Here is a 288,358-nt window from a genome sequence, read left to right on the forward strand (position 1 = left end):
TTGCCAAACCATCTGTTCGTCCACAAAGTACAATGATAACCCATTGAAATCTGTCAAGAACGGCAACCATGTCCTCAGATCCGCCCACACTCCCATGGAGATCCGAACCCTGTGGTGTGGAAGCACTGCCCCCGACATGGCCATGCCGAGCCGTCTGCAGAACATCCGTCCCGCCCTGACCACCCTGCACACGAAGTTCAAGAAACCCAGCAGTTGCTGGACCGCCCTCAACGCAATCCTCTTCTCTCCAATCCCACATTCTAGGCACACCTGAATTTCGGCTACCTTCGCGGCCGGGAGTCGAGCTGTCCACTGGGTGGAATCCAGCTCAATGCCCAAGAATGTCAAAACACAACACGGTCCATTAGTCTTCTCAGGTGCCAACAGGACTCCAAATTGCCGCGCCAACTCCTGGAACCATGTCAGAGCCCAGCCACAGTCCCCCGACCGTGCCTTCCTGAGAAACAAGAAATCATCCAGATAGTGCGTGACGTCACGATGCCCACTAAGCTGCGTAAACGCCCACTGCAAGAAAGTGCTAAACATTTCAAACAATGCGCATGAAATCGCACACCCCATGGGAAGGACTTTGTCCACGAAGATGGCCCCTCCAAACTGCATTCCTAAAAGTACAAAATCCGCAGGGTGTATAAGCAGCAGGCGGAAAGCCGACTTCACATCGCATTTTGCATGTTCCGCCCCCGGCCCACACACCCGCACAAGGCGGATCGCATCATCCGCCGACGCATAAAGCACCCGCGAATCTTCCTCCGTGATGAAATCATTCACAGACTGTCCCTCTGGGCAAGAAATGTGATGTATCATGCGAAACTCACCCTCTTCCTTCTTTGGCACCACCCCCAACGGTGAAATAATCAAGTCCTCCATTGGCCAATCATAGAAAGGTCCTGCGATCCTCCCTTCCTCCACCTCCTTTCGGAGTTTGGCTGCCACTATCTCCGGCAATTCTTTAGCTGATTTCAGATTGTCGGCCCACCTCTTCATTCCGGGACCTTGATACCCGACCCGAAAACCCTCTGTAAAACCCCACTGAATCTTCAAGGCTGCTTCCTTGTCCGGGTAGAAGGAGAGCCATGGGGCCATCGCCTCCACCCTAACCGGTGTAGGGGCCCTTCTGTCCAGCCTGACCCCTACCTTTGGAATTCCTCCACTGTTCAGAAGGGGTGGCCAGTGTAAAGCATTGCGTAAGGGCATGTTTCTCCCCACACTTAGAACATTCGTGCTTGAACTTGCACGGATACCTAGAACAGTAGCCCCTGTTGTGGCTCCAACAGACCCCGGTATTGTAGCTTCCTGGCTTGGCGGCCTGTCCCGTGCTACCGGTACTGGCTGCATTCCCTCCCGCCCCGCTTTGGGCGGGACGCAACTGAAAAGACCGGTACGTGACCGGCAAACCGCTAGCCGTGTGAGTCGATGCCGAGGAATGCGTGGACGCCATCCACTGCATCCACAATTCCTGATCCACTTCCCCCCAGTGTTTGTCCGGATTCGCACTAACCCGAGCCCTAAACTCCTCGTCGTAGCTCAGCCATGCGAACCCCCCGAACTGCATTTGGGCCTTCCTGATGATGTCAATATACTTCAGCAACGCTATGGCCCTGTCCATATGCTTTTCGCAGTATATGCTCGCATAAAGGAGAAATGCCGACGTCCAGTTTTCCATATTCACCGGTACCCTAGGCCGTCTCGTCAACTCCCATTCCTCCTCCTTAGAGCCCTCCTTAGCCTGCTTTTCCAGGTGTAATAATTTAAAAACGTCTACATATTTGTACTTCCATATCCTGCTCTTAATCTTATCCGACAGATGCGACACCAATGGCAATGCTAAACCCATGTAGGGCAGCTTCTTCGGGTGTTTGTCCACCGACTTGTCCCCTTTGTCCTCATTCCCGTCCACCTTATCTGTCTGCACTCCCGCTGTAGACACCGACTTATCTCCTACCGGCTTGTCCACCAGCGTGGGCCTACCCTTCGGAACCCCCGAAACCTCCCTCACAGAACCCTCCCCCACCCCGATTGACCTACACGCCTTCTTCCTTCCCCCTTTCGGGCCACCGTCCCATACCATCCACCAAGAGCTCTCACCTGCTAGTGATGGGTGGTGTTCACTGGGCCAGCCTCTGGAGGTGGATGCCTGGCGTGTGTCCGCCTTCTCCTTCGCAGCTGGTTGCCGGTGCACCTGCAATACACCAAGGTCTCCGTTGCCCTTCCCCTTGCCCGATCCATCATAGTCATCCCTCACCTCCCTGTCCTCAAGCTCCTCACTCTCCTCCTCATAATCCAACTCAACCTCAAGCTCCAAACCCACAGGCGCCCACAACACCTCTCTCACCGTTCTCTTCACACATTTGCCACTCACTTCACCGGCCACCCGAGACCCCCTTCACACACGATACCGCTGCCCGCTCCCGCGCTGGAGGAATGGCCGCCATGGACCGCCCTACTGCTTCCTGACGGCGACATGGGGCCATCTTGCGCCCCGCCATGCTCCCCCGAACTCCGCCGACTTAGACCCCCCCTACCACCTCAGGTCGCTCCAACCTGAGTGGGCCCCGGCACCATCAGGCTTAAAGCCGTCCCGGCCGTCCCTAACTGCACCTGCGACCCCCTGCCTATTTCCTTCCCCCGGGACCTATCTCTCCCTGACCTACCCAACTCCTCCAGCTCCGCCCACCGCTCCTCTTCGGACGTGGGAGTAGGGGGCCCCTCAATCTCCTCTTCCCACACCGCCCCCACTCTCTGCACGCTCTGCTCCAAACGCCTGGCCTCAGCAATTTGCTGCTCGCGGATCCGGTCATCCCACGCCAATGCCTCCCAGCTCAGGAGGGGAGGGGGGGGGGGGGGCAGTAGCCCAGAAACCCCCCTCCAGGCGGCAAAAACCCAGTCTGTGGGGGCAACATCTGAGCCGAAACCCCCCGCCAGGCCCCTTGGCAGCCCCCGTCCCCTGCTGCCCTGAACCATGCACCGCCAATAACGGTGTTGAGGCCCTGGACCCCCTAGAGATCAATGGGCGTGTCCTCCGCAAACTCCTGACACCCAACTACTCCCCCTGCACCATCCTCCACCCCTCCTGCCTCCGCGTGAGCCTCAACACTCCCCCCTCCCCCCTCCATCGCTCCTGTGTCGTGGCCAGACTCCCCGGCCGCTGCTATCGCAATGGGGGCCCTGCCCGCTCCCGCACCGCCTCTTCGGGCGGTCCGGCATTGTCCCTTGGTGTATGTAGCAGCTCCCCAGCGGGAAACCCTGACACAGCGCTCCCCCCGCCCCCTGGGCCTTAAATGCCAACGGGGGAAACTGCAGCCACGGAGGTAGGCTCCTCCGCTGGCCCCTGCGTGCCGGCAACGATCGCCACGAGCCCCACCCCACCTGCGCACCGATGACACTGTCGGCGGTGGTGGCGGCGGCTCCTGTTGACAAGCAATTACCGCCACCCCCGCCGAGGCCGCCCGCTGGGCTCGCTCGAAACCCACCCACGCCTCCCCCAGCATACCGGGCCTGAGGAGATCCTCCCACCCGGCACACCCCAGAGCACAAAAAGGCAGGACTAATTAAGCATGCTGACTAACCAATAGCATACATTTATGAAGGGCGTGAACAGGAACGGAAGGAAAAGATGAGAGGAGCTTTAAGCCACAATCTAGATTATAGCATGCCTCGCAGAGCAGCGCATGTGCAGCCCAGGCTCGACCTCAAAATTGTCTTGTTGCAGGTTAATGACACCATCTACTTTAGAACAAAATAAGAATGTAGATGTAACTCGTTAGCTTTCGAGCCCACACTGCACCCTTGTCTAGACATACAAGTTCTTTTTATACTCACTTTCAATCGAGTCATATCTTTGCTCCTAATGGTATTCTGGCTACTGGAGGTCTGCAGAACCAGATTGCAAGGTACGCTATGCACTACTTTATTTTTATATGTTCTGCTACTGTTTTTGAATGTGTTGGAGGCTCATAACGATGGACACTGAAGGGGAGGAGGTGACATTTCTGCAGCCATTTCATTAGATGGGCAATGGCATATAGGAATCTCTTCCATGGTGTCAGTGTGCATTCTGGGAATCTGGCAAACAGGGCGATGCGACTATCTACGTATGAGAGATGCATTACCTGAACATTGGTTCCGAAGTGTGTTTTGAGCTAGAAAGTTTTGTCTTTCTGTAGAAATGAAAACTGATGCCACATTGTTGGAGCTTTCCTCATGATGTGAACTTTTAAGGAGTGATTCAGGAAGACTATAAAGTCAAGAGTTTTTGCATTTGTGCAGCATTCTGCTGAAGTTTGTGGAACTTGGTTGGTGCAGAATACTTGGTGATGAGGACGCATTTCATTTTGCTTCGGACCACCTTCAGGTAGCTGTTTGACATACATGTCTGAAGGCTGGAAAACAGGCTTTGAGTTTCATTGGTCTGTTATTGAGTCATTGACATTTTTCTTCTGCCCACTACAGCATATTGCATGGGCAATGGGTCAGCCTACTTCATCCATTGGCAAACTTTACTGTGAGTGACAGCATTCTGCACTTTCACAAGGAGCACATCCACACACAAAGCAGTTCCCCTCAGTGCCATAAGCTACTAAGACTATGAATACTTTCATTTGCAGGTACATGTACAATTAACTGTTTTGTTGAGTAATGTAGTTTCCTAAGTTACATTCTGTGAATGGTGCACAAGTTGTTCCTGAACCTAACTGGATTTGTAGAGGAATCTTCCAGCTCCTGCATTTTCAGCACATTACCAAATTATCAGTATCAGCCAGTGCACCTCAGTCAATATTCCAGTGACAACAGAGGCAGCAATTCCAATGTCTTGTATAATCAAAAGCCACTCCTGCGTGGTTTGTGTCTACTGCTATAATACCATTGCCTGGAAATAAAAAGCAGTACTTTTGCTACACGGTACATGTGGACAAGGCTATATAATGGCATTGAATCTCTCATGTCAACTGCATGTCAAAATAAAATAACATATGTCAAACAAAAGGTTTCAGGCATCATATTACACGGCTATCGTTTGCCTCTCTATAAAATTTACCAGCCAAATTACCTTAACTTATGGCATGTTAAGGTTTCTCCAGGACAAATGGCTTTTATTTGGTTTTTACTCCAGTTCAATAAATGTAGATGATTTGAAATGAGATACTTTGCCTAATTTCATATTGCAATTTAATCCTCTTTTCTTCAATTAAAACTATGTGAAAATTGAGACTATTACTTCACAGTACCAATAACTGCTTCTGAAATGAATGGAAGCATGGCAATACAAAGAAACGTGTGAAAGTATTAGACCTAAAACTTGGGAAAGAGTTTGTTAAACAGCCACACAGCAAAATTGTTTTTTAAACAATTAAAATAATCCGAACTGAAATGAGAATGGAATCACTTTTATACTTAGGCATGTTGTATATCATGTGAAGACCTGTATTCTAATCAAGGTTTGTACATTATTTCCTTTAGCAAGAATGATTTCAAGATAATTCATAAATAAATTACATACATGTATAGAAATACATCTGGGGCTTTGGGTCAGCCCTCTTCATCCATTGGTTTGTTCAACTGGCATTCATCTATTGTTTCCATCCACGAAAACATACAGCTTGGGACAATGATTAAGCCCACTTTAGCAATTGGTTCTCTTGCACTTCCACTGACACAATTCTCACGATCACAAAGAAGCGCTCTTCTGTGCTACTGTTAGTATGCCAATATTTAATTTTGCCAATGCTTTTTTCCTTTCTATTCTTTACCCTTGTTTTACATTTTCGTGGTTTTAAGCTAAGTTTTTGGGTTACAGTAATTCAAAGCAAATCGTACTTTTTCTTTGTGCCAATAGGAATCGTATACTCCTGTTAAGGCATTGCAACTAAAGATGGTGGCTATACCGGCTATGATCATACCGGCTTACTGGGAAGAACCCGTAGTCTTCCATTAAAATTATTTCCAATGATAATTTCTTTTTTAATTTACATTTTTTATTGGCAGTATACATTTGGGCAGTTATTTTTAAAAATGTTGTGGCATATGCCTGCAGCAAACAAAATGTAACCATCACACCAACGTGTCAAAGCCAGACCCAATGGTCAATGCTTATTCTTCAATGCAATTCAGATTTCAAGTTAATACCAACTCCGTGAATGCCTGCCTTCAGCTTGAATCATGGCACAGACTCCAGTTCAAGACGAGTCAAAAATAGCACAATATTTTAAGTCAAGTTGTATAGCAATAGCGTAGATTGTTCCATTAAGGTTGCAGTTAAATAATATCCAAGCGTTTTCTTACCGCTCACTGTTCCCCCTGCAATGAAAAAATGTGTAAAAGAAGACCTTGTGGTTCTCACAAGATCCACTGGAGGCGAGTGAATGAATGCAACTCTTATTCAGGCGACATAGGACTGATGTGGGAAAATAAAGAGCAGCTTTTCTTGGATGTGCAGTCGGTGAACATTTTGAAAACAGAGCTGGCTAAGCTCGCAACATGGGCCAGAAACAGGATTTGTCTCTCACATCCCAGGTCAAGGGAATTAGAATCGTAAAGCGATTAACTGTTAATTTAATGAGCTAGCAGTAAGAAAAGGCTGATCTGCCATATATCCTATCCTTACTTTGATTTTTTTGCCAACCTATCACAATGTCGTATTTACTGCCGGACTGGTACCAGCAACCGGCCCTGGGAGCAGGGGGACGGTGCTAGTGAGAAGCACCGCTCCCGCTCTTGTTACAGGAGGCAGATATTGCAGCACTGCTGCAAAACTGGCACCCAGTAACAAAATAGGCTCCCACAGGGCACAAAACCGGCCTCACTCCTCCAGCCCACTGGGAAAACGCCTGGTGCCTGCTACAGCCAGTCCGGCCCTGGCCGTATTACAGCACAACTGTCCCAACCTCAGTCGATTTCTGTAGGGTGTTTTTTAAATTAAGGTACTCATTTTTAGGCAATAGTTGCAAACAATAAACTGCTTCAAAACATTCCTTTGGACCAGTGGTTCTTAATCTGTGGTCTGTGAACCCCTGGGGGTTCATGACACCTACCCAGGGGGTCCACAACTGTCACCGTCATCATTCTTACACAGCTTTAAAGAACAAAATGGTAAACTAAGCGCTAGAACAAAATAGTAAACTAAGCGCTGTGGAGGACTCATGCAGGTTGTTAAAAAGTGGTGTCTTCTGCACCTGCCGCAAAGGAAGGCACTGATGGGCGCTTCGTAATTTCATTGGGACAGAGATGCATACTAGGCTTGCAATGCCCGTAAGGCATTGCACCTCGCCTCTTTAGGCCTGGTGTTGGTGAACATAATTTGATCTTGCTAGAATTCTATATATAACATACTTTCATGAAGGTACTATCAGCCAGCCTTCTTCAGTGGTCTGTTTTTGTGTCTTTTATATTTTTCTTCTGCCCCCTACAGCATTCGGGATTGGCATTTGATCAGCCCACTTCATCCACTGGCCAACTTTACTTTCAGTAATAGCATTCTGCTCTTTCACAAGGAGCACAGCCACACACACAGTAGTTCACTTGAGTGCCTGGGACAACTATGGCAATGTGTGCTTATTGAGACCCATTTTTATTATTTTGTTTTAGCCAATGCTTTTGTTTAGCTTGACTAAAGCCCGATACCTTCCCCACAATAAATTATTGCATAAAATTTGACAAAACAAGCATTGACAAAAAACAAACGGCTTGCAGCCTTATTTTGATTCCTCGGTGCAGTTCAAGTACTAGAAATAGAATTGATATGGACTATTGGTGGGCTCAACTGAAGTATCGGTATGCACCAACAAACAAAGAGCATGCATTTGGAGCAAAAAAGACAAAGTGATAGATTAGAATCTAGCATATTTTTCCCGTTAAAATGAACATTTGGATGTTTGTTTTTATAATTTTTGTTTGAGAATTAAATATTTCCTCATTTGTGTATTTGTTTCATGTATACTTGTTTCTGTACTTCTGCATCATTTTGTGGTTCCGATCGTAGAAATTACTTGTGTCCAGGTGACAGGCTTCCAATAGTGAATCATTGGGAGTCCACAAAAGTCAAAAGAGTTAAGAACCACCATTATAGACAACAGAAGTGTCAGCATAGAAGGCACTTGTTCTCATTCTATATATCTGTATAAAAGATTTCAAACCAACTTTCACTTCTTTCTGATGCTGAATATATAACCTAAATCAATGCACAGTTTAACAATGATTTCATTAGGCTTATCGAAACAGAAAATACTAGATAAATAAAAATGATTTTTATCTCCTCATTCACACCGTGAGCATCCACACTGGAAATTCAAGTTCAACAGTGGTTTTCAAACTGAATATCATTTTATATTGTAGGCCATGATTATGAAATGATGAGAGGTGTCAAAATAAGCCCACTTACATTACACCTCTCCATGCCAAACGTATTGCTAGAATTAACAAAAATAAAAAGGTAAAACATTCTACAAATATATTTTTTTTATTAAAACTCTTAATTTTACATATTTGCAATCTACATTTCCACTGGTGATAGCCTACTAGATCTTTTTTTGTATAATGTCCATTCACAGCAGTCAGAACAAATGCTAAAATGATATTATTCACTAAGGGCCTTATTTAGATTTTGGTGGGTGGGAAATCCAGTCTGCCATATTACAAGTATCATAGTCTATAAAGCACTTGTAATATGGCATGTGGGACATCCCCCACACTTATGACGAAGTGTACCATCTATCAAGCTCTAAGGCATTATTGGTCGTTCACGAATATCAACCAGTTACTCTGCTATAAAATCAAACAAAATGTCAGACAGTTATTAAAACCACATACACTTTGCAGATTGGTTTGGTGTTTTTCTTCTCATGCCCCTTTCACAGACACACTATTCGTCTCAAAAACATGGCTTGGTTAAGCATTAGTCATGATGACCTTCTTGTGCATCTTCAATGAGACATCTTTCCACCCATTATTTGTTGAATACCCAGATAGGAAACATTTGGTGAGGAAAAATTAGACTTTCTATCCTTACAACTTCTTTGATTATCTTAGTGGGCAAAGTACGGCCACAATGTAACTTATCTCGTATATACTTAGAGATGAACAGACTTACTGCTAATAAGGCATTACAAAAGGTCTCCATTGTAGGCACCAGAAAAACATCCTTGAACGATGTTTCCGCTCCCAACAAAATATAGCTTCTTCCTCTAAACAGCCCACATGTATTTTTTCATCCAAATGAAATTGCAGATGCCTGACAAGCAGATGTTGTTTGATCTCCACACTTCTTGTCCGTGTCAGGGTTTATCTGAGCAAAAGAGTAATGAGCTGTGCCACAATATGCACATTCAGACTGTTGCCAAGAAGGCGGTAGCGTTGCCTTACTGTTACCTTGTCTGGAAAATCTGAAACAGAGAAACACAAAATTGAAGATATTTATTGAACTTGTTAGGGATTTGGTAAGAAAGTTAAAGTTCCAAAACCTATTTCCTAGGACAAGCTAAATTGAAGTTTTACCAATGTGCTACTCTGCATAAAGTATGAGCCGGATATGCAAACTTGAAGTATAGCAATACAATTTGCAGTGGTGTGGTAAGGTCTTGTAAAAATGGAACTGAAGCCTGTGAGAAACTGGATTGTTGGTTGATGGGAGTGTGAGCCCTTCTCAAGCAACAACCACAATCCTTGTCAGGGTGAACCACAAAAAGTCACTAAATTAACCTGTGCTTATCCCTCAGGAGCTTGGCACAAAATCAGTCAAGTTTAACTTAGAGACAATGTGTAAAATATGTATCCAGTATTTAAACAGCCACAAAGTGAAAACATTGACAGAAGAAAAATCCTACACCAATTTAGGAAAATAGAGTAGAATTTAATAAATTACTTGACACCAAAATGACAAAAATCCAATCAGTAGAAACGGAGTTATACATTTTTAATGTTTAAAGTTAAAAATAGTGCCTAAAAGATCAAAGCACTCCTCTTGGACATTTGTTTGCGCGAGACTGGAGCAAAGTTATGGCAGACTGCGATGGAGCGCAGTTCGTATACAAGAAATGGATTTGGCAGGGTGTCTGCTTACCTTCGGACTTTGAAGAACTTTGGGGAAAAAAACATCTCAGAAGGTAAGGTTCAGGGGGGCAAGGCAGCGTTTGGTGTCTGAGGAGAAGGCATCATCATTGAGGAGCCACTGGACAAAGATGTGGTGAAGATTTCTAGGTTTGGACATAGTCTTTTTTATGGAAGTCGAAAATCTCTATCAGGAAGACATTGCAGGCTGTAGCTGACGGGGGCTCCTGAGGCCAGATACCCCTTATGCGAGGAGTCGCTGAACAGGATTTGCTGATGCGGAGAAGAATGTAGCAAACACAAAAGAACATAGCAAACACAACAAGATGATGGACGGAGTGCTGAAACTTTTCAACCACTCACCATCAATCCCAGATCTGGGTTTAATCCATCGTTCTTTTGCTCACTATGCCACCCCAGTTTGGACTTCGCAAACTGCAAATCAGTCTTGACCCTGTTCCTCATAGGAACAGTCCAGCCTGAAATGTTAGGCCAGGTCCTCTCTGGACCGGAAACAAGCATTTTGCGATCGGTTTCAGGGTTTCACCCATCAGGCAGGCTAGCTTGAATCCAGTGGTGTAGCGAGCAAGGGACCCACATTTGGGCATACCCTTGCCCACTTTGGGCAAGCATAGCAAACACAACAAGATGATGGACGGAGTGCTAAGACTTTTCAACCACTCACCCCCAGTCACAGATCTGTGTTTAACCTATCGTTCTTTTGCTCATTATGCCACCCCAGTTTGGACCCAGCCATATGCAAATCAGTCTTGACCCTGTTCCTCGTAGGAACAGTCCAGCCCGAACTGCTAGGCAAGGTCCTCCCTGGACTGGAATCAAGCATTCTTGGACCGGTTTCGGAGTTTCACCTCTCATCAGTCAGGCTAGCTCGAATCCAGTGGCACAGCGAGCAAGGGACCCACGTCTGAGCATACCCTTGGCCACTTAGGGCAAACATAGCAAGTACAACAAAATGATGGACGGAGTGCTATAACTTTTCAATCATTCACCCTCAGTCACAGATCTGGATTTTATCCATCGTTCTTTTGCTCACTATGCCACCCCAGTTTGGACCCAGCCATTAGTCTTGATCCTGTTCCTCATGGGAATAGTCCAGCCCAAACTGCCAGGCCAGATGTTCAGAATTCTGTTCAACAATTGTTCTCCTTGCATTTGCCACCCTTGGTGGGACGGGTGGGCCCAGACGTGGGTCCCGTGTTCTCCATGCCACTGGAGTCAAGTTAGCCTGGCTAATGAGGGGTGATATCCCGAAACTGGTCTTAGAATGCTTGTTTCCATTCCAGGAAAGACCTGGCCCGGTAATTCGGGCTGGACTGTTCCCATGGGGAACAGGGTCACGACTGATTTGCATATGGCTGAGTCTAAACTGGAACAGCAAAAAACGATAGATTTAGGCCCAGATATCTGTACTGGGGTGAATTCATGACATTGTTCAGCATTCTATCAATCAATTGTTCTTTTTGAGTTTGTCCCCCCGAGTGGGACGGGTATGCCCAGATGTGGGTCCCATGCTCTCCATGCCACTGGAGTCAAGCTAGCCTGGCTGATGAGGGGTGATACCCCGAAACCGGTCCTAGGATGCTTGTTTCTAGTACAGGGAGGACCCTGCCTGGCAGGTCGGGCTGGACTGTTCCCATGGAGAACAGGGTCAAGACTGATTTGCATATGGCTGGGTCTAAACTGGAATGGTATGGGGAGCAAAAAAACAATGGATTTAGGCCCAGATCTCTGTACTGGGGTGAATGCATGACATTGTTCTGCATTCTGTCCATCAATTGTTCCTTTTGCATTTGCCACCCCGAGTGGGATGGGTATGCCCAGACATGGGTCCAGTGCATGCCACTGGAGTCAAGCTAGCGTGGCTGATGAGGGGTGATACACCTAAACCGGTCCTAGGATGCTTTGTTCCAGTCCAGGGAGGACCTGGCCTGGCAGTTCAGGCTGGACTGTTCTCATAGGGAACATGGTCAAGACTGATATGCATACGGCTGGGTCTAAACTGGAATGGCATGGGGAGCAAAACAATTATAGATTTAGGTGTAGATCTCTGTACTGGGGTGAATGCATGACATTGTTCAGCATTCTGCCCTACAAATTGTTCTTTTTGCGTAGAAGAATACAGCAGAAGCTACAGTGAAGTCAGGCTGACAGCGATGCACCTTGAGCGGATCTGTGAGGAGGTAGGTCCTAGCTACTCTCTGTTCTCAGAGCAAATTTGACTGAAAACGTTTTGCCCCAAGTTTTGAATTTAGACTATATTTTGCCCAAGTTTTGAATTTAGACTTTCTGGGCACCTTTAGCGCCAAGGGTCCAGAACTGGAGGGGCACCAATTGGAAGATCAGGACTCACTAAGGCTGGATCCAGGAGTACCTGAAGTTCAGATCAGGAAGCCGGCCAACTAGCCCTTGGAGTTACTCTGGAAGTCTTGGGTGCAAGCAGAAAAGCAGGTCTCAAACACTAGGGCAGTCCTCTGAGGGCACAAGGCAAGCCTGATCCAGCAGGGCAGTCCTGTTGGTGCTGCAGGGCAGTTCTCTGAAGTGCACAGCAGGCCATAGGCAGCAGAACATTCAGTCCTTTGAGAATCCTCAGCAGATCCAGAAGTGAACTGAAAAGTGGGTCTGAGGGTCCTAATTTTATACCTGGTGTCAGCTTTGAAGTGGAAGAAGCTTCTGGAGTTTTCTCTATGGAGAATCCCTTCTTTCTTGGGTGATGCGAACATCTATGCTGGTCTTTTAGATAGTTTGATTGGTGACATCTCCCAGGAGCTGGCACCTGAAATCCTGCAGATTTTGTGCTGAGTACAGCCGACTTGCCCCTGGTATACAGATGCTCTCAAAGAGGGCAAGAGACAGTGTAAGTTCCTCAAAACACAGTAGAGGAAATCTTACAATCCAAACTCTAAAGATCAGTTTAGGTTTGCCCTAAAAGAATATTATAGGGAGGTTAAATTAGCTGAAAAAGCCTACCTGGACGGCAGAATTGAAAGGGCAGGTAATAAATCGAGAAAGATTTTCAAAACTGTGAAAAACTATATGTCCCCTGCAGCTATCGCCAGATGCCAAGTACCCTCAGCTTAGTGGTGTGAACAGCTGCCATTCTATTTTCATGATAAGATCCTGAATATTCAGGCCAGCCTCGATTACAATACTAAGCCCAAGGGGGCTGTGCAGGACAGTATATCCACTGGCCTTGAGCAGAGCTCTCCAGCGTCTCTCTCCAGATTTGATTCAATTTCCCTGGATGACTCCCTTACTGTGGCCTCAAGTCCGGCTTGTTAGTGGACTGCTGCCCCACTAATGTGCTGGTGTTTGGGCCCATGTCATCAATCCCCTAGCCAACAAACTCTTGAATTAGTCTTTGACAGCAGCAATTGTGCCTGGGACCTGGAAGCAGGCTAAAATCTTACACCTGCTGAAAAAGCCCCAGGCTGACGTAGGAGAGCATTCTAATTACAGACCTATTTCTTTGCTTCCAGACTTCTTTAAAGTACTGGAAAAACATGTCAACTTGCAACTCTCTCAGTATCTGGAAAGCAATAACCTTTTTCATTCAAGCCAGTTAGGCTTTCGTCCCTGTTTCAGCACGGAGAAGGTGATAGTGGAAGTAGCAGATTACATCAGGAGTACATTAGATGCCGTTGGGAAGGCACTGCTGATAGTGTTAGCTCTCTCAGCTACCTCTGATATGGTACTCCATGCCCTCTCCTAGCCCGTCTCCAATCTATCGGAATCGGCGCTAAAGCTTTAGACTGGCTCGCCTCATTTCTTGAAGATTGAGGTGAAGAGGTCTGGATTCCGCTAATGAATAAGGTATTTTTGCTCAGTTAGAGTCAGAAAAAACATGGCATGGCATATATGCGGTCTCGAGGGACAACAGGCGAATGCACCCGAGAGGATTTCCCTTCAACGTTCGAGTCCGAACCTCTCAGCCCCTCGGCGACCATGAAGCACAACATTGGTTTCTAAATAATACTACATGATTATCATATCGTATGTATTAACCCCGCTTGCTTAACAATTGCAGCGCAATTTATTTTTTCCTCATTTTAGGTCACTTAAGGAGTGGTACACACAGGGCTGGACCCTGTGTTTGTCCTGAGGAAGAGCACTGGGGAAGCTCGAAACTAGTTGACGTCCACTAGGGCCCCCTGACCCATAGCAGACAGGGACCCTAGGGACCGACCCCGTTTTTAACATAACTAGGGGCCCGAATAAAGTTATTTTACCCACTAGGTACATATTTTTAACTCACCCACTCCACTTATACCACTGCACTACACATAGTTACACACAAAACAGTGCTCCTACGTAGTGTTACAAGTCGTAGCATGCCCCAACCCTCAGCGGGTTGGGATGGCCCCTATGATGAAGCATGTCACCGTGGGGAAACCCTGGTGAGTAAGGGGACTCAAGAAAGGACATTTTTCCTTTCGTGCCATGTTTTTTCTGACTAACTGAGCAAAAAAAACTTTTTCATTAGCTAGGTTCTTTATCCGAGATCTCGGATATTTTTGGTTCACGATTGATACAGGAGGGTGGACCTAGCTTTTTCCCTCTTTCTCCCCCCATTTTCAGATTTTTGAGGTCTGGATCTCTCCTTTCTCGTTTGGGTTGCGCAAACAGCGAGTGGGAGTACCTCAAGGTTCTGTTTTAAGCCTCACTTTATTTAATATCTATCTTACGCCTCTTGCCTTACTCGCTGAGGCCCTGGGAGCAAAAATAATCTCATATGCTAATGACATCCAGCTACTGTTCTACTTGGTGCAGGACGTAGATCTCCTTGGCAAAAAAATCAGAACTTGTTTGACAGCCGTCTTCCAATAACTGTCATACCATCAGCTTGAATCCAATTCAGGAAAAACTGAGCTTCTGTTTTTCAAAATAAAAGCCCCAGAAACTTGGCAGTCATTCTGGCCAGCAGGTACTCCACCCCCAGAGAGCCATGCAAATTCTGTGAAGAATTTAGCCATCGAATTAGATGACCGCCTCTCATTTGTACCTCAGGTAAATGCTGTAGTAGGGACTTGCTTTGGACTCTACTGCATTTAAAGAACGAATCCGCACTTTTTATCTTTTACAACCAGGAAACAGGTGATACTAGCCATTATAACATCAATGTTTGTCTGCCGCAATGCCTTGTATCTGAGCCTTTCGGATTATTTTATCAACAAAGTGCAGATGGTCCAGAATGGAACTGATCACACTCTCTTAGGAATGCCTTTGAGATTCTCTGTGCCCGCTCATTTGGGGGCTCTGCACTGGCTTCCCATAAAAACAATACTTCTATTTAAGACCCTTGATCTGGTTCACATGGCCCTTAACCAGACTGGCGCCGGATATCTTAGGGCAAAGTTTAGTTTCTATGTTCCCTCCAGATGCTTTTGCTCTGCCAATGCTTCTTTGGCTAAAAGTTCCTAGGATCTGATGATCTAAGGCAGGCAGGAGGCAGATCCTTCTCCTTTCTTTGGCCATCCATCTGGAATAAAATGCCTCCTGAACTTCGAACCATCTCTGAAACCTCTGTGTTCAGAAAGAAACTAAAGATATGGCTTTTTAATCTAGCTTAATCTGCTTTGGCTCCCGGTGCAGTGACTGTAGAAGTGCAGAGCGCCAGAACACTCTTCGGAGTAACAGTGCGCTATACAGATGCCCTTTCATTCATTCATTCATTCATTCATTCACAGAGGTGTTTGGAATTTCCTGCCTCCCTGCCATGGTCCCAGGATGTCTGGGGGCGCATAAGTCTAGTATGGCGTTTGTTGTGTGAGGGCTGAAGTAGCTGCTTTGAAGTGCAAATGGGGCTGTGCACAGAGCCTCCCCTCATCCTGTCACGATGGCCCATCCTGCCAACATCCAGTCCCCCTATTGTGTGGCTGTCTGGGAAGAATACACAAAGACCAACCTCACCAAGTCATGTAACCCAGGAAACAGGCAGCAGGCACCACATGGTTAGGGCAAGAAAATGCCAACTTTCAAAAAGTTGCATTTTGAGAATTGTGGCTTAAAATCCAACCTTACCATTAAAAATGATTTTAAATTACAATAGCTTAGACACCAACGATGTAATTTCTACCAGCTCCTAAATGTTTTCACTTATTAAATGTATTAAGGTAACCAAATGTTATCCTATGGGAGAGGCAGGACTTGCAGTAGTGAAAAATGAATTTGTGAGTTTTTCACAGCCAGGACATGTAAAACTTAAAAGTACACAGGCTGTAATGGCAGGTCTGAGACATGTTCTAAGGGGCTCCTTAAGTGGGTGGCATAATAAGGAAAGGCGCAAGATCCATGGATAACATCAAACAGATTGCCCAGAAAAGAGCGTATTCTGAAGGGGCTAATAATTTTTTTATTTACAAATGAATAGAGACAGTTTCCCCAGAGAGATGCCCCCTGGGAAGGGGGCAACATATTATGGCAAGCGTGGCCACTACACCCCAAATATGGTGGTCTTCCTACAAAGAAATGGAGTGGGACCCCATTTGCCTTGCTAGCAATAAGGCCTAGGTAACAGGGCCCAAGCAATAGCTGGCAAGAGTTTTTTTGCTGTTTTTTTTTTAACACAAAGGGGCAGAAAGCCTGCTTTCAGCCTCTGGTCTAGATGTGATGGCCTAGTGGAGTGGGAAGAGCAGACAGGCTGCTTTTCAGGACTGTAGGTATCATTGGTGCAATTGCCCAGTGGTATGAGGAGCCAACTAACCCCCCCCCCCTTACTAACCTTCCTTGGTTACATTAGGGCCCATTACACACTTACTGTGCAACTGTTGAATTGGACGTCAAAGCAACGGCCTAAAGGAGTGGAAAACTGAGGCAGAAGACACCTTAGTTTGGGTTTCAGTTCGATGCAGATAGGGGGATGGGGCAAAATGGGGACCCATGTTTTTAACAAGGGTAGAGGAGACTGCCTGCTTCTGAAGGCAGTAGCTGTCATTAGTGAAGCAGGTGCAGCAACCCTGGGGCCCAGATGTCTGTCGGGTCCACTGCATCACAATTATGGCTATCCTACTTAGCAAAATGGGCATGGGTACATTTTTTTCTGAAAGGGACAGAATGGAGAGAAAGGCCAGGCATGCTGAGGAATGGGTAAAATAGGGAGTAGCGATACCCTGATACTGAGTGCCGCAGCTATCATTTGTGCAGCAGGTGCAGTTGCACTGGAGCTCAGGAGTGTCGAGGGCTCACAAAACCCCACTTATGGGGAGCAGCGATTTTTGGTCTATTTACGTGTTTGTTTAATGAATTTGCTCTTTTAAAAAATCTCACATTTAGTGCGGATTATAAACTGGAGAAAAAGTACCCCTGAATCTAATAATCCTCGCCCTCTGCATTCATCCCTAACCCCCTGCTCCCGAATCCTTGCCATAGAATTTTGGGGAGGGGTGCAACTTCAAAACATTTTGCTTACAGGGACTAGGAGCAAAAAATGTATGAAGATGTTTGCCTTAAGGTATGAAAGATAGCAAATGGGATATGAGGTACAAACAGTATTTCTCCAGGAACTGTGGGAACTACTAGAACATCCTTCAGGGAATATCTGTTGAAAATCGATCGTGATATTATATGTATATTTACAAAGGAAAAGACTTATTGGAAATTAAACCACCAAGAGAATTAAAGACTAGGAGAATCCAGGCATTGTGAAAAAACAATACTTAACATGAATACATGTTATGGCTCACTACAATCAACCTACAATAAACAGTTTAACAAAACGTCCATGTGGTGTCATTCTGTGACATTGACTCACCCAATTACAAGGCACAATTCACAAATATTTTGTGAGCTTAAATTGAATTTAGGTGTGCAGAAAAGTAATCTGTGGGCATACAATCCATTTAGAGATCAGGGTTTAGTGTGGATTCTGTATGCAGGGGGAGCATGGTTTGGCACAGAATCTAGTGGTACAGCACATTTTTTTGATTTATGATCCTTTAGCCTAAGGGGGAAGCATGGGGTTAGGAAGGGTATAGGATGGCCATGCAAAATGCATAGAAAACCCACAAATCTTGTGAATACTGATAACATTTGGCTATTCCAACCCCTGAAACACACTTAAACGTACCAATAAAAAAGGCAGGAACACATTTGTCACTTTTTAGGAAATGTTCGGGAACGGTAACATATTTTATGGAACTGTCCTGCCTGAAATCCGAAGCCCTCAACCAGATCTTCCAGCAGGGCATGGATGGATTGCTGATAGCAGTCTCCCACTGTCTCTAAAACCACCTCCATCCAGGCTGACAGCTGGTCAGAGGTAAACATCGTCCATCGGTTTCCATGCGGTAGGCCTATCGGGGCAGCGCTGGGGCGTACAGAAGCACCTCCCCTTTTTTGGCCACGCAGCATTTCCAGCACTGCAGGGCGGTCGATTGTAGCAGGGATTGATGGGTAATTATCACTGCTGGGTCTAGCATTCTAGCTAATAATAGTGTTGTGCGGTCGCTGGTTTTCGTCAAGTCTGTCCCTTCTGGGCCTGTGCCCTCTAGCCATTGTGCACGCGCCATTGTAGTTGGGCAGCTAGAAAGTAGAGTTCGAAGGTTGGTATCCCCAGCCCTCCATCCATCATAGTGCGTTGCAGCATTGCCAGGGACACCCTCCGACGCCCCCTTTTCCATATAAGATCTTGCAGCAGGGCATCTATTTGCTTGAACCACCCAGCGGGCACCAGAATCGCGAGTTAAATAAAGAAATACAAAAGGCGTGGCAGCATGACCATCTTTGCCAGGGACACTCGCACCATTGTTTGGAAGGCGCAAGGAGCACCAGCAGGGTACACATGATCGAAGGGCTCAAAGCGCTCTTCCCAGGTAACCCTCTCTTGAGTCCTCCAAGGAGTGGAAGTTATGTATCCCTAGGTATTTGAAGGAGGAGGCCCAACTGAGGTACAGTGGAAGATCTAGGGGGCGTGGAAGGTTCGGGGAAATGGGGGACAGGTAGATCTTGCTTTTATTAACCTTTAGGCCAGACACACGTTCAAATCTGCTGAAGAGCCAAGCGCCACTTCAGAACCTTGTACGCTTCATTAAGATAGATCAGGAGATCATCTGCATAAAGTAAAATGATATGATCCAATTGTCAGGTCTACCCCTTCGCCTCCCTGTCAGAACAATGCTGCCAAGGGAAATAAAAGGGGTGACAGTGGGCACCCCTGTCAGGTGCCACGGAAGATCGGATATTGCGCGGATACCATTTTGCCTGTTCTAACTCTGGCCGTGGGGTGTTCATATAGTACTTTGACCCATTTTATCTTCCAATCCCATGTGTTGCATAATTTCTCATAGGAAATCCCACCATACAGTGTTAAAGGCCTTCTCAAGGTCTATTGATAGGAGGGCTGCCCCAGGAAAAAGTTTCACCCAGTGATGGTAAAGCACCAAATACAGTCTGCGTAGGTTAAAGGATGTGTTACGGGCAGGAATAAAGCCATTCTGATCTGGGTGGATTAGTGTCGACATGTGTGGTAATAGGCGGAGCGCTAATATTTTGCTAAGGATTTTGAAATCCATATTAAGCGTGGAGAGGGGTCGGAATTCTGTAACGTTGGCTCCCTGAGTGGCTGGGATCACTATGGCGACTCTCGTAGATGCAGGGAGCTGTCCAAGTCTTAATGTTTCTGCATATAAGGTCCCTAGGTGGGGGCCAGTTTCTGCACGTATACTGAATAAAATTCAGCGGGGAGACCATCTGGGCCCGGGGTCTTGCCTGTGACCATACTCCTAATGGCTGCCTCGATTTCCTGGATTTCTATTGGTCCGCCTAAAGTTTCTCTTTCCTGCCGGTCCAGTCTTTTAAGAGGGAGCAATGACAGAAAAGTTTGTTGCTCCTCCCGGGGTACTTTTGGGGGCCCTTTATATAAGAAGTCATAATAGTCTATAAACAGGGCTTTAATGGCCTCTGGGTCGTGAACAGAGTAATTTGCGCTCGTGCGAACATGTGTGATTGGGGAGCCATGTGTCTATGGTCTAATTAGCCAGGCCAGTAAGCGTCCAGGTCTGCCTTCTTCCTCCTGCACTCTAGTGAGGTACCCCCTTGTAGTCGTGGCACCTCAATCTTTCAAGGGCCTCATGGTACAATACTCATGTGTCCTTCAACAGTTCCTGGTTAGCAGTGTTTGAGCATTTCATATTGTCTAGTTCATGTAATTTGTCTTCTAGGGCTCTCAGTTCTTGGTGTAGTTCCTGCTGAGCACCAATCGACTGTCCCATACAGAACCCCCTTGTCACTACCTTAAACGCCCCCCACTCGACCAGTGTCGTGGATGCTGTATGTGCATTAGTGGAAAAGTAGGTGTCAATGGTCATGCTCAGGGATTCCCGGGAGCTGGGATCTTCCAGCATCAATGGGTTAAGTCGCCACAATGGGATCAGTGGGAGCTTCCCCAGGGCTGGAAGGACAATAATAATGGACTATGATCTGAGATGGTGCGTCCCAGATATTCCATACATGTAATGGACTGTCCTAGGCTGGAGGAACACAGGAAGGCGTCTATCCTAGTATTTAACTGGTGCGGGGAAGAGTAATATGAATAATCTCGGTCATATTGATTTAGTGTCCTCCAAACGTCTTCCAACCCCCAGTGTCCCATCCAGGCCCTCAGAGCCACCGCTGTGCAGTGAGCCTGGGCTCCCGGCAGTAGGGGGAGTGACGATCCAATGTGATGTTAGCTACGCAGTTAAAATGACCTCCTAAGATCATGTCTGCCCTTGTCATTCCCGCTATACGGGCTGAGAGGTCCTGAAGGAAGAGTCCCTGCTCCTGGTTAAGGGCGTATATGGTGCGCAGGGTGAACTTGCGTCCGAGCAACCTTCCTCTCACAAATATATTTCTACCCTCCCTGTCTACAAAGGTATGTAGGGGTTCAAAGGGTACTCCTGCACGTATCCAAACTAACACTCTCCTTGCACATGCAGAGTATGTGGTCACATAGATCTGCCCCCTCCAACGTCTATGCAATTTCTCCACTTCAGTCTGTATAAGATGTGTCTCTTGCAGTAGGGCAATATGTACCCCCCTCCTCCGTAGGTATCTATGTATATTACGTTGTTTGGATACCGACCCCATCCCCTTGATATTCCATATCCTGAATTTCAGCGTGCAAGGTGTGGATGCCATTTGCAGGAGATCAGTCCCCTCTTCTACCCGCCACCCCCACAGCCCTCCCTCAGACCCCTCAAATCAGGCTAGCACCTCTCCAATAGCAAAACAGAACAATACAAATGAAAACAAACACCCAACAAGGCCAAACTCCCTTTCCCCAGAGCAGTCTGGCAACGGGCAGTGGCCCAAACCGTGAACTGTGCATCAGACGTCACAGGAGAAATCAAACAGGCTTGGGCGTGGCCTTCTAGGTAGAGACAGGGTGCTATACACAGGTTATGGTGTTCAAGCCGGCCCGCAGCGGCCCATACATCAGCAATGTCCAGTTCGGCAACACACATTGCCAACAGAGTGACCCACACTGCTTCTCGGTGCGATCTTATCTGCACAAGCACTTTACTTATAGGTCGTCAGTAGTCCGAGGGATAATTGTCGGCAATGGGATACTATCTGCCCGAGAGGAATCTGAGTCAGAGTCTCTTGTTACCTTCACTGAAGGCGAACCTCTGACTAATGGAGAGTCTTTAAGCTTCATGATCTCGGCCACAGTCTCAAGTGCCGGATAGGTTCAGTTTCTTCGATGGTCTCAATTTGGATGGCCTCCTGGCCCTCTTCCCAAAGCATTGGTTTCGGTCCGAGACAGCAGTTTCTGCCTTCAACAGTGGATTCCCAGACTTGTAGATTTCGATCCACTCCCAGGCTGCCCCAGGATCTTCACAGAAGTATGTCTTTCCATCTAGCTGTACGCGGAGCTTAGCAGGGAATATCAAAGAGTATTGCAAGCCCTCTTCCCGCAACGCTCTCTTAACTACAGCGAATGAGGCCGTACGCCGTTGCACCTCTGGCGCGTAGTCAGGGAAGATGGATACCTTACTGTTATCAACCACGAATGGGCCATCTGTTCTTGCTTTCTGCAGGAGGGTATCCCTGTCTCTGAAGTGCAAGAGCCTCGCCACCACCGGACGTGGCGGTCCGCCGGGCAGATGTGGACAGCCAGGGACTGGATGGGCTCTTTCGAGAGTGTAGAAGGTGGATAGGCCCTCTGGGGCTACCACTGTGCTGAGCCAGGTTTCAAGAAAGGTTTGCATGTTTTTGCTCTCTGTTCCTTCAGGTGGTTCGGTCACTTGGATGTTATTCCTCCTGTTTCGTCCTTCTGCATCCTCTGTCCTGCATTCCAAGGTGCAAACTCGTTCAGACAGTTCCTTGACTTGGTGCGTGGGGCGAAATTCAGCAATGGAAGCTTCCGCCACTCCCACTCTCTCTGCTAATTTACGATGTTCCCTGCCCCACTGACACCGTACTTATATCGTGGTAAAGGATAGATTTGGTGTCTGCAATAGCTGGCAGTAACTTGGCTAATTGCTGTTGCACTGGATCTGTTGGGGCCTCCTGCTGTTGTTCAGCGGTGTCATCTTCTTCTTCCACCGGCACTCCGGTCGTCTTTGCCATAGCCTCCCCATCATTGTGACATGCAGGGGACCAGGGACGCCTGTGGAGCGTCAAAAGTGACAATCTGTGAGCAGTGATCCTTCAGGCCCACCCCGCCATCAGTTGCTCCCAAGCCTCCTTTATGTAGTGTGGTTAAGCGGCCACTGGCGGGTGGAACTCCACTCACCTTCCCTCACAGCTGGACAGCACAAGACAAGACCACTGTCAGATGGCTCTAATAGACAGGACCCTGATACAGCCCGGAGTCCCTAGGACGTCATATGCAAGGCAGCCAGGTGTAGGGATTGTTTATGGTCTTCTTGCTACAAGTCCATGTGTAAGACACCAGAGTGGTTGTGGGTCCAAGCCCACGCCAATGAGATATCGTCCATCGTGTTCTCCCCGGGTTTGTGGCGTAATACCTCACGTGCCAGTACAAGATATCCGGGTGGTTTTGTAGAGCCTGAAGACTCTGGTTTCCAATGGCAGAGAGCCTCAGGGCCAGGAGGGCTCCACCGGGTCCAGTATGGCAGCGGACCAGACTCCGCCCTGTCCACCAGTCTCTGCCAGCCGTAGGCCCCTGGGCTCCCTCACAGTTTTACTCTCGTTCTTCTTCCATAGGGTTTTAGCACCTCCGCTGGCTTACAAATACCACGTCGGTCTTGCAGCTTCTTGTTGTGTTCTATCAGGGAGCCCACAGAGTCGCAATCAGAGGGGGAGCCGTCTCCGGTTCTTGTCGAAGTAAAGTCTGGGATGTCGGGCATGGACCCGCCTCAGGCCGGTGTGGATTTGCGGCCCGAGGCCACAATTTTGCGGGTCTCGGTCTCCTGCAGTTCACAGCTGCGGTGCTGGAAAGAGAGCCAATTGCGGAGTGGCGGCTGGCTTCTTCAGGGTGTAGGGCTCTACGAGTCTATTAGGATGTCAGATCTCCATCTTCGGTCGCCCTGTAAGATTAAAAATTTCAGGAGTGTTATCAGGCCGGCGCAGAGTGACAGGCTCATGCGTCTGCCATCTTTGGCTTCCAAGCCACACCTCCAAATTAACACGAGATTCCAGACTCGTATGTCTAAACCTGCTACAATATACCATACTGACACTAAACGTAGTAGCAATACTCCAGGTGAAAGACTGCAAACTAGACACATTATTTAATATTAAACCTTCAGAACTTCACTTGCAAGTAGACCAGGGGGTGCCACCATCTTGGTAATGCTGGACCTGTCAGAGGTATTTGACACCACATCACCCTCCTGCCTGGTCCAGAGACTATCAGGTGGGGTTGAAGCCACGGCTCTGGACCTTCTCTGTTCCTTCCTGACGGATAGAGTCCAAATAGTCAGTTGCGGAAAATTTAGAGCTGGAGCTTTCAAGCTCCCCTGTGGTGTTCCAGAGCGGTCTTCCCTCATCCCCACTCTATTTAATTTGTATGGTTCCCCCCTAGCGGAGTTGGTGCGCTCATTCGGTTTCCAGGTCCTATCCTATGCGGGCAACACTCAAATTATTGTTTCCATATAGAACAATCTGCCGCTGGTAGCAGATAAGTTTAAATGATGTATGAATGGCATCATTATCTGGATGAAGGACAACTGCTAAAAATTAAATGCTGGAAAAAACGGAGATTCTGTTTTTTAGGGTGCAAAATTCGGTGTGGTCCGAACTTGGGAGGCCAGAGACATATGGCCCTTCACCATCTCTGGTTGAATCTGCTAAAACCTTGGGGGTCATTTAGAATAGTGTTCCAGTAGTGCACCGCTAAAAGACTGCTAAGATCATCCTCTCTTAGAAAAGTGACTTTTCCCAGATTCCGCAACAAAAAGGGGTGGCCGTTCCTTCTTGGTAGCAGCGGCAAGATTATGGAACACTTTGCCTGTACATATTGCGGCTCTGGACTCCTATTCGGTGTTACGCAAGCAACTTAAAAACCTGGCTCTTTTCTAATCCATGAGTGTAGTTCCTTGGTTTCCTTACTTGCACTAGTGCTTTGACACCTTTGGGTTTAGTGCCCTTAACAAATATAATTCCATTGTAATACAGAACTAGGCACACTACTCCATATAATGTCGTACAACATCCTTTCTCTGCTGGTTCTTTTATCTCTCCTTTTATGCACCATGATTAATTTGGCACCCCAGAGGCCTTTTGAGATCTTTTATCAACATTGCTGTCAGCCAATATCCAAATGTAAACATGCTTAAGATTAAGTGAAACTTGTACTGCTCACCTGAGCTATACTTGTTCTTTGTGTTAGAGAATCTTGGTAAAATCTTTTCACTGTAGAAAGCATTGTCAATGCTTGGTAAAAGAGTATTTGACAGGTATGCCAAGATAAAGTAGTAGAGATGTCATTTATTTTTAAACTTATAATGATGCAGAGTTGCTCTTCGTCCATACACCCACAACACTGAATATATTTAATATTTAGTGTATTACAGGCTGTGTGCCGCACAGGGGTGCTATACCTTCTGACCAGTATGTTCAGTAACATGCTTGTCTCATGAGGTGTACTAGCAGTCTTATTGGTTCGATTTCAAAATGTCATATGCACCACCAATCTCCGTAACCAATACCCGTTTAATGATCCCTGAGCCGCGTTACCTGACAGATCTAGTTTGGCCTCTCACCCAACGTACAGCGCTTGAACCCATACAGTGATGCTCCTTTTGTTTATCAGTTGTTACTCCGGGTGTGCATCTAAAGCAGTTGAACAGAGAAGGCAAAAAGAAGTTTAGGGTAATTCATTTTGTTAGGCATGGGGAGATTAACTGATTTGCCCAGAATCGCAGGATGCCGCTGCTCGAACCCGGTTCCCCAGCTTTGAGGACGATGCTGTAGCCGTTAAACCACATCCTCTCCGTGTCTAGTACTCCTCCTCATTGGTATACCGGTCAGCATTGTGTAAGGAGTGAGGAACGCTGACCCATGAGTGACTTACGATACTTAGAGTCTTAATTAAAGTTTGGCAGATCGGATACTTTATAAAAAAGTAAAGGATATCATGTTCGCCATATTATAGGTGACGCAGGCTATAAAGCACTTGTAATACAGCTGATGGGTTAACTGCCACGTTTGTGACGCAGTATCCCGTCCTCCAAACAAGGCATATAGAACCTTCATTCATTCTTTCATAATAAATGTATCACCCCTGTCTTGTCGGTTAAGAAGCAATTCAAGACAAAGGGCCAGATGTACGACCTGTTTTTGCATACGCAAATGGGTTTGCGACCCGTATGCGCATGCAAAAACCTCATGGGCCATGTACAAAGCCTATTTAGCGAGTCGCAATTTATTTGCGACTTGCTAAATAGGTTTCGCGACTTGCTAATAGGAAGGGGAGTTTCCTTCCTAATAGCGACCTCAAAGGTATGTACCAATGTTTTGCGACCGCAATTGCGACTCGCAAATTACCACTCTCTTCAAGAGGGTGGTAATGCAGTCACAATTTGGAAGGGGTCCCCAGGGAACCCCTTCCACTTTGTAACTGGCTCTAAAAATATTTTTTAAAGGCAGGCAGTGATCCCAGGGACCGCTACCTGCCCTTAAAAAATTAAACGAGAACGTTTCATTTTTTTCTTTTTTAAATGCATCCTATTTTCCTTTAAGGAAAACGGGCTGCATTAAAAAAAAATGCGTTACCTAAAAGCAGTCCCAGACATGGTGGTCTGCTGAGCCCAGGCCCCGTCATTCCTATTAATATTAATGAGCCTCGCAATTTGCGACCCCATTGGGAATCGCAAACAGTGTTAAACACACTGTTGTACATGGCAAATTGCACCTCGCAAATTGCGACTTGCTAATCAGTCACAATTTGTGAGGCTCAATTTTGCTGGTCGTACATCTAGCCCCAAAAGTCTAGCTATCCAAAAATCCACCTATTCAAAAATGAATAGAAATGCTGTGTAGGCATACAGTCAATGGACAGGTGGGGAAGAGAGACATCCACACTAAATAGATAACCACACACCATACAAGTGAAGATAACTAAATACTGTACCGGGTATGCCAGGTGAAAAGAATATAGTGCAGTACGAATGAAAAAACTGCAAGAAATAAAGCAAAAGTTAAAGAGAAAAGCTTTATGTTTTCACAGTACAATAACTGAACTGTGACACTGAAACCAGTGCTTAACTAAAGATGCAGTATGGAGGACATGCCACAGTTTTGGGAGATATGGGAGCGGTGCACATTTTCCTATAGAAGGTTTTTTTTTGCTCAAGCCTTGTCCTGTTTACTTTCCTGTTACTGTATACAAGATCAAGGCATTCCTCAAAAATAAGTCAACGCAAAGGAACAAGGTGAGCCAATAGTAATGTACATGAATAAGGTAATTTGTCAAGCTGTAATTTTTTTTAACACAAAAAGTCATTTCATAATTATTGATAATAGTTAAAGTTTTCAATATACAAAGCTAGAATCGCCTAGTCAAGCATCTTCTTTACAGTGCTATACAGACAAACTGCCAAAAAAAACACTATATATGAAAATAATGTATTTTTGCATTATTATTATTAGTCCTCAGAGACATACCAAAGTTTTGTGGAAATCCATTAAGATTGGCGATTTCAAGTGGAGTAAAGTATCTCAATTTTAGGGATGATAAATTTGTGAGCTTCTCCTCCTCTGGTAACGTCTCCAGTGCCTTAAAAGCGGAGTCAACCTGCAGAGAAATATTTACCAGGATATTCAACTTTATGAATGATTTATTAGAAATTCATTCCCAAGACGTTAATACATCATCAGCAAATAATGCATGGAATAAAACTACTTAGGAAAGAAAATTTTGTTTTCAAGACGATTAATTATAAGGTTTAGATTACGAAGACTGCTACATTCTTGCCACCTAAAAGAAATTCTATGCAACAACAAATAAATAGAAAGAAGTGGCCAACTTGTAATTGTTTTAAAAAAAAAAATTCAGCTAAGAAATGTGCATTTCTGAGATCTGAGCACTAACTGTTAATAAGTAAGCAAATAAAACAGACATTCATTAGAAGGTACTCACCACAGTAGCCTTCCAATTGGTAGCCCCAAGACCCTCTCACCCCAGAGTCATGAGATTTCCTAAACCGCAAGCAAGATGGTCCTACCATACCCCCCGTTAAACTCCACCTCCCTATTGCATGCTCCCAGACTTCCATCCCTTTTTCTCTGCCCCCATCACAGGTACACAAAGAGGGGGTGGTGAGTGGTGAAGTCATCCAGAAACGAGACTTTAAGGACTTCAAAAGCCACTACAGTGTGGAAATTGTAATTATTGCCACCCAAGGTCTTCCTTCCTCCAGGCTCACAGAAAGGATGCAAGTGTAAATTTAAAAGTGAGTGAGGAGGCAACCTTAGTGTAAGAACTGACCCCAGCAGGTTTTGAGAGAGTCTTACCTACTCAACATCAGATCATGAAAGGAGATAGAGACAGGACTTTAGGGACTAATGTTCTCCTAGGTCAGTGTCTTTAAACTTCTTATTGAATCTGTGCCAAGGGTGCTTAGTCCAGCCTTGTGCAGTGGTCAACCTTGTACATCGCGCGGCATGACACACAGTCATCTTGCGAACTAGTTATGGCAGACCTAACTTCCAAAGAAGTACTGGGTCTAGCCCAACTAGTTCTTTTTGTTAACATTTGTGTTTCCCTTTTTCAACGGCGTTGAGATACTTGTCTAGTTATGCTACTACATATGACCCATCCTGATTTTCTTCTCTCCCTGGAATGGTTTTCGTACTGAAAATGTAATAACTAATGTTTAAAAATTGAGTATTGACCATGGAGCTCTTTGGTCCATGCTCACTCAATAAAAGTATTTACAGTGGGCAGCTGGGTCCTATTAACAGCACTGAAGTTTCAGGTAAAATTATCACCTTGGTGCATGGTACACGAATATGGTTATGGTTACTGAGCACCAGTAAAGTTCAGTCCTTTTGGTCACACGATGTTCTGAAGATAGAGGTTCAACCTGGAAACAATACCCCCGAACAGCCATACAGAGGCACCCCAATATACCTTTTTTGTTGCTATATCTCTTTCTATCCACCTCTTCAACTATCTTACGTATCTCTTGGTCTTGAAGAGTTACTTCAGCGTTTGTGACGCAAACTAATGTGATAACCAACATGATACAATATGAGAAAACCAAAGACCCTCTTTAGGGTGTTGATGTTTGGGTTCTTACCTTCCACTGTGTTCTACTCCCCAGGATTACTTTGCACTTGTAATGTCAAGAAGGGTGCATCTCCACAGTGTTATTCTCTGGTCTGATAAACTTCGATTATAAGTCTTTCTCTTTTTTAAGATCTGACTAGGACCTCACAAGAAAACGCTGAACCATGTGTTCAGAGGAGTTTGTAAGGGGATGGAATTTCAAGTCAGTCAATCATAACTGCATAGGATGTTTAGCGGATGTGTTAATTACAGCACATCAGCAATTTTCTCCAGAGATGTTTTGCCTAGAAAAAAGCCTGTTAAAATCTTTTGGAGCACAATTTCCTGAAAAAAGGCCAAACATCCAAAACATGGTGCACTAAATATTACACCCACGTTATGTCTCATTTCTAGGGCCAATACTTGGAGTAGGAGGCATGTACCGCAGCTAATAAACACCCTAACTAGGGGTAGAGTTATTTAACAGGTGCACTAAACACACCACCCTATTCCTCCAAATCAAATGCATTAAAGTTTTGTTCGTGGCGAATGAAAAACTGAACTGCATTGATCTACTAACATAAAAAACTGTTTTCATTCCTGTGTTGACCTACAAATCAGCAGCATCTTGACATTTACAAAGACTTAGCCTGATTCATTGTGGGATCTACATAGATAGACGAGTACGAGTCTGTCATACCACCTTTATGGGTACTGATGTATGTGTGAGGACCACAGTGGCGCTCTTATTATGTTTTGTGCAGCGCATTGGTGTAAATTAACCTAATAAAAAGTAAGATATAGGACAATTTGATATTGGGGTTGGGGTCTGCACACTAGACACCAAGGATGAAGAAAAACACAAAAAAGAAGAGATGGGGATGTCCCATTCTGGCATTGGGCCTTGCACCCATGGTATTTCTGTCCCCTGGTGGGTAGACTGGGGAGTGAGCCCCACTCTAGAACGACATTAAAGCCCACTAGACACTTGGGGAAATAATGTCAAATGAATAGAGGCATGGGGGCAATCTACCCTGGCATTAGGTTGTGCCCCATCTCCGATACGGCTCAAACAGTGTTTGTTAACTTCCTGGGTAGCAGAATGGGGGTGTTTTCGCCAATCTGCCCTACCGAGGACACATAATGCAAAAACAACAATTGATGGACAGAATGCAGAACAATGTCATACATTCAGCCCAGTACAGAGATCTGGGCCTAAATCCATTGTTTTTTTGCTCACCATGCCGTTCCAGCTTGAACCCAGCCATATGCAAATCAGTCTTGACCCTGTGCCTCATGGGAACAGTCCAGCCTGAACTGCCAAGCTAGGTCCTCCCTGGACTGGAAACAAGCATCCTAGGACCGGTTTCAGGGTTTCACCCCTCTTCAGCCAGGATAGCTTGATTCCAGTGGCATGGGGAGCAAGGGACCCACGTCTGGGCATACCCTTCCCACTCGGGGTGACAAATGCAAAAACAACAATTGATGGACAGAATGCAGAACTATGTCATACATTCACCCCAGTACAGAGATCTGGGCCTAAATCCATCGTTTTTTTGCTCACCATGCCGTTCCAGTTTGAACCCAGCCATATGCAAATCAGTCTTGACCCTGTGCCTCATGGGAACAGTCCAGCCTGAACTGCCAAGCCAGGTCCTCCCTGGACTGGAAACAAGCATCCTAGGACCGGTTTCAGGGTTTCACCCCTCTTCAGCCAGGATAGCTTGATTCCAGTGGCATGGAGAGCAAGGGACCCACGTCTGGGCATACCCTTCCCACTCGGGGTGACAAATGCAAAAACAACAATTGATGGACAGAATGCAGAACAATGTCATACATTCACCCCAGTACAGAGATCTGGGCCTAAATCCATCGATCTTTTGCTCACCATGCCGTTCCAGTTTGAACCCAGCCATATGCAAATCAGTCTTGACCCTGTGCCTCATGGGAACAGTTCAGCCTGAACTGCCAAGCCAGGTCCTCCCTGGACTGGAAACAAGCATCCTAGGACCGGTTTCGGGGTTTCACCCCTCTTCAGCCAGGATAGCTTGATTCCAGTGGCATGGAGAGCAAGGGACCCACGTCTGGGCATACCCTTCCCACTCGGGGTGACAAATGCAATAACAACAATTGATGGACAGAATGCAGAACAATGTCATACATTCACCCCAGTACAGAGATCTGGGCCTAAATCCATCGTTTTTTTGGTCACCATGCTGTTCCAGTTTGAACCCAGCCATATGCAAATCAGTCTTGACCCTGTGCCTCATGGGAACAGTCCAGCCTGAACTGCCAAGCCAGGTCCTCCCTGGACTGGAAACAAGAATCCTAGGACCGGTTTCGGGGTTTCACCCCTCTTCAGCCAGGATAGCTTGATTCCAGTGGCATGGAGAGCAAGGGACCCACGTCTGGGCATACCCTTCCCCCTCGGGGTGACAAATGCAAAAACAACAATTGATGGACAGAATGCAGAACAATGTCATACATTCACCCCAGTACAGAGATCTGGGCCTAAATCCATCGTTTTAGTGCTCACTTTGCCACTGGATTCAAGCAAGCCTGGCTGAAGACGGCTGAAATGCCAGAAACCGGTCCTAGGAAGCTTGTTTCCGGTCCAGGGAAGGCATGGCTTGGCAGTTCGGGCTGGACTGTTCCCATGAGGCACAGGGTCAGACTGATTTGCATATAGCCATGTCTGAACTGGGGTGGCAGAGTGGGCTAAAGAACGGTGATGGATCAAACCCAGATCTGTTGACTGGGTGTGAGTGTTTGATTGGTTCTGATGCTCCGTCCATCACCACTTCCTTTTGTACCGCTTTGTTCGCCATAAGTTGGCAGGGTATGCTCAGACGTGAGTCCCTTGCTGACTTTGCCACTGGATTCAAGCAAGCCTGGCTGAAGACGGCTGAAATGCCAGAAACCGGTCCTAGGAAGCTTGTTTCCGGTCCAGGGAAGGCATGGCTTGGCAGTTCGGGCTGGACTGTTCCCATGAGGCACAGGGTCAGACTGATTTGCATATGGCCATGTCTGAACTGGGGTGGCAGAGTGGGCTAAAGAACGGTGATGGATCAAACCCAGATCTGTTGACTGGGTGTGAGTGTTTGATTGGTTCTGATGCTCCGTCCATCACCACTTCCTTTTGTACCGCTTTGTTCGCCATAAGTTGGCAGGGTATGCTCAGACGTGAGTCCCTTGCTCACTTTGCCACTGGATTCAAGCAAGCCTGGCTGAAGACGGCTGAAATGCCAGAAACCGGTCCTAGGAAGCTTGTTTCCGGTCCAGGGAAGGCATGGCTTGGCAGTTCGGGCTGGACTGTTCCCATGAGGCACAGGGTCAGACTGATTTGCATATGGCCATGTCTGAACTGGGGTGGCAGAGTGGGCTAAAGAACGGTGATGGATCAAACCCAGATCTGTTGACTGGGTGTGAGTGTTTGATTGGTTCTGATGCTCCGTCCATCACCACTTCCTTTTGTACCGCTTTGTTCGCCATAAGTTGGCAGGGTATGCTCAGACGTGAGTCCCTTGCTCACTTTGCCACTGGGTTCAAGCAAGCCTGGCTGAAGACGGCTGAAATGCCAGAAACCGGTCCTAGGAAGCTTGTTTCCGGTCCAGGAAAGGCATGGCTTGGCAGTTCGGGCTGGACTGTTCCCATGAGGCACAGGGTCAGACTGATTTGCATATGGCCATGTCTGAACTGTGGTGGCAGAGTGGGCTAAAGAACGGTGATGGATCAAACCCAGATCTGTTGACTGGGTGTGAGTGTTTGATTGGTTCTGATGCTCCGTCCATCACCACTTCCTTTTGTACCACACTGCATAATGGGCCACGCAGTGTTTGGTTTATACCTACTGGACATGAGGGAGAAATGGTGTAACAAATTAAACAAGCATTGGCACAAATAAGTCTCGCCTTTGGGACCTTATTTGTTTAGCCAGAACTTTTGGCAATGTTGTAGAGCATTGTGGCTGCATTATGTTGAAAAGTTATAATAAAAAGTGTTAAGCATTTTTGTTACCTTTATACAAACGAAGGCGACATTATATACAACCGAAAAACCTGATGAAAAAAAGATTTTAACATAAAAAATGTCTTCTACTTTTTTTGTACTTTCACTGCTGGCAACTTCTTCCTGCCTGTTCTCATGCTTGTTTGTTATCATTTTTTTTGTTATGGGGGAGCGGGACATAAATAATGGGGGTGGAGGTTGGAAAACAGTAATTTAATTAGAACACGAGCAGCGGACGGACACTAGGGGAGAATCAACAGATGCCAGATTCCAAGTGCAGACAGACGTGATGCTTAGGTGGTGCGCTGATGCAAATTGGTGGTGGCTTATTATGTTTGGTGCTAAGGTGGTGACACTATATGGTGTGGATTGGAGATATGTTGTGGATTGTGGAGTTGAAATATTTTTTGGGGTGTGTAATTATGCGGTGTGTATTGGAAATGTGTGGAGTTGAATTGTGTGGCCTAGAACTGTGGTGTTGAGTGAAATTATGCTTAGTGAAATTGTGTAATGTTGTGGAGTGCATTTAAGTGGATTGGTGCTATGTGGTATAGAGTTCATTTATGTGGAGGGTATTTATGTTGCATTCAGTGCAGTGCGATTATGTGGCACTGAGTAGTATTATGTAGAGTGTATTTACGTTGCGTAGAGTGTAATTATGTGGCGTGTAATGTGGCACTGAGTGGTATTATGGGGAGTGTATGTTGCATTCAGTAGAGTAATTATGTGGTGAGTAATTATGTGACACTGAGTGGTATTATATGAAGTGTATGTTGCATTGAGTGCAGTATAATGATGTAGCCTATAATTATGTGGCACTGAGTGGTATTGTGTGGAGTGTATGTTGCATTCAATAGAGTGTAATTATGTGGCGTGTAATTATGTGGCACTGAGTGGTATTATTTGGAGTGCATGTTGCACTGAGTGCAGTGTAATTATGTATCATATAATTATGTGGCACTGAGTGGTATTATGTGAAGCGTATTTATGTTGCATTGAGTAGAGTGTAATTATGTGGCATATAATTATGTGGCACTGAGTAGTACTATTTGGAGTGCATGTTGCATTGAGTGCAGTGTAATTATGTAGCATATAATTATGTGGCACTGAGTGGTATTATGTGGAGTGTATTTATGTTGCATTGAGTAGAGTGTAATTATGTGGCGTGTAATTATGTGGTACTGAGTGGTATTATGGGAAGTGTATGTTGTATTCAGTTGAGTACTTATGTGGTGAGTAATTATGTGGCACTGAGTGATATTATATGGAGTGTATGTTGCATTGAGTGCAGTGTAATGATGTAGCATATAATTATGTGGCACTGAGTGGTATTGTGTGGAGTGTATGTTGCATTCAGTAGAGTGTAATTATGTGGCGTGTAATTATGTGGCACTGAGTGGTAATATTTGGAGTGTATTTATGTTGCATTGAGTTGAGTGTAATTATGTGGCGTGTAATTATGTGGCACTGAGTGGTATTATTTAGAGTGTATGTTGCATTGAGTGCAATGTAATTATGTAGCATATAATTATGTGGCAGTGAGTGGTATTATGTGGAGTGTATTTATGTTGCATTGAGTAGAGTGTAATTATGTGGCATGTAATTATGTGGCACTGAGTGGTATTATGGGGAGTGTATGTTGTATTTAGTAGAGTAATTATGTGGTGAGTAATTATGTGGCACTGAGAGGTATCATATGGAGTGTATGTTGCATTGAGTGCAGTGCAATGATGTAGCATATAATTATGTGGCACTGAGTGGTTTTGTGTGGAGTGTATGTTGCATTCAATAGAGTGTAATTATGTGGCGTGTAATTATGTGGCACTGAGTGGCATTATTTGGAGTGTATGTTGCATTGAGTGCAGTGTAATTATGTAGCATATAATTATGTGGCACCGAGTGGTATTATGTGGAGTGTATTTATGTTGCATTGAGTAGTGTGATTATGTGGCATGTAATTATGCGGTACTGAGTGAGGAGGAGACCCTTCCACGTTTAAATTTAAAACCGCCTTTGCACATGGAGAGAAAGTCGCTGAGGCGGCATCTACTGATAAAGCTTTTGTCTGTCTGTCTGTGTCTGCTTTCTCTTTCACTGTAGGCTCCGAGGAGCCGCAGTGCTGCTTTATTAAATACAACTTCTATTTGAAATGGGGTGCATGTTTAACCTGAGACTTGTACCAGCCTTCCTATATGCAGGTCGAAATGCACGTTTCACCTAATAAAGACAGTTAACCTAAATATAAACCGGAAACCTTTGTAAAGTGCAGCGTTCCGTGCCGCGCCGCTCCCAGAAGCACACAGCACAGCTGCCAGCACTCGAGTTTGTCTTAAAAGGCATGTTTTATCTCTATTTTCAAGTACTTTAACAAGGCCAGTCCTCATAATTAACCAACAAACACAACTTATCCGTCAAATGGGAGGTGAAGCATGTACACTTGAGCCGCTTCTATCTGAAAAGATAAAAACTTCGACAGTTTTAAATCAGCCTCATTTAAATAAAAAATAAACACATCCCAGAGTTCGCCCCTCTTCTGCACAGCTAACAGATAATTAGCAAAGCTTTCTTCGTTCCACAAGCAGTCAGTCGAAAACAGAAAATGAGGGGCTCCTTAAAAGTTTAAATAAGAAATAAACACATCCCAGAGTTCGCCCGTTGGTCTTTTGCCAGCTAACAGATAATTAGCAAAACCTTCTTCCTTCCAAAATCAGTCCTCATTCAATGTTTAAATAAATATAAACACATTCCAAAGTTACAAAGTGCAGCTAAAAGCAAGCCTTTCTTTGTTACAAAAGCAGTTGAAAACAGAAAAAAAAGCGAGCACCATCTGTTTGCAATTACCGCCAATGCGAAAATTGGAGACAGATAAGGTTGAACCTCGTCCGAGGACCCTAGGCCATCCAACAAACAAGGCGGGACAATCACCCACCTTGCACCAATTGCGTGCTGTGTTTTAAAAAAAGACACAGTCACAAGCCAATTGCAAGTTAGGGAAAAAAAGCACATGCATGAGCGTGTGTTTAGAATTCAAAAGCCCTACTTAAAGTCTCGCAGTGCAGCGCATGCTTTGGCTCAGGCGGGACCTAAAAAACGAAATGATGCAGAACATTGGGCCGTGCTTCCACCCCATAATGGCTCCAGTAGCCTTTCTGACCCCCTGAGCACAGATTGGGAGAGCTTACCCACAATCTTCCCCTGGGGGAGGGGGTCAGAAAGCCCACTAGACACCAAACACCAGAAATATTATTTTCAACAAAAAAACAAGGGGTGGACCCAGACATCGGGATGTACCCTCACCAAATAACAGGTCCAACAGTCTTTCTTCTCACCCAGGTAGCAGAAGGCCAACGGAGATAATGGATATTTCTAAAAAACATAAATGGGGTGGGGTTGGGCTGTCATGACAGCAGGCAGCACCCCCACCCCTAAAGGCCCAGCAGCTGGCTTTTCTGCCCCAATGGGGACTAGAGTATCCCTGTCCCATGGTAAGTGAGCGAAAATATGTGTTCTTTTGGGAGTAGCTTTGACATATGGCCTGGCAAAGAGGGGGTAAATCCCGATCTCTTGCTATGGTGGATGGCTGCACTATCTGAGCTCTGGGTCAGCCGGTTAGCAGTAAACCCTACAAGCCCTGGGCATTTCTGACACATAGAGTGCCAGGTAAATCCAAGACAGTGTTGGTTGTGTGGCTCCTATATAGTTTCTTACCCAGAATGCCCTGCAAACATCAAACTTTCACTATTTTCGTCACATTTCCCAGATTCTGTGAAGATTCACAAACTTCCTACTCAGTCAGTGTTTCGACACTATTCCCGATAAAAATGATGCTCCTCTTGTGTGGCTGGGTCGACCTACCTAAGACAAGAATGGACCAAACCACGAGCCATTCGAAAACCACATTGACTTCATATGGTCGCAGGTTTCATCTGTTGATGTCGCGGGCAATAGGCCCAGCCATACACGCTTAAGCATGAAGTGCCCCAAACATAAATAAAGGTTCAGCGTGTGGGACGGGGTCAAGTCTCAGCAAGTCAAGGGCTTAAAAAACGCCAATGGGAATAATCTGAGTGTACACTGTGCCTCAACAGAAGCATAACCATTAAACTATCAGCAACAATAAATGCCAGAGGACTCCACCCATAAATGTTATAAATGTATCGATATGAATTGAAAATATATAAGTGGCCAAAGTGTACGTTCTGAGAAGTTCATGATCGGGAGCAACAGGGGATAAGATAACCCAGGATGCTGGCTAATTATACAATCAGCTACTGCACATGATCTGAGAAGTCTGTCCCAGGGTGGAAGGTAGAAACGCAATTTGGGCATTATGCCACCAGCCATAATATACGCATTGAGCTGTCCACCTAGGAGTAGTACACGAGTACCAAAATTCCAAATTCACTAAATAACATTGAAGTACCTGGAACACAGATTTAAACGTATAGAACTGATTTTTCCTTTTCTTGGTTTTACCCAGCAGAAGCCACCTGTACCAACCATCTTCACAGAAAGAGATCTTCTCCTTCCCAGTTGCATCTCTACAGATCCCCTCTTATCCCTGGCCTTCAAAGAGCTTAATCTTATGGCTAGCTCTACTTTCGTTTCCTTTCTAATCCCCTTTGGGGATCCAGAACACATCCCATTCCAGTCCGACCTCTATCTGTCATCATACCACCCCCTCCGAATACCTCAACATTCTTTCCTTCCAGACCCCTTCTGTGCCCTTCATTTTCCCTCCGGAACGCAGCAGATTTCTACTTATAGCCTGATTTCCATAGGCACGCATCCAAGAAACCAAGCTATCTTTTCTTCACACAAGATCCCTTTCCTTCAAAGTCCCCCCTCCTCCAGGGAGGAAGAGGAAGTACCTATTGCAGGATGGATATGAATTTGTGTATAGATAGAAACTGCATAACTATGCTCTAGATTCATGTAAATCAAAATAACAAAAAGTTGTCATTTTACAATTACTAAATGAAGCTTTTAACCAATAGATCATCAACAGCATTTCCTTCCTCTAAATTATTTGTGATGTGGAAAAAAGTCTGGCTTCTAGCCTGTGCATTCCAAAGAATTTCAGATTCTCTCCAACTGGTATTATTTCTAGCATAGGTTTTCCAGCACCAGTTATATCAAAGACAAGGTGCCTACAAATAGTGGGAACAAAAATAATAGCGTGATTGAAAACAGACTACAAATATCAGACAGGAGACTTCAGTGTGTGATGTCCATGAACTGATCTGACAGCTTGAGTTTAAGGAGCAGGGTTTGGAACCAGTGAGTCCAATTCAGAAAAATCTAGATTAAAAAGCAAGAAATCTGCTCCATTACGATTACTCCTAAATTTGGGAGCACAGTTCTGTCTTTTTTGGGCCTTCACAAACAATCCTGTTATACTTCAGCAAATCTGTGAGAAACATAGATTTTCTGGTGTACTCCAAGGCATTTTTGTTTACAGAATTTCCACCAGGTGGAAAGTTCTTCCTATGTACATGAAACGTTAACATGAATTAGCAAATACTTATCCCCTGGAGAAAACACTTCTTTTAATACATCCACTATATATGTGAGCTCCTACGCCCCCTTCCCAGCTTTGAAAGATAGATCTCCCGGCCTTTCACAAAAATCCAACTTTTACGTGCTTTTCCAGGGAAATACTGAAGTCAGAGCATTAGGCCAGATGGGAGGAAAGGGTCTTTGAGTAAGCCTGGGCGAAGTTGTGGACCTGCGGAACTCCACGAAGTGACAAAAAAACTCTGCCAAACTACGTGGAATTCTGCGAGCGGTGAAGAGCTTTACATCATGCTGTTCGCGCTGATTATTCACGCTGGGTACTGTAAAATCAGCACAAACTGCATCACACGCAGCGAAAGAGGGTACAGCTTCTTTCTGACGCATGAGTAGAAGTACTGCTCAAGTGGCAGCTTCCAAATGGTGACCGGAAAGCTTCTCAACGCGCGTGTTAGCGACCATTCTCGACCGACCGTGTTGAGAAATCTCGCTGGGATGCAGTCTAGCATTGGATTTTCTTCTCTCGTGCTCGCCAACTCACGGTTGGAGAGCGCAAGCAGGAAAAAAACTCTGCTACGCGGAACTGAGTTTTTCAGAACTCCGCGTTCTACGCATAGTGCGGAGTGTGGAAAAACTCTGCAAAGGGAGAAGAGTTCATCCCCCAGACCTAGTTTTGAGATCCAATATCCGAGTAAACTGTGCAGTGTGTGTGGAAGGAGGGTGAATCTGTCAGGTGGAGATGGAAGAAATACTGAAATGAGGTTCAGAAGCATTTTATTAATAGGTCTGATTGGAGCTACTAAATAGGATTAGTTTGGGGGGCAAGGGGAAGAAATGGACAAACGTGCCTACCATAGGCGGGAAGGAGCTTTCCAAATCATAGGCTAGAACTCAATGAAGCTAGCCAGTATCAATCTACAAATGTAAAGATTCCAAATACAAACTAAATTGTTCAGAAATTAGGACATAACTGAGAACAGATTTTCCAGACAGATCAGTTTGCTTCCTTAAATAAAACCATTAATTTAACTATAAATACATTCAATCAGCTCAGACCTCAACATCCTTCGCTGTTTGCAGGACCGATCCTGTTCCTTCCACATAATGTCCATACCTGAAATACATATTAAAAGTAAATTAGATTTTTATGATCAATATGAATGTTAATGATAATATGAGCCAAGCCACTAAATCTTATTTGCATTCCAATACCTACAAATGAGGTAATGGCTCATACACAATATAAAGCTTATTTAATTTGTTTATTCGACGCCTTACTGTACAACGGCTTAATCCTTATTTAGATTTACCCACATTGTTCACTTTTCTTGGTCTTAACAAAAACAAGTTTTATTCAGTTTATAATTTCACTTCAAGACCTACAAAGTCCTAGGTTACGACACATCTATGTACCATCACATTTTCTATGGTGATTTACTGCTCTAATTTCAAGCATGAATACTAAAAGATATGTCTTTTCTTAAGGAATTGAACAAACATGCCTGCTGATTGTGGAGGTGTGTCTATCTTCTTCCTGTTGTTGAAACTTGCTGTTATACACTGCTGCCCCTTAAGGTGGTTGTATGGCAATAAGAATAAAGCAGCTGCGAGAGGGAACTTATTTCAATATAGTAAAGTTTGCCTGAGTAGATTGCTATCAGCCAAGAGACAATGGGACTTTCAGAGAAACAAATCTAAAAACAAGCATTGGCATAGCCAATAGGTCTCGCTTTTGGGACCTTATAAGTATTTAGTTATGCAGCACAATATCCTTGGTGCAACTACATCAACTGTTGCATGGCTAAACACTTATAAGGTCCCAAAAGCATTACTGAAAGTTTGAGCTATTGGCGCTGCAAATAATAATGCTTGTTAGATTTTCTTTTGTTAAAAAATATCCCAGCAAGAGCATAAGTAAGGCTGCAGTACATTATGTGGCTAATAGAGGTCCCTTTACCCCTCCACAGGAACACCTAGCAACAGCCTGTAGTGCTGCACCCTTTTCTTTCTTTGTGGATTTTATTTTATTACTTAGCTACTGCAGGGATATTTAAAAAAAAAAAACTAACAAACATTATCTGCAACATAACTTTCAGTAACGTGAAACCGATTGCATTGCAAATGCTTGTCTTAAATATGATGCTAGGGGTCCTGTTTATTACATAAAGGCATTCATTGTAGTAACAATAATATCTTTAGGAAACAATTTTTTTAAAGTAGTGAACAACAGATGGGTGAATGTTAAAATGGGGAGAGGCACAGTTAAAATTGGTGTCACACAGCCTTCTCTGCCCTGCAGGGATCCAGAAGCTACAGAAACCAGCAGCTGGCGATAAACCGATACTCCAGAGCAGCCCAGACTAAGAGATGGTTGTGCCCTGAGGCCACTGTAGAGTGGTTAGCAGCACTTTAGAACAACCCAGCATAAAACTATTAGGACTCAAAGGGAGTTTGAGATGAGGGGTTGAACTGGTGCCCTCTGTAAAGCAGTACTTGTCTCCTGAAAAAAACAGGAGTAAGGTATAGAAAACACAGTACGATAGTAAGAGCTGCAGTCAGAGCAATAGACAAAATATGTCAACAGTCAGGGAAAAAAGTATTCAGTACCAAGAATGACTTACTTTAAAATGAGTACATGATGTGTGCAGGCATTAAATTCTGTATATTATTTTTATAAATAGATGACGCTACCTGGGACGGTTTCATTGCACAGCTGGGTCTACCCACAAATCACTGAATTGTGCAGTTTACTTTGTTCTTCCACTCAGAGTCCCGGTGAGGCTCAGTTCAACGCTTGAGAGCATACTCGCCATGATTGTCCACAGCACCTCAGAAATAAGTGGAGCAGCGGAGCAAAGTAACGGGTTCCTTCAGAAACGTGGAGACCCCTGTCTGCAGTCCGGAGATAGAGAGTAAATAAAAAAGAAAGGCTTCTGGCCGACATGACTATCAAGGGCGGCGTGCTGCACTGCATAAAAAATATAATTAAAAAAAAGGATTTGGGTGAGCAACGCTTTAAAAAAGTTGGGTGGCCGCCATTATTCAAGCTCAAACTCAGCATGCCAGTCTGCTTCAAATTGTTTGGCGTGCTGCGCATAAGAAAAACAAGCATTGGCCACGAAAGTCATCGCGATGACGATCGCTGTGAAAGCGAAAGTGATCGCGATGACGCGCTAAAGGCCTTCCTGAGTGCTGCTGGCAGGCCTAGCGCATGGCGGCTGCGCGCGTGCATGCTCACGTGCACGCAAGCGCTAGGCCAGTCAGCAGCACTTAAAAAACACACATACAAAATGTCTCTCCGAGCCAGCACATGCGCTGGGCTCAGCGAGACCTAAAAACGTCAATATATACCATATTTTGAAAAGTTTGGCTCTGGTGCTGTTGTTCTTTTCTTCTCTTTTAACTCCACAAATTATTTTGTGACAATTGATATCTCCCTTTTTGTTTCTCGAGTAAATTTGTTTTCCTGATTTAAATTGTTGTCCCGTCAGGAACAATTTATTATTTGTGCTCATACGTCAAGTGAGGCCAAGAAAAAGGGGGTTTCCAAAAGTGTGATTTCCCATGCAATTTTCTTATGAAACTTTGCTCACCGACACAGAAAAATGGTTGAAGAGAAATACACCAGATTTGCCTCAAAGTTAGAACTTTACTCAAAAAAAGTGCTTTTTTTGATTTGATGTTAATCCATTTTTGAGAAATTAGCATTTAAAGAGGTGCTTGAGTTGGCCATGAAGGGGGTCAACGTTCAAAAAAATGCAGGTACATCTAGACAGTTGATCCCACGGGAGTCTCACAGTACTAAAATATTAAAACAATAGGGTTTTGTGATTAACAGGGAGCTTTTTCTCCCATCTGCCATTTCAATACCATGGCGCTGGTGTCTGTACCGTGGTACTGAGTGATCTAATTGGCTGCTGCAACACTGAACTAAAAGTTGTGGCCTCCATTAAAGGAATCAACCCCTTGGTCCCCCATTCCTGCAAAAAAAATTGAAAAAGCCTAGGTTCGATATGGGCACTCTCAGACAACCAGGGTTTATGTCAAGAAGTGACAAACCCCACCTTAGGTTACATACAGGAACAACTACCAGCACACTAGGGGATTATCCATTGCCCACTAAGGTTAGTCGGACCTTGCAGCTCGTATGTATGCTGTGTGGTCTACCACTTCATATTGCCAAGCTGTGCTGTTTGTTGCTCATGCTCTATTACTAAGTCATATATGCACCGGTTATTTGGGAACAGGAAACAGTTCCATTCTGCTACTGCAAACACAATCTTAAAAAAAATCCTAAGAGTCCAGGAAAATTTGAAAAGTGGTTCACAATGTAAGATACGCTCATGATATTGCCAGTTGTCCTAATGGGTATGATGATCACTAATCTAGAAAACCTGATGCCCAAATGCAAAAAAAGTAATGGGTGGAAATTACTGAATTAATCTAAGCCACTAGTAATGACATAGGGCACATCCAGTCCCATTGAACAGCCATCTGCACCTCAATGATGAGGCCACTGGGTCTTAAGAGATACACGTTTGTTTTTCACTTGGACAATCAGCGTAAATGAAGTAACTTCTTATAGTTTCTATCACATCCTATCTAGGTAGTCTAGTGACCACTATCTTTATGAAACCTAAAGACAGAAACTCACTATTACATTATGAATCCTTTCACCCGAAAACATTGAGGGACAACTTATATGTTAGACAGTTCTTCTGTTGTAGGAAACTGCACCAACACTACTGAAGTTGTAACACAATCAGCGATTTTGAGAACAACATTATTAGAGAAGTTATCCTCATAAAACCATCTAAGCAGAATGAAAACATGTTCTCTATGCACCTAGGAAAGTGATTTTGAAGGGTAACAATAAGAATGGCAATGAGCAGAATGTGGCAGTAGTAACTATGTTTGATTCAATGGCCAATTGATTCCGCAAGATCATGAAAAAACATTTGTGAGCAGACTTTTCCATCACAAAAGTTTGCCTTCAAAGAGCAAGAAACATTAAAGATCAATTTCCCACAGTACCTACGGTATGTTTTGAATCTGACATAAGGATGATCAATTAGATCCCAGATGTCGGTAACTTTCCCAATGTGTAATATGTGTCCACTAACTGTGAATAAGAAAGTTTCACTCAGTGATGGGAGGATCTGGATACAAAAATTACATGCTAATTTCAAACCTTCACTAGTTGTCGCATGATGTGCCCATGCAAATTAAACTACATCGGAATACCAGAGTGAAAGGGAACATCAGGATGTAAGAAAATTCTACCACCTTTAAATAAATTAATGCACCTATCGGAAAGCAGAAACCTTGTACTCTGGATCCATCAGGAGAAATGCACTTTTGCCACCACTACTGAACACACAGAGTGAGATGTGAGAAAAAATACTAGAACCGGGTAAAGGGGATTGAGATAGGAGAGAAAACTGAGACCCTGGATATTGCCACACTGCCACGTCACTTTGCTAGGCACTGATTCCTCCAGGCTGCAATCCATATCTAAAGGCAAATAAGAGAGTACTAATAACCTGTCACAAATGTACAGCACCTAACTCTCACAGTGACAGTGCACACACACGCACAAACTCACACACACACACCATGTATCAATACTAAATAACTAAATACCACTTATACCTTAATGCTCCTAAAATATACTTATCCTATTCATATACATATCATATTCAATAATGATTTATGAGAAAATCCTTTCAGTTACTTCACAAAATAATTTAATCTCCATACGGAATGCAAATAGTTCCAGAGTCTTTGCCTACTAAAATCAAAGTTAAAATTCCAGTTCTATGTTTGCTTTCATCTTGAAGAACAAGTTACTTACTTACCTTTGGTAACGATGTATCTGTAAGAGACATACATTAGTTATAGATTCCTTACCTTAGAATTACCCCCAGGTGTCAGACTGGACCCGGAGAAGTTTTCTGTAGCAGTACCCCTGCAGGCGTTGGTCGACTTTGTGTCCGTCGGCGGCGGTGTGGTACTTAGATGCCACCCCTGCGTGCTGACATCAGTTCTGACATGACTTTCCACGCCAGGAACGCTGAGCCATGCGAGACACTGACCACTGGTGCACAAAACTAGGGCCCTGGAAGGGAGTCAGTTCGCATAACGGGAAGGATGGGTGGAGCGGCAAGGAATCTATAACTAATGTTTGTCTCTTAGATATACATCGTTACCGAAGGTAAGTAACTTGTTCAACTACAATAGACCATTAGTTATAGATTCCTTGGCTTAAAATAGATACCACAGCAATGCCAACCCCAGAGGTGGGTCTGCAAACTAAGTTCACATCAGAAAGTCCTGGAGAACAGAACAGCCGAAAAAGCTGTCTCTCCGGACTTGGCTATCCAGGCATGAATGTTTTGTGAACGTGTGCAGGGATACCCACGTGGCTGCCTGGCAGATGTCAACCAACGTAATTCCACGTCCCAAAGCAGTAGTTGCCCTGGTAGAGTGGGCGCGCAGTCCCACTGGAGGTTCCTTCTTCGCCCAAGAATAGCAGATTTGATGCATAGGACAACCCATCGAAAGATGGTACGTTAGTGCACAGCCCGACCTCTCTTGGTGTCCACATAGCACACGAAGAGTTGCTCATCCGCCTGGAAATCTATAGTGTGGTCAAGGTAGAAGGACAGCGCACGTTTTGGGTCCAGACGTTGGAGTCTCTCCTCCTCTTTGGAAGGGTACGGAGGCAGCAAGAAGGTGGGCAATGTGATGGTCTTTCCTATGTGGAAAAAAGTAACCACTTTGGGCAGAAAAGAGGGCCTTGTGCGAAGGACCACTTTGTCCGGTTGAACAGCAAGAAAGGGAGGCTTGGAGGACAGAGCCTGAAGCTCACTGACCCGCGAGCAGAGGTGATGGCAAGCAGGAAAGCGGTCTTCAAAGTAAGAAGACGAAGAGGACAATTATGTAGTGGCTCGAACGGAGCACACATTAGATAAGTAAGGACAAGATTGAAGTCCCATTGGGGCTTTACAAAAGGAGAAGGAGGAAAGAGATGAGTAATGACCTTTAGAAATCTATATACAATCAGGGACTTGAAAAGAGAAGGCTGATCAGGCGAAGGCGAAGAAAGGCCGAGATGGCCGAAAGGTAGCCTTTAAGAGTGCCCAGAGCAGAGCCCTGCTGGGCCAAAGACAGAATAAAGATGAGAACCTCTGAAAGAGGGGCAGAAAGCAGATCCACAACCTTTGCTGCTCACCATGCCACAAATTTGTTCCATCTACAGGCATATACCATTTTAGTGGGGGGATGCCTGGCTGCCAATATGGCATTACAGACTTCTGGGGGAAGGTCGAAAGCTGTCAACCGTCGCCAAACAATCTCCAAGCAAGGAGGTCGGGCTGGACAGGTTTGAGTAGAGGACCGTCCCCTGCTGCTGCGACAGAAGGTCCTCTCGAAGAGGCCGTCTGATAAGAGGATCGATGGCCATGCTTAAGTGATTGGGGTACCAGACTCTCCGTGCCCAGTCCAGAGCCACAAGAATGACTTGGGCCCGGTCGCGCTTGTTCTTCTTTAGCAATCTGGGTAGAATTGGTACAGGTGGAAAAGCGTACAGGAGGCTGCAATTCCACTCGCGAGGAAAAGCGTCGCCGAGTGAGTGCCGACTTCGAGACTCCAATGCGCAGAACTGCTGACATTGCGCGTTCTCTTCGGTGGCAAGTTCGAAAAACAGATCTAACAAAGGCTTTCCCCACTGCCGAAAGAGACCTCGAAACACCTCCGAGTGGAGATGCCATTCGTGATCCATTGTGCACAAGCGGCTGAACCACCAGGGATATGCCCTGATGTTCTATCCATGTCCAATGGTGAAGGGCCTCTTGACACAGGGTCCACAACACCACCCCTCCCTGTGTGGTGCAGTGCCATACGGCGGTGGTGTTGTTTGTGAACACCAGCACTACTCTTTCTTGGACAAAAGGAAGGAATGCCTTCAGTGCAAGACGGATTGCCCGGAGCTCCAAAAGGTTGATGTGGAGACCGGACTACGCCAGAGATGAGAGACCCTTGATCTCTGGCTCTTCCAGGTGGCCGCCCCATCCCAGAAGTGAAGCATCCATCACTACTGTAAATTATGGCTGGGGGAAGGGAGAGGAATCTGCCGCTGACCCAATCCTGGTCCGTGAGCCTTCATTGCAATTAACGTGCAGTCCCCTCTGAGATCTGGATGACATCAAAAAGATTCCCCTGATGCTGCGCCCACTGGAACTTCAGGTCCCACTGCAGAGCCTGCATATGCCATCTGGCATGATCCACCAGCAGGATGCAGGAGGCCATGAGGCCTAGCAGCCTCAGGGTCATTCTCACCGAAATCCAGGATAGAGGATGAAACATTGGTATCATAGCCCGAATATCCTGGACTCGCTGCTCTGAAGGATAAGCCCAAAACTGCACTGTATCCAGAACTGCTCCGATGAAAAGGAGCTGCGCTGAGAGGGAATCAAGTGTGACTTTTGCACGTTGATAGTAAACCCCAGCGAGAGGTCCGCCATAGTCTGGACGTGGGAGACAACATCCTGGGGTGAGCCCGCCTTTAACAGCAAGTTATCGAGTTAGGGGAAGACTGGAATCCCTGATCTGCACAGATGAGCTGCGACCACCGCCATCCCTTTCGTGATAACCTGAAGGTTGGTAAGTCGAAGGGGAGCACTGTAAACTTAAAATGCTTGTGGCCTCCCGTGAACCGTAGGTAATGCCTGTGGGCTGGCAGGATGGGGGATGTGCAAATGGGCGTTCCTGCAAGTCCAGTGCTACCATCCAGTTTCCGTGCTCGAGGGCAGGACGGACCTGAGCCAACATGAGCATTTGGAACTTTTCCGTCCTTCCAGAGGAAGCGGTTGAGGGCTCTGAGATCTAAGATAAGACGCAGGCCTTTGTCATGCTTGAATACCAGGAAGTAGTGGGAGTAACAACCACAACCTACTTCCGGCACAGGGACCCTTTCATAGCTCCCTTGGCCAAGAGAGTTGCAACTTCCTATCAGAGAATGGCCAAGTGATCCTCTGGCATGCGATGGAGTGTTGGTGGCATGGAGGAAGAGGTAGTCTCGAAGAGGAGGGAGTAGCCCCTTCGGACTATCTGCAAAAGCCACCTGTCCGTTGTGATGTTTTGCCAGCGGGGGAGGTGATGGCGAATCCTGCCACCCACTGGCCTCTGGTGGCCCTGAAATGTCATACTAGGACGTTTGGAGGCTGCTGCAGAGGGGGTATAGGTAGACTGACCCGCACGCTTGTCCCTAGACCCTTGTCGCTGGGTCCCACGCCCGCGGCCACACAGAGGCTGGGTAGCATGCGTGGCCCTTTGGCTATATTGGGTGGAACGTTGCGGGGTACCCCTTCCGTAGTCACGAAAGTGGTGAAAGGCAGAATGCGTGGGGCGAGAAGCTGCTGCGAGACCCAAGGATCTGGCCGTAGCCTTAGAATCCTTGAAGTGCTCGAGCGCTGAGTCTGCCTCCTCACCTAACAGGTGATGGCCATCAAAGGCATGTCCAGAAGGATGGATTGGATATCCCCAGAGAAACTAGACATCCTCAACCAGGCATAGCACCTCAAGGCTACCGAAGTGGAAACCGTTCTGCTCAGAGAGCCGGCGGTATTCAGCCCACATCTGATGATGAACTTAGCTGCGTCTTGACCCTCTGCCACTGCGCAGGTGAGAACGGCCCAGGCCTCCTCCAGGCACTGTGGCAGCACCTGCGCAACTGTATCCCACACTGTATGGGTATAACGACCCAAGAGGCATGTGGTGTTCATCGACCGCAGTGCTAAGCTGGCGGAAGAAAACATATTCTTCCCAAGGTGGTCCAGCTTCTTGGATTCCCTGTCTGGGGGAGCAGTAGGGAATGCGCACTTAGAAAACGAGGCTTGGACCACCATTTGGATAGGGTGTTGGGAGAGGAAAAGTGGGTCGCCTGGGGCCGGGAGGTGGTGTCGGGCAATCATCCTATCCACAGCAGCCCCTGTGCTGGACCAAGTGTCCACTAGGACGTCTGTGAGGGCTTCATTTAAAGGCAACAGGGGCTCCGAAGAGCCCGCTGCTGGTTTAAGTACCTCTGTCAGGAGGTTAGTCCTGACTGCCACCATGGGAAGCTCCAGGTCCAAGGCCTCAGCCGCCCTAGGCAACACCACTGTGTACGAAGCTCCCTCTTCCATAGCTACGAAAAGAAGGGAGAGCATGCCAAGGTCTGGGGAGGTATCCAAAACACTGGCATCACCCAGTTCCTCTCGCCAGTCCGGTTCCTCGAGCTGGTCAGCTAAAGGGTCCACAGACCCCTCCCAGTCCTCCTCACCCTCCTCTGCCTGCCACTCAGGACGGCAGGGAATGCCAGAGATGAACAGTGGTACAAAAGTACCCTTCGGCGCCGGTAACAACTGCGAGCGATGTCGGTCCGGCGCCATGTCCAAGTTGGGGGTGAGGCTGGGGTAGACACCGGCTGGGGGCACAACCGGCGTCGGGCATGGTCACTAGAATCCAGGCCTGGATCCTCGGGGGCCCGCCAAAGTCGAAGGCATTGAAGGCTTGGGGGCCCCCAGCCGAGTCTGCGGGGCCCGAAGGCACGCTGGTGGAGTCGTGCTGCCCAAAGATGCTATGGAGCGCTACGTAAAAAGCTTGAAGCTGGGCAGAGGACGCTAAGGCCTCAGGAAAGGGAGGGAAGCGAGGAGCCATCCCAGAAGCAGGCTCCGAAGACAGAGCTGGAAAGTGACAACGCTTCGGGTCCCGCGTCGCGTCAGACGGGGAGAAGGCGAAGTGCGGCGATGCTTCTTTGCCTTCTTCTTGTGCTTCGACTTACTCGATGAGGGCCAAGACTTCGAGGACGAGTGGTGGTGGCTCACCGACCGGTCCGGAGACCTTCCACCTGACCAGGACCTCGAACGATGGTGAGCAGACTGGCGGGCCTCCAAGAGCTTTCGGGACCGCTCCCGCAAAGACTTCGGATTCATCCCGGCAGTCGGAGCACAATTTCGGGTCGTGGTCGTGCTTCAGGCACCAGAGGCACACGAGGTGCGGATCCATGACGGACATTAATTTGTGACAAGAGTCACAAGGCTTGAAGCCGGTCAGACGATGGGACATACCTCGTGCAACCAGGAGGCGGAAGACTCAAAAAAAGAAATCGGCAAAAAATGACTAAGGGGCAAGCTCTCTCCGGATCTGCGCTGTTGGCGCGGAAAAAGAAAGAAATGACGTCAGCGCACAGGGGCGGTGTCTAAGTAGACACTGCAACGTCATCTCGGCGGCCACGATGCCAGACACGGAGTCGACCGACACTACCTACAAAAGCGCAGGGGTACTGCTACAGAAAAATTCTCCAGATCCAGTCTGACACCTGGGGGTAATTTTAAGGTAAGGAATCTATAACTAATGGTTTCTTTCAGATTTGATATTCCAGAATACTCCTCTCAAACAGGAATGTCTTTTAGCCAGTCTCGGGGAAGAATATAGTTCACCCAAACACAAATCACAAATCCACAAAGCAAGGGTCCTAGCTCAGAAGCTGTTATTTCCAAACCTTGTGAGAGTTCAGAGGTTTCTGGGAACTGTAGTTTTTTTGTCAGGCAGTGTTGCATACAGCAATCTCCATGCATGCAAAGCCTTCTGCCAGGCTAAGGCAACACCTGATGTACACTGTCAGCCTCTTCATGAAACAGCTGCAGTAAGCGCGAGAAGCTTTGGATTATTGCACTCCCAAGCCCACCTCACAACTAGCGGTAAGCCCTGCTTCGTGACAGCATTAATTGAATTGGTCACTCAGGACAGAGATTATAAACATGGCCTCTAGAATTTATTTCCGCTGTGCTAGAACTGATCAATGGCAAACCTAAAGCTAGATAGAAAATCCTGTTGAGAAAAACGGCCAATGGATCCTTACTAAAAAAAAAAACAAGTATTGAGCGTTTAAATGATTATCTGAAATTCAGTATTTTACAGGGTTAATAAAACTATTAGGAGCAAATTCTTCATTTAAACTAATCAATGATTTGACTGTACTAAAATGGCAGATGCTATTTTTAGGATGCCTTTGTCCCTTTCCTATTAGTTTCATAACAATGTGTACAGACATTTTGTTATGATCTTGCTGTCATTGAGGCCACGCGCCTCTGTAGAATGTCCGCTGTTCCAACGTTTTAATGCAGTTGACTGTGTGCTCATGTCCTATCAGTTTGGCAGCTGCTGGCTGAAGGTGCGCTGACACTATGTGCTGTGTGAAATAAACCTATCAACTCAACAGACTGTCTTCGTGCCATGTTGTGAGCGCTGAGGGGTGTGAAACAGTGTTAAGTGACCCACAACGCATTGATCTCGGTCAATTTGGCAGCAGAGCATTGAATGTGGAGTGTGCCATTCGCTTTTCATACGGAAGTAATGGGGGTACTTTGTAAGGAATAGCGTTTCACCTCACGCTACATGACTGCCTGGTAGTCGGAACTTGTTTTCTACAGTTCATGCATGTACTTTGTGGGTCTTGAACTGAAGTCCTCTCAGCACTGGACCGTCTGCTGATCCCGCTGACGGAGTTGTGAAGCAAAGACGCTCATCTGAGAGAAATGCGTGTGTTCTTACGGTGAAGCTTGTTGAAACACGCCCATGGAGGAGGAGTTTTGATTTTTTAAAGAGATAGGCTTTTTCTGTTCGTTTGTTCTTTTTGAACGGCTTTCTCTTCAGCTTTGTCATCGCATTTTAAGCCGATCTTTTGGTGTCAGTCATATTTAATTCAACTTCTGTTTTCATCTTCATTGTCTTCCTGCTCATTCAACATGGATGTCACAGCATTAGATGTTACAGCAGTTTCTTCTCCACATTTTCTCACTCAGCCAGGTAGTCCTAGCATAGAATGGGATGAGTGGATTGACATGTTTAATAATTACTTAGAGGCATTGGATGCCCAAGATTTCAGCTCAAGTAGAAAAAAAGCGATTTTCTCATCAATTTGGGTAAAGAAGGTCAACATATTTTCAAGTACCTTCCTGTTGTCACTAATGAACGTGGTCAACCCATTGAAGATGTCTTTCAAGAAGCACGTAAAAGGTTGGAGATCAGGTTTGCAAAGGAGACTAACGATGTCATGAGGAGATACAAATTTTATACCCAAGCACAGAGAGTTGGGGAATCCATTGATGACTTTGTTACGAGACTTTGTGAACTTTCCCTTAAATGCAGATTTGGTGCCATGGCTGAGGAAATGATACGGGATCAACTCATTGTGCAATGTAGAAGCAGAAAGACACAAGAATGCTTATGGGCTGCTAAAGACCCCACTCTTATAGATGCAATCGACGTTGCAAAAATAGCTGAAGAAACAGAGTTCTGTATGAAGGAGATGGATCACAGAGATTCTAAACTGAACATTACTAATGAAAGTGAAACATCCATTGTGGAGTGTGGTGAAGGGGATGTGGCTGCCTCCACCAGATTTAAAGGTGAGAGGATTTTTTCTGGCAGCAGGTTGTATCGCAGTAAGTTTGGTAATAAGACATGTGGCAAGTGCGGCAGCACTTATCACGCGATGGGTTCTAAAAATTGCTGGGTCATTGGTAAGGAATATAGAAGGTGTGGCCGTAAAGGCCATTTCGCCTGAATGTGTAGAGAAGCCAACAAGGGGATGGTAGCAATGTTTTCGAGGAGACACATGTTAGTGAATGTTCGTTCAGACCAGACAGAATTCTTTGTGTTGAACCTTCCCTAAGTGATGTAGTAGACAGTGAAGATCTCCTCCTCACCAACTCTTCCTCCTTAGATGATAAGAGGAGACGTAGACCTAAAGCAGAGTTTGTCATTGCCAAAAAAAAAATAGATCTAATGGTTGATTCGGGGTCGTTATATACCATCGTACCCAAGAGAATATACTAACAAGAATGGCCCCACATGAACTTATTGCCCAAAGATATAAATCCTGGTGCGTATCAAGGTGAGCAGATAGACATATTGGGCTATATTTTTACAGATATCTATTTCAAAAACAGGTCTGTCAATGGAAAAGTTTATGTGGCTGAATCTGGCCCCCCATATTGACCTCCATATTAAGATTGACCCTCACGGTGTTGAACAGGTAATGGTGGTGGATGACCTCTCAGTTGAAGATATTTTGGAGGTAAAAGAGTGTTCAGAGACCAACTTGGTAATTTAGAAGGTTATGTTTACAAAATAAAACTTAAACATAGAGCCATCCCTGTCCAACATAAGCTTAGGAAGGTTCCCATCATGGTGAGGGGAGAGGTCAAGAAGATGTTGGATGAAATGTTATCCAGTGGTGTCATTGAGCCCGTTGAGTGTTCTGCTTGGGTTTCTCCTGTCGTTATTACGGAGAAGGCAGATGGCAATTTGTGTTTGTGTTGATTTGAGGAGTTTAAATCAGAATACCATCCCTGACACCTTTCCCCTACTCAATATCAACGAGTTAATGGTATTGTTACAAGGAGCAAAATTTTTCTCTAAACTGGACCTTCATCACGCTTATCATCAAATACGTTTACATGACTCCTCTAAACATTTGACAGCCTTCATCACCACGGAAGGTATCTTTCAATTCACTAGAATGCCTTTCGGTTTGTCCTCGGCTGCTAGTGTTTTTCAGAGGATGGTCTCAGAAGTGTTTAAAGGTCTAAAAAATATAATCTACTTTCAAGATGATATCCTTGTTTTTCGTGATAACGTGAGCAGCCACAACTTAGCGTTAAAAGCTGCTCTTGCCAGGCTTTTGGAATCTGGTTTAACGTTACGTAAAGAAAAGAATTCTTTCCTTGCCACAGAGGTGGAGTACTTAGGACACTCCATTTCTTCTGATGGTGTCAAACCCAAGAGAGATTTGCTTGCATCCATAAAATTGGCTCCCATTCCTAGTAACAGAGATCAGCTGCATTCATTCCTTAGATTAATTGAGTACTACTCCAAGTTTGTGAGGAACTTTGCGAGTAAAACTGAACCTCTAAAGGTACTTATGAGGAAGGGTGTCAATTTCATTTGGGGGAACAGATTAACAAAATTGTTTTGATAACACCAAGCTTGAAATCTGTAATGCAGGTATTCTGGTTCCTTTCGATGTTAACGCAAAAACCATTGTCACTGTTGATGCCAGAGACACTGGTATTGCTGCTGTCTTGTCTCAGAATGACGGTACCTCAGAGAAAATTGTAGCGTTCACCTCACGGACCTTGACTAATTTTGTACGTCATTACTCTGTAATAGAGAAAGAAACCCTAGCTGTCACCTGGGGTGTCTAATATTTTAGAACGTATGTTTGGGGGCGCAGGTTTCTCCTTCGCACCGACCATAAACCATTGCTTAACATTCTGTCACCAGGTGGAACAGGGAAAGGGTCAGCCAGATTAGCTCGCCTAGTCTCCAAGTTGCAAGAATACCATTTCCATATTGAGTTAATTTCTGGTTGGCGCAACGTTCAAGCTGACTGTTTCTCTCGTCTGCCCTTAGACTGGGAGGAAGTGGACAAAGTTGGCGTGTCAAAGAGTGAAAGGGAAGGAGCTATCTCCAGTGTGGATGATGTGGTCCAGTGGAGTTGTGGTGTAGTCAGCAAAGAAGAGTGGGCGGAGGCCATGTTACAAAATGAGGTCCTAAAGGGAGTCTTCAACCTCATTCTTAAAGGTAGGCGTAGGGAGAGCACATTACCCAGTAGTGTTAGACCCTTTAATGCTGTCAATGACAAACTATCCACCGTCGCTGATCAGATTGTCATGCGTGGCGATAAGATAGTTTCCCCGTTTGGCATTAGCAAAAGATTATTTAACTTAGCTCATGAAGGACACTTAGGGCAGACCATTACAAAAAAAACGTTTGCGGAGTGAATTCTGGTGGCCGGGTATTGATAGTGAGGTGGTTGATTGGGTTGAAAGATGCAGTGAATGCAGAGAGTGTGAGAAGAGGCTTAAGGTCGGGCCTCAGTCTGTACCGAGTTCCATCCATGATCCTGGTGTAGTTTGGCATAGCATTTGCCTTGACTTCATTGGACCCATGCCAGGTGTTCACCCCAGCAAGAGATTTGGTATGGTTGTCATGGATGTTCACTCTAGATGGCTTATTGTGTATCTGCTCCCTGATATTACCACTAGAGTCACCATAAAAGTGCTGCGCACTATCTTTAAAGAAGAAGGCTTTCCCACTGTCCTTATTACGGACAATGGCACACAGTTAACCTACACTGAAATGTGTGAATTTCTACGTGAGTGTGGTATTAAACATTCCCTCACCACATTGTACAATCCTCAATCCAATGGAATTGTGGAGAGAGCCAACCATATGATTAAAGGAGCTATTGGCCTTGCTCTCACCAATAATCTTGACATTGATGAGACCTTGAATGAATTAGTGTGGGCCTACCGCACCACAGAAAATTCCACTACTGGTGTGGTTCCCTTCATTGCCATGCGAGGAAGAAAACCTTCTTCCAAACTGGTACCTTCGTGGGTCAGGGGGTTGTTGGAAGAGAAGTATGTGTGTGGCAGTGATAAGGTTGTCCCTATGTATGCACCTACTCTTGTACGTTCTCAAAAAAACTTCTGTCAACCTACTTGTTGGAGATTGGGTCAAAATCAGATCTGGTCGTTGGATCAAAGGCCTGTGTAAATTCCGTGGTCCTTTCAAAGTTCAGGAGGTGCACCCTTGGTATGTTGTGTTGACCAATGGGGAGAAATTGAATTTACGCAGAGTAGCCAAGTATCGCTCACGTGACAAATCACCCAAAGCCATTGTCAACAGAAATTCCTGTTCGGGTTACATGTTAGCACATGATCACCAGTTGCTCAACAGTTCCAGTGCCTGTGCAGAGATGAGAGTGTTAGGCCCCAGTGGTGACAACTTGGGTAATAGTCAAAGTTCGAATGTTGAGAGTCCAGATTCTCATTGTTCACAAGCTACACAACAGTGTCAGAGACCCTTACGTGCCAGGAGACTTCCTCAACACTTGCAGGATTTCATGGTGGGGTGATTTGCCCTCCTTGTTATTTCATTGCCCTACAGTCTTTTCACTGCTCTATGTCTTTTACTATTTTATGCCTTTCTCCTTGCTCTTGTTTTACTTCCTCTTTCTCCCTCGCCACTCTTGCCTCTTCCCTTTGCCCCTGTTTCCTCCTTGTTCTTCTTCTCTTACTCCTTCCTTGATTTGCTCTACCTGCGAGTAGCGGAAAAGGGGGTATGTTATGATCTCGCTGTCATTGAGGCTGCACACCTCTGTAGAACGTCCGCTGTTCCAACGTTCTAATGCAGTTGACCGTGTGCTCGTGTCCTGTCAGTTTGGCAGCTGCTGGCTGAAGGAAGAGGCGCGCTGACGCTATGTGCTGTGTGAAATAAACCTATCAACTCAACAGACTGTCTTTGTGTCATGTTGTGATTACAACACACTTCTCAGGGCTCCTTTTCATTTTGTTATAATTTTACATTATTACGTAAATTCATATATTCTCAGTGACAGCAGCATCCATTATTGTTCACAGAACGCACCCTCAGACAGGACGCACTAGGCCTTCTCTTCTTTTACAACCAGGCTCTGACCCTTGTTTTTAAAAATACAATACACTGATATTTCTTAGTTTTTTTTACTGAGAATGTGTACCCTTAGGAGAGCCCTTGTTTATGGAGCTCAACATTAATCTGCTCAAAGTCTTGTTAGTATAATAAGGTATGGGTCAATATGAGTTTTATTAGATAAGCATATTTTGTGAATGTGCCCTCCGAGCTGAATATTTTTTAGGATATTGGGGGTTATTTGTAATGCAATACCATATTAACACCACCACAGGTAATTGTTTTTCATCAGCCCATTAGATAAGAGGGGGAAACGGCTATTACAATGCGGGCTGAACCACGTGTGCCGTTTCAATGCTTGCATGAACCACGCATATGCCTTAACCAAGCATATGCGTGGTTAGGGCAGTCAGCGGTCTAGATGTGCAGAACAGGAACAGGAAGGATCAGGAGAGGAAGCTCCAGTACGCGGCATAGTAAGTGGGGCTGGGGGGTAGTTTTTAGGGCTGGGGGCCAGTTTTAGGGCTCAAGGCGAGGAGGTGTCAGTGTAGTTTTTAAGACTGGGGGCCATGTTTTAGGACTCAAGGCAGGAGAGGGAATGGGCGGGTTTCAGGGGTGGGAGTCAGTTTAAGGGCTTAGGGCAGGGGGGATATGGTTGGAAGAGTTTTTCTTAGGGGGCAGGGTTTTAGGGCACAGGGTGGACCAGGCTAATTTTAAGGACTGGGGTCAGGTTTTAGGGCTTAGGGCGGGGGGAAGAGGCAGTTTTCTAGGCTGGGAGGCAGTTTTCAGGGCTCAAGGCAGGGAGGCTGGGGTAGTTTTTTGGGCAGGGGTGAGTTTTAGGGCTCTGGGTGGGGGGTTGGGGTAGTTTTAAGGGATGAGGCGGGATGGATGCAGGGCTGGGGTATTGGGTGTTAGGGCGCAGGGCTGGGGGATGGGGTGTGCACTCATGCCTGTACAAAGAAATTTGCTGTAAAGGCATGCTTGGTAAAGACGCAGTCATGGTTCAGACCACGTTGTTTAGGCATGCGTGGTGTAGGCATGCATGGTTGTATCATACAACCGATAAGAGGTTTACATAGCACCACCCTAAGAAAAAGCATTTTCTATTGTGAACCCATCATGGAAAGGTTTTGTAGTACACAAAGACTTTCAGACTTACTGGTGAGTCCGCCTATGAGGGTCTCATCTTGTAAATAACATTAAATGTTTCAAATTCTAGGGATATTATACTGGTCATATCGTATTCTTTTTATAGGAGCATTTTTGTGGTTATCTCAACATTTGAGGTATGTACACTTTTATGTATTCTCGAACACTGGGTGGACAAATCCAAAATGAATAGCAATTGTGGTCATCTCTTTTTCCTTTTTTCTTAATCTTTTACAGGTTCAGATGATGGGCAGCTATGACACCTCCACTACCCAGGGACGGGGAGTGTGTTGAGATTAAAATAGAGTTAAGCTATTCTGATGAATTTGTTATGAATCACGTCGACTTTACACAAAATATATACGTGTATAAAGATTATTTTTCAGATACTGTTGTGCTCAATCAACCTTCACCACTTTACATCTGCTTTTCTCCCTTTAGACTCCTATTTCAGGTTGGACGGTTAGGGATTTGAGAGTCAGGCGGTACTAGAGGTGAAGCAGCACACCAGCAAAACTTTAGTCTCCTATGCAGGAAATTGATGGGGAATAAAGAGAACTCCTTTTCACTCTACTCCCTGCCCATTGCTATAATTTTGTTTGGAGGAAACACCAATCCCCCCCTTTTGGTGTACCCTTGAAATGTCTCCTTTTATATACTTTTCACCATTCGCAGTGAGTTTTATTGATTCTGTTTATCTTTAGTAGTTTGTATGGCTGTGAGGTGGATAGCTTGACACAAGAAAAAACATGGCAGAATTTTTGGACTAAATAGGACATTAGCATATAAATTTAATAATTTAGAGTTTTCATTTTTAATAATATGTTGTTGTTGATGGTGTACACGGTGATGTTATCCTCACACCATTATGTTGAAGCAGGATCAAGGTTGATTTGCAAAAGGCTTGTCTCTGTAGAGTGTGGCAAAGGGACTAAAATAATGGACTGGAATACAGCTCCAAGTAGTTGCCAGTGGGTAAGATGGATTCAAAAATTCCACTCAAATGTGGAAAAGAGCATTCCTAGATAATGGCTTCATAAAAAGGAGAAAACTAGAAGAGGAAAAGAAAAACAAACACCTAAAATGACAGCCAAATATCAGGCTTCCAAGGTCTGCATCTGGGTAAAGAGCGGAGGACTAGTGGAAGATGCTACGGAGTAGTTAAGTCTGAACATCATGCTAAACAGAAGTTCAAAGAAGTTGCTACTGATAATCCACTACACAGCACTCCACCTCACCCCACTGCCTACTGCCAAATAGGGTGCAGCATTGAAACTGACGTGTGGAACTAAAGCACACATCATACATTACTTCCCACTTCCGAAGCAAACACAAGGAGATCATGGATGGAGCGCTTAAACTTTTCAAACACTCACTCCCAGTCACAGATCTGGGTTGAATCCATCATCAATCTTTAGCTCACTTTGCCACCTCAGTTCAGACCCAGCTATATGCAAATAAGTCTTGACCCTGTGCCTCATGGGAACAGTTCAGCCCGAACTGCAAAGCCAGGTCTCCCTGAACCGGAAACAAGCATCCTGGGACCGGTTTCTGGGTAACACCCTTCATCAGCCAGTTTAGCTTGAATCCAGTGGCAAAGTAAACCAGGGACCCACGTCTGGGCATACCCTGCCAACTAGTGCGAACAGAGCAAACACAAGCAGATGATTGCCGGAGTGCTTAAACTTTTCAGACACTCCCCCCAGTCACAGATCCAGGTTGAATCCATTATCATTCTTAAGCTCACTTCGCCACCTCACTTCTGACCCAGCTATATGCAAATCAGTCTTGACCCAGTGCCTCATGGGAACAGTCCAGCTCGAACTGCCAAGCCAGGTCTTCCCTAAAGTGGAATCAATCATCCTGGGACCGGTTTCTGAGTAACACCCTTCATTAGCCAGGTTTCAGCACCAAGTCCATCATCTCCTTGTGTTTGCTTTGTTCGCCCTAAATTGGCAGGGTATGTCCAGACGTGGGTCCCTTGCTCACTTTGCCACTGGATTCAAGCTAGCCTGGCTGATGAGGGGTGTTACCCCGAAACCGGTCTCAGGATGCTTTTTCCGGTCCAGGGAAGACATGGCTTGGCAGTTCGGGCTGGTCTGTTCCCATGAGGCACAGGGTCAAGACTGATTTGCATATAGCGGTGTCTGAACTGAAGTGGCAAAGTGACTGAAAAAATGATGATGGATTCAACCCAGATCTGTGACTGGGGGTGAGTGTTTGAAAAGTTTCAGCACTCCGTCCATCATCTCCTTGTGTTTGCTTACTTCCCACTTTCTCCATAGCACTTGCTTACTTCCCACTTACCGCATTAAACAGAAACGGAAGGATCGAGGCAGCGCTGGTTACCTGCATAAATTAAACGAAAGGGCTTGAACATAAGAAGGACCCACTTTATCATAGGGGGCTTTAAAAGAAATTCCATCATAGCCAGTCTGTCTTTGTGCTCGAAGGGAAACCAGTGACGTGGTGAATTTAATAAATTAGCACAAGGTAGCGACCAGTCCAGCGCAACTTGCAATTTATTTTATATCCCTGCATTTCAAAAGGGTACAAAAGGGTTTCACACCAGGTCGAATCAGTACTTGGCTCCTTCAAAATAGAATATTGGACCTATATAACAGTGGCCAAAGGAGTCTCTGATTTTAGAGAACGACATAGTATAGATAATTATAAATCAGCGAGAGAACAATATCATTGTACTCTTGAAAAAGAAGGTTCATATTACCTTCGAAACGCGTCGACGCCTGTTGGCCATTAACTCTTCACTCTGCACCTGCCTTAAATGTTTATGAATTTCGGCACATTAGGGTGATTCTGTGGAAGTTGTTTGTTATGAGTCATGGCATCTAATGACAAAGTGTATATGTCTATTTTTTTAACTCTCGCATTGTGTTTTTAAAAGTGTTAATATAATTGTTTTTTGTTGTTCTTTGTGAGCAACAGACTATTGTTTTTATGGTGGGTAGGAGAAAAAGGAATTTTGCGTAATTTCTGTACTAATGTTTACACTCTACTTTTAATAAATGTATTACCTCAATGCATAAAATGTAGTATCTTAATATATGTTATAAACTGTGCACTGCAATATGGGTTGTTAGTTTCAACAGTGATTTCTCGGGTTGAATGTTTTCTTTGATCATAAGAAGTGTGTATGTGTGGTGGGATGTTATAAAGTAAGAGCATTTTCACTCCTAAAGGACATTTGTTTTTTAGTACTTCCCACTTCCTCCATAGCACTTTAATTGGGAAAATATAAGAGCGATGAGGTCCTTACTTTAAACCTAACAAAGCAGTTCAGGAAAAACTAGTAGTTTGTGCTACTATTAATGATGCTAAAAGCATACTGTTTTACAAAGGTATTTCCTCAGGTGATATTCTTCCTTTTTTGAAAAGTCATATACTTATCAAAAGAGATTAAATACAATGGAAAGGTAGGCCTTTCCCCTACATGATCCAGATCAGGTAATAATGAAGCCAAGAAATGACATTTGCGGAAATGAGGGCAGGCACTGGCAATGTCAACCACTGTGGCTATTACATATTGAAAGCGTGTTCACAGTGTTAGCAATACACAGAAGAGTTACAAATGGTTGGCCTATTTTACTCGGAATCTTGAACTGCTGCAGCACATGGCGTACCTCCTGTGGGTGAGTGTGTTAGCATAAACTCATGGCACCTTACCTGTAAGTACCTCCTGTGGGTGAGTGAGTTAGCATAAACTCCTGGCACCTTACCTGTAAGTACCTCCTGTGGGTGAATGTGCTAGCATAAACTCCAGGCACCTTACCTGTAAGTACCTCCTGTGGGTGAGTGAGTTAGAATAAACTCCTGGCACCTTACCTGTAAGTACCTCCTGTGGGTGAGTGAGTTAGCATAAACTCCTGGCACCTTACCTGTAAGTACCTCCTGTGGGTGAATGTGTTAGCATAAACTCCAGGCACCTTACCTGTAAGTACCTCCTGTGGGTGAGTGAGTTAGAATAAACTCCTGGCACCTTACCTGTAAGTACTTCTGTGGGTGAGTGTGTTAGCATAAACTCCTGGCACCTTACCTGTAAGTACCTCCTGTGGGTGAATGTGTTAGCATAAACTCCTGGCACCTTACCTGTAAGTACCTCCTGTGGGTGAGTGTGTTAGCATAAACTCCTGGCACCTTACCTGTAAGTACCTCCTGTGGGTGAGTGAGTTAGCATAAGCTCCTGGCACCTTACCTGTAAGTACCTCCTGTGGGTGAGTGTGTTAGCATAAACTCCTGGCACCTTACCTGTAAGTACCTACTGTGGGTGAGTGTGTTCGCATAAACTTCTGGCACCTTACCTGTAAGTACCTCCTGTGGGTGAATGTGTTAGCATAAACTCCTGGCACCTTACCTGTAAGTACCTTCTGTGGGTGAGTGTGTTAGCATAAACTCCAGGCACCTTACCTGTAAGTACCTCCTGTGGGTGAGTGAGTTAGAATAAACTCCTGGCACCTTACCTGTAAGTACCTTCTGTGGGTGAGTGTGTTAGCATAAACTCCTGGCACCTTACCTGTAAGTACCTCCTGTGGGTGAGTGAGTTAGCATAAGCTCCTGGCACCTTACCTGTAAGTACCTCCTGTGGGTGAGTGTGTTAGCATAAACTCCTGGCACCTTACCTGTAAGTACCTACTGTGGGTGAGTGTGTTAGCATAAACTCCTGGCACCTTACCTGTAAGTACCTACTGTGGGTGAGTGTGTTAGCATAAACTCCTGGCACCTTACCTGTAAGTAGCTCCTGTGGGTGAATGTGTTAGCATTAACTCCTGGCACCTTACCTGTAAGTAGCTCCTGTGGGTGAGTGTGTTCGCATAAACTTCTGGCACCTTACCTGTAAGTTTCTTTGTGTTAGCGATGCTTGCACTGTTACTGCCCAGGGTGTAAACTCTGTTATGTATTAAGAAAACATGGTGACCGCCATATATACTACTCAAAGGCCAATTCGACAATGACTGTCGAGGTAGAGAAGGCAGGCTGCTAGGTGAACACTAGGGGAAATGCAGGAGAAATTACACTGCAAGGAAAAGGAGATGCAGAAGGAGCAAGGTGAAACTCCAGTGTGAAAATGTGCAGACTGCAAGGGGTGCAGTTAGAGCTCAAGGGGGTGCATGACACAAGGAGGAGTAGGGACCACAAGGATATCAGAATTCAAGCTTCACAAAAGCAGGCACACCCCCCCACACACGCGGGGACACACACACACACACATACACACACACAAACGTATCATTGGGCATAGGATGCAGGCATAATGGGGTGTGAAGTTTCAATTCTTCCTAGTAAATATAAAGAAAAATGTGCCTACAGTATTAATCGTACTTTCTGTATATTCATTGACACTTATTTATTTCAGTTAAATACACAGTCAATGTGCAACTCAACTCCGTTGTAATCTGGTGTAAACTATTGATACAACCTCTTCCTCGGTAAGGGATTTGGTGATGGTGTCTGAACTGGAGGTCTGCACCTCAGCACTGTCGCTATTTGACCACAGAAACGAAAGTAGCCAATCAAATTAGGTTGTAAAGGAATTTGTTTCATTCTAACATTTTTCAATTTGGTGAGGAAATAGTAAATACATTTTAAATGTTTTATAGTGACTTATCTAAGAAGTATGATCATGAAAAACGTAAAATTGTATGGTCTTTTTGCATCTACCTATGGAAAAGCTGAGGCGTATGTGTTGTTTGTTCGCTTAAAGTTTCAATTAAGTAAATCAGAAACAGATGGAGATCAGGAAGTTTAATAATGTTAGGTCCATTTTATCAACAAAGTAATCACATTCTCCAAAGTGACAACAATTTCAGTGTAATACACCATTTACGTGCCCAATCCACAAAACATCGAGGAATTCCTCTTTCTTTAATAAAAACCAAAGTGGATATACTGTGGACTGGTTTGCCAAAGCCACATCCGCATTCCTCTTGAATGCACTTTTGGGCATAAAAAAAAGAAAAGAGAATATTTCTATCCATTCTCCAACATGTGGTTTCTGTTAACACAAGAAGCAAAGTTAATGTATGTTTTTGACGTGTGTTTGAAGCATGAACATGTAAATTACAGAGTTACATTCAGGTAGTGTGTATGTAGACTTCAGATACATAAACTAAAAACCACCCAAAAACTGAACTCCTCATAATCTTTTTGGGATTAAAAAACAGCAAGATTAACATTACTTCTCATCAGTGAACCTAGGCAGACTGCTTAATTGCTTGCCTTCCACAATGACACGTCACTCAGCGTGAAGATGCACACTGCTTGGAAGTCAACCCTGCTTGGCATCAATTGCCAACCGCTGCTTCACAGAGTAAAGGTCTCTCTTTGTGGAGCGGACTACATGACTGGTGTACAAGCCCTGGTCCTCTCACACGTAGTTGCAAACACCTGCTATCAGGAGTGCCATAATCCCACTCCTCCCTTTTTAAAAGTCCCCCATCAGCAGGGCACCTGATCATGTGTGTCCACAAGTTCAACAAGATCAACAAGATTAACAAGATCACAGATGTCCTACCCTGGCAGCCTGTATTCACTTCTATATGTGCTGCATTTTTAACAAATCACTCAACCTGTGGAACACTGCTTATCTGGCCACCAAGATCAGAATATTTCAGCTCCACAAGTCTTGTAACAGCAACATTTTAACCTTTGAAAGTAAGAGATGCCAGAAGGTAAAAAACAGATATGACGGCTTCTCCTGCTATTCCCGAACATATTGGACAAATTACGGTCTTTTTTTTACACGCACCTCTTGCCTGTACGAACAAGAAGGTGCTTAACAAGAGGAAGAGGATTACTTGGGAGAAGTAATTCTACACAGTTTCGAAGAGGGAAGTGTTGGTCAGTAGGAAGATATTAGAGGACCACTACTTTGCTTTACGGCTAGTACTGATGTCTACAAATCCCATGTATGCATGCACAGAACAAAGAGGCAGTAACCATTTCGGGAAAGAGTGGGTGTTGTACGTTCTTGCCAAATGGGTATAGGAAAGGAATAACATCTGTGAAGTAGTGATAGAGCACAGATAGGCCAAATAAAGATACTGTATGTAACAATGATATGTGTATCCCCGTGAGTAGATGATAAGGAACCATTAGAAATGAGTTACACAATGGGGGAGGTTGGAAATGCGACTAATTCAACTGTTTCACCGCATACTAAATGCTAAGTGGCCCGATGGGGGCTGGTGAAAATGAAACTCCTCCGAACAAAATTGCAATCAATTGACTAATGGGATCTCTCTCGTGTGTTTCTTGAGATGTCATTTTGAATGCCAATGTTAAAACAATAAGCACGTTCGTCAATTCCTAAAACAGTGTATCAAGGATCAATATTCCTTACCCTTTGGTGAAGCATGTAGATCTCCTGCAAGAGGGTTTGACAATGTCCAGAATCAGAGCGTAGCGCAGTAAAGACTTTGATGTCAATAGGTACTGACTCAGATCTTGTAAATGATCCTCAAGATAATCCTCCAGCATACGAACGGAGACATCATTGTCCTGGCTTTGCTTCCTGTCCAGTTCTTTTACTGTTTCTAGCTTAAACAGAATCGAATCCTGCTCACAGGTATTGCTGCTAGAGCTTGCCGAAATGCTTGGCTTCATCGACTTCTCTTTCACAGACACGTCACTGCCACAATCAAAGCTTTCACCGCCGTCACTACAGCTCTGAGATATTCCAGACTTTGAATCTGGAAAAGCGGTCAATATCTAGCGACAAGGAGAGAAAAGATTGTGATGAGATGCAGCATATTAACAATTCCATTTCTGTGGGCATAGAATTATTGTAATTTGACAGGAAATATTGGATGTAGTTCATACCATAAGTGAACATGTTAGGAACATTCTGTTGTAGTTTACAAGATTAGACTACGCAAGCAATTTCTACAATTATTTGGCCGCAGTAACATGCGAAAATCCTCATTTAGTAAGGTTACCTGACCTGTTGCACAACAGAAGGCATTCTTACTCGTAATAGTAGTGTAGTACACTACAACAAACCACATTTGCATTATCCTTACATAAATTAAATCTTATTAGCCACTGTTGTGAAACAGTTCGGTTCTAAATAAGTTTGGTCTTGCCTTATGAAAGTATTCTAACAATGAAATGCAACAAACATTTGCAAAGCCCGCAGATCTGCACGTAATGTGCTAATGCAAATGGAAAAGGAAGAAGGCCAATCCTTGTCTACTTCGAGATGGTGTGCACATCACCTCGAAAACTTTGAATAGCCAGACAGCACTAGGTGAGATCTAGCATCACTTTATGTGCAAATGGGCAATTCTTAGATCTACATGTGAATACTGGTTGATGCATGGTATTAAAGCGAATGAGTTTATTGATGTTTATTCTTGGGGAAACAGCAAGTGAAGAAAAAAATAATATCACTACCACTACCACTACTCGGAGAATTGAAAGTAAAGATAACATTCGCAACTCGATTTGGAAGACGTGCAAGAATTTCAGCTCCTATTTACCATATTTTATAGGGAGGTGACAAAAATTACTGTAATTGTAAGGCTCAGGATGTTATGTGTGAGTTGATAATCTGACCACCCCTAATCTTTGCACTAGGGGTGGTAGGCTGGTTAACCATAGTTTTGGATCAAAACAGTTGGACCTGGTCCTCTCTGCAGGGTCAATCCCTATATTTTTGCCTTCACCCTTCCTGTTTTCTGAACTCGTTTTTGTTGGCTTTTAGGTCTCTGTAACGTTTTGTGTTTACCCCTGAATAGGATTGTGGTTGATGCTTGAGTCGGGTGTTTCACCCTCAACCAACAACCCAATTTATCACACTAACCATAACATACTTTTAACTGAAATAGTTTAAGTAAGTGTTTATATACTCCGGTGATTTCTGTGGGTTTTTATGATGAAACACTGTTCCCTGCACAGAGTACTCACTGGGCCCACCCAGCCTGATGTACCCAATAAGCACAGGGTGTGTCTTTGGCCGCATCATGTGCCCATTGCCCATGCCAGATTTGCCGCTGGACACTGTACGCTTGCAAAGATTAATTGAGGGAACAAAGGTTTCTTTATGAATAGTCAACTATGGCATTTTCCAAATAAATGTAATCCCTTATGAGTCGTGCGTACATGTGATCTAAAATACTTCAACATAGTTGTATGATAAGTTTGACCAATTAGAGGCATTTCAACGTCCAGCCACGTTGAAACGTTGCAGAAATGTTGGTACCAATATTAGATGAGATATTTAATGTGCTAAACTTTTTACTCCACAGGGCCTAAAGTATTCTCAGCAGAGATTTCAAAACCAACTGAAATTGATATGTGACTGTTTAGGGATGCCAGAACAAGCATTTTACCTTGGTTTGGGAAAGTTACATGGAATGACTGGGGGTGTTCCCCATGAGCTACTCCCATGCTAACACTTCCGGGTCCTAGACATGGGCAGGAAGTGTGTCATGTGTGCCTTGTGAATTGAGCTCTGTGCAACACAGTAAAGATCCTCGTCCACCGTCCCAGCGATTGTCTGTTCTTGCTGTAATTTTGCAAGAAAGCACAATGTTCGAAAACGCTGCAGTAAGGATTGTAGCTTGAGTGTTGAAACCAAGGGCAAAGTATATAGTTCAATCTCTGGTTGCTATGCCAAAAACTCCAGGTCAAGAGGAAATGTGTATTTTTCTAACACTTACTTGATGTGTGGTTGGGAAATAAAACGTCTCGGGTTTTAGTTTTGCAATCAGAAAATACCGCAACCTTGAATTTGGAATGCCGAGCTGAAAAGGAAATACAATTCTTGCATTAGCAAAAAGCGTATATCTAGTTTAAATGATTTATAAATCTAGCAGTACAGCTTTAAAAGGTATGTGTATCGCAATATTTTAAAGGAAATTAATGGAATCATTCCACACCGATATTGTTCACATTTACTACTGCTGTGTATGTCAAAGTTTACACATACGATCGTTTTTTCGAAGTCATCCGCACATTATGTGAACTGAGTGGAATGGATGTAATCTACATAAAGTTAAAATAAATACATGATATTTAATTACGTAAAACTCTTCTACCATACCATGAAAATGTAAAGGAAAAAACCGCACAAGTCGCGAAATGAAGATGAATGCTAAAGTTTTGGGGTCTCAAACTGTTCCACCATTATAAGGAGATGCTAGCATCAAGCGTCAAATTCCAAGTTAGACTGGTACCGTCCTAAACTCTTACATCATTTTTTATAGCAGGAGAATAAGGTCACTATAATGGTGTCACGGTTACTCTAAGTCGGAAAGCTGTTTACCATTCTCAACCTGTACATATCTCTATCACCGTATTTCAACTTCGTGTGTCAGTATTTTATACATGTGCATATGTCATAAGTGGCACACCTCTATCTATTCACATACTTGCGTCTGTGACAGTGCCGTCTAATTTAACAAGGTGCCCAGTAGGTGTGTGATTCAAGATCAATGGCTTCCACATCCTGAAGATCATGAGAAAGATCTTCACATAGCAACACTAGTAAAACTCACTCATGGGGTAGTCACCAGTAAGTTGGACAATTGGAACACCCTCTATGCCGGAATCACCAAACAACTCAGTAGAACCCTACAAACTATCCAGAACTCTTCAACCTCCAACATTACACCCCACCTCAAGAAACTAGACTGGCTCCCGATAAACAATATGCTCAATTCAAACTCTCACACACACTACACCACTCAGGCCCACCTACCTGAACAGTTGCATCTCCTTCCACCAACCACCCAGCTACCTCCGCTCCGCAGGACTCCTATTCACATACATCCCAAACATATACAGAACCAGATCAGAAGAACGGGCATTCTCTCACATTGCTCCTAAAGTGTGGAATGACCTCCCACTCCACATTATTCATCCTACTATTTCGTCCTGTATATTTCCCATTCTGAACCTCCATGTAGATTTCACAGCAACTGAGAATGAGAAAGAGAACGTGAAAGGTGGCATGGGGCAGCATACCCCTGGACAAAGAGATTTTGGAAAATTACATCTTAAATTTTGCATTGCACAGGGAGAAAAGGCCAAGGATGCTGAGGTGGAAAATTGTATGGGGCAGCTCATATAGCTGACCACCATAAGCCTGGGACAAGCATACAACTGGAGAATGCTATTGATGCTGCCTACCAGTAGTGGCTCCTGGAGGGAGTGCTGCGGGGCGGTGGGGAGCAAATGGCGATGCAGCAATGTAATTAGTTTTATTTATTTATATATTTATGTACTTACCTCCGTTTGGCCGTGTGCCGTAGTTTACTACCCCCCACCCTGCCCCTCTCCCGCCCGACCCACTGCCCGCAGCACTCCTTCCAGGAGCCGTTACTGCTGCCTACCATTGCAAAAGAAGGTGCCTGGCCAGGCTAGCTGCTCTAATGAGTGATTCCCACAATGTGGGAAAGAAGCAGGAATATGCCCACTCACAAATAGCTACAACCAGACACCAGAGAGAGTAGCTTTACTCTTCTTTTCTCAGGCAAAAGGGCAGAACGCAGAACAATGTCATACATTCGCCCCAGTACAGAGATCTGGGCCTAAATCCATCGTTTTTTTGCTCACCATGCCGTTCCAGTTTGAACCCAGCCATATGCAAATCAGTCTTGACCTTGTGCCTCATCGGTACAGTCCAGCCCGAATTGCCAAGCTAGGTCCTCCCTGGACTGAAAACAAGCATCCTAGGACCGGTTTCGGGGTTTCACCCCTCTTCAGCAAGGATAGATTGATTCCAGTGGCATGGAGAGCAAGGGAGTCACGTTTGGGCATACCCTTCCCACTCGGGGTGACAAATGCAAAAACAACAGTTGATGGACAGAATGCAGAACAATGTCATACATTCACCCCAGTACAGAGATCTGGGCCTAAATCCATTGTTTTTTTGCTCACCATGCCGTTCCAGTTTGAACTCAGCCATATGCAAATCAGTCTTGACCCTGTGCCTCATAGGTACAGTCCAGCCTGAACTGCCAAGCTAGGTCCTCCCTGGACTGAAAACAAGCATCCTAGGACCGGTTTCAGGGTCTCACCCCCCTTCATCAAGGATAGCTCGATTCCAGTGGCATGGAGAGCAAGGGACCCAAGTCTGGGCATACCCTTTCCACTCGGGGTGACAAATGCAAAAACAACAGTTGATGGATAGAATGCAGAACAATGTCATACATTCACCCCAGTACAGAGATCTGGGCCTAAATCCATCGTTTTTTTGCTCACCATGCCGTTCCAGTTTGAACCCAGCCATATGCAAATCAGTCTTGACCCTGTGCCTCATGGGTACAGTCCAGCCCGAACTGCCAAGCTAGGTCCTCCCTGGACTGAAAACAAGCATCCTAGGACCGGTTTCAGGGTTTCACCCCTCTTCAGCCAGGATAGCTTGATTCCAGTGGCATGGAGAGCAAGGGGCCCACGTCTTTGTAGACCATTACAACCCTGGATCTCAGCATTGTTAGGAAGTCCCTCAGTGGCAAGATGACTGTATGTTCATATACTGGGACACATTATGGAGAATTCACCAAAAAGGCAGAAAAGGCTCCCTAAAAGAGGTTAAAAATATCCTTCTACCATTCAACAATCAGATCTAAAGATGAATTGGATGGTGTTAGAAATAGGGGTCTCTAGTTGGCAGAGGTAGGTACCTTTGTCCAAATAGAGACCCTTGCTTCTAGTCAGGGTAAGGGGGATACACACTCTAGATAACCCCAGCTCACCCCCTTGGTAGCTTGGCACGAGCAGACTGGCTTATACCAAAGGCAATGTGTAAAGTATTTGTACCAACACTCACAGTAACACAGTGAAAACACCACAAAAGCACACCACACCAGTCTAGTAAAATAAATATCTTTATCTAAACTAAACAAGACCAAAACAACAAAAATCCAACATACACAGTTAAAAATATGACTTTGAAAAGGTTTCAAGAACTTGTACCATAGAAAACTATGGATGCGTGACTTTTCACCAAAATACCTGTAGATGCGTCAAAGTTCTCAAGCCAAACAGCCGCAGTGTCGGAAAAAAAGAGATGCAACACTCCTGAGAACTTGGGAAAGCGATGTGACAGTCCCGCTGCACACAGAGGAGGGGTTGCGTTGAATACGGTCTGTACGTGGAGTGATATGTCGATTCTTCATGACAGTTCCGGTCCGCAGGTGATGCATTGGACGAACTTGCCGCACAGGTACGATGAGTTGAAATCTGGGATGCGTCAGCGATCGATGCGGCGGCGGCGGCGAGTGACACTGCGTCGGTCCTCTTCAGCCGCTATCCCCCGATGCGTTGATTATTGCAGCAGCAACAGGTGCAGCAGCAGTTTCCGCAGCGGCGCGACGATGTGTGGAAATTCTTCACGCGTCGTGGAGATGCGTCAGGAAAACAGCCGCAAGAAGAGCAATGCGAAGATTTCTGTAGTTCTTTGAGTTTCTTCTTCCTTCCAGCTCCCAATCAGCAGCAACAATGTCCAGAGTCCCAAAACTGCCACAGGCACCCCTTACAGGTCAGAACTCACAGCAGCAGAGTTCAGGGGAACCAGTTCTGCCTTCACTGGTGAAGCATGACCACAGGAGGTGGAGACAGCATTGTGCAAGGGAAACGGGCTCCATTCAGGTGCAAGGCAAATCTCCTCCCACCACTCTATATGCAGCCAGGGTCTATTCAACTCAGGGATGAGTCATCCAGGAAGGGCCAGGCACACCTCAGCCCCCCCTAGAGGCTGTCTACAGGGAATGCATATTCTCTGTCACACTGAAACCAGACAGTCAATCCACAAACAGGTAGAGGCACACAGGATGGTTGAACAAGAAAATAGCCACTTTCTAAAGGTGGTATTTTCAAACACACAATTTAAAAACCATCTTTACTAAAAGATGTGTTATTAAATCCTGAGTTCTGGGATGCCAAACTCATTTTTCTATCTTATCCCTATGGGAGGATATGCTTGTAAAATGTTACAAAGTATTCCCCATTCTGTCCTATGAGGCAAGATAGCCTTTCAGTAGTGAAAAACGAAATTGGCAGTATTTCACTATCAGGACATGTTACACACACACCAGTACATGTCCTACCTTTCACATACACTGCACCCTGCCCAGGGGGGTACCTTGGGCCAACCATAGGGGTGCCCTATGAGTAAGAAAAGGGAAGGTTAGGGCCTGGCAAGTGGGTGCACTTGCCAAGTCGACATGGCAGTCAACAAACAGCGCGTAGGCACCGTGGTGGCAGGCCTGCAACATCTTTTCAGGGCTACTCATGTGGGTGGCACAACAGCATTTGATTTAACAGCCCTGGCACACCCAGTGCACTTTACTAGGGACCTACTGGTATAACAAATATGCCAATCAGGGAGAACCAATCCCAATACCAATTTATACAGGGAGATCTTGCATTTTGACATTGATCAGCAGTGGCAAAGTGCCCACAGCATCTAAGCCAGCAAAAACAAAATCCAGCACAGCATTAAAAACACAGGAGGTAGAGGCAAAAAGTCAGGGAAAACCACGCCAAGGATGCCAGGTCGTATAGATGGATTGGAGTTGGTTAAAATGGTCATCTCTAAGATAGTCCAAGTGGTCTACCAGACAGAGCTGCATAGAGCACTTGAGAAACCTGGCTTCGGCTACCATCCCCATGAAGGACCCTTACAGAACCTTATATCTTCTGGAATCACCAGGCTGTAATGGTTTTGTTGGCTACCACCTTTTATGGAAGAGGCACAGTCTTCAGGATGTTATCATCAATCACCCAACGTACTACATCTTTTTGTAGAGTACCTGCAAGGATTCTGGCTATTACACTTAGAATCCATGTTTGTGTGGGACCTCTAGTGTTGGGTACAAGGAAGATTTTGCACTCTCCATGGGCACCACTTAAATTAGACAGTCTTCGATGACAGGTTAACAGTGAACCTTCTCCTGTCATCGGAAAGTCCCCATCAGGGTGTCCTTTATTTGTAGTGCTGGTTTAGCAACATGAACTGGAGGTACATGAAAGCAGGGGCCCTGAAGATGATTCCAGAACATCTTTGCATTGGTGCCCTCAGCTGCCACTACCTGGGTCAGGGTAAACATTTTTTAAATAAGTCAAGAAGGTGGTTGAAATCGTAACAAAAAAAAAAAAAGACTGAGTCAAACTCTGTATTTTCTTACAAAAATGTAATGGGAGTGGCACGCCTGCCTCTTGTCTGGGCATAGGGAGTGAAGACCAACTCAGGTAGGGGTTTATCAACCTCCTTCTGAAGTTCTTTAGATGCTACATGGGGCTGAAGCAGCCTACATGAAGGTGGCCATGGCCACATAGAACATTGTCATACTTCACTAGAGTCTCTGAGAGGACCTTTACGTCTTCAGTAACACTTGGCCAGGGACAGTAGTAAAGGGAAAGAGGAAGCAGCATTGGATGATGCAGAGCTGCAACTAGCTTGAGGCGGGGGGCTCTGTGTTGGGTTCTGTCTGCTGTAATACATATGCTCCTCACTTATGAATTTTAAGAGGCAATGCACTCAAGAAACCACTACATAAAAATATACATCACTAGTAAAGGCAAGTAGTCTCAACCAACCCCCAGGGGGTAGGGAAACAGACTGCAGAGATGCTAAAAAAAGTTGCACCGAGATCAGGAAAACAATCATTAGGATGTTCTACTGATGGAATTTGAATCTGTGAATGTGGTAGTCCCCCCTTACAAACAGACTTTCCAAATACACTACCTGATTCAAATTGAACTGGTGCTACTGCTGCTGACAACCCCCATCCCCAGCAGCAACTTTGGAGTAATGATTATCATTCCCTCTTGTAAATGAGTCAGAAGAAACCAACACGTACGGGTTTCAATAAATTAGGAGTAGAAGGGTGAAATATAGCATAGGGCATGAGTGGAACATGGGGTAGGAAGGAAGACGAACTAGGGAGGCTCTCCCAATGTGGGAAGGAGAAACAAGGCAGGAACTGAAACAAGGTCAAACAAACCAAATTACATAATCAATCAAGAGCAAAAGCAGGATTGGGCACCAGGAACAGTAAAGCAGGTTGTCTCTCATTCTGGGGAAGTTGCTAATAAAACATGCTTCCTATAGCAAGGCATTTCTGGAGGTATTTCCCTGTTGACTAAGTCCTTACAGGTGTCCTGGTTTGGGGAGTGTGTGAGATGGAGCCGAGTCACACTGCTTTCACAATGTGTGTCACCTGCTTTCAGCTAACTACAAATTCCCAGCATAGCCAGAAGCTGCCATGCTGTCTGGACTGCCAACCCCCTATAACACATACACAATGTCCATAGTGTACATTGTGATCCTTCCCAATCATGTTATTTCAAGGCCACTGCTTCCCATGTGACTCGGTTGTGTGAGTGAGTGTATACGCTTGCACAAAGGCAAATCCTGCAACTGGACACATAGGACTGTGAGGGGTGTGACAACTTCTGGTCCTACTGCTCTTACTTGGAAGTAGTAGAAAATCCTGACCTGTCTACAATGTCCACAAATCTCAAGGAAGGACCTGCTAGGAGAGAATTTACTGGGAACTGTGTTACTTAGGAGACGCCAATATGAGGCAGACTGCTCATAGACTGCCATCACTGTGCCTTCTGCTATTCTAGGATGTGGACCGACAGAGAAGGAAGTGGGGTCATGTACTCCTTGTAACAATGTGACTCCATTCTCATGCTGACTGGTGTAGTTGGAAGTCCAGAGGGTCTAGCTCAGTAAAAGCTGGAACTTAGCAGTGCCCATGCTTCTGGTTTGTGCCCTTTGTGCTTCAGCAGGGAAACTGGGTGCACTTGAACATTATAGGAGGCCTGCCTCCTGCACTTTTTCATGTACCTAGGTACACCACTCTCTGATTGGTTAGTGCTCCCCTGCTTAACAGCCTCTGACAAAGTGCAGGGGCCAGGTTTCATCATGGAGGTAAAGGAGCCAGAAGAGTCACCTGACCTATCAATCTCTGTCTGTGAAGGAGACCACCCACAACAGGAGCTAAGGTAACGGCCCCCTCGACCTCATGCAAGCCTACGGAGACAAGAGAAATGGGTGGAGACAACCCTTTCTTTTGTGATTTGCAACACTAATAACACATGGTGAATCAGGACGGAGTCCCAGAGGTTAACCAAGTTGGTAAGAGGGCATGAGGGTAGTGATGTCCAGTGCCTCCATGATCATGGCCACCTTATACTGTGGGGATAGGCACGTCTGTCAGCCTGATTGGAACAAAACCGGTCTGAGGTTGCTTTTATTAAGGTTCAGTAGGGACCTGGCCTGGCGCTTTGGGATGAAGGGTTCTATGAAGCAGGACCAAGAATAATTAGCACATGGCTGGCGCCTCTCTAGAGCGGCATGGTGGGCAAAAAAGTCAATGGACTGGAATGTAGCCCAGAGCAATTACCATTTAATTAGATTCAGCCTTTATTTTTCATTTGAGGTAATGTTGGGGAAGCACACTTGAAATCAGATTCTTGCCAGAGGTATTTGCTATGAGTGTTTTCTCACTGCAAATATTCATATTGGTAGACAGACCCCATGAAAAGAAGTCGCGGTGGGCAGAAGTTGATGCTATAACCGCTTGGCATTCAATGCGTACTAATGCAGCAGGTTTCACTCTGCTTTCACTGACATTAGCTCCCGAGAGCCGAGTGGGAGAGAGACAAGGGCATGCAGACTTTGCCATAGCTGACTTAGTTCAAGTAACATTTACCCTTGGTCAGCTTACGGTTTACATCCAGGGAAAGGTTGCAAATCCATATACACACCAAAGTCCATGCAGTGAATGAGTGTTTGTATGCACACTACATGCAAGGCCGTATGTGTTCCCGATCTGCAGTGTGCCTATTCCTGCATGAGTCCAGAATATGGTCCAGACTAAAACAGGGAAAGAAAGTTGTGGAGGAGCACAGAGCTTGGTGTATTACTCTGTGACTGAGAGGTGAGTTTGGCTTTGCCCTGGCCATACCTCTTGATCTATGCACACAAGGTAGTCCTGCATGCATGTCACTGACCTTGCACAGATGCAGACTGTTGTGCTCTTGTACATGTATGCTTCATGTATAACCATGCACAAAATGTTCTCCCCACTAAGCGCATGAGCAGATTTGTAAAAACTGCGCAAATATGGCTCTTGAATCCTAAACTTTGCTAAAGTTGCTATGCTCTGGTTTGAAGGTGAATGGGCAGCCCAAAGTTAATGAAACAAGTGGCTTTCCCTCAGTGTTGGACAGTGCATGTTGATAAAACTTTGATTCACCATTAATTATCATTTAAAGAAGTAGAGAACACATACTACAGAAATACATATTTTTTAGGCTTTTATGCAGACGTAAGTTCTGAAAATGAAAACTGTTGTGGATCCCTGGTTCGCATGCATATTAAATAGAAGAGGGAATGAACTACAGGTATACACATAAATATATAAATGCAGAAATACAGGGAAAAGAAAATCAGATACAAAATGTAACTATTTGTTACATAGGGAGATACACAGTTAATATTTGACTAACTGGAAAAGGTGCCAGGCCGTTTCCTTATATAGAAAACTGAACAATTAATGCTACGGCTATAAATTGTTTAAAGGTTTTTAATGATTTGTAATCAAAATATTATCCAAGCTAATTGTTGCTTACAAAAAGATCGCCTCACTTGCAATAATAATAGAATACCTACACCCAATGAGATGATATTTTTGTGAACAATATGCAGTACACGATATTTCTGTCAGACAATAGGTTTCCTAACAATATTGTCACATACAACAGTTGGAAAGCTTCCTAGAGAAAATCACAAAACACTCCATCTTATTGTATATAACGCACACATGTGCAGAAGCGTTTTCACTGTGATCAATCCAGCTGAGGGCGGCCATTTTCTGGGAGCAAATTCCCGTTCAATCTTTAGAGTTAATCAAGTGGAAGACAATAAGACATCTTGATTAATAGACTTGTTGTCCTTCTCCACATCCCACTATGGTTCTAAAGGAGTAATGACTCCAAGACGGCAACCTCAAATTCATCAGAAACTAGTAGGGTTAAAACATTGGGGTGAATGGAGCTCAACGCTTCACTCGGGGAAGAGCAAGGAAGCGTGCTGTTGCTGAAGTTCATTAGTGGTTATTACTATTTCTCAGTTCCAGCATTCTTCATTATAACACAAAGTTTATATAGAGCAGAAGTGAGCCATCTTCAATTAGTGAAGAAAATCCTGCCAAATTCATTTGCCATTGTTTACAGCCAGCTTAGCATCCAACGAGTGAATGCTGTTGAACTGCCCAGAATACTTGAGCACTGCAATTTTGCACGTCTCACGTTTGAAAGTAGAATTATGAACAGGGCATTACTTGATGCCAAGTTAGAGATGGCTATACTGGGCCAATTCACAAAGGCATTTCTGAGTATGTGAAATAATACTCCTGTTGTACAGCTTCACGTACTCTTAAATGCCATTGGTCATTTCGGGTACAATCCACAAAGGTATGAGTATGTGAAGTAGTATTGTTAGATTTGGGGGTCTCTAGTTAGCAGAGGTAGGCACCTTTGACCAAATAGGGACCCTTGCTTCTGGTAAGGGGGATACACACTTTAAATAACCCCTGCTCACCCCCTTGGTAGCTTGGCACGAGCAGACAGGCTTATCCCAAAGGCAATGTGTATAGTATTTGTACCAACACTCACAGTAACACAGTGAAAACACCAGAAATGGACACCACACCAGTTTAGAAAAATAAAATATGTTTATCTAAACTAAACAAGACCAAAACGCCAAAAATCCACCATACAGAAACTCAGTAGAATGTTTTTAAAAAGGTTGTTGTAAAAATAAACTTGTAGATGATCAAATGCGACACACATTCTCAAAGTACCTGGAATGCATCACCCAATACAACCAAAAGGGGCGCAGAGAAGGCGATGCGTTGGTTCTTCCTGCACTTCGGTTCCGATGCGACAAGATGGTGCCTTGATGCGTTGCGATGATCCGGTGCAATGCAACAAAATGGCATCTTTGTTGCGATGCGACAACGTGGAGGCGATGCGTGCACGCCCGACGGCAGTGCGGAGAACTCGGTGATTTTCTGAGCCGCGAAAGGCCCTGTGACACGCTTCTCTGGTGATGCGACGGCACCTTCTGTGCAGCGGCACGCTTCCCCAGTGATGCGACGGTGAACAGCGGCGGCACGCTTCCTCGATGATGCGACAGCGGTTGCTGCGGCGGCGTCACGCTTCTCTCTCTAGCTCCCAACAGCGAAATGGCCTCACGCACAGTTACAGGCCCTCCTGGCAGACTGGAACTTCCAGCAAGGAAGTTCAGGGAGTTTGAGTTGAAGTCCTTTAGTGCCTGGGACTTCAGAAACAGGAGGCCAGCTCTTCTCAGGCTCTTGGAGACTTTTCTTCAGAGGGACACAGCACACAGCAAAGTCCTTCTTCAAGCAGGGGACACACCACACAGCAAAGTCCTTTAGACCTCTCCTTAGTAGAAACAGCAAACTGCAGGTCAACCCCAGACACACAGCAAGGGCAGTACTTCTCCTCAGTCTCTTCAGCTGATCTTTTTTGGCAGGGATTCCTCTTGATCAAAAAGTAGTCTCACTTTCAGGGGTTTCAGCTCTACTATTTATACCCCAAAAGTCGTTGTTCTCCATGTGTGAGGGGTCCTGGACCCAGTTCAAACCAGTTCTGGGGGCACTCTGCCAGTGCACAACTTCTTCCTTTGTCAGTGCAGGCCAGGGCCATCAGACGAACCACAGGAGGTGGAGCCAGCATTGTGGAAGGCAGACACAGCTCTATTCGGGCCCAGGTGCTACTCCTCCCACCACTCCAAATGCAGATAGGTCTATTCAGCCTAGTGCTGACTCACCCAGACCCTTGGAGCCACCCCAGCCCTGGTCAATCTCAAACCAGAGAGTCAATCTACAAACAGGCAGAGGCACACAGAAAGGTTGAACAAGAAAATAGCCACTTTCTAAAAGTGCTATTTTCAACCACTGAATTTAAAAACCATCCACCCTACAAGAAGTGTTATTAAATTCTGAGTTCAAGGATACCAAACTCCAATTTTCTATCTCACTCCTATGGGAAGAATGCAACATACAACATTCCCCATTCTGTCCTATGGGCAAGATAGCCTTTCAATAGTGAAGAACAAAATTGGCAGTATTTCACTATCAGGACATGTTAGACACATTAGTATATGTCCTACCTTTTACATACACTGCACTCTGACCAGGGGGCTACCTTGGGTCTACCATATGGGTGTCCATTGTGTAAGAAAAGGGAAGGGTCAGGCCTGGCAAGTGTGTACACTGGCCAGGACAACATGGCAGTTAACAAACTGTGAACATGTACTGTGGTGGCAGGCCTGAGACACCATCTTAGGGCTACTCCTGTGGGTGGCACAATCAGTGCTGCAGCCCACTAGTAGCATTTGAATAACCAGCCCTGGCACACTCAGTGCACTTTACTAGGGACCTACTGGTAAAACAAATATGCCAATCATGGATAATCAATCACAATAACAATTTACACAGACAGCATATGCACTTTAGCACTGATCAGCAGTGGTAAAGTGCCCAGAGTCCTACAGTCAACAACCACAAGTCAGGAAAAACAAAGGAGGAAGAAACAAAAAGGTTGGGGAAAACCCTGCAAAAAGGGCCATTTCCAACGGGTATGCTTTTGTGAATTGACAGGAGATGTAGCCTAAAGGTCAGAGATGCTGATTTTGGAACTGGACAACTAGGTTTGAGTCCTGGCATCAGCTCGACATGCTGTGATTCTGGGCAAATCACTTACTGTCTCTGTGCGTACAAATAAATCTGACCTTGTGCAATGTAATCAGGTGCTCATGTAAAGAAGCTCACTTGTGCTGTTGGGTCCAGTTTCCGCTATATAAAACATAAACAAAAAAAGCTTCAATGACTCAATAAAAATTGACAAAAGTTAAAGAAATTCAGGTAGGTGGGCTCAGGTTTGCTTGGCAAAGGAAATAGCAATATACTCTGAAACTCACAATGGTGTTCTGGAAATACTTTGAGGCAGTTGTAAATGAGCCTATTTGTGCTGTGCACACAGTATCATTCACAAAGTATGGGTTGATCAAATATTTAGATACCACAACAGAGTGCAATTGCTATTGGTATAGCGCTGAATAGGTCTATAACAAAGTTGTTCCGAGTTGGATATCGGAGATTTTACCTTTGAGATGCCAATTTTATTGGAAAAGGAGGCATCACCCACTTTTTGTGGCATACTTCATCATTGGTGATCTCACCCCACCCTGGTAAGATAATACTACATAGGGTGGACTCAACCTCAAAGGAGAGGGAGTTCTTAGATAAAACTTACTGGATAAAAAGGGATCCATATTACTTAAAAATACCTGAAGGTAAAATCTGTTGTTACCTTCACTCAGGGGTACCTCCGGTATATCTAAAAACACTAGGAGGATGGAGTATAGCCATACCGGCCCCACAATTCTTTGTAAGCCAACATGTTTCTACCCTGCCAATTGCCAATACTGTTCAGGGGCATTCTTTAGGGCAAAAGGGGATCCCTATTACTACACACCATTCTAATGTAATGAGTGGAAAGTGCAAAAGTAAATCCTATCTTTAAACGAGGAGTATGTTTCCTAAGAATTATTAAACATACAAAACACAAAACATAATATTTTCAAGAAGTCAACTGGAACACAGATAAATGGTGCAAGCATATTAATAGGATACAAAAGGTGTTAAACAAATGTGACACTGCACTGCAAACAGAAAGCACATGCAGGTTAGGTGGACAGATGCACAAATCTGATTGTAGATATCTTACTCTGACTTAAGGGATACCAGACATCAAGGCCAGGAAGGAGATGGTGTCCTCTGTAGTCATGCACTAAAGATATATGGAATAGGTCTGGCATTTATATTAAAACTTTGTGGGAATATAGGTGTAAGAGTCCCAGTAAACTCCTTGGGCTATCAGTACTTAAATATAGTCCTAAAAAAACACGTGTGCTGCGCCAAGGGCCAACATACCCTGAGATATTATGTCTTGATAAATTAATCAATAGAAAAAAAACAATTATCATACTAATCATACAGCTAGTACTGAATGATGTTTGTTGTATCTGCAGAACTGTGAGAAACTTGATAATACTAGAAATCCTCATCAGGTTGTGCCTAAAAATATCAATTTAGTCATTATGGGTTTTTAAAATTTGTATATGTATTGCACCCTACTAGCAATTCATTGATGATAGTGGGATGCCCCCATAATCTAACTTACTACATTGCAAGGTGTACCAAGTAGTGCTCCCTTGTGCTTCAGTTTCCCTGCTACTCATGTGCCGATGCGGTAGCCGGCATCCCTGTTACCTTGTATCGCACCCCACTGGAAATTCATTGGTGGCAGTGGGAACAAGTTTTCATATTACCCCATATAGCCTTATTGCCTAGTTAAGCCAATGATATAGTACATTGCTTCCCTAGGTTACCATACAGGAGGGACATATTACATCCTAGAATTCCAAACCAGTCACTTACGTTGTCAAGGGGCATGCAATACTATGTGCCTAGAAGTGCTAAAGGTACCACTAAGCACAGACCATCCATTGGTGGGGGAGAAGGGGGAAAAAGGCAGGGGGTTGTAGGCCGCCTCAAGTTAAGCAACAGTTACAACCCTGAAGGATCTACAGGGCTCGGGGAATAATCATATGTGGCGGAGCTAGTTAGATAAGATGCCAATTGTAGTCAAAGGCGCTGTTTCATTAGGGGAGGTGACCCAACGGCACATGAATTTTGTAAGGGACCTCACACCGACCATCAAGAGGTACCTGCCTGAAATACATGGGACAAGAGTAGGAGGACTGCAAATTATTTGATTATTGTTGAGGGGTATTCAAGCTGAACCAAAATATCTCATCATTCAATCCTGGTGTCAGTGTGTTGTCTTTATACCCTGCACTGCTCGAATATCAGTAGGAGTTTCGTCATGTCTGCAGAAAGGGGTGAGATTTTCAATGACATACCACCTCAGGTCCTTGTCAGTATGCCCTTTCGCACTGAAGTGTTTAGTGAGTTTTGTTGCGTCACATTTTCATCATATCATACTGTGATGCTCTGTTATTCTGATGCGTACGCTCCTCGTTGTCATCCCTACATATATGAGATTGGAGGGGCATATGATGTCATAAACCACATTCTTTGAGTTACAGTTTCTGAGCTGTTTCAATTTCCAAGTGGTATTTAGGCCACTGTCTTTCTCTGCTATTCTCTTTGTAAAAGCGTAAACACTGCCACTGGAAGAGTGTCCTATAGGAGAGGGTAGGTTCCATAAGGTGGATTCCCTATTCTTCTTTTTGGGTTGTTCTGGGTGTGTGTGCCCCCAAAAATGCCTGAGGTTCCCGTCTCTCCTAGTCAAGGATATAGGTTTAGTGAGATTTTGGCCACCTGATGTCAGAATACTCCAGTTTTTGTTTACAATTTCCTGCATCCTATTGGAACATGGGCTAAAGATGGTAACACAAATAGACCAGCCCTGTTCAGTTCTTTCAAATGTAGACAGGAATTGATCACAGTTGTTGTTTATGGCCCTCTTATTTGCCTTTGCAATCAAGTAGGGCGGATAGTTTTTTTCAGAACGTTTTCTGGACAGGTTATAGGCATGGTTCTTATAATCTTGGACCTTGAAGCAATCGCGTCTAAGATGTAAAAATTGACAAACAGGCAGATTTTTGCTAAGGGACTGCGGCTTGAAACACTCAAACCAAAGGAGATTATTTCTGTCAGCAGGTTTATAGAACACTTCTGATTTCATTCCACCATTTTCAGCAATAATCATTAGGTAAACTTTGTTAAATTTTGTCGAGATGCCTCCCGCAGATTGATTGCCAGGCTGCTGGTCCTCGCGCGCCGTAGGTTCTCCATGCATTGAGGTCGCAGGCGAGCACCTGGCTGAAGGACGCTTCACGTTGCCAGACCCTCCTGTCCGAATTCTGGGACCTAATGCCTGCCAGATCCCGCCCTATTGACATATGGCGTCCGCTCGTGTCCTACCTTTTGAGTGACAATTCCCAAAGCCCAGCGACCTCTCCCACGCTCCCCGCCGGCGCTCCGCCCGTGGCGGCCGCCGGTGAAGGTCAATGAGTTGCTTCCCCTATTCTCCTATTCCCTCCTGTTCCTGAAGCCCCCATCTTCCCTCATGGTGTCTATCTCTGTGGCCTACCTTTACTATGTTGGTGCGTCCCTGCTTCTTTTACTCTGTATTGCTTTTTGGTGCTACGTGTACGAGATAACCTTTGCTATATCCTATTGTATAACTGTGCATGCTGATTTGACACGGTGCAACCTTGTAACTTTGCAGTGCAACGTTTTCAATAAAGATTTTTGAAAATTAAAAAAAAATAATAATAATCATTAGGTCAACGAAATCTAGCTGCACTTTGTTAATTATGATAGAGAATCTTAAGAAAGGGTCAAGTGAGTTCAGCCATTGTGAAAAATTCAAAGCTTCTACTTCACTGCCCTGCCAGATTAGTAAATTGTCATCAATATATAGTTTCCTCAGGCTTATTCAAAGGGGTTAGAGGAGCGGAGAATGTATACTGTCTCAAAGGCATGTATGCATAGACATGCTATGGTGGGGGCATAGGTACCCCCATGGATGTCCCATGTACCTGCAGGAAGAATTCCTTTTTAAACTCAAATAAGTTGTGTATGAGGGCGATGTGTGCACAGTTTAAAACATACTCTTGAGGTGTTTCGTATTCCCAATTCAGACCTGCAGGATGCTGGTGTATAGGGACTTAACATCCAAGCTGATCATAAGCTCTTTTCCACAGTCAAATGAAAACACTTTCAGAGTGTTTATGACATCCTTAGTGTCCTTCAGAAAGAAAAGCATTCATTTCACCAGTGGTCTAAGGAGACATCAGAGAACTGAGACAAAGGCTCAAGAACAGAGCCCATACCCGACAGAATGGGCCTTCCAGGGGGAGGAAATGTATTCTTATATACTTTGGGGAGTGCATAAAAAAGTAAGGGTCAAAGGGTTCTTTTTGAATGAGGAAACCTGGCTCATGTTGCGTGATCTAACTGTTATCTAACCATTTCTTGACCAAGAAAGCAGTTTTCTCCTGTATTTCAGAATTGGGATCATTTGGAAGAAGCTTGTTATTGCGTGTGTCATTCAAGAGTCTCTGACATTCATTGTTGCAATCATTCTTGATAGAATAACGATGGGCTTGCACTTGTCTGCAAGTTTTGGTACTACAGTATCATCCGTGGCAAGCTCAATTAAGACTCTACTTTCTTCCTTACTGATGTTATTAAAGGTGGTATGCTGTTCCTTACACAGAGGATCGATTTCACGATTCACCACCTTTTCAAAGGCAAGCACCTCTGGTAGCATTTCATAGGAGGGCTGATTAATTGTAGATTCTGGTCACAGTACGGTATTCTTATCTATTAATTCGCCTATAGGTTCTTTCCTGAAGAAAAGATTTAGTCTAACCTTCCGTAGGAAATCCACTATCTCCAATTTCAATTGGAAGATGTTCTTTATGGGAGTAGGTACAAAGCCAAGGCCTTCATGGAGTACACTGTTTTCAGTTTTAGTGAGAACTTTATCACTGAAGTTGATAGTGATGTCACAATTGGGTCCTACCTTTTTCTGGTTCCTGGGCTCGCATCCATCATTGTGGAGGTCCCCTACAGCTACTCTGTACTTTGGTTTGTTACTTTCTGGATTTTCCTTTTTCCTCTTACTCTCCCCTTTCTTCTCTCTAAAAAAGATCTGTTTTGGTAGAACCATGGAAGTTCTGCGGAGGGAGAAAAACAGATGGTCCATAGTTGGGTGGTCACATCCATGGTGCAGGTGCAAACGTTACGTGGGTGGGGAAAACCACCCCGTCTGGTCCCTCTCCTGCCTCTTGATTGTCTAAATGTTGAGTACTCATTCTCAGAATCAGAGGACAAACTACTCCTCGATTAGGTGCCCCAGGTGGTAAGGGTTTTTAATACATAATCCTCTCTGGAGTATGGGTAAACTGTGTTATGCAAGAAAATTTTTAGGTCTTTCTGAAATGTAGTAATTTTAGATTGTATAAAAAAAATAAAATTCAAAATGGTCTTATTAACCTCATCCAGTTTCTTTTGGAAAATTGAAGTACTTATGCCTGATTTTAATGCTGGCTTTGATCTTAGTGATTATCGCGTTAGATAGTCTTTTCACATTTTTTATTATTAAGACCAAGCAGTCTCTGGACCAACCAGTCTCTGGTATTAAAGGCCAATCATTTTTTAATTTTTTGCCCTCTAAGAATATCCTTGGTTTATTTGTAACTAGTAATCCGCATGGTGCATGTATTTAGTCACAACGGCCCCATGGAGCAACATCTTGACTTGTGATCTTAATTTCAATAAGTGTCAAATATTCTTCAGAATGGAACTTTTTCTTCATATGCAACGCAAAGTGGATTCTTTATAGCAAAGCTCTCATACAAATTTCTAAACAATTTTTATTTAAAATGTTGCTGAAAAAACAAATTAAAGAACTGAGAATTCATGGCTCAGCTGGACTATTTTCTAAATTTATGGTATTTGATACTGAGCAAATCTAGTTCCAAGAAGCAGCCAAGCATTTCACAGACCACCTCAAGCGCGATGTGCTGTATAGCATAGAATCAAGTGGAGATCTGATTATAAAAACATGAATTTGAGGTTTGGGGGTTGAAATTATACCTGTGAGTTTAAAATGTAGCATACAGGACAGTCCACTTAATTATGCAACACATCGCACCACCTTCGCCAAGAACGTCTAGATCATACTCGACATGACTGCCCAAGTCACTGCCATCAGCACTTCTTGATTCCATACACTGAACATGCTGAGGAAGAGTTTCAAATAGCTCCCAATCAGCACCAGGAAAGCTGTCACGCATGCCTGGTCACAAGCAAGCTGGACTACGGAACACCCTCTATGCCAAGATCAACAAATAACTCACCAGAAGGCTGCAGATCATTCAAAACTTGACGGCTAAAATCATTCTCAACCTCCTGCACTGTACTTACATCCCACCACAACAGAAGGAGCTCTGCTGGTTCCTCATTTATAAACGAGCACAATTCATACTCTTCACCTACACTTTCAAGGCACTATATAACACTGGCCCAGCATACCTGAACAATCGCATCTGCTTTCACAAACCTTTGCTCGTAAAGATTGCTACTTGCACAAATCCCTCACATACAGAAAAACAGATCTGGCAGTCGAGCCATTTCTTCTAAAGAGTGGAACATCCTGCTGCTACACATAAGAGCCTCCTCTGCATTTCTTGAATTCCGGAAGAAGCTAAAGACCTGGCTTTTCGAGTAGTCCCACTAAGCGCTCGGTGTGCCTAAACTCACAACTAATGAGTGCCAGGAAACCCTCCCGAGCGATAGTGTGCTCTACAACTGTGCATTAAATAACATAACAAATTTAGATTACATCTATGCTTATAACATTCTGCACAGCGAGAAGTGATTTGCCCAAATGTGATGAGGTCGGAATTCGAACCTAGGTCTACAATTTCACCACATTACGTTCCATTGATTTTCTCTCTATTCGGGTCTTGATTTTTTTGTGTGATTGCCATTTTTGTTTATGGTTTATTAGTAAGGAATAGTGAGATGTACATAGAGGTGCCAGTAATCACAGTTCACGAGTGCGAAATGTGGACTTAATATGATCACCGATCTAACTGTTTCTTGATCACAAATTCGCATTCAGCATGTATTACGTAAAAGTTACATAACTTACGCAAGTTGGAGTTAACAGGAATTCTTGATATTGATATCCACATTTCTCCAAAGTCTGTATCAAGGCATCCCTGCAACACAAACATAATTTTGCACATTTAAAGAGTGCTATATTATAGAACTCCATGAACAGGACTGTGTGTACGGGTTTTAGAAAAATATTGTAGGTAAAGTGTTGTGAATTGTTCAGGCACAGTGGCAGTCTTCTGCACCCAATGGAAAAACAGGTTCAATGGTCAGAAGACATGCGACACAAAGTGAAAGACACCACCACCTAGATCCCCTCTAGAATGCTGAGGGTCTTCACAACCTTCTTAGGTGATTAGCAGGAGGACGGCAGTCAAGTGGTAGGAAAGATTCACAAACAAAAAGCAATTGATAAGAATTTTTAAATTCGCTTTAACCACTGTGGTAGCTTTCCATTCTATTGTTTTGTTGCCGGTCTGTGTCATTAGAGATGGTGATTAGCAATACATATAGCAGTTTCTGGCCTGTCTTCCAAAAGGAGTAGTCAAGCCCAAACTGCTGGGCAACATCCCCTTTTAACTGGAAAACAAGCAATCTCAGATGTGCATCAGTCTTGGTGGGCTTTAACTGCCAGGGTCAGCTGGAGTCATTATCTACAGAGAGCTAAGGGGCTTGAGACTGGGCATATCCAATACAAGTGTGGGGCAGGGAAATCTGTATGAAAAATTGTGTTCCTCTTCGGGGTGGGGTAAGCATTTAGTGGGCATGGGTAAAATAGAAAGTGGTTACAAAGAACATATTTATTCTCACATTAGGAAAATAACTGGCTGACTGTCTGAAAGAATTTAAAAGACCCATTCAGTGTAGGGACAATTTCTTTGTCCAAACCTGTATCACCAGCAATCACCAACAACACATCACCTGTGACACAAATCTCCGATTTTCCCCTTTAAAGAACATGTCACAAGAGATGTGTGAGCCAAGCTGCTATGCCACAGAATGCTTAAGGAAATGTAGTGGCAAATGGTGCTTCTAAGCACAGCCAGCCAGTAACATAAATGTATGCATGGCAGGATTAATACACAGCCTAAAAATGGGGGATTGGGAAATATAGTGAGGGATTGGGATTTCGAAGCATATGGGTTCAGAGGGTAAAATGACCCACCATTTCACCTGGGTGCTAGTGTTATTATCCAAAACCTTTTCAAAATCATGGTCTCCCAGATGAGAGAGCTAAAACTGTGGGGGGTGCTGCAGAACAAAGGCTGGATTAAGCACTTCTGATGGGTCTCGATTCATGGAAGGTGATAAACTTTGGCAGGCGTACTTCATTTTCATCCTTGACAGTTGAAGAGTCAAGTACTCCAAGAACTGGGAATTTACTCAACAAAACATCAAACCAGTGGTCTGAAAAAAAAATCTAAATACTGCCCACAACTGTCACCCGGAAACAAAATCGACTTATTCAGAGGCAATAATGAAAGAGCTAGATGGGCTAGAAAAACCACAAAATAACAACAAAAGAGAAAATCTATCAGCTAAAGAAAACATGGCAATTAAAACTTTAATGGAGAACAATGAGTTAATTATAAAGCCGGCTGATAAAGGCGGAAATGTAGTTATTCAAAATGAAGCTGACTATGTCAAAGAGGCCCACCGACAATTGGATGACCCTACCAAGTACAAAAAACTTGTGCACATTCTTATTAACAAAATGACTCTGGAATTATGAAATAATATAAATGAATGGCATGCTCACAATCTGATCAATGACGATGAGCGACAATACCTCTTCAAAGAACATCCAACCATACCGACCATCTACTTCCTTCCACAAATTCATAAGACTCTGTTTGACCCTCCAGGCAGGCTAATAGTGTCATCATGTGACTCCCTATATGAAAATATCTCGACATACGTAGATCACTATCTGGCACTTATTAATACAAGACCAGGATATTGGGAAAATCATTGGCACATGACCCCAAGTTACATACAGAAAGGCTGTTTCATTTAAGGATAAAATAGTCCAAAGTCATTTTCAAGAAAAACCAAAAAAGAACTGGTTGGCACAACAAAAACTGGGGTTTAAGAAATTTAACAATTGCAAACCCTGCAAATCGGAGTGAATAACAGATTCGGAAGGAAGATCCATCAAAATAAATCAGAAGATCACGTGCACAACACAGTTCGTGGTCTATGTCATACAATGTGCATGCGGACTGGGATACATCGGCAGCACGATTTGAATGCTAAATTTTTTTATTCTGGAACACATCCGAACAGTGAAAAACAAAGATTCCAATTATGCAACAGCTAAACATCTAGCAACATGCCAAGACAATGACTGAAGACAAATGGAATTCTTTGGCCTTGACACCATCCCACACAACGAGTGAGCAGGCGACAGGAAGAGAAAACTTAGACAACTGGAATCAAAATACATCATCAGACTACGTACAAAAACTCCTAAGGGTCTGAATAACGATGAGGAACTGTATATTCATCTGTAAATAAATCGACCAGAAATATCTATAACAACTCCAGATTGCCAAACAACATTGAACATTCAACATGAGTTCTATCAACAAAGAACAGTGCGAAAAGAAGATTCAAAACGATAAATACCATTTTCTCAACAATTTGAAAAGACACTATGTTACTATACCATATAAAGCAATTGAATGGGGACAGATCTTGTGTACAAAAAGGACCCTCAGCACATTAAGTACAATACGCAATATCAAAGGCATAAATTACTTAAGAAGTCAAAAAGAAAAAGAGGGGATGTACAATGAATACTATATCTGTACAGAGACAACATAACCATCAATTGTGACAAACACATACTTATGTGACAATACAATAAAGAGTGTAAAAGGAATGTCCCCGCCGTAAAACACTGTTGAGAAAAGTCGCACTAAAAACATTCAAAAAATGTACCATCAATTAATCAAAGTCGCACTGATGTACATATTTAAATGAAATGCAAATCAATGTTGTATTACTACACTATAACTGCAATACAATGTGTTAATCTGTCTTTGGGTTAAAAAGAAAAAAAACTACAACTGCCAGAATTCCATGGGAGAGGTAGTGCAGGAAGTGGTATAAAACAGATTGTGAAAGTAATGTCCCCCAACCCACAACGGTGAGAAAGGTTTTGTTGGCCAAAAACGCGTCGGTGTGACAGACTGGCTCTGTTGAAATAAATATCTTTAAAAAGAATGATTTCTGAGTGCAACATAATTTTGTTGCAAAAAATAAAATAAAAAAGAATTAAAAAAAATATATATAATATATATATATATATATATATATATATATATATATATATATATATATATATATATATATATAATATATATATAGATGTATTTATGGGTTTCCTATAGCTCTGTGAACAGTATAATTTGGTTCTCCCTTGTTACAGCTTCCAATCACTTGAATCTTTTATCCTTCCACCAGTGGCAGAGGAGTTGGTTATCCAGTCCTCATCCACTCGTGGTACCTCTCTTCTGGTATTGCTGCTAGTGTCTGAAGGTAGCTCTCCATCGCTTCTATGTCCTCACATAACGCATGCAGATCCTGCAATTCTTGAGTCACACTGCAGTCCAACTTTAGGATACAAAATAATACCAGCAGCTCTGCTTGAAGATTCACTGAAGTGTAGTCCAATAAAAAAAAACTTTATTTCCCTGGCCCGCAATTCGGGGGGTTGAGAATTAACAAGATTACAAGATTTTGAAGAATAACAAAGAATAACGCCAATTCCTGCATTATTTTCTTTGTGTTTCACACAAAGAAAAATAAGATTTATGATCCCAGTGGGCCCTGTTTTTACCATTGGAAGGTTAATCAGATTGTATGGTGCACTAGTAAGGAGGGCCTAGTGCCTTGTACAAGAGAGATCTATGTAGTAGACCACATGTGACTTCATTATTCTTGGACCATATGTTTACATGTGCTCCACACAGCTAGGTAGTGGGGTTTAAACTGTGCCTCCAGAATATTTTCTACTTGTGCTCTGGGAAACTGGAGTATGAGGTACCCACACTGGTCATCCTTTTTATTTTTTATCCTCATTCTATTTCTATTCTCCTCTTCCCAATTTCATCTTCGCCTCCCATTCCTATTTTCCTTAACTTCATTCTCCTCTGTTTTTCTCCTCCCTTCGTGTGCTTTCACCATTTTCTCTGCCCTGAGGAGAAATAACCATTGTTTCGCACCATCTTTAAGCCATCATTAATCATCAATTGTGCACTCCATGTGGTTGATTGGCAGGTTACCTTGTGTGAGAGAAGCTAAGTCTATTGAACGGTCACACAATGACTGCTGGTTGCTGTTTCTCAAGCTTCTGTTGCCAAGCAAGTCACTTTGGGGAACGTGCTGGCCCTGCTCCCGTCACTGTATTTAATTGATTCTTGTTTTCCACACATATAACTGTTTTTTTCATTGTAGGCTGGATTTTCGAAGGGGAAGTATTTTTTAAGCTTGACTAGCTTGAGCGCTATTAAACACAGGGGCCGGTGTGGACGCATATTTCTCAATAAATAATTCTGTACATTAAGTAATACTAGAGGGTCGCAAATGCAATGTCTTTATTGTGTCTAATATGAAATATTTCTGTTTAGCATTGAGATCAGTGAGGACCAGGCCTGCTCATCATCTGCAGAGCACATTGTTAGTGACTGACGAAATAATTATATGACATTTAGTTTGTTCATTGGTCTTTGTCGCACTGTAGCATTTATAAAATGTAATTTTTGGGCCACTGATGTTCTTGGTCAGGACACTTGTATACAAACTGAAGGCCATTTCCTTGGTCAAATGGAAATGTTCTTGATATTCTGAATGTTCTACAGTTTTAAGTGTAAATCATAGTACATAATTTTAATTCAAGGTAGGTCAAATGTTTATACTACAATGTGATTTGTGGTTGTGTTGTGTATCTTTCTTTTTGTGTGATTGCACAGTTTCTCTGTATAGAAGAGTATAAAGGCTCATCACTTTGGGGACAAGTTATGTCTTGCTCTGGCTCCCTTAGGGAGCAGACACAAAGCGTGTCTATTTAGAACTCTGTGCTTAGAATAATTTCTGGCTAATGCTCCATGATTTTCAATTGACCTGTGCTAGACCGTATTCTGTGATGGCTATTGACTAGATTAGACCTTAGTTTCCGCTGGCATTGATATATTCCATATTTTTGCATTATGAGCATTTTATTTAATATCGATTAACCATATATTTTGCCATTTGTATTAATTCCTACATTTTAATAAAAAATTATGGTTTGTATCTTAAAAACTTGTCATGAGCTTGACTTATCCAGGGTGGATTTTCTTGTGTGGAATCTCCAATGTGAATTTCTCTGGGTTTCAATGAAATTTGTGTTTAGGGCTTTCGTCTTTAAAGACTCACACACAGCCCCAATCCATCCATATGCTCTTTATTTGCAAAAAGTGCCACCACCAGAGAAGCAATTTCTCGCACCTCTGAAAAAGGAGAGATTGTGACACCCTGCCTTCTATAGAAATCTGAAAGGCAACAATGCAGCCAGAATTGTATATATTTATCAGTAGTATTTATCGCATACCTACCCACTAGGGAAGTGGAGTGCTTTACATACAAGGAAGAGAAGAATAAATATAACTTACTTTGGTGTGATGGATGGAATAGTGGAAATGACAAAAATGTTACTTACATACATTTTGAAGATGTGGGTTTCAATTTCCTTATGGAGTAAGAGGTTCTGGTTCAGCTTAACTTCAGGGACAGAGTTCAAGGTCTAGTGTTAGGCAGGAACAATTATGCTTAGATGTTTTTCAGAAACCGGAATTTTCCAAATGGTTCCCTTTAGTTCCTAGTGTTACCGTTGCCTACAGTGACCTGAACTTTGTCATTCAGATATGACGGTTGGCCGGCATATAATGCTTTATGTGTAAAGCTAGCAATCTTGTAGTCAATTCTCACTTCAAGGGGGAGGCAATGGAGTTGCCTTGGAATGTGTGTGATGTGCTGCTTGTATCGCTTATATTCCTGTCCCCATCCCCATGGAGATAATTACTAAGTCAACAGAGTAAGGCTATGTTGCCTTCTGATTCTTAATCCCCATCCTACTTCGATACAGGAGAAGGGGGAGGATTAGGTCTTCAAAATTAGTTGGTAGCACAGAGCTACTTTTACAGCTATATATCATTCTTGCCACTGTTTACCAACTTCTGTGTGAATATATCCTAGTATATGAGGTTGCAGACACATATTTGTGGAGGAAAGTGGTAACATGTATATTCTGCAAGGAACACCAAGCTCATTACAAAGGGGGTCCAAACGTAATTAATTTACTGAGGGGGCAGAAGCATGTAGGGAAAAAAGACATTTGTGTGAATCTGGAAGCAGGGCGGAGGGTGGAGAGGGACAGTTGGTTCCAAAAGAGAAAATTATCCTAGCCTCCTGGATTGAGGACTTGATGTAATTTCTAAACATCAGTTTGCACTGTGGGGACTAAACAATTACAGTAATGTAAGGACAAGCAGGACTTGAGCATATCAAATAGTGAACCGATCAAATGTTCAAAGCTGAGAAAATGAACTAATATCAACCTGTGCTTACACCCCAACTTATGTGCAACTGCAAATGTGGAATGCGGCTGTGGTGTGACAAAGGTTACTCAGGGCTCAACCAAGTAAATGATATCTGTACGAACATGTTCTGTTCCTTGCGTAAATGCAGTTTTCCAAAATGGATTTCTACTCTGGTTAGGAGGACAATATATTTTAAGATATCGAAGGTGAAATTTAGGTGATCATTTAGGGGTGAGTAGTAAAAACACATTGACTAAAAAGTTATGGATACCCCATTGGCTCAACCTTCAGTTTCCATTCCTCATTTAGAGCAGTAACTCTGTGTTTTAGATGAAGGATCCACCACTGGATCTGCTGTAAGTAGCACTCTCACTGCAGCGCAATTAGAGAGAAAGATATCACAAAAGCCATCCTGTTTAGGATAGACCCTGCTCTTGGCAACTTTTTTCTGACTGGAACAGGAAATAAATGTCCCCCACCTGCTGGGAAAAATCTTCCAGCACATAGAAGATACTTCTTTTCTATTTCCTAAAGCAACCTTCCACTTTGGAAAAACAAAAGGTACCGTTAAGCCTACCACGCCGTCAATAAACCGCAGACCAGACAGCATGTTTTTTTTCCACAGAAGGACCTCCTGATGTAGCAACGCGGACAGTTTTGGCTTAAGGCACCCACAAACAGTGGGGACAACTTTAAAAAGGGAATATGGCTGCTGTGGCTAAACTGGTGGTGGTGTCTTTTCTGCTGTCCAAAGAGATGGGCAGCAGGTACACTAAACCCTACACCTTCATTTTTTTTACGGTCCATACTGCTTACGCATGCCTTAGTGACGCCAGAATGGACGTTTACTGTTTCTAGCTTTAGGAATTCCTCAACCATGTGGTCACAGAGCCATGAAACCCAGTAAGAATATTAGTTGTGCTATAAAAGCCTAGCCCGCCAATCCTGAGTAATTCTCTATTGCAATTTAGAAACCTCGTGTATTTTGGTATGTTTTCAAAAGATGCACATACACACGTTTGCACTTGTGCAATCGTGTGCATCTATTTGCAAATCTTGCTGCGTTCTTGTAAGCTCTACAAAACCTGACTGTGTACACAGCAATTCCTTAAAGCTCTACATCAATAGATAACCATTTTCTTTTTCTTATAGCAGAAATCTCCTCTGAGTGATTTTTAGTTATATTTTCATAACTTTATCATCATCGATCTAATTATGTCACAAATGTTTAATTTTGTGTTTACATGCTCCCAGCACTTTTACTTTAAAGCTATATAAAAGTATAGAGTATTATCAAAATAAAATGCACAGTACCTGGCAGAAGAAGCTTCAAAACCTTTGACATTTTCCAAAAGGATGTACTTTGGCCGTTTCAGAAGTCTGAAGAAAAATATGCATTGACAAATAGTCAACAATGTCTGTCAATTATGAATTTCTGTTTGTTTTGTAGTCTTTAACCTTACAGTTACATCCACTTTACAATTACAACTAAAAATCAAAACATATTCACTAACAGGCAATTCATATCTAAAGTCAACAAATAAAAAACACAAACGACACAATGTCCAATTAAAAATATATACCACAAACATAGCCTATTTACGTGCAGAAAGGCTGATAGACAAAACTATGGCTAATCTAAAATTAATGTACATTTTGCATTTTTGAGATTCACAAGCATTCAGCAGAATATCAGGCTTGATGTATGAAATATAAAATAATAGGTTGGCTAACAAAATTCTAAATCATAGTGCTTCATGATATGATCAACTTCATCAACATTTATGAGGTAGGTCGCAGATTGTGACTCACTGCGATTTGATGCCATCACAGGGATGTGGCCTGCGGGAGTCAGCATCACACAATGCCTGTGATCGCATTTTAAATAAAGTTTTTTTTTATTCAATCCTTTTTCCTTAGATGAAAATGGGCTGCAATTAAAAAGAAGATTTTTTATTTTATTTCAGATTTGGCAATGGTCTCATGGACCAAGGACTACTCCCCCCAAAACTTTTTTTATAAACATTCATAAAAGGGAAGGTGTTCAAAATGGACCCCTTCCAATCTCTGCATGGGTTGCCACCTCCCCTGAAGTGTTAGTAAAATGTCAATGTTTTAGACTGGATTCTGCTCATAAAACATTGATACACATGATTCCAATTTGTTATTTGCTAGGGACACCTACAACATGGCCCTTCTGACACCAAATCAGTATCCATTCATAATCATATTTCAGAGGCCAGAAAAACTTCTCCAACTTCTAAAATGGGTTTGGCACAGAGGTGAAAGGATTTGAACGGTTTAAAATGCCGAATTGCAGCATTTGCAACCATTAAAATGCTTAGAGCATCTAGAACAAGTCTTACACTAGAAAGTGCAAGTAAATAATAGATTTTCTGGATATATGATGGCTTCCTACATTGCTACTCTTTTAGTTCTACTCATTTAGTCCAAAAATGTGTATTTTAGCACAGCGTGGTTCATACTTTCTTTTAACTGTTATAGCTTACTGTGTTGTCGCAATGCACACCCTATGCATATTCTCAGGAAAGTTAGGATTGCTGCTCAGACCAGACCACCGAAAGTGAGAGACAGATACCCCTAGAAAAATGGCTTTTCTTTGCTAGCCTTCCTTATCAGGAAGTCAGCGCATTTCAGAGGGAGTGCATTTGGTAATATAAAAGGAACACGGGTTACATTTGTATTCAGATAATCTCTACGTCTTGATACTAAACTATTTTAGAGGGGTAGAAGGCAATGGTTAAAGGCCCACTGATACAGCTGAAGACCCTTTTTGTCTGCTTAAGGTTAAAGAAAAAATCTCATGGTAGCACATACAAGGTCCTGCTAACACTGTAAGAAGAACCTTTTTTTCTAAATAATTTTTAGGTCAAGCCTTGGCAGCCCATGTGCTGCTCTGAGAGGCATGCTTTATTGGAGTATGGACTTGAGGCTCCACCCATTCCCCACCCATATTTTTCACTCGCTTGTGTCATCGTCCTTTGGAAAACTGTGGCTTTTCATTGGTCAATAGGCTTAGTAGCCTCTCCTTAGTACTACCTTGTCTCATATTGTAACCTACCACGAAGACAACCCCTTTTACTTGTGTTGTTTCATGGTAAGCTTTAATTACAGCCTCTGAGCAGTATTTAGTTTAATGGCTTTCACCTGCCTGCTGTTGCAGGCAGGAAACGCTCTTTCGCAACACTTTATATAATTGTTTTTACTTGGCGCGGCATGCCATGCTGAAAGTGGCGGCTGTGCCTCTGCTTCATTTGCTGCGCCATAAGCGGGTGCATGTATTTTGTTTTTTTGACTATTTACTAAACTTTTTTTTTTAAAACTGCCCCATGCCACACTTAAACTTTAATGGCGGCCACGCCCCTTTCCTTAAACAAGCCGAGTCTAAGGAAAGGGGAGGGGTCGCCATTGAAGTAAAAGTGACGCATGGGGTGCTTTTACATAAAAAAAAAAGCATTTAATTGTTAACTTCACAAACAAATGTTTTTCTTTGTAAAAGCGACCCATATCACGCTTTCACTTTAATGGCGACCACACCCCTTTCTTTAGACAAGCCTCGTCTAAAGAAAGGGGCGCCGCCAATATTAAAGTTAAAGCGCTGCATGGGCATTTTTACAAACAAGCATTTGCAATGCAATAGGTGTTGCATTTACTTTTTTAAACTGTTGCAGTTGAATGATTTCTCACTTGACTCAGGGTGTATGGTTTTTCTTGGTAATGAAATCTAGTTGATGGAACTGAATTAACAGTATAGAAAGCAGTAATATAGATTAGGTAGTAAACTGATTGCAAAGGAACAAAACACCAACTAATGAAAATTTAGTAGGATGCAGGGATACTTAGAGGCAGCTGGTGTGAGTGGCGTACTTAGGCACAAAGGCCCTGAGCCGCCAGGGGGGATCTGGACAGATTTCGCTGCCCAATGGTATGCTGGAAAATAAGATTACTCTTAAGCAATCAAGTCAGATAGGTAGGGGAATGCAGGGTAGAGTGGATTTAAGCAGACAAGTAGTGTTCGGGTGTCTGTTAGGACAAAGGGATTCCCTCGTTTTTGGGGGACACGAGGGGCAGCCACAGTTCATCCCATTTCCTGGCTAAACGGCGTCTGCGGAGAATACAGGCCTCTTCTCTGTGAAGTGCCATGCCTTCAGCTTCTTCCCAGTGTAACAAGGCACGACCCAATTTAACTTAGGAGGGGGATGGGATGTGCCCCATTTGCTGGTGATGGCGATCTCCACCTGCAAGTATGGGGAAGCATTCCCTTGTCAGCCAGTGCCTGATGGCTGTTGTTCGAAAAACATGAAGGAGAGGAAACTCATGTCCCAGGTCCACTACTCACACTTCCCACCTCTAATGAGCTTGGCTGGGTCTACTCTGATTCGAGGTTCTACCCGAGGCAACACCTGGCCATGCCGGTGGCCCATCGGTAGGGTGTCTGGCTTTTAGGACCACTCACGCTACCCTTAGCTTAAAAACTATGATGAACGCTTTGATAGCAGATACATAAGACTTGGGAGTAATCTGAGATAAAGAGGACCTAACAAGGAGCAGTTTATTCTGACAGAATTGGAGACTGCTGCTGGTTTCTATGCCTATTGCCACTTTCTTAGATGCAATCAGGTGTGCCTGTCACAAACCAGCGGTCATTTTGAACACAATGACAAGGTCTCCTACAAACATAACATTCTGCTGAAATTTAGCCAAATTATATTGTATTTTATTCGCATTTATATAGCACCCCCTACTCTGAGGGCCTGCTTGGATGAAGGAGTATGTGTCTGTGCTGTGATCTATGTGGTTGTGTTTTGATGTAAAGCTTGAGGACCAGAAAAGTACTTATTGTGCTTGCACCACTAGACCCTTCCATGTAATGAAGCAAAAGGAGTAAAATATAGGAGGCTTAGGCGTATAAAGTGCTAGTGTATGGACGGAGAGGACGTGTGAGAATGCAACATGCCATTGTTTTCGGTAGTAGAAGGAAATGTTTCAGCCCCTTGTCCCGACCCAGAACCTGGGTAACATTGATAACCTCGCTGGGATTCACTAAAAATGGTGCCTTTAATAGTCCACTTAATTAATGTCTAAGCACACATGCTAAATGTAGGGTTTGAGCTCCTGGCATTGACGGGTCATCCTAACTAGATGGCTTCCTATTGTGTCTCTCAGGGTCTTGCAATGGTCCTCTAGCACGTCCTTTACTTCTGGTGGTACCCGTTTTTCAGGATTCAAGTATTTACATAGATAGTCATGTCCCAGTATGTGACGCCCTTCTCGCACAAGACTGCGTTCATTGATATAAATATTACCTAAGGTATTTGTCTCCACTGGGATCATGACCATGCCATGTAGTTACATTCAACTAGCTACTTTTTTCCACCTTTATACCAGACAGTACTTAGGGGCTCATTATGATGGCGGGCGGAGTGATAACGGGGATGGGACCGCCCGCCAGACGTGCGGCGGTCCCACCAGCCCAATTAGGATGCGCCCACCATACTGGCGGGCGCATCCTGGCCTTTTACCATTGTGGACGGTGCTGCTGGCTGCAGCACCATCCGCAATGGTAAAAGGGCATGCACAGCATTTCCCTGCACCATGTGGCAAGCACCACGCGGTGTCTGCCACTTGGTGCAGGGAACTGCAGGGGGTACCATGGGTACCCCCGTGCACACCCCCACCCCATCACCCCCTGAGGGAGACTGCAACGGACCCCCAAAGCCCCAAAGCCAATCCTCGCCAGCCTTTCCATGGCGGCATCGCCGCCATGGAAAGGCCTATCATTCACCCTCATCCTAATATGACGGGCGGTGCCTGCTAGGCACTGCCAACATATAAGTGGCCTAGCTCTGCCCAGCAGGCAATCGTAACGATTGCCACTGGTGGAAAAGCGGCAGACGGACTTTCTGTCTGCCGAGATACCCACCGCCATCATAGCATGCCGGTGGATAATTCTCATTTCGATGGCGTAACGATCGCCACCGACGGCCAATGAGCCCCTAAATCTTGATTAGACCTATTTTCTTCAGCTTTAATACATTTTAACTTTGATGTTTATTCACTGAGATCCATAGTGTTATAATACACTGAAGCAATGTATAAATTACGGACTGCTTGTTGAACAGACTTTATATGCACTTCAGACATTCAGATATGTGGTGATTATTTTAAATTTTTTCAGGACTTCAGTGAGCATTGAGCTCTCTGCACTTTCTTAATATTCCATATGTTGCCTTAGATGAAATATAAATACACATGACTTGATGCCTGGCTCCCCTTCTCTATGTATGACTATATATAACACCATATGTTCCAATTAAATTGGCACCATATTTACTGAAACCCAGAAAACCACATTTAAGACTATCTTTGCTTTGGTATCATGCACACAAGTCAAAGGCTGTTCATATAGTGTTTCTAGAATTGTGTACTTGTGCTTAGGTATGCTGTTGTGCAGTGGGAAGTGACAGACAGTTGCACATGTGGTTGCGCCTACTCGCTGAAGGTGATTTGTTGCAGTTTTTGAAGGCGATAATCACACATTCTCTATTGATCATTGCCTCTTAGTGATTGCAAGTGGCACAGTCTGTTCATCTTTTAATCATCTTGAGGAAAGCCAAGTCTTCAAGGCCTTCGTGTATCCAGGCAATCTTCATTTCTCTTACCTTGGCTAATAGTTACTTATTAAATGGAGGGATGGTCAGATTGGGTGCTAATCTTGAGTAGAGAATTTCCTTCTGTGATTATATATTTGAGCTTTACTTGGATGAAGGACTGGTCCTGCCTTAATTAGTCTTCTGGGTGATGCAGAAGGTTTTTATTAAGGCCGAATAACTGGCCATTGATGCCAGTATAGTGCTTGGGGAGCAGGTGGGATGAGGTCACATGAAAGAAGATGTAGTAAAAAAATGAAACACTTGGGGATAGCCAGTTTCTGCAGTCAAGGAAGAACAGGGTGAGCAACAACTCGGCCTGAAACTTCTGCAGGAAACCTAAAAGCTAGAAAAGTTGCTGTAGAGTTGCCTTGGGGAAATATATGTTTCTTGTGACTTGGCCAACCAGTGAAATACTGAAATACAAAAAGTGCCCATTTCCGAAGCCAGTGATATGCTACGCTCCCAGAGTAGATAGTCATAGTCTGACAGTGTTTCCATTCTCAACAAGGTAGGATCTCTGTTTTGGACGAGTTACATTTATGTTGATCCCTCAGCATCCACAGGTCAACTGCCCTCAGGACAGGCAGAGGTCCATTCCCGAGATACCTAGCTCCTTCAGAATTTCCAGTTTTAAAATGAGCAGAATGCTGATGGCATAGGTGTAGCATGTTAGTGTGCATATCTACCAAGAAACACTTTCATCTATAATTTGAAGTAAATGTGTCACTAAAAACATTAAGTCTTCAACTATAGAGGGCTTTCTTTTTTTAAAAAAAAACAGCACATTGGAAGAAACCAGCATGCAAGAAGTTTACAGAATCGTTATGAGAGTTGATTAAAGCACCTACCAACAGAAGTCAAACGTTATAGTGCAGAGACTGCAGAATACCACATAAAAGCCATTAGTAGATCCTGAATACAAATGTGATTCCAACTTTCAGATGGAATGCTCCAGGTAGCATGAGGTTCAATCTTAAGTAGAACAGAAGAGTAAAGGATCTCTTTATTGGGGATATCAATAACCAAATGCATGTTTTTACCCTGATGAATGAGAAGAAAAACCAAGGGTTTGTGGATTCAAATTAAATGCAGATATAAGTTCATATTTTGAAATGGTTTAGTGCAAGCTGGTCAATTGAACACAGTTTTGTCTCTTCCATCTGTGAATACAATTTAACCTGGGACTTCCAGAGTATAAAAATAAGAGAAAAGATAACTGATGAAGCGCAAATGGGATAGAGGGGATCCATCAGGCTCTTAACACGTGAGTGGAAAAAAGAGTAGAGGTGAAACCATTGATCTGTATCTGTTCTCTGAATCCAGTAAGAAAAGATCTAAAATGCATCAATGCTCTATTGGATACTCACGTCCCTGAATGGAGGTGTGGACAAAATCATTAATACCAACACTCTGAAAAATTATTAAAAGTAGAATCGATGGAGGAGAGAGGAAACCTCTGTCTTCTGATGCCAAAAAAGCACATTATGTTGCTAAAAAGCAATTTGCACCCTGTATCATAGACAAATGCAAGAGTGGCATAAATCAAAGGTGCCACTGGATCTTAAAAATGCCTGCAATTGTGTCTTCATGCAGACAGACAGCTTTGATATGATTGGTAGAAGACTGAGAAAGATGATTAAATATAAAGGAAATTTGTCTTATTTTTAAGAGGAAGAACAAATGACTCCCAAGATGGCAGAAGTAACTATTTTGGTCAAACACATCCTTTAATAGCAGTGGTGTGGGCGGACTGGAAATAGAGAGGAGACATACTGATGAAATAAAGACAAAATGGCATGATCTTTAAGTGAAGGATTGCATCGGTTTTTGTGCTTGCCAATAATGAGTAAAACCGCTGCCTTTTGCAGATTCAGCTTTAAGAAAATTGATTAGCATCAAAGTGTAATATTTTTTCAAGAACGAGTAAACGATGATTACGCCTTTGATTTACGTTGGTTCTGTTCTACAGCTCATATCATAATGCTTAAGATAGCTCTGTCAAATCAATGGTTTTAATGCAAGCATTCTGTGATGCCTGGCATCTCAGATAAAGATGCCCAAGCTGGGAGCAGGATCCTTTGCTGGAGTAGCAGTGGAAATTAGGTGTCAATCCTCAATGGAAATTTGGGGGAGCTGCATGTCTCTGAATTTTTCATGGCTAAAATTGAAAAGGAATTATACAAATGGGATATGGAAGAGGCACTCAGAGCAGCACTTTTCAAAATACAGCCTCTTCTAACTGAAAACTAGAAGCCCAACGGATATTTAAAAGGAGCTTAATTACATCAGACCTTTTTTATATATATATATCTACTAGTGTCTATCTACTAGTGTAATGTCCAGGCCTACGCTGCTGAGGTACATTTTTCTTGTATGTTGAAAATTAGAAGCCCTAGATTCAAACCAGCATTCTCACCCTTAAAATCTCATATAGATAATCATGGTAGCAAAACAAAACTCTCACATGTAACACTGAAAGCCCCATTACAATGTACCCAGGTTTGTGGCCATTACCTTCACCCAATGCTGCTGGCGTTATTGATAAAGGACATAATGTAACTCCAGTTGGAAGAGGGCAATTGCACAGCACAAGGCGGGCCCTGTGGTCTTCTGAGAGATGAGGAAATTCTTGAAGTTATTAGTACTTTTAGGTATAATTCCCATTGTAATTCCTCGTTTTTGTCCAGATGTTTCACATGCCGATTTTATCTGGTTTTAGCAGCAGAAATCTCAGTGAAATAAAAGAGATCCATAGTGTTCCCACAAATCTTGGAATTTCGACGAGGCCGGTAAGTCCTGATAATGGCCCCAATAAGATTACCAGGTCACTCTTAATGATGACCTGAGGCTTTTGCGGGATTCAGAGAACAAAGACATAGCAAGTGTATGGGGTCTGGATCCGCAAGTCTGATCATATAGGCAATATCGAGAAAAAAGAAAAACTAAAAACTGACTGAAAATGATCTGTTGTTTCATGGAAAAAGCATGAAGTCAGTCACTGTTCTGAAAACAATTTGTTTTATATTTCAAAAACTGGAAATGTACTTCATTGAGTTTCAGTTAGAAATAGTTAGCATTCACTCAGTGAATTGAACATCAGCAAATCAGAAAAGGTCTCTACAGTATTATCAATGAATATGTGCCTGTCCCTATGAAACAGTTTAAAAAACAGAAGAGCATCGGAGTGCTGCTTGCACTCAAGTGTGATGGCCGCCCAGCTTGTCGGCTCCACTCTCTATCCCTGTACATTGGGTGCCCAACATGAGCCACAGGACGTTAAGAGCAGAATGCCAAGTGTGTTGCCCAGCACTCCAGCAAGCAAAACCCAGCATGTACCGGCTTTCAGCACTTTTTTTACCCACCCGGCCTCCGGGACGAATTCAAGATGGAGGCCGCCATCGGTTCATACTTGTCCCAGTCAGAGCATTGGGACCACATGGACATATCGGCAAACAACACGGAGACACAGGGGTCTGCGGTCCACTAAATGCACTGCCGCCTCATCTGGGGGTATGCAACCGACATAGCACCAGACTGTCTTCAGATCACAATGCTCTGATTTTTGAGTCTACCTTTATCAGCTAAGTACATGTTTGCCTCTTTTGCAAACAACATGGAGACACAGGGACCCGTGGTCCACTAAACTGACCCATTCGGACTGCCGCCCTGCCTGGGGATATGCAAACGCCATAGCGCCAGACTGTCCTCAGATCACAATGCTCCGATAATTGAGTCTGCCTCTTTCAGCTAAGTACATGTTTGCCTCTCTCATATAACTTCCCTTGGTTCCAGGGGCTGGGAGGCTTCACTCTACCCACTCCCACTTGACAAGTCTTCCAGGGAGTGTAACTGTGGCAACTACCATGCTTTTTTCAATCTCATGCACCATGTTTGGCAACCATTGCAGACTCACATAGGGATGGAGTGGCTGTTTGGACCGACACAATCGCTATCGAGACCACAGTAGTTCGGGGGCCCAGAGGCGAGACGAGAACACACAGATTTCAGGTGGGGCATGCTACCACCTCATGGCGCAACCACAGTGCATTTGCGCTTCATCAGCAACCAGTGGCCACCACAAGCTTGCCCTGACTACTTACTTGCTTCTTGACTCTTGGTGTACGGATTCTCCTCCCAACCCAGCTGCCTCCAGTTCATATCCTAATCACAAGTCTCCTATGTGGGGTTGGACCTGATATGACCACGGCAGAACACATTGAGCCCTGCAATTTCATTGAGGACAATAACCACAGTTTCTTTAAGCTGACTGGTGGTTGGCGCATTTGCTTTGTCCCTGAAATTGATATGCATTGATATAAACTCAACGGATCCCCCCAAAAAATAATAAACGATCACTATAACACTCAGTGGTTTTGAGATGGCAGAACATAGACACAAAGAGGCTAAGGGCCTCAAGTAGACCAAAGATGGTAAAGTCAAACTAAAACATGCCAAAGCAGAACCTCCTCTACCAGATTTGCCAATCAAACCCAGAGTAGATATGTCCTCAAGCATCAATGCCATATTACGTTTGGGTGCACTACACGATCTTGAGCAAGAAACCAAAACCATTACTGATGCTATGAACCGTGAACTACAGGCCATCCGCCACAGCTTCAAGGGCCTTGCCAATAGATTTACAGAAGCTGAATCACGATTCAGTGCTTTGGAAGACTCCAACACGTCGGAGCAAAAACAATCAGAAATTACAATTCAGATGATGATAACAATAGTGAGGGAATTATCGGAACTGGAGGATCACAATTATTGGGACAACCTATGCATCTTTGGCCTACTGAAAAATGTGGAGTGCAGCGCTTACTCATGTGCAGAATTTCTAGAATCATGGAGTCCACGCTCCCTTGGCCTCACCTTTGAGAAAGACTTCGAAATAGAAAGAGCACACAGGATTCCTTCAAGGTACCCGTCCCAGCACCTCGTTCATCACATTGATACGACCAAGGACAATGATCTTCCGTCCACTGCGCTATCATCATATGGAAAGATCCTGGCTCACATAAGGAAAACCAGTATGTCCACTAGAATGAGCCAAAATATCCATTGCGCAGGACTTCTTCAAAGAAAATATTGCTATCATGAAAGGATTTCTGGCCCTCCGCCAACTGCTGCGAGACCTCTCCATTTCTTTCGCCTTTGCGGGCCCAGGCAAATTCTGTATCCTATTCAAAAGCAAACTGATGTTCTTCACAACACCAGCGGATCTACAAACCTTCATAGATTGTGTGACTGAAACAGCCATGGTCACCTGAGGTTGCGACAATTGGAGCCTCCTTGACCTCTTCCAGTAACTTCACACCTCATTATACTAAACTTGTTATGCTTTACGATGTTTACACTGATCTTCTCCTTTAGGTTCCTCTATGGTGAAATCTTAAATGCACACAGTTTGCGTATTGCACCAAGTTCACTTCACTTTTGAATATTTTTATTTGGCATATTTAGCCATAAAACGTAGTACATAACAAATTAAAATATGATTTATCCCAACAGTTTCACCATAAGACAATATAATACACACTAAAAACCTACTAAAATATACAATGGGGGACCCACATATATAAAACTCTTAGTTCTTCGCCAAAGCAGCAATGAATTGCTAATACATTAGCTATACATTTATACAGAATCTCGAATAATCCACAGATCATGGGTAAGATCGAATTTCTACCATGTGTTCATTTTAACCTATATCATTTCCTTCAATGATTCCTGTATTGCAATTAAAAATCTGTCTATTGCACTTGCCACATTTAAAAATCACATATTTATCAATAAGCTAAGTGCTTGGTCCGTACTGAAACTTTTATAAACAATAAAAATAGGTTTTACATTTTTTTGGCGTTCTTCTAAAAACCACAAACAATCCAACAAGATATGTTGACTACTACATTTTACTTGTAGGCTACAGGAGCACAGACCTTCGTCATTCAACATAAGTGATTTTATCTTCCAATCGATGTTACATGGATTCAGGCAGACTCTAAATTTCAATATTGCATTTCTGAGCTTTAGGTTAGGGGAAGATATGATCATTGGCCCATCCGTTTATCAGAAACCGGGTAGACTATTTGCTCTTCAAGTAATATAAATCTTCTTCTCGGGACTTCACATTAACAATGACCCGTAACTCCCGCATACGGATCTGCTGCCCTGATTTCCATTGGTCTCACTCTAGGGTAAGTTTAGCACATAATTTGTCTAGTTTATTCCTTGCTTGGACCGCCCAGTTAAGATCACTGGTCTCTATTTCTTTCTTACAACGGTATGCTATTTTGGGGGGGCCTTCTCCATTCATTCTTTTTCATAAGTTAAATGTCGCTTGCATTCCCCGCTAGTTCCACGCTGTAAGGTGACATTCAACTCGCACAGCCTGTAACATAGTTGTCGATGGGAGAGCGAGAAGCTGCTTCACACATTTCCCCTTCTCTAAGTTCCACTCTGATTTACCCCCCATGAATAAAACCTCGACATCATACTGAAATTTTGGTCGGGCCAATGCATTAAAAGCCGATAGTGTCGGTTGCAACGATGGGCCTCCATACTTCTGTTTAAATTGTTTAAGATCCCAGACTGTAGAAAGGGACCTCGCTTTTAATGCCTGTATGTGGTCTTTCCAATTTAACTTGCTATCAAACCACATACCCAAATATTTATATTTATCTACTTCTTCAATTCTAACATCCCCCAGTTTCCAGTAAAAGGAGCTTTTTCTTTTTCAAAATATAATTATTTTGGTCTTTTCTAAATTAACCGTAAGGCTTTTCTTTTTACAGTATTCATAAAAGGTATCCAGTTTTTTTTTGTAAGCCTAACTCTGTCATGTCTGTTATCACTAAATCATCCGCGTATAGCAGACATGGTATATGGGTTCCCCCCATTGTAGGGCTTAGACCTCCTGCTTTGCTCAATGTAATTGGCAGGTCAGATAAAAACAGAGAAAATAACAAAGGGGCTAAAACACAGCCCTGCCTCAGGCCATTCATTATCTGAATCTTCTTAGATAATGTTCCAAGATCATCCAAGATTACTCTAGCCCAATTCTTTGAATGCATTTCCTGGATTAGTAAAAAAAAAAACTGCTTTGTTGATTCCGAGCTTTACCAACATACTCCACAGTGTACTACGATCTACCAAATCAAATGCGGCTCGGAAATCGACAAAACAGCAAAACAAGCTGCCGCGCACTTCTATTGCCTTTTTTGCCAATGCCCATAAACTAAGGCAGTGATCAACAGTCTAGTGCCCTTCTATAAACCCCCCTTGTTCTATTGGTATCAGATTATGCTGTTCTGCCCAGGACTTCACTACCCCTAGCAATATTTTGGCGAAGACCTTCTCCCCCACATCCAGTAAGCTTAGGATACGATAATTCTGGGGCAATTCTTTTTGCACTTGCCCTATACGTTAGTAATTATGTTGTGATTAGGTGGATTACCCTACCTGGGTAGCGTTCAATGTTAATTTTGCATGCATGCCTTATGCTACAAGCATTCAGAGTTGGGCGGGGCCAATCTATACAACAATGGGATAGAGCTCAGACCTGTGCTACTTGGGCTTGGCCTGTTCATGGCCTACCTCTCTCCCATTTGAAGATGGGTGGAGAAAAGCGGCTCTTCTGCATTTCTATGGAGGGGTGCTGGGTGGGTTGGGGTTGTCGGACTATTTTGATTTTTTTTCTCTTCTGTTTCTATTGTCCCCTCTTCCCCTTCTCTTTTTCCCTTGTTTAGCCTTCATCTCTACCTTCCCTACTGTATACAGTTCTCTTTCGCAGGATCGTTATGCGATTCCTACCTACTTATATTGGCTCCCACATTATTGGCAGTCATCCTACTTTTCCCAGAGAAACTGAATTGTCACGGGTGCACTTGCTCATCCTTCAAACGTGAAAAGATCGCAGACCATTGTAGCAAATTGAAGGGGGACATAATTCTTTTAGAGGAGAGACTTATTGAATCCAACAGAAATGCCAAATTCTACTGTTACTGGGTTGCCGAATCATTATTTTCCCCAGCAGTAAACAAAAGAAGAATCAGATTAATCTCTATGAAATCTGAAGTCAATGTTTTATTTCACATCCATGATCATTATGGCGGTTAGCTTATCACTAGGGTTAAAAGGAAGGACAAGGAATTTGCTATCATGAATGTCTATGCCCCGAATGATAACTCAGTGGATTTTTGCAAGGAATTAGATAATAACTTTTGGAGCTCCCTGAAAAATGGGTATCATCTGAACAGGGATTTTAATTTACCGATGGACGGGACCTTCAATAGACTGTCAAAACACAAATTCTTGGGTAGCAGGTCCCATAACCCAAAGAAACTTTGCTGTAAGAACAGCTATCTGTTCCATGTCTGGAGGTTATTTAACCCATCAAGCAGTGATTATAGATTTTACTCCTCTTCACACAACTTTCTATCCAGGATTGACTATATGACCCAAAATCCCAAGATTAAGCCAATAATAATCTCCGACCACGACTACATGTTGACCTTGACAACTCCACTACCCCTCCCAAACAATGGCACCTTAATGATGCCCTCCTGGAGGATGACAACACTAGGGACAGAATCACTACTGCGATTATTCAATTTTTAAGGGAAAATGCACTGGAGGACACCTCTGCAAGTATCAGATGGAATGTCATAAATCCATCCCTTAGAGAGACATTAATAAATCTTGTCTCGACCAAAAATAAGGACATGAATACACATCTGACGGATATAGATTTGGAAATAAGAACATCAGTAAGTCCATTAGACACAATGTTGGCTTGGAGGTGGTTCCAAAATTACGCAACTTGCAATTTGATTATAACCAAACTTGAAATATTTCAAAAATAGGGCCATTACTTCTGTTATTAAGAATAACGCCGGGGAAGCTCTTACTCCACCCCCCCCCCAAAGACATTCTGGAAGTATTTCACACTTTTTACGCTAGCCTGTATACACCCAGCAAAATGGTGAGCCCTGATGCCCGGAGCTCATGTGCCCTCCCCTCAGGTTTCCCAAGAGGACCAAACTTTTATTAATGGTCTGATTGAAAGAGAGGAGATTGTCTCCGCCATTCAATGCATCAGGGCAGGAAATGCCCCTGGCCCCAATGGCTACTCGTCCAAATTTTATCAAATCAGTTTTTCAGGATCATGATTTCTCAGGATGCTATACAGGCTCTGCATCTGAGGCTACAATAGTAGTCATTCCCAAGGAGGGGAAGGATCCCTTGGATGTTAAGAACTTCAGGCCAATTTCTCTAATCAATATTGATTGTAACCTATATGCTTAAGTCCTTGCACGGAGATTAAAGAGGGTTATACTAAAACGTATTGCTGCCTCCACAACTAGACTCCTGAAAGCCAGGCTTGCTGCAGACAACACCAGAGTACTCTGTTGTGCTCAAAATAAGGCACGCTATGCAAAATCCCCAGCAGGCGACTTAGCTCTTGAAACAGAAAAAACCTTTAACAAGGTGTCTTGGACTTTCCTGCGGGCCGCCTTGCAATAATATCAGCTAAGAGAAGCTTTTTACTTGTATGGTATTGGCACTGTACTCGAGTCCAGTGGCAAAGGTTAGAGTCAACAGCCATCTCTCTAAATCATTCCTGTTAGCCCAAGGTACTCGACAAGGCTACCCGCTATCTCCACTTTTGTTTCTGTTGGTGATTGAGCCACTTCTATCCTCTCTTAAGCACAATAGCAACATTGAGGGTGTTTACTTCCACTCAGGAAGACAGTTATTTGCTGCAAATGCAATGAAGTGCAAATAATAATGGAAGAAGCAGACATGGCCATTCCTCACATCATGTATGAGATGGAGAGATTTTCTCAGGTTTCATGTTATTCGCTCAAAAGAACCAAGACCGAGGTCTTCCCACTAAACTTCCACTGCACGTCTCCAATATTGGGTAACTGGGGCTTGAAATGGCAACCTGAGGCAAAGATCTGAATATCCCCTCATGATCAACAAAAACAAAACATGTCCAAAATTAAAGATCTACTAAACACATGGTCCTCCAAGCACATTACTTGGTGGGGTCGGACAGATACGATTAAAATGATGGTAGCAACATTGGCCAATTTCCTTACGAGTATGTCCCTATTACCCTCTCGGATTTCCTTTGGAAGTGTAAGTGGGCTAGAATCTCCGGAAACATGTTGAAGCAGAATAAGACCACGGATGGACTTAACCTGCCTGGTTTCCCAAGATATCAACAGGCTTTCTTAACATCCCACCGTTAATGGTGGTTCAGGGACGCAGATGTTCCCTCTCCACCATGGCTTCAGATTGAATCTTGGTTAGTTCATCCCCACCCCTTGGCTCTACTCTCTCCAGTCGGGGTCTTGCAAAACTACCAATGGATCATTCTCAACCCACACTACTAGAGAGGATTTCCACACTATTACGTAAAAACTATTGAGTAAATGTCTATTTGAGTCAACTCTGGCCTCCTTATGGCACAATCACAGGATCAAACTAGATGGGAGGTAGGTGTTCTGGGAGTTGTGGGCAAACAAGGGCATAAATATCATTGGGGATCTAGGTGCGGTCCTCAATCTAACCCTCTTTGCTGCCCTAAGTGCCCAATAAAATCTCCCCCTTATAGAATCTTATAGTTTCTTGAGACTTATGAGCGCCATCAGTAAACTACCAAGACCTCACTCCCCTGACCTTCCAGGGCTACTGGTTAACTTTCAGAAATTAGGCCACTCAGTGTCACGCCTCTATAAATTACACAAACTTGCTAGAAAGCACTTACTTAAAAATCTAAAAAAGAAATGGCTGTAACATATCCCAACGGCACATGCCTCCCACTGTACAGATGCAACATGGAGTACAATTTGGCCCTCTCCTTTTATGGCAAAAATTACCACGGCACTAGCCCAATCTAGATTTTGGACGATACATAAGACATAATGGGCTCCATCCAAACTACACAAATTGGGGCACAGCTCAACGTACAGCTGTCAGCAATGCCATCAAGATGTATGTTCTTTTGAGCACTTGTAAGATGACTCAATCTTCAGCATACGATTGAAGATATGTTTAAGATACAGTTTACCGAATTCTTGATGGTGACATTGGGAACTGCAGCCCACCTACACACCATTGACATTCCTGAACATGACCTACTCTTATTATAACTGATGTTGATGCTGGGTGTCAATACGATACAATTAGAGTGGAAGTCAACTTTTGAAGTTCCTTTCAACAAATGGTGGAATACGCTATGTTCCACTAGAAGCGCAGATATCATAGTGTACAGAAAGCTACACAATACACCAAGCGCAAGACAACATTGGGATTCTTTTGACAAGTACCCACAAAAAACTAAACCACCATGAATAGCATGCAACCATACATTACTCTCACTCCGATAGTGATTATCCCAGATCTGCCACTACTGATCCGACCACACTTCCCATCATTACTGGATATTCCTTCCTCCCCCTCCTGCTATCCTATCCCTTCCTATGCTGTGTTTCTGAGTGCATTTCGATGGGGATAATATGTTAGGTACCCTTCAGGCGAGTTCACATTATAAATCTTAGGATGTTATTACTGTTGTTCTGAGGTACCACACACTGGTACTTTCTCGCCTTTGATTTGTATCCACTTCAGTTTGTATGAGTATTTTACCCAGTAAGTTTACAGCTGTATAGGACTGTCCTGACAGTTTGTTGCTAACCCATGCTGATCTGGACAGTACGATCTTTAATATGCTCACAATTTCAATAAAAGTGGTTAAAAACAAAAACAGAAAAGCATTACAGGGCTGAAAAAGATGGATCATTTGACAACTTGACAGTGACTATTGTTAAATTCATATTTGGACCACTAAAAGCTATAGAAAATTTGGAACTGAAAACTGTAAAAGTTGAAGGATCACATTTTTTTCTTGAATAATTCACATACAATGACAGGGCAAAAACGCTTTCAAACAATTGCCAAAAATATCTAGGAGGACATACTGTACCTGGGAAGGATGTCAAGGATATAAAGAAAGCTTTTGGCCCTTGGATCCAACACATCACCTTGTAAACCAATTCTATATAAAAAGTAAAGAGACATGTTCTTTTGAATCTTCTTAAAATTAGCAACAATATTGCAGTGAACACTTTTTGTAAAATACTTTGCAAACTCTAAGTTAGTGCCTGATGGCAGGTTATCACACTAACACAAATTGCAAATTATCAAGTCAGCAATGTTGTGGCATAAATAATGATTTTGGGCTAGTCAAATGAATGAAAATTGAACAGTTCTCCGGAGAAAAAGATTGCTTACCATCAATCTCAGATAGCGGCAAACTGGTGTATTGAAAATCTTGAATGGTTGGACTGTGTCTCTATAAAATGCTTAAAAATAAAAGCTTGAGGGGCATGGCCAGCAACATGGCTGAGTAGCCGCGTCGTCCAGCAGCTCTGTCAGCCCGAGCTAATCCTGTAAATAATCCTGCCTTTGTGAAGCCATCAAACGACCCAGAGGGGAGCTCTATGTCCCTCGACCCACAAAGGCTACACTAGAAGGGTCGAGAAGGAAGTTTCACCACAAGAAAGCCTCCAAAAGCTGCTGAAAACCAGCATAGCAGCCCAAGATGGCAGCAAGTCACGGGCGCTGATTCCGGCTGATGAGACGGAGAAGATTAAAGCACCGCTGCGAAGTGACCGTCTGCTCCCCGGAATTTATACTTTGGCGGGGGAGCAGCGGAGCCGAACGTACCCTCTGGGACTGAAACAAGTGTGGTTCTCCCGGTTGTGACCATCCCGGAAACCTGCTGAGATAGGCAAAGTGCCGCCTGCGCAGAAGGTGGCTGACTGAGGGAGACGGGAAGACGAGAGAAACCCTAACAAACCCAGAGTGAGGCGGAAAGACGGTGTGGGAGCCCCCTAGCGGCAGAGGGAATTCAACAAGCCAGGGTAGGAAAAGCATTTATTAAAGGGACCGGAAGAAGAGAAACGCGGCTGCCCAGGTGGTCAGTGGACTTCAGAAATTGTGAGCGAGGACTCCAAGCAGCCAGTACCCAGGTCTACAGAGGCTGGCGAGGTGCGGGGGCCCGTGAACTGAGAGCGTGCTCGACTGCGGCGGTCCCGGGAACCACTGTGAATCATCGCAAATGAGGCCAGCAGAGAGAGGCACTGATTGAGTGCCCGTAAATGAGATGTGCCACGGGCCGCCGAGGAGAGGCAAAGAAGTGGCGGGAGGCCATTGGCTGTAGCTGCGTCTCCGATGGTGGTGGCCGCTGAACCCTGCGAGGGGGAGGAAGGGGAAAGCTAACAACGGGGAAATTCAAGTGAGGAGGACGACCGGACATAAATGATCCCCCAAGGATTGGTGACGTTTATCAGGCATCCATCTCGCCCAACCCCCCCTCCTTAAACATCACCCCAAAAAAGAAGAGACTGAGATCCCCCTTCAGGGAAGCTGAGAGGCGACTCCGGAGCCACATGGGAGCACCCGGGGAGCGCCCCAGATAGACAGCCACAGGCAAGGCCATAGACCTACCTGAGGGTCACTGCTGCAACAGGTACCAGGCCACGGTCGAGGGTGAGCAGAACCCTCTACACAAAACAAAAACACCTTAGGCAGTGAGGGAAGGACGTAAGCTAGAGAAGAAAAGGCAACTGAATAGTGCGAAGAGGCTGCAGCATCCCCACTCAGATGTGAAGCAAGCAAGAGCCAAATGCCGATCCCCGCAAAAGAGATTCACTAATAAAGCATATAGAGTCTGGGAAGAGACCTGGTCAGCAGCTAAAGCGATGGCGAAAGATAAAGACCCCAAACTGACAAAACAGGGGAAGATGGACCGTTATGCAAAAGTGATACCCACAATTACTGGAGCAGAGGGAGAAGACACACCTGTGCCAGACAATACAGCCGTACTACAAGTGATACAGGCCTTCAGAGAGGCTCTGGAGGGAAAGATGGCCGAGGTGCGATCAGAGGTGTCACTGCTGCACCAGGACTTGCGCAAGATCTCAGAGAGAGTGACTCTAGCAGAAAATCGTATTGCAGAAGTGGAGGATGTGTCTCACACTATGCGGAAGGAAGTCACAGGGTTGTCGGCCGCAATGAAAGAGGTGACATGGAGGGTGGATGATGTAGAAAACAGGGCCGGCCAGAATAACCTCGCCTTCATTGGATTTCCGGACGGGGTGGAAGGGCCAGACCCAGGACAGTTCCTACTGACATGGCTTAAAGATACCCTCCAGAATGCGCAGTTCTCACCCCGTTTTATAATAGAGCGAACTCACAAAGTGCCACGCCACTCTATGCCACTCCACTCTACGCTGCACTACTCCCCTCTTCGCCACTCTACTCCACAATGCCCGTCTCTACACCACTGCACTTTACTCTATGTCACCGCAATCTATGCCAATGCACTGTAAATCACTTTACTCAAAACCAATGCATTCTACACCACTGCACTCAATGCCAATCTACTCTGCACCCCCACTGTACTTTACACCACTTCACTCTAGGACACTCTACTCCACTATACAAAATGCCACTCTACGACACTCCACTCAATACTTCACTCTCCTCCATTAAACTCTACCCACCGACAATCTGCTCCACTCTATGCCACGCTAAGACACTACTCCACTATACGGCTGTTAGACCTGGCATCCTTGGCGTGGTTTCCCCTGACGTTTTGCCTCTACCTCCTACATTTTGGACACTGTGATGGATTTTGTTCTGCTGGTTTAGATGCTTTGGGCACTTTGCCACTGCTGATCAGTGCCAAAGTGCAAGTGCTCCCTGGTTAAATTATTACTGTGATTGGTTATCCATGATTGGCATATTTGTTTTACCAGTAGGTCCCTAGTAAAGTGCACTGAGTGTGCCAGGGCTGGTGATTAAAATGCTACTAGTGGGTCTGCAGCACTGATTGTGCCACCCACAGGAGTAGTCCTAAAATGGTGTCTCAGGCCTGCCATTGCAGTGCCTGCGAAGTCTGTGAACTGCCATGTTGTCCTGGCCAGTGTACTCACTTGCCAGGCCTGACCCTTCCCTTTTCTTACACATTGGACACCCTTAAGGCAGGCCCAAGGTACCCCTCTGGGCAGGGTGCAGTGTATGTGAAAGGTAGGACATGTACTAGTGTGGGTAACATGTCCTGATAGTGAAATACTGCTAATTTCGTTTTTCACTTTTGAAAGGCTATCTTGCCCATAGTCTAACATGGGGAATGCTGTGTAACATGTTTACCTGCATATCTTCCCATAATGGCAAGATAGACATATGGAATCTGGTATCCCTGAACTCAGAATTTAATAACACATCTTTTAGTGAAGATGGTTTTTAAATTCTAAGTTTGGAAATAGCCCTTTTAGAAAGTGGCTATTTTCTTGTTCAGCCTTTCTGTGAGCCTCTGCCTGTTTGTGGATTCACTGTCTGGTTTGTGAGTGACAGGGGCTGGGGGTGGCTCCAGGAGACTGGGTGAGTCAGCAGTAGGCTGAATAGACCCATTTGCATGTAGAGTGATGGGGAGGAGTAGCACCTGGGTCTGAATAGGGCTGTGCCTGTCTGGCACAATGCTGGCTCCACCTCCTGCGGTGCGTCTGATGGCCCTGGCCCACACTCACTAAGGAAGAAGATGTGCCCTGGCAGAGTGCACCCAGAACTGGTTTGGACTGGGTCCAGGACTCCTCACACAGAAAGAACAAATACTTTTGGTGTATAAAAGTAGAACTGAGACCCCTGTAAAATCAGATTAGGAAAAGGAAAAACTTTGTGATCAAGAAGGAATCCCTGCCAAAGAAGAACAGCCAGGAAGACTGAGGAAAAGTGCTGCCATTGCTGAGTGTCTGGGAGCTGACCTGCAGCTGCTGTGATTGCTGAGGAAGTGGACCAAGGGACAGTCTGCTGTGTGCTGTGTTCCCCTTGCTTGAAGAGGAGCTGTGCACTTTGCCCCCTCTGAAGTCCATCTATCTCCAAGGGCCTGGAAAGAGCTGGCCTCCTGTTCAAACTCAGGAACATTAAAGATTGCTCAATGACTCTGACAAAACTCGCCCTACATTGTACTCCGCTGTCCCTGCTGTCTCTGGGCTGACCTGAGTGACCCCAGGACACCGCTGAGGCTCTTCGTGCAGCCTGCCTGACGTGCATGGTAATTATTTTGCCCAGCGTGAGATACGGAGGGCCGGTACTTTATCTCCACCTGCCACCGTTTTGCCTGCATTGCCGATCTCTTTGATTTGCGAGCATTTTGGGATCACCGCCGTGGTCTCGCCTGCATTGCCGATCTCTTCCATTTGCGGGCATTTCTTGATCACCGCCGCCGGCCCGGGGGACGCGAGTGCTCTGGATTGGCATTCACCGCCGCTGGCCCGGAGGCAGGGAAACGTCACCACTGAGACGTGCTGGGATTGGTTCAAGTGCAGAGGGTTTCCCAGCAACCGAGGGGCTCGTCCAGGCAGAGCCGCGTCACGTCGTTGGAAGAGCGAGGCGTCCCCTAGCAACTGGGGCTGCCTCACGCTCGTGCACAGTGGGCCGAGCTTCGTCAGAAACCGGAGGAACGCCGGTGAAGGAGAGAGCTGCCCCGCCGGAGATCAGCGCAAGGTGACCAGCCCTCTCCCGCTCTGCAAACCAGGGTAATCGGCCACATTAGTGGAACCAGCTGGCTCCGGGGGAAATTGTGCAGAAGTATGGGCTGCTGGTGATCGGTGCACACACACGCTATAGCGGGGGCATGACTGCTTATAAGAGCACCAGTTTGGGGAAAAGTGAACCGTGTTACAGAAACAAAAGAACTTTACTATAGTGAACTGTTTTCTCACCACGAGAGCATTGCTACAGTGAACTTTGTCATTTTTCAAGAGAACATTTTTAAGACAAGATTATTAGTTTATGTGATTAGTATGTCGTTTTTGATCTGCCTAATCTATATAAAGATAACTTTATTTTTATAAACAACTTTTGTAGTGTCCATTTGTGGTGTTTTGCTATATTACTGTGAGTGTTGGTACAAATACTTTACACTTTGCCTTGGGGATAAACCTGTCTGCTCGTGCCAAGCTACCAAGGGGGTGAGCAGGGGTTAACAACAGTGTGTATCCCCCTTACCCTGACTAGAAGCAAGGGTCCCTATTTGGACAAAGGTACTTAACTCTGCCAACTAGAGACCCCCAGATCTAACAACGGCACTCTACACAATTCCCTATGTAGCAGTCCATGCTACTTTACTCTACTGTTTTGTATGACTCACTTCTACACTGTACTCCACTTTGACACTTTTTGCCACTCCACTCTGCGACACTCCACCCCACTCTATGCCATTCCACTCTACTACACATCTCCACTCTATGCCATTCCACTCTACAATAATCTACTCCGCTATACGTAACACCCTCTAAGTCACTCCACTCTGCTCTATGCAACTCCATGTAATACACTCTACGTCACTCCACTCAGCTCTAAGCCCATCTACTCTATGATGCTCTATGCCACTCCACTCTACAACACGCTACTCCACTTTGACACTCTATGCCATTCAATTCTACAACACTCTACTCCACTCTACGCCCATCCACTCTATGCCACTGCACGCCACTCAACTCTACTCTACATCAGTCTACAGTGTACACCACTCCATGACACTCTATGCCACTCCACAACTCTCTCTGCCACTCCAGGACACTCCACTCTATGGTACCCCATGCCAGTCTCCTTTATGCCACTAACTTTTAGCCATGCTAAACAGCAGGCACGCTGATGTACAACAAGGCTAAAACATATTGGCAAAGACAATAGCTCTTGCATTGGCAAAACCTATTGGCTTTGCCAATGCTCATTAGCATAACCTTCACAACCAAAACTAAGTGTAAATGTGTGTCTCTTACATATGAACCCCCTAAGGCGACCTATGGAGTGGAGAGCTTCTTTCCAACTAAGTGTAAATGTGTGTCTCTTACATATGAACCCCCTAAGGCGACCTATGGAGTGGGGAGCTTCTTTCCAACTATCGCTCCATCGGCCACGCCTTCTCCCACAACTCAAGGCCAGAAAGACCTCAAAGGACTATCTATGGTATGGAACAGTTCTACTTCCATCCACAGAGGATGGAACTCAGTTTCTTGCCAGATTAGCTCTCTCAGAGCATAGTAAAACTACAAGAAGTGCCAGATCAAAGGTAGGCATTACAACAACAAAAATATTGGGTAGAATAAGGCAGTAAACATTGATTGCCACATGATGTAAGGTGGCATTACACAATCTGTCCGGGGAGGCAACACTGGATATGTAAGCTCAGCTTTCCAGTGGAATGACAATAGTTGCTGGTAGTAACATTCAAAATAGTAAGCTATAAAGAGCCCTGCAGCAAGGGTCTTTCTCTTCCTGTGCACTGAGAAAGAGGATAGGGGGAGCTGCTCCCGTCAACCTGAAACCAAACCTCATGAAGCCATACTCGAAGTATGTCTCAGGTGTCCCCGAATATGGAAAGTTATCCTCTTCAGCCAGACGCCCAGAAGAAGTCCCATTTTCATAATCCAGCATGTGCTACTGTGCACTCTCCTCTGCAAATCCGGCCTGCATTGCGTGCAGTTTATCATAGACTAACCGCTTGCTGATTTCCTTCTGCTTTCACAAGGAAGGCCCAAGAAGGCTCTCATCAGCCTTTACACCTATAGGGTACACTATATCTATCCCCATACGAATAATTCTCAGCCCCAGCGATTGCAAAAATGTTACGTTTGATCAGAGCTCTATCTGGAGTAGTGCAACCAATAGTAGGTATATTACCTTTGTACCTGGAGTTCCTCAGGCGACCAAAATGCCAATGAAAAGTGTTTTTCCAACCTATGATCATCAGATTTCATATTTCTTCGTCTTGGATTGTTGCCTTGTATCACTGGTCAGATGCACAGGCTGCAATAACTGGAGTGGTTAGCTATCTAACTCTACCATGTCAGGGACCTCAAAGGCTGAAAGGTTTTGTTCAGATACCCAAAAGTATCTTCATCTGTACCGAGGGTACCACCTGCAAGCCATAGGTCCCACAGATTTAGTAAGGAGAGCACTTCATGGTAGGACTGAGCTCCATGTGACTGAGCTCCGCGTGTCCATGTCGCTGTGACAGTGTGCAAAGAGGTCGCATAAATATTGTCTGGCAAAAATAGTGTGTGCTAAATTCCATTGCATTTCTTTTACCCCATCGGGGTTAGTAATGGAAAACCTACACCCATTTGTGGGATATTTTTGTGGATGATATTTAGGCCAAAATATTTTTGCAAGACTATATTTAGGCAATATTGTTCTGTCATAAAACCAAATCAGTATTTGTTTATCATCCTTGGCTCATAGTTTTTCTTTGATGCAACATGTGATCTGAGATAGTTATTGCTTATGGCCTTAGGTCATTACCATTCCGGGTTTTCTCCCACAGGTGGCATCCACAGCTCATACTCCCCGCTTCTCCCCTACCGAGGTTGTGATCCTCAGCATGTGGCACGCTCACCCCACATACATCCAACATTAGGGTGTGAAAGACAGATACAATTCCTCCTCGTTAATCAAAGTTATTTCCGTGAGTATGTGTGACTTGGGATGGAAATTCAAAAGCGAGACACATTTGCTCACAGAAAATATTTGATGGCTCAAGCCCAAAGGCAGGACTAAGAGAAAGAGAACATCTTATTGGGATGCAGCTGAAAGGAATAATCAAAAATGTTTTCCCTGTGGAGAGACAAAGCCAGACAAACAAAATGTGATGAACTCTTGAAAATCTCTGACTAATGTACATTTCCTGAAGACTGGGGCTAGGTGAAACCCCAAAAAGTCTAAGTCTTATTAATACATAAAAGGAAACCAGAGGGAGGAGTAGGTTGCTGATTCGTTCAAGCTGGTTTTAGTGAATTACATCGAATGTAATATGTAAAGCAACACGAGCAGAAAAGAATGAACATGCTACTTTTTGAATAAAAATTAAAACTAGAGCTATTGGTTAACCAAGTTTTAGGCATTACAATTTTTTAATGACTCTGTAGGAAGAACCCAAAGAGGAAATGCACCATCTAGCACCAGTGATTTCGTTTCTCAAGATACTTAAATGGATCATGCATTAAAACGGTGCTCTCAAACCATTTAAACATACCTTGTAAATGGCTGGCAGGGAGGACTCATTAAGATCATATCAATTGACAGCCTGTTGAAATCTTCCAGTGTTATACCCTGCGCCCAAACAAAGAACAAACAAATGTGCTTTTAATCGCATCTTGTATTTTATCACAAGTACACGTGTGATAGGGCAGGAACTCAAATGAGATGTGGGAGGACAGAAACTGCCTGAGGGCTATTGGCTTAAAAAGCGAGTTTGAAATCTCTGCATCTCACCTGATCTTGTTTTTCTATTTCTCAAACAGACATGCATTTGGGGTCATACAGTTCAACTGAAAAATAACACTAGATTTGCCTACAAAGTTTGTCTAGGTTTCCCTTACTTTCGCACTACAGGGATAGATAGAGTTAAGCAAAATTGTCAACAGGGATTCAGAAGGAAGTACACGGCAGGTTTAAATAATTGCTCTGTTTAATTTTCTGTAAATAAATTAGAAGCTTAGAACAGTCTCATGGTAAGGGAGCAAATCACTCTAATGCAAGCATGGAAATGACCCAATCCGGCTGGTTCAGTAGTAAAGAGCCTTGATTGTGGTGCAGGGGCCCCCTACACCTCTGGGCTCTGGTGCTGGCTTCAAGAGAAGGACCAGGAGTTTCTGGGGTCGCTTGTTGTTTACCAATCCCACCGCCCCACTCTTACCCAGTCTCACACACCTGCACCGCCACCTCCCGCTCACCTGATTGCCTAAGAACAGTACGGAGCCCCACCAGTACCACCGACATGCATATTCGGTGGCTCCCACACTTTAAGTGACTACAACCTCCGCAGTGGAGGAGACAAAATAGGGTAGAGGTAAGGGTCTAATATCTAGGCAAATCAAGCTTCGTTCATTTGTGAAATGTGTTATTTGGATTAGCCTATACTCTTTATTAGAAATCGTTAATGAACATAGAGCAGAATAATTTTCTTACAGTCTGACCAAATGCACAGCCAAACAGATGCCGTGTCTCGTGATTGACAAGATCAGAGTGTCTCTTTCCTTTGAGCCAATCACAGGCTCTCTGCTCAGTGTCTGAGGTCTACTCTCTATCCCCTCTGCTCTTGTGTACTCAGATGAACCCACTGCTAGTGTTCATCATGAACCTTGTCCTTGAGGCTCAGTTAGCCTCCGATGGCGTTTAACTCTTGGCTGGCATCAGCATTCCTAGGGTGGCATAATGCCAGAATGTCTGAAGCAATTCAGGGCTCTATAAATGATAAGAGGCCTGTCTTTAACAGTAAAAGAATGAGACCGCCATTCTTGTCACTCCACAGGCTGCTGACTTTCTTCACAGAGGCCTCATTCTTGCTCCTTCACTTGCCCCCACACGACTCGACTTACAACCTCTTACATTCCTCCATTATAAACTAATTCCAACGAAGCAAATACATCAGCTTGCCAAACCTTGCAAACGTCTGATCCTAGCCTGACTCAAAGCCACTTTCATCCAAAATGCATAGTCTTCTTTTTAAGAACCTCCTTTCTCTCAGTGTGTATGTTCCACAAACTGCACCTTAGAGGGTAACAATCACACTCCAAGCCATCCTCCCCAAGGGCAATTGTACCATGTGGCCATCAAGGAAAGTCAAGACCACATTTATTTCTGCCAGCCATTGAATGGCCACCTTCTCAAGCTAGTCTTCTGATCTCTTGTGCCAAAACTACCTTGGGACGGGCACCTCGTGGACTCGGCATGCTCATACTTCCACTTTGATTCCCATACCCTTCACAGCCCCCTATCGCTCCTTCTCATTTTTACTTAGCATTTAGACACAGGAGGATGGCATCACAAATGTTATAAAAACAGATACCCACTTCTAGCATCACAGGCACAATATACATTGAAAATAAATTTGCAAAAGCTTCTGGGCCCAACTTAATGTGCCATGTTCATGCAAAGCCGTCTTACTAAAATAATCCTTTAATATGCCTTTTGTTATTGAATCAGGTTTGTATTTTAACCAAAGATTGTAGTCATCTCAGGTTTGATGCCATCTAAGAAAAGTTGGGTCCGGCATTGCAGCATCCGGTTCCGTCGTGATCTCATAGGGTTTGTCTACTGTGGATCGAAAACAGAATCGTCTGACAAATGGTAAGGACTGCATGCTTTTATAATTCATATATGAATTCTGAAATTCCCAGTCGAGAATGGCAGGTTGAGGAAAAAAAGGTTCTTGCCCTTACACCTCTAACTTTAATAGGTGACCACATTCTACTTTGCTTGGGGCTAGTTCTTTCTCAGTTCGCAGGGTCTGCTCCCCTTCTTGTTTGCTTTCTACTACACATTCTAATCCCCTTCTAGCTTTTAGATTCTTTACCATAGTGTGACAGAATATTTGCGGACTTTCATGTTGTATAGCAAAAAATTAAAAGATGTATGTATTGCATACGATATAAGAATAAGATTAGGGTCTTTTCTTCAGACAATATGATATTGATTTTCAAAACAGCTACTGTTATGAGAGAATAGGACACGGATGGCAATAGATCGAAAAGAAATGTCTTTTGTTATATTTCTTGAACTCTTCAGGTGCTCTAGAATGTGACCTGATGAAAGAATTGAATGATCAAGCGGACGCAGTTATTTATTCTTAAATAGACCTTATACACACCATTCGTGGATTAAAAAGTTCCCCTGCATGGCTGTGGAGAGAGAGTGCCCCTTCCTCGAGTTCTCCATAGTTAGTTTCTGTGAGTTTTAGATTTTTGAATCAGCCCACACAACAATCATGCCCAAGTGCCAAGGGAGTCCTATGACACAGAATGAGAACCCGGGTTGGACACTTTGGTATGAAGGGGCATATCATACCCAACCACCCTTTTCCTGTGTGTGAACGCAGCTAGCTTTCCTGAATGTAGAATGCGGATAGCGGATGCAGAAACAGCTTCCACAGGCAGGGCAGGTCCTTTTACCGGTGACCTGCCAGGAAGAGTTGCCGTCTGCGTTCGCCATTATTCTAAATTGATCTGCCAGTCCCCAGTTAACAGTCCTTTACTCTATCAATGTGGGACTTGGATGGGACGTTTGTATAGCTGACACATGTACAGTAGAATGTGCGTGAAACACGGGTGTTGCGTGTGACCTGCAACTCAGGAATGTAATTAGATTTCATGAACCACACAGAGTGGTACAGAAGCCAGAGGTTAGAGAAACCTACGCTCCCTGAATTCATGAGGTCCTTTGTAGGGGGTCAGACTCAAGAATGTGGAGGATAGGAGAAATAGACGTGTTTTTGAGTGAAGGGAATATCCTCTGTGCTCTCCTACATCATTGTTCTATAGAAGTGTTATCCACAACAGATTGAGTGGTAGTTAGGTGGGGGTTTTTGTGCCTGGGATTTAGATCTCCACCTTCAGAAGACTCCCAATTCCACCCCACCTACATTATGACACTGTGATACAAAGACTATGAGAATTTGGGAGGAACAAACAAAAGTTTAGAACTGACTAAACTTGTCCCAGAGTTGTACTTGTGGAATCCATCAACTCGGTCTGCAAACTTGATATGAGAATAGGGTAAAAACTACCAGCCGGGGTTGCAAAATTACTTAACCAGATTCCAGGGTCTAACAATAGTGGTACTCTTGTGCTTCAGGAGTGGGTTTGTTGATTGCAAAATACTCTACGCCACATTTGGGAACAGCAACTTAGATATTCTGCAACCTGTCAGGAAGTACTGCTGTAGTCCTGCTTTGAGGGAATAAGCTGGCTGGCTGCTAAGGAAGAAGCTACCTAGAATAGGAAGACTACGAGGGCCAGAACAAGTGCTGCAACCCAGGGAAAGATGTGCAGCCACGAGGTCCTGCGGCTACTGCACCAAGCCTGTTCTGTCTGGTACTCCCGGGGATCGGAACTGCATCCTGTTGTCTCCCATACTGAGAAGAGGCGCCTGTGACTCCATGTAGGCAAAAGAATGGAGATTGAACTTTAGTAGTCACACCAACAGAAACCCAAGCACAAATGGTGGTTTGTCACTGACCCCTGCTGGATCACTGATGTGACCCATGACGGCTCTTCACTCTGTTTGAGTCATAGGTTTGTGTTTGGAACCGATGAAGAACCATCCTTGAGGACATACTTGCGCCCTTGCAGCACTAGTGTAGTATGAACTGCTTCCCCCTGTCCGCATCCCCAAGCCTCATTAGAGGGAGTGCATGTCTGCTCCCCGTATGCTAGGCCAGAGGCAACTGCAGAGACAGTGGGCCGTGGAGAAAGCGCATCACCAGGAGCCATTCAACCCCTATTCTAGCAAGCCATAACAGGTCGACCAGGGTCAAGCTGAACAAGCAAGGTACAGTGCATAGCCTTGAAAGGAGGAATTGCAACTTTTGGGGAGTACGTTTATGTGCTCGCCAGAACCTATCCAGGACTGACTTTGGGAGGGATATGGGGGGACCCAAGTGGGCCTCGAGAGACTTACCCATCGATTACCGAGAAGGTCAATTAATCCCACAGAGCCAGCATACCTCAGCAGCCACATACACTTTCACCAGCCACCAGACAACACATTTCTGCCTCACACACACACACCCCGCATTCACAAAAGCAAAGCAGGAGGCCTATCATTCCCCTACATAACACCCGACACTTGGAACGACTTAACTCAACACACCAGAGCCTCCTCCTCACTTCTTGAGTTCTGAAAGAAGCTGAAGACCAGGCTCTTGGAATAGCTCTGCAGGGGGTACACACCTGTTCAAGCACCTGGATACCCTCACGGGTGGTTAGTGTGCCTTACTAATCACCATAACATAGCATACATTTCATTGACTATAGTGCACTATAAGGCCTGATCATTGGAGACCTCAGCTAATACTGGCTGGACCCTGCACAAAGTTACCATGATCACTATATGGTATATAGTGTTCAGCTTTATCTTGTGCATTAGAGGAAAAGCTCTTTTTCAATAATGTAAACGCACTAGTTGGATATTGATTTACTGATTGCAGTTACATGTTTCACTGAGTTTTGAGCTTCTACCCCATACGACCTCCCCAGTGTAAAGCTTGAACTGCTTGACTTCACTACCCTGAGGGTCAAGTACTAAATGGATATGCTTGTTTCTCTCAGATTTGGGCTCAGTAGCAAGGAAACACCCCCAGACCCAGTGGTAAAAAGCTCTGAGTGTTACATTCTGTGCCCAGTAACACCTGCCTGCATAGGAAAAGTAGAAAAAGTAGGTTCCCACAACCACACACGTTTTAAAACTATGAATATATTTGTTGACATGCACACACTTACTTCAATTGTTTTGGCCCATACTTCTGTATTTGGGAAATTATGCTTGTAGACTTCATTAGCACATGTGTTCACATCCACAGCAACAACAACTTCTGCGGGAATACCACATTCTACAAGTAGAAAAAAAAACATCAGAATTATGAAAAAAAAAGTACAACAAATATAAAGTTGAATGAGAAGCAATGACGGAAATTCCATTCCATCTTATTTCCCACATAAAGCGAGAAACTATTCATAGACAATCTATAAAAGCACTAACTAGTAAACTCCAATTTCCAATGTGACCTATTTTTAAAATCAGTAGCCAACTATCTTTTCCAAAAAGTAATATCTCCGATTTCATTTTTAGACCTTTCTAGGGCTATGTGGTTTTCATATCTATTTTCAACATTCGTTTTTTAAATTACTTTTACTTTTACATGTCCATATTTTAGTTTAGTCAAAAAGATCTCTCAGTCCTTAATATTCACTTAACAATGTAAACACGTGACAATATAAACTCTGCTCCATTTCGTCAGGTAATGACCCTTTTCATTATCTCTGTACCAGTAAGTATAATAAAATGCTCACATCCTTTAAAACTGTGAAATGGTTGGAGTTGGTTAGAGGTATCTAGCTAATGAGTTGCCATTCAGGGGTAGACATGGGAAAAAGGTGAACACCTTATTTACAGCATGAGACAGTCTGAACAGGATAGTAAAGTGATGCTTCTCCTGTCCCACCGATTAACAACTAACAATCCTCCGTGACAATTCAAGACCTCACCCAACTTTCCATCATTTGGCACACACCCCACTCAGTAATCACACAGGCTTATGAACACTGTCTTGGGATATGCCAAGTAACTCTTTAACCCATGCTAGAAACTATCCTAGAGGATACAAGGGCCTTGGAAACAAGAGTAGTCTCCGTCTCTGTTTCCCGCCATCATCAAGTTTCAAATAGATACTTCTGATCTCATGGAATTCCTTCTACTTTGCTTGCTTGGCTTTAATTTGGTATCATTCACCACCCCAACCCTATTCATCTAGCAAAGTCTCAGTCTGGTCCCTTGTACCACTAACTTCATTTGAGCAAATGGGCGGATCCCAGTAGTGGAGTGTCCCACTGCCCTGCGTACCCATAGCATTTCCTTAATAGGCCTCCTCATGCAGAGATTTCTCATCATGACTAGACTGTAGGCTATGGCATTGTACAGTGTAGTATACTGATACTTGAAGGTCTTCAACTCTGAAAATTCTTCCATTATCCCTGAACATGACTGCACTCCGTTGCTGGTGATAAACTCTGCTGGACCGCTCTCTCTGGTAAATAATCTATCCAGGGTGATTACTACATGATTAAATGTCCCTTTATCCACAGCCTCCAAAAATGCCACTGTCAGGAATAATAATCTCCAAATAAGAAGGAACCTACTACTCCGTTTCATCAAGCACCTAGATTGGTGTCATTGTTTCCATTGCCTATATGCTCCAAAATCTATCTCAGAATTAAATAGGTTCCAAATGGTGCACTCTAATGTTCACACTGAATTGCTCTACGTGGCTTCAGCCACCTCTACAAATCAATGCCCATGTTTGGCCACGAGTAAAGGACTCTTACCATACTCTTGGTCATATCCTGTCATGCCCCAGCCTCCTTCATATTCTAAATTCACTAATTTTGCTTCAGTTCCTTAGGTAGTACCAACCTGTCACCCTGAATAACACAAAGGTCAAAATAACAACTCACCGCTGAATTCTCTTTCCAGCCACAGAAGATCACCATTCAAAATCCATTAATCACAACCATTTACTCATAACCTTCCCATTCCCATTTTGTCCAAAGAACCCGTCCTTTTGTCCTTACTCACTTATAAATACTAGATGGAGACAAACAATCTCCATGACTTTATGACAATAGTCCTTCTCAGCCAATTAATCAACAGAAAAACTGACCTCCTTCTAAACCTGCCAATCAATGCATAGAATGCAGAATGGCCTGCCCTAAATCTTTCATGGTGCATAAATGTACCAAATGTTTGTGAATTTCCTAACAGGTATGTCCTAAAATATCCAGAGGCCAGATAGCATGTTACATTTCCCTCTCCAATATTTAATATCTGGGAGGAAGAGCCTAGCGCGCAACCAAGATGGCCGCGTAGGTGCGAGGCTCCCGAGGACCTCCGCAACCTCCCACGACTATCCTGAATTTATCCTGTCTCGGATGAGGGGAATGTGTTGGTGAGCCTGAGCTGAGGTGGCACCCGTTTCCCGTTGTCAAATCGGACTTCTGACACCGGAGTGAGCACCGATTGAAGTCTGCGGCCTTCTCCTCGCCAGACCCCGGATTTGCGCTGAGGGGTGACCCAGTGACAAAGTGAACAACAGCGGCGGGCCGGGCCTGGCGAGTCGCGCACCCCGCGCTTTCGCTTTCGCACCCCCTTGCAATCACTGCAGGGTTGGGTCGCGGGGCTCCTTGTGTTGGTGTGGTCTCGCTGGGAGACTTGGCCTGCCCGCCGGTTGTGACCCACCCCGCCGATCGGGGGTGGCCCCCCCCGGAGCTTGTGGCCCTGATTGCCTGCCTTTCACGACGTGACTGGTGCGACCGGGAGACTAGTGGCCATGGCCACCAAACAAGATGGAGACCGGGCAAACACCAAGCCGACCCGGCGTGGCACCACCCATCAGGCCAACAGTATGGACCGCTATACCCTCCAGAAGGGATCTCCCGGCGGACCGCACAAATCCCCTGAGGACCCTCCTGATGCCCCGGACCTGCCCACGGATCTGACTCTGCGGGATGTCATGGGCGCCATTGCCGAGATGAAGGCCTCGGTAGGCCAGCGGTTCGACACACTGGCACAGAAGATCAACTCGGTCCTCGTGGATGTTGGCCTGGTGAGGGCCGATCTTTCCAAGACCAACGACCGAGTTGATTCTTTGGCCCACACCGCATCGGGCCTTACTACTGATGTGGCGGCGCTACAAACAGAGGTGCGCCGGCTTAGTCAGGCGAGCGCGCTTATGGATCGGCGCCTGGAGGACTCCGAGAGTCGGGCCCGGAGAAACAACATCCGCATCATCGGAGTACCCGAGGGACGGGAGGAAGCGGCGGCGGACCTATTTGTGGAGGACCTGATCGCTACCCATCTCCAGCCACGGGGGCTGAGTAAATTCTTCGCGGTGGAGCGGGCCCACAGGGTTCCCGGGGGAAGGCCGAAGGTCGGAGCCCCTCAGCGGCCCCTCATTGCCCGGATTTTCAACTTTCGGGACAGAGACGCTATCCTGCAAGCTTCCAGACTGTTGGGGCCGGTTAAGCTTGACAACATGGAAGTGAACTTTTATCCGGATTTCACCCCAGCGGTCCAGAAGCAGAGACTGAGCTTCCAGGGCGTCAAGCGCTGTCTTCGGGACTAGAACCTTAAATACGCAATGCTCTTCCCAGCCAAGCTGCGAGTGGAGGTAGAGGGTCGCACGTACTTTTTTGATCGCCCCGAAGCGGCCGGAGACTGGCTGGACACTCTGTCTGGGGATCGTGATCTGGGGGGCGGGGGGGGCGGCGGGGGGAGACGGCACACTGGATCGGGACTGAGGGGGTGATGTTGGGCTTCACTCTGGACAAAAATGTTGCCACTCTCGATTAAGCATCTGTCTGTATAATTTCCCCTCCTATGGAGGTTGTGTGGGGTCTCTTGGGGGTTCTCCCTCCTCCTCTGGGGGCTTAGCTAGTTTTTATTATATATATGGGGCGACAGGCACACTGCACGTTGGGGGGGCTGTTCGGGCTCATGCAGGGGTGCAGGGAGGGGGGAGTTTTGTTGGGGTGGGTGGGTAGGGATGGGGGGTGTTGTTCGTTTTCACCACAAGGCAAAAGTATCATTGTGCTAGCTCTATAGTGCTCTCGGGGGGACGAATGGTGGCTTTTGTCTATGATGGGGGGTAGGGAACTAACTCTTTTGTCCTGGAACGTGAATGGACTGGGGGACAGGATTAAACGTGGGGTGGTCCTGCAGTTCTTGAAGCGAATCTCGCCCGATGTAGTTTTTCTGCAGGAGACACACCTCATTGGCAACTCCTTCTGCGCCATGAATCGGCGTGGCTATCGCCTGGTGGCCCATTCGGGCTTTACGTCTGGCTCAAGGGGTGTGGGCATCATGGTTAAGAACTCGCTTCCGCTGGAGATTGATGAGGTGCTCCATGACGACAGGGGACGTTACGCGGTCTTGGTGGGAAGGATGGAGGGCAAAGTGGTGGTTTTTGTGTCAGTATACGTCCCACCGGGGCTACAGTCGACTACCTTTGCGGACCTGGGGCGCCTCCTCCTTGGCCTTCCGGGGGGGATTCTGGTGGTGGGGGGGGATTTCAATGCGGTGGTTTCCGGGACTGTGGATCGTCACCCCCCTAGGGACCTCCCCCGGGCCCAAGCGTGGCTCTCTGGTCTATTGGACACTTTGGGATTGGTGGATTGCTGGCGTTTAAAACATCCCACGCAGTTACAGTATACTTTCCATTCGGGGGCCCATGGTAGTCTCTCACGACTAGATTATGTCCTGGTCCCGGCGGCCTATGTTGGGAGGGTGGGAGAGGTGCGCCATTTGGCACGGGGTATCTCGGACCATTCCCCGCTCCTGTTACACCTGGACCTTTTTCCGAGGGATGAGGGTAGGGTGGTCCCGATCAATCCCTGGTACTTGCGCGACCCCACTATTCGCGCTGAATTGATTAAATCCCTCCAGCGCTACTTTGACGAGAATGTGGGGTCCGTGCCTTCGGCTGTCTCACTGTGGGAGGCATTCAAGACAGTACTACGAGGAGAGGCCCTGTCCCTCATTTCCCACACCCGGAGGCGCGAGCGGGAGGAGGTGACCCGGGTGGAAGCTGAGATAGTCGAGTTGGAGGGCAATCTAGAAAGTGGGGTGACAGATGCCGTATTACATGTCCTCCAACTCAAGCAAGCGGCCTATAGGGCCCTCGTCACGGAGGCAGCCAGGGGCCTCAGTAGAGAGCAACAGGGGAGATTGTATGATGTGGGTGATAAGGCTGGTAAATTGATTGCGTGGCTGGACAAAAAGGAGAGAGCGAGTCGTGTAGTCCCGCTGATTGAGAAAACAGACGGTGTGTGTGTTACTGAGCCGGAAGAAATTGTCTCCTGCTTCGCGGACTATTTCCGTGGGGTGTATTCCCCGGTGTCTTCCTGCTCTGAAGAGGACTCCCGTACCCTGCTCAGGGATATCGCGCTGCCTTCCCTTTCGGAGGAGGACAGAGTGTCGTTGGACGCCGCCCCAACCTCCGACGAAATCGCCCTCGCCATACGTTCGGTCGCTTCCGGCAAGGCCATGGGTCCTAATGGTCTCCCCATCGAGTTGTACAAATTGAGACCGGATACGCTGGCACCACATCTCCGATCGATGTTCCTGGAAGCCCATTCGGTGGGCTCCCTCCCGCTGGACCAGCGTCTGGCTACAATCGTGGTTATCCACAAGGAGGGGAGACCTCGGGACCGGGTTACATCCTATCGGCCCATTTCGCTACTGAACGCGGAGCCTAAAATTCTTGCCAAGGTCCTGGCCAAACGGCTGGTCGGCGTGGTGGGCGAACTGGTTCACCAGGATCAGTCCGGCTTTATTCCCCATCGTAACACAGCTCTTAACTTGCGGCGTTTGCTTGGGGTGCTTGCACGTGTTCAGTACATACGGGAGCCGGCCATTTTGGCATCCCTGGACGCCACCATGGCGTTTGATACGCTTGAATGGCCATACATCTGGGCGATGCTTGCGAAGTTTGGCTTTGGCGCAGGGTTCATCAGTTGGGTCAAATTGCTGTATTCGGGCCCATTGGCGCAGGTGGTGGTGAACGGTAGAGTATCGGCTCCGTTTGAGCTGGGCCGGGGCACGCGGCAGGGCTGCCCCTTATCGCCGCTCCTTTTTGCACTTGCCTTGGAGCCCCTGGCAGAGTGGCTGCGGTGGGAGCCTTCCATCCGTGGTCTCCGTTGGACCCCCGAGCATGAGGACCGCGTATCCCTATACGCCGATGACATCCTCTTGTACCTAGCTTCCCCACGTAACTCACTTATAGTACTGGTTGATGTTTTGCATTCCTTTGGTCGTAACTCCGGCCTTGTCATCAACTGGGCTAAATCGTGCGTGTATGTTCTCTCTGGGGAGGCGCCCATTCTCCCGCGGGGCTGTCCGATCCAGATCGCCCCGCAGGGATTTCGGTACCTGGGTGTCTTCATTACTCTGGACCCAGAGGCCCGGTATGATCGGAACTTGCTTCCCCACCTCCAGCGCCTGAAGGAAGATGTCACGCGCTGGCGGCGCTTGCCGCTCTCGCCGCTCGGCCGGGCGGCATTGTTTAAGATGATGTCTCTGCCGCGCTTCCTCTACGCTTTGCAGAATACTATGGACCCCGTCCCAGCGCGCTACTTCCGTGAGGTGGAGAGTTTGCAGCGTCGCCTGTTCTGGGACGGGAGGCCGCGTATCGCCCTGGCGAAGCGGACGCTCCCATGGTATGACGGCGGGATTGCCCTCCCGGATATCAAACGATACTATTGGGCCTCCCAGCTGGCTGCGATTAATCACGGCCTGTATGGGCCCGCTTTGAACCCGGCATTCGAAATGGATAAGATGCTACTCCCGGGTGGGGACTATAATCGAGCGCTCTACTCCAGCACGCCCGACGCTCGGCTGACCGGCCCCACGCGTGTCATGGTGCGAGTGTGGCACGCAGCTAATGTGGCGATGGGGTGGAAGGATCGTCTGACCCGGGCGTCACCACTATACGCGTCCGAGCAGCTGGGCTCCCTGTGGACCTCGAAGGGCTTCGAGAAGTGGGACATGATAGGCATTAGCAAGGTGGGGGATCTCTGGACGAGGGGAGGATTTAAAACGTTCGAGATGCTGCAGACGGAGTTCCACTTGCATGGCAGGGAGTACTTTCGGTATTTGCAGATCCGTCATGCACTGGGCTCCGTCTTCCTGGACGTTGCATCCATCCCGGAGTGTTCCCCCCTTGAGGATAGAGTGCTGGATGGACACGTTCCGGACAGCACGATCTCACTGATCTACAAAAAACTGATCAATGACCGCACGGGATTGCTGATTGCCCTTCGTGAGGCTTGGGTTGCCGATGGACTGGAGCTGGACGACGAGGACTGGACCCTTGCGGTGGCCTCCCCGAAAGAGGTGGCCATACCGGCCCGCCTTCGCTTCGTCCAGCTCAAGATACTCCACAGAGTCTACATGACGGGGTCGAGGCTTCTGCGTATGGGCTATGCTGTGGACGGGTTGTGTAAGCGTGGGTGTGGCGCTTTGGGGACCTTTCTGCATATATTGTGGGAATGCCCGGAGGTGGAGCGATTCTGGCGTGGTGTGCATGAGGTCCTGCGTGTGGTTACGCATGTGGTGCTGCTACCCGAAGCGAGGAGATGCCTGTTGAATGTGTGGGAACCTACAGACTACTCGGCGCCACAGACGTGGTGGGTGACTTTGGGATATATGGTGGCCAAGCGTGATATTGCTCAACTGTGGGGATCTCAGAGGTCCCCGACTGTCTCGGCCTGGAAGGAACATATGGATTGGTGCATGTTTCGGGAAAAGGTGGTGTATGTTGCGAGAGGTAAGCCTGGGACATGGGTGAAAGTCTGGGGCCCCTGGAACGCCTACCGCGGGGGAATCTGTACTCCACCGTTATTGCCCGATCCGTCGCCTGCCCCGTCCCCGTAGCCGACCCATCTTCCCTGTTCCGGGCATTGAGTTTTACCCAGCCCTAATCCTGATCTCTTCCCCTTCTTGATACTCCTATGGATTGGTAGGGTCCCCCTCTCAGGGGAGCACATGCTGCTATTTCTGATTGTAGATTGCCTTGTGGTTTTTGTTTTTTCTGGTTGTTATTTCAGTTTAAAATGAAACCGTACAGTGGGGTCCGGATGGTGTGGCTATCAACGCTGCTAACTCCTGTGCATCTTCCTTAGCCGCAACGCGCGCTCTACAATGTGTATCATATGCTCCTTTTGTTTACTAGCGGCCGGCCGGAAGGTTGTAGGCCCATCTTTGTATATTTTCTGAGTTTTGTAATAAACGGTTTAAAAAAAAAAAAAAAAAATATTTAATATCTGCATTCTACTTCACTTACTGCCCAAAAGGCAAATGCCTCCCCTGGAACTCACTCAGTACAGCTCTAGCAGTCTTACACTCGAATCAGTCACAATTATGGCAAAGCATTTCACATGTATGGAGAGTAGGACATTCATAGTAATCATCCTTGTATTCTCAAACGTTTATTCGCCCCTCTCCTCCCACAAATTAATATACACTTCTTTCATGTGACTAAAAAAACATTAAAAATGTGAGTGGTTGAAAGGGTTAAGTAGCTGCTGTCTGAAACAAGGTGGCCTGAACCTGCTCTGATAATCTTGGACTTTTTTGCTCCAATGGTGTTTGTCGCTTGTGATGGGGTTTGTGGCATGTTTTTTCAATTACCTGGGCATTGGTGTCCTAGTCCGGCTGAACAGCTAGCTTTCAAGTGGCAGATAGTCTGATTTCATCAGCTGGGGGCAATGATATCTGCTATTGTTGAACTAATGATTTTTTCCAATTCTTTTTTCATGACGTAATGCAGGACCTGAACTTTGCATTATTCTATCTGCTATGAACTAATGTACACTGCTAATTGTTGTTCCTGTCGTCTTACATTTGTTTTTCGTACAGATCTATTTTCTGTATTTTTCTTTCTGCCCTTTTTAGATTTTTTATTTACCTAATTAATACATTGTGCTTTGGTGAAAGCGCTACAGAATTTCCATATATAAATATGAAACTGTAAAAAGATGAAGAAAAGTAAGGAACCGTCTTTATTCATTCCAATGACTCACCTCTCCGGGCAGCGACTACTGTCATGGTACCCTCACCTCGCCCAAGATTCCGCACACCACGTTCCACCCAAACTCCATAAACCCCATACCCACTCCCTTCAAATATATGATGAAAACAATGCACAAACTAAAATGCAACAATTATTAATCATATGGAAACCAGTAACATGCATATCCAAAGAATGGAAACTACACAACAATAAAAACTACCAAAAAAAAGGATTAACGCACATAATGGTAAGAAATGTCATGGAGAACAAAATAGAGAATACATTCATACTGACAATTATAGATGACTGATGAACAATTGACATACAGAAATTATGAATATTCAAAACAGCTACATCACATAATTCTTAAAACTTTAAGGTAAAGATTCAAGGGTTTGGTGTGATATTCCTGGTCCGAGACCACTGCGAACCTTTCATCAGAACCAACACCCAAACATTTCTGCACATAATCAGACACTGAGTCAGCAACAATAGCAACCATGCTCTCTCACATTGCAGCCAAGCCCTGAAACGAGCTACCGGCAGACATCAGACGCTCCCCCTCCCTGAACACCTTCATAAAGACCCTCAAGACCTGGCTCTTTGGCTGAACGGAGCGCGCACCCCCGCCACCAGTGCCTTGAGACCCTCACGAGTGAGTAGCGCGCTTACAATTCCCCAATTGATTGATTGATTGATATTCCAAACTGAGTCATTTTCTCACACCACTACATTGTCTTTGTCCACTTTGACCATGGAAGGTGCAGAAAACTTTGAAGAACATTTCACCACATAATGAGCTTTGTTAATTCTTACCCAGTGTCTAACTTTAACAGGTAATGCTCTCTTAGATCCTTCATCTGTACTGCACTTTATATGCAACGCACCTCTCGCATCCATTATTTGCTCACTTTTGCTAAAATCCATCACATTCCTATCCATCCTTTCTTTAGTTAACCTAGAAGCCGCCACCCTTCCTCTTAATAAAGAAAAAGAAGACATTCCAGTGATAATGTGAGGTGTAATTCTAATTGCACACATATTTGCAGGTATCCCAACCTAGTGTCACAGCAATGTTGAATGATGGAGGAGTGCTCACCCCAACTAGACTCCACGTCAATAGGTGCGGGAAAGGAAACAATTCCTTTTCTTTAAATAACCCTCACACACGCTAGTAGTGTAATGCTTCATTATCTGGTTTACCCTGACTCCTAACGGTCAGGGTGGGCTCAACCATGTTCCAGGGAGCTCTTAAAAGAGAGGTACTAGGGGGCGTAACTACAGAAAAAAATCCCTTGATCGCTCCAAGGTGTCCATTTATTTGCAGACTGTTCAGAGAATGAAACTAATTAACATGGGGTGTTTTGGATACCATAGTCCTATGACCCTTCATTGTCTTAATTGCAGAGAGCATATCCCAGGTGACTCTTCTCCAATCTAATCCATTCACCAAAGCTAACTGCAACTGATTGAATTGTTCCACCAAACCATTATTGTGGGGATGGTGTAAAGAAATATTAAATGTTTGACACTCACAGACTCCAAGAATGTACTCATCTGCTCCAAATAAGCCCCATTGTCAGTTACCAATTGCTCTGGATAACCCTCCCTGACAAGCCCGTCCTGCAAAAACTCCTTGTCCACAGTGGTATTCATATTTTCAATAAATTTCACCTCTGGCCATTTCGTCATGTAATCCACCAAAACCAAAGCATACTTGGGGGTTCCACCTAAAAAGGCCAACAGTCCAGCAATATCAAATGTCAATTTGCTCCATGGCACATTTTCAAACTCTACGGAAGTAACAGGACTCAGTACCGTCACTTGAGTTTTATCACTAAGAATTAATGTATAACATTTCCCAACATAATGCTCAACATCCTTATCCACCCCTTAGCCACCAAAAATCCTCCCTCACTCTTGTTTCATGGCACGTTTGTCCATGGGGTCCCCATGGGCAAAATTCAATAATTTACTGCGGAGACTTCAAGAAACCACCAGAAGTTTGCGCCTTTGCAATAATCCATCCATTATAGACAATCACGCTGCATCTCTCCAGAAGGGAACAAGAGCATCTTGCATTTCATTAGATGTAGGTAATTTTCCTGATGAAGATTTCACAACATATTGTAACACAACTTCACCCTTGATCGCCTCCTTCTATTCTTCCTCAGACAGTGCGCTATCCATGGCTGTATCTACCGAATACACAAACTCAATATCATCAAAATCCTGATGAACCTCATGAAGCTGGTCTAGCAAGGGCAAACTAGACAGTCAGCAGTGAAATTACCTACTCCAGCAAAGTACTGCAATTTATAATGGAACTCTTGCAACCAATACTGCCATTTGGCGATGCGTGGAGTAGCTCAATCAATGCATTTAGATTTAAATAGTTTTAAAGAGGTTTATGGTCTGTTCGCAAATCGATCACAGTTCTTCAAACAAACTTCCTGCAGTACTAGACACCCCATCACATGGCCAAGGCTTCTTTTTCAATAGTAGAATATGGTTGCTCCGCTCCTCGCAAGCCTCTTGAGGCAAATGCAATTAATTCCTCATTCCGGTTACCTCTTTTCTGCATAAGAACAGCCCCAACCCATTTTCACTTGCATCAGTGGTAAATATGCACAAATTACTCATATCAAAAGCTTTAGTAGACCAGCAGAGACAATTTCACACTTGATGGACCTAAAACATCATTATACTCACTGTTTCAGTTGCCTTCAGTATTTTTCTTGAGCAATGATCAAAGATAAATGTTTTTTTGCAGCTAAATTGGTGACAACTTGGAGTAATACTCAATGAGTCCCACAAATGATCTCAGTTGTTCCTTATAGTTGGAAGCAGGTGCATCCTCAATTGCCCTTAAAATGTTGATCTTAGGTTCAATACTCTTAGATGAAATATGATGTCCCAAATAGTCTACCCCTTTTGACTAAACTTAACTTTATCCTTCCTCAGTGTCAACCGATCCTCTCAATTACATTTAACACACTTTTAACTCTCATATCATATTTGCCCTGATTCTTGCCATAGATCAGAACGTTGTCCTGTAAATGCCCCCACACCAGTCATATCATTGAATAGTTTGCTCATCAATCCCTGAAAAACAACTGAGGCAGACGCCAGACTGAATGACATTCGCACTGCACCCCCAGAGTTACAAAATATGTTAAGTTACACATAGTTCTACTTAATGGTAAACTGTCGACTTGTCAAGGGAAGTGAAAACTACTGCCCCCTTAAGAGTGGTTAACACCTCAATTATGTTTGGGAGGGGTTGCAGTTCTACCCCGATGTTGGTATTCAAACCATGCAAATCCACACATAAACCTCAATGATTTGTCAGTTTGCGTGCAGGAACTATGGGGGACCTTTCCGAGCCCTTGATTGGTTCACTTATACATACGTAAAGCACACAATTTTTTCTAACTCCGCTTTCAATTCTTTCCAAAACACATGAGGCACTCTGGGTCCCTTATGTACCACCAGAGAGGCATTCTTCAAGATTATTCGATATTGAAATCCTTTTAACCTTCCCAACTCATCTATAAACACAACAGAATAATGACGAACCCACTTATAATCATCCAATCGACACACGTCAGACCCGATTTCACTGATGAGCCTTTTGTCTTAGATAATACTTGATCTAGGTGACTGGGATCCAGCCCTATGTTGAAGTCCCCTTGCTCACCCCATCCTAACAGGATTGAGTCTTTTTTTGGAAAATAAACTGTGCCATTAGTAATGCTGTTTTCAAACTCCAATTCAGGTTCACATTTACCCATTAATTCCACTCTTTTTTCCCAATGGGCAAACATTTTGATGCGAGAAACCTGGAAATCCCCTAATGTCTCCCCACTCATCAAAGTATACAGGGAACCATAATCAGCCATTAGTCTGAATTCCTACCATTAACAGATACTGCACAGTGTAGTGGTCTTCTCTTCCTAGCGGTATGTACAGACGCAATTTCTACAACTTCTCCTTCTGCCACATCTAGAGCAGATAATGTTAACACAACATTCTTTTCTGTTTCAGCAACGTCATTCAAATTGTTCACAACTCAAACACATCTGACTCCTGATTTACATACGCAGGCTTAATGCCCTTTCCTGCCACACTTGAGACACGAAATGTTAACAGCAGGACAATTTTTACAGTCAAATGCATTTTGATTCCTCAATGAAAACATATAAGTTCACTCTTACTATGAACAAACTTATCACATACTGCAGAATCACGTTATTACACGTTGTCAATATTCTATTTCCACATATTTTCTCAGCTTATTTCACTAAATACTTCACCTCGTGCACACTGATATGACACTCATATCCCTAACACAAAATTCTAAATGATCAATACTTCTAGTTATAGTAAGTGTCGCATCTAGGTCCGGATCCTCATTGAAAACAATCTCCCTTAAAAAAAAATATATTATTCGTTTTTTCAATAAACTGATCATGGATAACCTTGTCTTTAATTTCACAGTAGTTGCGTGTTGCTGCTAATGTGTGCAAAGCCGCCACAAATTAATCAATTGGTGCACCAGAAAGTTGTGACCGTTGCAAAAACTTGTGGCATTAATAAAACTGTGTTCTCCAAAGTTTTGATGACCAAAAGATACTCATCAAGTACCTCATTGGCACTGCCCTCATTATCACCATACCATTACTCACATGTAGGATCGCTAAAGTTAGAGTTTGCAAAACTGCTGCCTTTTGGGCGTAGGTTATATCAATGAAGCCTTTTTCTTTTTAGACATGAAAGTTTTGCCATGAATGGCTTTTAAATGTGCTTCAAAAGCTTCCCGCCATTGTTCCCAACACAACGGAGGAGCACCCGGTACAGATAAAAATTGTGGTGTTGCAGTAATCCTTTTCATGGTTATATCCGCTTTATGCACATAGGATATGACACTAACTTGGGTGGCTGAGTTGTTGCCACCAAGAGAAATCAGAAGAAAATATGCAGCAAAATATTATTTCAAGCGAGTGTGTCAAGTAATAAACACAATTCAAGATGTGCCTAACACCCTTTATGTAGGCAACAACAATACGGTGTATAGGTGTGCCCGTCACTGGTAATTCAGGCAAATGTTTGTATAGCAAGTCGGAAACGCTATCCCACAAAGTAAAATATCTCAAGGGTAATGCAGGCTTTGTCAGTATAGTAAGTAACAGATGCTTCCCCACAAAGTTAAGTCACTATGGTTGGTGACTGTGATTTCCAAACCAACATGGCCGCCAAGCAAATTGGGATGCTTCCCAATGAAATAAAAATGGCTGCCGATTTCTCCTGCAATTCCCAAATCAACATGTCTGCCAAGCAAATTGGGATGCTTCCCAACTAAAGAAAATTGCCGTCAGACATGACAAGCACACATCAAGTGTTCAGCCCATGTTTCTACAGGTCGCGGGCTGCAATAGGTCGCAGAACTCAGCAGCAATCCATGGTAATCATGCAACTTTTAATGGATGCCACTATTTGCCAAAATATGGCAAATCCTCACCGCTGTCCACTGTTTGCTGTCCATCCCGTGTCCTCATGGAGCAGTGAACAGAACAATAAACTTTGGCAATTCATGCTCAGAATCACACCAGAAGCCCCAAGCACCAGGCGATGGTTCTTGTTCTTGTGTGGAGCAGTGTTCATGCTGATGTCCATGTACATGTGTGTTTGATTAACTTTTTCATAAAATATAGTATGATCGAATTAAGTGATCCCTGCATAGTCAATTACCATTTAACTTTCTATATAGCAAATCAGTTTTCCACCATCAAGTCTCATTTAATATAATGTGTAACTTCAAGTCACTCTCTTCAGATGTCCTTCATAATAGATGGATATCCCAAACAATGCATACCTCTTCATGCCACTTTGCATATCCATTTGGAACACTGCAAATGCTGATACCAACCAAAAAGCATACATTAGAATTTGCATTTTTTCAACAGTTTTACACAAGACCTACTATGGCAGGAACCCAGGTTCACCTCAATTTGATTGTGTGCAAATACACGGTCAACGATAGCAAACCACTGTGCCTTAACAAGCACTAACAACATCTCATTTTTATGAAGGAGAATATACAGATCTCCCAGTTCTGTTATCTAAAGAGGCCATTCAGTGTAGAGGAAAAAACTGTCCTTTTTTGCTCCATCCTGTATCTCTAACACTTACCAACAATAGTCATTCTAGATTGTTTGTGTGATGATGTCCACTCGAGTTTTGAGATCCATTGTGACATCATTCACCAGCTAGCCCCTTTATGTTGGTCAGGTAGACACGCCTTCTGTGTAAACAGTCTAGCTGACAGGTCAAATTCATGGGAACCAGCTATTTCAATGGTTCTATTAGCAGTATGATATTTGCATTCTTAAACCTTTCATGACCCTTCTTGAACTGTAACTGCACACATACACTAGTACCCCTTTACTTTGTGCAGAACATTTTTCACTTCTTCTTCAACAATGTTCAGTGACATATCCACTTCAAGTTCACCAGTCCTTCTGTAAAAACTGTGAAAATAAATTCATGTAGTCCTAATTGTGTCATCTACTCATATTACTAAGTATTATATTATTATTATCTTTACATATATGACCAGGAATGTATCAGTTTTTAATAATAAATATGAATGTTATTTCGCATTGGTTTGAATCATCCAGTTGCTCTGAGTGTGCTCTCCTTGCAGCCCCCTGAATGTATCACAGTAATCTGAGGTGCCAATGCTGCTTCTGATGCACTATGACTAGTATATAAATGAGTGTCCCTCTGCAATCCGGTGGGTGATCTAGGCCAGAAGTGTGTTCCTTCCACCAAACTGATAAATGTTTTATTAGTTTATACTGTGTGGGAAATAGTGGCGGTATGAACTCTGTCCAGCAGCGGTCCCAAGTAAAGTACTCCGTCAAGCTGACAGTGGTACGCCCGTCATATTTACATGTTGCGGCAATAGACAGGAGACTGCTGCAGTGGCGGTCTTCTCTGCTGGCTAACAGTACTCCGTGTCCGTCATGCCGGTAGGTTTCTGCCAAGCAGATTTAAATATTCCCGTTGTGATGGCGGTGTCCTGGCAAGCGGTGTCCCGACTGAGTGAAGCCATGGTGGTGTGGAGACAGGTAAGTACAACATATTTTCAGCTCAAAACACATAAATGTTTTGAATCTGTCAATATGTATTTTTAGGTAAAGTGTACTGCACATATGTTTTACATATAGCATTGCACATCAACAACATACACACTATTGATTGTAAACCCACACTCACCACAAAAGCCTACCTCAGTTCCCGGCAAAAACAGGGTGGCTGAGTACCGTAGTCAGTAGCAGCAGAACAGGAGTGACCTGGACAGTGACGTTCAAGATGGAATTGGTGGTGGGACCACGACATAAGGTGGGTTTTCACCTCTTTTTCTTTCATTCCGCCAACTCAAACTTGAGGTTTCACAACCACAGTTGCTTCAACGGAAAGGCACATCGTAATCTGCATGTAGGGAATCTTGGCAGGGCTCGCTCCTGCAGCAGCTTCTGCTTCTGACGCCATCAACGCGGGATAAGGATTCTGGCAGAGGTGGTGGGACTGCGGCGGTCTTTACTCCACTGACCAGCCTACATCTAATTCTAGTGGGTGGACTGTCAAGGGGTCAGGCAGGAAGACCTGACCCCCAGCGGTCCAGTGCTTTAGTAGCAGTGCTCCCGAGTCCCTCAGACGTCTGGGACGGAAGCGGCGAGATCCGAAACTTTGCGGCCTGGTTCGGCGTGCGCGACCGGGGCCTCGAGTGACGGGGTGCCCCGGGCGCGGCGTGACCGGACCGGCCTGACCCGGGGGCGAAGACGGAGCCTACACACAACTGCTGGCGGCGGCGCTACCGGAGGCGAGTGCTCCTGTGAGAGAGGCGTACTCGGGTCTGTTGATTTCAATCGGCCCGCAACGACGATCAGGCCCGGGGCACCGGGGCCGAGGCGTGAGCTCCACTACTTCTCCGGAGGGTCTCGTCAGCACTTGGAAGGCTGCTGTCGGATGCCGAGGGGGCTTCCTCGGGCCTGAGCTGCTTGCGGGGACCGGTGGGACACGCCGAGGACTGTGACCCTGCCCCGGGCCCCCCAATGAGGCGTGCAACCGGCCCGGCTGATCCGCAACACCCCTTGGGGGACGGCCTGAAACGAGGCACGCTCCCTTGGCTGCCTGAGGAGTTTGTGCCCGGCCTGAAAAACCCGGGGGCATCGACTCCCCGCTGAGCTGCGGGAGGGTCCTTTGAGAGGCATCTTCTATCCGCGCCATGAGTGGGAAGGGGACCAAGGGGCACCATCAAGGCAAGCTCGATAAATTCGCCTACTCCAGGGACCCCGCGGTGTCCGACCGCAGCGGCCGCGAGGAGAGGATGGCGCCAACCACCGAAGCACCGAAGGTGACACTGGAGGACATTATGGCGGCCTTGACACAGGTACAATCAACGGTGGGGACGATTTCTACGGATGTGTCCCTGCTCCGTGCGGACTTCCAGAAAATGTCCGCCAGGGTTGCGGAGGTGGAGCAGGTAACGGAGACTCTGGTAAAGGACTCAAAGGGCCTTCTGCAGAGGGTGTTGCAGTTGGAGTCTGAGAACAAACGTCTGGCGGCCCGGTTGGATGACCAGGAAGGGCGCTCTCGACGCAATAATGTGCGCATTATTGGGATTCCCGAAAGTGAGGGGCACCCGGCCATGGATCTCTATGTCGAAGAACTGATCAAATCCAAGTTGCAGCCCCGGGGCCTCTCAGCGTTTTTCTCGGTGGAGCGAGCACATAGGGTACCGGGAGGGCGTCCGAAGGTGGGAGCGCCTCCGAGGCCCGTCCTGGCCCGCCTGTTTAATTTCCGAGACAGGGACGCCATTCTGCAGGCGGCGCGGGTGGCACCGCCTATCAAACTACAGAACTCCACGGTGTCCTTCTTCCCTGACTATACGGCTTCGGTGGCGGCGCAGCGGCGGAGTTTCGTGGAAGTCAAGAAGAAACTGAGGGCCAGAGAACTTCCATATGCAATGCTTTTCCCAGCCCGTCTTCGTGTGGCGGCGGAGGGCAAGACTCTCTTCTTTGACACGCCAGAGGAGGCTCATGACTGGTTGGAGGGGTGGCGCCAGGCTGGTGGTACACGGCGCTCCAGCCGGGGGACAAGGCGTCCCGGGAGTGCGGACGATCCTAATGTACAAGATCAGCGCCTTGAAGAGGTCGAGGAGGAGCCCACCGGTTGACGTGATGGCTTAGATCGTTCCCGAGAGGTGGTTCGGGGCTTTCTTCCGGGGACCGCTGCTGCTGTGTGGTCCACAACTTAGATGCTTTGGGACATGAACGTTGGGACCTGGGGATAGGGGATGTCCTGGTCTCCCTCGGACTCCACGCTCCCTAAAGCGCAAGTACTGTTTGGGGTTCATGGGATTGAGCACTCTGCTGAGTTGGGGTGGCGGGCAGTTCTGAGTCCGTATGGCAGGGAGGCAGGGAGGGGGGCGGGGGGATGGGGTATGTTCTTTAGTTTTGTTCTTTTGTTCTGGTTATATAGGACACGGCCTTCAGACTTACACCATGCACATGCTCAACACACGACCCGGGTTGCCTTCTGCACTATCCGACTCCTGCTTTGTCGTTTCACCCACCCACCGTGAATTGAAACTTGTTTAGTGAGGTAGCCCCTGACACTGACGGGACCCCGGTGCAGCCCCTCTCATTGCTTACCTGGAATGTTCGGGGTTTAGGAGATAAAATCAAGCGAGGCCTGGTCCTGCATAGTATCAAACGATGTGCCCCGGCACTGGTCTTACTTCAGGAAACCCATCTCACAGGCACTGCTACTAAAGCACTGGACCGCTGGGGGTACAAGATGGTGGTGCACTCTGAGTTCACCTCTGGGTCCCGGGGGGTTGGCATCTTGCTGCGCAAACAGTCCCGCTTAATCGTGCTTGGTACACATACGGATGGGGCCGGACGTTTCGCCGCTGCCCACATACAATGGGAAGGACATCTCTACAACGTAGTGTCGGTCTATATCCCTCCCGGGTTACATGCCGCGGCGCTCCCGGCGCTGAGTGAATTTCTCCTCACCCTACCAGAGGGGGAGGTATTACTTGGGGGTGACTTTAATGCAGTGATGAATGACCACGTTGACCGATCTCCACCTCGAACGCGCGGCAGTGGCGCGACGCAACTTGCGGGCTTCACGGCGGCGCTAGGGTTCACAGATCTTTGGCGATGGTACCACCCAGAGACGCGCTCGTACACGTTCCACTCCGGGGTCCATGACACTCTCACCCGCATTGATCACTTTCTGGGCTCCCCCGGTTGCCTTCACAACATTGCCAGTATTGACATTAGACCTAGGGGCATCTCTGATCACTCCCCGATCCTCTTGCACTACAATAGTCCTCACCTACTGCGCCGCCGCATATACCCGATCCGCCCCAGCTACCTGCGACTCCCGAAGATTGGTAAAACCATCGCACGGGCGTCTAAACTCTACTTTCACGACAACGCCGCTTCGGTCGACTCCCCCACGATTCTGTGGGAGGCGTACAAGACGGTGCTGCGGGGCCAGGCAATGGCTGCCATCACGGGTTACAAGCGAATGCAGACAGCAGAGCTGCAGTCGCTGGAGCTTGCGCTCCGGACTGCGGAGGCACGCCAGGCCGAAACCCCCTCTCGCGAAGCTTCCCATGACCTGCGATTGGCTCAGGTGCAGCACAGGGAACACCTAACAGACCGTGTTAGACAACGACTTGAGGCCTCGCGGCACACGGTCTATGACGTAGGCGATAAAACCGGCAGACTACTAGCGTGGTTGGACAGGCGCGACAGCGGAGCCCGATGGATCGCGCAGCTTGTCACTGCCGAGGGGTCGAAAACGTCAGACCCGCGAGACATAGTGCACACCCTAGCGGGGCATTTTCCTGACATATACTCTTCCACTTCCTCCATGTCGGTGGAGGTGGCACTGACGTACATCAAGGACCTACGGATGCCCACGCTCTCCCCTGAGGCTAGAGAGTCCCTGGAGGCCGACCTCACGGTCGAGGAGCTACAGGTGGCCATTGCCGCGTTGCAGCCCGGTAAAGCACTGGGTCCCAACGGCGTCCCGGTTGAGCTATATCAACGCCTGCCTGAGATGTTGGCCCCACACTTGTTGAATATGTACAAACACAGCCTGGAGGTGGGGGAGCTCCCCGCAGATCAACGAACGGCCACCATCGTGGTAATACCGAAGCCGGGTAAGCCGGCGGACCAATGTGCCTCCTATCGCCCTATATCGCTGCTCAATGCAGAGGCCAAGATCCTGGCGAAACTGCTGGCCCTCCGACTCACGCCTCATCTGACTGACATAGTGCACCCGGACCAGGCGGGCTTCATGCCAGGGAGAAGTACCTCACACAATCTAAGACGCTTACATGGTGTGTTGGCCCGAGTGGACCGGTTGCAAGAACCAGCTGTCATTCTATCTCTTGATGCCCGCATGGCATTTGATATGGTGGAGTGGCCCGTTCTCTTCGCGGTATTATCCCATCTGGGGTTTTGGCCGAAATTTTGTGCCTGGATCCGACTCCTCTACACCAAGCCGCTGGCCCATGTCGCGGCCAATGGGCATATGTCGGAGGATTTCCCTCTGGGGCGGGGTACGCGTCAGGGCTGCCCGCTCTCGCCGCTGCTTTTCGCCCTCGTGCTCGAGCCTCTCGCGACTTGGATACAGTGGGAGCCTATGATACGGGGCCTCCGCTGGTCGCCGAGCTGGGAAGACCGCGTCTCCCTCTACGCGGATGACATACTGCTCTACTTAGCTTCCCCTCGGCGCTCTATCCTAACGTTGCTTAACATCTGCGAGGTGTTTGGCCGGGCATCCGGCTATACGATAAACTGGTCGAAGTCGGTCCTCATGGTGCTGCGGGGCCCCCCCCTCGACTGCCGGAGAGCTGCCGGATACAGGTGGCGGAGGGGTCGTTTAAATACCTAGGGGTGCACATTACACGGGAGCATCAGGAATTTTACAAGCTCAACTTGGGCCCTCAATTGGACCGCCTCAGGCAAGATGTGCAGCACTGGGGAACGTTGCCCTTGACCCTGGTGGGGAGAGCGGCGCTCTTTAAAATGATGGCCCTGCCGCGGTTTCTCTATGTGCTGGAAAATACTCCATACCCGGTGCCCCCGGCCTACTTCCGTGCGGTGGCGGCGCAAGTCTCCAACCTTCTCTGGGGCAACAAACCGGCACGCATTGCACAAGCAAAACTAGTCTGTGGATGGTACGACGGGGGCATTGCGCTCCCAGATATCCAGCTCTATTACTGGGCGGCGCAGCTTAAGGTGATCAACCAATGGCTCCATGCGCCCCAGTCAGACCCCGCGTTTAAGGCAGATAGGGATATACTGGGTGAACGGGGTCTGCTAGCTCCGCTATATGATGCCCGGTTGGCCCCGAAGCTGATCGGCCCTCTGCGACAGACTGTGTCTCTCTGGCATGCGGCGCAGGCCAGGCTGGGTTGGCGGGGAGTTCTGACGAAACTAACGCCTCTCTGGGATACAAAACGACTGGGGCGGCTGAGGGACAGCAGGGGCTTCGATGCTTGGGACGCCATCGGGATCTCGGTGGTAGGCGACGTGGTACATAAAGGGGAGGTGGTCCAATTCGCTCGCTTACGACAGCAATACGAGCTAGCTCCCTCAGAATGGTTCCGCTATCTACAGATGAAACATGCCCTGACGACGCAGCTAACCCCAGGTGTGCAGGTTCCGGAGGCCTCCCCACTGGAGGACAGGTTGTTGACCGAATACATGCCTAAGAGGGCCACCTCCTTTACGTACCGTAAGTTGGTCAACAATTTGCCGGACTCTATGGGACTATTGAGGGAGAGGTGGGCTGGCGAGGTCGGCCAATTTGATGACCCAGACTGGCGGGAGGCGCTGGCCTCGCCACGCGAGGCGGGTATACCCTCGAGGCTGCGGCTGGTGCAACTTCGTATTTTGCACCGCTCATATTTCACCAGGTGCTTGCTACATAAACTGGGTAGAGCGCCGCACCCCTTCTGTCTGCGGGGTTGCGGGGAGGAGGGCACCTTTTATCACCTGATCTGGGACTGTCCCGTTCTCCAGCTATTCTGGAGGCGAGTGCTGCGCACGATGTCACAGGTGTGCGGGGTGTCGCTGCTGCCGGAGCCCAGGCGTTGTCTCTTGAATGTGTGGGAGCCCACGGATCTCAATCGACAGGCGCAGGGCTGGGTGACGCTTGGGAACATGACGGCCAAACGGAACATAGCCCAAAAATGGGGAGCGGTGGAGACGCCGTTGCTATCAACATGGAAGGGCGAGATGGATAGGGCTATGTTTGCTGAGCGCTCCGTTTTTGTCAGGCGGGGTTGTCCTCGTAAGTGGGTCAGAGTGTGGGGAGCATGGAACAAGTATAGGGGTAACATATGTGATCCACCGCCTCTTTCTGATGAGGAATCCTCTGATTCAGATGGCTAGGGAGGCTAAAGGGGTGGAGGGGAGGATGGGCGGTACTGGTGATTGTCAGGTATCTAACCTGGGCCTATCTGAAATAATCTTGACTGTGCACGGTGATTTTTCTAATGTACTATATATACGGTCTGATTCTATATCTGTTGATTGTCTTTGTTGCAAAAACAATAAAAACGTTTTTATAACAAAAATGCCATTCACCAAACCTGGGTAGAATTGAGTGGTTATATTCAATCGTACAGTATGCTTTGAGATCATGATCAGTTGTTTAGTCATTCACATAGTATGTTAACTACGAGTTAACAAATACTGAGAAGGCAGTTTGTGGTTTGGTAAGTATCTAAAATTTTAACTAGCATCCCAGGAGAGACTTTATTAAGGCTTCTGGAGTATAGTACAACATCCATCTATTAAAAATAACACGCTTTGAAATCTTGAACTGTGTAACATTTTGTATGTAAACTTACTTATTTCTTGCTATTCTTCCTCTCCGTCCTGCCACCAATTTCCACAAAGGTAGCGCGGACATTTTAATAAGAGAAATGCAACCCATGATCAATAGTGGAAGTTCTTCCCATCGCCGAAATGATGTACAACCTTTTTGAATAAGGGGGAGGATAATTTAAGTGAAAGAGCCCCAGATATCTTTTGGGCTAAATTGTAGCCTGTTCATAATGCGGCAGGAAAACGTTGTGTACACTTGAATGACTTTTGACGGGGCTGCAATAGTATGATAAAAAACAAACAAATGATGGCCTGAATGCAGAACAAATCAAACATTCTCCCCTAGTCAACAGATCTGGGCAAAATGTATTGTTCTTTTGCTCACCATGCCAGCCCAGTATAGACCCAGCCATATGCAAATCAGTCTTGACCCTGCTCCTTATGAGAACAGTCCAGCTCAAACTGCCAAGCCACGTCCTTCATGGATCAGAAACAAGCATCCTGGGACCGGTTTCGAGGCATCACCCATCATCAGCCAGGCTAGCTTGAATCCAGTGGCACAGTGAGCCCGGGACCCACGTCTGGGCATACCCAGCACACTTAGGGCAAGAAAACAAAAGACACACAAATGAAGTATAGTGGTCTGCACAGAGAAGCAGAGCAATGTCATCTACATAGAAGTTCATAACAGGAGTACCCAATACCTGGAGAGTTAGAGGATCCAAAGATCTAAGATACGCTGCAAGCAGTTCTACTAAAAGAATAAAAAGAACTGGAAATATCCTTGCTGCAAATTATTGAAATTATATCTAGACTTTGCTCTGAGCCACAGTATATAACTGATACATCCTCAGTAATGTTAGAGTATGTAGTGGGGGTGGGGTGGAGTATTTCTGTTTCTATATCAATTGTGGAAGCAATGGTCATGTCAGTAAGGTGCTTCAAAGGACCTGCGGACATGAATGGTAAGGGGAAGTGCTTGGATGGAGTCGCCTTTCTTCATCTGTCTGGAGTGTTGGCTAAAAAATGATGAAGAGAACAGCTATATCCCAAATTATGAGTCAGTAGCAGATTCCCTGATTGTTTCAGTGAAATATTTGCCAACTGGCATCACAAGATCTAAAATTGAACTGCCTTGTCCACATGAAAACAAATCCATCACAATACTGCCTGCCAACTTACCATAGATTTTCAGTCTAACAAAGGACTACCAACACATCTTCCTCCCATATTTTGCATGGCATGACATGCACATAGCAGCCTTGGTTTATAAAACTAAAACAAATCCTGATAAAATAATATGTATAATTGGGAAAGAGGTTTATATGTTCAATATCATGGTGCACAAATATCAGGCAAAATACAAAAATCTAGTGTGTGGTATTTATATGTAGGCTCTTAGTGTTGTCTGAATTCAGGCGAAGGATGAATCCAAAGTGAATTTCTGATTTGAAATCTGGTGTGGGGAGAGAGAAACACTTTAGGTCACAACTAGTGACTCACTCTAAAATGACTCACACTAAAATGACTCCCTTTCATACCACACTCAGTTACAGATAGATAACCAACAAGAACATTAGCAGAGATCTCTATTATTAAATCTTCTAAACTGTATTTTACTGATCCAAGCCAGAGAGTACTAGGTTTGACCGTGGGGTCTGGAATAGGGGGTTCTATTGCATCCTATGTAAGCAAATATGCTAATACAGATTAAATGTGAAGGTGTACTTGAAAAATGGCTTCATTTAGATCGTTTTTTAAAGACAATTGGTATAGATCAATAAGACTTGCTTGTGCCTTTACTAGCAAAGAATGACAGAAAACACGGAGGCTCCCAGCCCTAAAGGAATAGGGCATGTTTGCTACAATTGGAAAATACAGAGGTTCTGTAGCAAGAGTAGTCAGATGAAGGGGCATCATTCACAGGGCCATGTATGAGGCAAATTAGCTGATAATCTGATTATTTATTTAGAAAGTTTTCTATAGCGTGAACATGACCACCAACGGCATCAGAGCGCTTTACAGTTTATACATCAAGAAGGATACAAGCGGTCAAAAACGGAACAAAGACGAAAGTTAACAGTCTTGTAGAGCCGGGAGCCCTGGCAGCTAGGACACAAACCTGCAAGGGTGACCTCAGTCTCCTTTGGAAGCTCCCTTTCTAAGGCAGGAATTTCTTCAACAATAACACTTTGACTTCCTTTTTGAATAGGACATTAGAAGGATTCAGCATGACTTCAGGGGGTAAGGAGTTGCAAATCCTCGGCGCGATACAGGAGAAGGCTCGATTGTAGGTTTTTGTTTTCTTGAATTTTTGTGGTTTGAGCAGTAGAATGCTGGCACTTCTGGAGGCTCTCAAACCACCAGAGTCCCAGTTTTTGAGCGAGGTACAGCGGTGTATTGAAATGAATGGCTTTATGTGCCATGCATGCAATTTTTAGATGTATCCATATGGAAGCCAGTTCAGGGATATCAGATCTGGTGAGATATGGTTGTATCTTTTAACGCCGGTTAAGAGCAAAGCAGCAGAATTGAGGGCAACCCTAAAAGGAACCGTCTTCGCTCTTGGAAGGTCACAAAGGGTTGCGTTGCCATAGTCCAGCTTTGAGTTCACTAAGGCTTGCACCGCAATCATTAGGTCATGTGGAGGGAGAAAAGGTTTTATTTTCCTTAAGATGCTGAGTTGGAAGTTCGCTTCTTTGGTGAGGATACTAATGTGCTTCTGCATGTTCAGACTCTTGTCTAGCATTATTCCCAGAGAGGTTGAGGAATCAAAGATGTGTGACGTGCAGTTAAGAGCAGTTAGCTGATTCATCCATTGTTCAATGACTGGAGACGGCTTTTGTGGTGCGATTTTGAGAGCATTTAGCTTCAAGTGGTTATGTGTCAACCAGCTTTGTGTTTTCAGTACAACTGAGTTGAGGATCCGGATGTCCTCTGGAGAGGAGATCTTCAGGTAAAGTTGGGTATCATCAGCGTACATGTGATAGTGAAGGCTGGTTGATTTCAGAATTTCTGTTAGAGGCTCCATGAACAGGTTAAAGAGCATGGGTGAGAGCGAAAAACCCTGTGGATCCCCCAGCGTGATAGTAGAAGGATGAGATAGGAACTGGTTCACCATGAAGCTTTGGGTTCTATTGTGAAGGAATGAGGAGAACCTGTTTAGCACAGGCCCAGACAAGCTCATCCTGTATTACAGGAGGTCAATTAGGTTATCGTGTTTTAACAGTATCAAATGCTTACGAAAGGTCGAGGAGGATCAATAGGCAAGATTCATTTTGATCAAGCATTCTTAGCGCAACATCTACAATGTGAGCGAGAGCGTATTCTGTACTATGACCCTGGGGGAAACCAGATTGAAATTGGTCCAGGAGTTGGAATTGATTGATGTGGCTACACAGCTGGACGAGCACAAATTTCTCCAGGGGCTTTGCCAACGTGGGGATGTTAGAGATTGGGCGGAAGTTATGTAGGTCAGTGGGATCAGCGGATGGTTTCTATAGAATAGGGATAACTTGCCCAGATTTTAGGCAGTCCGGAATAGCACCTTGCCGAAGTGAAGCCTTGACGATCTTAGTCCGAAGTGGGAGTATGGAGGATCTAATTTCAGAGAAGAGGTTCGATGGCAGGGAGTCGTTGAAACGATTAGATGGTTTCAGAGTAGCCAGTGTTTTGCGTATAGTGCTTTCATCCATGGTTTTGAAAAAGCTCCAGGGTGCGTTGTTTTTGGAGTGGCAAAGCTGAGCATGCACAGTGATATCCAACCAGGGAGGAAGGAGGGTGTCAGGCGGACTGATCGACAAGTGCTCAAGGGCTGACCGTAGTTCAACTTCAATCTTAGTAGTCTTATCTATGAAGAAATCAGTTAATTCTTCGCAATTCGGCTGTGGCCCTCAACCCAATGAGGAGAGGTTAGGTTGACTGTTTGCTTGAGACTGGATGAGTTCGAACAGTTTTTTGGGACGGTTTTTTGCTTGCTCTAGTTGATTTCTGAAAAAGGTGGCTTTCGAGCATCTGATGCGTTTGTTATAGATGCTTCTTAGGGATCTCAGATGGTTGAGATGTTCAAGGGAGGGATAGGATCTCCATAATCTTTCCTCAAGTCTTAAATTCCTTCTTTCGATATTAAGACTATCATTGTACCATGGTTTGGAGACTTTGAGGGGACAGTCTTTTTAGCTGTAACGGCGCCACTGAGTCTAGAACATTTGTCATGGAGCGGTTATTTTGGGCCGCAAGTTCATGGACATCAGACATGTTCACAGAAGGGGGCAAGATGTCATCGCAGAGAGCAGTCAGATCGTACGAGTTGATGTTTAGTAGACATCTTTTCCAGTGTCTGGTGTTCTTAGACTGGACTCTACTAGCTCTTACAGAATCCAGGATTAGGAAGGTAATGTAATGGTGGCCTGTCCAATCACACGGGACAATCGATTCCAGTAGGATGGTATTGAGCTTACCAATGACAAAAGCTAAGGTAGCGCCTTTAATATGCGTGGTGCTGTCACAGATTTGGATTAGGATGAGGTCTAGCAGGAAGGATTTAAGGCTATTGACCACCCTATCATTCACATCATTTCAGTGAAGGTTGAAATATCCCAGGAAGATTTGAGTGCCATGGAAGTTTGCGTTAGCTGAGATAATATCCATGATGTGTTCTATGAAGGGAAGGTTGTTGCGTGGTGGGTGGTAGAACGTTTGCAATTTGCTTTGGCGATTATTGCTATGAGCCACCTCAATACACAGGTATTCAAAAGATGGTGGGAGATCGGATTGTAGTAATGTAACTGTTAGATTGCTACGATGTATACAAGCGATTCCTCCACCTGGTCCGCTTGATCTATCCAACCTAATGATAACGCCCAGGATGGGAGCAGCTGAGTAATTTAGTCAGGTTTCAGTCGACATTACAAGGTCAAGGCCCTGTGTAAGGATGAGGTCAGCAATGTCAGCAGCATGTCTTACTGCCGATCTGCAATTAAGAAGCATGCATTTGAGTTTTGGGTTGGAGTCTAGTGAGGCAGATAGTGTGGTGGTGACTCTCGTGAGGTTGTTATCAATTAAGGCTCTGGTGTTTAACCTAGGTTCCCGGAAAGGGTCAGTAAGGGTTGTTTCATTTTGGTGCAGTTTTGTTTTGATGGAAGAATGTGTTGTATCATGTGAAAGTAGGAGCGAATGAATATCCCTGTCAGACAGTGAGGCTATACATTTAGAGGGCAGAGAATGATCGTAAGGATGGGGAGTGGTTACCCAACTATGGGGCGTGTAGGTCATGTAGGATGATGACCAACAATTTGAGGGGGAAGCCGGGAGCCTGGTACACTTGTTAGATGGTAGCGTGTGGATAGGGTGATTAGTCATTGTGGAGCAGCTTAATCTCGAGTTAACTGACAGTTCTGCGGTGATATGTAATAGGCTTTGTACCTCTCCCTTAAGTTGTTGGAGGCAAAGTGACATCTCATTTAGTCTGGCTTCTAATGAAGTGTGGGAATGGGAGTGCGAGGCTAAGAGCAGGGGACCCTGCAGTGGGGGAGAACTAGTGGATGAGGGGATCAATAGATCCGGCGGCGACTGTGAGTGCCAGGTGGGGCGGGATACCGAGACTTGGTGCTGGGGGCTCAGAGGATTGAGTGGGTTGTGGGAAGAAGGGTTAGACGAATATTGACCCCGAAGAACCTGTGTGAGCAGGCTACGATTGAGGGGCGGGTTGGGGGATGGGATCAAGGGAACAACCGGGGCGATGCTGTGATCTATGGAGCTAGGGAAGTCAGAGCTAGCTATTTTCGAGGAGGGGTGAGCATGCAGACTAGGATGGTGGCTGAACTGAAGATTGAAAGCCCTTTTCTGCTATATCCAAGAGATTGTGCCATTTCACATAACGACTTTGAAGACCGATTTCAACAGCGTAATTCCAGACCTTAAGTCACTCAGCCAGCAAACACTAAGCCTTGACCTGTACCACCAGAAGCCCAAGCCCCATGGGGAACTTTTCTTGTTGTTTTTTGATAAAGTAGAAAACCCCTAGAAACATATACAGTTATACATAGATTTGTCTTTCAGAAGAGTCAGATTTCGACTTACACAAACACCAAAATGAGAGGTGTAAAGGGTTTTTGCATTCACAAAGGCAGAGGCATTGCACAGCAATGCTCTTGTGAATGGCAATTATAAGCACAAATGTGTATTGCAATTGGCATTGTGAATCACAATGTACAAATTGCAGGCCCTTGCAAGTTGTAATAAGAAAGGGATCGTTAGAAGTGTTTTTGCTTCTTATGACTTGCAAAAGGATGTGCACTGGCAATCACTACCTCAATGGCAAAGCCTGGAATGGTGGTGTCCTGCTAAGGGCAGGAAGTAGGGAGTCACACAGTGGTACAGCTTTCACTTATCTTTGTGTAGCCCTGAGCCTCAGGGGCAGAATACATCAGTGAAATGTGCATATCACAAGACCTCACTGCTGAGGGAAGGAATCAAGAGTTCACAGTCTCCATGTGGGTAGCCCCCTCTGAGCACTGTACAGCTGCCAGCCCTAAGGGGGGCCACTCTGTCCTCCTGAAACCCATTTCACGTGTCCCTTCCAAGAGTCCTTCTCCACTAAGTATGGTTAGTCACACAGCTGAATGCTACTTTATAACTGTCGTAAACTACGGTGACCACCTTGCTCCAGGTCATATGGCACACAGTCTCCATTCCTAAGATTTTCACCTGCAGATGATTGATTTTATGTGTGTTTCTCTAACAAGTTGAATTGGATGAAAACAAGATTAACATTCAAAATGCATCCCATAAAAGTCTAGAACAGCAGTTTCCTTAATGATCTGTAGAGACATTGACATCCTGTTGTAAACAGCCTCTCTGCCTCGCAGCAGTTTGGTACATGCTTACAGGGAAAAGGACAGGCCCTTTCCTGTGCTTTGCACCGTTTTTAAAGCATAGCAACTAGGGCAGATTACACACCTTGACCCAACCTTCAGCTTTGTCAACAAAGAATCATTTGGGAAAATGTACATGGGTAGGATAATTTTAAGCTTGAGCCCCCAATAATGTTTTTGATGAGTCGTGAGAAAAACAACCAACATGTTTTTAATAAATCTTTTCAGGTGTCTATACACCTCTGACATAGAAAGAAGACATGGTGAAATTACCACCATAATATTCACGTTTGCTCTGTTTTGAGCTGTGGTGTCTGTTTAGCCCTCTACACTCTTAGTCTTCCAGCACATATCTCCACTAAACAAAGACCTAGAAATGTTTGAAGCAAGATGGTCATATTGCTTACTGTTAGTTCCGCATCTGCTTTTTTGTGCTCTAGTTTTGGAAGGTTAGACAGGAGAGGAGAGGCGACCACCACAAGACAGACATCAAGGTATATCAGCTGTTACCTATATTACACTTGAAAGTGCTCACTATGGGATTGGTTCTACATTTGTGTTCTGGGCAAATTACTTAGGGCCAGATGTAGCAAGCCTTTTTGCATTCACAAATGGCTTGAGTCTGCGAATCAGGCCATTTGTCAATGCAAAAAAGCATTTAGTATGTATGAATCCCAAATTGTGATCCAGTAACATGCTACTGAATTGCTATTTAGGATTGAGATTGCATACCAATTCGTTATTTGGAAGAGGTGGGTTTAGGGCGTCCCTTCCAAATACCGAATTGCAATGGCATGTATTATTGTTTGTGACCAAATTCTGGTCGCTAAACAAATACTTCACCACCATTTCCAAATTTATAGTAACGTATTTGCAAATAGGAAAAGGGTGTCCATGGGACTCCTTCCCCTTTGAGAATGCAAATAATTATATTTTTTAAAGAGCAGGTAGGGGTCCAAGGGGTCCAACAGATCACTGACTGCTCTTAAAAACATTTTACTTTCTTTTTTCAAATGCATCCTGTTTTCCTTTAAGAAAAACGGGTTGCTTTTCAAAAGAAAAAAAAGTGCTTTATTTAAAAGCAATCAGACATGGTGGTCTGCTGAACCCAGCAGGCCACCGTCCATCCCTGGGATGGCTGTGATTCCTATTTGGGGTGCAAAACATGACCTAACCTATTAATATTCATGAGGTAGATAGATTTGCGACCTACTAGGAATCCGTATTCGGAAATGAAAAGGTTCATAAAATAGTTGCAATTAGGAAATCGGTATTCCTTATGTTAGTACATCTGGGCCTTAATCTCCCTGCCTAACAAAAAGAATGTGTCCTTGCGTTTTGAAACTAGTGCTTTTGTAAAGAGCTCCAGTACCTTCAGGTCGAGTTCACGCTAAATAAAAATGAAAAGGAAAGAAAAACGCTCGCCAATGCCTGAGGGGCCCTATTCTAGGCATCAAAAAAAAAAAAAGAGGCAGCCCAAATCCAACAACAATTGCCAACACATATGCAAATGATGCAGTCTTAGCAAATGGAAAGAGCAAAATCCTAAATAAATTCTCTAAAGGTCCTCTTGAAAATGTTTTTGGCCCACGCTGTCCAAAAGGTTACCATGAAGCTAAAAAGAATGACTCATTCCTAAATTCTAACTCTCACTACGCAGGAAGATTTAATTAACATGCGTGGGACTAAATAAACAAAGAAAGTCACAGGTATGGAGAAAGTATTTTTATCATTTTCCGTAGTATTAACGAGCTTCTACTTAACGCCTTCATAACTTGGTTTCAAAGTGAACCCTTATGCGAATATCACCCAATGCAAGCAATTGCAAAAATGCACATTGTGCAAGCAAATGAAAACATCATGCTAAAATAGAACGTTCAAATGACATGACAACCAAATTAGCATCTCTTACTTTCACCAAAAAGAAGGGCCTGAACTACTTACTGAATCGCTCTTTAGTTAATATACATTGGAAAAAATGTAAACTTAATCTGGGACAAAAAAGTAAAATCCTATTTGTGCCCATTCTATTGAGCTTAGGCCAAAACGCTACAGGCAATTTTTCATTATGAAGACAAAACGTTAAATCCCAAAAGCACACTTTGAACAATGTTGCCAAAGGTATGTTTTTGAAAACCATAGACACATTATATCACACACAACCCGTTCACGCATCTCATCCTCAAAGGCATTTTGTTCCTCATAATGTTTTCACTTTTATGTGATCAGAAACTCATGCAAGAAAGTCTCTTATTAAAACGATTGATTCTAGACACAGACTCCTTGCCTCCAGCTGATAGGCTACTTCCCAGGCGTATTGGTGCTCGGTGCAAGTGAACGCTATCTGAGCCCCTCTGATCAATGAAAATGTATTTTGATGCGAGAGGTGTCAGTGTTCCCCAGCCCCTACTAGTCCTAGGCAAATCTTGGCCTCCTGGCATTCCTATATCGAGACAGGTGGAGCTGCAAAGGTGCAGGAAAAGGTACATTTGTTGGCACTCCCACAGATATTTGCATGGCGCACGCAAGACTGTACCTGTCCCCGCATCAAAGCCAGTCTCACCCAGAACTGAACAAATGCAAAAAATGCAACAAATGTCCTAGGCCTAATTACAATAATCAAAAATGGTGCCAAGAAATCCTCTAACAATATGATGGCTACCTAATGCCTTTATTTTCAAGGTTCCTCAGGAAAACATTGACATACACAGCAGTAATATACCAATTTTTTTAAAATAATTTTGTTGACATTAAATTTGTCACTTACAGGGGAGCAGCGATATACATTCTTTTAGAGAAGAAATTAAGAAATTAACGAATTCCGTTCACAGCTTGTCATTCAAACATTACAGTTCTGCGGCCCCCTTTCATGACATTTCCAGTTCTACCGGTGGTGAAATACACAATTCTCCTCGATATGCATTCCAGGCACCCCATTTTTTGGGACAGCCCCTAGATTTGTAGACCTCTTTTTCAGCTACCATACATTTGTCCATTTCTGCCACCCAGCCTATTATCAGTGGACGGTCTGCTGCCCCCCATTTCATTGCAATTGCCCTTTTCACCAATGTGTAACCCAGGGTGGCTAGTTGTTGCTCTATGTCTGTTAGGTCGGCTGCGTCCTACACATTCAGAATCCCCATTAAAGGCGTTAGAGTGATTTGTTTCCCTAATGCATTGTGTAGTTTCTCTGTGGCCCTCTCCCATAGGTGTCGGATCTGGGGGCACTCCCACAGTATATGATAAAATGTGGCCATTTGGTTACATCCTCGCAGACAGAGTGCATCTTGTTGTGTTCCTATTTTGGCTAAGGTCACACTGGTGCGGTACGTCCTGTGTAAAACTTTTAATTGGATCAGTCGGAAACAATGATTTATAGCTGCCTTCTTGGGGACATCAAAGCGGTTTGCCAGTCATCATCTTCGATCTGTCCAAAATCTGCCTGCCATCTGTACCTTAGAGTGTGGAAGGGGTCTGGCATATTGTTACATAGCTTACGGTACGTAAGGGAAATGGTTTTGGTAGGGATAGATTCTGATAAAAGTCGATCCTTCAAGGTGGATGAATCTGGTATGATTGTCAGGTCTGGGAGTGCGGTTTTAAGTACGTGGCGAATCTGTAGATATCGAAATATCTCCCCTTGCGCCACTTCGTATTTAATTTGTAAGTCTTTAAATGTAAGAATCTTGCCTTTCTGTAGGAGATCTCCAACAGTGGAGATTCCGATGGTGTCCCACTTGTCAAACCCTACGTGGTGACAGAGCAGCCCTATTGTTGAAAGGACCATCGGGGTGTGGGTTTCGTCAATTTTCCCATCCAGCCCAGGTGTTTGGTTGCCTTATGCCAGATGGATACCGTTTGAGCCATCGGACCCAGATATCTCCCTTTGCGAGGCTTGGTGTATAGGGCCCGAGACACCCCTCTCGTCCGGTCTGATATCTTTCTAGTCGATGCGCTGGGTTTGTTGGGATATTGAACTGCCAATGATTGACTGCTACCAATTGTGAAGCCCAGTAATAAAGCAGTATGTCTGGGAGTGCGATGTCCCCGTCGTACCACCCTTTCGTCAATTTCCCTAAGGCAATTTGCGGTGTACTGCCATCCCACAATAGTGTTCGGACCTCCGCCTCGACGCTACTAAAATAGGAGTCTGGGATATGATATAGGCAATTCTGGAGTAGGTAAAGGAATCGTGGAAGCATCAGCATTTTAAATTGGTCCGCGCTACCTAATAGTGACAGTGGTAGCGACCTCCAGTGTTTGACATCATCACGTAATCTATTTAAGGGGCCTACTAAGTTCTTGTCATAAAATGTTTTAGGGTCTGGAGTAATAAATATCCCCAAATACCGGAATCCTTCAAAGGTCACCTCAACATCACATCCCCTAGGTAGTCTGGGTGTGGGCCCATGGAGGACGAATAGCACTGATTTTGCCCAGTTAATAGCATATCCCGAGTATTTGCCAAAGTTTGTGAATATGTTCAGTAACCTATATATCGAAGCATAGGGGGATGCTAAGTAGATCAGGATATCATCGGCGTAGAGTGAGATTCTGTCCTCAATGTCTGCTTCCCATTTTAGGCCTCTGAGAGCCACATCCCGTCTCACCCACGACGCCAAGGGTCCTAACACGAGTGTGAAAAGTAAGGGGAAAAGGGGGCAGCCCTGTCTGGTCCCTCTGTGCAGCTTGAACGTCCGTGACGCGTGCGATTATTCACCCTCACCTGACCTCGCAATTCAGTATATAGTAGCCTAACCCAATTTATGAACCGTGGGCCAAATCCCAAGCGAGCGAGCACCTCGAAGAGATAGGGCCACTCTATGGAATCGAATGCCATGGAGGCATCCAATGACATAATTACTGTGTCCTCTTCTACACATTGCTGACGTGCCAAGACATTGTGTACCCGGCGATTGTTCAGTGCCGTGTTCCGTCCCGGCACAAAGCCGGATTGATCTGCGTGAACCAGTAAGGGAAGGACAGCATTGAGACGGGAAGCCAGCAATTTCGCAAGGACTTTGGCCTCCGCATTTATCAAGGAGATTGGCCTGTAAGAACTGCAACTATCCGCTGGTTTCCCGGGTTTACGGATTCCCACTATGGAAGCCAATCGTTGATCTTCGGTTAGTATTCCTTTCTCTAGGCTCTCTATATACATGTGTTTAAGGTGGGGTGCTATCTGTAAGCCATCGATTTTAGGAACTCAATTGGAATCCCGTTGGGCCCCATTGCTTTCCCCGATTGGACGCTAAATATGGCTTTACAAATTTTGTCATCTGTGATGTCGGCTTCCAAGTTAGCTCTTTCAGTCTTGGACAGATAGGGCAGAGTAATATCAACCAACAGCTGTCGAGAATCCTCCAACGTATAGGTAGTGGAAGATGTATACACCGTTTCCAAATAATCCGCAAACACTTCTGCTATTTCTTGGGGGTCGGAGACCCGTGTATTCCCACGGGTGGATAGTTCAGGTACCCACCGCTTTCCCTGTTCCCTCTTCTCTAGCCAGGCAAGCATTTTCTCCGCTCGATCACTCATTTCGTACACCCTGTGGCGTGTGTAGAGTAATCTTGCCCGGGCTTTTTCTCATGCCAGTTCTTTATACTCGAGTTGTTTAACAGTTAAGCGGTGTGCAGTGGCCTCGCTGGGTGAGGAGTTGTGCTGCGTCTCTAACTGTTGGGAGTTCACTTTCTGCCTGCAGTATTTGCTCGTTATGGCGGCGGAAATAACCTATTTTAAACGCCAGTGCATGCCCTTTTAATACCACTTTGTAAGCTTCTGAAATGGTCTGCGCTGCGTCCACTGAACCCAGAATTTCGGTAAAATAACAGTCTGTCTGCTCGGCGAGCTCCTCCTTTATGTATGGGATCGTTAGAAGCCACGGATTAATAACTATAGAGCTGCGCTGCGTTTGGTGGGAAAATGTAAGCTTGATCCACACTGGGGAGTGATCCGAGATCCCCCTCGGGAGCCCACGAGGATTATGGAAATGGCCAATGTTCGCTGAGTGCGTGAGGAAGTAATCTATGCAGGACATACTGTTATGTGCGTGAGAGTAGTACGTGTAGTACGACATGTGTGGTTGTAGTGAACGCCATATGTCTGTCAGTCCCATGGCCTGAACAAACCCCATCATTTGAGTGCTGTGACGGGCGGGGGGGGGGGAGGGGGGGGGGGGTTTGGGGTCGCCGGGGAAACCTATCCAGTGCATCGTCCATGGTCAGGTTAAAATCACCTCCCAGTATCAGGGTACTATCGGAGAGATCAATGAGGATCTTGCCTAAGTTGCTGAGTGCTTCCTTTCCCAGCGCTGGTGGGAGATATACAGACACCACATTAATCGGTTGCCCTTCCCAGGTGGCCCCCATCACTGCGAATCTTCCCTGCGGATCTGCCCAAACATGAGTGGGCATGAGAGCCAGGCCCTTTCGTACTAGGATACGAGTCCCCCTGGAACCAGATGTGAACCCCGCATGCACCAATAGTGTATACCCCCACCTGCTGAGAGCCTTGCAATTATTACCTATAAGGTGGGTCTCATGTAGCAATACTAAGTTCGGCGCTTGTCTCTTGAGGTATTGCAACACCTTTGCCGCTTTATTTTGTCTCCCAATCCGTTTACATTCCACGCCAAAATGGACAATTTTGTAATTATAGTACAACCCATGCAGAATCGTTAGTAGGACTAGCGGGGTACATGCCGAGGCCACCAAAAGGGGTAGAACTGCGTGACCCTCAGCCGTCTATGCCGCGTCAATGTAGGAAGGACACAGTTTCTCAAATCTAGAGTACAACACTGTGCATCATGACATTTAACAAATGAACCCTCCAACTTCCCCTCTCTACCCCCCTCCCTGCCCCCCGCCAGCAGATTTCAAACTACCCACCCCTAAACAAGACAGAGTGCCTGTCGCCCCCCCCCCCCATATATGAGGTGCTTTGTGTACAACCCTCGCCGTTAATGAAGGATGAAAACATATTACACATTATGTCATGTGGATCTATACTAGTCCCATCTCAAGCTTCAACCATCTAAGCAACATATTATCGGCAGTAGAGTTTGGGTTAGCATTGGTGGATCCCATCTCGTCAGCAACGGGCCTATGAAGAATACCCCAGTACCTCATCAGGTGTATCACCATGTGCCTACGGGCCACCGGGGGTCCTCCCGGCTGCAATGTTTAGAGTTCGCAACGTCCCACCTTGTCAGACCTTCGAGGCCGGGAGCAGCTCCTCCTGAGTTGGGTCGTCCCGAGGTTGGTCTCCATTGTTCAGTCTGCTGCCTCCGAGTCTTTCTTTTCTACTGCCATTAGATCTCCTGACTCTTCGCCAACCCTCCAGCCATTCCCAAGTCTCTTCCAGAGAGAAGAAGAACCAAGTTTTGCCCTCGGATTCGACCCGGAGCTTTGCTGGAAAGAGCATAGAGTATTTTATTTCTTTATCTCGTAGAGCTTTCTTGACTGTAATAAAGCTGCGTCTTTGAGCCTGCACTTTGGTGGTGAAGTCTGGGAAAAAGGTGATTGCGCTTTTCTCCAGTGTCAATAGTGGGCGGTCTGGTTAGAGTTCAGTTTCATGCAGTTGATGTTCATCCAGTCGGTGACATTTGTCATGCTTCTGTGGAAGTTGGTCCTGGTGGTGGGAGGGTCATTGCTGACGAAGAGGATGAGTTGGGTGTCACCTGCGAAGAATATTATGTTGAGCCCGTGGGACTTGACGATGTTGGCCTATGGGTCATGTAAATGTTGAAGAGCATATGGCTGAGGGATGAGCCCTGGGGGCACTGCAGAAAATATCCTTAGATTCGGAGGTGAAAGGTGGCAGGCAGACCATCTGTGTTCTGCCGGTGTCAACTTGGATGCTGATGTGGTGGAGTCCTTCGATCAGCAATGTGGGATATTGTGCCAAAGGTTGCTGGGAGGTAGAGGTGGATCATGGCTGCTGATTCTCCTCAGTTGAGGAGGGTTTGGATGTCAGTGGCGGCTGCGATAACAATGGTATCCGCGCTGGGATTGCTGCAGAAGCTGGATTGGGAGTCATTGAGTAGCTGGTTCTGATCCAGATGTGTCGTGAGCTGCCGGTTGATCGTTTTTTCCAGTACCTTGGCAGGGTAAGGGAGCAAGGAGATATTCTAGTAGCTTTTGAATCTGCTGGGGTCAGTGGAGGGTTTTTATGTATAGTGATCTGACTTTGGCGTGTTTCCAGTTTTGTGTTGGTGATTGAGATGTTGTGCAGGGTGGTGAGTTCCTGACCTATTCTTTGGTTTCCAAGGTTGAAGATGGGATGGGGGCTTAGGTCTGTGGGAGCTTCCAAGTGGATGGATTTCAAGCTGGAGGTTGTGTTCTGGCTGGAGAGCTGGTTCCAAGTGGGTCAGTATATGGTTTGTATCGGTTACAGGGAGGGTGTATTGGTCAAGGATTGGTGTTAGAAGTTTCTGTATATGCTTGCAATCTTGTCATGGAAGAAGTTGACAAGGTTGCCGCACTGTTCTTGTGAAGGTGAGATGTTGTTTTTGCTGGCAGCCGGTTTGGAGAACTCATTAATGATGTTGAAAAGTTCTCTGGAGTTGTTGGTGCTGGTTTTAATGCATGTGACTAGGGCTGTCTTCTTTATCGCCCTCCGCAGGCGGTGGTAGAGGTTGAGGGAGATCCTGAAGGCTCACCGTTCAATGATGTTCTTGCTTGCGTGCCGTCTCCTTTCCAGAAGTTTGCGGTCATGTTTCACTGTTCTGAGTTCTTGGGTGTACCAGCTAGCCTTTTTGGAGGATCTTATGTGATTGTTGCTCTTGATGGGGGCGATGCTGTCAGTGCAGCTGGTTATCCAGGCATTGAAGTTCTTTTTTTTTTTTTTTTAAAAACCTTTATTCATATAGTTCAGATACACTGCTATTCAGCCGACAACCCGGAGGTTCGGCAGCTCCTCAATCGACACGTGCAGTCATCTACAGCTCTCATACAGGAGAAAAACAAAGGTTCCAATTTTTAAAAAAGAAACACAACAAGCAAGGCAATATACATCATAAGTTCGCGTCAGCTCCCAGCGAGGGGGCGGCCCCATGTCCAACATCAATCCGAGCCACCGATTGAGAGGAGGAGGGAGAAGCAGAGGCTCTAACATTCTAGCAGCGGTGCATCAGAACTACCCAAGTCGGACGTAAGGCTAGGGGGAAAGTTGCTCCTCTAATGGTTCAGTGGCAGGAGGCAAACATATGTGTCCCCTATACTGGTTCCAACCTCCCCATACCTTATGCCATTTCTTGGGCCTCCCCCGCGCACTATACACCGTTTTCTCCCGGAACATGCACCAGTCCATGTTATCCTTCCAGGCATCCAGGGTGGGAGGGCTCGGGGATCCCCACAATCTTGCAATATCTCGCTTAGCCACCATATTACCTAGGGTCACCCATTGAGTCTGCGCCGCGTCGTAGTCTGTAGGACCCCACACGTTCAAGAGACAGCGCCGCGCCTCTGGGTGCAATACAATTCCCGTAACCTCCTGCATAACCGCGTGAATCCGCTTCCATAGTTCCGCAATCACACCACACTCCCATATAATGTGCAGAAAGGTGCCCACCAACCCGCAGCCCCTCTTACACAGCCCGTCCTCGGAAAAACCCATATGGACCAATCGGGGCCCAGTGACATAGACTCTGTGGAGTATCTTAAGCTGGACGAGCCGCAACCTGGCGGGGATTGCGACCTCCTTAGGAGAGGAGACCGCATACTGCCAATCCTCATCGTCCAGCTCAAGGCCGTCTCTATTCCACTGGTCCCGCACCCCCAGGAGGAGATCGGTCCGAACGTTCACAAGCTTTTTGTAAATTAGGGAGATTGTGCTCTCCGGCATATGGCCGTCCAGGATCCGTTCCTCCAATGGAGAGGACTCAGGCACCTTTTCCCCCTGAACGAGGACCGACTGCAGCGCATGGCGCACCTGCGCATACCGAAAGTATTCCGTGCCCTCAAGCGCATATTCCGACCGCAGCTCCTCGAATGACTTAATCAGCCCCTTGGTCAGCATGTCCCCCACCCTGGAGATGCCAATCAGATCCCATTTGTCGAATCCCTTAGAGTGCCAGAGATTCCCCAACATGTCCGAGTCGTACAACGGAGTGGCGAGGGTGAGCCTATCCTTCCATCCCAGGGAGTTCGTGACTGTCTTCCACACGTGCACCGCCACCCCGGTAGGCCCTGTGAGGGACCCAGCCGGTGGCTTCGAATAAAGTGCTCTATAATAGCCACCACCCCGCAGCAACCACCGGTCCATAGCAAAGCCGGGGCCAAGCGCCGGACCGTAGACTCCATGATTGATCGCGCTCAGTTGGGAGGCCCAATAGTATCTACGGATGTCGGGAAGCGCGATACCCCCGTCGTACCAAGGGAGAGTTAATTTTGCTATCGCTATACGCGGGCGGCCGTCCCACAGCAGCGAACGCTGCAGACTCTCCACCTCCCGAAAGTAGCTGGCCGGAACCAGCTCCTGGGTGTTCTGCAGGACATAGAGAAAACGGCGAAGGGACATCATTTTGAATAGCGCCGCACGGCCAAGGAGGGAGAGCGGCAGCCGCCGCCAGCCCGCCACGTCCCGCCGCAGGCGCGCCAACGGAGGGAGCAGGTTCCTCTCATACCGCACCGTTGGGTCGGCAGAGATATAAATCCCAAGATACAGGAAACCCTCCCGGGCAATCTGGATCGGGCAATTCCGCGGGGGAACCGGGACGTCCCCACACAGGGCATACAGATATGACTTGCCCCAATTAATGGTTAGCCCCGAGTTCCTCCCGAAGGAAGTCAATATGTCGCAAACAACTATAAGGGACTTCCGGGGTGAAGTAAGATAGAGCAGAATATCGTCGGCATAGAGGGAAATGCGGTCTTCGTGATCAGGGGACCATCGAATCCCCCTCACGTCTGGGTGCCATCGTATCCAGGCCGCCAGCGGCTCAAGGGCGAGAGCGAACAACAGCGGCGATAGAGGACAACCCTGTCTGGTACCCCTCCCCAGATCGAAGGGACGAGACGCCCTACCGTTAACTGCGACTTTGGCGAGAGGTCCTTCGTATAATAGCCTTACCCAGCCCACAAATCCGGGCCCGAAACCGAATTTCGCAAGCGCAGCCCACAGGTATGCCCACTCCACCGTGTCAAATGCCATCGTTGCATCGAGCGCAGCCACCATGGCCGGCTCCCGCATCGTCCCCACCCTTGCAATCACCCCATGGATGCGCCTAAGATTCAACGCGGTATTACGATGCGGGATGAAGCCAGATTGGTCAGGGTGGATCAGATCCCCGACCACCCTGACCAGCCGGTTTACGAGGACTTTGGCAAGGATCTTCGGCTCAGCATTAAGGAGCGAGATCGGCCTGTATGAGCTGCACCGGTTCCTGGGCTTGCCATCTTTATGGATGACCACAATCGTTGCCAGACGCTGGTCAAGTGGGAGGCAGCCCATCTCCCGCGCCTCCACAAACATAGCCCGCAAGTGCGGAGCGATCTTGTCCGGTCGGAGTTTGTAGAGTTCAAATGGCAGGCCATTCGGACCCGAGGCCTTGCCCGGGCGCAAAGAGCGGATAGCCCCCGCAATCTCGTCGACTGTGATGTCGCCATCAAGATCATCTCTGTCTATGTCGGAGAGGCAAGGCAGGGCAAGGTCGCGCAGGAGTTCACATGAATCCTCCACTGGCCTGTCAGACACGGAGGTATAGACCGTGTGGAAGTAATCCGCAAAGCACTGGACTATGCCGTCCGGCTCCGTGACCATGACGCCATCCTCCATCACAAGGTCCGGCACAACCCGATTGGCCCGCTCCTTTTTATCTAGCCACGCGATCAATTTCCCGGCCTTGTCCCCGACGTCGTACAGACGGCCCCGCTGTTCCCTACTCAGGGCTTTGCCGCATCCGTCACGAGGGCCCTGTACTCCGATTGTTTAAGGCTCAACTTGTGCAGCGCCTCCGATGTGACCTCTCCTTCCAGAGCCAACTCTAGATCCGCGATCTCCGCCTCAAGCTGGGCGACCTCCGCGTCTCTACGACGCTTGGCCGCTGTTATCAAGGAGAGGGCCTCACCCCTAATCACTGTTTTGAACGCTTCCCACAAGGACACCGCCGAGGTGACCGAACCAAGGTTTTCTTGAAAGTAGCGGTCGACCGCCTTCAGTACCGCACTACGAGTCGCAGGGTCCCTGAAGTACCACGGGTTAATTGGGGCCACCCTACCACCCACTCCTCTGCCAACATCCATACAGATCCACACCGGGGAATGGTCAGAAATTCCTCGTGCCATGTGCCTGGCCTCAGAGACGAAGGAGGCGTGTGCAGCTGGGGTAAGGACATAATCAATTCTAGAGAGACTGCCATGCGCCCCTGAGTGGAAAGTATATTGTCGTTGTGTGGGATGCAACAGTCGCCAACAATCAACCAGCCCAAGGTTATCTATGAAATCAGGAAGCCACTTCTGAGCCCCCCCCCGTACTCCTCTGCGGGTGTCTGTCAAGCAGGCCAGAGCCAACCGCATTGAAGTCGCCACCCACCACCAACATTCCTTCTGGGAGATCCAACAATGTCCTCTCTAAGTCCGCTAGTGTAGAGGGCTGCAAAGCAGGGGGGACATAAACCGACACCAGGACCAGGGTTCTGCCGTCCCACCGCCCCGCTACTGCCGCAAAGCGCCCCCTATCGTCAACGGTAGTGGAGTCAACCTCGAATGGCAGGGAGGACCTGACTAGTATTCCCGCCCCTCTAGAACCCGAGGAAAACCCGGAATGTGCAACAAATTTATAGCCTTTACGATTGAGTGCATAGCACGTGTTACCAATCAAGTGCGTCTCTTGCAATAAGACAATATCAGGGGTACATCGCTTCAGAAATTGCAGGACAATCCCACGCTTTATACGATCCCCCAAGCCATTTACATTCCAACTGAGTATTTTTAGGCCCCTACCCCCCATCCCAACATGTAAGGAGACCGCCACCCCCCGCGTGGAACCAGACCCGAGTCACGGAAGCTTGCATCTTTACGCCTTACATAACAAAAAACAACAACAACCCCAACAACAACCCACATCCACCCCCCACCCTGCACCCCTGCGTAAGCTCTAAAGTGCCCCCCAACTTGCAGTGTGCCTGTCGCCCCTTAAACTACTAATCTACGAAAAGAACCCCAGAGGAGGAAAAGGCTCCCATACTGCCCCCACTACCCCCCGGATTATCAACCTCCCGGAGAAGCCGGAGTCCTAGTACTTAAGTCCTGGCTCAGTGTTCATCCCCACCACCATCTGCGCCACCGGAGCGTTCCACGCCAGTCCGTCCTTGGGGCAATGTGTCCAGCCAGTCTCCGACCATGTTCGGAGACTCAAAAAAGAAAGTCCGCTCTTCGAACACCACCCGCAGCCTGGCCGGGAAGAGCATGGCATATTTTAGTCCCATCTCACGTAATCTTCTCTTGACCGCCAGGAAGCCTTGCCGTTGCTTCTGCACCATCTGGGTAAAGTCCGGATAGAAACTTACAGTAGTGTTCTGGAATGGCAGCGGGCCGGCCACCCGCGATGTTTGCAGAATGGCATCTCGGTCCCTGAAGTTAAAAATCCTGGCTACAATCGGCCTCTCGGGGGCCCCCACCTTGGGCCTCCCGCCAGGGACTCTGTGGGCCCGTTCGACAGCAAAGAACTTACTGAGGCCTTTGGGCGCCAAATGGTTCACCACCAGGTCCTCCACGAACAGGTCCACCGACTGCTCCTCCGAATTTTCCGGGACCCCAATGATGCGCACGTTGTTGCGCCTTGCATGGCCTTCGAACTCTTCCAACCGTCGGGCGAAGTGATCATTTGCTGTCCGCAGGGTACGGACTTCCTGCTGAAGGCCGGAGACGTCGCCCAGGAGACCGGCAGTCTTGAGGTCCAAGGACTGAACCCGCTCATTAGTTTTCCCCAGGTCAGCCCGAACCAGATTGACGTCAATCGCTATGGCATCCACTTTTTGTGCCAGGGTCTCAAATTGTTGTCCAATCGAGGTCTTCATCCCTTCGATGGCCCCCATAATATCTTGCAGAGTCAGTTCTGTAGGGGGAGGTGTCACGTCCTTCGAGGCGTCCAGTATCGGGCCCGATCCGCCCGGAGACCCCTTCTGGTGGGCATACCGGTCCATGTTGTTAGTCTGGGTGTAGCTGCCCCGCCTGGTACTCTTGGGCTTCTGTTTGTCGACGTCCGATTTGGTCGACATCGCAGTCTGCCTTGTGGACACTCTCCTAGCCCATACAGAGTAATCAACCATGCGACCAGTGGCTGGCACTACGCACGCCCCGTCCCGGGCGCTGTGGAGACTGGAAGGCGAAAGCGAAAGTGGAAACACCTCCCCTCCGCCGACCCGTCCCCAGCCCGGCCGCTGTTGTTCAATTAGTGCACGGGCACTGTGCCAACGCAAGGCCCGGGCACCGTGCGGGGAGTAGGCCACAAACTTCCAGGCAGTACAACTTCGGTCTCCGGTGGGCGATTTCGATCCGGACAGCGGCTCTCGCCTCAGCAACAACTCCCCTCCAATATTCCGGGCATCAAAAGCAGGATAGTAGACAGGATAGCTGCCGGAGGGAGCGAGGGTCTCGGGAGCTCTAGGCTCACGCGGCCATCTTGATCACGCGCTAAGCTCCTCCCCCAGGCATTGAAGTTCTTGATCCTTGCTCCAGGTTGGTGCTGGTGGCTGGGTTGGGGGTGTTGGGGGCGTCCGTTCAGTTGGTTTCTGAAATTTTAATGTGTAATCTGAAGTGTAATGTTTATGCCTCAGGTGGCAATAAACGATAGGGTTTTTTAAAACTTTGTGTAGACACAGTCATTTCTAGACTTTGAGCTCATCAAATGAGCGGCCATTTGTGGAAAAGTCCTTAATACACTATGAATTTTGTATATTAATTTATAATCTTACAAGGGCTCACAGTTGCAAATGTGTGTAGTAATGTTTAATGTGGATCATAAACAGATCTAAGCTAATTCAAATGCATGTACTTTGATCCTTTGTCTAAGCAGATGCGGAGGTCGAGGTGGACAACAAGCCACAGCACTCTTATGCACATGTACAGATGTCCACCACTTTAATGTGTAATGGTTTCCAGTTGACCAAAGAGCGTTTAATGGCTCAGATCCTACAGGGGTTAAGATCTACTTTTGCGGCTGACAACTGGAGAAGAAAATGTGAACTACAGCTTTCACAATTTTATGTGATATCAGTTCAACACAAATCACTGATATATATGACCCGAGTATCTTAAACTCTTTTTAACACACAGAATGTTTAAGGTGTTGGGAAACATTTTGAGGAACGCTTTTCGCATTCTAGACAGTTAATTATACAAAAACGTGAGGTATGAGGGTGAAATAGTCAGTGCAAGTACATTGCATTTTATGTGAAAATAATTCAAGGAAGTTAAAGAAGGGTGCTATTTTTCTCCTCTATACTGTCTTTCTCACCATCGTCAAAGAGTTGAGCCCTCTGGGATTTAAAACTGTGAACATATAGGTTGATAAAATCTTGGCATCGAATATGTTAACTACATGAACTGGCTCACTTGCCTTAATTTGCTTTCCAAATAAAATTGGTTGTACCAAATTCATTTTAGGTCCAAGGGTGTAGCTTCAAGGTGAAGTTTGAGGTGTGACACCCCCAAAATAAAAGCTTTCCTGACTTGGTAGTTTGGTCTCGGGCCCTGAGTTGGGTCTGCTCTATCTGTGATTGTTTTCCTTTTTTTTTTTTAAACATATTTTATTGAATTTTATGTCACATATATTCAGCACAAATCTGAGTAACATATACGGCACATAAGAAACATCCAATCATATCAGAGCAAAACATTCCTAAATAACACATATTGAAATTGTGGGCACAGAAAAACAATACATATAACAAAAACAAAAACAAATCCCAGAGAGGCACACCGGATACCCCAGCTGCCGGAGAACCCCCTCTCCTTCCTCTCCCATTAATCCCAATGTAAACTTGACCAAATCCTTCCAAATTTGACATTGAAACGTATACCCCGAGTTTTAGCCACTGCGGATTCCATTTCATACACCCCTCTTAATAATACCCAGAAATCAGCAATCTTGGGGAAAACTGGGTCAATCCAAACACAAGCAATACAAAGCCGAGCAGTAATAATACAAATTGAGATCAATGAGGCCGACAGAGGGCCTGAATCCGAAACCATGCCCAAAACAATTTCCTTCTCCGTTAATTGTATATCCTGGCTAGCGAGCTTATTAATAGCATTTCCAATATCATGCCAGAATAACGCAAGAGCAGGGCATTTTATAAGCATATGTCTAAGATCCGCCGCATATTCCTTACATTTAGGACAAAATGATTTTACTGAGGCCTGTTCTGTAATCCATTTAGTAATAACATTCGGAGTATAGTATAACATAAAGATAGTGCGATGATGTTGCAGTTTCAAATTAATTGAGATAACAGCCGAATTGATTATGGCCATGGAATCAGTAATTTCATCAATATTAATATCTGTATGAAACAGAGAAGAAAGTTTGGTCGCTATCAGCGAACCATCGCTTTCACTAACAGATCGGAAACTCTTATAGATTTTCCCAATCTGACCCCGGCCAGAAATCCTATAGACAGCACGCACTACCTCTGTAGTTTCAGGTAGGGTAAACAGGCCCTTCCTATGTAAAAAATAATCCCTAATTTGTAAATATTTAAAAAACATCTTATGGGATAATCCAAATTCCTCTTGTATAGAGGCAAATTATCTAAACCCATAATCATCATATAACTGCCCCAGCCTTATTAAACCCGACTGAGACCACAGCCGGAACGTTGAGTCTGAAAATATATCCGGGAAACAAGGATTTCCCCATAAAACACTAAGTTCATGTAACTCTGGTATGGCAAAATGTTTAACAATATCTCGCCAAATATAGTAAATATGTTTAACTATCTTAAAACGCATTCTCTTAAAGTAATTAGGATCCGACATATTATGTAAGAGAAACCCTGTGTTAAAGCCAACAGCAAGCTGATATGCTAACCATATTTTGGTTGCATATGGTCCCAAAAGTAAGCTCTGAATCCGATTAAGGAAAGCTGACCAAAAGTAAGTTTTAAAATCAGGAAGAAGGAAACCACCTTGCTCATATGCCATTTTTATGTGTTTAAGAGCTCTTCTGGATTTGCGAAAACCCCAAATAAAACTACCAATGGCTGAATCAAGCCGCTTAAAGAATGACATTGGGACTCTTAACGGAATGGATCGAAAAAGATATAAAAATTTCGGCAGGATATTCATTTTTACAACATTACATCTTCCAAAAATAGTTAGAGGCAATTTATGCGATCTCCGTAAATCCGCTAAAGTTTTCTTAAGTAGCGGTTCATGATTTAGGAGCATAAAATCCTTGATACGGCCGCTAATACAGACCCCCAGATACGTAGCCGAGTTAGTTAACCCCAAACAGGGTATTGGAGATAAAGTCTCGTAATTAAGAATCGATTGTGTTTTGTTAATATTGAGCTTATACCCCGAAAAGGAGCCAAAATATTCAGCTGCTTGCGTAATAGCATTAATTGCTGTTTCAGGATTAGTGGTAAACACGGCAATATCATCTGCATATGCCGTAACTTTTAAAGTTATTCCGTTAAGTATTACCGGTGTTTTGTAATAAATGTCTAATAAAGGGCTCAATGTTTAGGGCAAACAGTAATGGGGAGAGCGGACAACCCTGACGCGTACCCCTCTGAAACTGAACCGAACTAGATGTACACCCATTGGTAACAGCTGATGGACTAAGGTATAATTGCTGGACCGCCGAGACAAACCCTCGACCGAGGCCTAAAGAAAGCATAGTACTCCAAAGAAATCCCCAGGCTACTCGATCGAAAGCCTTCTCGGCGTCCAGCATTAACATACCTATCTGGTGACCCTCTTGACTAGCAATATCAAAAGCCGCATAGGCAGTATTAATATGGGTTACTGTTTCCCTTCCTGGAACAAAACCATGTTGTTCATCTGATGCCAACCGATGTATATACACAGAAAGACGTGAGGCAAGAAGTTTCGCATAGATTTTCGCATCCGAGTTAATAAGAGAAATCGGTCGGTATGAGCCCAGTTCATTTGCTGGTTTGCCCTTTTTGAGAAAGACCATAATATTAGTACGATTCCATGAGGGGGGAGCCACCCCACCCTGAAGTATATCATTGATCAGCTCGAGAAAAATTGGCATCAGGGTATCCCTAAAAATGTTATAGAACTCAAGAGGAATTATATCCTCACCCGCTGCCTTACCATTAGACAGAGAGCTAATTGCTAAATTCAGCTCCTCCAAATCTGCACTTTTCTCTAATTCCAAGGTTTGAGATAACTCCAAAGATATTAGACCACTTTCTCCTAAGTACTCCCTAACTATCGACTGATTAGAACTGCCAGATTGTTTATATAAGGTATCATAAAAAATCCTAAACTGTTCTACTATATCCTCAGTTTTCGCATATGTAGTACCGTCTAGCCCTTTAATACTCTTAATATGTAATTTAGCCTTACGATCAGCTAACTGATAAGCCAATACTTTCCCGACCCTCTCGCCATATTCATATTGCAGAGATCTAAACTTAATAAAAGTATTAGCAACCTTATCCTTCATCCCTCTAATCAATTTAGCTCTCACTGCGATAATTTGAGCATAGATTAAAGATTCACTACTATCTTTTATCGCAATTGCCCGAGCATGTTGCAGCTCCAATTCAGAAATTTGCCGACGTTCATTATTTATTTGAATATTATTAAATCTATTTTGCCTAGCTATAAACTGAGTAGTGGCACCTCTAGCCACAGCTTTTAAACAATCCCATACCACCGCAGGAGAAGAAGTATTACGATTATTAGATATATATTCTCTTAATGTAGAGTGCATATGGTCAATAAAATCCGGATTACTAATCAAATGCCGGGGGAATGAGAGTTCTCTACCTTGGATTTGTCTAGATAGGCCAAAATTTATCGACAGCAGAATAGGATTATGATCCGAGGTTATTTTAGGACATACGGACATATGTGCGTTAGTCAGGAGCCAACCTGTAACAAAAATCATATCTATCCTAGAATATTGTTTGTGAGGGTGAGAGTAAAAAGTAAATCCAGGCTTTGTAGGAAACAATATTCTCCAGGCATCCTCCAGTTGGTGAATATGCATTAAATCCTTAAGCGCATCCCTAACCTGAACCATTCTAGATCGGGCAAATGCATTTGTAGTATCAATTTTTTTATCTAAAATGCAATTAAAGTCGCCCATCACAACCAAATCACCCTCCCAATCCAAAAGTTCAGTATTCAAATAAGAAATAACCTCCGGAGAGTCAACATTAGGACCATAAACCATAGAGACAGTAACCTTCCTGCCAAAAATGAAAAGTTGCGCAATTGCCCACCTCCCCCGACTATCGGCAAGAGTTCGCAGTACAGAAGCTTGAAGAAACCTGTCTTTTAATAGCGCCACCCCACGTATAGAAGCTGTCTGGGAAGTACATACCACCAAGTCGTACCCTAAATGTTTAAACAGATTTCTATCTTGGTAAGACAAATGAGTTTCTGCTAACCCAATAATTTGAGGCTTAAATCCTTTAAGCTCTTCAGCCACCAAACGTCTCTTACTGGAAAGATTCAGCCCACAAACATTCCAACTCATAAATTTCAAATTGGTCATTCACAAAAATTTCATTTTCTAAAAAAGCTAACTGATTCCCCCTCTTCATATTTCTCTGATTTATTTTCATTTTCATCAACTTCTTGTGCCGTATAAACACCACTGTGACTATTTCTCCCCAGCAACCCTGCCTCCCCCTACAGCAAAGCCCACCCCCCTCCCTCCAGTTTCTAAAGAAAGGAATCAACCCCCCTTAAAGCTGTCCTTATAGACAGCAGAAATAGGACCTTGCTACCACCATCCCCTCACCCATCAGCCTGCCAACACATCAGAACCCCAAATTCCAATTCCATTAATTATACATTATGTTTCTAATGTTAATCATACCTCATACCACCACAGAAGAATCCTCCCAAACACCAAAATCAAACAAAGAGAAACAATTAGGCATTCTCCCCAATCTAATTTCTCAATATTGAAAAAAAATCAAGACTTAGAAGTAGAATGCCAATTTGCAAGTACAGTTTTGGCTTCCTGCTCATTTGAAAAAAAATATGACCGACCATCCCTTACCACTTTAAGCCTTGCAGGCTCTTGCAAAAAAACTTGAGAGCACAGTGGCTTAAAAGAATCAATAAGTTGCCGGAGCTGCCATCTTTTCTCCATAGAAACCTTACACAGGTCTGACCTAACAAATATCATCATAGAGTCCACCTTTACAGGAGCCATAGGTCTAGCTTTTAAAAAAATAGCCTGCCGTAATAAAAAATTACCAAAGAAGACCAGAATAGGCCTTGAAAAATTCGATTTAGCTTGCACATTTGATTTTAAGGCTATGGGAAGCCGATGTGCCCTTTGAACCTGTGTGTCCAAGTCCCAGTCCCCCAGCTCCGGAAAGGCTTTCTGTAGTAAGTCAACAATAAATGCACGAGGATCAGATCCCTCCTTCCCTTCAGGTATCCCAAAAAACCTTAAATTATGGCGACGCTGCCGGTTTTCAATATCCTCAATCCTAGCTTGCATATAGACGAGCTGTGACTCATGAGTAGTAACAGTTTTAATGATTTGGGTATCAACTTCCTCAACATCTGCAACACGCTGTTGCACCTCGGTCATGTCCATTGTCAAGTGATTGATCTTTGCATTCATTTCGAATAATGCCTTTTTAATTTCCGCAGAGTCCTCCCTTACTTGTTGGTAATGAGCTTGCGCCTCTACTCTCTGTATGTTTAAGGCCTTCATTATGAGAGAAAGAGTAGGTTCATCATCCGCACCCCCTCCATCTTGTTCCTGATTCTGATTCTGCAAAAATGTATGATTTATAATATCCTTAGTAGCACACTGCGTACTGGTTTCTGTATGCTGTCCCATAACTGACGCTTGTACATGCCCCAAATCAGATTAATCGTTATCAGGAGAGGAAGAGCCAATAATCGTTAGAGGGGGTGGGGGAGAGGGGCTTATCATAGCTTCGACCACATCAGGTGTCATATCCAAATTTTTTTGCACTGGATGGATGTTCGTTCCACCCGGGCCTGAATTAGAGAGTCTAGAGACCATATTTCTTACTCCGGTCTTATAGGATACCCACTTGCGTAATGTGCTCACCTCGCCGGAGCCCGTCTTACATGAACTCGTACCCTTCAGCCAGCCGAAAACATCAGTAATTTGAGCCACATTACCTGTGCTACCTCGGCCACGACCTCTACCTCCTTTACCCAGGTGATTTATTTTAACCCCCTTAGTTCTTTGTGTATCGTCCGATGATCTATAAGCAACACCACTACTCCTCATATTAGCACCAATACGTGCGTCAACATCAGCCTTTTCGTGAGGACGCGACTCATTATCATTGTTTGTAAACAAATTCTTCTGCACAACACATCCCCCAGTGAAATCATTACTACCTGTCGAATTATCCGTATTTAAACTTGCCTCCTGGCTGGGGGCTTCAGCACATCCCTCAGCCATCTTAATAGAGTCTACATTTTCAGTACCTAATTGAGTTGACAAATCCACCTCCGTTATTTCGCCACTTAAAGACTCATCAGAAGAAGGCAAGCCATCAGTTACCCCTGGTGTGCCATCATTAACAGATCTTATCCACAAAGTATCCGAGGATGCCTCAGTGCTCCCCCGTCCCTCAATAACCGCAGCGTTAAGAGCCTCTGCCATTTGAAATTGAGATTGAGATTGTGGGATTACGGACTCCGTGTCACAAGATTGCAAGAGTGCCATAGCTTTCCCTGAGCGCAGAAACTTTAAAATAGGCTTTCCCACCTGCGACTCCACTGGCCTAGGTAGAACAGAATTACCAGGTATAGCACTCCGAGTAGAATTAGCCTTATCCGCCTTATCCAGCGCTAGAGTTTTTGAGGAGGGGGTCTCACCTGCCATGCAATCCTGCTCTGTAATTTGAGCGCCCTTTTCCGCTTGTGCGTCAGCTCGTCCTCGGCGAGTTGATCGAGAGGGGGCCATTAAATCAAATCGTTTTTCCAGCCAGCTCAAAGAGCTCCACCTAATACGGCCGGTCCCCTCCTGCCGATTTCCTCCGATCCAGAAAACCCCCACCAGCCCGTCAGTGCATGAAGACCAGGTCTCAGACGTAGAGGAGGTGGTAACTTCAAACGAACTCCCAGCTGACATCCATCCCGCTACACGAGCGGATCGAAGCACAGGACCGACGCCCACCAGCCAGCACATCCAGCGACCGTAGCTCTGTTTTCAAAGAATATTATTGTTTGGTGCAGGCAGTATTCACTAATAAGTCAGCGGCACCGGGAACAAACAGATCGCCGTGGCCGTAGCAATAGCCAGTGAAAGCACCAGGTGAGTCAGAGTGCAGAAACGGCGCCTTTCAGCCGACACAGCTGCAGCTCGAGAAATCAAACAAATGACGATATCGGAGCTGTAACCGGCAAGCGCTCTATATATAATCATATAATTCTGTTATTTTATGCTTGATTTTATGCTGGCGGTAACATCTCCTTCCGTATCAGCTATCATCCTGGGTCAGCGTGGCAGGCATCTGGTCAGAGGAGAGGGCGGACGCATCCTTCAACGGCAGTAACGATCCGCCATCTTCCTTTCCTCACAAAGATGGGATTGTTTTCCTAACAGTCCTGATTTTACTCAGAGGTTTTAACTTGTTCATTTTTTTAAATCAGGATCTTAAACATATATAGTGAACGGTTTCCCATAAAAGTAGCAAATCTGCACCAATAGAAAAAATGGATGCAAATTTACAACTTTTTGGAATTCACTATCATTGAAAGTAGTAGGCTTGGATAGCTGCATCAGTCTAAGGTTTTCAGGCAAAAACTGATGTAATTAAATTTTGGCAATAGTCTAAGCACTGGCAATTGTTAGGTGTGGTGCTCTGAGCCATAGCTTTTTACCTACTGTGTTACACTAGACAAAGGGCTTGATTTAGAGTTTGGCAGAGAGACTAAAGGCAGACAGTGTGGTGGGGGACTGTACGCCTGCTAACCTGCCCTTACTCATCCCACCAAGTGTTGAGATGTAAACGGGCACCTCAAACATCTCCGATTATTAGCAGCGGTTCCTGTCAATGTAGGACGGCTCTGTCAAACATTACGGCTGGCTGTCAACGTTTCCAAAGTTTTTTTATTTTTCAAAAACAAACTCCCAAGGTGTAGCGGGAATTTTTCTTTCTCCATTGTCTCTCACAGCCAGGATATACCTGGCAGTGATGGACAGTTTTAAAAAAAGCCTTCCAATAGTCCACTCTAAATAGGGCAGACACTCAGATGACTTACCTCCCATGGCCCCTACTCCACGGGACTGCTGGAGGAAGTTTTACACCACTGGAAAAAAAATTCCTCCATCAACGTAAAACCAGCAGTCATCCTGACTGAAAATCGGGAAGGCGAACCCCGAGTTTGGTGTACAGTGTACAGGGTACTCCATCACTGTTGCAATTGAGTTCCTGCCCACTAAACTCTTAATCTGCAGCAGAACCCCGCTTAATGCATATCAGTATTGATCCTACCCCTCATGGGAACAGTCCATCCTGAACCTCGGTCATCTCGTCCATTCACCCTGCAGCCCACTTCTATTTTAATTGGAAAGTTTCCGAATCCTCTTCCCTCCCCCCCCTCCCCCTCCCCCTCCTGAATCTGACAGACTAAACTATGCCTCTGCTTGGTTCAATGTCTTATAACTCAAATCCCACTCAGGAAAAGCTGGCTTGTGAAACTTTGTAGGTGTGTCAGCAATTGTACACTTGCGAATTATTCAAATTAGGGTGGAAGAGCATTATTCGAGCACCTAAATATTGTGCTGATAGAAAGCTCAGCAAATCGGGGTAGAGGTCTGCCTGGACAGCTTAAAGCCCTAACCATTCTCCTACAGTTGAGGCTCATGGGACTTATAAGGTAATTGGTTCCTTTCACACCTCGTTCCTTCTATGCAAACATGCATGGCTCACACTGGTGAAAGCTCTCTCTAAACAAAAGTCTTCCCACCTGTCACTGCACTGTTTTAGAAGCTATCTGGAAGGTATCCCTACCCCTCTAACCCAGCCACCCTCACGTTGGGAGCTCCTACAATACTTTCTTTAACCCTTCAAAGCACTGTGCAGGAACACCACGTCTAAAGTGCCTCACTTGCCAAGCGCATGGTCCAGGTTAATATTCTGATGAATCCCAAAGCCTCTAGTATAAAGATGAGACCTGATGCATGTTTCAAATTAGATAATATATATACAGATTTAAATAGTAGCAAGATTTTCATGGGTATGGTTTTGTTATATTCCCGAGTTAGGCCCATGTTGCTTGTAATAACGTTTATCTGCTTCTGTCTACTGATCATTGCAGCACACATATTTTATGCAAGAATAATATTGGTTCAATAAATAATATTGAAAAAGTCCACTGTGTATTCTCTGCATATTTCTCTGAGGATAAGTGAGCACGAGCGACTGAGCAAAAGGTTCGGTACTGTTTCCCCGATTCCTGAGGAATCAGAGTTGTCATGTTCAGTGTTTGCCAGAAACCATTTGCTCCCTGATAGGTTAGGGGTGCTTACAGTTGGCACTGTGAGCTAGCTGGTCTATAGGCTAACATATCCTGAGGGCGTGTCCACAATAAGTCTTGATACCAAGCCCTTAGTTTATGTTGTCCAAACAATGCGCAGGTCCTACAGATTGGTAGGAACTACATGACATGGCGCTGCCAACGTTGATTAGGCACTTATTTAATGGTCAATTCTGAGTAGTTCAGTCGTGCCTTCTTAGAGACCCCTACTCACATTTTAACCAGAGACGTTCGTAGTTGGAAGGGAAACAAATCTGGCTCAGCTGATTATGCATACCCTATGTATTGGCTGTAGGTTAAATCAAGCTTGGAGGATGAGAAGGTTCCCACACTGTGCACACCAAATCTCTATAACAAATAAGCTAAGTACTACTGCTCTAACAATGACAGAACAGGATGAAAACATTGAAGAACGGATAGTATTGCTAAATATTTCAGAAAATTGCAGACAGGAAGTTACCATGAAATTATTGCAACATGGCCTCCCGGCAACAGGCAGAGATGTTACCTTCGTAGTTGAGGCACACAAATCATTCAGAACAGAGGTATTCTTTTCTTGGGTTAAATTCCCACCTGCAAATACACACAAAGTTGTTTCATGAATACATTCAAGATGAACCACGCTAGGAGTATTTTACATATGTGGACTTAGAAGTACCATTAACTTACCAAGAGCACATTAATTGGTGTAAAGGAGCAACCTGGACGGTCTCAGCATCATACACGCCACATCCAGATGTTGCTGCCCTAACAGTAGCAGGAATACGCAAACTTTACAGAGATTTAGTAAACATTTACAGGAATCTGACACAATATGTAATGAGAACAGTAACAATCCAACCAGTGGAGCCTGCTCAGACTACACAACCATACATGGCTACCTCGGATATTAGCCCGCAAACACTAAATGCGATTATGGGAAAGGGTCCGACCAGCCAGGAGCAAATCCCGTTCTGGATAGCACAGAAAACAGCACAGCTTGAAGCAGTCTTGCCCCATACGGTCCCACAGGAAAAACACAGAATACTTGTCAATTTGCTTTTCTGATAGGGGTGGCTGCCCAGTTAGAAGATTGTGCCACTTGGGGTACAGACTTCGCTGCTGTATATAACAGAACGCATGGTACCCGTTCGATAGCAGTCATACCAGATGTACTGAAACAGATTCAGAATGAGTACGGGCAGAGCCTGCCTTAGATCTGGGAAGAAAATTGATGGGCAAATTCACCCAAGTTTCTGCAATTATGTTAAGTAACATAAAAGGGGAGGCAGCAGCAGTGGTTATACACCAACGCCTGAGAGAATTCACTCTCGCATAGCAGGAGGACAAACTGCCTAAGATTATCGAAGATACATATGCCTCTCTAGGCAGAGATAATCTGGGAACCAAACCTGGAAAACCAATAGTTAAGAGTAGCTCCGAAAGAGATAGCAAGCACCCAATTCTTCAAAGAAGAAATGGGATAATAAACAAAAAATAAACAAAACACAGTCATGTGGTGGGTCTCCTCAACAGGGACACACTGACTGGAGACATAATTTGCGCAACCATGACAATATTATAAAACCTGATAGGAATCAGGATACTGATACACGTTCCTTTCGTTCCTTTCAGGATCAATCTGAAAAACGGTCGGAGAGAGATGGATGGTCAGAGCACAGATCGGAAGAGCGAATCAAGCCAAAAAGGGAGACACATTGCACTCCGGATTACATCATTAAACAGGAGGACAAACAAAAGACTTCAAAACCTCAATTTAAAAAGAAAACGGTAACAGGGATTAAAATCAGAAATTCCCAGGCTACTAAGGGCTCTGCTTCTGAACAGGGAATAGGCAGTGATGATGCTGGAAAGCGCATTAGAAGTCACCATAGCTAGCCAGAATGTGATGGACTTTCTGGGGGTGGTAGCACTGAATGAGCATAGCACGTTGGAAACACTGGATTCAAGGCTAAGTGTCCCACATTGTTTATACAAAACAATGCTCCAAATGGAGGGGGAAATACCCAGGAAAGTGAGGGGTCTATTTTGAGAGAACCTGACCTATGGTTACGACATTCTTTTGGCAGAAAAAGATTGGCTACCTGAGTTTGTAATGTATTGCCCAATGGGAGAAGAAATTATTTTACCTGCTTTTTCCGACCTCATACCAGAATCAGTTAAAAATACATGCGAGCAGGAGTGAGCGTTAGCTCCTGCACTTTACCGCAATCATGTTGAGTGGGATGATGAGTCACCTCATCACAAAATCCCATTAAAATCAATTCCTCAACCACAGAGACAATACCTGATTAAACATGAGGCAAAGAAGCAAGTCAGTGAGATCTTATATCAACTTGAGTATCAGGGTAAGATTGAGAATTGCACCTCTCCTATGAATAATCCCTTGTTTCCTGTAATGAAAGCTGATAATTCATATTGTCTAGTATAGGATTATAGACATTTAAATGCATCCACACACACATTTGCAGCACAGAATGCACACAGTGCCGCACTAATGAATAACATCGTGCAGAAGAAATACAAAACAACACTAGACATCGCAGATGGATTTTTCTGCCAAAACATAGCGCCTGGAAACAGATATTTGACTGCATTTGTGGCGTTAGGCTCTCAACGCCAATTTTGCCGATTAAACAGGGACATAAGAATAGCCCTGGGTTGTTTCAGCCAGGGTAACAGAGTTACTTTAAAATTTTGACGAAGAGGCACTGTCCTATGTAGATGATATCTATCTGACTGATGATGAATTAATGGAACACTTGGGCAGAGTGAACCACATCATTCTTGGGTTTGCTCATCTGGGTTACAAATTCAATTTAAAAAAAATCTAAAAATGCCTACCTCAGTGTCCTATTTCTAGGGTACGCGTTGTCAAGTGAAGGCAAAAGCCTGGCGACTTATTTTTTTTTAAAATGTGCACTACTTCAATCTCCAACAACTCTGAAAAGAATACAATCCACTTTAGGATTTTTGAAATTTGGCAGGACATACATTTTGGATTACGCTGAAAGGGTAAAACCTTTCTACGACTTAATTAGACCCGATTGTTCAGTGCATCTTTGGACACAGGAACATACTGATATTTTATGTCCCGTACAAGCTGACATGCTGGATTCAAGGCATTTAAACACACATGTTAACACAACTAACCTGGTGATCCGCGTGGTTGCTGGACCAACCAGGTACATGTACATTACTTTTAAACAAGGTGATACAGAACCTATTGCATACAAATCCCATTTGTATACGAACGCTGAAATGCGTTTTGCACCACCAGAAAAAATACTTACAGCTGTATAGACTGCTGTAGTGAGAAAGAGAGCACTAGCACAGGGGAAACACATAATTATTGTAACCCCGGTACCGACATTGGAGGCCGTTACGAAGGCTAGTATTCCAAATGTTAAAGCACTGCATCCACGATGGATTCAATGGGTTAACTCTCTCACAGCAACAGATGTAGATTATAGATTTGATTCTACATTACAAACACAAGCATTCCTGCAATATGAACAAGAATATCCTCTACCGAATGAAATAATGCCTCTAGATCGATATGAATTTATCATTTATACCGATGGATCTGTCCAGCCGGAAAGAAACAGCAATATTACATGGCATGCGCAATTGTAAAATGGCACATGCAAGATGGAAAGTTTCTTCCTGGAAAAACACACACACAGTCTCTAGGAGACTATACGGTGCAGCTGGCGTAACTAAGAGCCCTGATACTGGCACTTCAAAATACGGATCACGAATTCCCTACAGTCATAGTGTGTGATTTATTTTACTGTGTCCAGTCCTAGAACAAATATTTACATTATTGGATACATAATGGATTTAGGGATTCCAAGGTTGCACAGTAAAGCACATGATGCTCTGGAAAGAAGTGGCGAAGCTGAATGCAGGCCAGCCACAGGCTCATGTTATTCATACATTGAGTCATCAACGTGTTGGCGTTCACATCGTAGGGAATTCAATGGCAGGTGCAGCCGCCAAGGCGACAGTTAATACTGCTGCCATTGCTGCAATATCTCGCTCTAGCACGAGATTAGAAGGAGCAACTATGAAGGCTGTCAATGACATGCGCAACAGCTCAGCTCTGCTAAAGGGCTATCGACTCTAGTACTCCTACAAATTAGATGCACAAAACATTCTGTATGCTCAAATTCCAGGAGTGGGGGATAGAGTAATACCAAACACTGATCGCAGATTGGGATTAATACTAGCTGAACATGAGGGTCTGAGTTCAGCTCATGAAGGGATTACTGCTACAGTTTCACTACTGAAGCAGCACTATTGGTGGACAGGTCTTACGAAGCAGACCAAGGACTTTGTCCTCAAATGCGACATCTGCCAGTCTCCACCGTAGCACGTCCACCACAAAGAGCTTTATTAATCTCAGACAAACCTCTCACATGTGTCTATTTGGATCATTGTGACCCCTTACACTCTGACAGGGCTTACAAGTACATCTTGGTGGCAGTGAATTCATGCTCTAGATTCCTGTGGAATTGGCCCCAGCGCTCGGCTGATGCTCGAACTGTTATAAAGGATTTACGAGCCTTTATCGGGACATATGCAATTGGCACACTACATTCCGACCAAGAAGCCATGGGAAGTTTGGGTGTTGCCTTGCGGTACTCCTCCCCTGATCATTCTAAGGAAAATTCTGTAGTTGAGAAGAAAAACCATGACTTAAAGCAGTCCTTAACAGCAAGGGTATTAGGCTCGGGTAGTAGTTGGGTCAATCACCTATATGGTGCCCAGAGGGCACTTAACAACATGGTTGTACACCTTATGAGCTTCTGTTCGGGGTAAGGACGTGGGTACCCAACCTCGACAGTATCAGCAAAGTGGCGGCTGAAACACCATTTGACCTCAATGATAGTTTGGATGTTTTACAGGACCTAAAAGAATACAGAGTTTTAAAAAGAAACATCCAAGTTAAAACTCACCATCACAGGGGAAGTGAAAACGGTAACAGCAAGACCTGCCTGGCTCCCGGAGATTAGGGACCGCTCAGAGAAAATAGTGGACAAGAAAGAATTTGGACCATCTTACAGAGCACCTGCACCTGTACGTTTCCTAGCTGTTGAAGGAACCAGAACTGTCTTTCTACCGCCTCTTGCTGTCTGTCGAGACAAAAGGTTTCTTAATTGATCTGATCAAACCACACTATGTCGTCACACTCCTCTCGCTACCATACAGGAGGCTCAGATTGAAGCTTTACTAACAACTGAAGACTCCACTTTCTAAAAAGAAGCAGTGTATAACAATGAAATGATGCATCTCCCTATTGAAACAACTACAACTGTACAGTCAACAAGTACAAAAGTTTCAATTCGAAAAATTGACGACCTCTATGTCAACATGCCACAGATAGAGTCTTCTCCCAGTTCTACAAAACCTGCTGTGCTGCCAAGAATAGACCAGACGGCGTCTGGCTACTTTGTGCATTATGACGATTTCTCATCAGATCCTAGTGAACCTGAGCTACTGACACAGCCTCTTCCTTTCAAGCTTCGAGTTTATGCTTTCTATCTTTGGCTGAAAAAGACTAACTTTGTTGTTCCCTGGATACATCTATGGGCTGCAATTGGCTTACTTTTCCTGGTATTATGGATTGGTAACCGTCTTTTTTCTACTTCTGAATGGACACTATCTCCCAGAACACTCTACAGTCCAACACGTGAACTTGGTTCTTAAGGCACATGAATCATCACACCGTGAACTAAAAGACTTGTCCCTGGTGAACATTACAGCGGCTCCAGTTACTGAAGGAATTGTATGGGACAGGGTATCGTATGATGTGTATGGTCCTACTGAACTTTTGCAAATTCCATATTTGTTTAAAATTTCTTTAAATGATATGATTACCTCTACTACATTCTCTGATGATTGGGGCACACATTGTGCATACTTTGCTTTCAGATTTAGAGCAATCAACTGCATTTTCTAATTATGAATTGTATGAAGGTACATCCAACTTTGGCGACATGTTCGGTTATCAACATTATGGCCATCATTTTTTACACAAAGCTAGTATCACACGTGCTGTTTACAATTACACCCAATAGGAACACTGCCCAACACCACCAAAATGTAGTTCAAAAACGTTTGCGCAAAAGTTCACATATTTTTTTGGTTTTGACACATCAGACCCAGACTCTTATTTCTATAGGCTTACACCTACGCCCGCAAAAAAGAATATGCCAACAAACACCAAGCTGATTTACTCTGCTTCCTTTATTTCCCAACTGTCTTTACAGGGTTTCGACATTTGGAAAGACACAATAGACAGAAAAGTTTAAAAGGGGAAAAAGAGATTGGCAGGTTCATGGACAAGAGGCCTTACTTAATCTGAGTAAGCCTCAAACCACATCAAATGATTTTCCCGAATAAAACCGTGCAACAGTCTTTTTGTCTTGGTTTAGCTAAGGAGAACGATATGAACACACCTCTCATTCACACATTTGCACATTTTGAACATTGGCAACAATACACAAAACACAGTGAGGATAAGCTAGATGCTATGCTCCGCAATGGAACATACAATACATCAGACCCCCATCAGCAGGGTTGGTTGGTTTGGCCTCTAGACCCAGATAAATGTCAGTCTGGTTTCCTGGGTAGCACGGGAGGGTTTAAGATGAACAGGCCTGACCTACGCTATGTACAATGAGAACACGCAGGGGTGGTGACATCATATAGTGTTGGAAAGTTATGCCTAGACCTCAACACTTTCCCAGGTGAAACAACACTTGTCCTTTCTTTCTGATGACCTGGATCTCAGGAATTGTTTACTAGATCCCAGAACCCCAATCAAAAGAGATTCTTGTATGGGTTATACAATGAGCTATGGAAGATTTCTCAGCAGGGAGCTGCAGAGAGTTTGCGCAAGATAGGCAGGGTTAATATGGAAAAGCCTTTGGCTGTGATTGACAACATTATCATCCAGAATTTATTCACTGGGCAACATTGTGTTTTCTGCAATCAAGATAATTCAGCAGTACATGTCTATTTTACAACATAGACAGTCACAATTACGATCAATCATAAAACTGAGCTGAATGTTACAAACACTACATTCTGGCACCATGGCGTTACATCAACACTACCAGCCTGTTGTCTGAATATGATCTGTCAGAAAGGCAAATTACTATGGCACGCAGAGATGCAAAATACACCATGCTGCACATTGTAAAATTAGACCAATTACCTTTTACTGTGGCTGACACACCATCCACAGGCTGGATTATCCATGGTTATATCACTCTACCGGTCACGACCTTCCAATTCCAATATTGTCTCCAAAACCAACAGGTAGGCAGATACAAAGCACTGATGGAAGGGTATGTGCACGAGTATTGGGAATTACCATTCAGGTTTATATGCAGGAAAGGGGACACAGAATTTTTCCTTAGTGGTTTTGAATGTAAGGATGCTTTGAGCGGAACCTTAGTTTGCAAAGACATTTCTCTTCATGGGACATTTAATGCTTCTATTCCAAACCTGTCTTGTTATGTGAAGGGTTCCCCAGCTGCTGTCAATCAGACTGCTCTTGAATGGGAGCTACTTGATGCTGAATGATCAAGGTTGCTGTGGAATGGAACTGGGCATCGCTTACCTGGCGACGGTTAATTCCTTAGTCACTTGTTGTACACTGTTTCCACCTGCCAGCAAAAATAGGGAGGCAACTCTGTGGCCATCGAGAAATGTTTCCGACATACTCTTTGAATGCCTTAGCAGACTGGAAGAAATGCTTTTTCAACAAGATGAGGCCTTAACTTCGGACAGAAAGACGTTTGATCTCCAGGTTACAGGGTCCTCGTCTGACATACAAACACTACTCCACACTAACTTCCCGCTGCATTTTGGGGAGCTAGTACATCATATTTAACGTTTCTGATACAAAGGGAAGAGTGCATTTTTGTAAATGTATCAGCTCTGGACTGGTTAGCACCTTTCAGACAGTCTACAAAGTTATTCCTTCATTTATACACTCTGTGCTGGGAAGAGTTGCCACTTGTCCTGCTACTTTTGGCGGGGATCCTGGTTTTAATTTTTTTGCTTCACAATGGATGTCTCACTTCCATTCGGAATGGAGACCACACTGCTTGTTCTGCGATGCCATGAGCGCATGGTTCACATGTTTGGCACACTTCGACTTTGAGAACTGGACAAGCACTGGTTCTTATCCATCATGCCTGTTTGGCCTAACTGCAAACAACCTGGATTCTATTGCCTGCTCTGCGGCCACGAATGCCTGTTGGACATATGCCTAGGATCGCAATTGGCTACACCATTTGACATTGATGTACTGCTGGACCCGTTAACGGCCCATGGGGATTCTTGTCCCCAGCGTCTTCCATTGCTGATTAACTAATTTCTTGATCCACCCTGGGATGCTTCAGCTCCTAGTGACTTGGACAACGGATTTACGATACACACACAGGATGCAGTCAGTCCCTCAGCAGCTGCTGTGGGAACTAGATGGAATCACCTTTGCCACATAAATGAGTTTCGAGGTGCGCCTCTGGGATCGTCGTATGTGGTTATGGGCAACAGCAATGTTGTGTCTGCCACTCGGAGCGCATGAAATAATTGGCCTTTTCCATGTGATAACAGTTTGGCTTGTTTTTTAAAAACAAAACAAATGTGCCCAAAACAGTTTTGTTTTATTTTTTCCAAGCACCATGGCTTTCGGAGTGCTTTAGGCTTCTTTACAGTTTAATGGCCTTAAGCCTTTTTAGGATATTTTGAAGGGAAGCTTGCTTTTAGACAATTTTAGAAGTAATGTTTTTCCCTTTTATGGTATGCTGGCTTTTTAGATAGCCTTTATATATCATTCCTTAGTATGAGTAGTGGGTGTTATTTTCCTGAGTTAGGCCCATGTTGCGAAGCAGCTTATTTCTTACATTGCCCTAGAAAACAAAATTTCAGCTGGGAACTTTTGCACACATTTACATGCACGATAAGCCTGGAAACTCTCTGAAACTACTTTCTTTACACATCCAGCTTCGCACAACATTATCACGACGCCTTGAACGTCATGTACTAGCCTCTCTAAGCACTGGGTACATAAGTCGTCCTATCTTCACCCACGAAGCGACAACGCTATCTACATATCCATAACATCACTAATCTAACGTGCACATCACGAGGCTTCCCTTTTATTACAAATAATAGGCATCCTGATAGATTGACAGAGGAGGTACATCCGCTGACAGTGAGGGTCCGTGCATGCTGAGAATCCACCATGCATAGTTGGCATAGTAGGAGTATGCTATATTACCCTCTTGTTTATATGCCTGCATATACACAATTGTTTAGCACCATGGTAGAACTATATCTACATTTTACGCTCTTGGTGCTTTTAATCACGTTTATCTGCTTCTGTCTACTGATCATTGCAGCACACATATTTTATGCAAGAATAACGTTATCGCAATAAATATTATTGAGACCGTCCATCTGTGTATTCTCTGTATATTTCTCCGAGAAGAAGTGAACATGAGTGACTGAGCGAAAGGTTAGGTATTGTTTCCATGATTTCTGAGGAATCAGGGTTGTCATGTTCAGTGGTTGCCAGAAACCATTCACTCCCGATAGCTTAGGGGGGTTTATGGTGGCACTGTAAGCTAGCTGGTCTATAGGCCAACATATCATGCGGGGGTGTCTGGAATCAGTCTTGACCCCATGCTCTTAGTTTATGTTGTGCGAACAATGCGCAGGTCCTACGGATTGGTAGGAACTACACACAGTTTGCAGCTGTAAAACCAGGTCAATGATTTCATGCAAGAAAGTGTGATGTACCATGGAGGTCGGTATGTCACGGCTGTGCTGTTAGAACAGTTCAAAATGATCAGAGCCATGCAACTAAGCAGTCTGACAATTAATAAGAAATGTCTGATATTTCCAAGGGGGCACAGCAGTGGGATTAGCAATACTGCTCCTTTTCCATCCATATCTTAAATGTTGTATAGCAATTTTAATGTTGGGTTCAATCACCAAGGATGGACATCAAATTAAACAAACTACTTATTATCTTTCCCAAAAGGAAGTGATTGTTGTTAGATAACAATCATGTGACACCTCCTTTGAGCTATTAACTTGTGAAGTCGATGTAATATTTGTATGCTGAATGTGTATTGATGAGGCCCATTTTGATTGAAGGCTGAATTTCACTTTGGAAGGTAAGCCTGGTTGGTTATTCAGGTTGAGTTGTATTAGCCATCAATGATGATAGAACTATTGTTGAATTAGGAGAAGGCAATAGTTAGAGTTTTACCTTTAGATGTTTGGAGACAAGCGTAGCTTCTTTAGAGAGAGGTGAAGGAAAGGCCTTCTGTATTTTGTTTTCATCATAATATTTTTTATAGGAATGCGGTTGACATTTATTGTGTTGCCATGCTTAGGTACCTTGATTTGTTTGTGGCCATGACATGATGTACGGTCTATCGTTTTGGCCTTCCACCTGCAATAAGAAGGTGGGTGACTGTTGGAACTGAAGTTACAACCTTGTATTTGGTCCGGAAACGACTGTGGAAATTGTCTGTCTTGTCTCTTAAGCATCTACCACTGGCCTGAAACATCTCTTTGCCGGTATCAGAAGTTTAACTTGTACTTTCTGTGGGTCTTCAAGTCTTCTGCTTTCTGAAATATTTGTCCAACTTGAATTTCTGTGCTTTCAGTGAGTTGCAGGTTTTCAGGAATGTTTTAGGCCATTCCTTGTAGTTTTGTACAAACATGAAACTGTTTGGTCAAGCCCATTGTCTTGCTAGTAGATTCAGCCAAATTAATGGCTTCTGGGTGACTCTTGAGAGTGGCCATCTTAAATCTAAGAATGGCATATTTTGAGGTTTTTGGTTCAATGGAATACATGTAAAGGCTCTCTGAACCAGCTTCGTACAATTGGTTTTCATGCATAGATGTTGGTCAGGGAAACCCAGCAGAATCAGCTGTCGCCCCTTTCCGCCATTTGGAATCCCCAATATCGATCTTACTACTCCTGGTCCCAGGGGTCATGAATGTAACACAAGAAAGAAAAATTTGAAGGGGCTCATGAAGCAATGTCTATTTACTGTTGTTTAGTCTCCCCGTCCCTCCCTTCACCCCTCCGCAGCAACAAGCAAATTGTTCAAGGTCCAAGAATGGAAAAGGAGGTCAAACCTATGATGTCACTGGAGGGCCAAAGGGTAGCATTTTGTTGAATTGATGTCAGTGTTTTTAATGTGGGAGACGCAAACCATGGAAGACTCAAGTTACCTTCAAGGACAATGCATTGGTCCAATTTGTGCAAAAGACAACCAGTACGTGGAGGTTCTTATGGAGCAACAGATAGTACAGGGCAAAGGGAAGAATTGCAGGCTCAATAAGACAGAAACATCACTTCTTAACAGGGTTGCAGTACTTCACAAACATAAGAGCATGGTACCTGGTTGCATGTACCTCCTAGATAGTCAGAACTTCTTCTGGATAAACACTATATGGTCAGCTTTGTTCTTGCATCAGCAGCCCCTTCAGTCCTCGCCCTATTTTGAGCACAACCACTAGATGACAGAGTGCTGTAAAATTAGACCTATCACTGCCAGCAGATGTTAGCACAATATTTTACCTCCAACATTCTTAAAAGTTGACCATTACACATAAAGAAAACCAGGGCCCATATCAAGCTCTAGTTTTCTTTGTGTCATGTGGTTGTACTCGAAGGGAAGGGATATGGTATTTTTCAACTACACTGGATAAACCTTCCAGGCTGGGGTTCTTTTTGGAATCAGGTGCTTGTATATTAAAAACACTTTTGACACACTGAACGAGAATGATTTCTGGCTCTACCCAGCTCTCACCAGATAGTGTTCATAAAAAAAATCTTTCAATGTGTCAGTCAAAAGTCAAATAATAATAAAAAATCTAAAACTTAGTATGATTTGCCTAAAGATTGATTATTATATTATAAACAACAGAGAGATACATTCTTACAATGAGAATCTAACACAGATATAAAACAGCTTTTTACAGCCATTTGCTAAAACCATGCCACCCAAAAAGGTAGACAAACGATGAACCAGTCCAATGGCAAGTTGTATTGTTCCTTTTAACATGATATGCCTACATTTTTAAATAAATGCAACAGTTTTTAACTTCTACGGTCAATTGTGTCGTTGTCCTCAGAACACTTCTAGACTTGTGGAAGCCTCTGCTAGGAAGAAGGACTGCTGTGCTGCTGAAAGGACTGCCACTCTGTTAGACTGCTGCTCTAAAACATTGCTGCCCTGCTGCCCTCTTGCATGGATGAGAAGGACTGTACCTGCAACCTGTACCAAGGACCACTAGAGTGACTTCAGAGGATAGACCAGCACCTGGGCGCTACAACTGTGAGTCCTACTCTGCCATGTGGTGCCAACTCAGTCCTGGAAGGGTCCAGTACTAAGGTTGCACCATATGGCAGAGTAGGACTCACAGTTGTAGGGTCCAAGTGCTGGTTACAAAAGACTATTCCTTGAAGTGGGCTTGAAGGTGGATCTAGCAGAACTGATGCATCTCCTCTGCTGCACGGCCCCCAAGCAGAACCAACGCATTTCCTCTGCTGCGAGGACTTTCCCAGCGCAAGAACTTCGCATCTCAACCCCCGCAGCTACTTCAGAACCAGTCTGCGCAGAACTTCACATCGCACGCCCCTCACCAACAGGCTCCTTGACAATGACGTAAGACCTCGCCTCCCAACTCCCGGGAACTGACGCAACCAGGATTAAGGTAGTCTTGGTCGCTGGGCCTAACTGGGTCCATATGGTTGAACCGCGCTCTATCACTGACGACCTTAACTTGTCACTTTATCCAAGTCTAGTGTGACCAGATTTCCACAGATGGCACTTTGTGTTTTTTGGCGCTATATCACCTGAAACCTCTCAACTTCGATATTTCAAGTTCAACTGATTAGATTTTTGTTGTTTTGGTCTTGCTTTATTTATTAAGATCTACTCTATTTTTCTAATTTGGTGTGGGATTTTTCCTGTGTTGTGTTTTCACTTTATTACTGTTTGAACTGCTGCATAAATACTTTGCACATTGCCTCTAAGTTAAGCCTGACTGCTCTGTGCCATGCTGTCAGAGGATTGACCACAGCTTAACTTGGGATTTGCTGTGACTTCGCTCTGACAAGGATTGTAGTTGCTGCTTGAGTAGGGTTACACTCCACTCAACCAATAACCCAGTTTCTTACAGCCGCCACATTATTTTTCATGTACCCCTTTCCGGTGTAAGCATGCACTGGAAGCACCCCATAACTGTATTTTAAATTCCAGATTCGTCGGTTCTTAGGTGAAATTTCCTCACAAAATGATTCAAAACCAGGTTGGCATTCATTGAAAGGTATTCAGACTACAGAGAACTCACTCTTACACAGCATATAGGCAATCTTCGCCCTGAATGACAGTAACAGTCTTTAATGGTCACATCAGAATGTGTCTTTATTGAAGGTAGATGGCCAAAATACCCCAACCATATAGTGTTTTTAGGTTTCACCTACTATACAGCACTTGCGCAGTCTGATGAGAGACGCAATGTTGGCTTACTGTGGGCTTAGAGTCTGCCTATTTCTTACCATTGATTAGCTTCATTGTCACTCTCATTGCTTGCTTCATATTTGTTAGTTTGTGTGAGCTTTCCATTCTCTTACTGTGTATGTTCCTCCCCTGGAGCATGAACTCATTACTTGTGTCCTTTTGACTGCTCATTTTTTAGGCCACTACTTTTTTTCTTTTCGCTTAAGCACTCCGCTAGAGTGCATGTGTTTTCCAGATGTCGCCATAGTGTGCTTCTGCCCACCCGCTTCTGTTGCTCTCTCGACAGTTCACTTTTCCTCCCCCTTCACGCTGCTCTTTCTCCCCATTTTAAGTTCACTCCCCACACCCTCTGTGTTGCTTTACACACTCACTCACTCCTTGTTGCTTGCACCCTGTCATCTAAGTGGCTTCCTCTTCCCGCCTATTGCTTTCCACCCCTCTGGCCTCCATTGTTCCCCGCTGTCCTCCTTATTATGTCTGACCCCTATGCTGTCCAATTTGCTGTCTATCACCTGTCTTTCACACTTTGTGCTTGACTCCCACAGAAGTTTAGTATATCTTGATCTGCTTCACCACAGAGCAAATGACCTGCATAACTTCTGGATCAACTTTACCAGGAAACAAATACTTCTGCTTCACGTCTAAAGGGAGTAGCAGCATCAAGAACCCTAGGACCTACAAAAATGGTCTGGGGTCTCGCAGTGGAGGAGGTCAGGCTATCAGAGTTCTTTCACTTATGTGAACTACTTTGCATTCTGACAAGTAACATCAGCTGTGCTCCTGCCCTCCCAGAGACACTGCAGAGTGAGTGTCACAAAGGAGCAAAGCGGACGCTCCTTGTTTCTGCTCTAGAAGTTTTAGATTTGATTCTAAGGACTCCACAATTTTAAACATCATATTTTTTGATTCCCACCTACGAGACAGGATTTACCGGTCCATAGCATAGGTCCATTATGGACCACAGTGCTTTAAGTGGGATGGAAAAGGTGGGAGTCATCTCTAAAAGGTGCATGGCCTAAGTGATGAAGAGAGTGCCTTAAATCATGTGAAATAAACTCTGTGCTTTACATAGAATGCTGCTTGGCTAACATTTAGGTGCCTCTTTGAGTTTTCTGCTATTGCATCCAGACATATCGCACAATAACAAAAATATGCTTAAAACAAGCCAGATCTATTGGCTTTGCTTATTAGCAGTATGATATAAATGAGTAACAACAATGATTTTGTTGTACATAATTAGAATTGGCTATAACAAATGGCACATATCACTGTGTAAGCTCTGGAGAGAGACAAAGTGCCGGATGAACAATTAATAGGAGCACCGTTATGGCCCACTGACTCACATTGCCTTCAGTTTCAGATTTTGAGCAGTCAATAGTGCCTCATTATGAACGCCCTATCACAACTAGATCTCATTCAGAACTCTAAGGGCCAGATGTACGACCCGCCAATTAGCGAGTTGCAAATTGAGTCGCATTTGCTACTCGCTGATTGGGACGCACAACAGAGTCTGAGACACTGTTTGCGATTCCCAATGGGGTCGCAAATTGCAAGCCTCATGGTTATTAATGAAGCTGTTGTAATTTGCAACCTCATTGGGAATGGCTGCCACTCCCAGGGATGGTGGCCTGCTGAGGTCAGCAGACCTCCATGTATGGGACTGCTTTTAAAAAAAGCAGTTTTTTGTATTTTTTAAAAGCAGCCCGTTTTCCTAAAAGGAAAACGGGCTGCATTTAAAAAACAAGCATTTGCAATGCAATAGGTCTCGCATTATTAACGTTTGGGCTATTGGCATTGCTAAATAATGCAACACCAATAGCTCAAACTTTAATAATGCGAGACCTATTGCATTGCAAATGTTTGTTTCCAAATGTGATTTGTGTCAGCCATGGCTGCAGCTGCATTATCAGGTTGAGATAACTGTGTAATGAAGGCGTCTGCAACGAGTAGGCTGTGAACTACTGGTAGCTCCTCGGCTCCAGTGTAAGGTCTGTGATCTTTGTGGTTTCCATGGTGACCTAGGGCTGCTTGGCGGCCCATTCGTCCTGCCCTGGGTGCAGTTGGTGTGGACCTCTGCCCACTTGGAGATGCAGCAGTAACAGTCACAGAGGGCTCTCCCAGTGGCACTGTGTCCTGCCCTCCCTATTAGACTCAGGCTCTTAATGCCAACGTGGGATGACGTATGAGCCAAAAAAATGCACCAGATCTTAAAATAATCAAGCAATCATCCTTTACTTATGAGAAAACAAAGGGAAATGGAGCATGAGTGAAAAATGAACAGGGGACCTGGTGATAATGCAAAGAAATATGAAATAAATATTTATTTAGCAATAATCTAGGGAAATGCCCGCAACAGCAATTTAAAAGAGGTGGCACGTGGTACCTGAAAATATACAGTGCATGGGATCGGTAAGGGAATCATTGTTCATCAAGAAATGAGGGAAAATAATCAAACACGCCTTATACAGTCATAAGGACAAGAAAAAGGCGTCACCAGGTGATTTATCCTACTAATATCCATTCACCTCCTCGGTTCTATCGGTGTACTTTTCATGTAACATTAAGTAACATTCAGTAGTGCTGAAGGTGCAGTGGCACCAGGGCCCAGGTGTGTGACTGACACACTGCACCACAGTTATCAATGCTTTTACAACCAGCCCACGTAGAGGAGCGGCTCACGTTCTATTCATCCATTAGGAACCTGAACCTTTACTACGCCACTGAAAACATGCACTTCCGGACACGGTGCTTAGCTGACAAGCCGCTTCTACTATTTGGTCAACAGATGATGACAAACACAGACTAAAAATAAATCGCAACTTCTTTCTCTGTAACAACCAAAAAGGTGAACTGCAGTTAGCCTTGACCAGCAGCCTCAGCAAATTCTCATTTTACAGGTACGGCATATTTCGAAATTAACCAACACTATTGATGTAGCTGTTTCCAATAAACAACACAGAACAAGAAAGTCAAAAGCTGTGTATAGCTGCATGGCGAACGGCTGATCACGCGCCTTACTCGAACATCTGAGCTTCTAGCAAACAAGCTTAACGCCAGTCTCAACAGAGAGCACGGAGGCAGGACAATCAAAATACCGGTTCTTCACGCACCGTATGCACTAAAAAAGGAGGCATGTCATGCAGTTTACTTGGAGAAGGGCTTGCGTTGCCTTGCCAACAAATTGATCCATGCCACAAGTACCAGCTCTGAATCTGACGTCTTTTCAACCGAGTAAAGCTGGCACAATGCCACAGGCCACATCTATCATGAAATCTAACAAGTGTGCATTTGTGCATGCGTTTGCAATGACGAGCTCACAGAGGACAGGCAGGGAGATGTAAAAGTTTCCGGCGTTTTGATAGCAAGGACTCGGTTGGAGGTGAAAGGATACATCCAAACAATAGCATTAGGTGACAGGAAAAACGCCTTTGAGACGAGCCAACATGTTGTTGGCAGTGTCTCAAGAAAGCGTGTTTTTGATTATACCGCGAAGTCCGCGCAGGAGCAGTGGAGGCCTTTACATAAACACCAGTTACATAACACTATGCCAGTTTTTTTTCGTTTTTTTTTTGAGGCGTTGGAAGATTAAGTGATTTGCCCAGAAACACAGCATGTTGACCCGACACCGAGACTCAAACCTGCTTCCCCAGTTCAAAAGTATGCAGCTCTGATCGGAACGCCATTTGCTAATGTGCTAATGGTTGGTAGCAATAGACCGGAATCCCACTATGTATAAATAGAAAACATCAAACTGCACTGTCAAACCCAGACCTCATAAAAGGCTGCAATTATTACATATACTTTTCCAAATCAAACGTACGTAAAGAATACAGGCTTTGTGTTTGTGGTTCACACCCACCTTTTAGAACTGCATCTCACAGGCACTTTAGACTGCAAAATTTGGAGAAACGTCCAGATTTCACTGTCACTGCAACTTAAACAAGCGGGACTGAAAGCGATCGCGAAAGTGATCGCTATTGAAAAAATGGAGGACCGCGAGTGGGGCGCGCGCGCCATAGCGAACATGTGTTTTCAATTATCGCGCCCGTGTCTGGGCACTATAATTGAAACCACATGGCCTTTGGTGCGTGTAATAGACACCAATAGGCCATGGGCGGAGCAATGCGTTCGCCTTTGGCCTATTGCGTGCAGTCTTTGGGAAAAACATGCACCAAAGGCCAATCGCGGAAGCCAAAAGGAAAAGCACACGCACGAGCGTGTGCGATTCCAGGCTTCGTTTTAAAACCCCCTACAAAAGGGCTGTCGCCTGCGCGAGCAATGCTGCACTTTGCAACACTAGGGCGTGAGCCCTAAAAAAATGAAACTTTTGAGTTTCATTTAACCACTGCCTGCCCTTAACAAATATTTGTGCATGTATTCACAAACGGGAAGGAGTACACAGGGGACCCCTTCCCGTTTGCGAGTGCTTTACCACCCTTCTGAGAAGGGTGGTAAACTGGAGTATTTTGAGTCCGCAATTGTGGTTGCAAAACATTCTTACAAAGCTTAAGGAGTCACTATTGTTCGTCGTTTTGTACACTAGACACAAAGGGGGGGTTGCATGGATTAATTAACAAGTGCAGGTGGTCAAATCAACCAAGGATATTGACACCTCGAGCTACCATATAAACCTTTGCTACAGCATGTCTGCATTCAAAATGTAGTTTTGCTTTCTAACCCCATCTAAATTAATTCTGAGGGCCTCGTAGGCAACTGTCATAGTGCAGCTGAATCTCAACTCTTACTTTCCTGTTAATTCTTAATATGTGTTTCTTCTTACATTACAATATTGGTAATTTGTCATCAGTGTCCAAAATACACTTACATGTGTTTGCACATCACACTTAGGCTGAATCTCTTCGTCCCACTTTGCCACGACTGCAACCACAAAAGAATTAGTCTGTATGTAATAAATCCTCCTGATCTTCCACCATTCATGAACCTTCTCGCCTGTGCTGCTTTGCAAACTTTTTTTTTAAATGTTCTTTCAATTCCAAAATGTTTGCATTATGCTTTTTTTTGCTAAAGCAAAATGGGTTTGAGAAACAATTGGTAGGGCAATACTTTCACCCTTGTGCGTACCATTATCGTGACATTTATTTGCACTGTTGCTCTTGCGACCCTCCCCATTTTTACAACTGAAATTCATGTCAGCTTGTTGCACATCAGGTTGTTTTAATATATGAATACCTTTAGTAGACTGTTCTTTGCTTTTGATAATGGAAATCTCTTTCTCCAGAATGGAACCACAGTAACATAGTAATTTTTCTCATGCATGTCATGCGCATGACTATTTGGTCTTGTATCATGTCATCTTTGTCCTTGTTGAAACATGTTGCCGCTAACAGTTTTAGTATTGCCATTGTGACTGTTTCTCCTGGAGTCTTGTATCGGTATACAGAAATTGTTCTCTCCAAATCGACTGCTTACTGCGGAACTAAAGGGGAATCCATCATTTTTTTAACCTTCAATGTACACATCCTGTTCATCTTTCTCGTTTTCAAAATGTGATATATGGCCAAAGAATTTCCTCCTTTTTAATCCACGACAATTACAAAGCACTGCTTGCTTTGAACCGTTAATGGCCCGAAGGTGCCTTTCAAACATCTTATGCACTGCGACCATATTTCACTATGCGCTCCTTAAACATCTAAAATGTTGCAGGCATTTCTACTGCATTCAATACCATGCCATTCTGGTAACGGATGAACAACTGAGAAAAATGCAACAAGGAGAAAATGAGAAGAAAAAAGACACTTCAAAAGCGCTTACGTGCTTTCTTTGTTTTCTCTTGTGGGAGAGTGAGATACAATCATTCTTTTACAGACTGCTTACACAATGTTCTCTTGCCAACTCTACTCTGCCATGGATTATTAACACTGCAGTAATAACACTTGATTCATATCCTACATGCCATGACCACTGGTGTGCATGGATTTTGCATGAGTTCTCAACACTCTTACTATAATTAGTTCTACTAGAGCTGATTGGTCACACACCATTTGTTATTTCATTGCATACACCCAGTAATGTCACATCCTTCCTAAATCAGGACAAATTTGAACTGCATCACTGGACTCTCTAGAATCTCTTTGCAGCAGTCATGGACGTGCTTAGCAGCAAGAAGTCTCTGAAATACAAACGTGCTCAATGACACACACATTCAGCTGCTCCCCGGCCATTGGCGCACCTGTCAGCTAGGAACGCGCCATACAGGAGCAACGCTGATAAGAGAGAATGTTTAACATGCCGTCCAATGTGAGCTCCCCATGAAGCACAATGTGGGCTCCCAGAGATGGCTTCCCAAGGGATGTCCAGTGATGGATACTTCGGGCGACTGGCACAGTACAGGCCACTGGGGTTAAAGGATTGGCCAGTTTGTCAGCAGGTGCGTGGTGTTGGCAGCAGTTAGAATCCCCTTGAATATGACAGCACATTGCAAGGAGCGTGGTGATCCTGCAGGAAGTGTCGGTGTAGTCTTTCCTTTGTTTCCTCCCTCCCTCCCTCATTTCTTGGCTAAAAAACTGTTTTCTTGTTTCTGTTTTTGGGCTTGCTTTAGTTGTCACTTTAGGACAGGTGGCAGACCAGCAGAGGGCTCACCCACTAGGCTGGAAGGGTTGGGGCCTTGCAGGAGGGATGTTAGCAGGAGTACACGAGGGTGATGTAGGTGTGAAAGGACAGTGAATGAAATGAAAGGGGGAGCGTGCTGAATATTAGCATCTTTTGTTGAGGATTTGTGCAGGTTGAGAGGGGAGAGGTCAATTTATTGTATTATTGAGATGGGGTTTTTCAATGTTTTGCATTGATTATAAGTTTCAGCTGCATACCTGTCCTAATAAAGCAGCCTTTTGATCTTACCTTGGCCTGTTCATTCTGCGAGGTTTCTCCAAATAGAATGGAACAGCTCATTGTGAGCGGCCGAGGAAATAACAGGAAAAGAAGAGCCAGCGGTAAGGGGTCTCTCTACCAGGATGGCAGAGGTCAGACCTACCAGGGAATTAATTACTTTATCAAAACAGGAGTGCTGCGATAGGAATGACCTAACGATCAGCATGCAATCCTTCTAAACATAACCAACATTCTAGCAGAGCATGCAAGGGCAGGACAAACAAGCATTAAAAATGCAATAGGTCTCGCATTTGATTAAGTTAAAGCCATTTGCTTTGCTAATGGTATTGTATAGCAGTTAGCAAAGCAAATGGCTTTGACTTAATTAAAGGCGAGACCTATTGCATTTTCAATGCTTGTTAGGTCAGTATCGGGCAAAACAAGCGCGTCATGCGCACGTTGTGCAGAGATGTCACGTGTAATACCACGCCACGCGTGCACATCTTCTGTCCGTCTGCATGCACGCTTTGGAATCCGTATTGATTCCAAAAGGCCCTCGCATAGCAAGCTCAGCGCATGCGCGCTGCTAACACCAGGCAAGACCTAAAAACACATACACAAGGAAAAGCAAGGGTACAGATAGAGAAAGCAGGTAAAACACAGGGGATGAAACAGTGCAATGCAGACATGCCAGTAGACCCGCTTCACGCGGGAGACTCCCAATTTTAATAGCCCAAAATGGCTTTAATATAATTTTTTTGCATCTAAAATTGGCCCCACTTCAGTTCAAGGCAATGTGGAAAATAAAGTCCCTATATTACTTTTTTTAAATGTTCCTCCTTCCAAATGTTGGCATGTATGGCAATGTTGTACAATAAACATTAATATGTTTGGGATACTCCATTTAGGCCAATCAGTTAAAGGTGGAAAGAACATATTCCATGAGAAACAGCGACAATTGGGGCTGCTGGTGTTTCAGGGCAAAAGAAGCTAAGGTTATCACTGTTTGAATCTGTGCCTTGAACAAAAGGTGAGGATCATCAGACAAGGTATATCATGATGGTTTTGTAGATTTAGTTATCATTTGTAACTAAGCATATACGTACACATGTGCTGCCAGCATACAAAATAGCTTCTGGTTTAATCACAAATTCAGAACAATCACACATCTTCCCTAGATCATATGGAGCCAAGCAGGTGTTCTATTGAACAAATATATAGAGAAGGCACTGGCAAAAGTCCAGAGTGCAGTGTTAAAGAATTTAACCTTCCTGATTCTTAAATAGAAAACAATGGGCTAATGATCACTAAAATAACAAAACATTAAAAAAAAAAGAAAAGAAAATGTTCTTGAAGGGAGGTGTAAAGAACTGGACTCAAATAAGTCAACCACCACCTGGAAAACCACAACAGACAACAACCTTCTAGCAATACTTCAAAGCTTTGTAAAACACAATGGAAGAGAACAGACTCAGAATCCCACTGAGGTATGGCCTGAGAAGTGTGGCTTTGCCATACTCGAGCAAGCTAATGAGCTAAACTTGCAAAGAGCTGTGAAATGCTCTCACCCCGCCTCAAGAAGAGAACTGGAAAAACGAGTAAAGAATATAGGACATAAAATTTCAGCAAGATTCTAAAGATTTGCTCAGATAATAGAAAAACCTGAACTTTCACTGCTTGTAGATCAGTATTGTGAATGAGGGGGTTAGAGTCTGTGTAGAGAGTGGTCCATATGGCTTGTGGATTTTGAAACTGAAATCTCTGTAAACACTGCCAGCGAGGAACTTGTGGGTGACGTATACTCCTTTGCATTCTACCCGACAAAGTAACTGAAATGTGCTTCCAGTGTCTAATTGGCGACAGGAGCATCCTGGAATCATAGTTTATCAACTTGCTAGACAGACGCTGCTGCTTTAATTGGTGCATGAGAAAATTATGACATTTATAACCCTCACCCTGCCCTGCAAGAACAATGATGTGAGCGAGGTAGAGAAAGGGGAGTCAAATCAAGGAGGATTTCTGTCAATGTAAGAGTATGACAGGCGCCTGCTGACACCATGTGGTTTGGTAAAACGTCACCCACAAATTTCCATGCAAACCACAAGTTGGAAAAAGTATGATAAGCATGTGAATCTGTAACTGGTTCAAGTCACAAAAATGTTTTGTGAGGCAATCTAAGTTGACGGTACAGAGGAATGAGTTTCCTTATAAGAAAGAGCAACTATGAAATTGTTTTTATGAATATTCTGTGAAATATTGTGCACTCCGACCGTAGCTTGACCCAGAATGAATGCAGTATTAGTCTTGATATATGCAGTGAAATCCACAACAGTGAAAAACACCAAAAGAGATTTAACCTTGTGAATACAACAAAGTCATATGCGATTACATACAGGAAATAGTTTATGCTTTCAAACACTTACAAACAAGACAAGCAACTTTTTACAGCTGCTTAAATGCACGGACACTCATGCACAAACCTGGGCAAACGAAAGTTCAGCCATGCGAGTCATATGAACCTCGCGGGAGCTGCAACCCGCGGGGCTACGGCAGAATGGTTTTCCTGCTCTTCCATGCCATATATTTAAAACAGACAACAATCGAACTAGAGCCATGGCAACCAACGCCGGAATTACAAACAAACAAAAAAAACGACTCTCTGAGGTCAGCGCCTGAACTTCATTGGATTATGTCTATAATATAGCCCATCTGAAAGGGATTGAAACAGTCTATGCTTTCTTTGACCTGCATACCTTTTCAGAAGCAGAAGAATGACGTGTCTAAAAGTAAGCCTGGTCTGGAATGAATAACCGAGGATTGTGTAAGGCACCGTGGATGGCCTTTGAAAATAAGATTTTCTGTTGGTTGGAGCTCTCCATATTTTGATGCCCTATTTGCTCAGGTGCACATGCATAGAATATGCCTACGCACTGAAAAATGTGTCAGGAAACCTGTATTTCTCAACTTCTCTGTTTGTCAGCAGCGAGGAGCTTGTAAATACCTTCACCAAATTAACTTCAGCCTCACGCTTTAGCGTATTTTAATTGTAAGACGTGCATTTTAATGATAGAATGCAAAGAGTTTATACAAACATAGGAAATTAAAATGCATTAGATGATGAACATACAAAATGCTGTGAGGAGCGACACTGACAAATACAAATGAACAATACAACAGTGAAATTAAAAGAAGCACAGCGCAAACTCTGTGAAAGCAAAACCTTTAATAAAAAAGTCCACAAACGTGGATGAAAACAGTACTTGGGCCAGGGGATACTGATAAGAGGAACACACAAGAACAACAGAGCAACAGCCAATAGAAATGGAGGAAAAGTAAGTGCCAAGCACGCAAATCAATGAAAAATGAGGGTAGGATGAAAGCCACTTTTAAGATTTATATTACCAATAGATTTCACTAGCACTGTGCAGGCGAACCTAAAAAAAAACTGTTAAACTCTAAATGTTATCAATTCTGAGATTAATCCTACAGGAGCAAATAAAAAAAGATACATTTATTTTAGTGCTCTATGAGTTCTTCCAGAAACTGATTATTTGAGCAAATATATGGATAATTGCCATGTAACAATTTCTGACAATTTTACACCAGTTATCATTCAACCACTAGCCCTTGGTCATTCTAGAATATCAAATCGTAAACAAAAAGACAATATTTTTTAGGCCTCGCCTATGCAGCGCATGTGCTGTCTCTTCCAGTCATACTGTATTGAGGCTATGGGCTTTAAGCAACACCAATCTTTCTAATTTGCTTTTTTTAATGTCCTTTATAATGCCTACTTTTCATTGGTTAATGTGGTCACTAGCTTCTCCTTTTTAGGTCTCGCCTGGCGTAGGCTGCGCACATGCGCAGTCTCGCTGGCGAGAATTAATGATTTGGGGTATTTTGTGAAAAGGGCATTAAGCCCCGCCCCTCTTTTCCATTGGCTGGCATCACCGTTTATGCTAAACGGTGGCCAGCCATTGGAAAAGAGTTGGTAGTGACGTTTTCGTTCGGCTTTTTGAGCCGTCCCCTTTGGACGGACTCGTCTGCCTTCCTTGCATCGCAAAAGGTTTCTTATCTTTATGGGACCAAACACATGGCCTCATAAAGAAAAGAAACCTTTTAGCAGGCGAGGCCGTCCAAGTGGGACGGCAGAAAAAGCAAAACGAAAACGTCATGTCGAGCGCTTGTTTGTAGTTTGGAAGGGGATTGTGGAGTGCTTTCACATTCAAGCGTCACAGCGACTAGCAAGGTACTTTGTCTCGCCTGTGTGGAGCGGTGCGAGAGTGAAGCGAGGGCGGAGCAAAGAGAGGCAGGCAAGCAGCGTCTGCCGCATTTGAGCATTACGGCGTGGTGCTTAGAGCCCATGATCGAAGCCGGCCGAACCCGTTGAGGCTGCAGTTTCCTTACGCAGGCTGGCCCCTCCAGAGTGGAGGAATCGGGAGGAAATTATCAGAAAAAGCCGCGCAGATAGGGAAAGGGACGTGGAGGGTGCCGTCGCTTTGAGCATATGAAACCCAGTAACGAGATCCTGGAGTACGTGGCTTGGGGCTAAAGCAGTGAGGGTAGGTAGAGTGAGGAGAGCTTGGGGGCGGTTGAGAACACTAGGCATTGACTGGGCAGCCCCATTGGTGCTGCTTAATACTGGTTGAATATTACCTGGGGTACGCCAGTCAGGGCTTTGCTCTTTGCATGTTTAGCCCCTGTTCCCCCTCCAGAGTGCCTCCTGTCCCCTTGCCTAGCCCCTCCCTTACTTTATATGTTTACTCCCGAGCCGTGTCATTCGACGTAAACCCCAGCCAAGGCACAGTTGTGCTCAGTGAAAGAATAGCCACCCCCCCATCTCCTCCCCCATCCATTAAGCAACCCTGCCCCTCCCTTTTTTGGCCTTGCTGTGCTTTCACTTTGCTCTTTTATTGTAGAGCTGCTGCCCTGGGGCAGTGACACAGATGTCCCTCAGAGACAAGAGGTGTGGTTTCATCTTCAGAGCCTGTCTCTCTCTATCTACCTCTCTACTACTCACACTCTACTACTCATTCTCTACTACACTACTACTCACTCTCTACTACTCACTCTCCACTACTCACTCTCCACTACTCACTCTACGGCTCTCTACTACTCACTCTCTATTCTCTCTCTACTACTCACTCTCTACTACTCACTCTCTACTCTCTACCTCTCTCTCTACTACTCTCTTACCTCTACCTCTCTACCTCTACCTCTACGCGCACATATATATATATATATATACATATTACCTACTGGCGGTCGCCAGTAGGTAGTTATAGTTAGGACCCTGTTTCCATAGGAAATCCGCAACATTCTATTTGGAATAACTTTGGCGCCGGTCGACGAATCCTCGTGAAATTTTCAAAACTAATGGGGCGCTACGCTCTGCTACTACCCTGAAAGTCTCGGGGGGATTAGTCAAGTGGGGGCTGAGATAAAAGGGGGGTCCCAAAACGCGTTTTTCCCATGCATTTTTCCATAGGACCTTTAGACACAGCTACAGCCCGAACGGCTGAACAGAGTTACTTGAAATTTGGCAGAGAGGTAGTCCTCAGGTCAAGGAAGTGCCTTTTGTAGGTCTGATGTAAATCTGTTCAGTAGTTCCTGAGAAAATAGCCTTTAAATCAATATATATATCTGAGCCAGCTTACGGTAAGCTTACCGTACGCGTACGGTGACGTGCCGTGCCCACCGTGCGTGCACGGCACTAACTGCGTAAAGTGGGCGCGCGGTGCGCGAAGCGCACCGCGTGCTCACTGCGCACGCACGGTGCGCGAAGCGCACCGTGCGCGCACGGAACGAACTGCGTTAAGTGGGCGCGCACGCCACGAATGGCGTAAAGTAACTTAGCATTTAAAAAACCGTACAAATTCACTGAAAAAACCATAGGTTTCACACACGTTATAGTTAGGAATTAGCATTTAAAAAACCTTGCAAATTCACTGAAAAAACCATAGGTTTCACACATGTTATAGTTAGCGGGAATTTTACTGATAAAAAACCAATGAAATTCCCCCGTTATAGTTAGTGCAGGCAACTATAACTCACGCGACCGCAATCCTCTGCTGATTACATATGTGTCTTTATGAAAAAAAAATATTTGTAATATATGTATAGCTAAAAATTTATGGAAGAAGACATGGGCAAATAAGTGTCTAAATACAGTATTAGCATCAGCAGAGGATTGCGGTCGCGTGAGTTATAGTTGCCTGCACTAACTATAACGGGGGAATTTCATTGGTTTTTTTATCAGTAAAATTTCCGCTAACTATAACATGCGTGAAACCTATGGTTTTTTCAGTGAATATATATATATATATATATATATATATACACACATCTGCATATCTATATAAATACAAATATAAATGCATGCATACATATATGCACACATATGCATGTTATATACTTGAAAGTTTGAAAAACACTAATAAAAGCAAAGCTAGAAAGCCACCTAATTACAAACCGAATTGCTTTAACTTAAATGAGGGCGAGACCTATTGCATTTTCAATGTTTGTTTACTTTTGTAAGCTTCCATGAGGACTGCCCGTTATATGTGGTGTTACTCGTCATGTTATTTATCACTGTCTGAGCACTCTTTTACCCTTTTTTGCAATTTTATGCTCCGGAACTCACTCTCGCCCACGCTTGCTCCTTCTCCTCGTACAGCTGCTCTTCATATTTGCTAATGCTGCCTCCCCCTCTTTGGCTACAGCTGCTGACTCCCTCCATCCTTCCAGCTTGCTTTCTATTAACAGTTGCTCTTTATCTTTAAATATAGTGGCAGCTCCGTTTTTAAAAAACATTTGCTATGGACAGGCAATTCTATGGGAGCTTGTGCGGATGCTTTATATTAACAAAAAGCGCTTGCGGCACTCTGCAACGTTGTGCTATATCTTTAAATATGGTGATAGCACCTTTTTTTTATTACAAACAAACATTCTTTTTTTTTTTTTTTAGAATACTTCACATTGCGCTTCATCTTCAACATGGCAGACACGTGCCCTGCTTTTGTGCTGCACTGCTCACCTAACAATTTTAAAGCATTATTTTGATTTTGCAAAACACATGCAGCTCTTTATCTTCAACAATGGCGGCTACATCCCTGTTGTCAGCAGCAGCTCACAGTCACTTTAACGTGTGTGGTGTCTTACCGGCCCGCTTCTCTAATTGGGCAGTGCATGCGCCTTTAAATCATGACTTAAGTCCTGCCGCATGACTAACAGTACTGTTTTTGGGTGAACAATATATCCGCCGCAAATCACCAACAGACAACTACCTACCTGTTAAGTATATACCTAGATATAACATTGAGTGTCTGTGTATAATATTTACTGCTGGTTTACAATTGTTAAACACTGCATATTACTCAATGTCGTGCTTACGAATGCCAAAGCTTATTTAAACAATATGGTCATTTTGTGACTCACTGGCTGTTCATCTCAGCACCTGACGCTTTAATATGACTAACGTAGTGCATTTTTTACATTCCTTGCTCACGCTGGTCACCACCAATCCGAAGACAATGGTCGCCTTTGACATTTACCGTCATGTCAGATGGCATCTAGCTGCTGCCCCCGACCGTACATTGCAATCGCAATGCACGTACGCCGAGCGCTGCTTATATGAAAGCCTGTCAGTGGCTCCTGTGATTGCTAGGACAAGGCCGTATTGCACAAGGACTTGTGCCTGGCGTCTCCTACAGGATTGAACTCATCCCTCCAAATACGACTGATTGCTTTCAATGGTCTATTTTGTTTGCCGCAGGTAATCCCCCAGAGCGGGTTCCCGGCTTGTATGTAGTCCAGGAATCTACGGTCTCTTTATTTTTGTCATTAGTCGCCCACCCCTACCTAATGTAAATATCCTGCTTATTTCAGAATCTTCCACGCCCGTATTACCCGGCCATGTGAGCTTCCCTTACCACGGCGGGTACGTTTCCACTGTGGGCCACTTTACTTCACATTATTAGTTTAAGGTCAATGACATAATGAAGGACCTGAGTGTACATTTAATTAACATATGTATGTTCACTCATAGATCGCCCAACACGAACCAATCGCTCTGTCAGAATTATCTGAGACATACAAATAATGATGGGTATCTGAGGCATGGTCTGTGTTACCACTTTCAAAGCCAAAAGCAACAATATAAAAAAGATTGTGAAAAGGTATTGGAATCTGGTGGCTAGTGAATTGAACACTTCCGAAGATCCCGCCTTTGCCTTCAAGAGAGGCAAGAACATCAAGGACAATGTTGTCAAAGCCTACCTGGAGCCACACAATCCTCCTGACATCAGGGGGCAATTGTGCCTACCGCCCATGACTGGACATCATAATTGTGGCCGCTGGAAAGAGCAGTATCTTCAAGATCTCTTTTTGCAAATCAGCGATCTCCTGGGTCAATTTCTTCACGTATTCAATTGCTGTTTCCACTCCAAGCACCATCCAGAGCCTGGAGCAATTATTAGCAACGTAACTAAACCCCTCTCTAAATTTAGGGACGTCTATGAAGATCACTGGCTCGTTTCTAACTTGCAAGCCTTTCGGAATTATATTCGCCTGTAAGTATTAAGTCAACACGTGGCCGTGAAGGCATGAGCGAATTAATTTCTTTTCAAGTCTTTCAATCTTAGCTAGTTTTTGATTCAAAGTTGCGTCCAATGGTAATGTGTCTGTCCCTAGTAAGAAGTTGGACGCTCCCTGTTCCTGAATAAGTTTGGTGATATACTCTTCACTGTAGGACAGGGTTTCTTTATCTGACATATTTCAATTGATGTGCTATCATTAAGGGATCTTTTCCCATGGGACAATAAATCAGAGCGAAACAACCCTCGCAGGTAAGCACCTGCACCAGTTAAAGTAAACAACAATGGGGTAAATCTGTGTCCCTCAGAACCTGGGTATGGATATGCAAAAACAACAATGGTTCTGTCGGGCATAAAATTATTCCTTTCAGAAAGAACTTATTTTACGTTATTTCTATTGCAACTACGAACAATGATTTACACAGAATTTTGGAACAATGGAACACACAACAAAACAATGACACAAATTGATAAGTACTCTGGTATTTATATAAATTAAAGCATTTATATATATTTGCAAAGTATGAACAAGGCTATCAGGACAGAGTATAATCTAACGTGATGTGTGCTAGCATGACATTTGGTGCGCAGTGGTGGGAATAAGGTGCATATAATATATACAAGGTGAATAAATATACAGTTTGTACAATGGAAGAGAATGATGATGGTCAGAGTGTTAAAACACAACAATGACTCTGGCAGATATACAAGTGATTCATTCATTTGAGCCCAGAGACTCGATAAATCTGAACCGTGTGGGATCGTCGACGTTTCAACCCTGTCAAGGCTTAATTAAGAAGTCATGGCGGGTCTTCATCAGGACAAGAGAAGGGGAGGAGGACAGCCTACAGATAAGAGAGCTATAAGTCAAAGTGTGTTCCATTGGAGACAAGCCAAGCGATGCTACCATGCCACGGGAATGTGATAAAACTGAAGGATAAATGCAGAAACTGGCAGATGCTTTTATAACCTGCATTTAATTTTCATTAAAGCTGTCCATTATAGCACTACCTAAAGGTGAAAGACCCAAAAAATATTTTGCTGTTTTTTTGCTACTGCTTTGACCGCACCCCCAGACTCATTCACCCTGCATCCTTTCTGTGCAGCATAACTGACAGAGCCCTTTCTTTTATGATGCACTTCTTTGACCACTGAGCCTACAGCACCTTCTCCAGCCTCACATACTGTGCCTGCTACCACTACGGAGCTCACACTGCCCCTGCTACCACCGCTACGCTCACACTGCCCCCTACATGCAGTATTCAGAACAGGGCATGAGAAGGAGTAGGGCCAGGGCCTCCTGTCACAGACTTAAGACTGGGCAAAGGGAGCAAATAGTCACCTACTGCGAAGAGAGAGTGGGGCTGTTTCATCACCATAATACCAATCACCATCTCTATGCCAATCACACACACACACATACCAACCCTGCTCCCGTCCACCACCCCTCACCCACCAGTTACAGCCAGAGCTACCGATTTCAAACATTGGGAGCACGTTTGAGTCTCAGCGTTGCTAAACATCCAGTAATTCTGGGCAGTTCCCTTAATCTGGCCATGCCTAAATAACATGAAGATGACCTTGTGTAAATGTAACTGGTGTTCATTAGAAGCACTCGCCTTCGGTCATGTTTGCGCTATATCAAAAACCTGCAAAAAATAAATGCCCACACCAGGCTCACATTACAAGCTTGGTGCTTTGCTTTCACAGGTGAAGCAGACTCCCGGTTTAAAGGTGAAAGGCAGGAATTGATGTAGGGACGGGAGTAGGTGGGACAAGTAGATTTTACAGGACATGTAGATCTCAGTGGCATTTTGTCCCTTGGCCAAGTAGATTATTTTAAACATTCCACCCCTGAAATAGATTAAAAGAAGTTCTTTCTGAAAGGAATAGTTTTATGCCCGACAGAACCATTGTTGTTTTTGCATATCCATACCCAGGTTCTGAGGGACACCGGGTACCCCATTGTTGTTTACGCAAAGACCACCCACAGCACATACCGCGCTGGCTTCGAGCATCCTGAGGACACATGGGTGCAGGAGAAGACGGGGAAGAGACACCTCTTCCTGGCCTACTACAGCGGGCAAGGCTGGTGTGACCTGTGCTGGGCCCAAACACAGCACTACACGCTTCGCTGCACAAGTAATTACAGCGCCATGAGGTTCACCCATACAGTGTTGTATTTGTCACATTTAAACATGTAAAATTCCCGGAGTTAAGGGTCTGCGACAGATCTGCATACATTTTGTTTATTTCTAGGGTTGTATGGCTTTCCAATGGCACCATTATGTCTACTTCATGGCGCTAACTCAGCTCCTCGAGTTATGCCACATAGGACTCTTGTATAGTGCATGCTCTGATATGAGTCTCCCCCAGAGCTTAGGTTGTGGGTGGCTATTTTGATGGCACATTATTAAGTTCTCTGACATTGTGATATGAAAGTGGGCAACAGTGAAAGTTTAAAGAAAGTGGTGTGAATTGACTAACATTATAACACCAGAAAACAAGTTGAGGTTTAATTTATAATTAGTCAGAGGGGCTGTGGATGGGGAAAAGGCTTCGGAGAGCAGTTCTGTAAGTGAGACGAGAAAAGCTGGGGTGGGCTCAAAATTGAATCCTTTCAAAGAGAAGTGGTCTACGCGATTAGAGCGTATGGCTTAAAACTCCAAGCTCACATGTTTTGAACACCATGCCACATGACCAGTATTTGGGTTTTGTTAATGCATTGAGCCACGCCGTACAATGAAAGCATAAAAGTTGTATCAAATTAATAAATAATGATTTTCTGAAAAAACTAAAATTTCAAGTGCTTAAACAAGTGTCTTTGACACTGCTGATCTCCAATTTTTTCTTAAAGATTTTTTTTCCACGTGCTCTGCTGGTATTGCTACTGTCAAAACCCCATCTCACAAGCCAGACATAATCCACATCCTAGGATCACTTCTATCCTTCTCCCAACCTTGTTCTTACTGACAACGCCTACAAACCCATCTGCAAGCAACAGAACAGAGCACGGCCATTGAAGTGGACTGTATCCTCGCCAGGGTGCTGCTAGCTGAGGGTGTTTTTTCCACGTCTAGCTCATCTGATCTCAAGTGTCATATCAACGGAGGGTACACGCGAAAAGGCAAAGGGCCTAAAAAGTCATTGTACATACACCAAGATCACTATCAACAAAAGTTACAAAATATTGAGCAGTTACAGTCGTAATGCAAGTATTTAAAGCAAAATGTATAATGTGCACTTGAAAGATTGCCTTATCTTTGTTCCGAGATAAAATAACTTCAGGCGTTTGATATGACATTAGAAACGCTCACATGGTTTTTCAAGTGGCAATAACAGAAATGAGAATTATCGTCACACAGATGCCTACATTTAAATGAACATAAACACTCACCATATCAACATGTCCGCCACGGTTAGCAAAGTGGTAGAATGACTTTTCGATAGTCCTTTTTCTATGCCTATGGTAAAAAGGATCGGAACCTCATACAATTGAGCAACTGGCTTCGTTTGTATACTTATTACCTTTCAGAGCGCAGTGCATACCCCCGATGCCGCTATACAGCTCCAGGACCCTCAGAGAGGCCATTCTCCTCTTTAAACGCAGACTTGTCTATCATCGGAAATAAGAAGTGTCTTGTGAGGCGGCCATGTAAGGGTTAGGCAACACGAAAATCCTAGTTACGGCCGCTACTGGATCTGATTGGTGGCGGTGAAAGGATACGTTTGACGTTTGCCTGATTCAAATATGGTTGTCTTCATCATCATGCCATTTGCTCATTATCTACTTACTTGCACGCTTGTATTAGTGCGAGTGTTTCACTAAAAGCGAAAGTGTACCCATAGTGTCTGGAATCTTTTATGGCAAAATATAATGGTTGTAGTTATTTGTCCTTGCCCTACTTAAAATGTCATCCTTTTCAACTGAAAACAATGGGGAAGCTACCTTCCTCCGATGTTTTGTTCTTATTTTCTAGGGTGACCAGATTCTCAAAACAAAAAACGGGGACAGGTCATAGACATAGAAGTAGGACTACGGTTTGCAGTAACCATCGACATAAAGGTAGGACTATTTGACAGCTGCCATGGACATAGAAAAAGGACTATAATGACAGCTCCCTCCACAGACCGAGATGAAGCATTACAGACGACAAATCAGAGGTCTTTTATTGGCTGTAACCATTAATTCCATTTAAACAGACTTTGCCTCAACATTTGCTAAAGTTGGTGACCACGGCTTTAGTGCTGGTGGCGCCCTGTGCGACAGTGTTTGTTGGCGCCCCCCCAAGACCACCTCCACCACGGATTCTCTCACTAGCACCCTTTAACAGTGACCAAGTCTCCATAACCACACTCTCTCAGATGCATTGAATTAGTTATATAGCGCCACTCATACCAGTGTAGGGTGTCCGAGCACTTCGCATCACACACACATTACACAGAGACAATCAATCATGCATGTGTAATCAGTGTATAGGAAATGTTACATAAGCCAAAGGACTAAAAGTGTAGGGAGTCACATGTCATCCATACTGGTAGGCAGTATAGTTTAAGAGTGCTTTGTGTGGAGAAGCACAAACGCAGAGTCGAAAAAGAAACAGCCTAGTTGGGAGTTTTCTTTAATAATAAGAATCGATTTCTAGCCAAATTATCCCTTTTTGCAACATTAATCAATGCTCTAATAATGTATACTTTGCAGTGTGTATGCAGTTCTAGGATGAAAGTTAATAGCTCACTATTCTATATCAGGACTTTAAGTTATAAATTGCAAGTAACAAAAGGATATCTCTTTTGAAAGCAGTAATCTGCTGATCTGTTTACATCATACGCACTCTGTAATCTACTTGGTACAGGTTCTTTGCAGCAGGCATGTTAACCCTCTACACTAACTTCACCGAAGTCAAAACCTCAACTATACAAAATGCTGATCTCTCTCCAGGAAGATTATTAATCACACGAGTTATCTTGACATTTATGTGAGGCCTGGTAATTGCTGGGGGTAAAGAAACACTGCAGCAGGTGCTTCAAAAGCATAATAAACTTTAAAACACGGCGCCCCCCAGGAAGCCAGCACCCGGTGCGGTGGCACTCGCACCGCCCTAAAGCCGGCCCTGGACACGAAGTACAAACAGGTTACTGTTTCTAAACAAGGATATAAGCAGGTCCTGCAAGTAGGCTTTTACAAAATAAAGACATTCAAAGACGCACTGCCATCAGTAGCTGTTGGAGCAGGAGCGCTGCATTAACAAAACAAAGGTATCTCTGGAAGCACCCTAAGTGACCGGCATTCAGGTGTGAATGTATGCAGATTGCATCCTTTGACTTCTCGGCCTGGAGACAGAGGTCGCATTCAAAGCGCTGAACCTCAGGCTGTGGAATGAAAGGAGCACCTCTCCCCACCCCCCATCCCATTCAAAGCCCGATTTCCCTTCCTGCTACAACGCTCACCTAAACGTCACGCTTTAATCAGTGCAAAGAGAGTATGCACGCGCATGCTCAAACAACCGAAACAAATGAAAAACCGGGACATTTGTATGTTTAACCCGGACACTGTTTAAAAACCCGGACATTTCATTGAATTGGAGAAAAGTGTCGGGACACGGGGACACTTCTCCAAAAACGGGGACCGTCCGGGGAAAACCGGGACGTCTGGTCACCCTATTATTTTCCCCATATTTTTTATTTTTGCAGTTATATATAGCACCAACTCGACCCGAAGGTATGGGAGTGCTTTGCATGAGCACTAGTCGCATTATACAATGGCACATTTTTTTTTTGATAGGGTCATGGAGATTAAGTGATTTGTCCAGAATCAAAGGACGTTCAACCGACGCTGAGACTCAGTCAAACCTGGTTCCCCAGCTCCAGTGTCCGTGGCTCTGGCCAGTAGTCCACAAGTCCACATTTTAATCCTTAGCATATCATTGATATCATAGTTTCCAAAGATGGTGAGATCATACTGACCTGCCAAGTTAGAAGTACCACGCATCAGGGGTTAGACTAACGCATTTTAGTGCAGTGGTTCGCATCACCGCATTAAAATGCAGAGTCATAAATTATAACGCCTCTTTGGCACCCCTGGCGCTGAGGCAGACATGAGTGAGACCATTGAGAGTGTCGCCACATACTGAAGCTCTCATTGTGGAAGCAGGCTGCGCTGCTGTTGTGACAAGTGTGTCAGTGCCATGATACACTTTGAAAAGACTAAGTTCATCAAAATATGCCAGGAGTTGGTTGCGCCAGCCTGGAGCTCACTGTGCTGTCTGCATAATTCATACAGCTGCTGCTGAGACTCCTGGCTGGCCGTGGGCTGGCAGCATTCACGGGACATGGCATCACATGAGTACCAATAATCACCCAGTTCTTGCCAGAAAAACGTGCGCAAGTTATGTTTTTTTACTTTTCCGCCCCTGAGTGACCTCACTGCTGCCCATCCCGCCACCCTGAGTTTTGGAGGCGGCCGCCTCCCTTTGCCCTTGGCAATAGGAAGGACCCCCCTGCTCCTCCATGTGTTTGCCGCAGGGCGGCAAACAAAGAAAAGTCACCCGCACCCCCCCGCTCTTCACTACGGCCGCCGTTGGCGGCAAACACAGGGACTGCCACGGGCGGTCAGAGGACTAGCTAAGCCACTGCCACCCCACCAGTTTAATTGGTCCACCGTGTCAGCTTCATCGGCGACCTTTAATTTATTTAATGACCATAGCTATCCCAGAGGCTGCTGTACATTGATTTAATCTGACTGTCTGCCTCTGGTGCGGGCCAACATGCTTGCAAGACTCTGCAGCGGCCAGCTCGCCTCTTTCAGGTCGGTCTTTGTGATTATTTTTGAAAATATTGAAATATAATAATTATTTACATCCTGAGCCTGTAGCTCACTGCTCACCTCAGGCTGTGGTGGAGCCCCAGCAGCCTGGGCTTAGCTGACAGACTCATTCACTGTACTGATTTATATTAGCAGCTGAGATCGGCACTGACACCTCTCAGCTGGTGGGTCTGGTGGACAGTTTTCTTTTCAGCAGAAGTCTAGTTATTTCAATGTGGGAGGCTGTTGTATTTTCTTATTTGGGCTCGAGTCATGCAGGACGCTCACACGCTCTGCGAGCTCATGAGGGCTTGAGATTGACTGTTGGTCATGGCTGCACCTGGCACGACTTTGGAGTGGGCTACGCTCTTGTGGAATAAATCTCTTAATGTAAAAGAGAGGCATATGAAGTGATCATTACAATTTTGGCAACGATCAGAGGCGTGCAAGGTACTGAGAGTCAACAAGAGTTGTAACCCACCCACAAACCCATGCAAAGATTTGTTGGGCCATTTATTACTGAAGTGGTGTGAAGCAAAAGAGGCTACCAAGAAGGACTCCGTCCATATACTGACATAAATAAGTGGCAGTAGAAGATTGAACGGGACGATCTTTGCCAGGGAAGCACGGCACACTGACTGAGGTAGGGAGTGGCATCCGAAATGTGTGTGGCTGATCTGTGTTGCGTTAAGAAAGGGTTAAACTTTGCGTTGCTGAGAGCGGAGCAGCGTTAAAATAAGCAGACATGTGATGTGCGGGCAACTTCAATACAGCAGCAGTAACGTACTTTAACTTACCCTGAACTGCCAAAGACGTTACTCTGATATACCCTGAAGCTTGTGTAAATTCAGGGCGAGCGCCCGCCTTCTCACGCAGCTCAGAGCTGAACCACGCCCCTTCCTGGGTCAAATCGTCTCCAGAGACGTGGGAGCTTGTGCGGCAACTGCTGCGTGGTGAGGGAGGCATTTTCCTTATGGAAAGCCAGTTACACGCACACCCTGCGGAGCGTGTCAGTTTCTAGAGACTCTGCAGAGTGTGTTCAGTTTCAGAAGACCGGTGTATCAACACTACTTTCGGCAATCTCAGTGACACGCTCCCTCGCAAGCTCTGAATTGGTTTAATGCGTGTCACTCTAGTTATTTTCAGTGATACGCACACTTGTAACCAGAGTGATAAACTCTATTACTCTACAATTGATGCTGCAATGAGCTTCACATATGTTGCTCACAGTTGAAGGTCAGTGACACGCACACAAGTCACAGTAACAAACATTTTTAATTAGTATTTAGTATTATTGTTGTTACATTTATTATTTTTTTCTCTATTACAAAGTTTGTATAGGTGACACATTACTATTTTAACATGAGTGTCAATACGTCTATTATATACCACCACCCTTCCTCATGATGGCAGGCGAACCTCCTATTGAGTGAGTGGAATTGATCGAGTGCTTTGAAAATTATTTGATAGCTTTAGATGGGGTCAGATTTTCAGCAGTTAGAAAGAAAGCATTATTATTGGGGTATTTGGGCAAGGAAGGTCAGCACTTATTTAAATATTTGCTGCCAGCTAGAAACAATGCAGGCGAAGAGGTGGAGGATGTGTATAAGGAGGCTGTGCTGCTACTACAGACCAGATTCACTAAACAGATCAATGTAGTAATGCGTTGTCATAAATTTTATACGCAACCACGGTCAGGGGAATCTATAGATGACTTTGTAGCACGCTTATGGGAACTCTCAGCTAAATGCCAATTTGGGTTAATGACTGAAGAAATTATAAGAGGCCAATTGATTGTGCAGTACAGCAGTAGAAAAATACAAGAGAAACTATGGGCTGCAAAGGACCCTACTTTGAAGGATGCTATTGCAATTGCAAAAGTGGTAGAGGAGTCGGAGAAATGTATGCAAGAACTAAAAAACATTAACTTAGAGAATAAGTCACCTGAGATTGCTGCAATATCGGAGGAAGGGGAACAAGTCAATGCAGTGAAAAACAAAAATTTGGAAAGTGATTTTGTCAAAAAAAGGAATTTTACAAAGAACATACCTTTGGTGCAAGCAAAATCGTTAGCTTGCAGTTGTTGCAGATACAACAGTAATTACCATCTTTCAGACTCAAAACTTTGCTTTGCCATAAATAATGGCTGCCTTAAGTGTGGAAAAATTGGCCATTTGGCACGCATGTGCAAAGGAGTAGACAAGAAGGTATTGGCTGTTGAGGACGAGTCAGAGGTCACAGTCCTGGTGGTACTGCTGGAGCGGGTTTTATTTTAAAAATTCTGTATACCCTCTCCATTTTGCATGTTTCTATTAATAAGAATAATTAACTAATTGTAATTGTATTAATTGGATTGCTGTGGAATTTAATCAACTTTATTAATAAGATTACACGTGGGAATTGCATTTGCATGGCCTAACTAATACGTAAACTAAATTGTATATGAATATTGATCATAGATAATTAGAATTTTGCATGAATATATGTTGCTTTCGTGATGTATTCGTGATTTGTGCTTTATTAATGTGAATATAACCCGCATTAAGTGTTGCTTCTGCTAGATAAATACACACACATATGGGTATTAGTAAGGGGATAACATTCTATTAGTCATTTCCATGTATTAATTACGTTTTTGTGTCTCTTTGCTTAAGTTGACCATTTGGAGTGGCCACAAAATGGCCGACATCCCTATTTGACGAACACAACTCTATTGTGAAGGTCTCTGGGTGAAGTGCGCATTCGTCACCATCAGCAGCAGTGGCCTCTACGCGACCCTAACTCATCTGTGCCACTCAAGGACGCTCTGGGCTACCAGCCAGCTGCCCTGAAAGAAACAATAAAAGATACTTTACGGAAGAAATTATGAACTATATCTAAAGACACATTTTCCGCATGGGAAACTGGTGGAACAGATCTCACCAACCAATCAGAGACATTCAAAAATATTACTCGTTACTTTTGGAATGTAATTTTACTATAAATTACCATAGATGAGAGAGGTTGGGAGCGAGACCCTTCAGAAGATTTTCGATTTCCTGACGTTATGCTGACGGAGAGGACGGTGACACTGCAGGACAGCTGTTTCCTAAGTCTCTGACAGTATGAACTGATGACCAAGATTTTGACTTAGAGGACGACTTTTAGCCAGAATAGGTAAATATGATGGTCTACTGCTTGATTAAACAAATGATTCGATTTCAATTATTTAGATAAAGATTTAAGATTTCTTACAAGAACTGTGTTAGGTCGTTATTATGAAAAGTGTATTTATGTAAATAAATTATAGATTTAGTTATCACTTCAACCAGCGGCTAGCTGATTCATGGCCTATCCATGGGAGGAGTACTAAAAGGTGAAGCTTAGGCCTTAATAATTAGAGAAAGGTAGGGAAATCTATTGTTCATTAGGGATAAGTGGGTACTTCCTTTCATTACAGCGAATGGAACACACACCTCCTTGGAAACAGGTTAATAGAGGATGAATGTTGGTATTATGGGCCCCACCAGCGAATGTAGTGATTGAGTGTGTCTATGCGATCTATGATCTGTGACGAAGGGAGGGATTTTGCATTCCGCGCTGCATCAGTTTTCCTGGTAGCAGAGATATGGTTAGCTACTGTTTTGGTTTAGTGATCATTGCTTGTAAATAGCTTATTGATTATTGATTGGTATTGATTTATGTACTAACACTATATGTTGAGTTACGTTGAGTTATATGTTGTTAGCACGGCTTCTGGGATGTAGCAAGTCGGAAGTTTGTAACAGTTCCGTAGCAGAGCAGAGGTAAGCGCTGCTCTCGGGAAAGACGGAATTGTGGTTGCCCGTAGGTACACGGGAGAAAGTGTGACAAGTGAAGTTGCATGGCGCATTGTCTGGGTTCGATTCGGCAGCATCGTCGTGTGTTGCCATTAGAAATATTCTCTGTGTGAGAGAAGTGTGTATGATAGCGAAGGTTACCTGTGAAATTTTGGTCTTTAAGTACCAGGAAACCAAATGGCATACCGATAACGCTTATCATTGAAAAGGTAGCAGGTGTTCTCTGAGCTTGTTAGAAGGACAAAGTAGAGGGAAGCGCTGCTTTGTTAACAAATGTCATAATTCTGTAGTAGGGCAGAGGTAAGCGCTGCTCTCGGAAAAGACAGAAGTCTGTGAAAATGATCTACATTTTTCCCTGTTTGACAGTGTGTGTATGGAAGAGGCATTCCGATTAATGGCGAAACTCTAGTGTTATTTCTCAGGAGCATTGGGTCTCTAAATAGGTGTCTTAATTCTAGAGAAGCGATTAGTTGATGCTTGTTAGAAGGGTAAGTTAGAGGGATGTGCTACTTTATCAACGGAAGTAACGATTCCGTAGTAGGGCAGAGGTAAGCGCTGCTCTCGGGAAAGACGGAATTCTCATGAGAAAGGTCTATTGCTATTCTTTTGTTAGTGAAGCGGACAATGGAGATGTTTTAGTGTTGTTACTAATAGAATTGTAAAAGTTGCAATAAAAGTTCACGGAGCGGACTTGTAAAGGAGGGGTAGACAGGAGCAGAGCTGCCGCAGCGGCTGCTGACGTCAAAACTACCGCGCTGGGATTGGACAGTTGGTCAGAAGTGTAAAACGCCCGGATTGGTGCGTTAGTGTAAAGCCGCGCTAGGATTGGAGAACTACAGGGTGACGTAAACACTTCCCATTGGTGCGTTAGTGTAAGTCGCGCTGGGATTAGAGGACTGTGACAGTGACGTAGACGCTCTTGATTGGTGCGTTAGCGTGAAGTCGCGATGTGAGTGGACAGAATAGCGGTACAGTTGTAAAAGACTAGCGACACACAGAAACCAAGAAAATGTATTACCAGCCACCAGATAGGGAAAAGAAGTCCTGGTTTGGTAAAATTAAGAAGTGGTTTAAGAAAGATAAACAGGTCAAAACTAGGGAAGGACAGTTACTTCCTCCACCGAAAACTCCCGCATCTTTAATGATTGCGAAATATGGATATCATACCTGTATTTGGTTAGATAATTGGGTAAAATATACCAAGGACGATGGAGTCCTGGCATTTCCAGAACATGGTTCCTTTAATTTGGCCGTTTTAAGGAATCTAAGGGAGAAGATGATGTATTTAGAACCAAGACCTAGAGCGACGCAGTTTGAAGCATTGACGGAGTGGGAAGACGAAATGCATGAGCGAGAAAAGCAAAGAAATGGTAGAAGTTACAGATATCTGTTTGGCAGGTCATATGGACATGAAACACATGATGATCGAATGAAAAGATGGCGGAATGCAAGTATGACTGAGGGTATGTTTCCTGTAAGAGCGGTAGGAGAGAATGAAGGAAGAAAATGTGTGGAAAAAAGGAATAATGTGGAATCAAGTGGTTACGGAGCAAATGAATCAGATGATGATGTACTGGATGATGTGTTTTATAAAAATCCAGCACCGTACCGACCAGAACCAGAAATGTTGACACCAAACGCCCCAATGAGAGAAACATTATGAATTATCAAGACTGAGACTATGTCACCAGATTTAGAAAAGAGAAACTCCATTAGAGAAGTAGAAAAGAAGTCGGAGAATAGAATAAATAGTGAAAATTCAGCAGAATTGGCCAAAACAACCCTAGAATTAACAGAAAAAATAAGAGAATTAACTAAGAATCTAGAAGCTGTAACAGTTCCCGTGACCATAGGTCCAGTAATGCCCATTTTTGAGAAGCAAAAGGATAGCGAACATTGCTTGATGGAACCATACCGGAACCATAATTTGGTTGACAGTTCAGAACGGAGTCAAATTGAGAATCCATGGGGACCGACAATAAATATGTTTGAACCAAATGTTTCAAATAATCCATTTATAAATCAGAATTATGTCGAAAAGAGTAGAACGACAGTAGAAACTTTGATGGAACCCCAGAGAAATCCAGAACAGGGTAGCATAGAAAACCTGGTAGGACCTTCTGTGGAAGAACCAAGTGAATGGTTAAGAGGGTTACAGAAACAAGATAAAGAATCCCAGTCAATAGATGTGGCTAAATTACGGATGGTATTGGAAGAATTAATTGTCGGGACTATTCCCGTAGAAAAATTAAAAATTTATCAGGATGAGGAATTGTTATTCCTATGTTAAAGCGTGACATGGAGAGCGAAAAATCTGCATGAAAGACTAGGAGAAGTTGCGAATGAAATGGGTATAGATATTGATAAGGTAAAAGCCTTACAGAAACCCTATCGAGTTGATTTTACTGAAAAAGACATTGAAAATCTGAACACCACAGGACAGATAGGTCAGATTAAGGACATAATCATTTTATTGAGAAAATGGGGAGACGTGGATAAATGGAGAAGTAAATGGTATAGAAAACGTAATGATGCCTCAGAAAAGACAGTTTCGGCATTCCCTGTTAGAGAGAAAGAAAAGGCAGTAACTGAATACACCATGAGGGAGATTCCAGGAGGAGGATATGTACACGTCCTATGGACAAGACAGGACATTTTCTCATTTACGAATGATTTCCCTCGACTACGCGAAAAGCCCGTCGAGTGGTACCGGCAGGTAGACAGATTTGTAAAATTGTCGAAAGTACTATGGATAGATTTGAATAGTCTATTTGATATAATAGTACCTGCAGATTTGTGGACAGAGTGCAAGTTGATGAGCAACTGGCCAACTCAAGAGTACCCTAGGGATCCTAACACAGGAGCTCCAGACCCTGAGGTAATGAAGAAGTATGAACAGGTTATGGTATTTTTGGAAAACAAAGTGCCCCCTAAAGAGACAGATTGGGTAAAAATTGATCGAACACATCAGGAAGGAAAAGAATCAGTACATGCATACTATGAGAGGCTAATTCAAGCCTTTAAGCAGTTCAGTGGAGATGAGAACCTGAGTGATAAGGATTTGAGTCATTTCGTATACAGATTTGTATATGGTTTACGGCCAGAAATTGGTGACATGATAAAATAGCATACGGTTGATTGGCAGAATAAGAAAATAGATGAAGTATTGAGACATGCTAAATATTTCAGTGACGAAATTGAGGCCAAACAGCGAAAATTAAAAGAAAAGGCAATGTGGGCACAAGTAAAGGTAGCTGAAAGGCAGGAAGCTCAGTTGGTCGAACAAGCAAATAACCCAGGAATTAAACCGAGATTTGGCCCAGGAAAAGGGAAAGGTAATATAGAAGAAGCTAAAAAGAAGTTCCCATGCCATAATTGCGGTAGGTTAGGGCATTGGAAATCCGAGTGTAAATTTCCTCCAAGTACTAATAATGAAAATGCATCATTGAATCCGCAGGTGCAGAATGAGGTGAGTGGTCAACTGCAGCTACAGCAGCAGGTGGTTACCTCACAGAATCAGGTGCCAAAACCACCTTTCCCGCAGAGCAGAAACACTCAGAAGTATAGTAATGAATCGGGATTCTACAATGAAGAACAGGTAAATAAACTGCCACGCGCTCGCGCTGTTTCACAGTATTGGCTGCAACGCGATGAGAGTGACTCAGAAGAAAGCTATTGACAGTGCCGAAAGGAGGAAGAAGAGTGCGTACTTGGCGCAACTCTAGAAGTAGACCAGACAGGACCATTTGTAGATGGGAAGGTTAATGATGAAAATATTACTTTCCTAGTGGACACTGGTGCTACTCGATCAACTGTTAGATCAGCTGATGTTAAGAATCTTCCTCTTTCGGATGAAACAATCCAAGTAGTTGGTGTGTCCAACAGACAGATAAAGACATTTCTGACAGAACCAGTGAAAGTTAGTATAGGGAAATTTTCAGAGATGCACCGCTTTGTTGTGTGCGACACCAGTCCAGTGAATTTATTAGGTAGGGACCTGTTGTGCAAAATGAATTGCACCATATTCTGTACTCCAGATGGAATAGCATTTGAAACACCCGATGAGGATGTACTGTATAAAATGACCATAGCTAACAGAGAAAATGAGATTACTAAGACTTATGCAATATTCAACCCTGATGAATTACCTAAAGAACTGAAGCAGTCTGTGAAAGCAGAAGTGTGGGATTTTACCGGAGAAGATGTAGGACTAATGAGAAATATAGATCCAGTAAAAATAACTGTGAAGGAAGGCATAAGCTATCCAAATGTCCCTCAATATAAATTGACACCTGAGATAATTGAAGGAGTAACTCCAATAATTGAGAAAATGATCAAGCAAGGAATTTTAAGAGAAATAATGAGTAGTCCATGTAATTCACCGATAATGGGACTGAAAAAGCCTAATGGGAAATTCAGGATAGTGCAAGATTTGAGAAAGGTAAACAAAATTGTGGTATCATGTTGTCCCATTGTACCAAATCCATCAGTGATTTTGTATCAGATTCCCCATGATGCGGAGTGGTATACAGTAATTGATCTATGCCATGCTTTCTTTTCTATCCCATTGCATCATGACAGTCAGCAAATTTTTGCATTTCGTTTTGGAGAGCGGATTTTGGCATGGTGCCGAATCCCACAGGGGCATACAGAAAGCCCCTCAATATTCAATCAATTGTTAAAGAAATCTTTGGGAAGTCTGCAAATGCCTGAAAGTTCAGTACTAGTGCAATATATCGACGACCTTTTGGTGGCGTCGAAAACACGTGAAGCTTGCGAGGTAGACACAATTGCACTACTAAATCATTTGGCAGACGGAGGATTGGAAGTGTCACCAGCAAAATTGCAGTATTGTAAGAAGGAAGTACAGTATTTGGGACATAAAATCGAGAAAGGACTGAGAAAAATAACAATGGACAGAATCAGAATTATAAAAGGAATGAGAGCCCCCATGACCCAAAGAGAGGTGAGAATGTTTCTGGGAATGGTGGGGTATTGCCGCCAGTGGATAAGTAATTTTTCCCTGATCGCAAGACCTTTGGTACGTTTGACCAGAAGTGATGTAAAAGATCCCCTTGAATTGGACAAGGAAGAATTGGCATCATTCAAACGATTGAAGAGGGTTTGTGTGAAGCACCAGCACTAGGCATGCCTGATTATGAGAAAGAGTTTGAGTTGTATTGCAGTGAGAGAAATGGATGTGCACTCTCTGTGTTGATCCAGAAACATGGAAGGTTGAGGAGACCAATTGCATATTTTTCATCAATGCTTGACCCAGTGGCTGCAGCTTTACCTGGGTGTCTGAAAGCAGTGGCTGCAACATGTCGAAGTTTGGAGCAGAGTGAAGGTATTGTGATGGGATATCCGTTGAAAGTGTTGGTACCTCATGACGTGGCGATTCTCTTGACAAGGAGTCGTACTCAGTATATCAATCAATCAATTAGCTTTATTCGGCAATTAAGTCATAAAAGCACATTTACAAACATTACATATAGATACGTATAAATTACCTAAAAAAGAATAAAATTGCAATTAAATTTATGAATAGCCGACGAGCTTGGATTGTAAAATATAAGAATTAAAAAGCTAAACATGTCAACTTGTAGTATACAGAAGGTAGCTAGACATAGCATTCACAACCCAACTCTCCAGCTGTCGACATCAAGATATTTCTCCATGGAAAATTTGCAAGATTAAATGCTAGTTCAAAAGAAAGGAGCTGGCAGTTTGCCTCAGGGCTTTTGTTCTTATACTCCAGGCCCACCCTAGGAATTTGGCCACTGCTATACATGTTGGGGGAGTGGGATCGGTGCACAGAATGCGAAGAGCAATGGCATATCTTCTGATACCCAAAAGCTTACAGATGGGTTGTATCCATCTTTTACGAGGTGCCACATACATTGGGCAGAAAAATAGTACATGTCCGATATTCTCACATAATTCAACACATCTGTAACACTTATCATTATTGCTGCCTTGCCTCCCCCATCTAGAGGTAAATTCTGCTATGGGTAGTGTACCCACCCGCAGCTGGAAATATAACTTACCCAAATAATAAAACTTTTATAATAAAACTTAGGTTTTTTCAATAATATCCCAGTAATCCTCTAGGTGGGGAAGAGCTTTTAGGTCAAAGAAACGGGCTGTTAAATGAGTAGAAAGGCCTTGGGTGGTTTCCAGCTTGTAAACCCATTTCCAATACATGTTTTTCAGGTTTTCTTTAGATGGGAAAACGGTGTTTACAGGGTTTTTCCAGAGATCTATCAGGCCTATACTTCCCAAAAGAGATTTTATTCCTAACAGCCATGGTATTTTTTGGGACCTTTCAGATTCTATGATGTCCATAAAGCCACTCCTATAATGAATTAATTCGTCAGTACACCAGAGACGACGCCAGTATAATATTGGACGTAGCCTAACCAGGTGTTCCAGGGTTTTTTTGCCCAAATCCAATAATAGCGGTCGCAGTGGTGTACTGGAAGGAAGGTTTGTGACTTTCCGCAAAAAAGCATTTTCTAGAGCTTTCAAGCTATTCAAGTTGTTAAAGCCCCAGAGCACAGCCCCATAGAGGCATGAGCCCAGGACCTTGGTTCCATAGATTTCTAAAGCTGGAGAGATTGGCTTAGTAAGTGAGGTTTTGAATCTAGCCAGCAAGGCCCCTGCTTTTTGTTTATGTTGTAGGCCGGCACGATCTAATTGACAACCCCAACGCATGTCTTTTTGCAATGTTATCCCTAGATATATAAATGATGTCACTTCCTCCAAGGGCAACTTGTTCATGTATATTTTCCCTTGAAAGGTTTTTGATCCATTAAAAGACATGAACTTCGTCTTCCCCGTATTTACCTCCAGGCCCCTCTCAGTGCAAAATTCTTCGAAACACCCAACAGCCTTCTGCAAACCGCTAGGGGTCTTAGAGATTATCAGCGTGTCATCCGCAAACATGAGGATAGGGATACGCACTCCTGCCAGAATCGGCGCGTCAGTGGGGGTCCGCGAGAGCCAACCGGCCACCCCGTTGACGAAGAGCGAGAACAGGGTCGGCGCCAAAACGCACCCCTGCCTCACTCCCCTGTCAACCGGGAAGTCATCGGTCACCTCCCCCGGGCCACCCCAGCGCACCCTGGCAACATTTCCCTCATGCAAGCGGATGATCACGGTGAGAAGTTCGGGTGCAATTCCCAGTTCCATCAGGACCTGCCAGAGCTTGCTTCTTGGGACCAAATCAAATGCAGCTTTTAAGTCCACGAAGACCGCATAGAGGGCGCCTTTCCCCAAGACCACCGTCTTCCAGTATAGATTGACAAAACGGAAGACTTGGTCGATTGTACTTGTCCGGGAACGGAACCCTGCCTGCATTGGACTTAAGATGTCGTGGTCATCCATCCAAGTTTGAATTATGTAAAGAAGCATACGGCCTACGATCTTTTGGACCGAATCAATCAAACTGATTGGTCTGTAATTACTTGGGATTGATTTGTCTCCTTTTTTAAATACAGGGACAATTTCAGCGCCCTTCCATGAGGGCGGAATATCCGCTCCCTGGGCAATTGCGTTGGCAAGTCGCATAATATAGCTGGACCAGAGGCTTCTGTCATCAGTGAACATATCAGCAGGGATGCCATCCATTCCCGGGGCCTTTCCCCGAACAACTCCGTCTAGTGCTCTATCCACATCCTTAAGTGTAAATATGGCCTTTTTATAGAATACATGGGGAGAGGTCTCAGTGGGAGTATTTTGGGAGGGCGCAGCATATTGGGGTTTGAAGTGGTCTATCCAAGCGTTCTGTGGCACATTGTTTTGGGGACGCTCTGCTATGCCACCCCTATCCCATTTGTATGTGTCCCAGAAGACTTTGCTGTTTTTACTTTTTGAGGCCTCAAGGAGATCCTTCTAAATTTCATTTTCCCAGGTTACCTTTGCCTCTTTAAGAGATTTCCCATAATTGAATCTGGCAAATCTTACAAGTGTTGAGTCTTTCTGTTTGAGCGCACTACCTAGTTCATCCCGGGCTTTTCTGCACTTGTTATTATACCAGCCCACTTTTCTTTGGGGCATGGAACTCCTGGGAGGGGCGGATTTGAGGAAATATTTCCGCAGGCCCGCAAAAAGCCTTGCGTGAATTTCCACTATACGTTGGTGGGAGTCCTGACCCTCAACCGATAGACCCAGTTCTTCCAATGCAAGAGTGACTTCTTCCTTTATTGCTAATAGAACCCCTTGGTCGTAGGCGACCCGATCCCATTTTAAGTGGCGCATATCGTTAGACAGGTGGTGCTCTGGCTCGTGTATAACTTGTAGCTTTTCTATAACGTCGAGTAAGGATAAATTAAATGATGAGACTAGCGGGTGATGGTCACTCTCAGTTCTGTTAACTACCTCCATATCTATAAAATAGGGCCAGAGTTTAGTATGAATCAATAAATAATCAATTCTGCTTGCCCTACGACCGTTATCAAAGGTATTTGAACCGCATTTGTCAGACGGGCTCCTGCCATTGGCTGCTCTCAGATGACTCCCTAGGCATAATCCGCTTAGCTGGATTGCTGCCCCAGACCACCTTTTTACTGGGGCAATCTCAAGGGGTGGGATTCCCCAACTTGCGTCTTCTTCAGCAGTAAGCTGGGATATGTCGTGATCCAGGGGCTCAAACGAGGCATTAAAGTCGCCTGCTATGATGGGTTAATAGTTTGAGGGCAAGGAGTCAATTAATTCTTCCAGCAATTGTACTACTGGGGACTTTTTCCCCCCCGGCAGACCTCGTGCGTAAACGTTAAAAATTTCGAGGTTTACCCCGTCCTTTGAAACAATCTTTACAGATAAGATGTCATCGCTAATATTAGAACTTTGAGTGACTCGGCATCCTAGGTCTTGTTTAATCCATATAGTTAGTCCGCCAGATGGGCGACCTCTTCCTCTTTTTAAGGCTGGGATATAATAGTTGAGAAATCCACTGCATAACAGGGGATCTGTCAGCCAAGTCTCTTGAAAGAGACACATATCAAATTTTGATATAAAACCCAGCCATTCAGGATCTACTATTTTTTGACCTAGGCCTGCTATATTCCAGGACATTATTGTCAATTGTTCACTTGCTAACAGTCCATCCTTATAAGGTCTTGGGATCCCTTGTGATGGACTTGAGCTTTCCCTTGCTAAAGAAGTCAAATTGTTAATACTACTAGTACTCACATTAGTTAAAATGTCAAGCTCGACATTACCAGTTGTACCAACTGCCACTGTGGCAGAACTCAGTGGGGATATAGGTCCGGTCCCGGTTGGTGACCGGTGTTTTTCCCCCGACTGGCGCTGGACCGGTAATGTTTGGTTAATAATGTTTATGCCAGCATTATCGTCCTCAGTTGGGGTAAAGTAAGCTACCCGTTTTTCTACAAGGGTTACATCTGCGTTGCATGGGTGTTTCCTTGACCTACAAGAGTTTGGTCGTCAATCACAGTCTTCCAGGCCAGAGGACCTAATACCATCAGACTGCACATTGGGGCATCTGTTATTTCTAGGCCACGTATCGGTACCTCTGTAGCCAAAATCCACTATATTGGGCTGTTGGCAATTGCCATAGAAGAAGGACAAAGGCAAAGAGAGAATAGGAGTACAAGGGTTTGAGTTCGGCCAGTGACAAATATGCTCAACTGCCCTTAGATCTCTAAAGTTGATTATTACACAATCTCCTTCTATATTTTTCTTTTTGGGGCCCACCCAGTTGACTCGGCGCACAAAGAGGATTTCTGTTGATACATTCTGGGGTAAGGGGCGATTGGAATTTAGCCAATACATACACTTGTTCTTCAGATCCCTGTGGTCCTCCCTAGAGTCTAGACCCAAGGGCTTAACTCCTGCCAAAATTATCACATAGGGGCTTGACTCAGGGGGAGGTGTATGTTTGGATGTTTCCTTGTTGCTAGGAGGCTATAAACTTCCCTTTCTGCTTCTTTTGTCGCCTGGCTACTAATGATTGTCACTTGTGTATTCCCCCCGCTCTCTGGGTTACCTACATAGGGGGTGTGCATTGTATTCCCTGTTACCTTGTCAGGCGGGTTAGTTTTAGCAGTAGTTGGGTTAAGAATGGGTGCAGTATCAGCAGTTGGGACATTTTTGTTTGGAGGTTTCTCAGTAGATTTTTCGCACCCCCGGCAGTTGGTGGCATATTTCTGCCGGGACTGCGATGATGAACACATCAGCTCCAAACAAGTCAGTCTATTTTCTATACTATCCAGCCTATTGTAAATTGGTTGGCAAGTTTTATAAAAAATTGTCTCCAATTTCCCCAAAAAATCTTCACCCAGATTTTGCAAGTCCTTGGGCGGGATCAAAGAAGGCAACGTTGGAACGCTCTCCTTCCCACTGACTGAAGTTACTCCTTTGGGATCAGGGATATTCTCAGGTGTGACCCCAAGGCTGATTCTTCTGGACTTTGCTGTGTGTCCGGCATTTAGCGGTTCTCTCCGCTTTCTCTTGGGTTTCAAGGTTTTCAGGCCTTCTTTATTATTCGAAGTGGGTGCTTTAGCCTTTAAATTCGTGGCGGACCTAGTCTTTACACTCTCCGACACACCAATGGTTTGTGGTGGATTTGAGGAGCCCTTTTTTGGTCTGGTATTAAGGTTAGGTCCATCAGATTCTGGGATACAGTACAATGGTGAATCATGACAAGGGGAGATAATTCCAGGGGCGTCCAGCACGAGGCTTGCGTCGCCGATATCAGTTCCCGGTTCCATATTGCGAGCAGGGGAACGTATTTGTGACAGATAGCCCAGCGAGGAGCGTTTATTGGGGAGAGAACCCAGCGACAGTCGCTTCTCAGTAACATCAATCTCCTTGTCCAAAATAGAAGAAACTCTTACCAAAAATTGATCTAATGTACCGACAAGGGACTTCCAACCTATTACTGGAGCGGTAGTCATCATTCAGGGACGATTATTTAACTCCTTGCATACAGTCTCAATTGGCCACCAAGTGCTCTATGCTCCAATTCAGGTTATATAGATGTAGTGCATTGGGAGCTAAGCCCACTACATCCGAGGAAAATATGAGCAGACAACTTACAAATATCTAGCAGTAACAGACCTTTTAATGAAGTTCAACGGGGGAGGGCCCGGCCCGGCCTTACACGGTCTCCAACGGGCTCAAACGGGCCCGCCCTTGGCCCGGGCTTCGCCAGGGCGCCGCCCGCGCGCGTCCCGCGCTGCGGAGGCTCCTGTCGTCTTTTGTGGGGCCCTGGCTCGCTCCGATGACGTCGAGCGATGCGCCGGGCCCTGGTGGTGCTGGGAGGTGTAGTTTCAGCAGCCGTTCCCCTCACGGCGTCGAAGGAAGTAACAGGGAGCAGGAGCAGGAAGATTTAGCCCCTAGGCACTGCGCCCTTCACGGCAGGTGAACAAGGGCACACACTCGCACTCCAGCCAGTTAAGCGCGTCCCCATGATATGACACATAGTCGGCTGACTAAGTATGAAAAGGTCATATTAGGTGCAACAAATGTGAGCCTTGCAAGATGTTTGAATGTGAATCCTGCAACATTGTTACCAGATGCTGAAAATGTGGAAGTGAGAGATGAAGCAGATCATGATTGTTTGGACGTGCTTGAGTATTGCACAAAGCCACGACCAGATATGAAAGATGTACCTTTGCCAGAAAGTGATTTGTGTTGTTCGTTGATGGGTCATGTTTGAGAACAGATGAAGGAGTGCTAAGCGCAGCCTATGCAGTATGCACGGTTGCAGCAGTGATGGAAGCATCTTATTTGAAAGGAGTGAGGTCAGCCCAAGTAGCTGAACTTGTTGCTTTGACCAGAGCATGCAAAATCGGGAAAAGTGTGAGAGTGACTGTGATAACTGACAGCCAGTATGGCTTCGGGGTTGTCCATGATTTTGGCCAGCTTTGGCTACAAAGAGGTTTCCTGACCTCAAGTGAAACCCTATTAAGAATGCTGAAGTGGTTGGAAAATTGATAGAGGCGATATAGCTGCCTAGACAATTGGCTGTGGTGAAATGTGCCGGCCATAGTCAAGGTAGTGATTACATCACTACCGGAAACAGGTATGCGAACGATATGGCACAGTATTGTGCACGAAATCAGAATTCGGTCAATCGGGCCAAGGAAAGAGAAATGTCTTCTTGCTCAGTAATGTTTACTAACATTGTGGGGACTTGGGAAGAAGTGAGACAATTACAGGAAGAGTCAGGAGATGAGGAAATGAAACAGGGGATAAAAGCAGGGTGTGCACCAAGAGAAAAGGACCGTGTGTGGGTCTATCGAGATGGAAGACCAGTGATGCCTGATAGCATGATGTCTACCATGGGACGGATGTATCATGGCCAGGGACACATAGGGAGAGACGCCATGATTAGGTCCTTTAAGCAGTTCTGGTACAATCCAAAATTCAGACTTGTAGCAGAAAGCCTATGTCAGAGATGCCTAATATGTCAGCAATACAATCCCGGGAGAAAGACAGTGGTGAGTCTAGGAACCATAGTCCGAGAAGGAGGGCCTTTTACCAGAATGCAGGTTGACTTCATTGAAATGCCTCCATGTAACAGACTGAGGTATGTTCTGGTTATAGTCTGCCTATTTTCCAGGTGGGTGGAAGCATTCCCAACAAGAAGAAATGATGGGATGACAGTGGCTAAGCTACTTTTGAGAGAATTCATCCCCAGGTTTGGGTTTCCAGTGACTCTTGAATCAGACAGAGGAGGACATTTTCATAACGAGATTGTAAAATTGATTAGTGAAGCATTGAATGTACAACAGAAACTACATTGTGCCTACCGACCAGAGGCTTTTGGTGTGGTTGAACAGATGAATGGTACAATCAAAAACAGGATCAGGAAAATGTGTTTAGCCACTGGTATGAAATGGCCTGATGTCTTGCCTCTAGTATTAATGACAATTCGAGCAATACCAGACAGAACCACAGGGTTAAGTCCTCATGAAATAGTCATGGGACGAGCGATGAGGCATGTGTTCATCCCAGTCAACAAGCTGATGACAATAACTGATGACATGGTGTTGGAATACTGTAAAGGCCTGGCTGACGCAGTTCATTCTGTGTTTCATCAGGTTGGAGCGGATGCCACCACTCTTGAAAGGAAGCCAGCCCATGATCTGAGCCCAGGAGACTGGGTAAGGATAAAAGTCCACAGAAGAAGAAATTGTTTGGTTCCAAGGTGGGGAAAACCAAGACAAGTCATTCTGACCACAACAACAGCTGTGAAGTGTGCTGGAGTGAAAAACTAGATCCATGCCAGCCATACTTTGAGGGTACCAAATCCAGTTGACAGCAAAGGAAAATAGTACTATAACGAATCAGAGTCAAGTACTGAATCAGATAACGAAGAGCCAAAAACACAAGAAAATCCTGAAAGGGGGGAAAAAGAATCCGATCAAATATTAGTCCCCAGAAGTATCTCTCTGAGAAGACGATTGCAGATTTCTGATACCAGTTCAGATTCTGAAGACGAACAAGGGAGACAAGGTCCCAGAAAAGAACACAGAAGAAACAAAAGGAAAAGACAACGAAGAAACAGTAAAAGAAATTCGAGAGAAGGAAGTTTCAGATGAAAGACCAAGAGAAATTCCACCTGAAATAATAGATCAAAGTGAAAAAGGGACAGGTACAGAGAGAGAGGGACAGATTGCGGAAGACCCCCGAGGAGGTGTAGGGAACTGCAACATCCAGCTAGGTGAAGGGACAAGTAGCCAGCAGGAAGATTGCGTGTCGGAGACCCGAGGAAGGACAGAAGTAGGGAAAACAAAACAAGTGGTGGAAAAAGAAGTTGTTGAAAAGAAAAAGCAAGTTGAAACAGAATCTGAAGAGAGTGAGAATGAAATACCAGAAGGTCGAGTTCTAAGAAAAAGGACTTGGGGAGAGGAAAAGAATAATAAAGAAGGTAAACAGAAAAGAGTTAAAAAGGATGATGTGTGGCCAAACAAAATAAAGAGATTGAGATATCGGCTGACACGAGTGAAATCACCAAGGGCAGATCAGGTGAATGAAGTGACAAGCCAAGAAAAATTGAAAGAAGAAGAGACTAATCAAAATAAGGAAGAAGGGAAAAGAACAAGGAAACCTAACCAGAAGTATAAGTCACCGGAATGGACGTACGTGGCTCTGCCTGAAAAGGAGGAAGAGGCAGATAGTCAAGGAAATCCAGAGGAGGCTGTACTGAAAGTGGTTGAAGAGGAAGAAGAAGCAGGAATCCTGAGAGTTATCTTATCCGACATCGGAGAAGAAGAAACGGAAGATCAGGAAATTCTGTACTTGGATGAACAGAAAGAAGTGAAAAACGATGAAATGCCAAACTGAGAAAATCTAGAAAACTACTGATGAAGGAATAATAATTGAGTCAAACGATAGATATTGGTAGAACCAAGTAGGGCCTTAGAGCCTAAGGTTAGAAAACTAGTTGTGAAGTAAAAGAGGCTAAGTCAAAAGACACAGTCCAAATTAACAAAGATGGCTAACATAGATAGTAGCAAAAGTAGATGTACATTCATGAAGAGATGGTGTAAAATGTGTTGTTGTTGTACAGGATTATTAATGCTTCTATGGAGCATACTTGCTCTTTTGATTTCTTTTAAGGTTACTATAGATACACTAGAAGGACACACTGAAAACATTACTAACATAAAGAAGATTCAAAAGGTAGTTCCGACTAGAATAGATAATAATTATTTACATAAAGATAGGTCTATTAATGATTTTTCAAATAATGTGTTTTCAAAGTTATTGTATGAGTATGTAAAGACTATGGAAGTAAGGGACTGCTACGTATGCATGCAGTTACCTGCATCTGTGTCAGAGGGAGTGACTTATCATCACCTTCCAGCAACGTATGGAATAGCATGTAGTGTGATAGCTAGCTTATTGTATGAGACAGGTAAATTAGAATATTATTTTTCAGATGTAGATAACATTTTTGCGCAAGTGCCTGCTAATAACAAACTAAACAAAGTAAGACCTGCTAAGGTATTAGGTGAATTTTTCTTAGAAACTAAGAAGTTAACATTAGAATATATATTTAAAAATAATTTGACTTGCAGTTTGAAAAAAGAAGAAAAGAAATTCCTAGACATGGTCGAGGAAAGGAGATTGAAAATGCAAAGAAAGGCATCTGAAGGAAAAGGGGAGAAAACAGTCTGGGATGTAGAAATGGAAAAACATATGAAGGGAGAGTCTAATACAACTTTGGCTTTAGATTGGCCTCAGAAAGGGAAACTGTGTATAAGAAGGAATCAAACTGCGTATGACAATCATTTTCTAGGGAATAGTGAGTGCCATGATACCTACCGAATCATGGGTGGATGGGGATTTAAAAGTGGAAGAGATCCAGTTTTCCCTGGACTTTATTTTATCTGTGGGAACAGGGCATATTATCGTTTGCCAGACCATTGGTATGGCACATGTTACGTAAGCCTCGTTTTTCCAAAAATCTTTCACATGGACAGAGGTAAAGATGGTGTACATAGTTTAGGTAATCATTTAGTACGTAGTAAAAGAGAATCTTGGCCAGAAATTGTAGGTGACATTTTTGGAGCATTGATACCAGCAGTGGGAATATCTCTGAATGCGAACAATATTAGAAAATTATCAACAGTAGTGGATCGCTTGTCAACAAGCACCGCTGGAGGATTCTTATTGGTTAATACTGAAATGGTTGCCATGCGTGCTATGGTAATGCAAAATCGACTTGCCCTTGATATATTATTGGCAAAAGAGGGTGGAGTCTGTGGAATGCTGAAAGTTCAACATTTCAACATTGTTGCACTTACATTCCAGACGAAAGTAAAGATCTGAAAGTTTACATTAAAAATATTACTGAATTGCATGACAAATTTGTACCAGAGGTTGAAAGTGTTTGGGAAAAGATTGGGAAGAAAATAGCTGCTATTAAAAACTTCTTAGTAAAAATAGGTAGTACATTTATAGGTAAAATATTATTTCCATTAACGTGTGTAATTTTCATGTTATTATTATTAAGATTAGGTTGCATGTGCTGTAAAAACAAGAAAACAAAGAATAAAATAAAAAGAGAAAAACTAAAAAGAAAAGAAAAGGATCCAGATAGAGATTTAGAAGAGATAACTTTAGAAGAATGGAAAGAAAGTATGTATAAAAAGGCAAAAAGAGATGAAGAGGAAACTGAATTATGAATAAGAGCAAGAATGCATTTCAATTATCCGTAAAAGGGTGAATAAATTAGTGTTGTTGTGGTGATAAAATCAACAAAGGGGGGATTGCTGGAGCGGGTTTTATTTTAAAAATTCTGTATACCCTCTCCATTTTGCATGTTTCTATTAATAAGAATAATTAACTAATTGTAATTGTATTAATTGGATTGCTGTGGAATTTAATCAACTTTATTAATACGATTACACGTGGGAATTGCATTTGCATGGCCTAACTAATACATAAACTAAATTGTATATGCATATTGATCATAGATAATTAGAATTTTGCATGAATATATGTTGCTTTCGTGATGTATTCGTGATTTGTGATTTATTAATGTGAATATAACCCGCATTAAGTGTTGCTTCTGCTAGATAAATACACACACATATGGGTATAAGTAAGGGGATAACATTCTATTAGTCATTTCCATGTATTAATTACATTTTTGTGTCTCTTTGCTTAAGTTGACCATTTGGAGTGGCCACAAAATGGCCGACTTCCCTATTTGACGAACACAACTCTATTGTGAAGGTCTCTGGGTGAAGTGCGCATTCGTCACCATCAGCAGCAGTGGCCTCTACGCGACCCTAACTCAACTGTGCCACTCAAGGATGCTCTGGGCTACCAGCCAGCTTCCCTGAAAGAAACAATAAAAGATACTTTACCGAAGAAATTATGAACTATATCTAAAGACACATTTTCTGCATGGGAAACCCGTGGAACAGATCTCACCAACCAATCAGAGACATTCAAAAATATTACTCGTTACTTTTGGAATGTAATTTTACTATAAATTACCATAGATGAGAGAGGTTGGGAGCGAGACCCTTCAGAAGATTTTCGATTTCCTGACGTTATGCTGACGGAGAGGACGGTGGCACTGCAGGACAGCTGTTTCCTAAGTCTCTGACAGTATGAACTGATGACCAAGATTTTGACTTAGAGGACGACTTTTAGCCAGAATAGGTAAATATGATGGTCTACTGCTTGATTAAACAAATGATTCGATTTTCAATTATTTAGATAAAGATTTAAGATTCATTACAAGAACTGTGTTGGGTCGTTATTATGAAAAGTGTATTTATGTAAATAAATTATAGATTTAGTTATCACTTCAACCAGCGGCTAGCTGATTCATGGCCTATCCATGGGAGGAGTACTAAAAGGTGAAGCTTAGGCCTTAATAATTAGAGAAAGGTAGGGAAATCTATTGTTCATTAGGGATAAGTGGGTACTTCCTTTCATTACAGAGAATGGAACAATCACCTCCTTGGAAACAGGTTAATAGAGGATGAATGTTGGTGTTATGGGCCCCACCAGTGAATGTAGTGATTGAGTGTGTCTATGCCATCTATGATCTGTGACGAAGGGAGGGATTTTGCATTCCGTGCTGCATCAGTACAAGAGGGAGTGAGTGAGAATACAAACAATGTAAGTATTGTGGATGATGGAAAGAGGATAGTGCGACCTAAAGCAACATTCTTGATCAATGACAAAAATGTTTTGTTAATGGATGACACAGGATTTTTGTACACGGTTATTGCCAGTGATTTGTGGCGTCTGATGTCATACTGAAAGAGTACCAGGGGGCTTATATAGGTGTCTTGGAGTACTTGTCTGCACGAGGTTGCTGTGTGAAAAACCCAAGGAAAAATATATGTGGCGATCAATGGCCCACCTATCTTGGGATGGTCACACCAATATGACCTTAATATCATGGTGAACCCAAGGGCAGAGGTTCAAGTGGCTGTGATTGAGAATGAAGGTTTGAACTAGGTGCTGTCTCGTCACGGTAGGGTGTTTACAGATCGCTTAGGGGTGGCCAAGGATTACATCCATGAAATAAGGATCAAGAAGGATGCTGTGCCTGTGAAGCATACCCCAAGAAAGGTTCCACTAGGTGCCAGTGCTGGAGCGGGTAATGCATAAATGTTATATACCCACCCCATTTTGCATGCTTACTAATTAGATTAATTCATTAATTATAATCGAATTAATGGATTGAAGTGGAAATAACTAATCAACCTTATTAATGACTGAAATACACGTGGGATTGCTATGCATGACTTTTTAAAATCGTATATTAAATTATGTACGCATACTAATGATAGACAATTAGAATATTGCATGATATATGTCGCTTTTGTGATGTATTCGTGATTTGTGCTTTATTTTGTAAGTATAAACCCGCTTGAGTGTTGCTTATTGCTAGATAAATACACACACATATGGGTATTAGTGAGGGAATAACATTTATTTAGTCATTTCTATGTATTAATTACGTTTTGTGTTTCTTTTGCTTAAGTTGACCATTTGGGCCTGCCACAAAATGGCTGCCTCTGGTACCTAATCCAACTGTCGACGCTGAACGAGGCTTGGGTGAAGTGCGCCTGCGCTGACGCCAGCTATAGTGGCCTCGTCATGACCCTAACCAGACTGTACCCTTCAAGGTTATCCTGGGAAGCAAGCCAGCTTTTCAGAAAGAACAATAATATGCTTCTAAAAACCGGAACAATCAAGATTAATGACCTCAGAGACATTATTTTGGTGGGAATCCTGTCAGACGATTTCGATTGACCAATCAGAAGAGCTGAAGACCCGTTTTTGCTACAATTTGTCAATGATTTTTACTATAAATTATGGTAGAATAGAGAGATGGGTGCGGGTTCGTTTCTGGCCTTTCTCGATTTCCTGACATTATGCTGACGGAGAGGACGGTGACACTGCAGGACAGCTGTTTCCCTGAATCTTTGACAGACTGAATTAATGCCCAAACTCCTGATGAACTGAATTTACTAAATTTGATGGGCATAGATTTGCGAGACTGTCAGATTTGACATAGAGGACGACAATTAGCCAGAATAGGTAAATATGAATGGCGACTTGATTAAATGAATGATTTAACTTGCATTAATTAGATAAAGATTGAATTGAATAACTACAGAAATGCGTTGGGTTGTTTATTCATTGAAAATGTGTTAACGAAAAGGTTAATCAGAGAATTAGAAATCCAACTAAACTGCAACTAACTGATCCATCCCGATTTATGAGAGGAATACTAAAGGTGAAGTTTAGGGCCTAATGAGTATCAGAAGGTTGTGTAGATTTGTCGCTCATTGGGGTAAAAGGTGGTATTTCCTTTCATGCCAGCGTTTGGAAGATAATCGCCTCTCAAGAAACGCAGATTGATGGTGAGTGAATGTTGGTGTTATAGGCCCCACCAGCGAACGTATGGATAGTGTATGTATGTGAGAACATTGGTCTGTGACGGAGGGAGGGATTTTGCACTCCACGCTGGAGCAGTTTTTCTGGTAGCAGGATGATGGTTGTTATTGTTTTGGTTTGGTGATTATTGCTTGTACATTGCTTATTGATTTTCGCTTATTGATTGGTATTAATTTATGTACTAACACTCTATGTTGAGTTGCGTTGAGTTATATGTTGTTTGCACGGCTTCTCGGATGTAGGAAGTCGGAAGTTTGTAACGGTTCGGTAGTAGAGCAGAGGTAAGCGCTGCTCTTGTGAAAGACGGAATTGTTATGGCCCTGTAGGTACACAGGGGAAACGTGTGACAATTGAAGTTGCACAACGCATTGTCTGGGTTCGATTCGGTAGCATCGTTGTGTGTTGCCATCAGAGACATTTATAGTGTGAGGGAAGAGTGTATGATAGCGAAGGTTACCTGTGAAGTTCTGGTCTTAGGTACCAGGGATCCAACTGGCATTCCGATAACGCTTATCACTGGAAAGGTAATAGGTACTCTCTGAGCTTGTTAGAAGGACAAAGGAGAGGTAAGCGCTGCTTTGTTAATGTATGTCATAATTCTGTAGTAGAACAGACTGTTCGCTGTTCTCGGGAATGACAGGATTCTGTGTGAATGTACTGCATTTTCTTGTATGAACGAGTGTGAATGTAAAGGCATTCGGGTTGATTGCGAAACTCTAGGTTTATTTCTCAGGAGCATTGGGTCTCCAACTATGTGTCTTAAATACTAGAGAAACAATTAGCTAATGCTTGTTAGAAGGGTGAAGTAGAGGGATGTACTACTTTATCAACGGAAGTAATTATTCAGCAGTAGGGCAGAGGTAAGCGCTGCTCTCGGTAAAGACGGAATTCTCGTGAGAAAGGTCTTTTGCTGTTCTTTGGTTAGCAAAGCGGACAATGGAGAGGTCTCTATGTTGTTACTAACAGAAGTGTAGAAATTGAAACAAAAACTTACTGAGCAGATTTGTAAAGGAGGAGTAGACAGAAGCAGGAGCTGCCGCAGCGGCTGCTGACGTCAAAACGACCGCGCTGGGATTGAACAGTCGGTCAGAACTGTGAAACGCTCCGGATTGGTGCGTTAGTGTTGGTCGCGCTAGGAGTGGGGAAATACAGGGTGACGTAGACACTCCTTATTGGTGCGTTAGTGTGAGTCGCACTGGGATTTGAGGATTGTGACAGTGACGTAGACGCTCTGAATTGGTGCGTTAGTGTGAGTCGCGCTGTGATTGGATAGACTAGCGGTACAGTTGTAAAGAGAGACTAGCGATACGCGAAAGGCAAGAACATTTATTCCGATCCACCAGAAAAAGAGAAAAGGACATGGTTAGGAAGAATCAAGAAGTGGTTTAAGAAGGACAAACCAGTTAAAACTAGGGAAGGACAGTTACTTCCTCCACCGAATAACCCCCGCATCCTTTATGATTGCGAAATATGGGTATCATACTTGTATTTGGTTAGATAACTGGGTGAGATACACGAAAGAGGACGGAGTATTAGCTTTTTCAGAACATGGTTCATTTAATTTGGCTGTTTTGAGAAATTTGAGAGAGAAAATGATGAATTTAGAACCAAGACCTAGACCGACGCAGTTTGAGGCTTTGACGGAATGGGAAGACGAACTGCATGAACGAGAGAGACAAAGAAATGGTAGAGGATATAGATACCTGTTTGGAAGACCATATGGACATGAAACGCATAATGATCGAATGAGAAGATGGCGGGATGCGAGTATGACTGAGGGTGTGTTCCCTGTAAGAACTGTAGGAGAGAATGAAGGACGAAAGTGTGTAGAAAAGAGGAATAATGTGGAGTCGAGAGGGTACGGAGTAAATGAGTCCGAGGATGATGTTCTTGATGATATGTTCTATAAAAATCCACCACCGTATCGACCAGAACCAGAAATATTAACTCCAAGTGCCCCAATGAGAGAAACAATGCGAATTATAAAATCGGAACCAGAATCCCTAAGTTTGGGTAAAAACAATGCTACTAGAGAAGAAGAAAAGAGGTCGGAAGAAAAAACAGATGGAGAAAATTCTGTAGAATTAGCAAAAACGACCCTAGAATTAACTGAGGAAATAAGAGAATTGACTAAGAATCTAGAAGCGGTAACTGTTCCAGTAATGATAGGTCCAGTAATGCCTATTTTTGACAAACAGAAGGACAGTGAGCATTGTTTGACAGTCCCATACAGAAGTAATAAACCGGAAGAACAACCAAGAGTGAGTCAGAATGAGAATCCGTGGAGACAGACTATGAGTGTAATGGAACCGAATTTTTCAAATAACCCGTTTGTAGGTCAGAATTGTGCAGAGAGATGTCTGACAATGATAGAGGACTCCGCGTGACACAAGGAGCACCAACATAAATTCTTTGAACTTTGTCTAATCGTCTAGAGTGCACAGGGATAATGTGGTAAATTTTTAATTACCTGTACTTAATTTATGCGGTAAAATTCAATAAGGATAACTCAGAATAAATAAGAGGCAGAATCCGTGATATTAGAGGTTTTAAAAGGGGATTTATTCCTTACAAAGGAATTGGTTCGAACCAGGCAATCGGATTCCGTCACCACGAAGGTTCGGTAAGGGATTGAGCATACTTTACTGACAGGTTATCATATATATAGTCAATGCATTACAGTAAAGGCAGATACAGAAGGCGTAACAGCTGAGAGGAGAGATAAGAATACACATACGTAATGAAAAAGGCGTTACAATAGGCGTGCATAAGGGCGTGTACTAGAAACGTCATTATGAGGATGTCACAGGTGGGTGGATCCATAAGAGAATCCTGCAAGGTCAGCAGAAATACATGGCAAAGATGCGCGCACAGTAGCATGACGTATGAATGACGTATAACTGGAGGGTGAAGGGGACTTGACATTTAGCCCTACATGAGGAGACAGAAGTCTGGGATGTCAGAACAACCTAATCCCAAATCGTATCTAATATCTTGTGTTTAAGGAACTGTATTATCTGGAAGGAAGGGTCTCTCAGGCAGAGGCTATCCTATACTGACTGCTAGTGCGTGTATAAGCGTCTACGTGTCTACATGAGATGCGAGGGGGCATGGGCCTACCATGGTTAACAGGAGCTATGAATTACTTGCACGGAGACAGTGAGGCCGGGCCCTTTGCTCTGCAGCTGGAAGGATGTTTACCTAAACTACTAGACAGGAATGTATTTTTCGAGGAGCGGAGCAGATAACTTGAAGGCTAAATACAGTCTTGGCAGGCAACAGGCCGGGCCAGGCACCGTTAGCCGCGCAGGGAGTAAGACAAAGGTCATGGATACAGATACAGGTCCAGGCTGGAGCATTCAGAGGCAGAAGGCAGGAAAAGGCTCGATGGCAGAATTCAGGGCCTAACTTGCCATGGCTGAAAAACGTGAAAGGTGCACCATATAAAGACGGTGGCAAGGCATACTTAGGAACGGAATATTCGACCCATTCATGGTGGATCTGAAAGAGGACATGTTAACGTTGGACACAAATGTATTTGCGTCTTCATAGCTGGAAGTGGAGGGAACATACATGTACTTGTAGCACGTACATGGAGCCGTTGGGGTCTAAGATAGGGGACACAATTGATCATAAAAATTCATATTTCCTCATTCCCTCCTTGTCCCCTACGGACCCTTCATGATATATCGATCCTCATGAATCCATCAATCTGTTCATGTAACATCATTTGCTCTTCTTTCTTCTTACGGGATCTTGAATGAGAACTTGAATGTGGAATACATGATGTGGCACACAGGCCGCAAATCGCTGGCCCACATTGTAGACATAGGCAGCAACTGAATACTATGAGAAGGGCAATACCTAGGAAGGATAGGACTTTCCATCCCCAGGCAGACAACACGCTCCAGAACCAACCGGACCAAGTCCAGGTGCCTGGATTCTGGTGTATCTGACTTGCAATCTTATGAAGACGAGTTATGGCTTTATATACTGATGGCGCGTTTTCTGGAATGAAAACACAGCAACTCGATCCGATGACTCTACAGGCTCCGCCCCTATCGGCCAGGATGACGTCAAGGACAAGACGATTTTGGAGAACAACAATCCGCATCGCAGACTGCTCTTCCGTTAAGTTGCCTAGGGCAGAGGTAGTTTCATTCACTACTGCTTCAAGGGTTCTGGTTAATTTACGTATCAGTTTACTATTAGAGACAACACCTATGTAGGGGAAGAGACCTTTATTGAAGTCTGTGTATTGTTCCCATGCCGTTTCAGTGTAGTCGACAATCGGGAGATCTCTCTGGGGTCTATTGTGTACTAGATGGGCATTTCTATGATAATCAGGAGGGGCTAGGAAAACAGGTGGCAGAAGGAATGCAATGTAACAGGTACCATCCCAATCTAGGGGTAAACGTATATATGCGGTGTGACCACAAATGAAGTAGGAATGACGGGAAGCTCTAAATGTAGACTTGCCTTGATCACTGAATTCGATCACAGTAGTACATTTACTATGACCCAGGTGTACTGAACCATTCTTTCTTGCACATAATTCACCTTTGACTGGTAATACTGACATAGCAGGCAAGACTGGTGCAGCTTCGGATTCAACATTCAGAATCATGAGGTTAAGTGTAAAGTTACCTAATCCATATACTTCATTTTCTAGATCAGTTCCTGTCCTATTGGGAAGTCCCTCTTTGTTGGGGTAGCAGGCTTTAAGCAAAACTAAGTTCAGGTTTCCCCATACCCAGTTGTCCTGGTAAACTACGGTATTTGAATCTAAAGAATTAATCAAACTAAACCATGCACCACAGGAACCATTGTGTGTGAACGGATACGGAAAGAGGGGCAGAACTCCCTTGTATTTCTGATAGGGAGGGAGTCGGCCACATATCCAACAATTTGTAGCGTTGTTGGTCTGATGGGAGTGATGTAACATACTAATGAATGTGTTGTTGCGCAGCGCAAGTCTGTAGGGCAATTCATGCGGAGGTAATTCGCTAAAAGAGTATTCGGCAGTAACATTGAAAGCAGAATGTGCACGCTTGAAAATAGGGTAGTATATGTGCAACAGTAAACTTGCAGCAATAATCAGAAGACTTAGAAAAAACATAATCAATAATGTCACTATACAGTGACTACGAAGTGATTTACAATATGCACGTTTCTTGAGCTGTTTCTGTCTATCTCTCTCTCGATTTCGGTCTAGAGGATACATGTCAGAAACTAATTTAACCGATTCACCTAGGAGAGGACTTAAACAATTAAATTGTCTGACTTGCTAGACCTTAGTTTCAGTTTATATTCCTGGGAAGCAGTTTTCTCGACCAGGGGGAGTTTTGAGTCAGTCTGTGGAGGAGGGCAGGGCTGAGAGTTCAAATCAGAAGGCAGTCTGTGAAATTTCTTGATGTGGCTCGAGTGCAGCCAACCCTTGCGGCCCTCAATCTTCACTGCTGTCCTCGTGGTCAGAAGTACTAATTTCGGCGTTTGCCAGCGAGGCTCCAGCGGGCTCCTCCTGTCGAAATTTCTTATAAACACGTGATCTCCGGGAACCACTTCATGGGGCTTCACCTCGGTGTTGTCGGGAAAGGCTGCAGCTACCTGTGAACGGCAAGATTGTAGTGCAGACATCAAGGAAGCAAGGTAATCTGTCAGCATATTACAATCAACATCAGTGATTTTACGAGGTATAGGCGTCCCCCACATATTTGGTGGCCTACCGAAGATCACATCGTACGGGGATAGCCCTGTTCGAGAATGTGCTATCATTCTCATGTAAAAGAGCGCAACTGGTAAAGCTACTATCCAGTCGACGCCTTTCTCTCTGCAGATTTTAGAAAGTCGAATTTTCAGAGTCTGGTTATGACGCTCCACGAGACCTGCTGCCTCGGGATGCCGGACACAGTGGAATTTCCACTGATAGCCTAACAGGAGTGTAGTGTGTTTCATTAGCTCGGATGAGAACGGCTGACCGTTATCTGAGTACACGATACGGGGCAAACCATACCGTGGGAAGAATTCACGAACCAGCTGCTTGGCAGTGGTCGGAGCAGTGTAATCCGGGACTGGATATGCTTCTGTCCATCGGGAAAGTGCGCATACAACTACGAGGACATATTTGAATCCTCGACAACGTTCCATCTGGATATAATCCATCTGGAGGACTTCAAAAGGGTGATCGGGAGGTTGAAATCCACCTTGCTCTACAGGAATGCTTTTACCTGGGTTGAACTGACAACAAATCATGCAAGTACGCACTTTCTGTTTGGCTGCTGCTCGTAAGTGTTTATTGAACCAAATGTTTTGAATACTGTCTAACATAGCTTTCTCTCCTAGATGCGCTGGACTATGTGTTGTGTTAATGATAACTTGAACCATGGAGTCGGGGAGAAACCATGTAGATTTTCCCTTCGTCATCCATCCCTGATCTGTTTGGATCCCTCCTAGTTCAGTCCATTTCTTGATTTCCTCTGGTGTAGCATGTGTCTGTATGTCAATTACATCAAGGGCGGGATCCCTAACTGTCATGCAGTGTGTCGATGTCGGAACTATTGTCTTTGTCAAGTCAGTTGCATGAGTCCGATTCTGCACTGTTTGCTTAGCTGTTCGGTCTGCCAGGTCGTTACCCTGGGAAATGATGTCGGTAACTTTAGTATGGGCCTTACACTTCATGATAGATATCGCAGTAGGCAGATGTATTGCATCTAACAGAGCTTGAATGAGGGGACCGTGTTGAATGTTGGCACCGTGAGAAGTTAAATAACCTCTCTCTCGCCAGAGGACTCCGAAGTCGTGTACAACTCCGAATGCATAACGTGAATCTGTGTATATGTTAACTCTCTTATTTTTGGCTTGAATACAGGCTTGTGTCAGAGCGATGAGCTCTGCTGCTTGAGCTGACAAGGTGTCAATACAATTCGTTTCAATAACTTCGGTGTCTGTCGTGACTGCGTAAGCGGCCACTAACTCTCCTGTACCTGTTCTCATGCATGAACCATCCACATAAAGTGTCAGGTCTGGGTCTGGTAATGGAATGTCTGTCAAGTCTTGTCTGGGTTTCGTCGTAATAGTAATGACTTCAATACAATCATGTGCCAATGGGTCTGTTCCGCTTAACGGCAAAAGTGTGGCAGGATTTAATGTACTACAGCGTCTGATTTCTATGTGTGGCTGAAACAATGTCAATTCATAACCTGTCAGTCGTGCTATAGTCAAGTGCTGGGTCTGAGTTCGGTTTAAAAGAACTTCCACGGAATGTGGAACTTGCACTGTCAATTGATGTCCTAATACTATGGAATCGCTTTGTCTGATCGCTAAAGCTGTCGCTGCGACTGATTTCAGGCACTTAGGCAGAGCCTGGGCTACTGGATCTAATGTGCTAGAAAAGTAAGCACACGGTTTGTGTGAACCTGCTTGTTCCTGAGTGAGTACTGACAAGGCAGTACCTTCGCGTTCTGTAACAAAAAGTGTAAAAGGCTTACTGTAACATGGTGTCGCTAAAACAGGTGCTTGACATAAGACTTTCTTTAAGTCTTCAAAAGCTTGTGTATGTTCCTGAGTCCAAGGGAGGACAGTCGACGTCGCTGCCTCCTGGGTTGTCAACTGAATGAGTGGCTTTACTAGAAATGCATATTGGGGAATCCATTGTCTACAGTACGAAGTGAGGCCTATGAAGGCCCGCACCTCCTTTTGTGTCTTGGGTGGTGACATGTTTACAATTAACTGGATGCGGTCAGGTGTGAGCTGTCTCCCCCCTTTGGACAGCAAGTGCCCAAGGTACACAACTTGCTGAACACAGAATTGTAGCTTCGAAGGGGACACCTTGTGCCCCTTGTCGGCCAGAAAATGTAAAACCGTCAGTGATGCTTTTTCACATTCGGGCTCGCTTCGGGCGGTGATCAGCAGATCATCGACATACTGAAGCAAGGCAGTGTTAACAGGCATGTGGATACTGTCAAGTTGTCTTTTCAGTGCTTGGCTATAGATGCTGGGGCTTTCTGTGAATCCTTGAGGCGCGCGTGCAAATTTGAAGCTTCGTCCATTTAAACAGAATCCGAACAAATATTGGCTTTCCGGATCGATTGGGACGCTAAAGAAGGCGTTCTTGAGGTCAATTACAGTAAAGAACGTTGCTTCTGAATCAATAGCTGTCAATAATGAAGAGATATCTGGAACCACGGGATACTGTGGTCCCTATTCGGGCGCCAATTATGTGGTAAATTTTAAATTACCTGTACTTAATTTATGCGGTAAAATTCAATAAGGATAACTCAGAATAAATAAGAGGCAGAATCCGTGATATTAGAGGTTTTAAAAGGGGAATTATTCCTTACAAAGGAATTGGTTCGAACCAGGCAATCGGATTCCGTCACCACGAAGGTTCGGGAAGGGATTGAGCATACTTTATTGACAGGTTATCATATATATAGTCAATGCATTACAGTAAAGGCAGATACAGAAGGCGTAACAGCTGAGAGGAGAGATAAGAATACACATACGTAATGAAAAAGGCGTTACAATAGGCGTGCATAAGGGCGTGTACTAGAAACGTCATTATGAGGATGTCACAGGTGGGTGGATCCATAAGAGAATCCTGCAAGGTCAGCAGAAATACATGGCAAAGATGCGCGCACAGTAGCATGACGTGTGAATGACGTATAACTGGAGGGTGAAGGGGACTTGACATTTAGCCCTACATGAGGAGACAGAAGTCTGGGATGTCAGAACAACCTAATCCCAAATCGTATCTAATATCTTGTGTTTAAGCAACTGTATTATCTGGAAGGAAGGGTCTCTCAGGCAGAGGCTATCCTATACTGACTGCTAGTGCGTGTATAAGCGTCTACGTGTCTACATGAGATGCGAGGGGGCATGGGCCTACCATGGTTAACAGGAGCTATGAATTACTTGCACGGAGACAGTGAGGCCGGGCCCTTTGCTCTGCAGCTGGAAGGATGTTTACCTAAACTACTAGACAGGAATGTATTTTTCGAGGAGCGGAGCAGATAACTTGAAGGCTAAATACAGTCTTGGCAGGCAACAGGCCGGGCCAGGCACCGTTAGCCGCGCAGGGAGTAAGACAAAGGTCATGGATACAGATACAGGTCCAGGCTGGAGCATTCAGAGGCAGAAGGCAGGAAAAGGCTCGATGGCAGAATTCAGGGCCTAACTTGCCATGGCTGAAAAACGTGAAAGGTGCACCATATAAAGACGGTGGCAAGGCATACTTAGGAACGGAATATTCGACCCATTCATGGTGGATCTGAAAGAGGACATGTTAACGTTGGACACAAATGTATTTGCGTCTTCATAGCTGGAAGTGGAGGGAACATACATGTACTTGTAGCACGTACATGGAGCCGTTGGGGTCTAAGATAGGGGACACAATTGATCATAAAAATTCATATTTCCTCAATAACACAGTGGTTTTCATTTGTTCCTCAGTCCTTCCCATCCTTGTTTGCACCACCAGCAATCATGCAATTAGATGACATTGCACAATTAACCACCAACAAAGCTGAAACACTCGGCTTCTCCGCAGAAGCAGCCCAGGAAATTTACGATTTGATCCAGGAGACCAGAAGTTTCACTCCACAAAAAACCACCACTTCTCAACTTTTACGACAGTTTGAATACATAAGTAAAAAAGAAATTAACCAAAGGATGCACGCCACCACGTTTATTCATTATCACAAAAACAAAAGAATACCTAGGGGACTTAGGATAGCCCTCAAGCCAATGTTATGTAAAAACAGCAAGAAATTTGTTGAAAGATGGTATCAGATATTGAACAAATGTTCATTAGATTTGATTCTCTTGATTGTGGAAGAACTTTCAAAAGTCTTAATTGAACTAGAAGAGGAAATTAAAACCTTACAGACTGAAATTAATAAAATTCCAGATCTCACCAAAACTTTGGAAGACATCAACTTGAAACTGGAAAAATATGCAAAAGAAGTCAACGAAAGAAAAGTTAGAAAATATCGCAGAGATACACTGAATTATAAGCTAGAAGAAGTTTACACCTGGGCCGAAGTTTATAATCAAAGGAAATGGCAACCACAACCCACACAAAAGACAACTACATCCTCATCCCAAGAAAGCGTGGTATCAGATTCAGAAATTTCAGGGTCAAGAGCTCCATTAAACAAAGCAACTGTATCCATCACCAAACCATCTACAAGTACTAGCACTCAACAGCCTGCTTTTTTAGACATCAGCCCCGCGGCCAATTCTCCACCATCAACAGAAAGCCAACAAGAAGGAGTAAAAGAATCAGATCAAACAATTGCAGAGAGGACCAGGAGCCAGAAATCGAAAACAACCTCATAGTCAACATTTCATCCAAACAGTTGACCAAAGCAGAAATTAAAGTACTGAATAAAGGCATTACATTTGTTCCCATCTACCATTCTAATCTACCAGAAACGGAAATTGCTTTGTTTAAATTTTTCAGAACCTTGAAACTAAAATTTTTCTTCAAAGATACTCAAACACCACAATGTACAGAAACATGGGATAAGGATTTTAAACCAACCAGTACCTTTTGTGCGCCTTTCACTCACAAAACTATTGAAGCTTTTGAGAGATCCGTACTTGCTGACATACAGGAAATAAAATTCGTTAAACCTAGAAAGTTGAATCTTTCTCCCAAAGAATGGAATACACTTAAAAATTTGAGTGCTGACAAACAACTAACCTGCTCTAAAGCAGACAAAGGCGGCGCCCTTGTCATAATGGACACTGAATTTTACATCAAAAATGTCAATGAACATGTTGCAAATCAAGATATCTATTTGCCTTTGGAATCTGATCCTACTATAGAATACCAACAAATACTAGAAAACATTGTCAAGCATGCATTTGAATTGAACTGGATTGGCACCAAAACTAAACAATTTTTTGAGACAAAATTTCCAAGAAGACCGAAGCTATACATGCTGCCAAAGATTCATAAGGATATTCATAATCCTCCTTTCAGGCCCATTGTCTCGGCTTGTGGGTCCATCTCTGAGCCTATTGGTAAATTTGTGGACAAATTTTTGCAGCCTATTGTCCAAAAAAGTGTCACCTACATTAAAGACACTACCTCTTTTTTGAACTTGTTGAATTTGGTTGAACTTGAAAATGGTGTATCTTATAGTTTGTGTACTATTGATGTAGTAGCGCTATACACTTCAATACCCCATAACGAAGGCCTTGAAGCATTGGAATGGAGCCTGTTAAGAAGCGAATTAGATGAGTCACAAAGATTATTCATCATGGAACTTATGCAATTTGCTTTGTATTGCAGTTATTTTGAATGGCAAAACAACTTCTACAATCAAACGAGTGGCACATCTATGGGATTCGGGGGGGCTCCCTCGTACGCCAACATTTTCATGAGCAAATTTGAAACTGATCATATCCTTGACAATAATATGTGGAATGAAGGCATTATCATGTACAAACGGTACATTGATGATTTATTCTTTATTTGGAAAGGATCACGCTCACAACTTGAGGAGAATATTTCGACATTGAACTCACATAATGACCGGATAAAATTCACCTATCACATAGATGAAAAAAGCATTACATTTTTGGACGTCATTGTCAAGCTTGATCACAACCAAATTTTGACTCAGCTACACATTAAAAAGACTGACAGAAACTCCAGTTTACTTTTTCAGAGTTTTCATCCTGAAACGTTAAAAAAACATTTACCAACTTCGCAACTTATCAGAATAAAACGTATTGTATCCAACAATGAAGATTTAATTAAGTCTATTGAACAACAATTGATTAAGTATCGACAAAGGGGCTACCCAGAAAGTGTGTTGAAAACATCTGCAGATAAGGTATCATTGGTACCTAGAGTTAACCTTCTTCAAGAAAAAAACACAGATAAAAAAGACAAAAATAAAACTGTATGTGTGTTGAAATATTCCACTGAATCATCACAAATCAAGAAAATTATAAACAGACATTGGCGAATTATCTCCATGGAACCAGATCTTGTCGATCTTTTTGACAATAAAATCACATTCGCTTTTCAACGTTCTAAAAACATCAAAGAAATCTTGAATACACCAAAGAAATTGACTAAACTATGGCGAGGTATGCTTCAATGTCAAAACTGCACCCACTGTGGTAATGTAATGATCGGCAACAAATTCAATCACCCTACAAAAGGTTACTCCATAGCTTTACATCACACAAGCACTTGCGATACAACTAATTGTATATGTGCCATTAAATGCCCCTGCGGAAAAATATACGTAGGTCAAACTGAGAGGAAAGTAAAAATTCGTATCTCAGAACACAAGAGTAACATCTGAACAAATAATTTAAAATCATCTGTGGCATCACATTGGATTGAAGCTGGTCACCAAATCTCTCAACTGCGTTTTACAATACTTGAAAAGATCACACAACGTCGAGACATGGATCCTGTAAAACAAAGACTAAGGACTGAATATTTTTGGATTAAAAAGCTAAATTGTTCCCATCCCATTGGGTTGAATGACCGCATAGAATATGCTTGTTTTCTCTAGTCTGCTGAATACAGTTACATTGGTAAATCGTGTTATCCGGTCCCGTAATCCACTGTTTATAATTCATGAATTATGTTACGGGATGATGATGTTTATTAATATATTCAGATTTTGTCTATATTTTTCACTTATTATTTTCCACTTCTATGTACATTTTCCTTTCTCAAACCTTTTTCTTTCTTCATTAACTTTATTGAAATGTTGGTCTTTTCTTTGGGGTTTCTACTTGTCTGGCCGCTTCATAGGCCGTTTGCGTCTACATTTCTGTCAGCTTGATGCCCATTCGTTGTGATTACGTTAACACGTAACCGATTGGCTTATACTGTCCATTCCCACATCACGTCACTTTAGCTTATATATATTAACCTATCACAGGGTGATTTAGATTTGTCATCAAGTTCGACGTTGAACTTTCACGCCGTCCGCAGAGCCTTAGACATGTGAAAACCGTTTGGTTTCCAGTAAGTTCATGTTAAATACGCTCTTTCCGGGATTTAAAGGGACCTTTTGGTACTTTCTTTCACTCGTTTTATGCTGGCGCGTTTCTTTTTTACTGAATTTTGGCCCTGGGTTATCTGCATCTCTCCTTAGTACACGCTTCGTTATTATTTTTTCAATTACACATTTATTTCCCGCATGTATTGTTCACTTCCGTTCATTTTCTGCTCTCTAGTTTAAATATTTATTTACCGCTCGTTTCATTAATTTTCTTTCATTTGGTTTGTCTTCATCACAGTTTATGTATTTTGGTCTATACACGTGATTTTTTATGCATTGATTTAACTGTCCAGAGTTATTTCATTTGTTTGGGATAGTGAACTTAATGGTCCTGTTTCATTTCATTTGTAGACCCCTGAAGAAGGGTCAGATTATTGACCCGAAATGCATTGGGTGGATGTCTAATGTGCTCAAGAAGAACAATTATTTGTTATGTATGATTACGTTTGGAAATGATATTTCAACGAGAGACTCAATTGTCGAAACTCAATCTATGAAGTAAATAAATTGTTGAAGAAACTTTATCAGTTTCATGGTTTACTGAGTGCCCTTGTCTGCGAGAAGGTGATTCTTCTCACTACACACGAATAATGATAGAGACAGTGTCAGAAACACAAAAAGATTTTGGACAAGGGAATGTAGAAAAACCAGTAGGACCATCGACAGAGGAGTTAAGTGAATGGTTAAGAAGCTTGCAGAGGAAAGACAAAGAATCCCAATAAATTGATGTGGCCAGGTTACGAATGGTATTGGAAGAATTAATAGTAGGGACTATCCCAACAGAAAAATTGAAAACCTATCAGGATGATGAATTGTTATTTTTGTGCAAAAGTGTGACCTGGAGAGCAAAAAACTTACATGAAAGGTTAGAAGAAGTGGCAAATGAGATGGGCATTGATATTGAAAAGGTAAAAGCCTTACAGAAACCATATCGAGTAGATTTCACCGAAAAGGATATTGAAAATATGAACACCACAGGACAAATAGGTCAAATTAAGGACATAATCATTTTGCTGAGAAAATGGGGAGATGTGGATAAATGGAGAAGCAGGTGGTATAGAAAATGCGATGATGCCTCAGATAAGACATTTTCAGCATTTCCTGTAAGAGAAAAGGAGAAGGTAGTGACAGAATGCCCTATGAGAGAGATTCCAGGAGGAGGATATGTACATGTCCCATGGACAAGACAGGATATTTTGTCTTTTACAAATGATTTCCCTCGACTGCGTGAGAAACCCGTCGAGTGGTACAGGCAGGTAGACAGATTTGTGAAATTGTCTACAGTATTATAAATTGATTTGAATAGTCTGTTTGACATAATTGTACCAGCAGATCTATGGACAGAGTGCAAACTTATGATCAATTGGCCAACCCAGGAATATCCTAGGGACCCTAAAACAGGAGCTCCAGACCCCGAGGTAATGAAGAAATATGAGCAGGTCATGGTATTTTTGAAAAACAAAGTGCCCCCTATAGAGACAGATTGGGTAAAAATTGATCGAACACATCAAGAAAGTAAAGAGTCAGTCCATGCATACTATGAGAGGCTAATACTAGCTTTTAAGCAGTTTAGCAGAGATGAGAATCTGAGTGAAAAGGATTTGAGTCATTTTGTATACAGATTTGTATATGGTTTACGTCCAGAAATTGGTGAAATGATTAAACAGCATACGGTAGATTGGCAAAACAAGAAAATAGATGAAGTATTGAGACATGCTAAATATTTCAGTGATGAAATTGAAGCAAAACAGCGGAAACTAAAAGAGAAGGCAATGTGGGCACAGGTAAAGGTAGCAGAGAGACAAGAAGCACAATTAGTGGAACAAGCAGGGTCAAAGCCGAAATTTAATCCTGGGAAGTATAAAGGGAATATTAAAGAAGCTAAAAAGAAATTTCCGTGTCATAATTGCGGCAGGATAGGGCATTGGAAATCCGAGTGTAAGTTTCCCCCGAGTACTAACAATGAAAATCCATCATTGAACCCACAGGTGCAGCATGAGGTGAGTGGTCAACTTCAGCAACAGCAGCAAGTTGTTCCCCCACAGAAGCAGGTGCCAAAACCGCCTTTTCCACAGAGCAGAAACTCACAGAAGTATAGTAGTGAATCGGGATTCTACAATGAAGAACAGGTAAATAAGCCGCCACGCGCTAGCGCTGTCTCGCAGTATTGGCTGCAACGCGATGAGAGTGACTCAGAAGAGAACTATTGAAGGTGCCGAAGGGAGGAAGGAGAGTGCGTACTTGGCGCAACTCTAGAAGTAGACCAGACAGGACCTTTTGTAGATGGGAAGGTTAATGATTAAAATATCACTTTCCTAGTGGATACTGGTGCTACTCGATCAACTGTTAGATCAGCTGATGTTAAGAATCTTCCTCTCTCGGATGAAACGATCCAAGTAGTTGGTGTGTCCAACAGACAGATTAAAACATATCTTACAGAACCAGTGAAAGTTAGCATAGGGACATTTTCAGAAATGCACCGCTTTGTGGTGTGTGAAACCAGTCCTGTGAATTTATTAGGTAGGGACCTGTTGTGCAAAATGAATTGCACTATATTTCGTACTCCGGATGGAATAGCTTTTGAAACACCGGATGATGATGTACTGTATAAGATGACCATAGCTAACAGAGAAAATGAAGTTACGGAAACAAATGCTGTATTCAACCCTGATGAATTACCCAAAGAATTGAGACCATCTGTAAAAGCAGAAGATTGGGATTTCACTGGAGAAGATGTAGGGCTAATGAGAAATGTAGATCCAATTAAAATAACAGTAAAGGAAGGAGTAACATATCCAAATGTTCCGCAATACAAATTGACACCTGAAATAATTGAATGAGGAACCCCTGTAATAGAGAAAATAATCAGGCAAGGAATTTTGAGAGAAATAATGAGTAGTCCATGTAATTCACCGATAATGGGAGTGAAAAAGCCTAATGGGAAATTCAGGATAGTGCCAGATCTGAGAAAGGTGAATAAAATTGTGGTATCATGTTGCCCCATAGTACCAAATCCATCAGTGATTTTATATCAGATTCCCCATGATGCAGAATGGTATACAGTGATTGATCTGTGTCATGCATTCTTTTCCATCCCATTGCACCACGACAGTCAGCAAATTTTTGCATTTCGTTTTGGTGAGCGTATTTTGGCATGGCGCCGAATCCCACAGGAGTATACAGAAAGCCCCTCAATATTCAATCAGCTATTAAAGAAGTCTTTGGAGAGTCTAGAAATGCCCGAAAGCTCTGTATTAGTTCAATACATTGATGACCTTTTGGTAGCGTCAGAAACACGTGAAGCCTGTGAGGTAGATACAATAGCCTTGCTGAATCATTTGGCAGATGGAGGTCTTAAAGTGTCACCATCGAAATTACAGTTTTGTAAGAAAGAAGTACAGTATTTGGGACATAACATTGAGAAAGGACTAAGGAAAATAACCATAGACAGAATCAGAATAATAATTAGGAATGAGAGCTCCTATGACTCAAAGAGAGGTGAGAATGTTTTTGGGAATGGTTGGATACTGTCATCAGTGGATCAGCAACTTCTCCTTGATCGCAAAACCTTTGGTGCGATTAACGAGAAGTGACGTGAAAGATCCTATTGAATTGAACAAAGAGGAATTGGCAGCGTTGAGAGATGGTTTGTGTGAAGCACCTGCGTTAGGTATGCCTGACTATGAGAAGGAATTCGAGTTGTATTGCAGTGAGAGAAATGGATGTGCACTTTCTGTGTTGATCCAGAAGCATGGAAAACTGAGGAGACCAATTGCATATTTTTCATCAATGCTTGATCCAGTAGCTGTAGCTTTACCTGGATGTTTGAAAGCGGTGGCTGCAACATGTCGAAGTTTGGAGCAGAGTGAAGGAATTGTGATGGGATATCCATTGAAAGTGTTTGTACCTCATGATGTAGCGATTCTGTTAACAAGGAGTCGTACTCAGTATATGACACACAGTCGGCTGACTAAGTATGAAAAGGTCATATTAGGTGCAACTAATGTGAGTCTTGCAAGATGTTTGAATGTAAATCCTGCAACACTGTTGCCTAATGCCGAGATTGTGGAAGTAAGAGATGAGGTAGATCATGATTGCTTGGATGTACTTGACTTTTGTACAAAACCACGACCAGATATAAAAGATGTACCTTTGCCCGAAAGTGATTTTGTGATGTTCTTTGATGGGTCATGTTTGAGAACAGATGAAGGAGTGCTGAGTGCAGCGTATGCAGTATGCACAGTCGCAGCAGTAATAGAAGCGTCCTATCTGAAAGGAGTGAAATCGGCCCAAGTAGCAGAACTCGTGGCTTTGACTAGAGCATGCAAGATTGGGAAGAGTGTGAGAGTGACGGTGATAACTGACAGCCAGTATGGCTTTGGAATGGTCCATGACTTTGGCCAACTATGGCTACAAAGAGGTTTCCTGATCTCGAGTGGAACTACTATTAAGAATGCTGAAGTGGTTGGAAAATTGCTTGAGGCGATACAGCTGCCTAGGCAACTGGCTGTTGTAAAATGTGCTGCTCATAGTCAAGGTGGTGATTATATCGCCACAGGAAATCGATACGCCAATGACATGGCACAGTATTGTTCACGTAATCAGAATTCGGTCAATCGAGCTAAGGAAAGAGAAATGTCTTCTTGCTCATTGATGTTTACTAACATTGTAGGAACTTGGGAAGAGGTAAGACAATTGCAGGAAGAGGCAGGAGATGAGGAAATGAGACAGTGGGTAAAAGCAGGATGTTCCCCAAGGGAAAAGGATCATGTGTGGGTCTATCGAGATGGAAGACCAGTTATGCCTGATAGCATGATGTCTACCATGGCATGGATGTATCATGGCCAGGGACACATTGGGAGAGATGCCATGATCAGGTCGTTTAAGCAGACCTGGTAAAATGCAAAATTCAGACTTGTTGCAGAAAGTCTTTGTCAAAGATGCCTAATATGTCAGCAATACAATCCTGGGAGGAAGACAGTAATGAGTCTGGGAACAATAGGTCGAGAAGGAGGGCCTTTTACCAGAATGCAAGTAGATTTAATTGAAATGCCTCCCTGTAACAGACTGGGGTATGTTTTGGTTGTGGTCTGCCTATTCTCTAGGTGGGTGGAAGCATTCCCAACAAGAAGAAATGATGGGATGACAGTAGCCAAGCTACTGCTGAGAGAGTTCATCCCTAGGTTCGGGTTCCCAGTGACAATTGAATCAGACCGAGGAGGACATTTCCATAATGAGATTGTAGGATTAATTTGTGAAGCATTGAATTTACAACAAAAACTACATTGTGCCTACCGACCAGAGGCTTCTGGTGTGGTTGAAAAGATGAATGGTACTATCAAAAATAGAATAGGGAAACTGTGTTTGGCCACAGGTATGAAATGGCCTGATGTCTTGCCTCTGGTACTCATGACTATTAGATCAATTCCAAACAGAACTACAGGATTGAGTCCTCATGAAATAATCATGGGATGAGCAATGAGACACGTGTTTATACCAGTCAACAAGCTGATGACTATAACTGATGACATGGTGTTGGAATACTGTAAAGGCCTGGCTGACGCAGTTCATTCTGTGTTTCATCAGGTTGGAGCGGATGCCACCACACTTGAAAAGAAGCCAGCACATGATCTGAGCCCAGGTGACTGGGTAAGGATTAAAGTTCACAGAAGAAGAAATTGTTTGGTTCCAAGGTAGGGAAAACCAAGACAAGTCATTCTGACCACAACAACAGCTGTGAAGTGTGCTGGACTGAAAAACTGGATCCATGCAAGTCACACATTGAGAATTCCGAATCCGGTGGACAGCACAGGAAAAGAATATTTTGACGAATCAGAATCAAGTACTGAATCAGATGACGAAGGGTCGAAGATACGAGAAAACTCTGAAAGGGGGGAATAGAACCAAGTCTAGCTTTGGTCCCCAGAATTAGCTCTCTGAGGAGAAGATTGCAGATTTCTGAATCCAGCGATTCTGGAAATGAGCAAGAAGCGCAGGGTTCTAAAAAAGAACACAGAAAGAAAAGAGGAAAGAGTACTGAAGAAACAATAAAAGAAATTTGTGAAAAGGAAGTACCAGATGAGAGACTGAGAGAAATTCCACCTGAAATAACAAATTTAAGTGAACAGGGGACAGGTACAGAGAGAGAGGGACAGATTTCTGCGGAAGACCCCAGAGGAGGTGTAGGGAACTGCAACATCCAGTTAGGTGAAGGGACAAGTAGCCAACAGGAAGATTGCGTGTCGGAGATCCGAGGAGGGACAGAAGTAGGGAAAACAAAACAAGTGGTGGAAGAAGAAATCGTTGAAAAGACAAAGCAAGTTGAGACAGAGTCTGAGGAGAGTGAAAATGAAATACCTGAAGGTCGAGTTCTAAGAAAAAGAGCTTGGAGGAATGAAAAGAATGACAAAGGGAGTAAAGTAAAAAGAGTTGCAAAAGATGACGTTTGTCCCAATAAAATAAGGAAATTGAGATATCGACTGACACCAGTGAATTCACCAAAAGCTGAACAGGTGAATGAAGTGACAAGTCAAGAAAAATCAAAAGAAGACGAAATAACTGAGGATAAAGAGAGTAAAAGAACAAGGAAACCTAACCAGAAGTATAAGTCACCGGAATGGACGTACGTGGCTCTGCCTGAAAAGGGAGAAGAGGCAGATAGTCAAGGAAATCCAGAGGAGGCTGTACTGAAAGTGGTTGAAGAAGAAGTAGAATCGGAAATCCTGAGAGTTCTCTTGTCCGACATTGGAGAAGAAGAAACGGAAGTTCAGGATATTCTGTATTTGGATGACGAGAGGAAAGTGAAGAATGATGAGATGCCAAACTGAATAAATCAAAAGATAGATACTGGTAGTGTGGTAAATATTCTTTTTACCTTGACTGAATTTCATACGGAATCTAAAATAAAGTAGAATAGCTCAGAATAACAAGAGGCAGAATCCGTGGTATAAGAGATTTTCTGAATGGGCTTTATTCCAAAATGGCCGACTCGAGTGGCGGCCTTCAGGTTCCGTCACCACGAGGGTTCAGGAAGTGAAGTACAATACTTTATTGACAAGAAGTAACTTTTATAGGTCATACATTACAATGAAACGAATGCAAAAGGCGTAACAATTGATAAGAGAAATGACATAGTGGTACGTAATCGAAACTAGGCGTAATAAGGAGCAGAAAGAAACATGATTGGCTCTGATTATCATGCATAGGTGGATCTATAAGATAATACTTAACATAGATGCGCGCGCAGCAGCATGACGTGTGATTGACGTGCAACTAGGGGGTGAAGGGGACTTGACATTTAGCTCTACATGTGGAGACGAGAAGTCTGGGGGGTCAAGTCAACCTAATCCCAAATCATATCTAACATCCTATGTTTAGAGAACTATGTTATCCACAAGAAAAGACTCTCGGACAGAATCTATTCTATACTGACTGTGTGTGCGTGTACAAGCGTCTAAGTGTCTATATGAGATGCGAGGGGCAGAAAACTTTCCATGGCAACAGGGCTATGAATTACTTGCAGGAGGACGGAAAGGCCGAGTCCTTTGCTTGTGAGCTAAAGGAAATGTTTACCTAAATCACTAGACAGGAATGCATCGGCTGAAGAGCAAAGTAGATAATTCGAAGGTGAAATACAGCTTCTTGGCAGGCAGGCAAAACTGGCCGAGGCAGGCACCGTTAGCTGCACAGGGAGTAGGACAAAGTTCATGGATACAGATGCGAGCTCAAGCTGAAGCTGTCAGAGACAGAGAGCAGGGAAGGCTTTGAGGACAGAATCGGGCCTACTTGCCTGAACTGTAAAAATGGAGTAACTTAGCCATATAAAGTCGGTGGCCTTTCATACTTAGGAATCGAATATCCAGCCCATTGATGGCGGATCTGACAGAGAACATGTTGACGGTGGACGCACATATGTTTGCGTTTTGGAAACTGGAACTGGAGGGAACATACATGTACTCGTGACATGCACATAGAACCGTTGGGGTCCAAGATAGGGGACATAACTGATCAGGAAAATCCACATTTCCACATTCCCTCCTTGTCCCCTACTTGCCCTTCAAGAGATATCAATCTTCATCATTCCATCGATTTGCTCATGGAGCATCATTTCTTCTTCCTTCTTCTTCCGGCATTCTGAACGAGAACTTTGATATGGAATGCATGATGTGGCACACAGACCACAAATCGCTGGTCCACATTGCAGGCATAAACAACAACTGAAGAGCATAAGAAGGCCAATACCTAGGAACGATAGAACTCTCCATCCCCAGGCTGATATTACACTCCAAAACCACCCGGACCACGTCCAAGTGCCTGGATTCTCGTGTATCTGGCTCACAATCTTATGAAGGCGTGTTATAGCTTTATATACAGATGGCGAATTTTCTGGTATGAATATGCAGCAGCTGGATCCGATGACCCTGCAAGCTCCGCCCCTATCGGCCAGGATGACGTCAAGGACAAGACGATTCTGGAGAACAACAATTCTCATCACTGATTGTTCCTCTGTCAGATTGCCTAGGGCGGCTATAGTCTCGTTTACTACAGCTTCAAGAGTCTTGGTTAGTCTGCGTATCAGCTTACTATTTGATATTGTACCTATATAGGGAAAGATGCCTTTATTGAAATCTACATACTTGTCCCATGCCGTCTCAGTATAATCGACAACTGGGAGATCTCTTCGCTCTCTATTGTGTACTAAATGAACATTCCGATAATAATCAGGGGGAGCTAGGAAAACAGGTGGCAGAAGGAATGCTATGTAACAGGTACCATCCCAGTCTAGAGGCAGACGCATATATGCCGTCTGACCACATATAAAGTAAGAATGGCGAGAAGCTCTAAATGAAGATTTACCTTGATCACTATATTCTACTGTAGTAACGCATTGGCTATGGCCCATATGTATGGAACCAACTTTTCTTACACATAATTCACCCTTAACTGGAAATACTGACATAGTGGGCAGAATTAGTTCAACTTCGGATTTGACATTCAGAATCATAAGATTAGGTGTAAAATTACCTAATTTATACACTTCATTTTCTAGATCAGTTCCTGTTCTACTGGGGCGACCCTCCTTATTAGGATGACAGACTTTGAATAAAACTAGATTCAGATTTCCCCATATCCAATGTTGTTGATAAACTGCTGTGTCTGGGTCTATGGAATTTAGTAAACTAAACCATGCTCCACAGGAGCCATTGTGTGTGAACGGATGTGGAAAGAAAGGCAGAACTCCTTTGTTATTCTGATAGGGAGGGAGTCGGCCACACACCCAACAATTGGTGGCATTACTAGTCTGATGGGAATGATGTAACATACTAATGAAGGTGTTATTGCGCAGCGCAAGTCTATAAGATAATTCATGTGGCGGTAGGTCACTAAAAGAATGTTCAGCAGCAACATTATAAACATGTCTAGAAATAGGATGATATATGTGCAAAATCACACTCGTAATAATTATTAAAACACTCAATAAAAACAAAATTAATAATGTCCTCATACAGTAGCTACGCAGTGATTTACAATACGCCTGTCGTTTCAACATTTCTCGGGTATTTTCTCTACTCAGGTCCAAGGGATACATGTCGGAGACAATTCAACCGCTTCACCTTGGAGAGGACTTAAACAATCAAATTGCTCGACTGTTTGGGCCTAAGCTTTAATTTATAGCACTGAGAGTCATTCTGTTCAACAAAAGGAAGTTTTGAATCAGTCTGTGAGGTAGTGTAGGGCACAGTGTCTATATCCGAGGATAGTCCATGAAATTTCTTAATGTGGCTGGAATGTATCCAGCCCTTGCGGCCCTCAACTTTCACGGCTGTTCTTGTGGTCAGCAGGACTAGCTTCGGTGCTTTCCACCTGGGCTCCAACTGGGTCTTCCGATCAAAATTTCTTACAAACACCAGATCCCCCGGAGCAACGTCATGGGGTTTCACCTCAGTGTTGTCAGGAAAAGCTGCAGCTACCTGTGAACGACAAGATTGTAGTGCAGACATCAAGGAAGCCAAGTAATCTGTCAGCATATTACAATTAACATCAGTTATTTTACGTGGTATAGGCGTCCCCCACATATTTGGTGGCCTTCCGAAGATCACCTCATACGGGGATAGCCCTGTTCGAGAGTGTGCTACCATTCTTATGTAAAATAGTGCAACTGGTAATGCTACTATCCAGTCAACACCTTTCTCCTTACATATTTTAGACAATCTGATTTTCAAAATTTGATTATGTCGTTCCACGAGACCTGCTGCCTCGGGGTGTCGGACACAGTGGAATTTCCACTGATATCCCAACAAAAGTGAGACATGTTTCATTAATTCGGATGAGAAAGGCTGGCCGTTATCTGAATATACAACACGTGGTAAACCGTACCGCGGGAAGAATTCTCGAACTAACTGTTTGGCAGTAGTCGGGGCCGTGTAATCTGATACTGGGTACGCCTCAGTCCATCGGGAGAGAGCGCAGACAACTACCAGAACATATTTGAATCCTCGACATCGTTCCATCTGGATATAATCCATTTGGAGCACTTCAAAAGGATGATCAGGAGTCTGGAATCCACCCTGTTCTACGGGAACACTTTTTCCTGGGTTGAACTGACAACATATCATACAGGTACGGACTTTTTGTTTAGCTGCTGCTCGTAAATGTTTGTTGAACCAAATGTGTTGAATGCTATCTAGCATAGCTTTCTCTCCTAAATGCGCTGGGCTGTGAATTGTAGCTATAATGGCTTGGACCATAGAGTCAGGAAGAAACCATACAGATTTCTCCTTCGTCATCCATCCCTGATCTGTCTGGATCCCTCCTAGTTCAGTCCATTTCTTTAATTCTTCTGCAGTAGCATGTGTCTGTATGTCAATTACGTCAAGTGCGGGATCCTTAATTGTCATACACTGTGTTGGTGTCTGAACTATTGGCTTTGTCATGTCTAATGTGCGATTCTGAGCAGTCTGTTTAGCGGTTCTGTCAGCTAAATCATTGCCTTGAGAAATGATATCAGTAACCTTCGTGTGTGCTTTACATTTCATAATCGATATGGCAGTTGGTAGATGTATTGCGTCTAACAAGGCATGAATGAGGGTTCCGTGCTGAATGTGGGCACCATGGGAGGTTAAATAACCTCTCTCTCGCCACAGCACGCCGAAGTCGTGTACAACTCCGAATGCATAACGTGAGTCAGTGTATACATTAACTTTCTTATTTGTGGCTTGAATACAGGCTTGTGTTAGAGCAATAAGTTCTGCTGCTTGGGCTGACAAAGTATCTATACAATTTGTCTCAATAACTTCAGTGTCTGTTGTGACTGCATACGCGGCCACTAAGTCTCCTGTACTTGCTCTCATGCACGATCCGTCTACATACAACGTCAGGTCTGGATCTAACAATGGAACGTCTGTCAAGTCTTGTCTAGGTTTCGTCTTTATTTCAATAATTTCAACACAATCATGAGCTAGTGGGTCTGTTCCAATTACAGGTAATAGTGTAGCAGGATTCAATGTATTACACCGTCGGATCTCTATGTGTGGCTGAAACAATGTCAGTTCATAACCGGTAAGTCTTGCTATGGTCAAGTGTTGTGTTTGTGTTCGGTTCACAAGAACTTCTACTGCATGTGGTACTTGTACTGTCAATGGATGTCCTAACACTATGGCATCGCTTTGTCTGATTGCTAAAGCTGTTGCTGCCACTGATTTCAGGCACGCGGGCAAAGCCTGAGCTACGGGATCTAATGTACTGGAAAAATAAGCACATGGCTTGCGTGATCCTGCTTGATCCTGAGTGAGTACTGACAAAGCAGTACCTTCGCGTTCTGTAACAAAGAGTGTAAAATGTTTGCTATAACATGGTGTTGCTAAAACAGGTGCTTGGCATAAAGCTTCCTTTAGGCTTTCAAAAGCTTGTGTATGTTCCTGAGTCCAAGGGAGAACAGTCGATGTGGCTGCCTCCTGTGTGGTTAACTGAATGAGTGGTTTTGCTAGAAATGCGTACTGAGGGATCCACTGCCTACAATATGAAGTGAGGCCTATGAAAGCCCGCACCTCCTTTTGTGTCTGGGGTATTGACATGTTAGCAATTAACTGGATGCGATCTGGTGTAAGCTGCCTTCCCTCCTTGGACAGCGAGTGACCAAGATAAATAACTCGCTGGACACAGAATTGCAGCTTAGAAGGAGACACCTTGTGCCCCTTGTCGGCTAGAAAATGTAAAACTGTCAGAGAAGCCTTTTCACATTCAGGTTCGCTTCTCGCGGTGATCAGCAGATCATCGACATATTGAAGCAGTGCAGTGTTGACTGGCACGTGGATACTGTCAAGTTCTCGTTTCAGTGCTTGGCTGTAGATGCTGGGGCTTTCTGTGAATCCTTGGGGAGCGCGTGAGAATTTAAAGCTGCGCCCATTTAAACTGAATCCGAACAAATATTGGCTTTCCGGATCTATTGGGACGCTGAAAAAGGCATTCTTGAGATCAATTACAGTAAAGAATGTTGCTTCGGAATCAATTGCTGTCAATAATGATGATATATCGGGGACCACAGGAAATTGTGGCACAATGCACTTGTTTAGTTCACGCAAATCAATAACCAATCGGTATACTGGCGGAGCAGTAGGGTCAGTTCGTTTAAGAATCGGAATTATCGGCGAATTACATACATTGGAGTCTGTTTCTACAACTACTCCTTGGGCAATTAACTCATCAATGATTTTCAGCAAAGCCACTACAGCATCTTGCGGTAACTTGTATTGTCGCAATCGTGGTAATACCACTCCTGCCTTGAGTGTAACTCGGTATGGTGTAATGTTCATGCAACCAACATCAGTAGGGCCTTGTGCCCATAGATGCGCTGGTAAAATCTGTAGTCGGGGATCCATGTCTCTAGACACATAGTGACCTTTAAAATCACGTAAAAACAACCTTACTCCTTCCGGAGAACAACATATTATGGCTCCTAGGGCTTTCAGAGTTTTAATTCCTAACAGATTTTCTGGGCATGATTTAGTAAGCAATAAATCTGTAGTTCGTGTCAAAGGTCCTATCGTAAGTGGAAGAGGCTGTGATACTTCATTAACAATAGGTTTTCCTGAAAAACCAAGGGAAACATTTTGAGAGCCTGAGAGGGGTGCCCCTGGAACTTCACTACGTTTTATAGTTGTTCGACTTGCCCCTGTATCGAGTAAGAATTTTCTATCTTGACCTAATAATTCACTATGTACATAAGGTCCTTCTTGATCTACAGGAATCTCGATAAGCGGTAAGTCAACTTCCCTCTCTAGGCTGGTTCATGCGTAACGCTGATACTCAGGATATTCATACTGTGCAGTCTGATACATTTGTCGTGTTGTGGTTTGTGTGGCAGTAACAGGCAACGGTGGTGCAGCTGGCACAAACTGTATTGGCTGTTGTGCGGCTGGCATGGCCTGGGAATGCGGCATAGCTCCTTGTTCATTCTGATCTTGTCTGAGTGGCCGTGATCTTTCTTGTGTTTTACCTATGGCGATATTATGTTTTAAAACTGGACAATCGTGTACGTAATGACCTGGCTTTTTGCAATAATTGCATGTCCCTTTTACCGGTCCTGCTGAATCGGACTGTGTCATACCCTTTTTATGTCCTTCAGCCGGTACTGTCTGAGACACTAGCATTTTCATTTTTGTATCTTTCATACGTCTTTGTTCGTGTTCTTGTTCATCTCTAATTCTATTGTGATGATACTGTAACATTTGTAGCATTTGTGACGGAGTGTTACTTTGCCAGGTACTCTCGAATTTCAATATTCTATTCTTTACTGGAGGTAAAGCATTTTCTACTAATTTTGTCACAAATAAATGTGGATACGACTCACTACTTGTTTTTATACCACTATTTATTCCAAAACATTTTTCAAATCGGGCATAATAGTCACTTGTGTCTTCATCATGCTTTTGTTTACAGGCCGTGATTGCACCCCAATCTTCCTTTTTCGTAGTTAATAAACGTGGCAGTACTTGTACTAGTAAACCTGGTAATGCTTTGACTTTATCCCCGAGCCCTGAACCTGCAGCTCGGGCCTTTTCTTCCGTTTCTAATGCTGTCCAATCTATCTTTTGGTCTCCCACTTCCCACTCTTTTTCTTTCAGTTTTTCATAAATGCCAGCAGGTAAGAGCACCTTTAATATCGTCATAATATCAGGATAGGTATACTCTCCCATCAGCAACATGTCCTTAATTTCTCGGTGGAAACCCGCTGGGTCTTTGTCATGACTTGGTACTACTTTCTTCATTTCTAACAATTCAATTTTTGATATGGGTGTGTATACAAATACACGGTGAAACTCATTGTCTTCGCCTTTTATTGGGTGCACTTCTCGTAAGGGATTTTGTCTATCCATATAATACGGCGTTCTTTCTCTGCGGGGCAGCGAGAAAGAATCCGGACTTACAAAAAGGACATACTGTTTACGTGACACTAATATTTCTTTAATTAACTTGTTACTAGAACCTCTCCATCTGTTCGTGAGTAGTTCCGTTAATATATCAGGTAAAGGACCAGGGTCAGCATGTTGGCTCTTATATAGTATAAGGAGTTGCTGAATCATATAGATTCCAGCTAAACGTTGTTCATCTGCACTAAGGTTAAAAAACGTGTGTGCTACGGTCTCATCACCGTATTTTTCAGGACTGTCAATCCAGTGGACGGCTGATCTGGCCAATTCTTGCTCATCCATGGAATCGAGGAGGTGGTAACCCCTTCGTTCTCGTAGTAGTTTATCTGCGGCTTGGAACAAATGTTCAGGAGACTTTAAATTTATTACAGGCGTCGGATACGTTCTGCTATTATTTGGACATTCTGAGTGTATGGGATCAGAAAAGCATCTAGTATTATCACAGGATCTTCCTCTGCCTACGTATGCTATGGTTTCTGACTGTCTTGCGGAATTCCCTGATTCGGATACTTCATCTTGCTCGAACTCGTCTGTTTCCAATCTTTCTTCGTGAATACGTTCTATTTCTCTACGGATTTTTCGGCACATGGCTATTATACAGTTTTTCTTATCGTGTCTCCCTTCTGATATATTCTGGCTCCATCTTGTAAGAATAAGCATTGTATTCGGGTCTACCCCCGGACGGTCTTGATTTCTGATCACGCAGTTTATGAGGAAACGTAACAGTTCCCCCTGTATCTCTACTTTCTGGAATTCCATAGCTCTGTTAATACATTCTGGGTCTCGCCCTGTTTGGACAAAATGATATATGTTATCTAGATGCGTAGTCATTCCTGGTAACCTCGCTAAATACTCTGCGGCTCGTCTGATACGTAATGATGCCAGGACCATTTCGTCCTCTTTACCGACCACCGGGTCATATCTACAATCTATAAGGAGTTCCTTAAGCGTACGTTCACTTACGAATTTGGGTGTACGTGAATGCGCTGATTCTTGAAAAACAAGTTTATTTATTCTAGGTGGCGTAAAAGTATTGCTTGCACCTCCCGTGGCCCCTTCAGGGGCGTCGGGTGTGAATGGATTCGTCGAACGTGATACAGCAACTATAGGTGTCGATACCACTGTAGAATCGATTGCGGGGACAGATGCGGAAACAGATGTGCTTGCCGGAGCTCGTGTCGGGACTTGCTGTTGCACGGGGACAGATACCTGATCCTGACGTTGAACCCCTCCGCCAGACGGTCTATGTGGTGTGGGGTTAGCATACTCGGGAGCTGCGTCATCTAGATATGAGGAAAGAAAAACATCTTCTGCGGTTCTGGGATGCCCTTTTGGATGTACCTTAATTGGAAATAATGGGGGTGGCAAGTCTTTTGGCATCTCTGGAACAGCCTTAGGTAGTCCTTCGGCTAGGAGGGGATACATACCACTCATAAGAGCGTTTCTTTGTCTATCTACTTGTTCTGATTTCACTCGGATACCTTCCTCAATTAATATATTTTCTTGAACTTCCTTTGAACTCTCTTTACTCCTCTCTTCTTGTCTACGTGCTTTTTCTGTACGTCTATGAGATTCTTTACGCCATAACTCAACAGCGTCTTTCTGTGACTGTCTGACTTTTCTTTTCCATAACTCTTCCTCCACTTTCATGATGCACTCTGCATCCCAGGTTCCCGCTGCGGGCCACCTTTGACTTTCCGGCAATCCCTTGGTATAATCTACCCATAGATCAAGAAACAATATGGCATCTAAGCCATGCTTGTGATACATAAAATGCCCTGGAGTGTCCCTAGGAGGAATAGGAACTGCTTCTTCAAGCACCCCTTTTCTGGTAGTAATCTGTCTTAACTTCGAGAAGAGCGGCATCTTGACAACTGATCTGATACTTACTCTTGAATTTACTTAATACGAAAAACACAATAATGAACGGTGAACAATGAACAATCATTCATACCACAATATGCAAGACATTTGAACACTTTAAACATTAAACATTAAACATTTTTTTTTTTTTTTTTTTTAAAAATGACCGACAATGATGACAGTCTGCATAACTAATCACCAAGCTGAATTCTTGACAATAACTGAATACTTCGGAATACTTGATATACTGCTAAACAGTACATATACACTGCTAAACAGTGCAGACCGGATTTGTGTACCCAAATCCGTCTTGACCGGCACAACCTATGTGCGCGTCAACACGCCTCCCCGGCGATGGTACTCACCGAGTAGCTCCTTGAAACGGAAGGCCTCAGAGAATGGACGGGACTCGATGACTGCGGATAGCGGACCCTCTGGACATCGGGATTTCGAAAACCTGGTGGGCCTCTGTATACCTCGGATCTTGCTCTCTCAGCTAGGCTCTGGTCGGGATACTTCGCACTTCTCACCGCCTCGTCTGGGTTGATCGCAGCCTCAGTCGCCCCCGCTTGACCGGAGGGAGCTTACAGGAAATCCTGCTGGTACGCGTTTATGGTCCGTCCAGCTGTGGCAGGAGACCGGGCCTGCAACGCACCGCCGGCGCGTGAGATGAGAAAGTGTCCCTATTCGGGCGCCATTATGTGGTAAATATTCTTTTTACCTTGACTGAATTTCATACGGAATCTAAAATAAAGTAGAATAGCTCAGAATAACAAGAGGCAGAATCCGTGGTATAAGAGATTTTCTGAATGGGCTTTATTCCAAAATGGCCGACTCGAGTGGCGGCCTTCAGGTTCCGTCACCACGAGGGTTCAGGAAGTGAAGTACAATACTTTATTGACAAGAAGTAACTTTTATAGGTCATACATTACAATGAAACGAATGCAAAAGGCGTAACAATTGATAAGAGAAATGACATAGTGGTACGTAATCGAAACTAGGCGTAATAAGGAGCAGAAAGAAACATGATTGGCTCTGATTATCATGCATAGGTGGATCTATAAGATAATACTTAACATAGATGCGCGCGCAGCAGCATGACGTGTGATTGACGTGCAACTAGGGGGTGAAGGGGACTTGACATTTAGCTCTACATGTGGAGACGAGAAGTCTGGGGGGTCAAGTCAACCTAATCCCAAATCATATCTAACATCCTATGTTTAGAGAACTATGTTATCCACAAGAAAAGACTCTCGGACAGAATCTATTCTATACTGACTGTGTGTGCGTGTACAAGCGTCTAAGTGTCTATATGAGATGCGAGGGGCAGAAAACTTTCCATGGCAACAGGGCTATGAATTACTTGCAGGAGGACGGAAAGGCCGAGTCCTTTGCTTGTGAGCTAAAGGAAATGTTTACCTAAATCACTAGACAGGAATGCATCGGCTGAAGAGCAAAGTAGATAATTCGAAGGTGAAATACAGCTTCTTGGCAGGCAGGCAAAACTGGCCGAGGCAGGCACCGTTAGCTGCACAGGGAGTAGGACAAAGTTCATGGATACAGATGCGAGCTCAAGCTGAAGCTGTCAGAGACAGAGAGCAGGGAAGGCTTTGAGGACAGAATCGGGCCTACTTGCCTGAACTGTAAAAATGGAGTAACTTAGCCATATAAAGTCGGTGGCCTTTCATACTTAGGAATCGAATATCCAGCCCATTGATGGCGGATCTGACAGAGAACATGTTGACGGTGGACGCACATATGTTTGCGTTTTGGAAACTGGAACTGGAGGGAACATACATGTACTCGTGACATGCACATAGAACCGTTGGGGTCCAAGATAGGGGACATAACTGATCAGGAAAATCCACATTTCCACAGTAGAACCAAATAGGTGTTAGAGCCTTAGGTTAGAAAACTAGTTGTGAAGTGAAAAGAGGCTAAGTCAAAAGACACGGTCCATTTTAACAAAGATGGCTAACATAGATAGTAGCAAAGGTAGATGTATATTCATGAAAAGATTGTGTAAAATGTGTTGTTGTTGTACAGGATTATTAATGCTTTTATGGAGCATCCTTGCTCTTGTCATTTCTTTTAAAGTCACTATAGATACATTAGAAGGACATAGTGAGAACAAAACTAATATAGGGAATATTCCAAAGGTAGTTCCAACTAGAATAGATAATAATTATTTGCATAAAGACAGGTCAATAACAGATTTCTCTAATAATGTGTTTTCAAAATTATTGTATGAATATGTAAAGACAATGGACGTACGGGACTGCTACGTATGCATGCAGTTACCTGCATCTGTTTCTGAAGGAGTGACTTATCATCACCTTCCAGCAACGTATGGAATAACATGTAGTGTAATAGCTAGTTTATTTTATCAGACAGGGAAATTAGAATATTATTTTTCAGATGTAGATAACATTTTTGCGCAAGTGCCTTCTTTTAATTAATTAAACAAAGTAAAACCTGCTAGGGTATTAGGTGAATTTTTCTTAGAAATTAAAGAACTAACATTAGAGTATATTTTTAGAAACAATTTGACATGCAGTTTGAAGAAGGAGGAAAATACATTCTTAGACATGGTTGAAGAAAGGAGATTGAAAATGCAAAGAAAGGCAGCAGAAGGGAAAGTGGAGAAAACAGTCTGGGCTATAGAAAAAGAAAAACATTTGAAAGGAGAAGCTAGTCCAACTATAGCTTTAGATTGGCCTCAGAAAGGGAAATTTTGCATTCGAAGGAATCAAACTGTGTATGATAATTACTTTTTAGGTAATAGTGAGTGCCATGATACATATCGAATCATGGGTGGATGGGGATTTAAAGGTGGAAAAGATCCAGTCTTTCCTGGATTATATTTTATTTGTGGGTACAGGGCATATTATCGTTTGCCAGACCACTGGTATGGCACATGTTACGTAGGCCTGGTCTTTCCGAAAAAATTTCATATGGATAGAGGAGAAAATGGTGTACATAGTTTAAGTAATCATTTAGCGAGGAGTAAGAGAGAATCTTGGGCAGAAATTGTAGGTGACATTTTCGGAGCATTGATACCAGCAGTGGGAATATCTCTGAATGCAAACAAAATTAGAAGACTTTCAACAGTAGTGGATCGCTTGCCAACAAGCACCGCTGGAGGATTCTTATTGGTAGACACTGAAATGGTTGCCATGCGTGCTATGGTAATGTAAAATCGACTTGCCCTTGATATATTATTGGCAAAAGAGGGTGGAGTTTGTGGAATGCTGAAAGTTCAACATTGTTGTACTTACATTCCTGACGAAAGCAAAGATTTAAAAATTTATATTAGGAATATTACTGAATTGCATGATGAAATTGTACCACTGGAGGTTGAAGGTGTTTGGGAAAAGATTGGAAAGAAAATAGCTGCTATTAAAAAATTCTTAGTAAAGCTTGGTAGTACATTTGTAGGCAAAATATTGTTTCCATTAACATGTGTAATTTGCATAATATTAGTGATAAGATTAGGCTGTATTTGTTGTAAAAATAATAAAAACAAGAAAAGAGTAAAAAGCGAAAAATTAAAAAGAAAAGATAAGAAACAAGAAAGAGAAATTGAGGAGATAGAATTGGAGGAGTGGAAGGAGAGTATGTACGAATCAGCAAAAAGAGAAGACATAGGTGAAACTGAATTATGATTAAGAGCAAGAAAACATTTGAAAGATTCCGTAAAGACAGAACAACATTTTTGGGTGGTATGGTGATAAAATCACCAAAGGGGGGATTGCTGGAGCGGGTAATGCAAAGATTTTGAATACCCACCCCATTTTGCATGTTTACTAATTAGATTAAATAATTAATTATAATCGAATTAATGGATTGAAGTGGAAATAACTAATCAACCTTATTAATGACTGAAATACACGTGGGATTGCTATGCATGACTTTTTTTAAATCGTATATTAAATTATGTACGCATACTAATGATAGACAATTAGAATATTGCATGATATATGTCGCTTTTGTGATGTATTCGTGATTTGTGCTTTATTTTGTAAGTATAAACCCGCTTGAGTGTTGCTTATTGCTAGATAAATACACACATATGGGTATTAGTGAGGGAATAACATTTATTTAGTAATTTCTATGTATTAATTACGTTTTGTGTTTCTTTTGCTTAAGTTGACCATTTGGGCCTGCCGCAAAATGGCTGCCTCTGGTACCTAATCCGACTGTCGACGCTGAACGAGGCTTGGGTGAAGTGCGCCTGCGCTGACGCCAGCTACAGTGGCCTCGTCATGACCCTAACCAGACTGTACCCTTCAAGGTTATCCTGGGAAGCAAGCCAGCTTTTCAGAAAGAACAATAATGTGCTTCTAAAAACTGGAACAATCAAGATTAATGACCTCAGAGACATTATTTTGGTAGGAATCCTGTCAGACGATTTCGATTGACCAATCAGAAGAGCTGAAGACCCGTTTTTGCTACAATTTGTCAATGATTTTTACTATAAATTATGGTAGAATAGAGAGGTGGGTGCGGGTTCGTTTCTGGCCTTTCTCGATTTCCTGACGTTATGCTGACGGAGAGGACGGTGACACTGCAGGACAGCTGTTTCCCTGAATCTTTGACGGACTGAATTAATGCCCAAACTCCTGATGAACTGAATTTACTAAATTTGATGGGCATAGATTTGCGAGACTGCCAGATTTGACATAGAGGACGACAATTAGCCAGAATAGGTAAATATGAATGGCGACTTGATTAAATGAATGATTTAACTTGCATTAATTAGATAAAGATTGAATTGAATAACTACAGAAATGAGTTGGGTTGTTTATTCATTGAAAATGTGTTAACGAAAAGGTTAATCAGAGAATTAGAAATCCACCTAAACCTGCAACTAACTGATCCATCCCGATTTATGAGAGGAATACTAAAGGTGAAGTTTAGGGCCTAATGAGTATCAGAAGGTTGTGTAGATTTGTCGCTCATTAGGGTAAAAGGTGGTATTTCCTTTCATGCCAGCGTTTGGAAGATAATCCCCTGCCAAGAAACACAGATTGATGGTGAGTGAATGTTAGTGTTATGGGCCCTACCAGCGAACATATGGATAGTGTGTGTATGTGAGAACATTGGTCTGTGATGGAGGGAGGGATTTTGCACTCCACGCTGGAGCACCAGATCAAAGGTCAAAGAAATTATTCAACAAATGTTGGAGGAAGGAGTGATAGAAGTGGTGGAGGCTATGGAATGGTTATCCCCTGTGGTCATTACCAAGAAACCGAATGGGTCTAATAGTTCTGTTTTGATTTGAGGAGTCTGAATGAGTGTATGGTGACTGATAATTTCCAGCTACCCAACATTAATGAATTGGTATTGATGGTATCAAGGGGGAATTACTTCTCAAAGCTTGATTTGAGGAGTGCGTACCACCAAGTCAGATTTCACCCTGAATCTAAACATCTTACTTCATTTATTACAGCCGAAGGCATGTTTCAGTTTACACGATTAACTTTCGGATTATTTTAATCAGCTAGCGTATTTGAAAGACTTATGACCATGGTGCTTTCTGGGATGGATAAGGTGGTCATCTTTCGGGATGACATCTTATTGTTTGTGGATGATGTCAGTGAGCATAACAGAATCTTGGACAAGGTTTTAACATGCATTGGGTGTGCTGGACTGACTCTTGGAAAGGCGAAATGTATGTTTCTGGTCAAGGAGATGGAGTATTTGGGCATCTCATTATGGATGAGAGAGTAAAGCAAAAAACAAATCTTGTGAGCGCCATTGTTAATTCCCAAATTCCACAGGATAGAGATTCCCTTAGGTCCTTCATGGGACTAGTCGAGAATTATTCCAAATTTGTTAGAGATTTTGCACACAAGACGGAACCACTAAGGACTAAGGAAGGGGAGAAAGTTTGTGTGGGGTGAGGTGCAGCAAAAATAGTTTACGGAAATCAGAAATTATATTGGTTATGCTGATGTGCTGTCCCTGTTTCATCCAGGTTTGAGAACTATAGTTACCATGGACGCGAGTGCTGTGGGAATTGGAGCTGTCCTCATACAAGTGCATGGAAAGGGGGAGCGCACTGTGGCGTTTGCATCACGTTTATTGACTAGAACAAACGGAACTACTCTGTTATAGAGCGTAAGGTGTTGGCTGTTGTGTGGACAATTAACTATTTCAGAATGTGTTTTTGGGGCACAGCGTTTCTTGTGGGAACAGATCACAACCCTTTCTTTAAGGATATGAGTCCAGATGGTACTAAAAGATGTTCAGGGAGACAGGCCAGATTAGCGGTTAGAGTGCAAGAGTATAACTGTAAGTTGGAGTATGTGCCTGGGTGGAGAAATAAGATAGCTGACTGCCTTCCAGGTTGCCTGACAAAACTGCTGTAACTGAAGAAGTGGAAATTGAGGGAGTGGTTGCAAGTTTAGAAGATGTCATGGAAGAGCCTTTGTGGTCCATGTCTGAAAAAGAGTGGATAGATGCCAAGAAACAAGACTCCACACTTGCAGCTGTGAGGGAGTTGATCACAAAAGGATTGAGGAGGAAGAGTTCTGTGCCTGAAGGTGTTGGATGAACTAGCCACACATGATGATCATGTATTGCTGAGAAGGGATAAGTTTGTGCCACCTGGTCAGAGTACGACCTGGTAGCGTGAGTAGCGGTTTGACAAAGTTCAGAGGGCCTTTCAAGGTAATGGCTCTTGGTGGTAATTGGGTCAAGATAGAAACGGACCGACATGGAACCGTAGACAGGTGGCATTGTATCAAAGAGGTGGTGAAAAGGAGACCGACTGGGATGTGACTCAAGGTCATTCTGAAAAGGGAGATGGGTGTGTGGAGCCTGCGACTGGTCCATCAAAAGTCTAGGTATCGGTTGATTCTGTACCTGCAGATGAATTAACTGAAAAGAGTGGGGTAAGAGTGAAGAAGCCACCTAGTTACCTTCAGGAGTATGTTTGTGATTAATTGTACATATTAGTATGCTTGTGATCAATTTGTCGAAGGCTATGGGTACTATTTCATTTTTGTTTTTTTCTGTCTCTTTAACCGAAGGTGCTTTGCACATTCTTGTTTGGGGGTAGAGTCTAAGGGGGGAGACTCCATAGCCAGATACTGTGCATTGCTAGCATGCATATCTGACACTTTCTGTGCCAAGGTGAGGTTCTGTAGCGATCCGAACCCGTGAAATCGGTATCGTAGTACTGACACGATTTCGGTACCAATGAACCGTAAATGATCCATTATATGCATAACAGTGTTTTCGCTACGCAACTAGCATGAATTCACTGAGAAATAGGGCATTCTGTTGTAAAGTCATGGCATCCATTTTAGTTACGGCATCCATTTTGTTTCTTGCCCTCACATAGTCAATGAACGGGCGATGACCCCGGCAGAGTCACCTTGTTAAGGACACGTAAGCTCGAGCCCCGAGAAAGGCTGACGCTACATGACTAGGCAGAATCAAGCTGCCTCCCCTGCCTGAGGCCAGTCCTGCTATACTGGTTCTCGTGTCCGTTGTCCTGACTGAAAGGCCAAAGACGGTAGCCATGCCCGTTTATGATCCATAAACACCTCTTATCCTACTTTTCAATCCTTTGCACCTGGCTCTGCTCCTCTCCTTCTGGGCTTTTACAATGGGGAGGTTACGATTTTTATGATGGGGAGGATCGGACAAAGAATGGAAAACTGTCAAGGGAACCTGATCGAATACCGAAATCCTACGGCTAATTATTGTTTGATGTCTATTTACTGTTTGTTTGGGATACCGGGTTGGGCATGAGAAATATTCATGTAATGTTGCCTAAAGACATTTTGAGTGTATTTAAAGAACAACCCACTTAATGCAATTTGAACAGTCTCGTAGATTCTGCCTCTGTGTGGTTCCTATGACTTCTGTGTCCCTGCAGTAAATAAACCTTGGTCTTTGACGCCACCATCGAGAAGCCCGTGTCTCTGTTTATTTGTGCACCGAGACAGGAGGAACTCAGGGGTCTTTGGGTGTTGTTTTCCCTGACACCTCTGGACTCTTAAAAGTCCAGAACCTCAAATTGGCGCCCAACGTGGGGCGACGTCATCCGGTACCGGTCCAAAGCCTGAAAAGTTCGAGAAGTTTCGTGTGAAGATTCCGGAGGGAGGTACCCCGCTTCATCGATCCCTGCATGTCGTAAAAGTGGCCCGACGATCTCTTCCACGAGGGTTCCCGTTCCCAGACGGCTACAGAGGACCGCTGCCCTGACTGTCGCCCTGTCTTGGACCCGAGGTGCAGACCTTAGTACGGCGAGACGTAGACGGGTTCTCCTTGGTGACGTCTTCCACATTTCAGTTAAGTATTAAGTGGGTTACGCTCAGTTTGGTTGTTCCTTGTTGCTCTGGTTTAATTCGTAGATTATCATTGGTTGCTCTTGTTTAGATAATCTTTGTTTTGGTATTAGTTCATTTTGGTAGGCCTAAGTTCTTTGCGCATTTTGGTTGGAATTTGTCTTTGTTTGTCATGACTACCAGTAGTAATTGTTTCCTGTCCTGGTTACGTTGCAACTGGGATTCCCGGTTGGAGGATTCGTGTTCGGTTCCTCCGATTGGAACTCCTACATACGAGCTCTATTGTAAACATGGTGTTGGTCCTATTACGTATAATGAAGTATGGGTCCGTTATACCAGAAAAGATGGTGTCCTTAGTTGGCCACCGCATGGTAGCTTCGAAACCGAAATTCTAGACAATCTAGAAATGAAGTTGTTTAAGAGAAAAGCCCGGCCGTCAATGTTTGATTCTTTTCGCGTATGGCGCAAAGAAGCCAAACAGAGAGAAATTAGGAAGACGAAGAAAGAACAGAAAGAGAAAGGGTTGACCTTAATGGAGTCTGCTAGGCAGCTGCATGTCAACGAGACCGAGAAAGCAATGGAGATGGCGAATAGAAAATATAATTTGGCAATTGATAAATGTTACCCTGTATTGCCATCTTGTCCTACTAAGCCGATGGAGGATCATGAAAAGGATCCTCTGTTGTCTTACCTGTTGAATTCACCTCCACCGTATGCACAGGGTATTACAGTACCACAGTTACTACCTGTCGTACAGCCAGCTGCTGGTCAGCCTGGAATAGTTGCTCCACTTCCTTTGATTCCAGCTCCTGTCCTTCCCATGGTTAATGTTCCTTCGGCACCCCCTCTTCCTGGGTCGCCTGCTCCGCCTTTGCCTGTCGTTACGCAAACTGCTTTACCTGCAACTCCCACCCTTACTATTTCATCTGCTCCAGCTGCCCTATCCCCGAACCCTGTGAACATTCTGACTCCGCTTTCCGTTCGTCGGAAAATAACCGACTCTGTAACTAATATCTTAACTCCTCTCTACAGGTCTTTAATTGAGACCCCCGTTTCTGACTCTTTACAGAGACGTTGCCAGCTTCCTGGTCCTCAGGAACGAGACATGTTAGACTCGACAGCTCTTAGGTGGATGTCGAAAGGTGTGAAGTATGATGCACAAAGAGTGTTAGATACTTTTATGCAATGGAATGAACCTACTCAACGCTATGTTTTTGACGTGATGTGTTCTCTTGTGCGTGAAGAATGGGAAGATGATGACTTAGATTCCGTCCCCTCTGATCTGGTAAATATTCAACAGAAGTTCGCCGCAGGAATGGTGATAGGTTCAGGAGTAAGGGGAGCGATAGAACTGATTTTAGCTCATAGGGATGATTCCCCTCTTCGAGCGACAAGAGACCCTGATGGTTCACCAATTACTACTAGGAAAAAACGAGGTCAATATCCGATGAGGGAAGTTCCGCCGATATGGCGTGATGCAGTTCAAGCTGATGGGGCTAATAATATTGTAGCTGCCCCGGCACATTTCCAGAGAGTGTGGATACACATCCCTTGGAAGCGGGCCGAAGTATTAGCAGTAAAACAAGCGTTACCAGACCCACGTAAAAATCCTGCTGGTTATTACAAAGAGTTAACGCAGACAGTTCAAGCGTGCATCATGAATTTGGCAGACATTGAAATGTTATTTGGTAATGTAGTGCCACAGCCTATATGGGCCAAGATTCGACAAGAGAACCACCCAGTCGCCTTAGGAGGTGATTGGCCAGCTATTGTAGCAGCAGATGCGCAACAAGTTGGCGGTGCTAAACCTGAACCTCTGATTGCTGCCCTACCTGGCAGAATAATCAATCTGATGAAAACGCTGATGCCAGCGTTACGAGTCAATTGGGATAAACTATCGGCATGCAAACAAAAGAAGGACGAAAGCGTTTCTGACTTTTTCACTCGATTTGAAGAGACATTCGTAGACCACAGTGGGCAAGATATGAGTACTGAAGGAGGCCAGAGATTGTTCGTCGACAAGTTCGTGTTTAATTTACTACCTGAACTTAGTAACAAGTTAAAGGATTCTGAAAGTGCATGGGCAGTGTCGACGACAGCACAGACACTTGCAACTGCTCAGTATTACGAGAATAGAGAGAAAGAAGAGAAGGAAAAGTCAGAAAAGAAAACAAAAGATTTAAAGACTAAAGTTCTTTTGCAACAGGCGTATCCGCCTCGTTCGAATCAGTCAGATTCACAGCAGCGACCCCAGTTTCAGCAACAGCCACAATTCCAGCAAGGGACGTCCCAAAGATTTAATTATGGTTTTTCCCGACAACAGTTAGCATGGAATCAGTGTGCCTATTGTAAAAAGGAGGGCCTTTATAAGAATGAGTGTCCGGTACTGCACGCACAGACTAGTGGTGTCCCAGCTCAGAGAGGTACTGTTGGATCTATGCAAACTCCTAGAGGTAGAGGACGTGGTACTATGACGCCACAGGCCGATCGCCAATCGAATTATTTCGATCAGCGAAATGCACAATCTGCGCAAGCAGGTAGATCTCCACAGTATCATGTTGAAGATTATTATGATCATAATGAGGAGATTCAGATAAGCGAGCACTAGGACAGCCACAGGCAAAGAAAGGGAGTAGTATCAGTTCCAGTTGTTATGTCGCAGTAGTTACATCAGGCGTGGTCGAACCGTTTCTGTTGGATACTGGTGCGGCAAAAAGTTCAATTATGCATGCGAAACTCCCTGGCGCACCTTTGTCTGGCTTAACGAACACTTCAGTAGGTTTTTCAGGCGCCCCTGTTCACAATCCTGTTTCTAGTCCTTTGTCAATATCTGTTGGGCCATGCGAACTAGAAGCACCCCTTATCCTAACAACCGGTTGTAATGAGAATCTACTTGGTTTAGATCTGTTGAAACGCCTACATGCGACACTGTACTGTTCTCCTTCGGGAGTACAGCTCACATTAGGCAAAAGAGTAATCTCTCCAATGTATATGTCGATGGATAAGCTCCCACCGGAGCTGCGTTCTCTCCCTGATACTCTTTGGGCAACTGGTCCTAACGATGTAGGCCTCTTGGAAATTCCCCCTTATGTGGTAAGTCTGAAAGCGAATGTTAAATTCCCACGAATCCCACAGTATCGGATTTCGAATGAAGGGGAACGTGCACTCTTACTGATTGTGAAAGACTTGATACAGAAAGATGTGGTTGAGGAAACTAGAGGAAATATCTGCAATAGTCCTGTTCTGCCGATTTTGAAACGCACTGACCCTTCCAAGCCTCTAATCTACAGATTTGTGATTGACCTCAGAGAAGTAAACAAAATAGTGATTCCACAGTTTCCTGTGGTACCAGATATCACTGCATTATTGACGTTGATTCCTGCCTCAGCCTCATGGTTTACAGTTATCGACTTGAAAAATGCATTTTTCAGCATTCCGATAGCCGAGGAAAGTAGAGACATTTTTGGTTTCTCCTTAGGAGGTCGCAGTTTCAGATTCAAGCGCGCTCCACAAGGTTATTGTGAGAGCCCTTCAATTTACAGTCAAGCATTGAAGAGTCAATTAGATGCTCTTGTACTTCCTCCTGGTGTTGCTCTGATCCAATACGTAGACGATCTTTTACTGGCTGCTGATGACAAGGAAACTTGCAAAGCAGCTACAATTTCTCTATTACGTCATTTGTCAGACTTACATCACAAGGTGTCACCTTCTAAACTGCAATATTGTTGCCAAGAAGTGACCTACTTAGGTCATCTTTTGTCAAAGGAGGGAAGAAGGTTGACCCCAGAGAGAATCAAAGCAATCTCACAGATGACTGTACCAAGCACACAGAGAGAAGTGCGTGCGTTTTTGGGTATTACGTCATACTGCAGGCAATGGATCCCAAATTTTTCTCTCATGGCAAAACCATTGGTAGCCCTGACTGGAAAAGGTGTTCCGAGCCCTTTGCCATGGTCTGATGAATGTCAACAGAGTTTCTCCGACTTATGTGATGCGCTGTGTTCAGCTCCTGTGTTGGGTACTCCTGACTACAGTAAGCCGTTTACACTATATGTCCATGAAAGAGAAGGTTGTGCTTTGAGTGTTTTAACGCAACAATTTGGTGACAAACAGCGACCTTGTGCATATTTCTCATCCACATTAGATCCGGTAGCCAGAGCATTGCCAAGTTGTTTGAGAGCTACAGCAGCAGCTGCAGTGTCTATTCGACAGTCTGCTGGACTTGTCATGAACAACATGTTAGTAGTCATGGTTCCACATGCTGTGGATACACTCATGAATCGAACGAAAACTCAGCACCTCACCAGTGCTAGACTATCAGGCTACGAGCTGACGCTTTTGGCAAGTCACATTCAGATCAAGCGATGCAACATATTGAATCCAGCATCGCTGTTGCCGACTACTCAGGAGTCGAGTGATTCAGAGCCCCATGACTGTTGTTTCAGAACTGAGGAAGAGACAAAAGGTAGGATTGATTTGAAAGATACTCCGTTACTAGATCCAGACGGCACCTTATATGTCGATGGGTCGTGTTTTAAATTACAGAATGGTGATGTGACGGCCGCGTATGCAGTTACGACTTTGAGTACGATTGTTGAGACTGCAAGAGTAAGTCAGAATTCTGCCCAAGCTGCAGAATTAATTGCACTAACAAGAGCGTGTGTTTTAGCTGAGGGAAAGAGAGTGAATGTGTTTACTGATAGCCAATACGCCTTCGGCGTATCACATAGCTTTGGACGTCTGTGGAAAGAAAGAGGTTTTCTCACGTCCCATGGGACTAAGATCCAACATGGACAGTTAGTCAGTGATCTATTGGAATCTCTGACCCTACCGAATGAAGTTGCGATTGTGAAGTGCAGTGCACATCGGAAGATTACGGATGATGTTGGCCGTGGGAATGCGTTTGCTGATGAGGTCGCCAAAGAGACGGCCAAGAACATGACGAGCCGAATGTATGTTGCAACGTCTGCAAGATGGATTGCTGAATCAGGGATGTGCGAGAATACGATTGAAAGTGTGAAGGCAATCCAGAATGAAGCAACTGAAAATGAGAAGAATGAATGGAAGGAGAAAACGGGTAAAATGGATTCAAGTGGATGTTGGGTTGATTTGTCTGAGCAGCAACGTTGGATGTTACCTGATGCGTATGTACTTGCGGTAGTCACGATGGCGCATGGAGCGGCGCACATCAGTTCGAAAGGGATCTGTAAAATGTTAGCTCCAGTATGGAAGAACGATGGAATTACTAAGTGTGCGGAAAGAGTGGTGAAAAATTGCATGATATGCCTGATGCATAATCCTGGCAAGGGAACCCCAACCCCAACTGGTCATTTTGCTCCCCCTTCTTGTCCCTTTGAAGTGATTCAGTTGGATTATATCCACATGGATAGGTGTAACAATCTTAAATACGTCCTAGGGGTAGTCTGTGCCTTTTCAAGATGGATTGAGGCATATCCGTTAAAGGATAACACTGCTATGTCCACTGCCAAAATCCTCCTCAAAGAGTACTTCCCCAGGTATGGTATGCCACGGATTGTTTGGTCGGACAATGGAAGTGAGTTTGTAGGGAAAGTTATGAAGAGTGTGTGTGCGGGTCTGGGTATTACCCAGAAATTTCACAGTGCGAACCACCCACAGTCAGCGGGTTTGGTTGAAGGGTACAATGGCAGCCTGAAGCTGAAACTTGCTAAATTTCAAGCTTCCACTGGTCTCTCTTGGCCAGACGCACTGCCTTTAGCTCTACTGTCCACCAGAGCGACTGTACACTCTCGAGTAGGGCTTAGCCCATATGAGATTGTGTTCGGTCGTCCTGCTAATGTTTGGGGAGTCCCTAGGCCAAAGGAATTCAAACAGATTGAATACCCAATGTTGATTGATTATCTTTATGATCTGACTGCTAAATTAAGCCTTATTCATCAACAGGTATTCGAATCCTTGCCTAAACTGCCAGAGAGTCCAGGCCACACGTTGAAACCAGGCGACCAGGTTGTAGTTCGGAATTTCGAACGAACTCGGAACCTCCAGCCAAGATTCGTGGGTCCGTTCCAGGTACTCCTCACAACAAGAACTGCTGTACGCCTAGCTGGAAGGAAAAATTGGGTGCACGCTAGCCATACGAAGCGTGTCCCTCTCCCACTCCCCTATGACAATTGGGTTAGACAGGGATTTGGTGTATCCGAGACAGAACCTGTTCCTAGGCACATCCCTTTCAGTGATGCAGAGTACATAACGGACCACCCGCGAACTGAAACACAGAACTTTGACACCTCAGCAGGAACCGCTCCTTTGAATCCTGGACCGAGTATTGTACAAAGTGAACATTTGTCACCTGTGGAGTCGAACATTTCCGCACCTGTAGACCAGCTATTTCAAGATCAGACAAGACCCGGAAAGTACAGATATAATCTACGTTCTCATGTTATGAACTAATGACATTGCATAATTACCTCTCTGTTTGAAAACTGTTGTGATCTTACTGCATTCCATTCAGTCAGGAAGTTTGCTCAAAATTTTTATCTTTTTGTTTTTATTGTTCTCTCACCTTGCCGTCTGGGTTACCGTAGGGTCGTAACGTGTGCCTTGTTTTAATTTGCAGGGAATCAGACATAAGGTCGGTTTCATCTGTCTATCCTGGGAACTCCCAGGGTAAACAGAGGCAAGTTTTTAACAGGTACAAACCATCCGTTGCGAACGGTTGTAGAAGATGGAGCTTCCTGAACTGCGACGGGTTAATATCATAAATGTGCACAAGAGAAAGCTATATGACATATTATATAGCAAATGTTTTCTAATGCAATGTACTCTGACACTTCTAATTGTTTTGATAACTTTGGTAGGCGGAATTATTTTTGGTATTCAGTTGATCTTTACACCTGTTACATCTACAGTATCTCCCCATGTTCCTGTTTCTCCGACTGTTGTTTCTCTTCATTCTTTCCATCCTTTTCCTGCCCACGAGCAAGCTCGACGCTCTGAGTTTATAAATAACACTTTCATTCAGCTCTTGCACCAACATCAACTAGTGGTTAACACAACAAACTGCTGGGTGTGTGGCTTGATACCACATACCATGGACAAGGGCATCCCTTATCTGGTCCTGCCCTTTAGTTATAATGGATCATTCTGGGCATTTCAGACCATGTTCGCTTATGCCCTAGAGACCTATCCTCCACGACCTCCGCGTTCCACTCGGTATAACTCTGCTAATAGAGCCTTGGTAAAAGGAATCACTGACATGGTTAGAGATGTCAATAACACTCCGTTCATTCCCAAGGATGAATTGCGAGTTTACATGGGTTGGAATGTTACGGAATATGGCATTACTCTGGGTGAGAACAAACGTAAAAGCTCGACTCCAATCTGGGTCGTACCCCACCAAGGTCAGGTCTGTTTGCAAGGAAATGGGAGGAATCCGAAAGCTCGACTAGGGAAGAGTGACTGTATCGAAACATATGTTTTCCCGTCACAGTCTACCCCTGCATTCTTAGCTGCTAAGGGTACCTATTTTGTTTGCCAAGACAGAGCATACACATGGCTGCCTGCTGACTTCTCAGGCTCATGTTATATCGCTCAACTGCTACCTCCGACATACACTGCTGCACCGGACTATCACAAAACTAGAGTTGTGAGAGGTGTTTTCAGTAAGGAAGATACTGCTGGCCAAGAAGCAGGAGACTTCTTCAAAGGTTTCCTTCCGTTCTGGGGGCCTATGGCCAACAGTAGAAACTTACGTCAACTAACACGGGTAGTTGAATCCACTATCACCGAAACTGCGGGTGCCCTTAGTAACCTGACAGCTGAGCTTCAAGCGGATCGCCTCATGACGTTACAGAACCGTATGGTTCTTGATGTGTTACTTGCAGATCGAGGTGGAGTGTGTAAGATGATCCAATCGAGTTGCTGTGTTTTTATCCCAGATAATGCGCCAACGGTGTACAAGGCCATCTCTAAGTTACATAAGATTTCTGACTCTATTCATGTAGAGGAAGGTGACTGGTCATTAATGGGATGGTTCTGGAGCCTGTTGTCTGCGTGGGGATGGAAGGTTCTAATAGTCACTGGTGTTGCGTTGGTATTTTTATTTTCGTGCTGTCTCATTGTTCAGTGTGGTCCTGCCTTATGTAACCTCTGCATTTCAACATGCGTAAGAAGACCACCTGTTTTTAGAAATACGCCACGGGATAGAGTAATGCTTCAACAACATATCAGTGACCTGATGAACATAGAAATGGATTCTGACATAGAGTGAGTTATTGCCTATGTAAGGGCAAAAGGACGGTCTGAGGTTCTATAGCGATCCGAACCCGTGAAATCGGTATCGTAGTACTGACACGATTTCGGTACCAATGAACCGTAAATGATCCATTATATGCATAACAGTGTTTTCGCTACGCAACTAGCATGAATTCACTGAGAAATAGGGCATTCTGTTGTAAAGTCATGGCATCCATTTTAGTTACGGCATCCATTTTGTTTCTTGCCCTCACATAGTCAATGAACGGGCGATGACCCCTGCAGAGTCACCTTGTTAAGGACACGTAAGCTCGAGCCCCGAGAAAGGCTGACGCTACATGACTAGGCAGAATCAAGCTGCCTCCCCTGCCTGAGGCCAGTCCTGCTATACTGGTTCTCGTGTCCGTTGTCCTGACTGAAAGGCCAAAGACGGTAGCCATGCCCGTTTATGATCCATAAACACCTCTTATCCTACTTTTCAATCCTTTGCACCTGGCTCTGCTCCACTCCTTCTGGGCTTTTACAATGGGGAGGTTACGATTTTTATGATGGGGAGGATCGGACAAAGAATGGAAAATTGTCAAGGGAACCTGATCGAATACCGAAATCCTACGACTAATTATTGTTTGATGTCTATTTACTGTTTGTTTGGGATACCGGGTTGGGCATGAGAAATATTCGTGTAATGTTGCCTAAAGACATTTTGAGTGTATTTAAAGAACAACCCACTTAATGCAATTTGAACAGTCTCGTAGATTCTGCCTCTGTGTGGTTCCTATGACTTCTGTGTCCCTGCAGTAAATAAACCTTGGTCTTTGACGCCACCATCGAGAAGCCCGTGTCTCTGTTTATTTGTGCACCGAGACAGGAGGAACTCAGGGGTCTTTGGGTGTTGTTTTCCCTGACACCTCTGGACTCTTAAAAGTCCAGAACCTCAAAGGACGTAACAGTTAGGTCATCCGCCATGGTGCCGTGTGTGTAGGACGTAGCTATTACATTCTCTGCACACGTCTAGGAAACCCTCTGCTGTTTACAGCAGTGGGATTTCATATTTTTTTAGCCTCAGGAGCAGGGTAGGAGCTTACCCTGACATTTGTATCGGGAGACCTGTGGGAATGCCGGGTGGAAGGAAGTTTGTGGCTCCCTGCAGATTCCAGAACTTTCCATCACAGAAATATTTTTATAGTCAAAGTTTGAGGTTTGCAAGGGATACTGGGTAATCAAACATGGTGATAGCCATGCAAGTCAGCCCACCCTGGATAGCCCTAGGTTGGCTAGATTTCCCTGGGTGCTGGCTGAGCTAGAGTCCAAAATATAGGGGAACAAAAATGGTAGAACAAGTTTTATTATCATTTTTCCGGGCCCAGGGAGCCTTCACCTGCGTGGCCAGGTACAGGAGCTCCAACCGGGCACAAGGGCCGCGCCAAGCCCCGGGGTTGAAGCTCCCACCCTGGGCTCCATCCTCCAGCCTGCTGCTCCGCCAAGGCCCGAGATCAGGATCCATCAGGCCTGGGGAGGCATCCACTTCTTTGTCTGCATGATAAGGTGCTGCGGGTCCCAGGTTCGGACCTCTGGACGCAGCCCAGTGCCTGAGGGCCAATTGGGGCTTTTAGCACCCTGGCCGCAGGTTCCCCAGAGCCTTGCCATTTGGTTGCATGCCATGCTTTCCACTGGGGTGACCAGATGGCCAGGCTGCCCTGGGAGTCCCAATGGGGGCTCATTTGCTTCCTTGAGTCCAGCCAGGGCTCCAAGAGGTCGGATGCATGCACGCCTTTGGTCCCCTCTGTCATTCAGTGCGCACGGATTACAAGAAAGGAGGGACAGAGTACCATGGACACCCTTGTGGTCTGGTGGTTCTCAGCCAGCGACCTGGGGTGGGGGGGCCCCCTATCCTGATCGCGGTCCTCAGACCTGCCGAATGGCAGCGTTCCGGGACGGGGTCCCGTAGATCAGGGGATGTCTCCCTTGTGTGGTCGGGTCCAGGACCTCCAGGGTGGGAGCTCCCTCCCTGGGCTCCATCGTCCAGCCTGCCCAACTGCCAAGGGCATGGGACGAGGGTCCATCAGAACCGGGGAGGCATCCCCTGCCTGGCTTGGTTTAGAAGCTCTGACTGGGGTGGGTGGCTTCCCTCTTGGGTTCCATCTTCTGGCCCACCGCATGATCAAGCCCCTGGGATGGGCTCCTGCAGGCCTGTGGTGGCTTTCCCTGCCCAGCCAGATCCAGGAGCTCTGACCAGACCCCGGTGCCCCGCCAAGCCCCAGGGCGGGCTCTCCCATCCTGGGCCCTGTCCTCCATCCTGATGCCCTGCCAAGAGCCCTGGTCAGGGATCCATCGGGCCTGGGGAGACTTCCCCTGATCGGTTAAGTTCAGAAGCTCTGGCCCCTGGGGTGGCAGTCACCCATCCTTGGCACCGTCCTCTGGTCTGAAAGTGGCAAAGCATCCAGGACAGGGTCCTGCAGGCACTGGGAGGCCTCCCTTACGTGGCAGGGTCCAGGAGCTCTGACTGGGCCCCAGGGCCCCACCAGTACCTGGACAGGTGCTCACACCCTGGGCTCCATCTTTGGGCTTGCCACACAACCAAGGGCCTAGGACGGGTTTCTTTCAGGCCCAAAGGCTTCCCCTGCTTGTACAGGTTCAGAAACTCTAACCAGGGCCCCAGCAGGCCCCTGAATGTGAAGCCCCATCCTTGGGGCCGCCTCATAGCAAAGTACCCAGAACGGAGTCCAGCAGGCCCGGTGGAGGCCTACCCGATGTCCCGGGATAGTCGCCTCTATCCTGGGCTCTGTCGGACTGCCAAGAGCCCGGGATGGGGGTCCATTGGGCAGGGTAGGCTTCCCCTACTTGGCCTGGTTCAGAAGCTCTGACCGGGGCCCCGACGGGCCCTGTGGTGGGGGCTCCCCGTCCTGGGCTATGTCTTCAGGGCCACCGCATGGCCAAGTCCCTAGGACGGGCTCCCATGTGCCTGGTCAAGGCCTCCTTGGTGCAGCTGGGCCCTTGAGCTCCACCGGGCCCCAGAGTGGTCATCCCTGCCCTGGGCTCTGTCTTCTAGCCTGCTGGACTGCCATTGGCCCAGGACGTGGTCCATCAGGCCCATGGAGGCTTCCCCTGCTTGACCTGGCTCAGAAACTCTTACCAGGGCCCCAGTGAGCCCCGGGATGGGGGGGGCCCACATCCTGGGCTCTGACTTCCATCCTACCGCATGGCCAAACCCCCAGGACTTGCTCCCGCTGGCCCAGGGAGGCCTCCCAGGTGTGGCTGGGCCCAGGAGCTCTGACGTGGACCTGGGGCGGACACCCCTGCCTTGGGCTCTGTCCTCCGGCCTGCCGCACTGCCAAGGGCCCAGGAAGTCTTCCTCTATTTGGTGTTGGTCAGAAGCTCTTACCGGGGCCCAGGCTCACTACACAACTGGATTCAAGCTAGCCTGGCTGATGAAGGGTGATGCCCTAAAACAGGTCCCATGATGCTTGTTTCTGGTCCAGGGAGGACCTGGCTTTGCAGTTCGGGCTGGACTGTTCCCACAAGGAACAGGGTCAAGACTGATTTGCATATGGCTGGGTCCAAACTGGGGTGGTGTGGTGAGAAAAGAATGATGGATTAAACCTAGATCCTTGTGACTGTAGGTGAATGTTTGCATTGTCCAGCATTCCGTCCATCAATTGTTTCTTTTACATATGAAACACACATGTGCAAAATGAAATTACCATTAAACATAATATATTTGGGATGAGGAGGATTAGAAAAATGTACTCCTTTTAAGAGATGACATACTAAAGGATGTTCTCCAATAGGTCTTCCATCCACTCTGATGTGCTTCACTGAAAGAAATTTCCGACCTGTAAGTGTTGATGGTACGATGAGCTTTCCCCTGGGAAGCTTAAGAAGCCAAGAAGTTAAGCACTAAGGTTACATTTGTTGAACTAAGATCTCAATCCCTGTCCACACACCAGCTGCACAAGGCCAACCAAGTGGATTAGTAAAGTCTTGCCATACCAGGGGACCAAGATTGCTGGATGAGGCAGCTAGCATCCTCCGAAATTCCTGGGGTTCTCCAGGAAGCCCTGAAATCCTCCAAGCTATGAGGGAAAGAGATCCCTCTAGAATAAGGTTGTGATGAAACCCCTGAGGGTTCAGAAGCAGATCGGGTACGGATAGGATCCATACCCGAAGTCCGAAGCCAGTACCAGGGCTGAGCTTGCCAAAAGGGGGTGATCCGAATAAGAGGAAACCGCTGCCTGTGAGCTTGAGCTAGGAATGTGTAATGAAGAGAAAAGAAGGGAAAGCAAAGAGAAGAGTTTGAGGCCGGGATTGGAGAAACACATCCATGATTAGCACTAAAGGATCTGGTCTCCAACTGAAAAAAAGAAGGGCAGCTGAGAATTAGTGTGAGAAGCAAAGAGATATATGGACATGGTGCCAAAGATTGAAGTTGACTGAACACAAACAGGTGCTGATGCCAGTCGCTGGAATCTTGGAGAGGTTTGGAGTACCAATCCACATCACATTCAGCTTGCCCAAAAGATATTCCACCCTGACAGAAATGTTCCTTTGAAGGCAGAATTCCCACAGACTCTCACCTAACACTGCTAGGGGTTTGGATCTTGTGCCCCGGAGATGGTTTATAGACCTGACCGCTGACAGATTGTCCATTTGAAGAAGGATGGTACATCTTGCCTTGTCTTTTTTATAAAGGACAGGATGGCAAAGGAACCTGCAATCATAGCTAAACAATTGATGTGCAGTGAGGAGTCCTGAAGAGACCTTGTACCTCCAGTTGATAGTTGACCGTATCTGCACCCCATCCTGTCTGACTGGTATCTGATTCTAAGACAAGATCTGGGCGGCAGAGAAAATCATTCTCCTG

General features: G+C 44.4%; 1 protein-coding gene across 4 annotated transcripts; it reads right to left on the reverse strand.

Moving 5' to 3' along the window:
* Positions 1-8,457: 8,457 nt before the first annotated feature.
* On the reverse strand, positions 8,458-211,493 carry TRDMT1 (tRNA aspartic acid methyltransferase 1). 4 transcript variants are annotated; one of them, XM_085631510.1, is made up of 11 exons: positions 211,126-211,493; positions 124,258-124,367; positions 119,013-119,089; positions 110,895-110,966; positions 93,540-93,605; positions 85,676-85,745; positions 66,589-66,672; positions 64,269-64,636; positions 39,314-39,371; positions 27,130-27,259; positions 8,458-9,395 (listed from the first exon to the last, which is right to left on the reverse strand). In XM_085631510.1, the coding sequence occupies exons 1-11, from the start codon at positions 211,187-211,189 to the stop codon at positions 9,295-9,297; spliced, it is 1,200 nt and encodes a 399-aa protein (XP_085487636.1). In that variant the 5' UTR covers positions 211,190-211,493; the 3' UTR covers positions 8,458-9,294. The 4 variants fall into 4 exon arrangements, with proteins under 4 accessions (XP_085487636.1, XP_085487638.1, XP_085487639.1 ...); XM_085631512.1 differs by having other exon boundaries at positions 210,995-211,130; XM_085631513.1 differs by lacking the exon at positions 211,126-211,493 and adding an exon at positions 201,484-201,568.
* Positions 211,494-288,358: the final 76,865 nt, after the last annotated feature.

Source organism: Triturus cristatus, chromosome 10, assembly GCF_964204655.1.
Source record: "Triturus cristatus chromosome 10, aTriCri1.1, whole genome shotgun sequence".
Lineage (NCBI taxonomy): Eukaryota > Metazoa > Chordata > Amphibia > Caudata > Salamandridae > Triturus > Triturus cristatus.

Coding starts and splice junctions, on each gene's coding strand:
- TRDMT1 (XM_085631510.1), bottom strand. CDS start 211,189: ATGGCCTCTCTGAGGGTCCTGGAGCTGTATAGCGGCATCGGGGGTATG. Junction 85,746..93,539: donor TTTGAAGCTTCTTCTGCCAG/GTACTGTGCATT, acceptor TTTGTGTTGCAG/GGATGCCTTGATACAGACTT. Junction 66,673..85,675: donor TCCTGTTAACTCCAACTTGC/GTAAGTTATGTA, acceptor TTTCCTTTTCAG/CTCGGCATTCCAAATTCAAG.